The following is a 243793-nucleotide window of genomic DNA, read 5'->3' as shown; positions in this document are numbered from 1 at the left end:
GGTATATGCTTCTCATGGTATGTCACTGGAGCAAAAGAAACCAAAGCAAATTGCACAAGCACATACATGTCCTGTCCATTCTCATTCTGTGAGCCGAGGCAAGCCACATGGTCCAACCTAATGTCAATGGCATAGGGCAGCATGCTTCACCCGTGGTGACAGGGGAAGGGGGGACAATATTAACCTCTCACTCAGGCTTAACTCAGGAATCTGGGGTCACAACCCACATGTGGCATCACCTCCATGAGTGCACAGGTGAATGGGATGGGCCACAGAGTTGGGCTGACTGGGACCAGCGTCCTGGCTCCAACCCTACCTGGCTGCTGCTTAGCCTTTCTGGGCCTCACTTTTCTCATCTGTAATATGGACTGTTACAAAGTAGAAATGGGGTAATACTTGGCACAAGGCCAGCACGCAAGATGTCTTCCATACACAGTAGCGGAGATTAGTAGTTATCACCTAGCTGTTCTCAGCTGGGGGCCATAACACCCTCCTTGGAGCCTTGTGGAAATGGTTGTGGGGTGTTTTGGGTTGGGGGTGAGGGCCAAGGATGCTTAACATCCTGCACTTTGCGAGACCACTTGCACACAAAGAACTGTCCCATTCAGATGCCACCTGCCCTCATCAAGACACTTGAACACCATCTAAGCCAGGCACTTCCTGTTACAGATGAAGAGGCAGGGACTGGAGAGGTGTAGCTGGGAGCATATCTGCAGCAGCTCTGAGCTCCCCAGCCCTCCCCAAGAGGCTCCTTTTGGGTTATCCCCTTGGGTCTGACATGAATTCAGGGAGTCTGCTGCAGCTGGGCTGTTGACTCATTCATAGGTGATTTTAGCCTTCGATCTCAGAGCACACAGAGCCTCTCTCCTGCCTGGCGTCAGGAGGGAGGCAAGGATGTCAGCATTAACAAGGACGCATCGACCAAGCAGCCAGGGCTGGGATGACAGCTTGCCCCTCCGTCAGTCTTGGACACTCGCTGAGACCCAGCTGCATCTGAGCGGCCCTCCTGAGAGGGGCTTTAAACGCTTCACGAGTCTGACAAATCAATAAGAACAGCACATCAGCAGTGGTCATTCAGAGCAAAGAAAATAGCAAAACCTCACATGCCTTTGCAGAGGAGACGCCTGCTGTTCACCAGCAATCACAGCTCCCCGTGACATGGCACCACAAGCACCAGGGACAGAGCAGCACGCAGGTGACATTCTTGCAGAGCCTGCAGTGAGTCAGGAGGTGGCCTTAGACAAACCCACCTGAGGGGCCGTCTACAAAATACCCTGCTCGTGCTCTCCAAAAATGTCAATGTCTCTCCTGAAGGACAAAGACAGACCAAGGAGTGTTCCAGATCACAGCGGGCTAAAGACAGCACATGATCCTGGATCTGAGGAGAAAATGCACGGTAAAGGATATTGTCAGATCAATCAGAGAAATTTGAATATGGACTGTACATCAGCTAACACCATTGTATCAATTGTATACTTCCTGATTTTGATCACAGCACTGTGGTTTCATAGGAGAATGTCTTTGTTCTTTGGAGATTTAGGGGCAAAGAGTCTGAAACTTACCCTCAAATAGTTCATTAAAAAAAAAAAATCACTGTATAGAAACTGATAAAGCAAAGGCCAGAAAATGCTGAAAACAAATCTAGGTGACGCATATAGGATGTTTAATGTATAATTCTTGCAATTTTTTGTTGGGTTGGAAAATTTTCAAGGTAAAAACATTTTTCCCCCCTGAGATGGAGTCTTGCTCTGTGCCCCAAGCTGGAGGGTGGTAGTGTGATCTCAGCTCACTGCAACCTCTGCCTCCCGGGTTCAAGCAATTCTCCTGCCTCAGCATCCCAAGTAGCTGGGATTACAGGCACCCACTACCATACCTGGCTAATTTTTGTATTTTTATTTTTTTAATTTTATTTATTTATTTATTTATTTATTTATTTATTTATTATTGTTGAGACAAAGTCTCACTCTGTTGCCAAGCTGGAGTGCCATGGCAGGATCTCAGTTCACTGCAACCTCCAACTCCCTGGTTCAAGCGATTCTCCTGCTTCAGCCTCCCGAGTAGCTGGGATTACAGGCATGTACCACCACGCCCAGCTAATTTTTGTATTTTTAGTAGAGCCGGGGTTTCACTGTGTTGGCCAGGATGGTGTCAATCTCTTGACCTCATGATCCGCCTGCCTTGGCCTCCCAAAGTGCTGGGATTACAGGCGTGAGCCACCATGCCCAGCCCTAATTTTTATATTTTTAGTACAGACAGGGTTTCACCATGTTGGCCAGGCTGGTCTCAAACTCCTGACCTCAGGTGATCCACCCGCCTCAGCCTCCCAAAGTGTTGGGATTACAGGCGTGAGCCACGGTGCGCGGCAAGGTAAAAACTTTTAAGTATCGCTTAAACATTACAACAGTCCAATTCATTTAAATTAATAAATTCAAGAGACTGCAAAGACTAAGATCCATGGGTGTTTTTGTTTTGTTTTGTTTGTTTGTTTGTTTTTTGAGATGGAGTCTCGCTCTGTCGCCCAGGCAGGAGTGCAGTGGCGTGATCTCAGCTCACTGCAAGCTCTGCCTCCTGGGTTCACACCATTCTCCTGCCTCAGCCTCCCAAGTAGCTGGGACTACATGCGCCTGCCATCACACCCGGCTAAGTTTTTGTATTTTTTAGTAGAGACGGGGTTTCACTGTGTTAGCCAGGATGGTCTCGATCTTCTGACCTCGTGATCCGCATGCCTGGGCCTCCTAGAGTGCTGGGATTACACGCGTGAGCCACCGAGCCCGGCCCTTAAGATCCATGGGTGTTTTTGAAAAAAAGGCACAAAGAGAAGTTGTGTTGGTAAGTAGTGCAAATAAAACACTATTCTAATTTAAATGAAAAGCACATGCGAAAACGTCACTAATGATGTGGGAAAGAGGCAAATAACATTTTTCAACTAATTTTTCAACTATGAAGTAACATAAACATTTTTGGACTAATACTCTGTGCTGGTGAGTATGCAGGGAAATGGGAACTGTACTATTCTGCAGGCACTGAGCTTTAGAAAGCAGCTTGGCTGTGTCTTCTGTGCTTCCAGGGTCAACCCTGAGGGATTAATCCTAAACAAGACTTCAACGTTAAGCAGATCCATGTGCCACTGGAGGGAAAGAGTTTTTGGTGAGGCCCTACCCCATCCTTAGCTCTAATCAGGGCTGCCTTCAAGTCTTTTTTTTTTTTTGAGACGGAGTTTCACTGTTGTTGCCCAGGCTGGAGTGCAATGGCGCGATCTCTGCTCACTGCAACCTCTGCCTCCTGGGTTGTAGCAATTCTCCTGCCTCAGCCTCCCAGGCGTGCGCCATCACGCCTGGCTAATTTTGTATTTTTAGTAGAGACAGGGTTTCTCTATGTTGGTTAGGCTGGTCTCGAACTCCCGACTTCAGTGATCTGCCCGCCTTGGCCTCTCAAAGTGCTGGGATGACAGGCGTGAGCCACTGCACCCGGCCTCAGGTCTTTTTTGTTGTTTTGTTTTGTTTTTTGAGATGGAGTCTCACTCTGTCACCCAGCCTGGAGTGCAGTGGTATGATCTCGGCTGACTGCAACCTCCGCCTCCCGGGTTCAAGTGATTCTCCTGCCTTAGTCTCTCGAGTAGCTGGTGGGGGCCACCACACTGGGCTAATTTTTGTATTTTTAGTTGAGCTGGGGTTTCACCATGTTGGCCATGTTGGTCTTGAACTCTGGACCTCAGGTGATCCGCCCGCCTGGGCCTCCCAAAGTGCTGGGATTACAGGCGTGAGCCACCGCGCCCGGCCTATGCTCTTAAACATAGTGGGATTAAACTGGAAAACAAGATGATAACTTAAAAAAAAAATCTTCCAATATTTGCAAACTAGACAATACTTTTTCTTTTTTTTTGAGACAGGGTGTCTGTCGCCCAGGCTGGGGTGCAGTGGCACAATCATGGATCACCGCAGCCTCGACCTCCTGAGTTCAATTGATCCTCCCACCTCAGCCTCCCAAGTAGCTGGGACTACAGGCACTTGCCACAACGCCTGGCTAAATTTTTTTGTATTTTTTGTGGAGATGGAGTTTTACCATGTTGTCCAGGCTGGTCTTGAACTGCTGGACTCAAGCAATCCATACTCCTCAGCCTCCCACAGTGTTGGGATTATAAGTGTGAGCCACCACGACGGGCCAGACAATACATTTTTTTCAACCCCAGAAACAAGGTCCAGCCTGGGTCAGGTGTCATCCATGGACCAGCAATGGGGGCCAGGGCTTAGGGTGCTATCACTGGCTCAGGGTGGGTCAGGTGACCAACTCTACTCAAGCAACAGTGGCCAGGGGAGGGGCAGGTGACCAGACTGTATGAGAAGATAGCATTTCCCATTTAATCTCACAGATAGAGGGCTGGGGTCAGGAGGAGGCATGAAGCATTGAGTGCCAACTTAGTGCTACTCGGACAGACAGAGTGCTGTGCGAATAAACAATAACAAGCAGTCCCTGCCGTGGCGGCTCAGAAGCGGCTAGGGCATAAGCAGGCCATTACCACAGAGTGGAAAACTGCTCCGCAGGGGTGTGCACAGGAAGAGGGGAAAGAGCAGCATTCAAGACTTGAAGGCAGGCCGGGCGTGGTGGCTCATGCCCGTAATCCCTGCACTTTGGGAAGCTGAGGTTGGCCGATCACCTGAGGTCAGAAGATTGAGACCAACATGGCCAACATGGTGAAACCCCAGCTCACCTAAAAATACAAAAATTAGCCCGGTGTGGTGGCCCCCACCAGCTACTCGAGAGACTCTACTAAAAATACAAAATTAGCCAGGCGTGGTGGCACATGCCTGTAGTCCCAGCTACTCCGGAGGCTGAGGCAGGAGAATGGCTTGAACCCAGGAGGCGGAGGTTGCTGTGAGCCAAGAATGCACTCCAGCCTGGGCAAAAAGAGTGAAACTCCATCTCAAAAAAAAAAGAGCATAAATTATGATTTCAATCATTTGAAATCTGTTGAGATTGGCTTTATGCCCCAGCATAGGGTCTGTTTTGGCCAATGTTCAGTGTGAACTGGGGAAGAAGGTACATTCTACAGTTGCTAGGAGGAGAGTTCTATGAATGCCAATCATGTTCAAATCTATAGTCTTACCGATTTTTTTCTGCCTTTTCTCTCAATTACCAAGGTAAATATTTTAAACTCCACAAGATTATTTTATTTTTACAAGCACCTAATACTTATCTAGATTTACCTCCACATATGTGTCTTTTTCATTCCTTCCTGTGTTCCCAGGCTTCCAACTGGGATCATTTTCCTGCTGCCTGCAGAACCCGCCCATGGTATTTCTTTTCAGGTTGGGCCTGCTGGTGATCAATTCTCTCAGCCTTTGTTTGTCTGAAAATAGCTTTACTTTGCCTCTGCTTTTTTTTTTTTTTTGAGACAGAGTCTTGCTCTGCTACCCAGGCTGTAGTGTAGTGGCACGATCTCGGCCTACTGCAATCTCTGTCTCCTGGGTTCAAGTGATTCTCCTGCCTCAGCCTCCCAAGTAGCTGGGATTACAGGCATGCACCATCATATCCCACCAATTTTTGTATTTTTAGTAGAGATGGGGTTTCTCCATGTTGGCCAGGCTAGTCTCGAACTCCTGACCTCAGGTGATCCGCCCGCCTCAGCCTCCCAAAGTGCTACGATTACAGGCATAAGCCACTGTGCCCAGCCTTTTTGCCTCCTTTTTTTTTTTTTTTTTTTTGAGGCGGAGTCTTGATCTGTCACCAGGCTGGAGTGCAGTGGCGCAATCTCAGCTGCAACTTCTGCCTCCCAGGCTCAAGCGATTCTCCTGCCTCAGCCTCCCAAGTAGCTGGGACTACAGGTGCGTGCCACCACACCCAGCTAATTTTTTTGTATTTTTAGTAGAGATGGGTTTCATCATGTTGGCCAGGATGGTCTCGATCTCCTGACCTCGTGATTCACCCACCTCAGCCTCCCAAAGTGCTGGGATTACAGGCGAGCCACTGCGCCCGGCCACCTTCATTTTTGAAGGATATTTTCATGGGACTTAAATTCAATTCTGACCTCCTTCATTCAGCAAATATTCACCCAGTGCCATCTGGGTGCCAGGTGTGTACTGGCTGCTGGCAGGGGATGTGGAGGTGGGCAGGGCAGATGATGAGGGGACCATTCTTGATCTCCAAGAAGAGAAGGGAAGAGTGTGCCTGGCAGAGTGAACAGGAGGTGCAAAGGCCCTGTGGCTGGAAGTAACCTCAAAGAGGCCAGTGTGGCTGGAGTACAGACGGCAAGAAGGGCTGGGAAGGTGGATTGGGCCCGGACCATCCAGGACCTCAGGGCCATTGTAAGGAAGAATGTTTTGCCTTCATCAGACCACAGGTTTCAACTCTGACACTCAGCTGTGTGACTGTGGGCCAGTACCTTCCACATGAGTCAATTACCTCATCTGGAAAGTCAGAATAACATTCCCTACCTCACAGGGCTCTTGTGAGGCTTAAAGAAAATGTGTTCTTCAAGTGCTGAGCTCAGGGCCTGCAGCCAGCAAGAGCTCAGACAGATTAGCTATTGTTTCCATGGTTAGGTTTTTTTTTGTTTGTTTGTTTGTTTTGTTTTGTTTTGTTTTCCGAGACAGGGTCTCACTCTGCTGCCCAGGCTGGAATGTAGTGAGCCATCATGGCTCACTGCTGCCTCAACTTCCCGGGCTCAAGTGATTCTCCCACCTCAGCCTCTTGAGTAGCTGGGACTACAGGTGCACGCCACCATGCCTGGCTAATTTTTTTTTTTTTTCGTAGAGACAGGACTTCACCATGTTTCCCAGGCTGGTCTTGAACTACTGAGCTCAAGCAATCTACCCATCTTGGCCTCCCAAAATGTTGGGATTATAGGCGTGAGCCACCACACCCAGCCAGGAACTTTAATCTTTTTTTTTTTGAGACAGAGTTTCGCTTTTATTGCTCAGGCTGGAGTGCAATGGCATGGTCTCAGCTCACTGCAACCTTGGCCTCCCAGGTTCAAGTGATTCTCCCACCTCAGCCTCCCTTAGTAGCTGGGATTACAGGTGCCCCCCATCAAATCTGGCTAATTTTGTATTTTTAGTAGAGACGGAGTTTCACCATGTTGGCCAGGCTGGTCTCAAACTCCTGACCTTAGGTGATCCACCCGTCTTGGCCTCCCAAAGTGTTGGGATTACAGGCGTGAGCCACCACAACCGGCCGAACTTCAATCTTAATAGGTGGGTTGGGTCTCTTATTTAGGTAACAGACTTGGTCACCCTCCCCATTCCACAGACACGGTCACTGAGGCCCAGAAAAGTGGCTTTCCCAAGATCACCCAACTCAGAGTGGCAGAGCTACAGTATTCATTCACTCATTGTATATTCAATGCCTGCTTTGTGCCAGAGCTAGGTGCCCAGGACAGGGCTGTGTACAAACAGATAGAAATCCCTGCCCTCAGGACTGGGCATGGTGGCTCATGCCTGTAATCCCAGCACTTTGGGAGGCCAAGGCGGGCGGATCACCTGAGGTCAGGAGTTCGAGACCAGCCTGGCCAACATGGCAAAACCTCATCTCTACTAAAAGTACAAAAAAATTAGCAGGGCATGGTGGTGTGTACCTGTAATCCCAGCTACTTGGGAGGCTGAGGCAGGAGAATCACTTGAACCCGGGGTTGAGGGGAGGTTGCAGTGAGCTGAGATCATGCCACTGCACTCCAGCCTGGGTGACAGAGTGAGATTCCATCTCAAAAAAAAGACATCCCTGCCCTTAGCCGGGCATGGTGGCATGCACTTGTAGTCTCAGCTATTCCGGAGACTGAGTCAGGAGGATCGCTTGGGCCCAGGATTTTAAACCCAGGGGTCTCTTAAAAAAAAAAAAAAGCCAGGGGTGGTGGCTCATGCCTGTAATCCCAGCACTTTGGGAAGCTGAGGCAGGTGGATCACCTGAGGTCAGGAGTTCGAGACCAGCCTGGCCAATATAGTGAAACCCTGTCTCTACTAAAAAATAGAAAAATTAGCTGGGTGTGGTGGTGCGCACCTGTAGTCCCAGCTACTCCAGAGGCTGAGGCAGGACAATTGCTGGAACCCGGGAGGCAGAGGTTGCAGTGAGCCGAGATCACGTCACTGCACTCTAGCCTGGGCGACAGAGCAAGACTCCGTCTCAAAAAACAAACAAACAAAAAATCTCTGCCCTGGTGAAGTTCCCCTTATAGGGGATAGGGGATGGACAGGGAATGACACTATACAAAATAAATAGGTGCACTAAATACATTTGTTAAATGATATGGCCAATGGAGAGAAATAAAGTTGGGAGAGGCCCATGGCGAGCGTGGGGAAGTCAGCATGTTCAACAGGGTGGAAAGGTGGAACTTGAGCAGAACCCAGAGGAGGTGAGGAGGGTACTGGGAGGAAATGTGGGGAAGAGCAACCCAGGCGGAGGACATAGCACATGAAAATGCCCTGTGGTGGGTGTATACCTGGGGTGTTTAGGACCTCTGGAGGCCAGCAGGAAGGCAGGGGTTTGTGCTCTGTGGACACTGTGGACACTGAGGGGCAGTGAGGCCCTGCCAGCACCAACATCCTTGCTGGTGTTTCCCAGGCTGGCCTAGGCTGTGGACAACTGGGTTCAGGTAACTTCACTCCCGTGCCCTCTTCCCAGCAAGTAGTAGGTCCTTGGGGAAGGGGTTTCTTCCAAAGCTCAGGGCAGATGGGAGTGGGGAGGGAACTCGTGATCAGGGCACACATCTCCAGATGACCTCTCCCCTGCCCCAGTTCCCACCCTGGCTACCCTCTTGTTCCTGGAGCCACTAGGGGTAGAATGAGGGCAATGAGGCCTGAGTCTATGAAGTAGGTGCTGGGCATTGCGACCACAGCCCCTCACCACCTTCCTGGTTTTAAAGCACTCCCAGTGACGATATGGTTTCTTATAACCTGCAGTACCTGCTGTCTGGGGAGCAGCTCTGGCCACCCATCCTGGCCCCTGCCCACCCATCTCCTCCCAGGAACTCTGGCAGGTCCCTGAGCTGTCAGCCAGCTCTCCTGGCCCCCAGTGGTGTCCTAAATCCCAGCAGCATGTCCATGAGTGTGACCTTAACCACCAGATCTCAATTATATAGAAAGGAGAGAAACATTTTTTTCTTTCTTTTTTTTGGAGACAGGGTCTCACTCTCGTCACTTAGGCTGGAGTACAGTGGCACAATCACAGCTCCCTGAAGTCTCTCTCTCCTGGGCTCAAGTGATCCTGCCGCCTTAGTTTCCCGAGTAGCTGGGAGTACAGGCACGTGCACCACACCCAGCTAATTTTTTTTGGTATTTTTTTTTTTGTAGAGACGGGGTTTTGCCATGTTGCCCAGGCTTGTCTCGAATTCCTGGGCTCAAGCCATCTGCCTGCCTTGGCCTCCCAGAGTGCTGAGATTACAGGCATGAACCACTGCGCCTGGCCTGGACATTTTCTTAGAACCCACTGTATGCCAGGCACTTTTGTACGAGTTATTACCTCTAATCCTCACAACAGCCTCACTCAAGAGATATTATACTCAAGAGATATTCTATGATATAAATATTATTATGTTTTATGAACAGAAAATAGATTCAGAGTAGGGAAAGGTTTAGGTTTTACCCAAAGGCACCCAATAAACACGTTAATTTTAGCACTAAAACCCCATTTTAATGATTGCTGGGAGTTTCTGCAGCCTGATTCAGAATTCAGGAGCCAGGGAGGTGGGGTTAGAGAAAAGAGAGGCCATCAGGAGGTTTGCCCTGGGAGCTGTTCCATGATAAATGGTTTCCTATATCTGAAGAGCTCAATCAAGGGGCAAAGAGAGATAACCCTGAAGGTAGAAAGGAACTTTTGTTTGTTAAAGCTTCAGGAAGGGTGACTTTGGGTTACTGGGTATCATGACTTTGGGTTAATGGACCCCTGTCCATCAGTGGAGTGGGCGACCTCAAGAGGTGGGGAACCTCTCATCACTGGGGGCACATAAGCAGAACCAACTTTTCCATTTGCCCAAGATGCCACAGAAGGAATGTTTCAGTGAGGGAGGTTGGCCTGGATAATTTCTCTACAAGCTCTCAGACTTGGGAACTTTTGAAAGGCTCAGGCAAGTACTTGTGCCCCAAAGTATCTTTGGCAGGGTTTTTTTTTTTTTTAGATGGAATCTCACTCTGTCGCCCAGGCTGGAGTGCAGTGGTGCAATCTCAGCTCACTGCAACCTCCACCTCCCAGGTTCAAGTGATTCTCCTGCCTCAGCCTCCTTAGTAGCTAGGATCACAGGTGTGCACCACCATGCCTGGCTAATTTTTGTATTTTTAGTAGAGACGGGGTTTCACCATGCTGGCCAGGCTGGTCTCGAACTCCTGACCTCGTGATCTGCCCACCTTGGCCTCCCAAAGTGCTGGGATTCCAGGCGTGAGCCACCATGCCCAGCCTGGCCCAGGCTGGAGTGCAGTGGCGCGATCTCGGCTCACTGCAGCCTCCACCTCCTGGGTTCAAGCAATTCTCCTGACTCAGCCTCCTGAGTAGCTGGGATTACAAGTGCGCACCACCATGCCTGGCTAATTTTTGTATTTTTAGTGGAGATGGGGTTTCACTGTGTTGGTCAGGCTGGTCTTGAACTCCTGACCTCATGATCCGCCTGCCTCAGCCTCCCAAAGTGCTGGGATTCCAGGTGTGAGCCAGGCAGGAGGTTTTTATCTGACTTGTTTCAAGCTGCAAGTCTGTCTCCTGGGTGGGGTGTTTGCTTTTCACAGAGGAAGGGTGGCCCAGGTTGGGTAGGCTGGAGTAGAGGATCTGACTGCATCAGTTCTGGTGTGACCTCTTACGGTTGCCTTACTTTGATCTCAGATAAAGCAAACGCACAAAAATTTGTTTTCTGGGCTTAACAAAACAGGAGTGACCAGTTAGGTCAGAAGACTGGAACATCAGTGAAATGGATGTGTGGTAGGCGGAGGGGAAAGACTTGCTAGAAGCCCTCCCGCTGTGGGGGGCTCCTTCAGAAATGGCTCTGCCTCTAGCAGCTCTGCCTGGACACTGAGCAGGGAAAGGGTCCCGACACTCATTAGTAACAGTGGTAAGTCGGAGAACCAGCCCTGAGCCTGTGTCCCCAGCCCTGCCGGGGGCCAATGCCTACTGAGCACTTCCCACAGGCCAGTTCCTGGGTGATGAGTTTTACCAACATGTATTTCCCTTTTACTTTTGAGGAAAATGAAGGTGGGCTCAGTCACAGAGCTAGTGCATGCTCCAAAGCCAGTGTCTTTCCTGTCTCCTCGGTTGGCCTGCCCCATCCTAGCGATGTTGTGAAGATTGGGACTACCTCTAAAGCAGCACACAGTGGCTGTTCAATAAATGCTCAATACTGGTAGGTGCTGTGGGCCAAGGTGGAGAGAAACGGGCCATCTGGAGCAGGAAGCAGCTGACTGCAGAAGTCCTGTCTGGGCCCCCAGCAGTCTGGGTGACTGAGCAAATCTTGGAACCTCTCAGTCTATTTCCCCATATTACATAACACCCGGCTACAAAAGGGTTTTTTTCTTTTTTGAGAGGGAGTCTTGCTCTGTCGCCCAGGCTGGCATGAAATGGCACCATCTTCGCTCACTGCAACCTCCATCTCCTGGGTTCAAGCGATTCTCCTGCCTCAGTCTCCTGAGTAGCTGGGATTACAGGTGCGCGCACCACACCCGGCTATTTTTTGTATTTTTAATAGAGACGGGGTTTCACCGTGTTAGTCACGCTGGTCTCGAACTGCCAACCTCTGGTGATCCGCCCACCTCGGCCTCCCAAAGTGCTGGGATTACAGGCATGAGCCACCACACCCGGCCTACAAAAGGGGTTCTTTTGGGACCCGATCGTCTAAACTCTTCTCCATTTGACCCCCTCCATCACTACTCCACAGCTCACCGGTCTCTTCTCTGTTCCTTAGGTGCCCGTCCTGTCTCCAGGCCTTTGTACATACCATTCGTCTTGCCTTGTTTGCCCTGCCCTCACACTTGGCACGTCTGGCACCTCCCCTGCACATTCTAAGACAGCATCCTTCCGTACCATTTGACCCACCCCGTTTTTTCCACCACAGTACTCATCCATATTATAACCCTTTATTCACATTTTGTCTTTTATCTCAGTCAGGAGGAAGCGAGGGCGGGGGACTCTGTGTTGTTCCCTACCGTACCCTCAGCGCACAGACTGGTTCAGAAAATACTCGAGAGTGAATGAGAGAATGAATGAAGGAAAAAATGAGCGGAGGAGGGGTCTTTGGCCGAGCTAAAGAGCCTGGGCGCCGCGGGGGCGGGAAGCTCTAGGCAGTGCTCGTCGCGCACCGCCCCCAGAGTAAAGCGAATTTCAGAAGAGGGCGTGGGGCCCTGGGCGTGTGTGACCCGGGCCAAGTCCAAGTCCGCAGGAGGCTGCGCGGGAAGCTGCTTATAGCTACGACCCGCGGCCCCCGGCCTCTAGCCCCACCGCCGCCAGGCAAGGGCAGGGACGCCAGGTCAGTTTCAGGCTCGGGTGCGGCAGCCGGCGACCAAAGGCACTGGGCGGGAGGCCGGATCCAAGGGGATACTGCCACGTAGCTGCAGCGGAACCGGCAGGCTCTGCCGCGAAACACACTGGGACTTGTAGTTCTCGGCTCCTCTAGACGCTGTCGCGAGCCCCCAGATAAAGAGGCGCTTCGCGGTGACGGGGAACTACATTTCCCAGAAGGCCGGACTATGTTGGGGGTCACCGGGAAAGCGCCCCGACTGGCGGCACTTACCCGGCGCTATAGGTCCGGTTCCGGGGGCGCGTGGCTGCAGCGGGGCCCGCGTGGTCCCTCCTGAGGCGGCCCCCGGATGAAGAGATCTGGGAACCCGGGAGCCGAGGCAACGAACAGCTCGGTGGCAGGGCCTGACTGCTGCGGAGGCCTCGGCAATATTGATTTTAGACAGGTACTGACCGCACCGGACCGCCGCGGAAACTGGGAGAGGGATCTGCAAGGCCCGAGGGGCGTGAAGGCTTGCGGCGCCTCAAACGCTGCGGGGCGGGGCCGCCAGTTCCCAGGCAATGGGGGCGTGGCGTGGCGTGGCGGGGGTGGGGGAGCCGCGTGCGGGAGCGCCGGCTGGTGTCTGTGTGTGTGTGTGCGCGCGCGTGTAAACCTCAGATTGCGTGTGTCAGAGACGGGGGCGTTCCTGAGCTCGTCTGATTGTGTGCCTGTGTGTGGCCCTGAGATTGTGTGAGTCTCAGAGGTTGTGCGTGTTAGTCTTTGGGATTGTGTCTCACTGAAATTATGTGATGCTCTGAGAGTGTGCCGGAGAGTGAGTGTGAGTGTGTATGACCGAGGCTGTGTGTGACTGAGCGTGGGCGAGGGTGAAGGAGGCCGATTATATGTTTGGGAGTGTGTTGTGTGGCCCCTGCTCCCGTCCATCCCCCAGGGTCAGGAGGCCAGCTTTTGCCCAGAGGCAGGAGAGTGGTGGGGACCCTGCCTGTCTCCCAGCCGGCCCTGAGCAGGCTGCAGACCACCACCCAGCCGTTTCGGGGCCATAATGGGTGCGTCCGGCCCCAGAAGCTGGGGGCCTGGCTTGCTTGCTGAGGCTGCCCTCTGCAGAGTCCTAGGCCAGAGAGTGCCTGTCCTGGCATCTCCCCAGGCTCCCAATTCCAATGGATTCCAATTTCCAACCTCTCTTGCATTCTCCCTTCTATCAAAGCTTCCTCTTAGATGCTCCATTTACCTTTTTCATCACCCACTCTTCATGAAGCCTGTAAGGCACATCTCTGCCCCAAACAGCTTCTAATCCAGTTCCTTCGCCCCCTTCATTCCTTACTCACATGTGCATTTATTCACTCACTGATCCAGCCAGTATTGATTCAGGGCCGGCTGAGGGCCTCGTGTCACTCAGAAGTTTAAGGGCACTTCTGTCACTGAGCTTTCATTCTAGGGAGGGAGATTGTAGGCCTGGAAAGCCAGAGAGTTCTCTGAAGGAGCTAACACCAGTTAGTGTTTTGAAGAGTAGCTGATGGGAAGGTGGGATTGAAATCCCAAGAGAGCCTGTTGCCCTATCTGCGAGGAAGGGACCTGGGATCTGAGAGCCGAAAGGTCAGTCAGTGGGGCAAGATTCCCCAGGGGAGGGAGGCAGTTTCGAAGCTCTCCAGGAGGCACAGGAGGAGATGGGCCGCTGGCCCTGAGGGAGCGCAGGACCGTTGGCCAGATGGGTGCTCAGCAGAGGACAGGAAGAAGACTATTACTTTAGTAAACTGTTCATTGAATTACAACATGAAGTCAGATGAGTGATGGGCCCTACCCCTACAGCTCCTGCATTTTCACCAGGTGAACCTGTATCTGTTAATCCTCAGATCAAGATGGGGGGTCATGATCACCTCCAGGGGCTGCCCTCAGAAGCCACCGTGTAGAAGGGTGGGTGGGGGAGCCGTGTAGAAGGGGGGGCAGAATGCAAGGGGGCAGTGTCCCTTTGCAGACCCAGCTAGGGGCCTGCCCCAGGGCCTGCCAGTGGGCAGGGGAGACTAACTGGGTGTGTGAGGGGTGGGTTTCTCTGCTCTTTCTCCTTTCTCCCCAGGGCTGTGCAGCTGGAGAGAGCTGGGGCTGGGGTTCGGGTCAGGGTGACCCTCGTTGACTAACATTCTGCTTTTCTTCTGCTGTCCTTGTTGGTGCAGTTAAGCTTCCTGTTGCCAAGGGATTTTTCTTAAAGAAAGAAAGAAAGAAACATACAACATACAACATTACATATTTGCTTATGTGGTAGCTCTACTCCCTCCTCAATCAAAATCTCCGGTTTTAAAATATGTCAGTCCCTGGCCTGGGAGAGTTGCAAGGTTTTTGTTCACCCCATGGGCGTCTGAGCTGCAGGATCTCCGGTGCTAGCCCTGTGCTGCTGTGCTGTCCAGTAGAAACATCGTGTGCCACATGCATAATTTAAACCTTTCTAGTAGCCATGTTAAATTAGTGAGAAGAAATGGAAAATAGCAAAGAAATAGAAAAATAATTTTGACAATATATTTTATTGTTATCAAAATATATATCAGACATATTTTGTCCTGTGGCATTCCAAGCTTGTGGCACTGCCTGTGACCAGTGGCTGCCATGTCATACCAAACAGTGCTGCTCTGGGTACCATGCCCTCCACCAGCTCTTTTCTGGGCCTGCTTCAGCAGGTACAGAATCTTGCTTTTGTTTAAAAAAAAAAAAAAAAAAAAAATCAGCTGTTGGGGCTGGGCACGGTGGCTCACGCCTGTAATCCCAGCACTTTGGGAGGCCAAAGCGGGTGGATCACCTGAGGTCGGGAGTTTGAGACCAGCCTGACCAACATGGAGAAATCCCGTCTCTACTAAAAATACAAAAAGTTAGCCAGGCGTGGCGGCACATGCCTGTAATCCCAGCTACTCGGGAGGCTGAGGCAGGAGAATCACTTGAACCCGGTAGGTGGAGGTTGCAGTGAGCCGATATCACGCCATTGCACTCCAGCCTGGGCTAGAAGAGCGAAACTCTGTCTCAAAACAAAAACAAACAACCCAAAAAGTCAGCCGTTGGGCTGAGGAGTTAGGGTGAGGAGTGTGCCCACTGCAGCCTCATTGACTGAGGCCCTTTTGCTCCTCGTTGCCCTCCCTGTCAGGATTCTGGAGCCTTGCTCCTCAGCTGGGCAGCTGCCTGAAGGCAGTGGGGTGGCAGATGGATGAGAGCAGGGTCTGCATCTTGCTGTCCACAGGCAGGGGCACCTCCAGGGTTCAGAAGATGACTCCAGCAGGGCCTAGGGGTGCGGGCACCCAGGCTGGCAGAGCACACTGAGGTCCTCAGAGCAAGGGCACATGCCCAGGTCTCAGGTCCCTTTTCCATAGCGAATCACCTGCTCACCAGAGCGGGTGAGTGATGATGTCTCCAGCTTGGTGTTGGTGTCAAGAAGAATGGGGACAGTGAGGGGGTTATGGTGAAGACCAGAATGAGATGAGGGGTGTAGAGAAGCTTTATGAAGTGTCAAGTGCAGCCCACCTGAGGGTGGTCTTCAAGAAGGCAAAGCCCTTGTATTCAGAAGGCTGAGAGACCTGGGGCAGGGGACACAGGTCCCTGTGTGTAATATGGGCACCCGAGTAAGACCCTGGAGGCAAAGCTCCGATGGCCGATGCGGGGTATCTTGACTGCCTTTCAGGGAAAAATGTTTGCCTTTATCCAAAATCGTTTCCAAAAATCTTTTGATTGTATTACTTTAGTTGAAATAAACATTAGGCCGTTATATTAGATGAGTTACTCTGTGGTGTTTTCAAGGCCATACATTTTGTCTTCAGTAATTTTGGCATCAGCCAAGACAGAGCAGGGTTGAGGCTTTCCGTGGCTGCTCATCAAAACAATGACAGAAACTCTTGGAGCTTGTTTCCCCTGCCTCTGTTGAGATGACACTGTTTTTCCTCATTAAGCTGTAAATATGAATTACATTGATGTTTTGAATGTTGAACTAGCTCTGGATTCCTGGGGTGATCTCTGGCTGGTCCTAACATATTATCCTTTGTATATATTGCTGGATTTGATTTGCTCTAATTTTGGGGGGGATCTTCTTTCTTTATCTGGTTTCATTTGATTTAATTAATTTATTTATTTTAAGACAGAGTCTCACTCTGTCGCTCAGGCATGTACTCAGGAATGCAGTGCCGTGATATCAGCTCATTGCAACCTCCGCCTCCCGAGTTCAAGCAATTCCCCCACCTCAGCCTCCCGAGTAGCTGGGATTACAGGTGCACCTACCACCACACCCAGTTTTTGTTTTGTTTTGTTTTGTTTTTTGTATTTTTAGTAGCGACAGGGTTGTTGGCCAGGCTGGTCTCAAACTCCTGACCTTAAGTGATCCACCCACCTTGGCCTCCCAAAATGCTGGGATTACAGGCGGTGAGCCACTGCACCCATCCTGGTTTTAGTGTTAGGGTAATACAGTGAGTTGGGAAGTATTGCCTCCCTCTTCCATATTCTGGAAGAGATTGTGTGGAATTGGAATTATTTTTTCCGTAAATGTTAGGCAGAATTCATCCAGGAAACCATCTGGGCTCAAGGCTTTCTTTTTTTAGGTTTTTAAGCCATAAATTCAAATCCTTTAAAATATAAAGGATTATTTCTTGAATGAATTTTGACAGTTGTGTCTTGCAAGGATCGGTTCATTTCATCTAAGTTACTTAATTTGTATTATTCATAGTATTCCCTTATTATTACTTTAATGTTTGTGAGGTCAGTAGAGAAGTCCTCCCTTTTATTTCTGATATTGATATTTTGTGTCTTTTCTCTTTTTTTCTTGGTCAGGCTGGCTGGAGGTTTCTCAATTTTATTGGGAAAATAAATTTTCCCCAAAGAACCAGCTTTGGGTGTAATTTTTTTTTCTCTATTGTTTTCCTGTTTTCAATTCGATTGATTTTTGCTTATCTTTAATTTTTTGTCCTGCCTCCTTTGGGTTTAACTCATTCCTCTTTCTCTAATTTCTTTCTTTCTTTTTTTGAGACGGAGTCTTTCTCTGTTGCCCAGGCTGGAATGCAGTGGTGCAATCTCGGCTCACTGCAACCTCCGTCTCCCGGGTTCAAGCAATTCTCCTGCCTCAGCCTCCCAAGTAGCTAGGATTACAGGCGCCCTCCACCACGCCTGGTTAATTTTTTGTATATTTAGTAGAGATGGGGTTTCACCATGTTGGCTGGGCTGGTCTTGAACTCCTGACCTCAAGTAATCTGCCTGCTTCAGCCTCCCAAAGTACTGGGATTATAGGCATGAGCCACTGCGCCCAGCCACTCTTTCTCTAATTTCTTAAGGGCAAAGCTTATATTCCTGACCTGGGACTTTTCTTCCTTACTAATAGAAGCCCTGCCTTAGCCGCATCCCACAGGGTGTCATGTGTTCTATTCTCATTTTCATTCAGTTCAAAATGTTTCTAGATTTCCCAAGACTTTGGCCCTCGCGTGCATTCTTTCCACGATCGCTTTCTGTGACTGATTTCGAGTTTAATTCTGTGGTGGTTTGGAAGCATACTGTGTATGCTTTCTATTCGTTTAAATTTAAGGTTTGTTTGGTGGCCCCAAGTGTGATCTGTTTTGGTGACACCAAAGAGACTGCAGGCTGTTCCCAAGGCTGCCGTGTGCTGTGGTCAGGTCCAGCCACTGGATGGCGCTGCTCAAGTCAGCTGCGTCCTCCCGATTTTCCACCTGCGTTTTTCCTTCTTTCTTTCTCTTTCTCTCTCTCTTTCTTTGTTTCTTTGTTTCTTTCTTTCTTTTTCTTTCTTTCTCATTAGAATTTTTTTAATGGGTCTCAAAAATCTGTGACAATTTTTTTTTTTTTTTTTTTTTTTTTTTTTGAGACGGAGTCTCGCTCTGTCGTCCAGGCTGAAGTGCAGTGGCGCCATCTCGGGTCACTGCAAGCTCCACCTCCCGGGTTCACGCCATTCTCCTGCTTCAGCCTCCCGAGTAGCTGGGACTACAGGCGCCTGCCACCACGCCCAGCTAATTTTTTAAATTTTTTAGTAGAGACGGGGTTTCACCGTGTTAGCCAGGATGATCTCGATCTCCTGACTTCGTGATACGCCCGCCTCAGCCTCTCAGAGTGCTGGGATTACAGGCATGACCCACCGCACCCGGCCCGATAAATTTTTGGTCAAGTTGTTTCCATTCAAAAGTACTGATTTTAAAAACTAATAACTTAAAACTGCCACAGGCAAAAAAGAAAACCAAAGTGGTCCACAAAACATTTTCCTTTCTTTCTAAAGGTTTTACGATGCATTGTTATCATTAACCAGTCTTTTACTACTAAATTTAAATGGTCAATTGAAACAAACAGTTCTGAGACGTTCTTCACCACTGATTAAGAGCGGGGTGGCAGGTATTAGGGATAATATTCATTTAGCCTTCTGAGCTTTCTGGGCAGACTTGGTGACCTTGCCAGCTCCAGCAGCCTTCTTGTCCACTGCTTTGATTCTCTCAGTCACTGAGAGGACCATGGAGGGCCCTAACAAGAACTGTGGATTTGTCTTTTCCACCCTTTAGTTCTGTCAGCTTTTGCTTCATACCTCACCTCACTTCTTTTTGTTGTTGTTTGTTTTTGAGGTGGATTCTCGCTCTGTCGCCCAGGCTGGAGTGCAGTGGCATGACCTCAGCTCACTGCAACCTCCGCCTCCAGGTTCATGTGATTCTCCTGCCTCAGCCTCCAGAGTAGCTGGGATTACAGGCGCCTGCCACCACGCCCGGCTAATTTTTGTATGTTTAGTGGAGACGGGGTTTCACCATATCGGCTAGGCTAGTCTTGAACTCCTGACCTCAGGTGATCCACCTGTCTTGGCCTACCAAAGTGCTGGGATTACAGGCGTGAGCCACCGCGCCTGGCCACTCACCTCAGTTCTTAATCTGAAGAGTGGGCATGCCTCGCAGGGTTGTCACCAGGACTCGACACAGTTGTCACAGCCAGCGTCTGTCTAGCCATGCCCCCCGCCAGGCACTGCGCTGAGTGCTTTCCTTGCACTTTCTCATTTAATCCTCCTGGCGTCCCATGGCACCTCTACCATTCCCACCTCACAGGCTAGGAAGCGGTGCTCAGCGAGGGGAGATGGCTGCCCGCCGTGGCACGGGCGTCCTTGTCTCATCAGCACTCTGTTCTGCCTCCTGCAAGTCCCTTGCCAGAGCTTGGCAGCTGGTTCACTTCCGAGTGAAGGTTGGCTGGCTTATTGTTACTATTGTCTTCAAAATACAATGTGTATTTACACAGAGACACAGTAGCACCTAGCGGGTTCTGTCCTGGGCCCTGGAAGGTAAAGGTAAAGAAAAGGAAGATGGCTGGGCTTGGTGGCTCACACTTGTAGTTTCAGTACTTTGGGAGGAGGCCGAGGTGGGAGAATCACTTGAGCCCAGGAGTTCCAGACCAAACTGGGCAATGTGGTGAGACTCCATGTCTACAAAATAAAAAAAAATTAGCCAGGTTTGGGCCGGGTGCGGTGGCTCACGCCTGTAATCCCTCGGCACTTTGGGAGGCCGAGGCAGGCGGATCATGAGGTCAGGAGATCAAGACCATCCTGGCTAACACGGTGAAACCCTGTCTCTACTAAAAATACAAAAAAATAGCTGGGCATGGTGGCGGGCGCCTGTAGTCCCAGCTACTTAGGAGGCTGAGGCAGGAGAATGTCATGAACCCGGGAGGTGGAGCTTGCAGTGAGCAGAGATCGCGCCACTGTACTCCAGCCTGGGTGATAGAGTGAGACTCCATCTCAAAAAAAAAAAGGAAAGAAAAAAGAAAATGGGGTGAAGCTCACAACCAGCAGAGGAGTGAGAAGAGGCAGCCCAGTGTGGAGGCGAGCAGGGCCTTGAGAAGCACGGTCTTACCCGTGGGCCCCACACCCACCCCTGCTGGAGCACGTGAGCTGTCAGTGCCTTTTGAGTTTGGTGCAGGTCACACTTGTTAATTGAAGAATGAATGACATTTCACCCTCCTGAAAGGAGTTATGGATCTAGGGAACTGGAGCAGCTGCTGGCCATTTCGTTTTACTGTGGGATCTAGAGACCACAGACGCATTGTGACATTCTAACTTCCACCCCTCCTGCCATGAGATGGTTTTTGCTGCCCAGGGCTTGCCTGACCTCAGATTCCAGCATCGGGGTCTTCCCAGGAGGGTCCCTCCAGAGAGTGAATGGTGAGAGAGGGACCTGTATTAGTTGACATTAAGCAGACAGAGTAGAGGGGCCGCCAGCCTCGGCCCTGAGTGGGCCCTGTACTTTTACATCTGGTCTCGCTTCTGTGCAGAAGGTAACCTCAGGTGGCCTGTCTCATCACCCCCATTCCACTCAAGGGAAACCTGGGCTTAGATTGGTCATGGGAGGCTTGCCATGGTCCCTCACGGTGGGTGGTGAAGCTCCCAGCTCAGACAGTGGCTGCCAAAGGCCAGAGTCCTCTGAGCCAGGTGGCCTCTTATGTGGAAAAACAGGGTTAGGGGGCTGGCTTAATATGAAATGGCTTCTCCTCTTCTACCAGAGAATAAACTTTTTAAAAAATATTTTTATTTTATTTTATTTTTTGAGATGAAGTTTCACTCTTGTTGCCCAGGCTGGAGTGCAGTGGCGTGATCTCGGCTCACTGCAATCTCCGCTTCCTGGGTTGAAGTGATTCTCCTGCTTCAGCCTCTCCAGTAGCTGGGATTACAGGTGCCTGCCACCACGTCCGGCTATTTTTGTATTTTTAGTAGAGACGGAGTGTCACCATGTTGTCCAGGCTGGTCTCGAACTCCTGACCATCAGGTGATCTGCCTGCTTTGGCCTCCCAAAATGCTGGGATTACAGGCGTGAGCCACTGGGCACGGCCAGAGAATAAACTTCTTCTTTTTTTTTTTTTTTTGAGATGGAGTCTCACTCTGTCATCCAGGCTGGAGTGCAGTGGCATGATCTCGGCTCACTGCAACCTCTGCCTCCCAGGTTCAAGTGATTCTTCTGCCTCAGCCTCCCCAGTAGCTGGGACTACAGTCGTGCACCACCATGCCCAGCTAATTTTTGTATTTTTAGTAGAAACGGGGTTTCACCATATTGGCCAGGCTGGTCTCTGACTCCTGGCCTTGTGATCCGCCTGCCTAGGCCTCCCAAAGTGCTGGGATTACGGGGGTGAGCCATCGCGCCTGGCCCAGAGAATAAACTTAGAGGAAAAAGACTCTGGCACACTCATCCTTATGTCTTTGTGCCAGGCACAGGGCTCTAACCCAAAGTTGCCCTAAATAAACGTTACCCGAGTCAGCTTATGGTGCCAGGGCATGAGGGCAGCTCTGGGGGCAGTGGGGGCTGCAGCGCTGCAGGCAGATTCTGCAGGGGTGATGGATCCCAGGAGGACCCTGTCCCCTCTCCAGCAGCCCCCACCCATTCCCCTGCCCTTTGTTGTGTGTGGTGTGTGGCCTGGAATCGATGTGACTTTGCCTGTCCAGGCCTGCTGTTTGTCCATGTGTCACAATGTGACATGTTGACCCGCTGCAGATCATTCCCTGACCACAGAGCGCTGCTCCCGAGAACCCTGCACCCCTCAATGGAGTAAATTACCATAAAGCCTCTTCCTTACCCATGCTTTGGGGTGTTAACAGCTGAGGCTATTCGTCGGTGACCTGTGGGACTCGAGCTATTCCTGCAGCTCAGCAGACTTCCTGGCCGTGGTGGGTAGCTCCTTTCCTTTAGTCAGATTCCAAGGCCTCTGCAACCTGGAGCCTTGGAGGGGGGGTTCCATTAGAATTACTGGGTAGCAGAAAGCCAGGACCTCTGCTGTATGAAGGAGGTTGGGGCTGGGAGTGGATGGGAGACCGCCCTTTGGTCACCGGTGTGAAGGGGAGGCCATCAAGGGAGACTCTGACACCCGGAGGCAGAGCCTGGATGTGGGACCCAGGACTCTCCTACTCTGCTCACGTCTGACCTGGATTTTTGGTTCTTTTTTGCCAATCCGGTTTCAGGAGGGAGGTCCACCCTCCTGAGGGGGGTTTTGGAAATGACAGCTATCAGAAAGGGACTATCATGTCTCTGAGTGGGGATCGGGGAGCTGGGAGGGGCTTCCCTCTGCTGCCTAGAATTCCACTCTGAACCATTAGTCATTCTTTCCAGCGAAGCAGGTGCTTCTCCGGGCAACGTAAATCCTCCTCAAGGTGACTGAAGTGACCGGATGGACACCACCACCCTCCTGAGACAGGCTGACCTGAGGCCACTGGGACCTGGGCACAGGAGGGAGAGGGGGGAGGGGGTGGATACGTTCCAGCTTTGACCAGTTCAGCCCTAATTGGGAGACTCAGGTGGATGTCAGCTGCTGCTGGGTTCCCCCAGTTTTAGTTGCTTAATCTTTCAGTGCCTCAGTTTCCGTCCTTCATCTTGGCTCCCACAGAAGGTGAAAAAAGCATATTTCTTGCTCACTTTCCCAGTTTCCTTGGGTTTCAAGACCCACAAGCACTCACTTTTATCCTTGTCCCATTTTTATGGGGCTTTCTGTCTGGTAGGGCTGGCCTTGCTGAGGCTGGCTCTGCTTCTCACTGCCTGGGGTCTGGAGGCTTTGCTGTTTTATCTGCAAAGTAGGCTAACAACAAGGCTTTACTTTTAGGGTGGTTGAGAGTATGGCCAGAGATAGGTCTGCGCTCACTGACAGGTCCTGTGTTTTCTTAGACCCCCTAGAGTGAGGGCCTTCTTAGTGGAGCTCAGCTAAGGTGACTAACATTGAGTTGAATTCCTTATGAGAGGCAGCATTTCCCCCAGGGCCCAGTGGGGAAGTAGTAGAGAGATCATTTACACTCAGGAAGATGCACCTCTCTTAGCTGTAGAGTTGAAGAGGCGCCAGTGATATGGGAAGTGTTTTTCCTGGCCCTGGAAAATGCCCTCTGTCCCTTCCTGGCCCCAGGCTCAGTGTCCCTAGGCCTTTCCTGCTTTCCCCTTTCCCCTAGCTGAGCGGGGCTCTGCTCTGTGACTCACACTCTGCCCTTTCTCCTCTTTGGCTTGGCTAACAGCATGCTGGTCCATAGGTAAGGGTCCATGGGGAGGGCTCTGGGGGAAGTCCAAAGGCAGGAGGCCACTGAGGTCCTTTGCTGTGCCCTGGGGAGCAACCGGCAAAGCCAGGGTTGGAGGAGGGAGTGGATTAGGTGGTTGTGTAAGAGGCGGAATAACAGATGGGCCACGGGAGGATTGGTAATGGGAATGAGCCAAGGGAGGGGTAGGGTGAGGCCAGGTTTTGGCTGGGGGCTGAATGAGGAATGGGGAGTGGGAGGGATGGGTGAAAACCGGCCGCTGGCCCGCTCATAGGGTCTGCTGTGCACCTGCAGGGAGATAACTCACTCTTGGTGCACTTCGTAAGCGCCAGGCATGACCAAAGCCACGACTCTTCCCTGAGCCAGCTTTCCACCCTCCCCCCACCAGGCTGTCAAGGGACAGGGCCTTGGAATTGGATGCGTGTTTTTTGTTTTTGTTTTTTTTTGAGACGGAGTCTTGTTCTGTCACCCAGGCTGGAGTGCAGTGAGACAATCTTGGCTCACTGCAACCTCCGCCTCCCAGGTTCAAGCCATTCTTCTGCCTCAGCCTCCCGAGTAGCTGGGCCTATAGGCGTGTGCCACCATGCCTGGCTAATTTTTGTATTTTTAGTGGAGATGGGGTTTCACCATGTTGGCCAGGCTGGTCTCAAACTCCTGACCCTGTGATCTGCCTGCCTAGCCTCCCAAAGTGCTGGGATTATAGGCCACCATGCCTAGACTGGAGGTGCTTTATAGATGTTATCATCAAGCTGAAGATAAGGCCAGGCCTCAGGTTAAGCCCCAGGTTCTAGAAGCTTTGGGGCTGCATCACAGGCCTTCCCTCCCCTCCCTTCCCCTCCCTTCAGGGCAGGACAGCCTGCTCTGAGCCTGGCCCAGTTGTCCTTCGTGAGCGGACAGTGCCTGCTCTGGGGAGTGTGGGCCTAGGCTCACAGCCCCAGGCATTGGGAGGCACCTGCTGGAGCGCCAGGCCTTGTTGGCTGCAGGCTCTGGGCAGGCACTGCGCAGTTCCCAGAGGCTGTGGCCGCAGCTAGGCAAGTGGTGCTTCCCTGGGTTCCTTCTTCCCGCCATTTGCGGAGTGGCTTTTCTTAGTCATTTGTTTACTGATGCCCACACCTGCTGCCGTGGCCACTCTTTCACTCAGCTGTTCTGTCTACAGATTCCAGTAGCAGTGCACCTTTGGTCCTATGTCAGCTCATTCATCCCTCAGGAGGGGCCTGCATTGGAGCATTTTGTTTGTTTGTTTGTTTCGAGATGAAGTGTTGCTCTGTCACCCAGTGGAGTGCAGTGGCACATGTTGGCTCACTGCAACTCCCACCTCCTGGGTTCAAGTGATTCTCCTGCCTCAGCCTCCTGAGTAGCTGGGATTATAGGCATGCACCACCACGCCCAGCTAATTTTTGTGTTTTTCGTAGAGACGGGGTTTCACTATGTCGGCCAGGCTGGTCTCAAACTCCTGACCTCTGGTGATCCGCCCACCTCGGCCTCCCAAAGTGCTGGGATTATAGGCATGAGCCACCACCCCGGCCTAGAGCATTTAACATCTGCTTAGCTCTGCCCTTGGCCCTGTAGTGAGATGATTGTTTGCACCTCAGGGATGCAGGCTGATCAGGTGGGGAGGCCACACGTGGGAAGGATGGCAGGCCATAGCAGAAGATGGCTTTATACTGATAGACGTCTGAGGGACATCCCATGGTCACACCCTGCAAGTGGCCTGGTAGCAGGCAGAGTTATGTCAAGAGACTGTCGTTTGGGGAAGCAAGGATTGGAGTGGAGGCTGCGCTTGCCCCCCAGGGCTGGCTGACCCTGGGCAGAAGCACCATCTCCTCCCCACCGCTTCCCCAAAATGTGGGCGATCAAAGCGCTCTTTGAAGGAATTTACTGTATTTCCAAATGCAGTAGAACAAAACACACCATTATGGGAAAGATCACAGCTCTGATGGACTTTACACTTATTTTTTTATTTTTTGTTTTTAATTTTTTAAAAAAATTTTTATTATTATACTTTAAGTTCTGGGGTACATGTGCAGAACGTGGAGGTTTGTTACATAGGTATACATTTGCCATGGTGGTTTGCTGCACCCATCAACCCATCATCTACCTTAGGTATTCCTCCTAATGCTATCCTTCCCCTAGCCCCCCGCCCCCTGACAGGCCTCGGTGTGATGTTCCCCTCCTTGTGTCCAAAAATGTGGAATGCTTCATGAATTTGTGTGTGTCACCCTTGTGCAGGGGCCACACTAATCTTCTCTGTATTGTTCCAATTTTAGTATATGTGCTGCCGAAGCGAGCACAACTTTACACTTATTTTATAATTTAGTATTTTTAAAAAATTTTGAGTTGCATGTGGAGAGACACCATAATATTTTTCAGTGCATTTTAGAAAGTTTTTTATTTTAATTTATTTTTAAATTAATTAATTGTTTATTTTTTGAGACAGGGTTGCCCAGGCTGGAGTGCAAGTGGCACGATCACAGCTCACTGCAGCCTCGAACACCTGGGCTGAAGCGATCCTCTTGCCTTGGCCTCCCAAGTAACTGGAACTACGCCCAGCTAGTTTTTACATTTTTGTAGAGACAGGGTCTCACTATGTTGCCTAGACTGGTCTCAAACTCCTGGCCTCAAGTGATTCTCCCACCTTGGCCTCCCAAAGTGAGCCCAGGAGTTCAAGGTTGCAGTGAGCTATGAACGCGCCACTGCATTCCAGCCTGGGTGGCAGAGGGAGACTCTATCTCAAAAAAAAAAAAAAAAAAGTAAAATCTGAATATTTGATACTATATTTTATGTTGTTTTCTAGAAATTTCTGTCTAGGTGCTGAATCATGCAGCCTGCTCTTCTACTCAGCCGTGTGTTTCAGAACGTTTCACAGTGCTGTGTGTAGACCTAGTGCTTTTTTTTTTTTTTTTTTTGAGACGGAGTCTCGCTCTGTTGCCCAGGCTGGAGTGCAGTGGCGCGATCTCTGCTCACTGCAAGCTCCGCCTCCCGGGTTCATGCCATTCTCCTGCCTCAGTCTCCTGAGTAGCTGGGACTACAGGCGCCCGCCACCACGCCCGGCTAATTTTTTGTATTTTTAGTAGAGATGGGGTTTCACCGTGTTAGCCAGGATGGTCTTGATCTCCTGACCTCGTGATCCGCCCGCCTCGGCCTCCCAAAGTGCTGGGATTACAGGCATGAGCCACCGCGCCCGGCCGACCTAGTGCTTTTAACTGCTGTAGTTTAGCTGCTGTAGGAATGGGCCATGGGTTTTTTGGGTTTTTTTCTTCATTTCTTTGGTTGCTGGACACCTAAGTTGTTTGTCATTGTTCCTGACGTTTTCATGCAAGATGATGGCGGGGCGGGGGCAGTGTCCACGTGCCCCCCGTATGCGGGTGGCATGGCCGGGATGTGGGCACACACTTTTTCAGTTTACCCCGCCCCATTCACACCCTCGCATGCACTCAAGATTGTCCCCTGTGGAGTGTGGGCGAGGAGAGGCACACCACTATTGTTTTAATTTGCTTTTACCTGATTCCTGGTAGGTTGAGCATCTCTTCACATTTATCTCAGCTGCTTGGGTTTCCTCTGGGGCCTCTGAGAACCCTCATCCAGGAGGGTCTCGGTCACACCAGGGTTGGTGTCACCTCCCTTCAGGGTGCCAGGCACCCCTCTTCAGAGGTGCTGATTTCCTCATCTGGCATCCAGGCGCATTTCTGCGGCCGCCCTCCCAGGACGTGACACAGCTCATTAGGTTTCAGCTTTTTATCTTCCCTTTTATGAGACTACACTGTAGTAACCTTTGCCAGACTTGGATGTTCCCAGGCCTCCCAGCGTGTTCCCAGACGGTAACTTTTTCTCTGACTCCTGGGGGCTCACAGGCCCTGCTGTGTCTGGGTGGTGCTGATGCTATCTGTCCCTGCAGGCAGACTTCTGCGTTATGACCCGGCTGCTGGGCTACGTGGACCCCCTGGATCCCAGCTTTGTGGCTGCCGTCATCACCATCACCTTCAATCCGCTGTACTGGAATGTGGTAAGTGATGTGCCTGACACTGTCCAGATGGGAGTATCCCACTGCTCGGTGAGCCCCACATGCAGGGGATCGCGGTGGTTGCTGCTGGCTGGCCAGACAGACAGACAGCTCTGCTCTTCCCTCCCATGTCTGTCGCTGGCTGGTGTGGAGTACTAGGCGCTTCCTGCCGTCTTGCCTTGGGGATCCAGCAGCCATTGGGCTGCCCAGGCTGGCGTCAGGATGGTCCAGGACTGTAGGGGTGGCCCTCCTACCCTCACAAGAACCTGCAGGAGAACGCTGCCCCATGGTGGGGCTGCCATTGGTCACATGTGCCTGGCAATCTGGTGGCCTTCCCATGCATGAAGTGGGTTGCCCAGGAAGTAGGGGCTCTCTTCCCTCTCTGCCATGTCACACAGTAAAGCCACTTGCTTGTGAATCTCCCACCCCTCGTGTGTTCCACAAACATGGTTATTTTTCCCACATGAGGCTTCCTGCAAAACGGCCTGCGCATTCCGGACCTAGGCGAGCTGGGTGGCAGGAGCAAGCCGGCATGAGTTGAAAGGAAGCCACCAGCGTGGCACCAGCTCGTGATGGGTGCCAGGGGATGTTTGGGTGCCCGGGCACCAGCACCGAGGGGTGGGTGGACTGCGTGGGAAGTGGGCTCTGGGCCCTTTGAGGAAAGTGTGGGAGGGGAGGGCCGTCGGTTCCTTCTTCAGCCTTTCTGAGATGCCCCCCACACCTCCCAGACTGTGGGGTGAAGCTCTTGGGGTTCCTGGCCCGCTCTCCCAAGGCTGTCTCTGGGGGGTGCTTCTGGGCTGCTTCCCGGGGATCCTGCTGGGGGAGTGGGTGGTCCTGGGGCTCAGTGGGGGTTGGGCTTGCTGATGCAGAGCCCTGAGCGTCCTGTGATCACCCCCGAGGCTAATCTGCAGAGTAAGGCCAAGATCAGCGTCAGCAGCACATTGTTCCAGACAGTTTTCATTTAAGGTGAACCCTTGATCCCAGGGCAGAACAGGACATGTTTTTCATTTAGTTTATGACTTGAGATTTTTCTCCATCTGGTGAGAGAAGTGGGTGGGGGCCAGCCTGCTCATGTCAAAGACAGTGCATTCCAAAGAATGCCCTGTTCCTGCTGTCCTGAACATGCTGGACACACTCCGAGGATGGATGCTCTGGCGGCCCACAAGGGAGGGGCTTCGAGGGGAGGTCCAGAGGTGGGAGTGAGACTGGCGAGCTTGGTGTAGCTAAACACAGGCCTCCCGGACACCCCTTTCTCCTGAGAAGCCTTGGCTGGGCTGGGGAGCACCTGTACTCTCAGCCACACCATCCCCAGCTGGCCCCAACCTCCTGACATGGGCCCCTGGAGCCAGGGCTGCGGCCACAGTGCCTGGCCATCCTGGCGTTTCCTCCCACTGCCTGGCCTGCATGCTTCCCCTCTCCTTTCACCTTTGCACACACCCAGCATGCCAGAGATATGAGGTGGTGAAGGGTGAGGAGGGTGTTTGGAGGCTGAAAAATGGTCCTGCAAAGACGTCCACATCCTGTGAAGGTCTCTTATATGGCACACACACAAGGGTCTTTGCAGACGTGATGAAGTCAAGGAGCTTGAGCTGGGGAGATGGCCCTGAGTTACCCAGGTGGGCCCTAAGTGCCATTGTGTGTGTCCTTTTAACAATGGAGTGGCACAGGGACATTGAAACACAGGAGTGTCTCTTGTCACCATGGAGGCAGAGGCTGGAGTGACCAAGCCACTAGCCAAGGAAGGCCAGGCCCACCAGAAGCTGGAAGAAGCAAAAAATGGAGTCTCCCCCAGAGCCTCTGGTGGAAGCACAGCCCAGTCGGCACCTTGATTTTGGCCCAGTGGTAACTGATTGGGGATTGCTGTTGTTTTCAGCCCCTAAGTTGGTGGTCATTTGTTACAGCAGCCACAGGAAGTGAGGCCAGGGTATTTAAAAAGCCAAAGACCCCTGCTGGAAGACGTTGTGGGCCTAACCCTTGGAGTGTTGGGTGTGCCACACTCTTTGCTGTCCACAGTCCTTCTCTGAGGGAGATGCTGGGCTCTTACAGCTGGAGGAGGTCCCTGCCCTCTGGCTTCCTGCATGCCTGACGTAGACCAGCAGTCATTGAGGTACATATGGGTCTCCCAGCACTGGGAGCTTGGCTGGCTGAATGCATAGCAGGTCCTGAGGACGCTTTTATTTATGCACAAGCCCCCTCAGGTCACTTCCCACTAGCCTAGCCAACAGTGTGTTTTTAAAGTGCAGTTCATTGTGAAGGTTCTCAGTGGCTCGCGAATGGCAGAGTGGTTAAGATGCAGTAAGATTTGGCTGGGCGCAGTGGCCCACGCCTGTAATCCCAGCACTTTGGGAGGCTGAGGTGGGTGGATCACCTGAGGTCAGGAGTTCGAGACCAGCCTGGCCAACATAGTGAAACCTCATCTCTACTAAAAATACAAAAATTTAGCCGGATGTGGTGGTGTACGCCTGTAGTCCCAGCTACTCGGGAGGCTGGGGCAGGAGAATCTCTTGAACCCAGGAGGCGGAGGTTGCAGTGAGCCGAGATGGCACCACTGTACTCCAGCCTGGGTTACAGAGTGAGACTCTGTCTTAAAAAAAAAAAAAAAAAAAAAAAAAAAAAAAGATGCAGTAAGATTTGGAAGACAGTATGTGTCTGTGTGTTTGGCATACGGTTTTTTTTTTTTTTTTTTTTGGTCATAAGCTTTTGATTAGTCTCATTTTGAGAAAGTTTTTCACTGGAACAGTTTGTGGTCATTAGTGGCAGAGGGAGCGAGCTCTTCAAAGTGGTTTCAAAAGGAGAAAAGTTAAGAAACATGTTGCAGTTCTGTGGGCTGCTGCCGGGGAGAGTATCCGGACGACATCTGGAGTGGGATGACGAGGCCCAGCTCTGTGATGCCAGAAGCCCAGTGGGTGGATCAGTTGAGCCAAGGAGTTGGAGACCATCCTGGGGAACATGGCAAAACCCTGCCACTACAAAAAATACAAAAATTAGCCGTGTGTGGTGGTGTGCACCTGTAGTCCCAGCTACTGGGTTGGCTGAGGTAGGAGAATCACTTGAACCCGGGAGGTCGAGGCTGCAGTGAGCTGTGATCACACTACTGCACTCCAGCCTGGGCGACAGAGCAAGACCCTGTCTTAAAAAACAAAAACAAAGACAGGCCAACAGGCCACAACCAGGGAAGCACTTAAATAACTTAATAGTTATCAATGCAGTTGTCCCTGGGTATCCATAAGGGATTGGTTCCAGTTCCCCGTGGATACCAAAATCGGCAGATGCTCAGGTCCCTGATGGGAAACAATGTTGTATTCGAGTATAATGTATGCCTACCCTCCCATATACTTCACATCATCTCTAGATTACTTATCATACCCAAGACAGTGTACATGCTGGGTAGTTACACTGTATTATTTTTTGTGTTATTACTTTTTGTTTTTATTTTTTTCCTGAATTTTTCTTTTCTTTTTTTTTTTTTTTTTTTGAGACAGCATCTCACTCTGTTGCCCAGGCTGGAGTGCAGTGGCGTGATCTTGGCTTACTGCAACCTCTGCCTCTCAGGTTCAAGCGATTCCCCTGCCTCAGCCTCCCAAGTAGCTGGGGATTACGGGGGCCTGCCACCAAGCCCAGCTAATTTTTTTGTAGTTTTAGTAGAGATGGGGTTTCACCATCTTGGCCAGGCCTTGTGATCCACCTGACTCGGCCTCCCAAAGTGCTGGGATTATAGGCGTGAGCCACCGCGCCAGGCCTTTTTTTTCTTTTTGAGACAGAGTCTTGCTCTGTTGCCCAGGCTGGAGTGCAGTGGCACGATCTCGGCTCACTGCAACCTCCACCTCCCAGGTTCAAGTGGTTCTCCTGCCTCAGCCTCCTGAGTAGCTGGGATTACAGGCATGCACCACTGTGCCTGACTAATTTTTGTATTTTTAGTAGAGACAGGGTTTCACCATGTTGGCAGGGCTGGTCTCGAACTCCTGACCTCAGGTGATCTGTCCGCGTTGGCCTCCCAAAGTGCTGGGATTACAGGCATGAGCCACTGCACCTGGCTCTTGAATATTTATATCTGCAGTTGCTGCGGAGGGCTGGCTGGTGGTGGCGGGACTCATGCTCAGGTGTTGTGCCCAGTGCATGTCATGCAGTATTTCAATGAATCTTCACAGCAAATGCTGTTAATATCCCCTTTGGAGACTGAAGCTTGAAGAGGTTCATTCATACATTCTTCAAATGTTTATTGAGCATCTACTGTGTGCTGGGCACCATCCCGGCCCCTGGCCCTCACGCAGCAGCTTCAGTGGTGAATGAATGTATAGCACTGCCGGTGACACAGCAGGCAAGGGGAGGGACAGACGGGGGTGGTGGTCAGGGAAGGCCTCTCTGATGGGTGTCCTTTCACCAGAAACCTGATTCTCATGCAGGAGGGCCCTCAGGTGTCTGAGGAAGAGCATTCTGTCAGGAAAACACAAGTGCAAAAGTCCTGGGGCACTCTGAGTGTCCTCGGAGGTTTTAAGGGACAGCTGCTGCTGGAGCCAGGCAGAGGGAGAATGGAGGAGCAGGACGGAGAGGTGGCTGGGGACGGTGGTGCAGGCCTTGCGGGCCATGGGGAGAGACATTCCATGGACTCTGAGCTGGGAGCCATTGCAGAGGTGGCATGATCTGAGTCAGTTTCAAGGTCACTGCACCAAGGACAGAGGAGAAGAGGCAAAGGTGGAGCTGAGAGGCCAGCAGGCCCCAGATGGCAGCTTGACCACAGTGGGACTGGCGGAGGTGGGAGCAGTGACCAGGGAGAGCTGAGAGAGGCGGCTTGGCCAGCCCATGGTTGGGCCTGAGTGACCTGTGGGAGGCAAGGCCGTTGGCTGCCCTGGGGCAACCGTGGGAGGAGAGGCTTGTGGAGGAAGAGCTCGGTTTTGCCTGTGTCAGACACGGATGTCCTTGGGCTCCAGACAGTGTGAGAAGGCCAGGCATGGTGGCTCATGCCTGTAATCCCAAGCACTTTGGGAGGCCAAGGCAGGCGGATCGCTTGAGCCCAGGAGTTCGAAACCAGCCCGGGCAACGTGGTGAAATGTCATCTCTGTAAAAATGCAAAATTTAGCCAGGTGTGGTGGTGAGCACCGGCTACTGGGAAGGCTGAGGTGGGTGGGTCACTTGAGCTCTGGGGGTCAAGGCTGCCATGAGTTGTGCTCAAGCCACTGAACTCCAGTTTGGGTGGCAGAGTGAGACCCTGTATCAGAAAAAAAAAAAAAAAGAAACCCCAAAACAAAACAGACTGTGTGTGAGTCTGGACTCCTGGGGAACTGGGGGCACTGGAGAGGGGCATTGGCCCCAGGCCCACTGTGTGCCTTTCTGGGCTGTGGCTCTAGGGAGTGTTTTCCCAGCATTGGGCTGGGGTGCTGCCCGCTTCTGCTCATCAGCACCCACTCCGTCCCTTCCCTCTTCCCTCCGAGGCTTCCTAGGTGAGCCACCTGCTCCCACCCCTCCCTCCACCTGGCCAGCTGGCATCTCCTCCACTCTGTTGGAACATTTCTTCCCAAGGCCTCCTCCTGCTCTTCCTTGTTCAGACCATGGGAGGCTTTCCCGGCCTTCTCTTTCTGGGTCTTTGGGGGAGTTCACACTGCGGACCCTCACTCTTCCTGGAGACCGGCCTTCCTGTGCGCCACGATGCTTTTCTGGCTCTCTTCCTGCTCTTCTTGTGAATTCTGCTTCCTCCACCTGATGTTCATTTGCTCAGCGAATAGTCACCGAAAACCTGCCATGCACCAGGCACTGTGTGTGTCCTCAGAGAGTGAATGACCTCTGTCCTTCCAGAGCACAGATATGTTTGTAATGAACACTGTGATAAGGGCTCAGGAAACAAAGATCTTGGTGTCACAGAGGGACTGACAGGCTTTTCCCTCTGTCATCTGAGTCTCAGTCTGTGGCCTGGACTCCTCAGGGCTTCAGGACCTTGGGTCCAGGCACTGTGGCCCTACGTGGGAGTCTCCAGTCTCCAAAGGGAGCCCCTGCCAAGACCTCCCCAATGTTCTGTTCTTTCCCTATCGCTCCAGATGCCAGGGCAGTGGTCCAAGGACCAGCATGGACTCCCTCTTCTCACCTGCCCCCGGATCTGTACCCTCGCGGACTCCACCTGGCTTCATGCCATCACCCCCGCCAGATCACCAGCAGCAGCTGCTTGCAGCCAGTCTCCCCACTGCTCCTCTCTAGCCACTCTTGAGGGCCATGCTCAGAGGTCCCCAGGTCTTCCAGGAAGTGGAACTTTTCCCCTGTCCCGGGAGGCCCTTCTGGCAGGCGTCCTCCCACCTGTATCCTCAGTCATCCCAGGTCTTGGGCCTTCCTGGGTGATCTGGCTTCTCTTGTGCAAGGCTGCCCACAGACCTTTGTTACCGTAGCTTGGAGTGGTCCTTGTCAGGTGTCCCCTCCCTCATGCCTCCCCACCCTGCCCTCTCTGACTCAGGGTTGCTGACTTTTGGGGCCATCCCTGGCACTACAGGTGTCCAGCAATGTCCCCGGCCTCTGCCCACTAGATGTCAGTAGTACCCCAAGCCCAGGCCATCTGAGTGGTTTCCAGACATTGCCTGATGTCCCTTGAGGGGCATGGCTGCCTGGGCGTTCTGAGTACCTACCCCTCAGCACAGCCTGCCATACCTGCTGTCACTGTTTGTCTCTCACTGTCCTCTTAGTCAGAGCATCCCAGGAGCATCCTAAGAGAGTTGAAGCGGAGCCTGCTCTGCTTCTGTGTCCCCAATCCTGGCATGTGCAGTGCTCCGGGTGGCAGCTGCTGCCTGACCTTCTGTGTCAAGGAGGGTAGGGCACCTGTTGTAGCTCAGTGCCTGTGCCCAGCACCATGCCTGGCAGAAATGGATGTCCAGGCAGTGTTTATTGGCTTTGTAAGTGTGGATTGCCCATTGACTGGTTTTCTGCAGTGGCACCTGGTGGACAAGGTGAGGCTCCATTGTGCCAGGTTCTATGCACACCCCGACTTTGTGAAATAAAGCACTGCATGGAGGTAAAGAGCAGCAGTCATTTGTAGCAGGCTCAGCAATTCCTGGCATCGTAGTGAAGATAAGATAGGCAGCCTGTGCCACTCCAGCTCCCGGAGCCCCCCTGCTTGCCCTGCCCTGCCATGCCCTGTGTTGTCCCGAGGGAGCCAGCACGGGAGGCACAGCAGCTGCCTTGAGCAGTTATTTACAAGAGCAAAGTGTGCACATGCTTTGGTATTTTAACTTTATTGAAGACCAGTTGCATGTAACCAACATCAAAGCTGCTGGAGACATAGCAAGTTGGAACCCTACTTCCAACCTAGAAGGATTTCTAGGCAGAGTTGCCTGTGTCTGACTTCCCTTCCTCACTGGGACCCTGTAAACCTGAAGGGGAGCTGTAAGGAATCCTGCCAAGACGGCAGATGCACACGGGGTCACGCCGGTTTCCTCCAGCCTTGGGAGGGTGCTTCCTGGTGCCTTTGTTTGTCCCCTTCCAAGCCCTGCGTGGCCACCCTGCTTTCTGCTCTCCCTGGGTGCCTGGCTCTCATGTGCAGGTCTTTGCTTGGGGACACCCAAGTCCATCCTCAAGGTCAGTGTGCAGCTCCTCCCCTCTGAGGCCCCTCTCTCCCACGGTGCACCCTGCCCAAGACCTCTCGCTCCATTGGGCCGGGGGCGGCTCCTGCACATGTGCTCCAGGGAGGAAAGGCATTTGACAGGTCAGCTGCAGACAGGCGTTCTGACACTCACTGTCAACCAGACCAAAGCCCCAGCCCTTGGCCCTGCAGAGGATACCTATAGAGGGCAGCAGGCCTTATGTCTGTATCAGGACGCTGACCTGTCCCTCTGGCCGGGGCCTTTCCTGCTTTTAGCCTGAGAGTCTCTTTCCCTGGAACCCAAGTCAGTCCTGGGCAGAACAGGACAGTTGGCCACTGTAGTCTGGAGAGTTGTTTGGGAAGAGGCAGCTTTTCCTTTCTGGGAGGTGAGAGTCCACTTGCTGCGCTGGGCCGCTGGCTGGGCCTGGGGTTTCCTGGGCCTGGATGTTTGACCTGCTGGCTGGTACTGGCAGCAGCTGCACCCCAGGGTGGCCAGACGGTAGGTGGCGCTGTGGGCAAGGTGAGGTGTGCTTCTCCTGGCTCCTGGGAGGAGGAAGAGGAGGAGGAGGAGAAGGAAGAAAAGGTGTGGGTGCTCCTGCCTCACCTCAGTCACCTCCTCACCTGCAGCTCCCTCACCTGCCTACCACCCTTAGTGTGAGTTTGCTGCTGCTGCTGCCTCAGTTTCCATTTTCAGATCCCCAGCCAGCGGTCTATGGCTCGTTTCTGAGTGCCCCAAGGGATCCCTCCAGGTGCCGGAAAAGCCGACCTTGTAGGTGCTATGGGATCAGCCCAGGCCCTGTACCCTTGTCATTCACATCCCCTTCCTGGGCATCGGTTTTTCCATTTGTAAAGTGAGGACGCTCAGCTGAGGCCCCATGTAGCTCTGAAATGCTGCAATCCCTGCGCTTTACCAAGTCCTGGCTCTGGGGCAGCTCTGTGCCGGGACGGGACCCTGCCCTCCTGGGCTGGCACTGGATTAACAAGGTCAGATTGGACATTAGATGTTACATAGAAAAATCAGCATTTGGTTAATAAGAAAGCTCACAACTTATTAACCAAGGAGTTACGGAGAGAGCATAACCAGGTAATGCGTGGGGAGACAGGGTCGTGGGGGCTGGAGGAGGTGATGGTGGGCCATAGGCAGGGCAGCACTTGGCCCACGTGGGCTTTTTGGAGGAGTCATAGGGGAAGGGTGGGCAGGAGTTGAGGCCAAGGAAAGGGATATGAGTGTAGACAGAAGGTGGACTACAGGTGGGCCTGGGGCTTGTGAGGGAGGACCCCAAGTGCATACCTGCAATCTGGACTGTCTGCTCAAGGATGGTGGCATGTGTGTGTGTGTGTATGTGTGTGAGTGTGTGCATGTGTGTGAGTGTGTGTGTGTCAGAAGTTAGGATGGGGGCATGAGCCAAACTGTCTGAGACCCTTGCTTCCATCTGGCTCAGAAATCTGGCTCCCAGGGCATGGCCGCATATCCAATGGGCTCCAAGCCAGTGTTTCTGGACCAGAAAGCGTCGTCCTCTGCCAGGGCCTCTTGCACTTGCGGGAAAGCTGAGCTGAGCTGGGCTTACTGGCGGAGCCTGTGGCACAAGAAGGGTTTTTCTTTGAGCAGAGCCAGCTGGCTCATCAGGCCTGACTGAGACCTTGGCTCTAGGAGCACAGGGCTCTTGTCTCTTCAGACCAGTGTCACCTAAGATACTGTGGCCCTCCTAGCTCTCCCCCGCTCCTGTCTGGGCTGTGCTCACAGCTGGACTCCTGCAGAACGAATGGCAGGTCTAGCTTCAGCTCCATGGCTGGGGACAGTCAGTGCCTTGTCCCCAGTGCCCACGCTCACTCCCCTGGCCCCTTGATGTTGGGTCTCAAGTGCAAGCCATTCCACGGCACATGAGTGTGGGATCTTTCAGAGCCAGGCAGTGGACGTGGGCTTTTAGCTGGCAACAGCCCTGCTGCCCCTGGGGCACTGCCTGCCTCTGAATGGCAGCTGAGCTGGGCAGCAGCATTGCTCTGTGTGCTGCTGGCACTGGCCTGGTGGGGAGCCTCTGCTATCAGGCTAGGGCTAACTTTAGAATTGTGGTGCCCGAGCAACGTGGTGACAAAGTGTACAACAAGGTGTCTCGAACTGGGTCAGCTCACAGCCTGTGCCAGGATGGCTGGGAGTGACATGGACAGGAACAAAAGGGAGGGGAGAGGGAGCGCACTCCCACCTGAAGCCTGGCAGGCAGGATCCCCACTGAGCCGATCTCTTCCGCTGAGCCGGCCCATCCCTCCCTGTAGGTTCCTCATACTCCAGAGATGGCTGGGTGGGACCCAAGCGTGTCTTCCCTGGATGATTTATTTTTGGTTCTGGCATTTACAGCATGATGAAGGCTATTGGACACCGCTAGCGTGAGCAGAATCACCCTAACCAAAAGGCAGCGTGCGGCCCTGGGCAGTAGGGTTTGGTGTAGACATCTCTCGGGATCCCTCCCACACTGAGGAGACGAGGCAGGGGACCCAGGCTGCCTTAGTTACTTTCCCTTTTCTTAGGCATTCCCAGTAGGTTGGGCCTCCTACTTCCACCTTTCTGTGGACCCGGCCGGTGGCCTTCAGGCTAAGCATGGCTGGTGAGGTTCGTTCGCGACCTGCCCCCTGCGCCCAGTTGGGTGCATCTCCTGAAACTTATCTCCCAGAGCTTGGGCCACCTGAGCCACCACTGTTCTGCAGACGCGTTCTTCTCCGTACTTCAGTGCCTTTGCACTTTCTGCTTCCTCCCCCTCGCCAGCTTTCCCGCCTTCACCTGGCTGCCTTGGCTCTTCCAGCCTGGCTTCCCTGAGCCCTGGCTCTGTGCAGACATGGCTGGGCCCTCCTCCCTGTGCCTTCCTGAACCCTGCGGCAGTGCTGAGCCCTAGCGCCGGGAACTGAGGTTGAAAGTGTGTGTTTTGCCTCCTGCCTAGACTGAGAGCTCTTGGAAACTAGGGGTGGGGTCTGAGGCACCTGTGGATGTCCCGGGCCTGGCCTGGTGCTATGAGGCATGGATGGTGAAGGGTGCCCTCTTTCCTGGAGGAGGAACCCTGAGGCGTCCCCAGGAAGCCATGCAACCAGGCACACTCACCCCCAACTCTACTGGGATCATGCACAACCCGCTTGGCTGTTCCCCACTTTCTCATGCCTTCTTTCTCTCCCTGTAAAACTCCCTGCCAGGCCCCAGGCCTGCACTGTCAGGAACTGAGATGCAGCCCAGCGGGGCCGTGTTATTTGCTTTACCCCATTCCTGGGTCTTCTTTGGAGGCTAAATGAAATTCCATGGACAATTTCCAAGGCATGAGTTTTTGTGTCATTTCACTGCTAACCTACTTGGTGACCCAAAACAAAACCCTTCCCTTGAGTCTGGAGGAGCAGCCTCTGCCCCACTTTGCTCAGAGGTGCAACAAGGCCTTCAGGAGGGAATGGGTGTAAAAGGGTTTGGGCTCCAAGGAGAAGCAGCTGCGGGAGCTGCCTGGCTGCTCCATCTCCAGAAGAGCTCTTGCATGAGTGGAAACACCCAGGCCTGCCTCTTTCAGCCACCGCTCCCAGCTTTAGGCCAAGCACTTTCACTTAGCCCCAGAAAACTCTTGCCCAGAAAATTCTCATGGCCTCTAGGGATACATCTTGGAGAGTACTTCTGTAGCTGGCGGCCCCTTTCTCTCCAGAAGTGCAGAGTCAGCCTGGGAGGGACAGCTTGAGACTCAGGAGCTGATGGATGTGCTCATTTGTGGCCAATGCCACAGGGCCACACAGTGGCAGCTGGTGTTGGGCTCTCCAGTGTCACGGATGCTGCTGCCAGGGTTCATCAGTTGCCCTAGAGGCAGCCCTGTTCCTGCCACCTGTCCTGACTCCCCGCCCTCCCCATTCCCTGCCAGGCGTGGCACAGTGAGACTTAGGTGGGCTCAGATAGGAGACGGTAAGTGCTAGGCTGCCCACTGGGCCTCCCGGTTCAGAAGATGCTGGGCTGAGAACACTGAGCTTCTGTTCCAGGGGAGTTTCCCTTGTTTGTGTTACTGCTGGACCTTGAGATGATTCCATCATTTTATTCAAAAAAGGGGACACTGGCCTGATGCAGAGGTGTGGTCTCTCTCCTGCAGGTGTTGGTGGCTGGTGAGCCTGGGCTGGCTGTGGGGACCCTTCGCTTACAGGCAAGGTGTGCTCTGGGCAGTGGGCAGAGATCTCAAGAGAAGCTGAAATGGGGGCAGAGCAGCCTGACTCAAAGGTCCTGGGGGAAGGGGGATGGAGAATCTGGTTGCCTGATGGGAAGTAGCCAATTTGGAGGGTCCTGAGGATGGACGCAGAGGGTGGGAGGTGGAGCCTGCAAAGATTCCCCAGCCACAGTTTTCAAAACCAGCTGTTGTCTCGCAAGGCACTGGCAGGCAGGCGCAGGGCTCTGCAGGTGTGCAAGAGGTTCCAGGCAGCCGCTGGGCTTACCCTCCTGGGAAGACATTTGTCCCACCATCCCATGCTGAAAATGACCCAAGGCAGGGACCCCACCCTGTGTGTGCAGTGCAGGGGTGTGTGTGCCTGGAGGCCTTTCTCCCAAGGCCCTCCCTGGCCAGGGCACCCCTACCAGGCTGAGTCCCACCTGTCCAGCTGACGTCACAGCCTCTTGCTTGAATTGGCATGGGCAGTGGGTGTGAGCCCCTCTGGTGAGGACAGCGTTGGCAGCTGCTAGGCACTGTCCCCCTTGGGCAGCTGTGGGAGCAGAGGGAAGAGAGACTGGGGGTACCCGCCTTCCCAGATGGAGCGGGCTGCTCATGGGACTTAGCTGGAGTTTCCAAGAAGACTGAGGTTTGGGGGTTGCTGTGAGCTGGCCGGATGTTGCTGAAGTGCCTCTGCCCTCTCTGGCCTCTGTGCCCTTGTCATGTGTAATTCTGTTCTGCACCGCCCTGCTGTGTAAACTTGGCAAGTTCTGGTCCCCTCTCCTGCTTGTAGTTTCCTGGGCTAAAATCAAAGGAGGTAAATTATCTCCCAAGGTCCTTTCCATTTCTGGATCCTCTGTTAATCCAAGGGAGATGGGGAAGAGGGCTTGGAAACAGCTGGATTCAGGGATGAAGATTCCACTGGGGGCAGAGGGGAGGCAGCATAAACCCCCCACCCAAGCCCCATACTCCATCTCCATTCCTCACTCCCTGCCAGGAGTAGAATGTGGGCAGGTAAGAGTCCCGGAGGGGTAAGAGCCATTGGTGGGAAGCAACTGTGGGACCAGTGCCGCCACCACTGCCCAAGGACCTGGTGTTCGATGCCGCATCCTCCCGGTGGCATCTGTGGCTCTTCTCCTTCCCCCTGACCCACCCATGCCTCCGCCCTGGGGCTGGTGGGATTGCTCTCAAAACCACCTTAGCCAAGAGGGCTCCTTCCCGAGACTCAGGAGGAAGAACATAGGGGACAGCCAGGCCTAAAGGGGCTGGGCAGGGGCTCTAGAGAATTAAAGCTGCCGAGGCCACAGCCCCGCCCTGTGAGGGCCTCACAAGCCCTGTGCAGGCCGAGTGCTAGAGACTCCCCTCTTCCAGGAGCCAGTGCCTTACTGGGGAGGCGGGCAGACTGTGCCCCACTCCTGGGTGAGGTGGGTGGGGCTGTGCTGGAGCTGGCTGCCCTAGTGGCCTCAGACCTGGCCATGTGTGTTCTTAGAAAGGCGTTTGGTCTTTCCTCTAAGATGAGCATAGCGTCCCTTCCTCAGGGTTGGCTGAGGAGCTTGGTGTGGGCAGCCGGGCTCCAGGCACACAGCGGCCCCAGTACACCTGTCGCTTTGCCTGCCACCCCCTTACGGTAGCAGCATGGTTGTAATAAAGCAATAAAGCCAGCGTGGATGGGCAATGTTGCTATTGCTATTAATGATCTTTGCTCATGAAATTTTTAGTCGCCTTTCTGGCCTTCCTCTATCTCAGGCCAAAACTGCCCCTTCTTCCTAAGGGGCACCCTGTGCTTCTTGCTGCAGAATCCTGGGGCTTCCCCCTTCGCATTTCCGTGGAACTGAGAGATGGCACCTCCCTGCGAGGTGGGGCTGAGAGGAGGCCCCTGCGGATGCGGTTATTGGAAGGGCTGAGGGGTCAGAGGCCAGGTTTGGCCCCACCAACGGCTGGCACCAATAACAACACCCATGTAGACCAGGTGTCTGCCCAGAAACCCCATGTACCTGAGGTCAGGAAGCCTCCCTGGGAGGTAGAGGTGCTGTTAAGGAGCAGCTGGTGGGAACCCCCAACGTGCTTCTCTCCGAGGGCTTCAGGGGCTCTTAGTCTGCCGGCTCCTCAGGCTGGGGCCTCCTGCACCCCTAGCGCCCACCCTCCCACTCTCCCCTGCTGCTGAGACAGATCTTGGAGCCTCGGCCAGGCTGTCCTAGTCACAAGGTAAGTGTCCAAGGCAGGCGTCAGAGTCACCAGCAGCCACTTGAGGCCTCCTTCCCGTTGAATTGAGAGGCATGGAAAAGGGAGCGTCTGTGAGGAAAGGATGGCTGCATGCAGGTTCCTTGTCAGGTGGGTGGGGACGTGGGACAGGCCTGACATCAGAGAAGCCACATGGGGCAGGGGGATGGGGAAACGGCCTCCTCTGGGCAGGGGTCTGGTGGGACCTGGGGGCATTTCTCTCTCTTTTTTTTTCTTGAGACAGACTCTTGCTCTGTCACCCAGGCTGGAGTGCAGTGGTGCGATCTCCACTCACTGCAAGCTCTGCCTCCCAGGTTCAAGAAATTCTCCCACCTCAGCCTCCCAAGTAGCTGGGACTACAGGTGTGTGCCACCATGCCCGACTAATTTTTGCAGTTTTACTAGAGACAAGGTTTCACCATGTTGGCCAGGCTGGTCTCAAACTCCTGACCTCAAGTGATCTGCCTGTCTCAGCCTCCCAAAGTGCTGGGATTACAGGTGAGCCACGGTGCCCGGCCAGGGGCAATTGTCTGCTCGAAGGCACATGTTCCCCAACAGCCTTTGAGCGTGGGATCAAGGGATTGCAGCTGTCTTGAGGGGCGGGACAGCCCGTGGCGAGGGACAGTGCCCTCCCCATCAGGAGCTCAGTGCTAACCGTGCCTCCACTGTGACTGTCACGGTGATCAGCCTCATAGTCATCATCAACACTCCTGCCACTGTCGTGGCTGCCGCTGCAGTGAGCTCAGTGCCTGAGACACAACACATGGATCCAGCGGATCCGATCTGCCTTAAGGGGCAGCACTGGTGTTACAGAAGCAGCAGCTGAAGGCCCGAGAAGTCACTTGACTTGTCAGGGCCTCGGCCGTGTGTGCAGAGCTGGTCCCGCCCTGTGCTTCATGCCCCCTATGCCTCTTACTGCCTGGTACATGGATGCATCATGGCAGGAAAGTGGAAAAACAGCCCCGAGCTGCAGCACGGCCAACTCCAATGGGCCAGAACGCCGGCCTCGCTGGCAGGAAGAGGCCCTCCAAGCACCTCTCGTGGATCCGGCCCAGATCCGGTCCTGAGGCCCCTCCCGCCGGAGCCTGGGGTGCCCTCACATGCCCTGCACCAACTTCGCAACAGCCCAGCTTCCCGGCTGCTGTGTGCCCTGCCTGTGTCAATATTATGACTGGACTTCCTGTGGGTCAGGCCGCACTTGGGGCGTCCACGTGAGGTAGCCACGTGGAAGTGGTACCCCCATGTCCTTGAGCCCACTGGAGTCTGTCCCCCTTGCCATCCTCAGGAGCCCGGTGCGTTTGTGCCCCCCTCCTCTCTCTGGGCCTCTCAGCACACAGGTCTGTCCTGCCTTTGATAGCAAGACAGACCTGGGCAAGGTTCCTGGCTTCTCCAAGCCTTGGTATTCTCATCTGTGACCCAGGCACAGCTGCCTGGCTGACTGTTGCAAGGGCTGGGATGGTGCCTGGAGTGGGTGGTGCCTGGAGCCAGCTCAGCGTCAGTGACCCTCGTCTGTTCCCTCTTCCCACCTCCAGCCTTACCGTCCGCTTCCCCCTCGGGCAGCCACCCCAGGGCATCTGTTGTGGAACTGCTCTGTGGGTTTTGTCCTTGATACCTTTCCAGGCTTCTTCAGGTTGGGCTCAGGCAGGGACTCAGGGGGACTTAGCTTCCAGCTTGCAGCCTCACCTCTTGGGTTCCGGCTGTGGCTGGCCATTCACTGTGCTAAGCTTCGTGCCTTGGCGTTCTTAACTGTGAAAGAGGGTTACCTGTAGGTTCCACCTCCTGGGTCGTGTGAGGATGTGACACACTCCGTGTGCAGCACAGGGAGCCAGGCAGAGTTGAAGCCTGATAAATGTGAGCTGGGAGTGGCTGTTGTCCTCTGGGCCCTGCCCCACGGTGCCCAGTAAATGTTTGATGACTGTGGTGTGTGTGGGTCCTGCCCATCATGTGAGACTCCCTGGAACCTGAGGCAAATAGGATTTGAGTGTGGGGTCTGGAGGAAGGGAGGAGAGAGGGGAGAGGAAGGCGCGGCCGGGGTCCTTGCTATCTTCAGTCACACTGCACACATTGCTGACTCCTAGACGTGTGTCAGGCCAGGCCCAGGGTTCAGGGATCCCAGGGCCCAGGGGATGGTTGGTTAAAGGCAGTCTTGGGAGCGGGAAGGACAAGCAGAAGCTCAGGCAGTGTGTAGGTGAGGGTGGGGTGAGGTGGAGGTAGGGAGGAGTGTCGAGGGGAGGCTGGACACCCTGCACCTGTGGCTAGGGCAGCAGGGAGCCTGTGTAGACATGCAGCTGGTGTGGACGGGAAGGGTGGCTTGGTTGGGACCTGTCACCCGGTCACCATGCTGCTCCTTGGCTAGGCAGGGCTATTCCTCAAGGGCCAGTTTGGTTAAAAGGTGATCATGTCTGCACAGATGTGGCTCCAAATTCCACCATCCCCAGGGGCCCGCGCCCCCATTCCCAGGTCTCTAACCCCTCCCCGGGGCCGGTGTGGTGAAGACAGCACAGTTTCTGGGCCCCAGGCAGCCCCTGTTGCTCCTTAGCTATGTGGCTTTGGATAGGTTACCTGCCTACCCTGTACCTCTGTCTCCTTTTCAGATAACCTCTGCCACAGCCTCTGCTGTGGCATTTGGTGATGAAATGAGACCATGTGTGCCAAGAGCTGGTCCAAGACCTGGCCCCGGCTGGCAAGTGGCGAGGATGGGGTGGCCCCTTGGTGTCTGCTCCTGCCTCCCAGGCAGGCAGCTCGGCCTGGCCCAGGGCACATTTCTCCTGCACCCAGGCACGTTCTTGCCTCTGGTGTCCCCGAGGCTGGGGCCTAGAGCCTTTCCGTCATACTTGGCACACTGGAGGCCTCCCTGTCTGCCTTCACCCGATGCCTGCCTTGACCATGTGATGGTCAAGGAGTGCACAGTGTACAGCACATGGGGTGCTGTGCAAAGGACATGCCCCAGCCAGGTCACCGGGGATCTTTCTGGCCAGGTCAGGCCGTGGCTTCGCTGTGACTGTCTTGGAGACTGGGTCTTGGCGGGCCTGGTGGAGGCCTTAGGTGGGGTAGAGTAGCCGGTAGGCCTCAGAGGCTTTGTCCACCTCTGACTTCCCAGCACTCAGGTGGGGCCCACTCAGGCCAGGAAGAGCACCGGGCCACTCGCAGCTGTGCAGCGGGGCTCCAGCCCCAGTCACACCACTGATTGGCCTGGGGTGGCTGTTTCACTGCTCTGAACCATAGGTTCCCCACTCAGAAACTGGGAGGGGGTGGGGCTGCACGGTGGGCCTTTTCTGCCCCCACACTTCTGTTGCCATCCTGTTCTCGGGCTCCCCTCTGTGCCTAGGGTTTCCTGGGAATCCTGGCCCAGACTCACTGATAACCACAAATGCCCACCCAATCCAGAGGCCACAATTCCTCCACCCCTACTTGGACGTCCCTTACCAGCCAGAACTGGCCTTCATCTGGCCCCACCAGCCTTTGGCACCTCTGAGGACTCACAGGCCCGTTTCAGGGAGCTCAGTGCTGGACTGCCTCTGACCCCTGTCCCTCTCCACAGGTGCCCAGGCTCTGGCTGGCCCCCTTCACAGCGGGTTCCCTTCCCCGACAGGCCTCTGAGGGGCAGGCACCTGCTTTAAACAGGCTGCCTGGCTTCCAGTCCTGTTCTGCCTGCCTCAAGCAGGTCAGTTAGCCTCTGTGAGCCTCAGTTTCCTCTTCTGTGAAATGGGTACAGTGGTGTTGATCTCATTGGCAAGGCTTGCATGGGAAGTCCTAACGTAGTGTTCCTTCAGACCCCACTGCCTCCAGCCCTCCCCAGGGTCCCCTTTTCTGAAGTCCTATGTCTTGGAGCCAGGCATGGAGAAGGGGCTGGGACCAGCCTCGCCGGCACACTTGCTAGCTGTGCAGCCCCGGCGGGTCATACCTGGCCTCTGGGACTCAGTTTCCTTGTCTGTAAAAATGGGGAGCGTAAGAAGCTGCGACGGGGTGAAGTGAGCAGAGACGAGGTCTGATTTGGATTTTGTGAAGGTTTCTGCAACCACGGCAGGGATGCAGAGAGAACAGGGTTGGGATGGGATGCATTTTGGAAATGGTGAAGGACTTGCTGATGGAAACCTTTCCAATCAGACTTGCTAAGAATTCTTTTGTGCTTCTCTTAGGACCCTGGTTGGGTGGGCTGACCTTGGAGTGGTGCTTCCTGCTAGGTGGTGGGGGCAGGCTCTGGGAGGGGTGGTGGCTGGAAGGGGCCTTGTTATAGTGTACATGGAGCACCTGAGGCCTAGGAGGGCTCAGAAATCACTACAAACCCATTGCCAAGCCAGGCTCCGGTCCACTCTGCTGCCCTTTCTTTTTGTTTTTTTTTTTTTCCTGAGACTGGTTCTCACTCTGCCTGGGCAGGAGTGCAGTAGCGCCATCTCTGCTCACTGCAACCTCTGCCTCCTGGGCTCAGGCGATCCTCCCATCTCAGCCCGAGTAGCTGGGAATACAGCCACACGTCACCATGCCTGGCTAATTTTTTTTGTTTTTTGTTTTTTTTTTGAGATAGAGTTTCACTCTTGTTGCCCAGGTTGGAGTACAATGGCACGATCTCAGCTCACTGCAACCCCTGCCTCCCAGGTTCAAGCAATTCTCCTGCCTCAGCCTCCCGAGTAGCTGGGATTACAGGCATGTGCCACCACACCCAGCTAATTTTTTGTATTTGTAGTAGAGACAGTGTTTCACCATGTTGGCCAGGCTGGTTTCGAACTCTTGACCTCAGGTGATCCACCTGCCTCAGCATCCCAAAGCCCTGGGATTGCAGGCATGAGCCACCACGCCCAGCCCTAATTTTTTAATTTGTGTGTGTGTGTGTGTGTTTGTATGTGTGTGGAGATGGGAGTCTCGCCATGTTGCCCAGGCTGGTCTCAAACTCCTGGGCTCCAGCGATTCTGCCGCCTCACCCTCCCAAAGTGCTGGGACTGTAAGCATGCGCTCCTGTGCCCGGCCTCCACTGCCCTTTCTTTCCGTGCCTCCAGCTGGCTCCTCTGACTGTCCTGCAGCAGGAAGCTACTGCAGGTGCCAAGCTGTTGGGGTTCTGGTGTTTAGCCCAGCCAGCCAAGCATGGTTCTGTCCCTAGCTAGTCCCTGGCCCTCCCTGGCCATTCGCTTAGAGATGCCATTTCCTCCTAGTAAACCCTGGGGAGGGTGAGGCCGGCTTGAAGCTCAGCTTGGCAGCCATGGGCTCCAGGAGCCAGTATTTTCCCTCGGGAACACCTGACAGTCCCGGACGCCTGGCTCTACATGGAACTGGGAGAGTGGCCTGTCATTGTCACCAGCCCCTGCAATGTCCCCCTCTACTCCTTGGTGCTGGCTTGGGCCCACCCCATTTCAGTCCTGCTGAGCTTTGCCTTGGTTCTTTATTCATTCAGCAAACATCTCCTGGGCATTTGCCCCAACGGAAAGTACTGTTCTGGGCGCTGTGGGCTTTTGGCCATGAGCAGGAAGTTGACTCCGGAGGCTGCAGGGACCTGCTTAGGCATCCTCATTACCGCCTGGGTCCCAGACCGAGCCAGGAGCCTCTGAGGCAGCAGGGGCTTCTCAACCACACACCTGGCTCTCCTCCTCCAAGACTTTCTGTGTGCACCAGCATCTTCCATTTTGTGTTTCCTGTCTGTTTACCATGTGTAATTTTGTCAGCATGTCACGTCCCTTTCATAATGAAGCAAGGGACAAAGAAACAAGGGCCAGTGGAGCCCAGTACAGGGTGGCCAGAGGTGTCGGCTCTATGTAGGTCTGCTGCTCTGGTGTGTCCCTGCGTGAGGGTCAGGCTGGGGAGGTGGCGGCAAGAATCAGCCAGGCAGGAAAGACTAACAGGCTGCCCAGAGGCCGGGAGCCGGTGCATGGGTGGTAGTGGTTGGGGGCATTGCTGAGTGCAGAGGCTCCGGGGGAAAAGTCAGGGGTTAAGGGATGCCAGGCAGGCATCTGACCTGGGACTGAATCCTCTGGCAGGAACCTAGAAGCAGCTCAGCAAGGTGAGGGAGATTTGAGGCATCAGAGGCAAATTATGTCCTCTTAGAGCCCCTGCGGATCTGCCAAGACTGAGGGCTTCTCTGTCTGTTTTCTGCATCCTGTGCTTGGCTGAAGATGAGAACCTTGCTTTCCCACTGAGAGGCAGTGGGCCGCAGCACTGCGGGAGCCACGGCATCTGCAGACGCATTTGATTTCCCCATAAATAGCAAAGCTCCCACTCCAAGGATCTTCCAGCAGACAAAGGGCATTTTAACCTTCCTCTCAGTCCCAGTTGCTTGGAATGGCTCATGTGGCCTCTCTGAAGGAGGGAGGAGGCTTCAGACAGCCCCATGTGTGTTCAGAGGCAACAGAAATTTGCAGGAAGGGCCAGGTGCAGCGGCTCACACCTGTAATCCCAGCACTTTGGGAGGCTGAGGCAGGTGGATCATCTGAGGTCAGGAGTTTGAGACCAGCCTGGCCAACATGGTGAAACCCCCTCTCTACTAAAAATACAAAAAACAGCCGGGTGTGGTGGCACGTGCCTGTAATCCCAGCTACTCGGGAGGCTGAGGCAGGGGAACTGCTTGAACCCAGGAAGCGGGAGTTGCAGTGAGCCAAGATCATCCCATTGCATTCTGGCTTGGGCGACAGAGCGAGACTCTGTCTAAAAAAAAAGTGAGAGAGAGAGAGCAGGAAGGAAGGCTGTCATGCAGAAGGCTCCGGCCTTGGCTGAGCATGCAGTTTGCTGGGTACCTGGGCCAGGCCCTTCTCTCTTGGGCAATGAGACTCCCAATGACGGCTGCCTCGCAGGGCTGCTCTGAGAGTCAGAAGACCTGTTCCTGAGTTTTAGGGATGCTCAGTTGAGCAGGACCTGGCCCTGTTCTCTGGAGCTCATGGTCTGGGGGACACCCCCTCACCTGCCTCTGGACTCTCTGGCGTCCATCCAGCCGCTTCAGTGCGACGTGTGACTGCTGCGTGTGCCCTTCCCCAGGAGTGGCTGTGTTCTGCTCATCATGGGGGCCTGGTGCCCAGCACAGTGCGCAGCACTTTAAGGCCTCAGAGCATGTTTCCTTAAAGCCACATCATCTGTGAAAGGAGCGGAGCATTCAAGCCTGCTGGCTCTTCCCAGGCAGAGGGAGACCTGGAGGAGAAGCCCAGGGACCCATGCATCCCCCTCCTTCTATGGGAGCCACTCTGCCTGCCCCACCCAGATGCCATATTCAGAGGATGGGAGGCAGAAAAACACAGGTGGCTTCCACCCCAGAGGGCGAGCATTTGCTTCTGTGTGATCGGAGGGCAGCACACGGGCTGGCTGGGCCCTGGGATCATCGTGACAGGCTTGGTCTGTCCTTGGCCATCTGGGTGGATGGGCCGTGGTCAGAGCCGATGTGACCAAATTGGCTTTCAGGGGAGCCCAGGCCACCTTCTGAGTGGAACCCAAGCACCAGCATAGGTCCTGGAGGGGCCAAAGGAAAGGGGAGGTTCAGACTCACTCAGGTGTGAATGCTGCCCCTGCCCAGGCAGGGACATGGCACCCCCACCCTCTTCTGTGATGCAGGCCTAGAGGTGGCAGTTCTGGAAAGTTCCTCCTCACCTTGCAGGGGAAACTGTTGAGGTGGAGGGCACTTGTCCAGGGCAGCACACTGTGACAGGTGGGAGCCGAGGCTCGGGAGGTGGGCCGGGCTGAGCCGTGACAGGTGCTGGTGAGCATCTCCTCCGCTTCCCCGTGCTCTGGCTGTAGCAGAAAGTGTCCCACTGCTGTCTCCAGGCAGCTCTGGCTCTTCCCTAATTCGGCCCCATCCCTCCGTGTTGCCCTTCTTCTTGGGGGTGGGTACAGTGCTCTGCAGAGCTCCACGGCTTCCCAGCTGGGTGACATGGACAAGCCACGTCCTCACTCTGGGCTCCAGTTTCCTCCTCTGTTAAATGGGCATAGTGGGAGTACCTGCTTGTAGGATCATCGTGAGAATCCAGTGAGTTGGTCCCTGTGCAGGGTTTAGAGCTGTGCCCATTAGTGCTCATGCATGTGTGTGTGGTCACTCTGGTGCCCATCCGCATCCCCAGTGGAGGCCGTGCATGGCCTTGAATGAGTAGCTATGTGCTCCCTTTCACTTCTGTGCTGTGGGACCTTTAAAAAAATCTGCTGGCCGGGCGCGATGGCTCGTGCCTGTAATCCCAGCACTTTGGGAGGCCGAGGTGGGTGGATCACCTGAAGTCAGGAGTTTGAGATCAGCCTGACCAACATGGTGAAACCCTGTCTCTACTAAAAATACAAAAACTAGCCAGGAGTGGTGGCGGGCACCTGTAATCCCAGCTACTCAGGAGGCTGAGGCAGGAGAACTGCTTGAAGCCGGGAGGCAGAGGTTATAGTGAGCCAAGATCCTGTCACTACACTCCAGCCTGGGAGACAGAGCGAGACACTCTGTCTCAAAAAATTAAAAATAAAAATAATAAAAATTTTAAAAATCTGCTGAATTCACCTTGGCCGTCACTGATGAAACCTTGCAGGGAAGCGGCTCCGTTGGCTCAGCCTGTGCTGCTCGCAGCTCACGTTTGCTGGCTTAAAAGCAGCCAGAGCAGGGAGGCAAGCTACCCACGCTGTTGGCCGCGCACTCTGCCTTCCGAACACGTTCCTGTACTGCTTGCCCTGCACGGAGGGCCACATTCATGCCTTTGGGGCCACGACAGCTCTCTCTAGAGTAGGACATGGGAGGGGGGCTGTGAACATCTGGGGCAGCATCTTCTCTTCATGGATTGTCAGGAACTGCACCCTTGTTTACCGAGGGACAGAGGCCAGCCTCCCACTGCCTTGTGGCTGAGGGGAGGGGGCGGGTCTCTAACGCTGTCTTCTTTGTACTGAAAACCAAACACCTTCTCTGCACAAGGTATGTCTGTGAGAGAAACAGACAAGAGGACAGAACGGAGCAGGTGCTGAAAGGGTTGCTGTTGGCTGCAGGATCCTGGCTACCAGGCCCCGAGCCTGGCCTCTGCTGGCCTTCGTAGTCAGCCAGTTCCTGCTCACGGGCCAGGTCTCAGGTCCAGTGCCTCCTCCCGCAGAAGCCTCCAGACCCTCCTGCCCAGAGGAGCCCCCACCCCACCCCTGGCTGGGTGTACTCTGGGTGGGAGGGCTGTGACTGCCGGGCAGCGGGGAGGGAGGGTGAGTGGTTCCCCCAAGTGCGGCTCCTCTCCTGTCATGGCAGGGACATGGCAGCTTTCAGGACAGGCAGAGGACATAGTAGGGAACTGAGGAGAGTTGTCCAGAGAAGTTTCTAGATTTGGCTCAGCTTTCCACGTAGGGTACAGAGCTGTAAGGGACCGTCTGGCCACATCTGACTGCCAAGTGCTGCCGGGGAGAACCTGCTGAAGGTGCTGGACTTGGCTCTCCTGCGAGGAGGCCACGCGTGGGAGCTGAACTGAGCAGGGGGTGCTGGGTCAGGTTAGTGCTGGCCATTGGGTGGACACGGGCCCATCGTGGGCTTGGGAGCCACTGTGGGCTTAAAAAGTGCAGAGTTGGGGGGATCCAGAGTGAGGGGCTGGAGCACAATTTCATGTGAGGGGTCATTCTGGGACAGTGGCACCACAAGCAGACCCGGGTGGCCGCTGGTAAGGGCCTGTGTGTGTGGTAGCCTATGCTCTTTCCATCTCTTGTCGGCTTCTCACAGCCTCCACAGAAGACAGGGATAGTTACAGGGAGGACGCGGAAAGTCCGAAGTGTGCAGGCGCCCTGCATCCCCGCAGCCAAGTTCTGGGCGGACACTGCCCTGAGCCAGGACAGTGATGTGGGACGCCTTCCCCACCCAGCTGCCAGATCACCCCTCCTGGAGGGTGGGGTGGGGCCCTGACACTTTGTTCTTTGTCCCTGCCCCAAACTTTGGGGCCTGGATAGAGGAAGGCAGTGACATTAACTTCTTCCTGGCCATGGATACAGGTCCCTGAGGACACCGTGTGTGGGGACAGCAAAGCCTTCCTAATCCCCCAGCCGGCCAGGCACCTTCACACCTAAATGGAAACCTGCATGCTGGTTTCCATGAAGAAAAGGTTGCGATTGGGGTTTCTGGGAGGCCAGTGAGGGGTTGGGACTCTACAGAGGAGAGTGGACCCACGGGGCGCTGGGCCGCCCTCCAGCCAAGGCTCCTGGCCTGGGGGAAAGGGGGCAAGGGATGAGGGATGCAGGGAGCAGTGTGTTCAGAAAAGGTTGTTCCCTGAGCACAGATTTGACACCTCTTCACTGTCAGCGCTGAGACACGCCCCTGCCCTGGGGAGCTCAGAAAGTCAGGTGCGGGATCCAGTGGCCTAATTTTAGATTTTGGGTCTCCACGTCAAAACGACAGCAGAGTGATTAAAAAAGAAAACGACAGCATGGCCTTGCCCCCTTGTTAATTATGGATCAAGCACATTTCCATGAGAGGGGCATCTCCACGCAGGGCCACCGTGGCTGCATTTCTGCAGCCTGCAGGTCTCCGTGGCACCCACACCCCCCAACCGGGAATGGGGGTGGACTCCCCACCGCCCTGATAGGGCTTGGGTGCGCCGCGGGTGAGGAGCAGCGTCTCACCCACAGAGGTGTCTCCTCACGGGGATCAGCACAGGGTCAGGGATGGGAGGGATGGTGGTGGCCGTTTCAGGCAAGGCCCTTATTAGACATGAGAATCCCAAATGGCAGATGAAATACCCATTTACCCAGGACCCTCGGGAGGAACCCATTTTGCATCAGAGAATTCTCCAGTATTCAGTGAAACTTTTTTTTTTTTTGAGTCAGAGTCTCCCTCTGTCGCCCAGGCTGGAGTGCAGTGGTGAGATCTCGGCTCACTGCCACCTCCGCCTCCTGGGTTCAAGCGATTCTCCTGCCTCAGCCTCCCTAGTAGCTGGGATTACAGGTATGCTCTACCATGCCCGGCTAATTTTTGTATTTTTTGTAGAGACAACCTCCACCTCCCAGGTTCAAGTGATTCTCCTGCCTCAGCCTACCAAGTAGCTGGGATTACAGGCACGCACCACCGTGCCTGACTAATTTTTGTATTTTTAGTAGAGACGGGGTTTCGCCATGTTGGCCAGGCTGGTCTCGAACCCTTGACCTAGGTGATCTGCCCGCCTCGGCCTCCCAAAGTGCTAGGATTACAGGCATGAGCCACTGCGCCCAGCCTTCAGTGGAACTTTAAATGCCTGAAGTTTTTTTGTATCGTCTTTTTAAAAAATTAACCGTCCATCTCAGTCTCAGGTAGGTTCCCTGCCCTCCTCCATCCAACCGTGTCATGGTGACGAGGGGTCGCTGGCCAGCAGCTCACCAGAGCTGGGACACACAGCCCTCATGCCCTGCGCTGGTGGCCGAGGGTGCTACACTTTTTCAGGACTCTCCTTGTTCAGTGTTTCTGGCCCCTCCTTCCAGTGTCACATTGCTGCTCATGGTGCCTGGTGCCTGTCCCGTGCCCCTCCTGTTTTGCTGCTGCTTATCTGCTGTTTGGGGCGCCCTGTGACAGGCCAGTTGGAATCCTACATAGAGTGAAAGCATCTCAGCCCCAGACAGGCCCGACCACTCCCACGCCAGCTTGTCTTCTCATCGGGGCCTGGGCTGGGCTGCTGTGGAGGCCTGCAAGCCCGCGCCAGCTTCTCCACCCTGCTGGGCCTCAGAGGCGCCTGTCAGCTCCAGTTCACCACCGTGTGTGGCCCTCTGCCCCTTGCCTCTGGGACAGGTTTAGTCTGCAGTTATTATGTTCAAAATTTTAAAATTTTAAGCAGTTAACACTGATGCGTGATGAAAATTCCAACAGCACAAAAAGGCAGATAGTGACAATGTGCCCCTTGAATCCCTTTCCCCTGAACCCCTTTCCGGTGTCTTGGGTCCCTTTCTGAGATGTTCTCTGCAGCCTTCTGCATGGCGTTCAACATCATTTCCTTCATCAACAGTCGAGGATTACGGTCCCATAATAACAACAGTAATTAACGTTTATTAGCATTTCCCAGGTGCTGACCTTTGCACCCGTTCTCCCACTGATGGTCATTTGGTTTATTTCCAACTTTTCCTACTATGCACAGTGCTAAATTAAACCACCTGATACCACCAATCTGCACACGTGGGCAGGTACATGCAAGATCTGCAGCAGGGTCTGGAATAACGACCTTTAGTTACAACGTTGATGATAAAAAGTTGATTCCCTTCTGCGGCCACTGTCTGCATGGAGTTTGTGTGCTCTCACGACTCCGTGGGCTTTCTCTGTACTCTGCTTTCTTTCACATCTCCAAGATGTGCACATTCAGTGAACTGGACATCTAAGTGGTCCCAGTCTGACCAGGTGTGGGTGCGAGTGTGTCCTGTGATGGAACGGCGTCCTGTCCAGGCTTTGTGCCGTGGGAGAGGCTCTAGCCACCTGCGACCTTGAACTAGAATAAGCGGGCTGGAAAATGAATGAATACAAGTAATTGTCAACTAAAAACTGTTGAAGTCTACAACAATCACACAAATGCACGACAATAAATGATGGGATCTGAATGCAGCCTGAGCCCGACACTTCTGTTCTTGTTTGGTTTTGAACTGTGTGGTGGTAGGAGGTGCTGTGGCGTACCCTCGATAGCTGCGGGGAGTGGGGGGAAGGGGGGTCCTGAAGCAGACCGTTCAGGTGTGGCCTGTGCACACACCCCTTGACCCCCAAGTGCCACAGGGGACACCAAATTCCGTCCCAGCTGTGCATCTGCAAAGCTCAAATGGACTCTTGTTTCAAATTCGACCTGATCAGTGGCACAAAAAAGCTGTGAAGATTGTCCCCAGAGAAACCGAGCGGCAGCAGGCCCTGGAACAGGCAGAGATTGTGCTGTTCTGTCCTGTCCCTCCCTTTGGGTGACAGAGAACCACGAACGTCCGTGTCCTCAGAGGGTCACGGGACACGTTCCAGAGGGGGGTGGTGGGGAGCACAGTGAGCACAGAACATGGTATTTTCAATCCAGGCTGTACCGGCGAGGAGAGAGAGTCCCTGTGCCCAGCCCTGCTGATCCCCCCCGCTATCAGGGAGGAACTGTTTTCAGGGACAGTCTCACCACCCTGTGAAGAAGGATCCATTTCCGTCAGCACCCTGCCTTTCATGCTCCTCCCTGCTGTTGAGCAGCGTGTGCTCCCTCCCTGTGCCCACGCTGCTCATCCCCTGTTGGCATGGCCTCTGGAAGCTGCGGACTTGCAGGGACTGAGTGTGTGTGCAGGTACAGAGTGGCCCAGACGAGGACGTGCCTCCCGTCTGCTGGGCTGAAAAGCTGTGGCAGCCCCAGACCCGCCTGAAAAGCACTGCTTTTGCCCAAGAGGATGGACAGATTGTCACAGCTATGGTTATCATAAGTGGCCTGTGGCTTTGTGAGGTATTAGCCTCAGGGAGCTGAGTGGAGACACACAGGCCTGCCCTGTGCTGTTTTTGCAACTTTCCTGAAAATCTAAAAGTGTTCTAAAATAAAAGGTAAAAAATGCCACAGTTGGCTGGGCACAGTGGCCCATGCCTGTAATCCCAGCATTTTGTGAGGCTGAGTGAGGCAGGTGGATTGCTTGGGCGCAGGAGTTTGGAAGCAGCCTGGGCAACATAGCAAGACCCCATCTCTACAAAAAAATATAAAAGTCACACCTGTGATCCCAGCACTTTGGGAGGCTGAGGCGGGTGGATCACGAGGTCAGGAGTTTGAGACCAGTCTGGCCAATATGGTGAAACCCCATCTCTACTAAAAATACAAAAATTAGCCAGGTGTGGTGGCATGTGCCTGTAGTCCCAGCTACTCAGGAGGCTGAGGCAGAAGAATCACTTGAACCCGGGAGGCGGAGGTTGCAGTGAGCCAAGATTGTGCCACTGCACTCCAGCCTGGGCGACAGAGTGAGACTCCGTCTCAAAAATAAATAAATAAATAAATAAAAATTTTGTTAAAAAGGGCATGGTGGCACATGCCTGTAGTCCCAGCTATTTGGGAGTCTGAGGTGGGAGGATCATCTGAGCCCAGGGAGGTCAAGGCTGCAGTGAGCTGTGATTGTGCCGCTGTACTCCAATCTGGGTGACCTTGTCTCAAAAAAAAAAAAAAAATTCCATGGCTGCTTGTCATTGCAGAGGGTTGGTCTCACAGCCTGGTCAGGGTCCTGCTGAGGAGATGTGGCCTGGTCACTGTGCCTTCTGGACACACACCACATAGTGTGGACACTTGCCACCCTCCACACACTGCCCAGACAGGCTCTACCTCCTGTCCTTCAAGACCTGTACTTGGCCAGGCGCGGCGGCTCACGCCTGTAATCCCAGCACTTTGGGAGGCTGAGGCGGGCGGATCACCTGAGGTCAGGAGTTCAAGACCAGCCTCAACATGGAGAAACCCCATCTCTACTAAAAATACAAAATTAGCCAGGCGTGGTGGTGCATGCCTGTAATCCCAGCTACTCGGGAGGCTGAGGCAGGAGAATTGCTTGAACCTGGGAGGCAGAGGTTGCGGTGAGCTGAGATCGCGCCATTGCACTCCAGCCTGGGCAACAAGAGCGAAACTGCGTCTCAAAAAAAAAAAAAAAAAAAGACCTGTGCTCACCGTGAAGCCGTCACAGACTCTGGTATGAATTTAGCCACAGACTTGATGTTCTGACGCTTCGAGGAGCTTCTGGGTCCCTCAAGGGCCCAGGTGACATGATCTCCAGTGCAGCCTAGAGCTTTGGAATCCCTCTTCCTCCCCCAGACCCCTGGTCTCCAGAAGACCCCTAGGAGCCCAGGGACCATTCTAGAATGGCATGTTGTATACACGCTGTCCCTCCCCACTGGATGGTCAGCCCTCAGGGGCAGCATGGCTTGGCCCAGCCTACCCAGCCCAGGGCATTCAAGCTTTGGCCTCACCTAGAGCCAGGCTGGACGCCTGCAGGGCTGTGTGCAGCTTGGCCAGCTTTGGAGCTCCCATCTGTGGACTGCCGCCATGACAATAGCTACCTCAAAGTGTTCTTGAGGACCAAAGGAAGTCATTCCTTCCCCTCGAGGGAGACTGGAACCTAATGGGTATCCCGGGAGGCCGGGGGGAGGTTCGGATAGAACATCCCGCTGCTGTGCGTGCAGCAGAGTGGCTGCCGTCAGATTTATTTGGGGTGGCCTGCACACTGGCTCTGATTTGATGACGTTCTCTGTGTTTTCCAATTTTCTTCTTGCTCTTTAGCTCCTTCCTTCTGGCTTCTCCATCTTCACATTTCCCACAGAATTCAGTTGTGATTTAGATTTTCCATGCCCCTCACTAGCGTGTTCTGGCTCCTGTCATGCAGACACCTTACACTTAAATACCAAGTCCGAGATAAACCTGCTTTCAGTTCACGGGCACTTGGAGGTCCTGGGAGTTCTGTGCTTGAGCATGAGGAAGGAGATGCACAGGGTAGGGCCCTGTGGCTGTGCCCCAGACAGGAGGAGGAGGACGAGGAGGACGAGGAGGATGAGGAGGAGGAGGAGGAGGAGGAAGAGGAGGGAGGCTTTCCAGACACACAGGCAGGGCTGGGGGAGCCATGCAGGAGATAAGCCAGGCTGAACTTGGAACTTTTGCACACAATGCTTCTCTGCCTGGAAAGCCCTTCTTTCTGTGTTCTGTGTGGTGTCTGCTTTTCATCCTGCACGCCACAGTGTGAAGGTCACCTCCCTGACTGCCCTCGCTCCAGGTTATTCTTTCTCCCAGCACCCTGTTCTTTGGCGAGCGCATCTCTGGCATCATCACACAGAGTCCATGCGGCACAGACAGGAGGCCCCCTTGGGCAGAGGCCCTGAACGCCTCACCTGCTTGCCCTAGTGCCCCAGGGCCTGGCACTTGGCAGCCCTCCATAGCTACCTGAAGAACAGATCTGTGTGTGGAGAGGGGTCGGGAGCTCTGCACTTTGGGAGGACTATGGCTGGCATTTGCTTGCAGTTGGGGCTGGTTTGCAAATATTTCTCTCTGCCTCAGCAGGTGAGAAATAGCACCTCGGAGCTCCTTGCGTGTTCAATTATTTCCAATTGAATTAATTATCCTGCAGTAACAGCGGAGCTGCTAATAGGGAACATTGGGTGCCCCCCAGGAGGAGCATGTGGCTCGAGAGCACGCCTGGAGCTGGAGACCAGTGGGCAGCCCAGCTCTTCGGGGGCGCAGGCCCCCTGGAGCTCTTCTGCAGTTGGGCAGCTTCATCCTGCAGTCACGAGTGCATGCAGAGGTCCAGCCACGGCCACCTCTTTCTTTTCTGTCCTTTAAATGGAGAGGGTCAGCACGTAGCAAATGAACCAACTTTGCTTTGACTGCAGCTGTGAAGATAATGAGGCAGCCTTGGTTGTCATCTAAACTCAGCAATGGTCGAGAGCTAATTGGGATGTCCTGGCCTGCTTCCAAATTGCAAGCCCTGTTGGGCTACTAATGCCCCACCTTGTCCCAGCCTCTCTTTGGCCATAGGCTAGGCCAGCCCCAGGGTGGACAGGGAGGCTCCCCAGGGTCGGACGAAGGCAGGCGCCTGTGAGCAGAGGCCTGGGGGCTGGATGGGTGGCAGGTGGCCAGGCCACTCTTCCTAGCCCAGCTGATGCCATCCCGTTATCTTGTAATTTTCTTCCCGGGGCCTTATCAGCCTTATTAGCAAATGTCAGAAACAATGAGAGTCACTTAAACCTGATCATGCCCACTGCACCCCCCACCAGCATGGCACCAGTTTGAACCAAGCCTGCTTCTGAAAATGTGGTGGAGAAAGCCCTGCTGCTCCTGGGAGGGGCTCAGGCCATTTGATTCTGCCTGGTGGGTTCAGGGCTGCCTGGCTAGCCACCAAGACACGGGAGAGCAAAGCCCAGCCAAACCCAGGGGCAGTGGTGTCCAGCAGGCATCGGGACACGCCGTGGCCCACACATGCCCTTCTCCACAGGTGCCATCATCTCCTTTCTTCTCCCGTTAGTGATGGCTTCATTGGCCTCAGGTGACACCGCCTTCTAGCCCAGGCCACTGGATCCAGCCAGAGCGTCTGTGCATAGCCCCAGGGAGGTGTGGGGAGGCTCAGCCCCACCTGGCAAGTTTATAGGCTGCTTGAGGACATAAGATGGGTACAGAAGAGGCATCAGGGCTCAGCAGATGCTGTGCTGGGAGTGAGCCCAGGCAAGGTGGCCCAGGGACAGAAGATGGAAGGAGGTCAGTCGTGGCCTCCTTCCAGAAGGAAAGAGATTTTAGCAGGAAGAAACAGGCAAGGAAAGGAATTGGTTTTTCAGGCAGAGGGGTACTTTTTTAAATTGACAAATTTTAAGCATACAGAAAAGTAGAGAGGACGAACCTCCAAACATCAGCACTTAGATTCCAGTACATCCTGCCTTGGTAGCTGACATCACGAACACCGTGACCTGTCCCTCTGCACTCCATCATAGCATCTCTAAAATGGAGGACATTTCCTACCTCAGCACAACTTCATTATCGCAAAAGAGAACATTTTGAGCAAAAGTTTGGAAGCAGGCAAAAGTAGGGTTTGTTCTGGAATGGAATGAATGAATGAGTCATGGGCTGGACCCGGCCCCGCAGAAAGAGCAGAGGAGGCCGTCTCTGGTGTAAGAGTTGAAGCCAAGACTCAGCATGCAGGACAAGGAGCCCAGCCTGGTGGCATGGGCTGTGGCTTCTCCAGTGGGCCCATGGGAATGGCCCTGGGGCTGGGACTTGTGGGGACAGCGGCCACAAGAGGAGGATCTTCAGCATGGCCTGACAGCACCTGTAATGTAGGCAGGCAATGGGCTCCTCCAGGTGGCAGGAACAGTGTGAGGAGCATGGAACGTGCTGGAGACCACGGGGCATGTGCCCTCCGGGCGCACCCTGGACAGACCTGGGTGAGAGGTGGGCTGGGACGCCAGGACGGTGAGGGGCTTCAAGGTGTGTTTGTCCTTTGTCCTTATACAGGTGACCTGCATGGGCGGGTGAGGTCCATCAGAATGCTCTAGAACAGGACAACTGAGGTCCCGGCTGCCCCGCTCAACACGCCATGATTCCTAGACTGCCCTGAGAGATCAGGTTTTAAATAGGGTGTGGCCCGGCAAGGACCCTGAGGGATGTGAGGCCAGACAGCTCCTTGGTGGCTGCCTGCACGGGAAGCTGAGTGGCCCTTTGGAACAGGAAGTGCCTTGTCCAAGTTAACCCGGGCCCGGGCCCACCTTGGACTCCCTCTGGAGAGAACGGCTGGCCTGTTCGCCTCCTTTCTCCTTCCTTCCAAAATAACATGTCCAGGTCCCTTGGTAAGAATGCTGCAGCTGGGGTCAGTCTCCAAACTGGAGTTTGGTGGCTAAAATGCCTGCCTTTCTGCCCCCAATTTCACACATGGATGATGGTCCTGGTTCAGCAGGGAAGATTCTCTTGGACCCGTGTCTGCTGGTTGGGAAGTGGAGAAAGCCGCCCTGTTCTGCCTCCATTTTGAAATGTCTTTTCTGTTCGGAGGACTAAAGGAAGCCAGAGCTGGTTCAGATGTTCATGAGCACCTGTGCCAGCCCCTGCCCGTCACACTTGAGGACACCAAGGCTGTGGTCTGTGCAGTGAATCGGGGCAGTGGGGGGACTTCATGGTTAGAAACACAAGCTGGAGGCCGGATGCCGTGGCTCACGCCTGTAATCCCTGCACTTTGGGATGCCTGAGGTCAGGAGTTCAAGACCAGCCTGGCCAACATGGTGAATCCCTGTCTCTACTACAAATACGAAAATTAGCTGGGCGTGGTGGTGGGCACCTGTAATCCCAGCTACTTGGGAGGCTGAGGCAGGAGAATCGCTTGAACCCGGGAGGTGGAGGTTACAGTGAGCCGAGATCACACCATTGCACTCCAGCCTGGGCGACAAGAGCAAAACTCCGTCTAAAAAAAAAAAAAGAAAAGAAAAAGAAACACAAGCGGGGCTTCCTGCTTCCCAGCTGTGTGGCTTTGGGCCAGTTACTCACTGTCTGGGTGCCTCCATGTTCTTGTTTCCTTATATAAAATAAAGTTCTTTCCTCATGGATTGTCAGGAGGATTCTGTAATAATCCACAGGACGTGTTCTGCATGCACTAGGTGCTCAACTTTCCTGACCCCCGTCCAGTGCCCGCCTCACCGACCACGTCTGCCCTCTAAGCTGCCAGTCCTGTAGGAGGCATTAAGATGTCTAGCAAGGCTGTGTTCTCAGATGCCTCGAAATGGGACCTCAGCCTTGGAGTTCTCTCCTCCCACATGGAGGCAAGTCACTGACAGTCATCTAGCAAATTGTGTGCATGGTCAAGCTCAGAGGTTCTATTTTGGGTCAAAAAAGGCATGAGCTGGCTGGGCGCCGTGGCTCACGCCCGTAATCCCAACACTTTGGGAGGCTGAGGCAAGCAGGTCACCTGAGGTCAGCAGTTCAAGACCAGCCTGGCCAACATGGTGAAACCCTGTCCCTGCTGAAAATACAAAAATTAGCTGGATGTGGTGGTGCATGCCTATAATCCCAGCTATTCAGGAGGCTGAGGCAGGAGAATCACTTGAACCTGGGAGGCGAAGTTTGCAGTGAGCCGAGATCGTGCCCCTGCCTTCCACGTGGGGTAACAAGAGCAAAACTCCATCTTAAAAAAAAAAAAAGCACAAGCTGGATTTTGCCCTTTGTCGTGAGAGCATTTCATGCCTTCATGAAAGTCACTGCAGCTGTGCTTCAGGCAGAGGGCCCGGGATCCAGGTGGCGTGTGCTGCCTTCCGTGGCTCCTTCAAAGGGCAGCCACCTTCCCAGTGCCGCAGGAGCTCCTGGTCTGGGGCCACATGCTTGGAAGGGCCACTGAATGTGATGAAGGGCTGGGTCCTGGTACTGAGCCTGTTGAGACTTCTGCAGGATTCACTGCCGTATGCCTGAGGAAGGCGGACGAGGGAAAGGACAGTGTGGAGTGCTCAGCAGAGTCCCCATGGTCGCACTTGGGAAGAACGCCCTGGCAGTGGACGGTCAGTGGTCACATGCACATGCGAGGCCCTCAGGACTCTGTAGGACACGACGTGGCTTCTCCACAGTCCTGGGGATTGGAAGCAGATGCAGAATGTGGCCGAGTGGCCCGGGCCAGGGCCTGAGAGTCTGCATTCTGACGTGCTTCCCCGGTGGTGCCTGGTCTGGGAACCACACTGGGTTTAAGTAACTGATTTAAGTAACTGATGCGAGGAGGCCATGCTCTGGGGGAAGGCAGCTGGAGAGGAGAAGAATGATGTCCCCATGCCCCTTCCAGCCTCAGAGTCCTCTAGACCCGGCAGTGTGCAGGAACGGCAGCTTCACTGCCCATCCCCTGGGGTACTCCCTGCAGCCTTGGGCCCTGCTCCTGCAACAGTGGCCGAACGGTGCAAAGGAGGGGGCGGCCCAGTCCCTGCAGGCTGCCCTCAGCCTGGGTTTGCTCATCTGTGAGATGGGATCACATGTATAATCCTGGCTACTTCACAGAGCCCAGGCGAGGATCTCATGGACTTGTGCATGTGGAAAAGCCCTGAAACTGAAAGATTCTAGAAACACCAGGATTGTGGTCACTGTCATTACTGGAGGGCATAACCCATTCCACTGTTTTTCCTCCATGAAAGACAATCCCACCAAAACACGAAGGCCCTGCCCTCAATCTGTTTGTGTCCTTGGCATGGTTCAGCCTGCTCTCCCCATGGCCTGAGAGGAAAGCGTTAGCCAGGAGGGTAGTTGGAGGTGGCGGGAGGTAATCCCGGGAGCCCGTGGTGAGCGTGAGCTGAGGGCATGGAGAAGGCTCATCTGGGGTGACCTGAGCAAGCACCCTCTATCCCAAGCCAGTCCCCAGAGGCCACGTAGGCCCCTGTTTCTGGATTAACTGAGCGGGAGCTCAATCAGGCAAACCAGGTTGCTTGGCACGGTGTTTGCCTTAAAGAAGAACAAGGTGGGCCAGGCGTAGTGGCTCACGCCTGTAATCCCAGCTCTTTGGGAGGCTGAGGCGGGTAGATCACCTGAGGTCAGGAGTTTGAGACCAGCCTGGCCAACATGGTGAAATCCCGTCTCTACTAAAAATACAAAAATTAGCTGGGTGTGGTGGTGAGCACCTGTAATCCCAGCTACTTGGGAGGCTGAGGCAGGAGAATTGCTTGAACCCAGTAGGTGGAGGTTGCAGTGAGCAGAGATCATGCTGCTGCACTCCAGCCTGAGCAACAGAGCAAGACTGCATCTCAAAAAAAGAAAAAGAAAAAAGAGGAAGGTGGGCTGTGCCCTTCTGGCTCAGGCACTGATATTCAGGGGCCAGCGCCAGGCAGATGAGCCCTGGGTGTTGGGCTCACATGGCTGTGGCCTGTCATTTTAGCCTTGGGGCCAGGGGTAGCAGCTGTTTCTCTCTAGGCAAGGGGCTCATGAGGAAACGTTTCTGCCTTGGCAGCCCAGGCCACAGCTGTGCTGGCTGCAGACGCCCTGGGCGGGCCCCAGTCGCTGAGGAGCCTTCTTGGGCAGGTTGCTTCATCTCTGAAGCTCAGAATCCTTTCCTGGAGCACAGATATCAAAATATTTATCCCCAGAAGCCTCAACAAACCTGTGCTCACCGCTGCTTTAGGCCCTGCAGCAGTCCCAGGTCTGGGCAGATGTTTCAAGTTCAGTGTGTGGGCTCTGGCTCGCTGGAGCTGGGCCCAGGGAACTGGCGCCTTGGGATGAGGCCCGCCATGTCCGAGCCTGCCCACGCCCCGCTGCTGCTGCAGCCGGTGGTCTTGGGGCTGCCTGCCAGCCTTCTCTCCGGGGAGCTAAGTGGGGACAGGTGCTGCGGGCCACGGTCCACGATGCTCCCTGCTTCCTGTTTGGTGGTCAGCCTGGGTTTTAGGAATGTGTAGAGCTGGAGGAGCTGAAAGAGCTGGGGCTCGGGATCAGGTGGTTCAGCTGACTCGGGAAACTTTGAGGCGCCACCGCACCTGTCCATGCGTGAGGGAGACATCTTCCTTGCAGGGCTCTGGGAGGATGGGGTGCTTCTGTAATGCCCAGTCTTGGGCCTGGCGCCTACCTCATACGGGTGCTCTATGTAGCAGCAGGCGGAGCACAATTCTGCTAACGTCAGCAACAATCCTGTCGGTTGAAATAAACATGCAGATGCATCTGTGACCCCAGAATCCCAGTGGTGTCTCTGTCCCCGTCTCGGCCGAGCACTCAGCGGCCAGGGTGCCTGGACTCAGCACGGGGCTGGCACTGAAACTGGCAGTCACTGCTGTCAGTGCCCACAGAAAGTGAGACGAGAATAGACAAATACCAGGCAGTGGAGACACTCCCTGCCCACTGCAGATTTATAATCAGCGAACATTTATTGAGTACCTGTTGTATGCCTTGAGGTACTCACAGGGGAGCACTCGGGAGCCCATTCACTCGCCAGTGATGAGTGGGCACTGTGCCAGGTGCTGTCCAAGGTGGGGGAGCGAGGGGGTCACTGCAGGAGAGGGTGAGAAGGAGGCTGCATGCTGCACGACCCTCTGAACCCTGAGCCTGCCTGGAGAAGTGGGCTGTGCTGCGGGGACCCTGTTGGAGAGGGGCAGCATGGGGAGGGGCGGAGCCTGCCTGGGGCCTCTCATCCTGCAGCTGCCTGGATGTTGGGCTCCTTCTGATAGTGTCCTCAAGTAGATGCGGGCTCTGGGGGTCTGGCTGGTGGAGGCCAGCTGGTGCTCCTGACTCACTGGCTCCTCTCCTTGCACAGTGGCTGCTGCCACCTGCCTAGGGAGTCTTCCTGGGGCTCAGTTCCCCTGACTCCCTGGGACATAATGCCAGAACTCATGCTGGCTGGCCACCCTCCCTCATGTGTGCTGTGCTCAGCCTGAAGTTGGTGCTTTCACCTGTGTGCTCTGGGCAAAGCAGGCGCAGAGGAGGCACTGGGATAGAGCGCAGAGTCCACCTGGGACAGCCCCCTCCTCATCCCAGCCATTGCTCCATGTTGGGGGTCTTATGTCGGGGGAGGGAGGGTTGGAGCTGGGATTGGAAGGCCCCTCTGAGGCTCTTCTTCCTTCCTCCATGAGCCCTCCAGGCCCCACCCTCCATCCTGCGCCCCTGCCCCATCCCCACCCATGGCCAGGGCTGGCTGCTGCCCATTTTGGCCCCTTCCCTTGGGGCGTTGCTTCCAGGTTTAACTCAGATTCTGTCTTTTCCAGAAGGTGTCTCTGTCCTTCCATGCCCCCAGCCTTTGTTCCTTGTCCTCCCTTGTCCCTGCACTCCTGAGGTGGGCCCTCCTGCTCCCGAGCCTCCTGCCTGGAGGCTGTGAGCTCCCTGCCACCTGCGTGGTCAGTCTTTCCTGCACCAGCCTCCCAGGACCCCTCCCGCCCACGCTCCTGAGAGATTCAGGCGCCAGTGCATGGGTGGGGCACAGGGGCTGCGGCAGACAGAGGGTGGTGATACAGGGGTGGAGTCCCACAGGCCGGATGCCTTGACACTTCTCAGCTGCAGGGCTGTGCCCGGGGCTCTGTGCCCCTGAATGAGGGCAATGGTTCCCCTGCACAGTGACCTTGTGAGCTGATTCAGGCCCCATGATCGTGATTAGCTGACAGCACATTGGCCCTCAGAGAAATGAAAATACACAGTTACACAGTAGCAAAATCCCACGAGCAGTCCCTCAGCTGGGGCAGGGACACACGGACTGTGGCACGTCCACACCAAAGAATCCTGCGTAGCCACAAAAAGGAACAAGCTGGGGATACATGTGACACCCTGGGCGCGTCGCAGAGGCATCATACCAAGTGCAGGATGCCACAGCCTGCGCGATTCCATTTCTGTGACACTTGAGGAGGGAAACGGGATGGAACACAGGACAGGAGTGTCTGGGGTGGGACAGGGAAGGGCCCAGCTCTGGGTTGGAGCCTGGAGCTGGCTGGAAGTGCTGTGTCCTGATGTGGTGGTGGTATGCATTTGTCAAAACTCATAGACCTGGTTGGGGCACAGTGGCTTACAGCTGTAACCCCAGCATTTTGGGAGGCCAAGGCAGGAGGATTGCTTAAGACCAACAGTTGGAGACCAGCCTGGGCAACATAGCGAGACCCCATCTTTACTAAAATCAAACAACAACAATAAAACTCATAGACCTGTGCATTAAAAAGGGTACATTTTACTTTATGTGTTACCTTCATAAATCTGACCTAAAAATGATTTTTAAAGTCCCCCCTTCTAAAATATACTAATCTTTAAGAAACAAAAACAAAACAAAAAGCTGGCTGACAGTGGGTGCTACTACTAGCACGTGGGCGTTGATGATGGTGATAATGTCTCTCTCCCATAAAAGGCCAGCTTGGAAACCTGAGCCCCAGCTGCTTATCGGCCTGTGTAGCCAGACAACCATTCTGCCACTCGCCAAATATTTTCAAATTTCCTTTCCGAGGCAGGCTGAAGTCCAGGTAAATATTGACCCAAGAAGGCGGATCACGCTTTGTGCTATATTTGGTTAATAGTTGGAGTCACTCCTAAGCTACTTTTTCAGTTGCTTTGTACAGGTGGGTTTGTTTTATGTAAAAAGAAAAGACACTTTAAAAAGCTGCGCATAAATCAGACATCATAAATGCAGTAGAAAGCCTCCCTATTTAAATGACTCAGCGAATCTTCTGATGAAACAACTGCCTCTTCCCCTTTAATGTATTTATTAATTTTTTTTTTCTTTTTTTGGAGACAGAGTCTTGTTCTGCCACCCAGGCTGGAATGCAATGGTGTAATCCAAGCTCACTGCAGCCTCAAATTCCTGGGCTCAAGTGATCCTCCTGCCTCAGCCTCTCAAGTAGCTGGGACTACAGGCATGTGCCACCATGCCCAGAGAATTTTTCAATTGTTTGTAGAGATAGGGTCTCAATTTGTTGCCCAGCCTGAGGCAAATTTTTAAATATATATTTTATTTAAGTGAGAGCTGTGACAGCAATGACACAATACTGCCTCTGTCCTGGCCTGGGGCTCTCTTTGCTGCTGGTGGCCATCGTCTTTGGAGAAGCCGCTCAGCGTGTATTGATGGAGTGACCTCCCTGCCTCCCTGTCCAGTTGGGCTCAGGTACCCAGCTCTTTAGCACCCTCCCTCTACCATCGTGGGGCCTGCAGGTCACTGAGGGCTGGGAGGGCTGGGACCCAGGCCCCTGACTGGCCCCCTGTTGCAGCGTTGGAGAGACCACCTCAGACAGCAAGGACGGGCGTGCCATGGGTCCCGGCAGCAGCTGTCCCTTCCTGAGGAGGGTGTTTGCCAGCTGACCACTCCCTGGTGATTTCTGCCCTGATCTTCCCTGGAGGTGGCAGGTTGGACGTGAGGATGAGGTCCCACCCAAGTCACAACTGTGTGACTGTCTTCCAAGTCAACAAACATTCTCCGAGCCTCCTGGAAGGCTGAGTGGCGGGAAGGAAAGACACCTGCCTTCTACGCCATGCTGGGCCCTGCAGCAGGCACTGTCCATGTCTCAAATCTCCCTCCCCGGGAAATCCAGGCACAGGTCATACTGCTGGAAGGCTTGTCTGTCTCTCCCAGTCTCAGGGCCAGAGCTTCCAGGAGCAAAGAGTGGTCCGGGCCTTTCCTTCTCTTTCTCCCACTGTATCTTATCTCTCCTCCTGCTTTCTCCCAGAAGACAAGTATCAGGGATGGAAGAGGTGGCCACGTGCAGAGCATGACTAATCGGCAGCTGAGTGGCACACACACAGGGGATCTCGCCTGAGGCCTGGGCCAGCATGGGGAAGGCCCCTGCAGGCTGCTGGGCACGGGGATGGCTCAGGGTCCTGGGCTGGGCTGGGCTAGGCTTGGGGGAGCCCGGTGTGTTGGGCTGGAGCTGGCCTCTGCTGTCGCTGGACCACAGTCACCCATGGAGGGCAGGGGTTGGGGACCTGCAGGGACAGCATCTGCCCTCTGGCCGGTGGGGGGTTCTTAGTAGCAGGGCAAGGGGAAGGCAAAGGGGGCCAGGCCCAGGAGCAGGTGGGGCCTCCTCACAGGAGCGGGGCAGGATTCGAGGAGCTCTGGGCTCCCACCTCCGAGCTGGACTCTGAGCATGCTGGCTCCCTCCTTCTTTCCAGGGCAGCAGCAGCCCCACATTCAGGACAGAGCCATCTGTGTAAGCAGGGCTCAGAGACCCTCAGACAGACAGGGAAAAGGAGCAAAATGTATTGTCATCGTCCAGCCTGAAATCTCCACTGGGACCCGTCAGTGGAGCCCGTAGCAGACACCCTGTCCCTCCCGTGCCCCCCAGCCTGTAAGGGCAGCTGAGGCCGTCTTACCTGCTGAGGGAGACCCCGCACTCCCTGACTTCCTGGGCTGGGTGCTGGCACTGGTGAAGGGTTTCGGGCTGTGAGCCTCTTGCCTTCCACTCAGACTGGGCCAGACCCGACAGCACCATGAACCAGAGCCGCCCTGAGTAGGGGCTGACACTGCCAGGCCAGCCTCGTCCTGCTCCCGGCCATACCAGGTCCCACGGGGCCAATGGACCATTTCAGTGGATGCAGGGAGCACGGAGCATGAGTCACACCTGGTGGGCGGGCAGGTGTAGCAGGCCCTCATGAGAGGAACACCATTGACTTTCCCACTGGATGAGGAAGGGACAGCTCTGTACCATTTCCCTCTGCTCAAACCCACAGGAGCCAGCCAGGGCATGGACACTCCCATGAGGTCACCTTTGCTGGTCTGTTCCTTGCGGGGCTGCTGAGTTCTTGATAGAGGTAACAAGCGACCGTGGGGCTCCCGTGTGCAGGAGGAAGGTTGGGGACTGCCTGGTTGTGCTTCGGACCTGGAGGCAGACAGAGGAGGCCTTTGAACTTGGCCTGAGCTTATTGGGTGAAGCCAAGGACAGAGGCTGGGGTCTGAGTGAGGGGAGATGGTCCCGTGAAGTCAGATTGGCACAGATTCCCCCATCAGAGTTGGGAGGCCCCAGAATGTTCAGGAACAGCATGTGGCAGGGGTCATAACTGAAGCCAGACCTGAGTTACAATCCATTTACTCACTGTGTGTCCTTGGCAAGTCCTGCAAGGGAGGCACACTATCGGACGTTCCCCGTGGGGCTGGCATGCAGATTGAATAGGATACATGGCTGCGCTCACCCCAGTGCCTGGCGTGCAGCAAGCCCTGTGCCAGTGTCGGCTGATGTCACTGTGCTGTGGGTGTCATCAGAGCCTGCATGCCACAGTCAGTGCAGTGGCACAGGGCCTGCATGCCACAGTTAAGGAGATTGTAGGCCCTTGGGGAGACAGTGGCAGAATAAGGGAGTCGTTGCCAGACACTGGACCAAGGCCCTCACAGAACCCAAGGGAGGGCAGGGGCATCCCCTGCTCACCGATGGGGACTCTCACCCTCAGGGAAGTTGGGGACCTGCCTGAGCTCACACAGCTGGGAAACAGTGAAGCCTGGATTTGCCTTCTAACTTTTTATTTTCAAAAATATGCAACATACACTAAACTAGAACCGTTTAATGACCCCTGCACCACCATACCCAATGCCCAGCTTCAAGAATTCTCTCACAATATGTCATTCTTGTTCCATCTGTCTTCTGCCCCCTCTCTGCCTCTTCCCCTTCACTCCTGTCTGCTTCCTTTCACTAGAGTGTTTTAAAGCAAATCCAGACATCAAATTTCATCAGTAAATATCTCACATACATATGAAATGCAGAATGTATCTCTAACAAGTAAGGACTTTTTTTTTTTTTTTCTTGAGACGGAGTCTCAGTCTGTCGCCCAGGCTGGAGTGCAGTGGCGCGATCTCAGCTCACTGTAACCTCGTCTCCTGGGTTCAAGCCATTCTCCTGCCTCAGCCTCCTGAGTAGCTAGGATTACAGGCACATGCCACCATGCTTGGCCAATTTTTGTATTTTTAGTAGAGACGGGGTTTCGCCACGTTGGCCAGGATGGTCTTGATCTCCCAACCTCGTGATCCACCCGCCTTGGCCTCCCAAAGTGCTGGAATTACAGATGTGAGCCACTATGCCTGGCCATAAGTAAGGACTTTTAATAATATAATACATTAAACATTCAGCAAAATTAATAATTTCATTTTAAAATAGCCTTACAGGCCAGACGTGGTGGTTCAGCCTGTAATCCCAGCACTTTGAGAAGCCAAGGCTAGTGAATCACCTGAGGTCAGAAGTTTGAGACCAGCCTGGCCAACACGGTGAAACCCCTCTCTACTAAAAATACAAAAATTAGCCAGGCGTAGTGGCACACACCTGTAATCGCAGCTACTCTGGAGGCTGAGGCAGGAGAATTGCTTGAATCCGGGAGGCAGAGGTTGTAGTGAGCTGAGACTGTGCCATACACTCCAGCCTGGGTGACAGAGCGAGACTCCATCTCAAAAAATAAAATAAGATAAAATAAAATAGCCTTATAGAGGAATAACCAACTTACAACAAAGTGCACCTATATGAAGCATACAATTTGAGTTGCCTTTTTTAGAGGTGGGGTCTTGCTCTGTCACCCAGGCTGGAGTGCATTCGTGCTGCAGCGTTGAATTCCTGGGCTCAAGTGATCTTCCCACCTCAGCTTCCAGAGTAGCTGGGACTACAGGCATGTGCCACTGCACTGGCTAATGTTTTTATTTTGGTAGAGATGGGGGTCTCACCATCTGGTCCAATCTTGTCTCAAACTCCTGGGTTCAAGCAATCCTCCTGCCTTGGCCTCCCAAAGTCCCAGAGTGTTGGGATTACAGGCAAGAGCCGCTGTGCCCCGCCTACAATTTGAGTTTTGATGTGTTTCTACAGCCAGGAGGCATGTACTCAGGTAAGACTGTGAACACATCCATTCCCACCTTTGAGATCCCCCCAGCCCCGCTTGCCCTTTCTAACCCAGGCTGCTGCTGATCTGCTTTCTGTCACTGGACATTAGTTTGCATTTTCAGGAATTTTATGAAAATGGAATCATACAGTATACCCTATGTTTGTCTGGCTTCTTTCACTCAGCATAGTTATTTTGTGGGTGATGGATGCTCTTGCATGGACTGGTAGTTCCTTTTTAGTGCTGAGTAGTATTCCATTGTATCCATTCACCGTAGTTTGTTTACTTATTCACTGGTTGATGGACATTTGGATTGTCTCCAGGTTTTGACTATTACAAGTAAAGCTACTGTAAACATCCATGTTCAAGTCTGCCTGGATAGCTGCTTTCATCTTTCTTAAGTAAATACTAGGAGTGGAATGGCTGGGTCATGTGGTGGTAGGTGTGTGCATAACACTTCAAGAGACTGCCAAACTGGGCCGGATGCAGTGGCTCATGTCTGTAATCCCTTGCGAGGCTGAGGTGAGTGGATCACCTGAGGTCAGGAGTTCAAGACCAGCCTAGCCAACATGTTGAAACCCCTATCTCTGCTAAAAATACAAAAATTAGCCGGGTGTCATGGCATGCACCTGTAATCCCAGCTACTTGGGAGGCTGAGGCAGGAGAATTGCTAGAACCTGGGAGACGGAGGTTGCAGTGAGCCCCGAGATCGCACCACTGCACTCCAGCCTGGGCAACAGAGCAAGACTCTGTCTCAAAAAAAAAAAAAAGAGAGACACTGCCGAACTGCCTTCAGAAGTGATTGTGCCATTCTGCATTCTAGCAAGGAGTGAGCATTCTAATTGCTCTGCTTCTCTCCAGCCCTCTTTACTTTTAGCCATTTTGTAAGAATTCTTTATGTATTCTAGATACAATCCTTTATCAGATAAATAATTTACAAATATGTTCACCCATTCTGTGGGTTGTCTTTGTATTTTCATGATAGAATCATTTGAAGTATAAAAGTCTAAATATTTGATAAAGCCAGTTTATTTTTCTTTCATTGCTTGTGCTTTTGGTGTTGCATCTGAGAAACCATTGCTAAATCCAGGGTCATGAAGATTTATACCTATGTTTTCTTCTAAGAGTTTTATAGTTTTAGCTCTTACATTTAGGTCTTTGATCCATTTTGAGTTAGTTTTTGTATATGATGTGAGGCTGAGAGTCCACCTTCATTCTTTTGCATGTGAATATCCTGTTGTCCTTGTGCTATTTGTTGAAAAGGCTATTCTTTCCACATTCATTTGTTTTGGCAGCCTTGTTGGAAATCACTTGCCATGTATGTGGAAGTTTATTTCTGGGCTCTGTATGCTATTCCATTGGTCTATGTCTATCTCTATGTCAGTGCCACACTGTCTTGATTACTGTTGCATTGTGGTAAGTTTGAAATCAGGAAGTGAGTCCTCCAACTTTGGTTTTTTGTTTTTTTGTGTGTTTTTTTGAGACGGAGCCTCACTCTGTCACCCAGGCTAGAGTGCGATAGCACGATCTCGGCTCACTGCAACCTCTGCCTCCCGAGTTCAAGCGATTCTCCTGCCTCAGCCTTACGAGTAGCTGGGATTACGTATGCCCACCACCACTCCCAGCTAATTTTTGTATTTTCAGTAGAGACAGGTTTCGCCATGTTGGCCAGGCTGGTCTTGAACTCCTGATCTCAGGTGATATGCCCGCCTTGGCCTCCCAAAGTGCTGGGATTATAGGCATGAGCCACTGAGCCTGGACTTTTTGTTTTTTGTCTTTTTTTTAAAAAAGAGTGTTTTGGATATTTTGTGACCCTTAACTATCCATATGGATGTTAGAATCAGCTTGTCAGTTTTACAAAGAAGCCAGCTGAGATTCTGATTGTGACTGCATTGAATCTCTAGATCAGTTTGGAGAGTATTGCCATCTTATCCAGTCTGTAATCCATGAACATGGGATGTCTGTCCATTTATTTAGATCTTTTGTTTCTTTGAACAATGTTTCATTTTCAGAGAGTAAGTTTTGTACTTTTGTTATATTTATTCTTAAGTATTTTACTCCCTTAATTGCTATAGTAAATGGAATTGTTTTCTTGATTCCTGCTTTCAGACTTTTTATTGCAAATGTGTAGAAATACAATCGTATCTTGTGGCCTTGCTAAACTCATTTATTAGCTTGAATTTTTTTTAGTGGATTCCTTAGGATTTTTAATGTATGAGATTATGTCATCTGTGGATAGAGTTAGTTTTACATATTTCTTTTCAATCTGAATGCCTTTATTTCATTTTCTTGTCCAATTGCCCTGGCTAAAACCTCTAGTACAAAGTTGAATTGCAGTGGTAAGAGTGAATGTCCTTTCATTGTCTTCTTGCTGAGTTTAGGGGGAAGGCATCCAGTCTTTCACCATTAAGTATGATGTTAGCTTTGGGTTTTTCTGCCCATTGAAAAAAATTGAGTTTTTTGTTTTCTTATTATCAAGTTCTAAGAGTTCTGTATATATTTTTGATATAAGTCCCTCAAGAAGTATGTGCTTTGCCGATATTTTCTGCCAGTCTATGGCTGATCCTTTCATTCTATCAAGAATGTCTTTTGAAGAGAAGAAGCTTTAAAAGTTTGGTGAATTTCAAGTTATCACGTTTTCTTTTATGAATCATGCTTTTCATATTGTGCCTAAGAAATCATCATATAATCCAAGATCATAAAGATTCTCTCTAGTCTATTTTCTTCTAAAAGTTTTAGAAGGCTTTATATATTTAGATTGATATATATAGATTTAGGTTTATATTTCTATTTATAGTCCATCTTGAATTCATTTTTATATTTTTTCTGAGTTATGAAGTTCATTTTTTTTTTTTTTTGCATATGATAGCCAATTGTTCCAGTGGCATCTGTGGAAAGGCTGTCCTTTCTCCACTGAATTGCCTTAGCACTTTGTCAGACATCTCAAAATCTGGTTGTGTTAGTTCCACTTTGTCCTTTTATTTCAGAGTTGTCTTGAGTATTCTAAGTTTTCTGTATTTTCATATCCATCTATTTGTGGTTTCCATCTGATTTTTGACATAGATGATTATTGTTGTCTGTGAATAAAGACAAATCCTACTGAGACAGACTGAAACCATGTATCATAAAAAAGAGAAAAAAACCATTTCAGAATAATGCGTTAGTGTCCTAGCAACCTCAGCATGTCCGCCTTTAGCCAGCTGGGGACCCTTCAAGTGATTGTTAGTGTTCTTCTGGCATTTCCGCCTTGTCTTTCATAGCTTTCAGTCTCAGGTTCAACATCTTCTGTTCCCAGAGTAGACTGGAATCGGCCTTTTAACCAAGGAGCTCTGGTTATTTTTAGTGGAAAATGATATTTGGAGACCACAGTTTGAATGCTAGGGTGCTCACTGTTCCAGGCCTCTCTAGAAAAAATGATTTTTTTTTTTTTTTGAGACGGAGTCTCACTCTGTTGCCCAGGCTGGAATGCAGTGGCACCATCTTGGCTCACTGCAACCTCCGCCTCCTGCGTTCAAGCAATTCTCCTGCCTCAGCCTCCCGAGTAGCTGGGATTGCAGGCACCTGCTGTTACGCCCGGCCAATTTTTTGTAATGGAAAAATGAATTTTTTAGAAATAGAAATAAATCATGAATTCATACCAATATTTCTACTTCAAAAGTTTTTGTTCAACCTTTCAATTTCATTTTTGTACCACTTTTCTCTTATAGGAAGCTTGGATCCTAAATACAGTAACATAATTAATGTGTATATAGTCAAAATAATAATAATATCTGTATTATTAAATATTTTATCATTAACAATAGATTTACTCGATGCAGTCTAGAATCTTTCTGGTTCTTTTGTCCTCATGCTGTGCGGCAGGAGGGAGGATTAGTCAAAATACTGTATTTCAAAATCACTTGAAACTTCTTATCTGTGTTTTTACCAGGTTTATTGATTGAGTTTTTGGATTTCTAGTAGTTCCTTTGTTCTCTCTTTTTTTTTTTTTTTGGAGACAGAGTCTCTCTGTCACCCAGGCTGGAGTGCAATGGTGCCATCTTAGCTCACTGCAACCTCCGCCTCCGGGGTTCAAGGGATTCTCCCACCTCAGTTTCCCAAGTAGCTGGGATTAAAGGCACCCGCCATCATGCCCGGCTAATTTTTGTATTTTCGTAGAGACGGGGTTTCACCATGTTGGTCAAGCTGGTCTTGAACTCCTGACCTCAGGTGATCCGCCGGCCTCGGCCTCCCAAAGTGCTGGGATTACAGGTGTGAGCTACTGTGCCTGCCCTGTTCTTACTCTTAATTATGCAAAACATTTACATGGTTCCATAGTCAACAAAGGACATTTGTAAATGTCTGGCATGTCTCCTCCCTCACCTGTAGGTAATAATTTTGATCAGTTTTGGGTTTGTCCTTCCCCTGTTTCTTTTTGAAAATGTAAGCAAGTCTGTGTGTGTATCTTCCCCCAGCCCCTCTTCATTTCCTTATACAACAGGATGGGTGCACCTTCCGCACTTGCTTTTTTACTTAATGAATATATCCTGGAGCTTACACCATAGCAATAGATAGAAATCTTCCTCCTTTCTACAAGGAGCCCTTCTCCAGGGTGGGGCTGTAGTGCAGTTCATTCAGCCCCTCCCCCTGCCAGTGGACACTGGGGTGGGTTCCATCTTTATACGATGCTATAGGTAGTGCTGGAGCTAGAATTTGAACTCAGAGCCCATGTTCCTATTGCTCTTTCTCCTGTGCTCTGCGGGCCGTCATAATGGAGGAGCCGGGGAGCAAAGCGGAGTGAAGAGGTTGAGCATGAGCACTGAGGCTGGGGGAGGCGAGTGTCCCCTGCTGTGCCATGGCCCCTCGGGTGTGAAGCTGGGTCACGTTGCTTTGCTGGGGCCTTGGGTGCAGGTTGTCTGGAAGTGGGCAGCTGGTGCTGGGACCTGCTCTCTGGCACTAGTGTGCTCACTGCAGGGCGAGAGCTTGGGTGTACCTTGGACAGGGATTGATTCACTGGACGAGCTGGTGGAGTGGGCAGGTCTGTTGATCTGTTGGAGACAATGACTGTTGGAGCCCTCGAGCAGGCTGTGTCACGTGGAAGGGCAGTTGAGCCATGTGCTGTGGGACGCTTTGGATGCTGCCCTGAGCTGCCACTGGTCCTATGTCCTGGAGAGGCCCTGGCCCAGGTTCAGCAGCACTGGCCAGATTGGGGCAGATCTGAAAGGAGCCAGGGCTGTGCACACCTGGCAGGACAGGTGGAACTGGGTGTTGGGAAGGGCAGGTGTGATCCAGGTTACTGGGCCGGCTGGGCCTAGCGTGTGCAGAGCAGAGGGGGCTGACGCGGTGCGACCTCGGAGAGCCGCCTGTTCATATATGCACTTGCTTGCTGGCCCAGGGCCTGCCTAGCTGGCAGTGACTGGGTCCTGTGCTGGGCTCTGCTGAGCTCCCACAAACACACCCCATCCACTATGAGCCCTGGTGAGAAGGGAGAGGGGTCCAGGCCCCGCTGGGATGTGCGGTGTGGACAGCACTTGGCGTGCACATGAGGCTTATGTGACGGTATCACAGTGACCTTGATCTGGGGCTGGGGAGGAAACGCCTCGATGGGCTGTCCTCATGCTGCTGGGCCTGGGCCATCGGGGCCGGCCTAGGGGATGCCCAGTAGCCTTGGCAGCCTCAGCCATCCTTGTCAACTCCAGTGGGACTGGGGGATCCTGAATCCCGCCTCCCGATGCCAGTGGAGCCCTGAGTTTCTGTTCAGAAGGCCAATGGAGGGCTGGGCTCCGCCGCCTCTGAGGTCCCTGACCTCTCATAGGAGCCTGTGGTTCTAGGGGGCCAGGGTGGGATGAGGGAGAGACAGGAGTCATGGGCAGACTCCCTGCTGCCCCGGGGGCATCTCACTCAGACATTTATATGTCACCTACAGGTACCCTGGGGGCCTTAGGGCCCCTCCTCTCTTCATGGAGCCCAGCTAGTGGCCCCCTCCCTTCCTGGCTCCCTGCAAGGCGAGGGAAAGAGGAGAGGAGAGAAGGCCTCGGAGCACTGATGTATCCATCATTCCACACAGACCCGTGCTTGTTGAGTGCCTCCTCGGGTGGTAGCCCCACATGGGATTCAGCATAGTGCAGGCAGAGGCGGACGCAGTGTGAACTGTTAAGCCACAGCCACATCTTGCCGGAGCCGCAAGGCAGGAGTTCAGGAGTGAGAAGGCACTGGCTGCGGCTCCTGGGGCTGGAAAGGGGGCCAGTCAGGCAGGCAGAGGGGTGGGTCCAGCTGTAGAAGTGAGGTGGGGGCAGTTCGGGAGGCAAAAGCAGGAAGGCAGAAGGAAGCTTGGAGCTCATGAGCCCCTCTGTGCTGGCGCACGGCCCGCGTCCTCTAAACAAAAGGGATGGGCTCCTTCAGTGGTTCCGTGGGCCCTTGGCAAAGCTCATGGAAACACCAGCTCCTCCCCAGCATTCATTACCAATGCGAAGCACTAGCCCTTTGCTTGGGGCATTCTAGACCCCCAGGTGCCCAGGCTGGGAGCCCTGGGCCAGGTGGTGGGGGCGTCCTGGCTGTGGAATCCAGATGGGACCTACCGCTGCAGCTGGGTATTAGGCAGATTTAGCCAGGGAAGGACAAGGTGAGAGAGGAGGAGCTTCTGAGAGTCCATCAAGGGCTGGCCGCAGAGGGGAGAGGCCTGGCAGCCGGCGATCCCAGTGTGGCACAGGTCTGTCTGCCTGTCCTCTCCCTGGGGACACTGCTTCACAACAGACTTTCTTCATCAGCTTTGCCGGGGCCTGTCAGGCCAATAGCTTGGACTTAGCCTCTTGACTCTCACCCTTTTGCCCATTCCAAAACAAAACAAACAGCAGCACCGCCATGCGCCCATGCGCCTGGTGTAGACATCGCTCCAGGCATTTCATGGGCAGGAATTTGCTTAATCCGCACAGCAGCTCTGTGACGCAGTCGAGAGTATTATTAGCTCCATTTTACAGATCAGGAAACAGGCAGAGAGAAAGGAAATAACCTGCCCAAGCTCCAAGCTGCAAGTAGAGGAGCCAGTGTTTGAGCCCAGAACCTGGCGCTGGGAGCCACGAGCTGCCCTGATGGGCTCTGGGGTGGACACTTGCCCATCAGTCCTTCAATGAGTGCGAAGGAGCCGTGTCTCACTTCAAAGAGGGATTTAAAAACTCTACCCTCGCCGGGCACAGTGGCTCACTCCTGTAATCCCAGCACTTTGAGAGGCCGAGGCGGGCGGATCACCTGAGGTCGGGAGTTTGAGACCAGCCTAACCAACATGGAGAAATCCCGTCTCTACTAAAAATACAAAATTAGCCGGGCATGGTGGCGCATGCGTGTAATCCCAGCTACTCGGGAGGCTGAGGCAGGAGAATCGCCTGAACCCGGGAGGCGGAGGTTGTGGTGAGCCGAGATTGTGCCATTGCACTCCAGGCTGGGCAACAAGAGCGAAACTCCGTCTAAAAACAAAAACAAAAATAAAAAACTCGACTTTCTGCGGCCTCACTTCAAGGACGCGTAGAAAATTTGAGAGACCAGTAGGAAGTCTCTAGGAAAGGGTCTTGTTCCCAGAAGGGGGTCGTGCTTCTTGGGCCCTTACTGCATAGCTGGGCTGGTGTAGGCCTTGTGGGGTGGGAGGCTGTGTTCATTGCCAAGATTTGAGAAGCCTTGGCTTTTATGTGAAAAACGCTGAGTGTTTAATTGTTGATCCAAATATTTTAAACATGCTATGAGTTTGACCAGAACACATCTTGGGCTGCCAGTTACAACCTCTGAGTCCAAGGACACCAAGAATAGCACCCTGGAAAGGGCAGGGAAGAAGCATGGGTCCTGGCGTGGAGACAGAGGCTGGAGCTGCCACCTCAGGCCAGACGGGCACCACGGGCATGTGCATGGGCAGAGGCTGTTCCCATCTGAGTGGGACCCAGAAGGAAATCAGACACAGTCCCTGCTCTGAGCCACGGATAGGGGGAGAGACGGGCGCTCTCACATGTCCAGGGCCGCATGCCAGGGCTGGGAGCCTTTCATCCCTCACCTGCTCTACCCCTCCTACCACGCTGGCTCGGGGATCGGGGTGGGGGGTACTGTCCGTCCTGTTTTTCGTACTTTGCAGCTGACTCAGTTTAGGTAGCGGGCAGCTGAGTGATTTGCCTATGAAGTGCTGTCGGCTTTTGGCGAACGTCAAGGCCAGGATGGTGTCCCTGGGTCTCGACCCCATTCCTGTTTTCCTCCCACTCCACTTGCCTTGGGCCTGTCTCTTCTGCCCTAGGGTAGAGGCTGTGGGTGAGATTTGCAAAAAAAGAAAAGGAGCCGGCATTTGGGGAGGAGACCTGTGTGTTCCAGAGCTCAGCTGGGGACTCCTTGCCAGGGTGTGGGAGAGGCTGGGCTACTGAATGGAGCAAACACACACCCAGGGCCCAGTTGCATTAGGGTTCCAGGTCAACAGCACAGACTGTTTTAGGATTAAAAGCAGTCCCATGGGACAGCTTGCACCAAAACATTGTTTGTTTGTTTGTTGTTTGATACAGAGTTTCGCTCTGTCACCCAGGCTGGAGTGCAGTGGCACGATCTCAGCTCACTGCAACCTCTGCCTCCCGGGTTCAAGCGGTTCCCCTGCCTCAGCCTCCTGAGTAGCTGGGACTACAGGTGCACACCACTGTGCCCAGCTAAATTTTTGTATTTTTAATAGAGATGAGGTTTCACCATGTTGGCCTTGCTGGTCTCGAACTCCTGACCTCATGATCCTCCCACCTCGGCCTCCCAAAGGGCTGGGATTACAGACGTGAGCCACTGTGCCTGGCCAGTTTGTTGTTTATCTGAAGCTTACATTTACCTGGAGGGTCCTGGCAGTGCCGGGGAGAGGAAATTTGAGCCAGGGTCACGGAGTATTGGGCAAATGAATCCCCACTCTAGGATTCTGGAAATCTAGAAGACAGGCAAAAACCAGGAGCAGTGAGAGCAGAGTGCTGGGCCACGCCGCTGCCCACTAAGGGCTCACATGCATGGCCCTGGGAGGTGACTGCGTCCGGCACCCGCTCATTGTTGGATGAAACGAGCAGCTGGGCTCCCAGTGAGGACACGGTGGTGCTGCCAGGCAGGGAAGGAAGTTCTGGGAGTCCTGCTGGCTGCTGGTTTATCGATTGCCTCGGAATAACAGCCCCATCGAATACCAGTTTGCTGGGAGGCAAGGCGTGGTTTCCTCTTTTTCTTTCCCACATGGGTTAGTCTTGCTTGATGCTTTTCTGTTGTCGTTAGATTGTTCTGAAAGCTCATTTAGCATCAGCCCTTTCCGAGGCTAAGGGACAGGTGTGGCCTGGGTCTGTTGGGGGAGGGGGGCTGTATGGGAGGCTGAGGATGGCAGAGAGAACCCTTGAAGGAAAGGTTTTTGTTGTTTTTGTTTTTGTTTTTGTTTTTTGAGATGGAGTCTTGCTCTGTTGCCAGGCTGGAGTGCAGTGGTGCGATCTCGGCTCACTGCAACCTCCGCCTCCTAGGTTCAAGCAATTCTTCTGCCTCAGCCTCCCAAGTAGCTGAACTACAGATGCACACCACCACTTCTGGCTAATTTTTGTATTTTTAATAGAGACAGGGTTTCACCGTGTTAGCCAGGATGGTCTGGATCTCTTGACCTCATGATCCACCTGCCTCGGCCTCCCAAAGTGCTGGGATTACAGGCGTGAGCCACCACGCCCAGCTGGAAAGATATTTCTTTATCATTAGGGAAATGCAGACCAAAGCCACCTGACACCCACTAGGATGGCTACAGAATTTTTTTTCTTTTCTTTTCTTTGTTTTTGAGACAGGGTCTTGCTCTGTCTTCAGGCTGGGGTACAGTGGTGTGCCATCTTGGCTCACTGCATCCTCAACCTTCTAGGCTCAGGCAATCTTCTGGCTAATTTAATTTTTTTTTTTTTTTTTTTTTTTTTGGAGAGACAGGGTCTCACTATGTCTCCCAGGCTGGTCTTGAGCTCCTGAGCTCAAGCAATTCTCCCACCTCAGCCTCCTGAAGTGCTGGGATTAGAGGTGTAAGCCACCACGCCCAGTGTCCCCCACCCCTGAAGGCTATAATTTTTGAAAAGGGAAAATAACTGGTGTTGGGGAGGATGTGGAGAAACTAGAATCTTCATGCATTGCTGGTGGGGCTGGAAAATGGGGCAGCCACTGTGGCAAACAGTTTCACAGCTCTTCAATAAATAGATTTACCATGTGACCCAGCAATTCCACTCCTAGGTGTATACCTGAGAGCACTGAAAACACACATCCACAAAACACTTGGGCACGATTGTTCCTAGCAAGCGCCCGAATGTTGCTTGGCTTTGGCCTTGCTCACCGTGGACAGTGCTGCTAATGCAACCGAAGTGTCCATCAGCTGCTGAACCGGTGGACAAAATCTTTATATACTGGAGTCGTATTCAGCCATAAGAGGGAATGAAGTGCATTTACGCACTGTGGCACAGACGAACCTTGAGAACGTTACATAGAGTCAAAGCAGCCAGACACAAAAGACCATGTAGTGTGTGATTCAGTTTATATGAAACGTCCAGAATAGGTGAATCCATAGCAACAGAAAGCGATGAGTGGTTGCCAGGGGCCGGCAGATGGGGGATGGGGAGGACGGGGTTTCTACTTGGGGTGATGAAATGTTCTGGACTTAGACCGTGGTGATGGTTGCATAGCTAAAAACTACTTTGAATTTTATCTCAGAATTGGAACAAAACAAAACAAAGCAGGCTGTGGTCCTGGGCCCCTGCGGTGCTCTCTGCAGGCTGCTTCTCTTCTGCCCCCACCCCACCCCACACATTCCCAGCAAGGTCACCGCAGCCCCCTCCTCACCCCTGCAGCGCTTATTCCTTCCGCCTTTTGAGCTTCCCACAGAGTCAGCAGCGGCCACCTGCTGAGACCTGGACTAGGGCCTGCTTACCTTCTGGGAGAATTGGCTGCAGTGCCAACAGCTGGTTGAGGGGAAGGCCCGGGAGCTACCTCCTTCACCTCTCCTTCCTGTAAACTTTGGCGTGCCCCGCCCCCCCCCCCCCCCCCCATCTGCTGCCCCCTAGCCTGCCACTGCCAAGGAGCTCTGAGGACAGGGGCCAGAGGACTCACTAGGGAGCCACCTTCTGGGAGTCAGTGGCCTTGAGGAAATCATCGCTAATCACTCTCCTGCCGCAGCTGCTGGGAAAGGCAGGTCCACTTGGGAAGTGGAGCAGGCAGCAGTCATCGCTGGGGCTGGGGTGGAGGTAGGTGGCTGGGAGCAGGCCTCTGAGGCTCTTCCTGTGCACTCACAGGTGCCTACTCTGGGCCCACAGGCAACTTGCTCACGTACCTAGAGCCCAGCCCCTGACCCCAGGCTGCATGCTTGTCTTTTTGCATCCTCCTTGCCCCCTCCCCTCCTCTCCATTCCTTCCTCAGTGTGCTGGGCCAGGCCCGGGCGATAACCAGCTCAGGACTGTGGAAACAGCAGACAGGCAGGAAGAGCTCCCTTCTCTCCACCGTTGGTGGCCAGATGTTGAGATTCCAGATGTGATTAGTTTGAAAAAGAAACAAAGTAAAAGGATTCTGAGGCTAAAAGTCACTGTTTGAAAGTCTATGCCTTGAGAAGAGCACTTGGGCAGAGGGAGGAGGGTGAGGGGTTTTCTTTGCTTTGCTTTGCGCCTGTGATGGACACTTTGTGAGGCCCCCAGCGGAAATTTGGGCCTGTGCTCTGAAGGCCGCGTGCTCCTGCAGCCATGGGCTCCTCTGGCAGTTCTGCTGGGGCCCTTTTAGAGTCTGTGGGATGCACTCAGCAGCTCCCAGGTAGGGCCTGAGGTCAGACCCCATGTGTCTCCCTAGGGACAGATCTTCTCCGCCAGATGTCTCTTTCTGCCTCTTGGTGGGTTCATGGCTGTGTCTGGTTGAAGAGTTGTTTCCAGAAGGACCTTGTTGTCCGTCCAGATGAACTGAGCAAGTGTGAAAATCCCTGTGGAACTTGCTCTAGGGCAGATAATGTGCAGCTGGGGTGCATGTGGTTGTTGCTTCCGTGTAATTCTTCTTCTTTGGAAATGGGGGCTTTGGAGCCTGGGAAGCAGAGAGAGGCATGCGCTCCCCACCCCCACCCTGGAGTCTCCCCAGGAAACATCTCGTTCTTGTTCTCTGCCCATGATTTAGGTTGCACGATGGGAACACAAGACCCGCAAGCTGAGCAGGGCCTTCGGATCCCCCTACCTGGCCTGCTACTCCCTAAGCGTCACCATCCTGCTCCTGAACTTCCTGCGCTCGCACTGGTAAGCACAGCTCTCTCACTGGGGAGCCACAACCCCTGGGCTAGCGGGAGGGCCGCTGCTGGTGGTACCTCATCCCTCACCACGCGGGAGCCTTGTGTCTGAGCACTCAGGGCTTAGCTCTCAGAGCCACCTGCCACAGCAAGCCACCCTACCCCTCCCAGCCGTTTAGACTCTGGCCAGCAGAGGAGCCCCAGTGACCTCAGGAATGGGGGTATGTGAATGGGGGACAAGGGACAATGCCTGGGTGGTCCCAAGGTCACATCCCAGCCTCTGCCACGTAGCCAAGGCTGTTTTAGGAGTCTTCTCCAGGAAGCGTCCAGTCAGAAGGTGGATGCTGGCTCGGGAGCCCTCAGGGGTCAGGCCTGACCATCTCTCCAGGTTAGGTTTGAATCAGCGTCAGAAAGCTTCTTTGAGGCCGGGCGTGGTGGCTCACACCTGTAATCCTAGCACTTTGGGAGGCCGAGGCGGGTGGATCACCTGAGGTTAGGAGTTCGAGACCACCCTGGCCAACATGATGAAACTCCGTCTCTACTAAAAATACAAAAATTAGCCGGGCATGGTGGTGCGTGCGCCTGTAATCCCAGCTACTCGGGAGGCTGAGGCAGGAGAATTGCTTGAACCCAGGAGGCGGAGGTTGCAGTGAGCCGAGATTGCACCAGTGCACTCCAGCCTGGGGCAACAGAGCGAGACTCCGTCTCACATTTTTTTTTTTTTTAAAAGAAAGCTTCTTTGCCCATCTCTGGACTTGGGACAGGCACCTTCCTGCTGTCAAATGAAAAGGTCAGAGAAGAAGAACTGGAACTAGATGATGAGGCACAGCCTCATCCCAAGGCATCCCAAGGCACTGCACTTGGGAGCGAATTTCTCTGCCCAGACACCAGGCTAGACAAGGCCCACCTGCGTGGAATGTGATGGCTGCAGGCGACCTGGGGATGCAGGCTGTGCAGGGCAGCTGCCCCATCTCTGGGCCCTGGTCTCACGTCCCACAGTACCCTGAGAATCACTGCGCACGGCAGCTCGTGGACTAAACATGGACCACATGGTTCTCCAAAAAATGAGAAACTAGCTGCACCAGAGAATCCCCATTTTTGACTTGTCAAGACAGACCAGAAGCTCTGTGTGTGCCTGGCCACACCCCACGTGGAGTGCTCACTGGGGCCGAGGCACAGCTGCCCCTTTGGATGGGGTGCGTGTAGCCTGGCTCTCCCCATTGCCTGTGGCCCCATCTCCGTCGGACCAGCCTGGCCTGCAGGCACTGGGTGCACACAGGAAGGGGCCTGTGAATGCTCCATGCCAGCACGTGCGGAGCAGGGGCAGGCCTTGCTGGTGGTCAGGCCCCTCACACACTCACCGAGGGTGGCCTAGGCCTTCCCCCTCCGTGGCCAGGCACCCTTGCTGCCTTCCCATCATTGTCATGGCCTTGGCCACAGGAATGTGGGTGAGCAGCGTGGTCAGGGTCCTACTGAGGTCAGCCTTCCAGGGTGGACTGGAAGGGGTCCAGCACTGGACCCCTGGCTCCTGGCCTTTGCTTCTTGGCCCTTTGGGCCAGGGCTGCCTGCTTTCTCTAGGCCTGGGTGGCTATCCCACGGTCTTGGTCCTCAGAGGGGTGGGTCCCCTGGCACCTGCCCTTGGTTGAATGATGTGAAGAGGCTTCCCCAGAGAGGGCTTTTCACCCCTCGGAGGGCAAGAGGTTTGGCCCATGGCACCGCCTCGGGGCCTGTGCGTCTGCACAGCCTGCATGCTCACAATCTTCTAGGCTCTCCGGCCCCAGGGAGCATTTTCACATTTATAGTCTCTGGGTAGAGAAGAGTCTGACTGTGCAGATGGAGGAAGTGAGGCTTGGAAAGAAGCAATGGTTGCCCGAGGTTTTACAGCTCATGAAGCGCTGACCAGCATTGGAGAACAGGCAGCTTCCAGCTCAGCAGTGGCTTAGGGAGAAAAGATTCCATCCATTTAGGCCAGAGGAACCTGGCAGGCACCGGCACCACCCCGGCTGGGTTATGGGAGATGGGCCTCTTTCCTACCCATGCTGCCTCTTGGGCCACCGGCAGAGTGTCCCTCCTTACCCAGGATAGGGCCCTGGCTGCATTGGCAGGACAGTTAGGGGTCTGTGCCCTCCAGCCCCCAGGCATCCACACTCCCCAGCGGCCAGGAGGGAGGGGGGCTGGTGCTGGCCGACTGAACGCTCGGAGCTTGGAGTCCCCCCACAGGAACAGCGAGGCTGAAGACAGGTGGAGGGCTGCAGAGGGTTGAGACTCAGCCCAGGGCTGGCACGCTGAGCTGTTCCACCACTCCTGCTCCCTAGAGCATGCTGGGACCACCATCAGGGCCGGCACAAAGCAGGAGAAGTGGGCTGCAGCCCACAGCGCACACAGATCCAGGGGCAGCTAGACCAGGCCAGGTAACTGCCCGGAAACACTGGCCAGCGCCACAAGGCAGCTGCCTTGATGGAGCCCCTCCTGCCAGCCCTGCCCCGGGAGCTGCTCTGAGTCTCTGCTGAGTTCTGATTTCCTGCACAATCTCATCTTGCACTAGAAACCCCGGAGGCTTCCTTGAGTCCTCCCCATCACCTCCCTGCTGGTCCAGCAGCACAGCCTGTGATCTGCCTGACCCTGGAGGTCCGCCCCCGTCATCCACCCCTTTTCAAGGCAGAGAGTAGAGGGCCCTGGAAGGGGTCATCCTTCCTCCTCCAGGCCCCAGCCTAGTGCTGTGTGTATCTAGGAGACCAGGGGGACAGGCCCACCCACAGCCCAGCTCCAGCCGTAGACAGCAGCAAAGCACTGTCTGGTTTGTTCTTGGATCCCGGGGCCTGGGAGTCCTCCTGGGGTAGCTGGAGGAAGTCAGCTTCTTACAGATGGTGGCTCCCAGCTTTCCCTCCTCTCATATCAGCGTTGGCCTCACCTGGCATCTGCCCAGCCAGGAGGGCCATGACTTTTGGTTGGACTGGCCACCCCTGGATTTTGGGGAGGAGAGAAAGGATGTCCTGGGCTGCTTTTCTCCTCTCACCTTTTGTGTTCAAAGGCAGAGGTGTGCTCTGGTCCTCACTCTCTCCCCCACTGTTCTTCCCCTCCAGGCCCCTGCCTGCACCCTGTCCTGCCATGTCCCTGGTGACCCGTCCTTCCCGCCCACACCTGCCAGTGTGAGGCACACAGGTGGCAGGTGCTGGAGCTGGACCGGGCTCTTGGGCCAGGCTCTGACAGGACCCTCAGGACCAGCTCCTGCACCCCCCACACCCCCACACCCTTTCCCATGCATGCATCGCTTCAATGGCTGTCTAGAGGTGGGTATTCTTTTTTGTGCAGTAAAATAGACATAACATAAAATGTTATGAACCATTTTAAGCTTTACAATTCAGTGACATTTAGCAGCTTCCCGATGTTGTGCAGCCCTTCCTCCTGACTAGTTTCGGAGCTTTTTCCTCACCCTATACGCCTGGAGCAGTCATCTCCCGCCCTCCAGTCCCTGGCAGCACTCGTGTGCTTTCTGTCCCCATGAGTGTGCCTGTTCTGGACCTTTGGGGTGTGGCATCGTTCTCCATGGGAGATGGCAAGCTTTGTGGGGTCCAGGCTGTGCTCAAAAGCCTCTGCGCCCAGCAGGAGTCGGTTGGTGGGCAGAGAACACAGGCACGTGCTTGAGCCAAGCCTGGGTCATGGATGGGATGTCCGAGAGGCCACCAGCAGCTGACCTGCCAGCGGGTCCCAGGGGAGAGTAGGTCACTGTGTTAGCAGGTCTGCACCAGCAGTGCATCCAGAGGTGGTCAGAGGAGGCCCGGGGCAGGATGAGCCACTGTTATCTGGAAGCAGATGTGCTCCATCCAGTCCCGAAGGGGCCATTAGCACAGACCTGTTTGCTCTGGCTGTGGAGTGTGAATGGGGAGGAAGGCTGAGGGGCTCCGGGGCACTTGTTGAAGTCCCTTGCCTGAGCTGCCCCCTGCACAGCTGAACTTGGCCAGCTTTGGCTGGACCGCTACCCTCTGATGAGCCACAAGGCTGGTCTCGAGAAAGCCCATGGGGGTGGGCGAGGCGTGGATGGCCAGGCAGGGCTCGAATGGGCTTCACAGGACTGGGCTGCAGCCCTTCCTCCCTCCTGGCTGTGGGAGGAGACAGCCGAGCTTGTTAGGGCATCAGCGGGCTCCTGGTGTCGTTCACCAGTCACGGGATGGAACTGTGTTCCAGCGCACATCGGAATTGCCTGGAGTCTCCCAGGGCTCCCTCTGGGTCTTCTGAGGGGAGAGGCTCCTGTGTGCTCTGGTGTGACGGGCACAGCCAGGCTGAGAAGCTGCATCCTGGCCTTGGAGTGTGGCTGTCGATCAGGAATCTTCCTCGACCTGGAGGTGCTCCCAGGCTGGGCTAGGAGGCACCTGGAGGGGCAGGGTGGTCTCTGGAAGGTGGTCTGGGTGGGTGGGGTGCAGGCGGAGCCCTGGCTGAAGAAGCGTTATTACCAAGGCCTGGAGGAGGAGCCGGCTCTTCAGATGGCTGGGCAGGGCCCATGAGTCCCAGGAGAGGGCGGCCCCCACTCACAGGCTGGGCAGCAGGGGCAGGGCAGGTGGGGACGCACCTCAGCGCTCTGTATACTAGAGGCCATGGGGCAGGTGCAACCCTGTGGGACACCAGACTCACCCCAGAGCCCCTCTCCCTTAGGGAAGTCTGTTTTCAAAAACTCCCTGATGATTCTGAGGCCAGGCCTTTGGGGACTGTGGCCCTGGAGGAGGCTGGCACAGGTGGCCCTCTGTCCTGGTGACTACATGTCCTGGTCACTGCTGCATCCCACCCAGTGCCTGGCTGGACCTGCTCCAGGATGTGGTCAGGACAGGCCGGGGGTTGAGCGGCTGCATGAAGGAGGGAGGGCATGGAGCCGATGGGACAGTTTGCTTCCGATGGAGCAATGGAGGGCTGGGCGTGTGCAGCGTTCCATGGCAGAAAAAAGCGACTCCTGCTGTCTTGGCAGAACAGGCCAGAATTTTTAAAGAGTCTGTGGACTGGGAAGCCAAGTGTATTAGTTTCCTTCTGCTGTGTAACAAATTCCCACACACTTAGGGCTTAAACCACACAAACTTACTATGTGACAGTTTCTGTGTCCAGGAGGCTGGATGCGGGGCGGGGTCTTTGCTCAGGGACTCCCCAGGCTGGAATCAAGGTGCCTGCTGGGTGTGAGCTCACCCGAGGCGTGGTTCTCCACTCTTTCGGGTTGCTGGCAGGACGCGGGTCCTTGAGGCCCAGCTCCTGGTGGCCTCCCCGCAGCACAGCAGGCAGCTCTGTGGCTTTGGCTTTTGGTCTCTCTGGCTTCTAGACCCTTTTGGAAAGGCCTACCCGGGGTCACCTCTCTTTTGATTAACTCAAGGCGAGCTGATTAGGACCTGAATTCTATTTGTGAAATCCCTTCACCAGAGTGATTCCCTCGCGGCAGGTGCCTGGGGTAGCCATTGGGTAGGGTCCATGAGGGCAGCTGGAGAGTAAGGGGTGGGGGGGCACTTAGGACAGGGAACCTGGCATAGGCTTTCCTGGGCACAAGGGCCCCCAGGTGCTGGGAAGGAAGGAGGGAGAGGGGCTGCAGTTCAGCAAGAGTGGGTCCAGGCCCTGGTAGACCAGGCTGGTCTGGCACCTGAGGGTCTGTGGCTGGGAAGGAGGGAAGAGGCACCCTCCCCATCCCCAAAGCACACACCGCCAGGAAGTCTGGATGGAGAGTGGGTGTCAGCCTGGGATTCCCAGGTGCTAGGGGTGCTGGGATACTGCTGCCTGTTGTCCTTGGCCTGCCCGTGAGGCTTGAGCCTATCCCACTGTTTACAGGTCGTGAGAAGGCAGGAGAGCCATCCTGCCCCTCCTGCTTTCTACCATCTGCTTCCCTGTTTGTAAAACAAGACAGACTCTCTCTCAGCTATTGATGGGTTTTAGAAACACTTTGGAAAGGTGACGTGTTATTCAAATGCTCAGAATTAGTGCAGCGTCAAAGCCCGAAATTCAAGCCCTTTGATGGTTTCGGGGGTTGCATAGATGAACATTTTTTGTTTTAGTAGTTACATGCTTATTTTAATATGTCTTGGAAAAGAAATGAGCCCATCAGACGACTCATTTCATGGCTAGCGTCGTGTAGCTGAGATGGAGTGGAAAGAGCGAGTCACTCCAAGCCTGGGGTGAAGGATGTGGAGTACATGGCACTCAGGCCACACATGGATGTGGACGACGTTGCGGAGACACCCCAGGATGATCAAAGTCAGGGAAGTGTTTCTGGTCGGCTGCAGATAGAAACGGGACAGGCCTGTCCCAGGTGGGGCCGTGTGCCTGTGGCCTGTTGTGTGGCCCAGGACTTTTGGCTGGGGACAGGGCGGGGACACTGAGGGCAGTGATGCCCCCTCCCCACCTCCACCCCAGGGTTTCCGGGATTTTATGGGAGCAGAGTGCAGACAGCCTCAAATCACATTAATGACTGAAGGTTCAATCCAGGTCTTAAAAATAGAACCCAAGGCAAATGAATGAGTCTCCGTTCCCCACCCCTAGTGCGGAATACTTCCAAGGGAAATTGCGTCCTATATTACCTCATTCTGTTAGGGAGCTTGTGGTCACAGAGCTACTCATCCATCCACTAATTTTCCCTGTGGAATGGACGGACTGTGCTTTCCTGGCTTAATGGAGGAGCTAGAACACTGTCGATTGCCTAATTCGGGCCATGAGATTCCAGTAAACCTGGAATCTAGAATCAGAGTGTATTTGACTGGGTAAGAGGCCACTTGGTGAGAACGCCAGGGAGGAGCTCAGCCCAGTTCCTCTGCCGACTCTGAGCAAATGACCCACAGAGCATTGTGCCAGGAGCCAGCCCAGGCTGTCATCTCAGAGAAAGGAAAGGAAAGGCCCCAGGACTGGGGCCGTAGGCGGAGGAGCAGCTGGGGGACTGAGGGTCAGGTCTGGGGCAAATCTGGGGCCTCTCCCACCCGCTCCCTGGCTCCGGATCTGCCCTTCCTCAGGAATCTGCTTCCAAGCAGATCTGATTTGCCTACTGAGCCATGCCCCCAGGGAAGCTGGGCCCTGAACGAGCTGGGCTTTTGGGCCACACCAGAGGGAGGAAGTTCCCTTTCATCTGCTGCCTGCTTGTGTGATGCAGATGAATTCTGGCAGAGGAACCCGGAGCATGGGGTATGGACCCAGGCCCTGGCTCGGGTCTCCGCAGGAGGGGGTAAGAACGACAGAGTCTCCCTCCAGAGTGACCCTCCAGCGTCCTCGGGCCTGGCCTCTGCGCCCACCCCCTATTGCAGCACCTGGATGGGTCTCCCTGGTTCTGCATTTTCCACAGCAGGCAGAGTGCATTCCAAACCCTGCCGGGCCGAGGCCTGCACCTTCCCTGCTCCACGCCCTGCCCCAGACTCTAAGGCACACCTCCCTGCTATTTCCTCTTTCTGTAATGCTCTCCCCTGTTCACCCCTCCCAACCCCTGTCTGTTTTCTGGTCCCCACTGCAGTGGCAGCCAAGGAGCCAGATGCTTGCAGGGGAGCCATGCTCCTGAGCTGGGCCGGCACCCTTCCTTTCCCTCCCACTCCACCATCTGCAGGCAGGAGAGTGGAGGGTGCCAGGCAGGGGAGAAGGTGTGCCTGGATCGTGGCACCACACTGGGTGTGCATGTGGCCACCTGATTCCATGGCAGCCCGTGACCCTGAGCCAATCCCAGAGGCTCGGCCTGGAGCTGCGGGGTGACCCTGAGCCCGGGCAGCAGCAGGATCAGGGCAGGGCACTGGTGGGTGGAGACCTGGGGGTATGGGCAGCATGACCGGCAGTGGGTTTGCCCTGACACCCGAATGCCGCTGTTTAACAGGTCGGTGTGCCCGCCTCTGCCACCGGGTCCTGGTGGCTTTGTCCACAGGCCCTTCTCCCTTTCTCCCTGGCTCCTTCTCTGCTCTTGGGGATGGGAGGAGAAGGAAGGAGCGGCTACTGCTTCTCTCCAGTCGACGAATATGCACTAAACATCCGTTCTGTGGCCTGGGCCAAGTGCTGGGGGGATACGCAGGGAAGGAGGAGCAACTTCTGTTCCCCAAGAGCTCCCAGTCAAGCTGGAGGAAGGAGTTCCAGGGAGGCATAAAGACATGTCTGTATGTCCTTAGCTCAGCATAAGGAGTTTCACAACAATCTGAATTCACCAATGAATGGAACGAGTGGATGAAGATGGGGGCTTCAATCTGCTTGAAACAGCCTAGCAAACAAAGATACTTCATGGTGGATGGATGGATGGTTGTGTGGGCAGATAGAGGATACATTGATGGATGGAAGGATGGATAGCTGGACAGATGGATGGATGTGTGGGTGCATAGAGGATAGATGGATGGAGGAAGGATGGGTGGTGGGGTGGATGGTAAGCTGGCCCTGCTGGGAGATGCCGTCTACAGACTGGGTGTGAAAGGCGCTGCCCTGCGTGAGGCAGCAGATCTCCATGTCTCTTCTGTGTTGTGATTATTGTGAGCATGGGAAGTGCACATTTGGTCACACATGTCCGTGCTCCCACACACAGCCTTTCCTGTGAGTGTGCCTCTCATCTAGCACCCAGGGCCACCTTCCCACCAGCGCCCGCTCCCCTGTGATGAGGCCTGGGTACATCAGCGCATGCCTAGCCCCTGTGCCCTCCCTGCACCAGCCCCTCAGTTCTCCGGAGCCAACTGGAGAACCTGAGCCTCTAGACCCACTGCTATCATAGTCACCCCCTTTTGGTCACGCCACTGCCTTTTTTTTTTTTTCTTTTTTCTTTTGATACTAAGTCTCGCTCTATTGCCCAGGCTGGAGTGCAGTGGTGTGCAAACTCCGCCTCCTGGGTTCAAGCGATTCTTGTGCCCCAGCCTCTCAAGTAGCTGGGATTCCAGGTGCCCACCACCACACCCAGCTAATTTTTGTATTTTGGGTAGAGACAGGGTTTCACCTTGTTGGCCAGGCTGGTCTTGAACTCCTGACCTCAGGTGACCCGCCCACCTCGGCCTCCCAAAGTGCTGGGATTACAGGCGTGAGCCAGCACGCCTGGACCCCACTACCTTTTTACAAGGCCTTCAGTGGTTTGGCCCCAAAGGGAGCCTAGTGGGGGAATTCAGGTGTGGAGGAGGACATTGAGGGCCCCCAAAGTGCCTTTAAATGCAAGTCAAGCCACCCAGGATGTGGCCAGACCCACAGGGGCTGTGGAAGCGCAATCCCTAGCACAGAGCACGCCCCAGGCCTCGGGGCACTGAGTCTGTTGGGGAATGGGACACCTGGGCCTGCCCTGCAACCTGGCACCTGCGTCTTTCCTGAGCCTCACTTTCCTCCATAGTATGAGTTGCTCATTGGACAGGATGAGAGTTTGCAAGCTGGTGGCCTTCGGGCTGAATCCAGCCTGCTCACATGCAGGGTCTAAAGTGGTTTTCATGAATTGTCTATTTCTAAAAATTAGGATATTTCACATACGAGTCAGGATTTCTGGCTTCTCTTGAAAAAATTTAAAAATCTGACATGCCTGGGCCCCTCCCTGTTACTGTCACCCACCTCCCAGGTGGACCGGACCCCACCTGCTGCCTGCCTGGCCTGGCAGCCCTGGGCTGGCTACTCTCTAAGGGTCCCTGGGGAGAGGGCGAGAAGATGAGGTCGGCCTCCTCCCGGGCTATGACATCCTCCCTGGCCATGATGTCCTCCCTCTCCATCCCCTGCCCACAGCTTCACGCAGGCCATGCTGAGCCAGCCCAGGATGGAGAGCCTGGACACCCCCGCGGCCTACAGCCTGGGCGTCGCGCTCCTGGGACTGGGCGTCGTGCTCGTGCTCTCCAGCTTCTTTGCACTGGGGTTCACTGGAACTTTCCTAGGTAAGACCCTGAGGGCTGGGGTGACCCTGAGCAGGCCCGCTGGAGCCCCAGGGAGGTGCAGGGCCAGGTGGCTGCTGCCCTGCTATCCGTGACATCGGTGGGAGTGCTAGGGGCCCCCTCCATCGGGGCGTCTTCGCTCCTCCAGGCCTGGCTTGTCTGTGGTTAGAACAGGAGGCTGGGCTCCAACAGCTCCTCTTACCCCAGCGTGCTGAGCGGCTGCCTCCTGGGGAGTGAAGACAGCTCCTGCTGCTTCTCTCCAGCTAATGAAGATGCACTCGATGCCCGTTCTGCGGCCCGGGCTGGGTGCAGGACTCCTTGAGTCCAGCTCCAGCACCAGCTCCCCCTTGCAGAAGACTCTCAGGCCTTGTTGCACAGAAGCCTGAGGTGGTGGTGAGTCAGCCACCTCTCTGGCAGCTCCCGGCACGCGTGGCTCCCAGGCCAGGCAGGATTGTGGTTTGTACCGTGTTTGGCTGCAGGCAGGGCTGGTGTAGGTCTGGGGAGGGGTGAGGGGTGAGGGGTGGAGGCACCTTATCCCTTCTCCATTTCCCTCTGCCTGTGGCTGAGGTGCTTTCAGGCTGTGAGCCCAGTGCTGGCCTGGCTAGATGCCCACCAATGACCCTGATGATGGCAGCAACTTCCAGCTCCTTGGAATCTGGGAAAGAAAAGCAGCCATGGGAAAGGCAGTAGGGGTCGGGGTGGGAGGGGAGATGGGGGCAGGGGTGGGGGACAAGAGGGGGCCTTCGGAACCTGGAAGGAGAGAAGGAGGCAGTCCCTGTCCAAGGGGAGCCCCTCCCAGTGAGCAGGGAGTTGGTCCAGCTGGCCGCATTGCCCGCTCTCCGTCATGGGTGGGAAGGCCCACGTCTTCCTCCCTATCAGCCCTGGCCAGTGCAGGAGCTTGGAAGTCACTCGGCTTCAGTGGCCTCAGTAGCCTCCTGGGACCAATGGTGTCGTGAGGAGCTCCCGGGCCTGCCTGCCATCCCCATCCTCAGATGCCGGCTACAGCTCCTTGGGCCCAGCCCCCAGGGCACCGTGGGCTGTCACAGGGCACTCCAAGTTCTCAAGGAGCTTGTGCCTGCCACTAGGGGTCCCCCCGAGGGAGGAAGTGGCATCTGTGGGTGCAGCATTCTGGATCGCCCATGGCCAGGCCTCTCTGGGACTGTGGGGGGCACCCACAGGCAGTTCAGTGCTTCCTGCTCAGGCAGACGCTGTAGGGAGTTTGGTCCAGGAAGGGGGGCGGCAGCCAGGAGCGTCTGGATCTGCCAGGTGGGGGCAGGTGCGGGCAGGTAGGAAAGAGAAAAAAGCCTTGGTGCAAGGAGAGGGAGGTTGAGGGCAGAGTAGCGGGCAGCTGGAGGTGGGGGGCAGCTGGACTGGCCACACAGGTGCTGTCGGTTGGGACAGGGCAGGAGGATGAGCCGAGGCCTTGAAGGCCATCCAAGGGGCTGAGGCTCCATCCCCAGAGAGGTGGGAGCCATAGAGGGGGTCCCAGCAAGGAAGAGGTTGGACCGATGGAGCCAGGATCAGAGGTGGGGCTCAGGAGGAGCTGTGGAGGGGCCCTTCCAGGATGTGAGGGCGGTGAGGGCCACATGGGAAGGGGGACTCCGGGTTGTGCAATCAGGTCCTCTGGGAGACCAGCGGTGGGGGCCCTCCAGTGGCCAGTGCTCGGGTGGATCTGGACAGGGAGGGCTGCAGGCAGCGTAAGGAGAGCCAGGATGGTGGGTGGAGCCCCTCAGCAGTGGAAGAACAAGCTGGGGGTCCTGGACAGTCAGAGGGAGGGAAGGAGCCTGCAAATACCAGTGGCCACAGCCTCCTGGCGGCCCTGCCAGCAGACATGGCCTAGAAACACTGAGGACCAGCAGCGCGGTATGTAGGCAAAGGTGGTCACTTCCTGCTGTGACTCAGCTCGAATTGGGTTTCTGTGCCATCTATGCACACCCCGCTGCCCCACTTCCTGCTTCCTGGGAAGAAAGAACTTTCTAGTGGTCCTGGGCCCTGCCCCGTGTCCCCAGATGGTGATGAAGCTCCCGGACCCCTCCTGCCCATGCTGCCCATTGTCGGGCAGCTGCCCTACTTTCCGCCTTGGATGAAGCTCCATTGTCCTCTGGGAGGAGAGACAAATGAGGGGTTTCTGGGGACAGAAGGCTGGGAGGAACGAAGCCACACCCTTTATGGAGCGGTTACTCTGTGTCCAGTGGGACCGTCCTCTGTGGGCCTGGGACAGACACTGTGACTGTGACCCCGGCCACTCCCTTATGGCTCAGAGCAGCTCTGCCGGGGGACGCCTTGTGGCTGTGCGGCTGACGGGTGCATGGCTGGCCTGTCTGGAACAGGCTGTTCAATAGTCACCCTCTCTCCACTGGGTCTACCTCCTCTGGGTAGCTGAGTGAGAAAACAATACCAGGGCTGACCTCCCAGAGCAACGGGAGGCGTGCTGTGGCCAGGCCCTGGTGCCAGAGCCACACAGCCTGGGGTGTGGAGCAGAGCAGCCCTTAGCAACCAGCTGAGGCCCCTAGAGGGAGAGGAACTCACCAGAGCGAGGAAGAGTGGGAGGTAGGACAGGAAGAGGAAGTGTCTGCATAAAGAGGCGCCATGAGCAGAGGGCGAAGGGCCTGAGGAGGAAAGGCGCTCTGTACAGAGAGCAGGGAAAGGCATCGCAGGGGAGGGAACAGCGTGTGCAGAGCCAGGAAGAAGAGGAAGGCCAGCGTGGCTGGGTCAGAGTGCTCGAGAAGAGGAGCAGTGAGGCAGGGGCGGTGCTCAGCACCTCAGTCCTTAGGCCCCATGCCCTCTGCTGTCTGCGTGCCTGTTGGGTCCCTCTGACTCTGCCCATTGTAGAACTCTCTGAAGTCTCCCGGAGGGCAGGGCCCTGTCTCACCTGCAGGTCTCGCCACAGCCCGCTCTGGGGCCTCCCTCAGTGATGGTGTGGCCAGGGCTGATGAATAGCCGAGGGACCCTGCCTTGCCTCATCCACAGGTGATTACTTCGGGATCCTCAAGGAGGCGAGAGTGACCGTGTTCCCCTTCAACATCCTGGACAACCCCATGTACTGGGGAAGCACAGCCAACTACCTGGGCTGGGCCATCATGTGAGTACCAGGCTTGCCACCCCTCTGTCCTGCTGGCCACCTCCCGGAGAGGAGCTGGTGCAGCTCAGGACGCGGGGGCCAGGGCCCCTGGAGAGAGAGAAAGGAAGAATGTGTCATTTGTGGGGGCCTAGGTGCCCTGGTTCTCCCTTTCTCAGAAGCGTCTTATCTATGGTAACAGAAACAACATCCCAGAACAGGGTGGTCAGCTTCTCCAAGAGTGCTGGAGTGTGGAGGCTCAAAGGCTGCAGGCAGGTCACAGCTGCTCAGCCCTGGTCCTGCCACACAAAACAGCTGCAGACGCAGGAAAACGGATGCGCGTGTTTGGCGCCAGCACAGCTCCACTTACAGACACTGAAGCCTAAATTTCAGATCCTTTTCACGTGTCATGAAACATTCTTTTGATCCTTTTGCTTTTAACTGTTTAAAAATGTAACAGGCGTTCTTGGCCCATAGGCCGTAGTTTGCGGACCCTTTTGTGGGGACATCAGGGCTGGGACCACCCGAGCCATCTTCCCCGCAGGAGGGGTTGGCCAGAGCCTCCAGGGCCCAGCTCACCCGCAGCTGACAGAACTCCCTGTGCTCCAATAGCCTCTGCCCATGTGGCAGATACCCCTTCCCACAGAGGGGGCCCCGTGCCATAAGGGAAGCCTAGAACTGCTGTCAGCCTCAGCCAGGTACGGGTACTGACAAGGTATGGAGATGTGCTCCCCCGGGGGGTCAGAGGACCTGCGGTCAAGGATGGCACAGCGGGAGCTGCCCTCGGCTTCATACCCAGCCCCCACCCCAGCAGTTCTAGTTTAGCCATTTTCTTCCATAGAAGGTTTTTTGGCAGACAGTGTTCCACTGCTTTTGTTTAACACTTGAAAACCACTGGCCTAGAATTTACAGGTTCTCCACAAGACCTGAGGATCCCAAAGGAGTGAATCGTAAACAGTGAATGTCAAGCGCAAGATGTTGCCTCCTGGCTCCCACTTTCAGCAGCTGGGACCGTAGCAGCTGGGGTTGGAGACAGCAGAAGCTAGAAGGGGGGCTGTGGGTCTGGCTGGGACCCACCCTACCCCCACCCCACGTCCAGGCCAGGCAGTCCCCAGGGACACGTCCTACCTGCCTTCTAGCCTGGTCCCTCTGCCTGCTAAGGCCCAGACTATGTGCCCCCAGGCTCACCGGCCATGGAGCACCCCCACTGGGGCCACAGGATGAGCCCAAACTCAAAACAGTCCCCCCCACCCAGGTCGTCCCTGCAGGCTTAGGGTTCCCAACACACCTGGCCTCCTCTCTCCTCTGTGTGCACAAACACATGCATGTATACACTCACACACTGTTCCCTCGCCTAGAACCCTCCCACTTATGCCCCTTGTCAGTCCTTCCAAACCCAACGTGAGGTGTTCCCTCCTGCAGGAATCCCTCCCTAACCCCCCAACCTTCGGTGCCTCCCCAGTGGCTTAGTGTCCCCAGCAGTGTCTTGTGCCCTGGAGTAAGAGTCACCCTTGGGCTCGAGGCAGCCAGGCCAGGGCTCTGGGGGACGCATAAGCCGCCTCCAGAGGACATCAGCCATGCAGTGTGCTGAGAGATGGCATCAATGGTCCAGGAGCTCATTAGAGATGAGCCATTACCTGGCCAGACGCTGACGCAGCGGGGACCCCCACAGGCCTCCCACGGCCCATCTGTCTCTCACCTGCCAGGGCCCCGGAGATGGGCCTTCCAGGTGTCTGAGCTCCCCAGCATGTAGGACCCCAGCAGACCGTGTGGCAGTGAGCCCGATGCCAGGGGACAGATGGCAGAGGTGGTGGCCTGGCTGTGAGGGACAGGTGGGCCTCCTGCTTCGTGTTGTGCAATCAGGGGCTCCTGTCCCCCTCGGCGCCCACAGTGGGGTCGCTGCTGGTTGCCAGGCCTGGGGTTGGAGCCTGGGCTTGGATCTTTGCTGTCCTTACGTCTGCCCTGCCTCCTGCAGCTCCCAGACAGGCAGACCAGTGTGAGGTCCAGGGGTGGAAGGCAGTGGGCAGGGCAGAGGGTCCCCACAGGGGCCACAGGTGTCCTCCAGCCCTCACCTTGATCCAGCCCTGCCTGGGGTTCTTGTGATGGTTTGGCTGGGGAGGGGGCAGCTTGGCACAGGGGCAGCCAGGGAGGGCACAGCCCCTGGCCCAGGCCTGCCCATGCGCCCTCTGTGCCTGCCAGGCAGCTCCTTTCCTCCCTCTCCTTCCTCTCTTCCTCCCTCCCTCCCTCCTCCCCAGCAGCAGCCCAGCGCCTGCGGGAGCTGTGGGATCAGAGGTAACTATAGAAATAGATTGGGGGACAGCTTGACGGCAGCTATTTCTGGAAACCCAAAGCAGCTGCGCCCGGGCTCCTTGGTGCCGTCACTGACGAGCTGCCGCTGCTTACTGGTGTGGCGGGGTCAGGAGCTGGTCACCAGCAGAGAGCCCCTGGCGATGCTCCATCCAGCCTTGGGCCTGCTGCATGCTCTGCCTGGGGCCTCCCGTCCTCTGGGTTGGGGTGACCAGGGGGCTCCTGGGTGTGGGGCCGCTGTCCCACCACCTGGGAGAGCCCAAGCTGGGCTAGGTGTTGAGGGCTGGGCGGGGTGGCAGCTCCTAAGCCCCCTTCCCCACAGCCAGATCCTCCCAGGGCATGGCCATGGGGCTGCACCTGTGGCCGGGGGCTGGGGACTCAGGGTGGACCAAACTGGCTTTGGGGGACCCTGGACCCATTTCTAGAAAACAGCCTGTGTTCCTCAGAGCATGGTTTCTGGGAGACAGGGGAGCACTTTGCCCCAGAATCTCCTCCTGTGCGGGAATGAACAGCCCTAGCCACTGGGACTCTTCTGCCTGGGGCTGCGTTCCCAGCTCTGGGCTGGCGGCTGGAGACCCGGAAAGAGTGAGCAGGCCCCACCCTGAGGGAACCCAGCCAGGCCGGACAGGCAGACAATGATGATAAATGGATCAGGATCGAGAACATGGGGACCCTGGTCCTGGCACAAAAGCCAGACTCAGGAAGGGGCAGTGCTGCCTGGGCTTGGTGGGCCCAAGTGGCCCAGCGTCGGCCGGAGGGCCTGGGTCACGGCAGGAAGGGCCAGCCTGGGCAGGTGGGCCGTGGCCCTGAGAGACCCTGGCTCCAGCCAGGCCTGACCTGCCTCTGTCCTTTCAGGCACGCCAGCCCCACGGGCCTGCTCCTGACGGTGCTGGTGGCCCTCACCTACATAGCGGCCCTCCTATACGAAGAGTGAGTAGGGGCTGCGGCGGGTGGGGGCATGGCTGCCCAACTGGCCCTGTCTCTCCCTCTAGAACCTTTCCTTGTGGCCAGGGCAGGCTCAGGACAGGCTGCCGTCAGCCAGGCCCACTCCAGGGCTCCCAGGTCAGAGCGGCCATGGTAGCTTACAGTGTGGCCTGCAGGACCCAGCGGGCAGCCGGCACCTCTCCCCTCCCCTCTCCCGCCTGCGCTCTGAAGGCTCCAAGTCAGTGTTGCCCCAGCGGCTCTGGGGGATGAAGGGGATCCCGGTCCCATCTGGACACCCTCAAGCTGATGGACGCAGAGCTCTGGTGCGGGCAGTGGGTCACCCTCAGGACGGGCTGACCAAAGCCTCTCCCCGCTGCCTGGCAGGCCCTTCACCGCTGAGATCTACCGGCAGAAAGCCTCCGGGTCCCACAAGAGGAGCTGATTGAGCTGCAACAGCTTTGCTGAAGGCCTGGCCAGCCTCCTGGCCTGCCCCAAGTGGCAGGCCCTGCGCAGGGCAAGAATGGTGCCTGCTGCTCAGGGCTCGCCCCCGGCGTGGGCTGCTCTAGTGCCTTGGAACCTGCTGCCTTGGGGACCCTGGACGTGCCGACATATGGCCATTGAGCTCCAACCCACACATTCCCATTCACCAATAAAGGCACCCTGACCCCAACATCTGCTCCAGCCTCTGTCTGTCTGTGTGGGGAAGGCGCAGGCCTGGGGCACGAATATCAGGTCCAATAGCTCCCGGGCAAGGCTGGCTCCAGCCTTTCTGTCTTGAAATCTCAGAGCTGAGGGGTGGGCACCTCTCTCCAGGCCTCCCAATAAGGTACTTAGGAGGCGTCAGGGGCTCACCTGGCCATGGCCGTGGTTTCATCTCCAGGAGACTTGGTGTCTTGTGTCACCTGCTCCCACCTCTGCCCCAGCACACCCAAGACAGCCCCTCTGCTGCCTCTTCCCTTGGAGGATCCAGCCCCGTGTCTGTCAGCATGAGGGTGGAGAGGTGTGGGCATGTTGTCCTTGGCCACCCCAGTCTAGCTGGGCAGATGACACTGTCATTCCTAAATGAATGGCCTTGTGCTGACCAGCAGCTGGACACACGCTGGGCACCCCATGTGTCTGTATGGGGGTGAGGGGTGGGCCCTGCAAGGGTAAGCCTCATCTGGGGGAGGCAGGGCACAGTGACCAGGAGTGTAGGTTCAGCCATTGCCACTGGGACTCCCGAGGTGGACAGAGGGGACACCCTCCCCCTCTCCTCCTGGCATCCATGCCGCCACTTCCTGTTTTCATCCCAGTTCTGCTGCTGGTGGCAGGGTCACCCCTCAGCCCCCAGGACTCCAGGCCCCCTGACTGGGGCAGGTTGAGGACTTCTATGCTTGGTGGGCTTTGGGGTGATTCTCCCGGGGGTGCTAGAGGCCCTCAGCCCTTCAGCTTTGGTCAACATTTTCCCTCAGGGTCTCTCTGTGAGCCCCGAAGGCCAGTCAGGGGCTCCCGGAGGCCGTGTGGGGATCAGGGTTCTGCGGGGAGAGGCCTCCACCTGTTCCAGCCCCTCTCCTCTTCCACCTGTGACCTCAGGCAGATCACCGCCCTCCTCCAGCTCCAGGGGTCCTCAGTCAAGCTCAGAAACAGTGGCCGAGGGCTGGCTTTCCCTTGACCTCCCGTTACTTTCGCTCAGGGCTGCAAAGCCACGGCCTGAATGGACATTCACAAAGCGCCCTCAATCCAGGATCTTCGTGCTCACACCGCCAAGATGGGCTCCCGGGCCGCATTCCTGAGCCTTCCAGGCTCTCCTTGGAGGGCTGGAGGCGGGTGCAAGGAGACTCACCCCCCAGCACAGGAGTCCCCAGGCCAGAGCTGTCAGAAGCCACAGGGCTTCCGAGGAGTGAACCTGACCCTTTCATCACACGGCCTCTTGTGCCACTTCCTTGGCCCCCAGGGCACACGGTGGAGGCAGGGCTGCCAGCCCTGAACTCCTCTTGCCCCAGCCCCAGCCCCCTCGCCCGTGGCCCTGGGCAGGTTCCCCAACTTCCCACTCTGCATATGGAGGTAGAGTGGATGATGGTGCCAGGGCTGCTGGGCAAGGCTGACCCTCACCTGTGTCTTCACTATCCCAGGTGCCCAGTTGACTGGGCCCCACAGCCCAGGCAGGTGGCCTTCAGGGTCTGGGCCACAGAGCCCCTCCATCCCTCAGCTGTGCTGGCTCCTTCTCTCTCTGGGCCTCCTTCCCTGTCTCCCCAGCCAGGATGCTCGGCCTGGGATCCGGGTCATGGGTGGGAGGTGCCAGAAAGTCTCAGCCTGAGCACTGCTCATGTTCCTGGGCAGTTCCCTGCTCCCCACCTCCACTCCCCATCAGTCCCAGCCCCCACTGGGGGGCTTTATTTTTAGGTACCACTTACTCAGCACCCAGCTGTGTGTGCAGCCGGAGGAAGCCTGGTTCCCTGGCAACCGGCCTGGCTCAGCCCAGTGGGCCCCTCCCCTCAGGGCTCCCACCTCCTGCCCACTCCCCACTCACCCCTGCGCTTCACCCTCGCACCACCACCCCCCTGCCAAATGCAAATGGGGTCAGGACACCCCCTCAACCCCCTGTTGTCCTCAGAAGGAAGTCTTGGCCCATTAACCCTGGGGCCCAGGACTTATTCTCTCCCCAGAGCCTGTCCCACCGCGGCCTCCTTCCCTCCATCTGGGCTCCTGCGATGTCTTCAGGTCTCAGATCACCTCTGCTTATTCCTGCGTCTACTCTCACCATTCCCTCCACCTGGACACCCCATCCATCTATCCGTCCATCCATCTATCCGTCCATCCGTCCATCCATCCATCCAACAATATTGAGTTAGTCCTTCTATGACATGGGCAGGGGACTCACTCAGCTATGAGCATGGTTTTCATGCCCTGCCCTCAGGGGCACGCCACCCCTTGGGACAAGCCACTGCAGGATGGGGACAGGGCGGGATGTTTTCATCTCATCGCTGCCATGATCGATCTGCATCCTCAGGCTCTGCGGAATCATTCTCGCTGGTGAGGTGAGTTTTGAAGTCAGATCTGGGTGTGAGCAGGTGTCAGGAGGTGAGGCAGTGGGGTGGGTGAGGAGCCTTCCCGCCCAAGGGAACAGCATGTGCCACGGCTGTGGTGGGCCGACCCAGGAGAGGGTCCAGGGCTCCCGAGTGTCCCTTGCAACAGGCAGGCCTGGTGAGGGACTCAGGTTCCAAGAAATAAATGAAGTATGGGAGGAAAGTGACAGGTTCCCCCTGGCTGCAGGGTGGAAACAGGGTCTCCTACTGTGAGGAGGCCCCCAGGGTGGGGAGGCCCCTATAGAGTTGTTCTGGGCAGTGGTGATGGTGCTAGGCCCTGGACAGAGGCGTGAGGTGGGAAGAGGGAACATGAGAGATGTCTAAGGGGAAGAATGTCCAGGATTTGGGGATGAATGGGGAACAAAAGGGTAGCCCCCATGGTGGGCGGGTCCAGGGGAGCTGGAGAGATCCTGAGTCCCTCTGCAACAGGCAGGTGGCTGCCGGGTGCCGTGAGAGGGCTGCGCTGGAACCAGTACCTGTTCATCAGGGGGCGAGATCCACGCTTCTCAACCTGGAGCACACAGTCCTGCCACCTGGCCAATTTTATGGTTTCATTTCTATTATAATTTTAACATCTTTACTGAGATATAATTCACAAGCCATACATACAATTCACCCATACATACAATTCACAAGCCATACACACAATTCTGTGAGTTTTTGTTTATCCACAGAGTTGTGCAAGCATCACCACAATCATTAAAACATTTTCGTCACTCCCCAGAGAGACCCCTGTACCCCTGAGCTGTCATCCCCGACTCCTCTCCAGCATTAATCGCCACCAAGCCGCTCTCTGTCTCTATGGATTTGCCTCTCCCGGACACTTCCTATAAATGGAATCACGGTATTTGTCCATTGGTGTCCGGCTTCTCTCACTCGGCACTGTGTTTTTGAGGTTCAGCTGCGTAGTGCCGTGCCTCAGCACTCTTCATTTTTACTGCTGAACAGTGTTCCACTGTGTGGATGGAGACGCTGTGTTTATCCATCAGGCAAGGGACACTTGGGTTGCTCTCACCTTCGGGCTGTTGTGAAGAATGCTGCTGTAAACACTTGTGGACAGTTTTTGTGTAGACACGTTTTCATTGCTTTTGGGCAAATACCTAGGTGTGGAATTGTTAGGTCATATGGTAACTCACACGTTGGACCCACTGAGGAACTTCTAGCCTGTTTTTCACAGCACGTGCATCTTCTTACATGCCCACCTTGATGATAATTTTTTATTTTTATTTTTATTTACTTATATTTGAGACGGAGTTTGGCTCTTGTTGCCCAGGCTGGAGTGCAGTGGCGCAATCTCAGCTCACTGCAACCTCCACCTCCCAGCTTCAAGTGATTCTCTTGCCTCAGGCTCCTGAGTAGCTGGGATTACAGGTGTCTGCCACCACGCCCGGCTAATATTTTGTATTTTTAATAGAGATGGGATTTCACCATGTTGGCCAGGCTGCTCTCAAACTCCTGACCTCAGGTGATCTGACTGCCTCGGCCTCCCAAAGTGCTGGGATTATAGGCGTGAGCCACCGCGCCCAGCCCCAATCATTTTTTTTTTAATTGTCAGTGTACTCTGGACCCCCTGGATGGCCACCTTTCATGCAGTCCTGCCATTTGGGATTGGCTGGACTGTTTCCTTGGGGAGAAATGGTGCATTTCCATAGGTGGGGGGCCACTTATGACGCAGCAGTTCCACCCTGGGTCTCCCCACAGACACAAGTGCCTGGGAGCACCAACTAACACCCATCCCCACTGCATCCTGTCTCCTGAAACCCCCAGCATTCGCCAGCGGGACAGTGGACACACATGTCGTGGCTTAGTCACGCAATGGTCTCCCCTGCAGCAAGGAAAGGAATGAGTGGCCGGTACCTGTGGAAGGATGTCATGGACCTACGATGCATTGAAACCAGACACAAAAGGCAAAACGGATCTGCGGTGGTAGAAGCCAGTGTAGTAGGCAGGGGCTTAGCCAGGTGAGGGCGCGAGGGAGCTTTTCAGAACTGGAGGTGTCCTGTGCTTGGATGTGGTGCTGCCACAGGTGTGCACAGAGGGGAAGCTTCAAGCTGTAAACTTTCCATCTGTGCACCCTACTATAGCCAAGTCATATAAAGTTGGACCATATAAAGTTGCCAATACTGCATGTGACCATTTCTAACTTAGAAAAGCAGTATTATTCAGCCGGGCATGGTGGTTCATGCCTGTAATCCCAGCACTTTGGGAGGCCGAGGCGGGCGGACCACGAGGTCAAGAGATCGAGACCATCCTGGTCAACACGTGAAACCCCATCTCTACCAAAAATACAAAAAACTAGCCGGGCGCGGTGGCAGGCGCCTGTAGTCCCAGCTACTCAGGAGGCTGAGGCAGGAGAATCACTTGAACCCGGGAGGCAGAGGTTGCAGTGAGCCGAGGTCATGCCACTGCACTCCAGCCTGGCGACAGAGCGAGACTCCATCTCAACAACAACAACAAAAAAAAAAGCAAAAAAAAAAAAAAGCAGTATTGTTCTGTGATTCAAACTAGTATCCTAAAAACTTAAGAGAAAATGGAGCAGTGTGAATAGTATGAACCAGAAAATGATCAGTGACAACCATCACACAGGAAATTTTGAAAGGGACACATGGCAGTGTGACCTGTTTTCGCTATGGTGGTCAAGTGGGCCTCTCTGAAGAGGTGGCATTTGAGCCAAGACCCAACTTCAAGAAGAAGCAGGAGGGAGGAAGAGCCTCCGGGCATCGGGAGTGGCAATGCAAAGGTCCTGAGGTAAAATACAAAATACTAAAAATACAAAAATTAGCCAGGCATGGTGGCATGCACCAGCACTCCCGGCTACTCTGGAGGCTGAGGCAGGAGAATCGCTTGAACCCAGGAGGTGGAGGTTGCTTGAACCCAGGAGGCGGAGGTTGTAGTGAGCCAAGATCACACCACTGCACTCCAGCCTGGGTGACAGAGCGAGACTCCATCTCAAAAAATAAATTTAAAAAAAATCTTAAAAATAAGGCGGAACGTCAGGCACATGGCCAGGTGGCAGGGAGGCATGTCCACGCTTTCTGACAACCCTCGGATCACCCCACAAGAGTGACTCTGCCTTCAAAGTCTCAGTGCCCTCAAAGCAGTAGCTCTGAAGGACTGAGCTACCGAGGGTGTCAACCCTGGGCACCTGGCCCCTCGAGGGGCAGGCCAAGGGGTTGGGCCTCTGGGCTCCAGTGTGTTCGCAGGAAGCTGGGTCTGGATTATCACGTTGTTCCAAACCGCAGGCCACCAGGGCCAGCGGGGTCAGCCACCCCTGGAGGCAGAGTCACTTTTGTGGGGTGATCCGAGGGTTGTCAGAAAGCGTGGACATGCCTCCCTGCCACCTGGCCATGTGCCTGACGTTCCGCCTTATTTTTAAAATTTTTTTTAAATTTATTTTTTGAGATGGAGTCTCGCTCTGTCACCCAGGCTGGAGTGCAGTGGTGTGATCTTGGCTCACTACAACCTCCGCCTCCTGGGTTCAAGCAACCTCCGCCTCCTGGGTTCAAGCGATTCTCCTGCCTCAGCCTCCAGAGTAGCCGGGAGTGCTGGTGCATGCCACCATGCCTGGCTAATTTTTGTATTTTTAGTAGAGACAGGGTTTGATCAGGTTGGCCAGGCTGGTCTCGAACTCCTGACCTCATGTGATCTGCCCGCCTTAGCCTCCCAAAGTGCTGGGATTTCAGGCGTGAGCCACCATGCCCGGCCTGATGTTCCACCTTCTTTCGGCCTCTGAGGGGCCCCTGAAGGCTGGCAAGGGCCAGGCTGTGGGAACATGCTGTGCCGGGGTTGAGGGGCAGAGAGAGGGGTTCACTTCTTCAAATTCCACTCGCAATACTTGAGCCCACGGCCGGGGAGGAAAGGCATGGCGTGGGGCTGGGCCAGATGGACACTGCACACACTGACCCTGCAGCCCCTCATGTGTAAAATGGCCATCATAGTCATGACTGCCTTGTGGATAAAGCAGGTGCTCAGGCAGCGCCTCCCTCATCACCCATGGAGCTCCTCAAGGTTTTCTCTTTGCTTTCTAGAATCCAGAATCTGTCTCAGGGCTTGAGGGGCATGAGAGGCGTCCGGTCTGACCATATCCAGTGCCTCCGTCCTGCTCCTGCTTGCACAGGTGCTCACTCCCTCCGCCAGCACCTCTGCACACACGGCCTTTGAGGACGCACTGCTGACGGATGGGCTGAGCCGGGCAGCAAAGCTCCGTGCATCCTGACCCTTGGTTCCTGGGGCAGAGCCGGGAGCCTTGGGCTGAACTGGCTTCTGCTGGAAGGGTCTGCTCTGTCGGGTACAGAGCTCATCACTGATGAGGAATCTACCAGAGTTAAAATCTCAGCTTGATGAGGGGAGCCTGTCAGAGGGAACGCAAAGCCAGCTCTATTTGCCCCTTTCCTCCTCTTCAGGAGGTGGCGTACCAGGGCCACACAGGATAGAAGCGTGCCTCAGGGCCTCCTCTGCGCAAGGCGCTGGTAGAGATGGGCTCTGGCCGCACGGGCCAGCACGGCAATGCCCAGGCCCGAGGGTGCTCTGGGTTCCTGTCACCTGAAGTGGCCACTTCTGGCCTTTGTGTGGACTCTGCCTCAGGACACCACAACAGGCAAAGCTCTGATGGGGTGCCCAGCATTCTCCTCCGGCCCAGCTCTCAAGAACCTTCTAATTGCTCTTTGCCCTCAGATGAGGCTGTGTGGCTGGCATTTCCTGCCTGGGTCTGGTGGGGGGGTGGGTGGGTCCACCTGCCCACCCCCAGATCACCCCGACATTGTCAAATATTTTAAACAGTTCCCCTCCCCTCTAAGCAGGAAAATTGCTGCACTGCAGGTAAATACTATTTACAGACAGGCTCATAGCCTCATATATGCTGTTTGTTGTCTCATGCCCCAAACACACAGAAAACAGAATTATTTATTGCATACAGCATGGGACTGTGATCAACCTGGACATCAAATGCCGCGATGGCTGACAGGGCCCAGGCGGCGGGAGTGCTGGGAAGCCCAGTGCACATGCTCCCTCTCTGAGGGACTCCGGGATCCACGGGGCGGATGGTTCTGTGAGTTGCGAGTTGTTCCTGCTTGTCTTCCAGCCCCCAGTCCTCCCCGGCCACTCTGATTAGCCAGCCTAGGGTAGGGCCTGGTATAAAGTCACACAGGCAAACCCCAGAAGAAGGAAAAAGGGCACCTGCATGAACAAAGAGCTGGGTGGCAGAGGCTGCACCGGGGTAAGACTTCCTTCATGCAGTTGGGAGTCCGGCCATGTGGGGACATCAGGAGCTGCCACCCCACAGAATTGGTGGCTAGGCTGTCCTGGGTGTGGCCGAGAGAGGCCCTGATCCCAGTGCTTCTTTCATTCTGGTCCCTTCTGAAATGGTTTGGATTTTTAAAAAACCATGAGCATTTATTACTTTTGTAATAAAAGGAAAGAGATGCCCTTTTAAAAGAAAAGACGAGGGTGGAAACAAGGAAGTTGGCTTGCTGCTTGAGGAGTAAAGTCCCAGAGGCCACCTCCTTGACAGGAGGCGCTCTGGGGCATTCAGAATGGGAATGGCAGGTGGGCCTGGGTCTTCACAACCCAGCATCCGTAGGGCAGACGGCCATGCACAGATGGTACCAGGAATCACTGTGGCTGAGGACACTGGCTCGATCAGTGCCTGCCAGTGTCATGTTCCTGATTTAAGGGGCCAGCCTGGACACTGACCAGGGGAGAGCTGGGCTGTGATCCTTGACCCTCGGGCCCTCCACTCATATCAAATGGACCCTCTTGGGACTAGAGCCCCAGGAGGCAATGGCTGTGTGGGGTCCACCTTCACTATAGCCCTGGCCATCAGTCATCCCAAGTTAAAGCCCGGCTGCCCATGCAGTGCCACTGTGGGAGGCACAGGAAGGCGGTGCTCAGTCTGAAGGTGGTTCAGGTCTGTACCTTAACTGAGCCCCCCCATGTACCCTCAACTGGCTCCTTTATGCAGTGAACACCCTGCACCACTGCAGCCCTATATCCAGGGCTGGGGCTCAGTTCCTTCTCCTCTTCTCCCAGACTCTGGCAGACATACCTCAGATGGGGGCAGGAACCAAGAATGGCGGGGCTCCAGCCCCAGCTAGCCTGTCGGATAACTGCTGCATAAGTGACACCAGGAATCAGAGCCAGGCCAGGGCCACTGATGAGCCCTCAGATGCTCACTGTGTGATGCGTGCATTTGAAATGTCTGACAGTAAGAGTGAGGCCTGGGAGAGATGCAGGGATTCTGAGGATGGGGGCCAAGCTGGGCTGAGAAACAAGTTAGTGGTGTCCTGCAGCAGCCCCTACAGCAAGTGCCAGCGTGGGAGGGAGGTGGGTAGGCATGGGGTGGGTGGTATGGCACCCACAGCACTGCCTGCAGACCACCACCACCTGACAGCTGGGCCGGTGGTGCCAGCTAATGGCTCCCTAGTTTTCTCGTAAGTCAGACGTGGCCAAAGCAAAACACTGAGCACACAGGTTGCCTTGAGGAGCAGTGACTGCCTCAAGAGCTCAGGGCTGAGGAGCTGGCTCCAGATAGCCTGTTGCCAATGTTCAGCAACATCACCCCACTCCTGGTTACTGATCGACCTGGTGTGCTCTTGAGAGTACCCCCACCAGGCCCCATGGGTCAATACTACTGTTATTGTTGCTATTGTTATTACCAGGCCCCGCCCTCCTAAAGTATTTGCATATTTTCATCCTTAATCACAGAACCGGAATCAGTATCTTCCAGAAGAGAAAACTGAGGCCCAGGAGAAAGCAAGAGGCTGTGCTGTGCTCCCAGGGCCTTTCTGGGCTCGCTGTGGCTTTGAGCTCCAGGTCTCTCAGCTAGACAATGAGAACGTCGGCCCACGCGCGGCACAGTAAAAGCCCAAAATGCTATGATGGACGGCGTGGGCCGCTGGCTGCAGAGCCCTCCATGCCACAGAGCATCTCTGGCTGGGAGAAAGGAGCAGGCTGAGGCCTGCAGCAGAGCGCGGGGTTGGGGACCGCTCCTGTTGGGCCCCAGCCCGGCGCCCTGAGGCCCCTGCTCCATCCCTGCCGCTCCCCACCCGCCTGCTCCTAGCCTCTGTTCCAGCTCTGCCCGCGGTGGCCACAGCCTGCCCAAGCCTCCGGCCGGGCCCTCTGCTGCCCTCTGGCGGCCCGAGCGCGCGGTGCCGAGCTCCGCGCCTGAGGCCCTGAAACCCCGCGTCCGCCCGGCGGTCGCCTCCCGGGAACAAGAGCCCGGCTGCGGACCGGAGCGGAAGGGGGCTGGGGCTGGGGCTGTGCTCTGAGGACTGCAATATACGGTCCGCGCAAGCACCCAGCAAACGCTGCTGCGCTTACTGGGTTACTTACTAGATTCCTATTCTCTGGGGAAACTGAGAACCAAAGAAAATAAGCGTACGCGCGCGGGAGGTGCAAGAATGGGGGTCCTTGCCCGAAGTCGCAGAGGGACAGGGGCACCGCCGGGACCAGAACCCCGACGCCCCTGCGGCCGCCGAGCCCGCGGCAGTGGAAAAGCGGAGTCCGAGCGCCTCCAGCCTCAGCCCGACCCTGGACTGCTCCCCCCAGCCCCCGCGCCCAGAGAGCGGGAGCCCGGCAGCGGGTGACGAGGTCGCCGGGACTGGGAGCCGGTGCGGGGGAGGCGGGCCCCGCGGGGCGTGACGCACCGAGCTGGGAGGGCCCGGGCGGGGCAGCCGAGCAGGCTGCATATAAGGGCGGCGGCCGGGCGCCAAAGCCAGAGCAAGCCGCCTGTGCCCAGATCGTGGGAAAACCCCAGCCGAGCCCAGCCTAGCCCGAGCCCAGCCCGAGCGAAGCCGGAGCCCCAAGCCCGAGCCGCGCCCAGCCCGAGCAGAGCCCTCCAGCCGCTCACCCCGCGTGCCACCCCAGCGCCCCTCAGCCGCTCTCTGCCCTTCTCTCGGCCCCGCGCCCGCCCTCGCGGCCCCTCTGCCCAATGAAACTGGCCGCGATGATCAAGAAGATGTGCCCGACCGACTCGGAGCTGAGTATCCCGGCCAAGAACTGCTATCGCATGGTCATCCTCGGCTCGTCCAAGGTGGGCAAGACGGCCATCGTGTCGCGCTTCCTCACCGGCCGCTTCGAGGACGCCTACACGCCTACCATCGAGGACTTCCACCGCAAGTTCTACTCCATCCGCGGCGAGGTCTACCAGCTCGACATCCTCGACACGTCCGGCAACCACCCGTTCCCCGCCATGCGGCGCCTCTCCATCCTCACAGGTGAGCCGGGGGCCGGGCAGGTGCGGGAGGGAAGGGCGGGGAACCCTCGGCCAGGGCGCCCCGCGAGCGCCGGTCCGGCTGCCGCGCGCCGAGTAGTGCGCTTCGCGCTTAGAGAGGCTAGCGCGCCCCGCGCGGCCTCAAAGTCAGCCTGACTTGTCCCCTGGGCGGCCACCCTCACCTTCTCCTTTTCTGCTCTCTGTGCCCCCTCTAGGAGACGTTTTCATCCTGGTGTTCAGTCTGGACAACCGCGACTCCTTCGAGGAGGTGCAGCGGCTCAGGCAGCAGATCCTCGACACCAAGTCTTGCCTCAAGAACAAAACCAAGGAGAACGTGGACGTGCCCCTGGTCATCTGCGGCAACAAGGGTGACCGGGACTTCTACCGCGAGGTGGACCAGCGCGAGATCGAGCAGCTGGTGGGCGACGACCCCCAGCGCTGCGCCTACTTCGAGATCTCGGCCAAGAAGAACAGCAGCCTGGACCAGATGTTCCGCGCGCTCTTCGCCATGGCCAAGCTGCCCAGCGAGATGAGCCCAGACCTGCACCGCAAGGTCTCGGTGCAGTACTGCGACGTGCTGCACAAGAAGGCGCTGCGGAACAAGAAGCTGCTGCGGGCCGGCAGCGGCGGCGGCGGCGGCGGCGACCCGGGCGACGCCTTTGGCATCGTGGCACCCTTCGCGCGCCGGCCCAGCGTACACAGCGACCTCATGTACATCCGCGAGAAGGCCAGCGCCGGCAGCCAGGCCAAGGACAAGGAGCGCTGCGTCATCAGCTAGGAGCCCCGCCGCGCTGGCGACACAACCTAAGGAGGACCTTTTTGTTTAAAAGTCAAATCCAACGGCCCGGTGCGCCCCGGGCCGCGAGCGCGCGGACTGGCGTCTCCCCTCCCGGCGATCCGCCCCCAGCACTGGGGAGGCGCCACTGAACCGAGAAGGGACGGTCATCTGCTCTGGAAGGAAAGAGAACGGGCCAAGACTGGGACTATTCCCCACCCCCGGTCCCCCATTGAGGCCCGCCACCCCCATAACTTTGGGAGCGAGGGCCCAGCCGAGGGTGGATTTATCTTCTCAAAGACCCAAGAGTGAGCGCGGGGTGGGGGAGGGATGTGAAGTTATCCAGCCTCTGCTAGGCTTCAAGAAACCGTCCTGCCCGCTTGAGGGTCAGGACCCACGGGGCATTATCTTGTCTGTGATTCCCGGTTGCCGTGACGGCCGGTAGAGCCTCTGCCCTCCCGAAACTAAGCGGGGGGGCGTGGGTCAAATCATAGCCAAGTGACTTGTTTACATGTGAGTGAAACTGCACAAAGGAACACAAAACAAAACTTGCACTTTAACGGTAGTTCCGGTGTCAACATGGACACGAACAAAACCTTACCCAGGTGTTTATACTGTGTGTGTGTGAGGTCTTTAAAGTTATTGCTTTATTTGGTTTTTTAATATACAATAAAATAATTTAAAATGGAAAACCGGTTTTTCGGGGTTTTTTTGTTTGTTTGTTTTTGCTTTTAGAGATGGCTGGAGTGGAGAAGGGTGGGGAGAAGGAAAGGGCTGGGCTTTGACTTAGGTGGAACTAGAACTTACCTTCCCCAGAACTGGAAAATAACCCTAGCCTTCTGAAAGCAGCTTCAGCTGCCAGAAAAGCCCCAGATGCCTGGGGCATCTATGCAGGGGATGGTTCCCTAGAAAACCGGGAAGAATATAAAGGATTTCAGGGTCCCCCCCCCGGAGATGAACTCTTTCTAGCCATCCACCCGCTTAATTTTCTTTGGGTTCGATGACAAAAGGCCTCATTTTCTGAGAGAATGTTCTGAATTCTTCAGCGTAAAAGCCACTGGAACTGTGCCTAGCCATTTTGTCACCAGACTCAGTGTGGGCCCAGGCAAACTTTCGGACTGTTGGAGGCATCAGTCAGGCCCTGGGGAAAGAGCCTGAGACCCCATCTGGAAACAGGACCATCCTGGCGCCCCCCCCCCCCACCCCCTCACTCCAGGGTGCCACCCTGTCTGGAAACAGCTAACTCCTCAGCCTCTGCTCCCCTCTAGCTCCAGGAAGTGCTCCTGGCCAGGTGTAGAGCCCCATCCCCCCTCAGCCTTGCTGTCTCGTCTCATGGCTAAGGCACCCCGGAACACCAATCTCTCTGCCACTAGTACTGCAAACCTGTTGGTGGGTGACACCTGCCAAGCCTCTAATTCTTCACCCCAGGAAGAGAGAACACCCTCGGCATGGGCTCGCTGTGGGGATTAAGTGTGATGTTTGAAAAGTACTTAGCATAAATGCCGGCCACCCAGTAATCCAAGTAATTGGTGGCTTTGAGAGGACGCTCAGCCCTGTGAGAGACACTCAAAATTGTCCTAGAAGGATTTCAACCCGGCTCCGGTGAGGGCGGCTCCCCACAGGACTGAACCTCCTCGAGTCACCAAAAGGCACCCCCCACCTCCCCACTCCAAAAATAAAAGGCAACTAAGGACAGCCCAAGGACAGCCCAGGGGCCCGTGACAGGCAGGGGCAGGGATGACCCGCCAGGCAAACTGCCCTCGAGGCCAGCCGGGAGAGGAGTTCCTGTTCCACACTGGTTCAGCGGGTGTGTGTGCTGGGGCGGAGGGAGGTGAGGAGCAGAGGTGTGGTTGTGTCTGAAGAGAGTGAGAGAAACATTTTCCTCTCAACTATCTGAGAGCCATCCCACTATGAATTTCTCAGTACAAAAAGCATGATGTCCTGAGACAGCAGAGCATAAGTCCTTTTAATTATGTGTTTGAAAAATGTCACAAGTCAAAAAAGGAACACAAGGCAGGCTCCGGCTCCCTCCACGCCCGTGAGGAGCCCTCGTCCATTCCAGCCTTGCACTCAGAAAGACCCCGGGGGTCTTGTAGTTCCACGTGCTTCATGTTTCGTGGTATCTGTCAGAGACTTAAAACAGGCCCACCCACTACTGTGAAATTTCAAGGAAATAACTGATTCAGTTAAATAACAGTCCCAAGGTAGACCTGGTCTCACAGGTGACCACCCGCTTAAATCCAGAGCCTTCTTTTCTGTCCAAAGCCACTGAAATTTGATCTCCTCCTTCACACATTCCCAGGTCCCCAATATGCCACCCACCTTCTGACAGGTGGCTACAGGTCTACACTAATGGAAGCTCTGCTAAAAACATCTCCACCCAACCCTCCTGCCAACGAGGTCAACTGGCAGGCATCTGCTAAGCCCCTAAACTGGTCAGTGCAGGTTATGCGCCCATTCTGAGACCCAAACAATACTCCAGGACTTCGCACCTCCTCTTCGAGAGGCAACGGAGAGAACTGCTCTTACTTCAATCTGACAGTCAAGGGAGAGCACACAAATAAAACGTCCCACCTGGAAGAAATCAGGGAAGCTGGGGAAATGAGGGCTGTTCATCAACTTTTAAGAGCTCAAACTTGGCTGTGTAACTTTCAGACCTAGCTCATGGTTGGGGACCACCTGAACTGGCCCCCAGGGTTGCCTCTCTCTCAACACAAGGTGCATACTGAACCCTTCTGCAGTGTAGTACACGTAACCCTTCTGCAGTGTAGTACACGTTGCTGCCGCAAGTACGAAGGCCACGAGGGAAAGACCTTTTAACCAGAGCAATGGGAATCTGAAATGCCAGAAGGGGGAAGGTCGGTTCGCCTGAAGACCTCTTCTAGCCTGCGTGGAAAGGACGGCCCCTTGTCAACCCTGGGGAAGCACTGCAGATGTGAAGCGGTTTGGCCACTCTTGGGCACTGACTGAGGGTGACGAACGAGGAAGGGAGCAAGAGCTGAAGGCGAGGAGAGCGCTAGGAGGCAGGGAACCTGGAGCCAGGGGCTGCCTGGCAGGGCTCTAGGCTGACACCCCCACAGCGTAGTTCCCTTCACTGGCTCAAACATAAAAGGAACCAAACTGTTTGGGGAAAAAGGCCACCCTCTGGCCTTTCAAAACATTCTCTCACAATCTATGCCATATGAGTGCAGGCTTAATTCGTCCAGTGAATTCTATGCAAATGTTTCAAGAAGCTGCTGTTAACAGGAACAATGTGTACCTGGTACACACTGATCCTATGGGGGTGGGAGGAGAGAGAGGGAAGGAAGCAAAGAGGAGCCGCCTCCCTTCCTACTGTGCTCTTCAGATCTGTCAGTGGGGCCGGGCGCAGCAGATGGCCCCCTCCCCAGAGGCAGGGGAGAGTCCTCCACCCCCTCTGCAGCCTCCAGGAGCATTCTGACTTCCACCAGCAGGCACTCCAGTTATTATGCATCTAGACATATGGATCTACACGAGGAAGCCCTAGCGCAGCCAAGCTCTGCGCTGGCTCCCGCACAGGCGACGCGCGCGCAGCAGCACAGGAGCCCCGCCCCTGCAGCTTGACGTGCTGAGCTGGGGTCCACAGGAACCACGCCCCAAGGGGTGTTTGGGGATGGTAGTGGGGAGACAGGCCATTGGCTTCCCCCTCTTTCTAAGGAAGTCAGCCTCACTCTACTCCTTGGGGATTTCGAACATGCAGAGGCTCTTGTACTTTTGCAGAAGCTCATTCTTGGTCCTGACTTGCTCCCGGAGGCTCTGCAGCTGCTGCTGCTGCTGTTCGGGGCTCAGGTGGATGCCGGGCATGGTGCTGACGAGCTTGCGCATCTCCTGGAACTTGCTTTTGAGGGCGTTCAGGTCCTGGTGGACCTCCGGGCTGTCCTTGTCCATGCTGTGGGGGAAGAACAGCTGTTAGCATTCACAGCTTGATACACGTCTTGGCGTTCCTGCCCTGCACCCCCTAGAGCTGGCTGTCATTCCTGCCATAGCTTTTAGAACACTTCGTTTTATGTGTCTATCCCCTGACTAGGCTGTCCACCCCCAGAGGGCAGGGACGGGTTCTTTTTTAGGCAGCTGGCACAGAGCTCCCAGGCCTAGCACACTTGCAGATCACACACAGACACTCTTGATCTTCTGTCAAGTCAACTGTCACTGTGAGGTCAAGGACCATGTCTGCCTGGTCACAGGTGTCTCCCTACCCCCGGCCCAGTGTGTAGGTCACTACAGGCACTCAAGAAATGTCCGTGGAAAGAATGAATGCTTGGCAAATAAGCTCATGAACATGTTGGTTCAATGAACAAACCAATACCGATATCAGGTGACAAATGCCAAACAAAACTTGCTGAAATACGACATTTTGTCTAACTGGAGCCATTTCTAGGCCAATCAGGAGGTTTTATCAGTTAGCAAGAGCTAATTTTAGCTGAGGTTTTGATGCTGGCTTGAACCTGTTAACATAAAGACTAATTTCCACAGAGCTGTTCATAAATGTTAGATTAGTTAAAATGGAACTGATTTAAATGTCTCAGCAGACACAGGCTCTCTTCTACCATGGTCATGGACAGTCCTTGTCTTTGAGTCAAGTTCACTTTCAAGGCGGACCGTTCGCTCCATCTCACAGCTATTAGCTGCACAGAGGTCCTACTCAATGAAAAACGAGGCAAGAACAATCTCACTTAAGATCAAAACACAGCCTGGCAGTTGCTCCTGTACATTTTTTGTTTCTTTGAGACAGGGTCTCACTCTGTCGCCCAGACTGGAGGGCAGTGGTGCGATCTCGGCTCACTGCAACCTCCACCTCCCGGGTCCCGGGTCAAGCAATTCTCCTGCCTCAGCCTCCTGAGTAGCTGGGATTACAGGCGCATGCCAACACGCCCAGATAATTTTTGTATTTTTAGTAGAGACAGGGTTTCACCATGTTGGCCAGGCTGGTCTTGAACTCCTGACCTCAGGTGATCCACCTGCCTCGGCCTCCCAAAGTGCTGGGATTACAGGCATGAGCCACCACACCCAGCTTCCTATACATTTTTTAAAAGTTAGTAAGTGGATGAGCTTTTGAAAACAAGTGGTTGAGACCAAAACTAAAAGGCAATTCAGTAAGCTGTTCTGAAAGTAAGCCATTGAGGCATAAGAGGGAAAAACTGTCAATGATCATTAGTTTTTTCAAATAAATGTTCATCCGTAGTGGGAAATTTCAACCCAGATGGTGCTAATTCATGTTTACTATTCATCATTTCTCTGCTTACGCAGGCAGAATATCCATCTTTCCTGGCGATCCATCAGTTACGTCTCACACCTTGCAAATCAGATGGCCACCATGGCCAGCTCAGTATTTACCAACAGCTCTAAACTCAGAGAGAGGGTGTGGAGAATCAATCACTTCTTCCAGGAAATGAGAGGCCAGGAAATGATGCCCTCAACTGAGAGACACCATTAACAGTATACCTTATCGCAGATCCTAGAGAGGATGAACTGGTATTCATGAGAACTAAAAATCCTTTGGAAGGAAGCAAATAGGGAACGTCTTTTATTTTAATTCTTTGAAGTCTCAGCTCTGATCCACAAATGTGGACAGAAACCATCTGCACTTCTGAAATCCTTGTACTCGGATGGCATGCGTGTTAACATACTGTTATGAATTTAAGTCCCAAGGAAGTTTTAAAATTAAAATATAGTTTTTAAAAAAACCGACTCACATCACATGAGTCTCAAAGGACATGGTAAAACAAACAAAAAAGTACTTAAAATAGAAATTTGGATGACAGATAATCCCATTCTTGAAGCAAACATAACCTGGCCCAAAAGAAAATTTAGTTCTGAAAGTTGAAAGTGGGTCATGTTTAAGATGCTCATCTCTGAAAACCCCCAAATAGCAAGGGTTGCCTGTTCTTTGGTGAACTTTCAGGAAAGGAGACAGTCTTCAGATAATAAAAAAGGAGCTGTAAGACAAGCCGCCTGGAGGGCAGCTGAGCCAAAAGGGACCATGCAGCCCACAGGGAGGCCCCTCTGCAAGCCCAACTGCCCTAGTTGGTGGAGGTAAATAGCACAGAACTCCTGGAGTGAAGAGAACATGCTATTCAGAAGTGGGCACCTGCTAAGCCAGGATGACTGTGAAATATTCAAGCCAAAAGAAAAGGGACAGGCCCAAATACCGAGCGAATAAAAGCGGAAAGCTCTAAGTGGGCCTGCCTTTGTGTTCAAGGTTAGTCATCGGCCAACTATAGAAGGAATGAAAAAAGCCACTAGGACTAGGTCAAGGAGGATGAACATCGTACAAACAAGGCAAGGTCAGAGCACTTTGGTCCCAACTACTGTGGTACTGTGGTTTCTTTTTTTCTTTCTTTTTTTTTTTTTGAGACAGAGTTTTACTCTTGTTGCCCAGGCTGGAGTGCAATGGTGCGATCTTGGCTCACTGCAACCTCCGCCTCCCGGGTTCAAGTGATTCTCCTGCCTCGGCCTCCTGAGTAGCTGGGATTACAGGCATGCGCTACCACGCCCGGCTAATTTTGTATTTTTAGTAGAGATGGTGTCTCTCCATGTTGGCCAGGCTGGTCTCGAACTCCCAACCTCAGGTGATCCGCCCACCTCAACCTCCCAAAGTGCTGGGATTACAGGCGTAAGCCACCGCGACCAGCCCCCTACTATGGTTTTTTTAAAGAGTCGACAAAAATACTACCACCAGGGGTGATCCTCTGAGCATCCTTCCCACGTCTGACAGACAGTTGTATCCGTGTCACCAGACTCAAAGGCAAACATCACAGGGTTTTAGGCAGGTGTCTGAGAATCATGCCCTGATTTTCTTTGTTCTTCTTTTTAGCATGGATGCTTTAGTACAGATGCAAACTGGCCAATAACTGTGCTAGAACCACTGACACAGACTTCCTCCCAAATCTGAGAGTCATTTCTTTTGACCTTTTGGTGGCATCTGACTGAGTTTCCCATTTCTTCTTCCTCACAACTTCCATGCACACTCCACTCTGTCCCAGCTGCCTTGCCCTCAGACCAGCCCTTACCAGTCCACTCCTCTGCCCACAGGCTCTCCTCGCACCGTACTAACTCCAGTGGCTTTCATTTTTCTAAGATCACTTTTTAAAAAAATGACAGTAATAGGTACTTGAGGGAAAAAATTCAAAAATGAGACAACCGAGGCTTAGAAAAGGGAAATCTCATTAACCCCTTGTTCCAGAGATAACCTCTGCTAACATGTGGTGTCCACTGTTTCAGCTGGCTTTGAAATGTACAACAGCATACAAAACACACAAACTTTTCATATTTGTTCTGACAGAAATGTGACCATCCATAGTTCTCATTCTTGCTTTTTCTACTTAACAAGGCACCTCAGATGTCCTTCCATGTTAACACATATACAATTACACAGCGAAATTACCCTGGCTATTCATGGGTGGTTGTACTATACTAGAATGACAGTGAACATCTTGTACTTATACCCTTATGTACTTGTGTGTCCGGAATTGGTGGGTTCTTGGTCTCACTGACTTCAAGAATGAGGCCACGGACCCTCGCAGTGAGTGTTACAGCTCTTAAGGTGGCGCGTCTGAAGTCTGTCCCTTCTGATGTTCAGATGTGTTCGGAGTTTCTTCCTTCTGGTGGGTTCGTGGTCTCGCTGGCTCAGGAGGGAAGCTGCAGTGTGCGTTACAGCTCTTAAGGCAGCGTGTCTGGAGTTGTTCGTTCCTCCCGGTGGGCTCGTGGTCTCGCTGGGCTCAGGAGTGAAGCTGCAGATCTTCGCGGTGAGTGTTACAGCTCATAAAAGCAGTGTGGACCCAAAGAGTGGGCAGTAGCAAGATTTACTGCAAAGAGTGAAAGAACAAAGCTTCCACAGTGTGGAAGGGGACCCAAGCGGGTTGCCACTGCTGGCTCCGGCAGCCTACTTTTATTGTCTTATCTGGCCCCACCCACATCCTGCTGATTGGTAGAGCCGAGTGGCCTGTTTTGTCAGGGCGCTGATTGGTGCATTTACAATCCCTGAGCTAGATACAAAGGTTCTCCACGTCCCCATCAGATTAGTTAGATACAGAGTTTCGACACACAGGTTCTCCAAGGCCCCACCAGCGTGGCTAGATACAGAGTGTCGATTGGTGCATTCACAAACCTTGAGCTAAACACAGGGTGCTGATTGGTGTGTTTACAAACCTTGAGCTAGATACAGAGTGCCGATTGGTGTATTTACAATCCCTGAGCTAGACATAAAGGTTCTCCACGTCCCCACCAGAGCAGCTAGATACAGAGTGTAGATTGGTGCACTCACAAACCTTGAGCTAAACACAGGGTGCTGACTGGTGTATTTACAATCCCTGAGCTAGACATAAAGACTCTCCACGTCCCCACCAGATTCAGGAGCCCCGCTGGCTTCACCTAGTGGATCCCGCACCGGGGCTGCAGGTGGAGCTGCCTGCCAGTCCTGCGCGTGCGCTTGCTTTCCTCAGCCCTTGGGTGGTCGATGGGACTGGGCGCCCTGGAGCAGGGGGTGGTGCTCGTCAGGGAGGCTGGGGCCGCACAGGAGCCCATGGAGTGGGTGGGAGGCTCAGGCATGGCGGGCTGCAGGTCCCCAGCCCTGCCGCCTGGGAAGGCAGCTAAGGCCCGGCGAGAAATCGAGCATAGCGCCGGTGGGCTGGCACTGCTGGGGGACCCAGTACACCCTCCGCAGCTGCTGGCCCGGGTGCTAAGTCCCTCACTGCCCGGGGCCAGCAGAGCTGGCCGGCTGCTCCGAGTGCGGGGCTCGCCAAGCCCACGCCCAGCCGCAACTCCAGCTGGCCTGCAAGCCCCGCATACAGCCCTGGTTCCCGCTCGCACCTCTCCCTCCACACCTCCCTGCAAGCTGAGGGAGCGGGCTCCAGCCTTGGCCAGCCCAGAAAGGGGCTCCCACAATGCAGTGGTGGGCTGAAGGGCTCCTCAAGTGCTGCCAAAGTGGGAGCCCAGGCAGAGGAGGTGCCGAGAGCAAGTGAGGGCTCTGAGGACTGCCAGCACGCTGTCACCTCTCACTTGTGCAAGTATTTTGGTAAGATCATTTTCTAAAAGTAGGGATTCTGGGTCAAAGGTTATATATATTTAAATTTTTGACAGATATTACCAAAATGCCCTCCAAAAAAAAACTGTACTGATGTAGATTATCTGTAGCCACGGAGGACACACTTCTCCCTCCCGCCCTGGATGATACTGGCTACTACTTACCTATCAACTGTGTTTCTCTGCTCCAGTTCTGCCAAGACCTATGAGGCCTTCCGGAGAGGGAGGCCTTGAACTCACACCCTTGCTTTCATCTGCTAACAGCATTACATGTAAAAAATATTCTTTTTAGCAAAGAGTGACAAAAGGTGCTGCTGCTAAACGGAGTATGAAAATCACTGCACTACAAAATGCCCAGAACGTGTTCATCCACTCCCGAACCCTTGACACGGGGACCACCTCCCCAGTCAGCCTTCCTTCCTGTACCTGAGTTTCCTCCCTCCACAGTTACCAAGTCGTTCCTGCCTGGAGTCTGGCAGATGGCAAATATCCAGCATAGACTTGCTGTCAGCAGGGGACGGGGGGAGGGTGCAGTCCCACCTACACACTCTACTGGCCGCGCTAGGACCCCCAGGCTTGCACCTGTGTGCCCCCTTCTCCCAGCCACCATCCTGCCAGCTCCATCTCCTCTAGACCAGCCACCTCCCATTGCCACTGCCTTCCTGTGGACCCAGGTCCTCCCCTCTTCTGAAACACTTCTGCCCCACCTACCTTTAGAAACCCAAGTCTGAGCAGGTCACTATGCTGCTTAAAAATCCCAGATGGCGGCCGGGTGCGGTGGCTCACGCCTGTAATCCCAGCACTTTGGGAGGCTGAAGTGAGCAGATCACTTGAGGCCAGCCCCGTCTCTACTAAAAATACAAAAAAAATTTTTTTTTGTATTTTTACAAAGGCGTGGTGGCGTGTGCCTGTAGACAGAGACGAAACCCTGTCTCTACTAAAAATACAATTTTTTTTTTTTTTTTTTTTTTTTTTTACAAAGGCATGGTGGGGTGTGCCTGTAGTCCCAGCTACCTGGGGGGCTGAGGCACGGAAATCAAGTGATTCAAGTGAACCTGGGAGCCAGAGGTTGCAGTGAGCCAAGACACGCCACTGTACTCCAGCCTGGGCGACAGAGTGAGACTCCATTTCAAAAATAAAAAATAAAATAAAATAATTCCAGATGGCCTCCTACCCACAGACAACACCTTTCAGGCAAATTCAAACTGTGAAGGAGACCCCCCCAGTGCCACCACAAGTGCTTCCAGCCTTCCTAGGCAAAGCTTCCCACCCTTCCCAGGACCCATGTAAATGCTTGCCTGGCATTTCTCACGCCCACTAAGGAAGTGCTGACTCACAAAGGCCTGCCTTCGTGGGGCTTGCCTTCTGCTGGGGCCCACCTTCTGGTTATAAGTCATACTGAGTGGATGGAAGTGACATGGCAGAGGAGTGAAGAGGCTTTTAGGCAGACTGGAAACACCTCATCCGAGCAGTCTATGAACACCCCCTATCTGTGGCTGCTCATCCTGCTCCCTGGGGTGTGGCTGAGGGAGAAGAAAGTGAACGGCAGAGGCCTGCAGTAACTGCGTGCGGACTATCCCCGGGAAGCCAGTATGGGAACTTAGCGGGGGCCGCTTCCTGCACAACCCGGGAACGGGTCTCAGCTGGCATGGAAGGCCAGGGCAGATTAAAATAGATACTTGAGTGGGAAGAAGACAGTCAATAACACCCTGTTCCCACAAAAGAGGTCTGGCTGGGGCTCTGAGGTCTTGCTGACCTGCTGAAGCGGCCAGGCCAAGCTGGAGGGGCCAGACAGCATGCTCATCACTTGAGCCCCATCTGTGGTGGCAAGGACGGCTCCCCTCTACCTACCTAGCAGCCTTAGACCTTGTAAAGAATTAAAACATTGAATTTAAAAAATGTTTTTAAAGTACCCAACGTCGACAGATTACTCTTACAAAGTGAGCCAAAACCATCACGCAAGGCAGCAACAACTGTAATTCAGAAGGCCTAGGCTGAGCTACTTCATTCCAAACTCAGATTCAATTTGTTAAGTTTGAAGGAAAAAATAATAATTTTCCCCAATCTAACAGACCCCATTTCATTACTCCTTTATGATGCATTTTTAAAATGTAGCATCTATATATATCAAGAAAGTCTCAAAGTTGGGATTTATAGTATTTCCTATAGGCATGAAAATGGGATTTCTTTTCCCTTTCCTCATTCTTTTTTTTTTTTTTTTGAGATGGAGTCTCGCTCTGTCACCAGGCTGGAGTGCAATGGTGTGATCATGGCTCACTGCAACCTCCGCCTCCTGGGTTCAAGCAATTCTCCTGCCTCAGCCTCCGTAGTAGCTGGGATTACAGGTGTGCACCACCACATCCAGCTAATTTTTGTATTTTTAGTAGAGACGGGGTTTCACCATGTTGGCCAGGATGGTCTCGATCTCCTGACCTTGTGATCCGCCCGCCTCGGCCTCCCAAAGTGCTGGGATTACAGGTGTGAGCCACTGTGCCCAGCCTTCCTTTCCTCATTCTTTAAAAATAACATAAATGTGTAGTTTAATTTTTCATTCAACTGCGGGAAAGACACTAGAAGAGATGAAAGTGCTATGGGTTCCAACTCCAAGCAGGGCTGTCCCAGCCAGAGCACTCCCAGAACCAGGTGGGTCCCTGGGGGTACAGGAGAGGCTCTGGTTCACAGGGCTCTGTGCAGCATTTCTGTGGGCACTTCTAGTGGAGGGGCTGGAGGGTCTGCCAGCCTGGAGGACTCCCAACAGCACCTGCAGCAAGAGGACCCTCTGTGGGCTTTGTGTTGGGTTATTCAGGCAGACAATCTGAAAATGGTCTGCAGAGATCCCTGAGTAAAGGCCTAAGTTTGGGCTCAATTTGAGAAGAACGGAAAACAAAGAAAAATTAGCCAAATAACATTCACAAGATAAAATAAGCATAAAGGCAAAGAGACTAATTAAATGCTCATTATAATACTCAAAAGCGAGGCTCAACGACCTGGCCAATGAGTAGTATCAACAGGCTTGGAAGTAAAGAAGCAGATTAAAGACGAAATGTTCCACTAACCAAAAGCATCATGATCTAGCATCAGGCAGGCTGCTAGAAAACTCCACGGGAAAGGAAGGGCCAGGGAAATACTGACAAGAAAGAGGAAGGGTGAAAAATTAACCTTAAAAGATAATTAAATGTACCATGAAGATTTAAGAACTAAAATAGTTTGGTGCTGGAGAAGGAGAGAGTGTCCATAAATAGATCAGAAAACATGTGGGAATTCAGTGCATGGTAAAGGTGGCACTGCAAGCAGGGAAAATAACAAATATTCAAAAACAGCAGTGGGAAGATGTGGCTAACCGGGGCCCCCTTATTCTTCCCACCAAAATAAATTCCAGGAGCCTCAAAGAATTACAAGTAAAAAATGGAACCATGAAAGTTCTAGAAAAAAGAGATCAATACCTATAATTTTAGAGTGGGAAGGCCTTTCTAAGTAGGACCAAAACTCAGAAGCCATAAGGGAAAGGCTTAACAAATCTGACTACATGAAATTACATGCATCTGAATGAAAAACAAATAGAAAAACCATGACTATGAACAAAGTCAAAAGAAAAGCAACAACCTGGGGGAAGTATTTACAGTACATTTGACACACATTATTTCCTTTCTGTACATAAAAAAATCTAACAGAGAAATGGGCAGTTTATAGGGAAAAATAAAAGTGACATATAAAATCGCCTATGAAGGGATGCTTTACCTAACTTAATGAAAGATCAATATATCATTTCTGACCTATGAGATTTGCCAAAGTTAAAAGTTTAATGGTGATGGCAGGTGATGGGGAAAGACACAAAAACTGTTGGTGGAAGCATAGATCAGGGCATTCTTTCTGAATTTGCTCATAGTGACCCAAACAGTAGATTCACATATCCCATTGCTAGAAATTTACCCCCACAGAGACTACCAAGAGTTCACCAAGATAGCATGGGCAAAGATGCTTGCTGCAGTGCTGATTCCAACAGCAAAATGCAGAAACAATGACGGTGTCCTTAAGCAAGAAACTGTTTACATAAACGACAGCATGTTCATAAAGTGGAATATTACACAGCTTTGCAAGGGAGCTGGGAGGAGTGAAGGGAGAGGCCCTGTTTCCATTTCATATCCATGGGTACTTGTAGAATCCGTCTACAACTTTAATTTTTGTTTAATGCTTTCTGGGTGGCAGATTTATAGGCCATTTTAGGTTAACTGAAGCAGTCTAGTCTACAAGGACTGAATTTTGGAAAAGAGTTAGCTAAAAAGACATAGTGCTCTAAATTTAGCATAACTATCACTATAAAAAATGTTTGTACCCTATGCTCCAGCAATTCTACTGCTGGGATTTATCTGATCATAAACTTACTCCTACACAAAGATGCTAACCCCAGCACTGTGCTGGTAATAGCAAGAATAAGAAAAACACCTAGAAGACCATCAACAGAAAACCAGTTCCATCAGTTATGCTGCATCCACAAGATGCAACTTTCTGCAGCTGCCTTAATGAGGTAGATCTTTATGTGCAGTATGGAAAGGTGGCCAAAAGAGACTAATCAGTGAAAAAAGTCAAGTACGATGTGATCTCAATTTGTATAAATTTTTGAAATGACATTCATATGTAATTCCCAGAAGGAACTTAGGAAAGTATTAACAGCAGTTACTACAGGTGAGGGGACTTGGGGGAAGGAACACATTTTCCATTTTACGTTTCTCTGTACTTCTAAACTTGCAGTTGTTACTTTTATTAAATAATTTTTCAAAAACTCTGAATTCTTTATGAGAACAAGAAAGGCTAAATTCACTACTTCAGGTTTTACCTCCTTACTCACCCCTGTGCAAGAAGTAAACAAAGAATAAAAGGATCATTGGGGAAAATATAGGAAAGGAAGGGACCCAGGGCCAGAGAGCACCACCTGGGTGAACCGGACATGGTCCCAGCCCTCATCTCCACCCGCCAGCACTGTGTCTTGACTGGCTTCCAGCCTGACAGTTTCACTAGCTCTCCATCCCTCAGAAGACACCTGCACTCTGTTTCCTGGCTCTTCCCTCCTCCCCAGCCACCTCTTCCTGCCTTGGATGTATGCTCAACACCACCAAGCTAGAAGCTGACTCCCATGAGTAGATGCTATTTCTTGGCTTCGTGTCCTTACATGTTTTTCCTACACCAACATTCCTCCTGCCTCCCTTTCCTAATTGAAGACTCATTGTTGGCATCACTCTTACCAAGCCTTCTGACTCCCCCAGGCTTCACGAGGTCTCCTCTCCCTTCCTCCTCTGCCCTTATTCCTCCCTCATTTGCCTATAAACTCAAAGACATGCCTATACTGAAGGTTTGCAGGTTGGATCCTAGCCTCTTCTCATGTTTACAGCTGCAGAACCACTCCATTCCTTTGTGGCTACTGTTTCCTCCAAGTGCCTTTTTCTGCTCTTCTGTCTTGTCTTTCTCTTTTTTCCTCTCTCTCTGTCTCTTCTCTTTCTCTCTTTCTTTCTTCTTTGAGACAGAGTCTATGTCACCCAGGCTGAAGTGTAGCAGTGCGATCATGGCTCACCATAGCCTCAGCTCCCTGGGTTCAAGCTATCCTCCCATCTCAGCCTGCCCAAGTGCTGGGCTTGCAGACAGACATGAGGCACCACGCCTGACCCGTGTCTTTCTTACCAGGGGGCTTCTTCCTATGCTTAGTGACCTTGGCCATCCACTCATATATTTAAGAATAAAACACTAAAAGGCTTAGTGGAAGCTCTGCAAATGAGTGATGCTTGTTCATTTTCTCAGAATTAATTGACTAGGCTTTTTTTTTTTTTTTCAATGTCTTTTCTCTTAATTGGTCACGCACCATAGAGAGGGCACTTCCACTCTCTTTGGCTGCCAATCTAGAAGCCAGGTGGGGGAAGGCTCGGGTGGTGTCTCTCTTCAGACTGTGAACTTTCTCTTAATCCCTCTTTTCAGTATGGCTTCCCCTACCTACCCCTGCAGGGTGCCTGGTGTCCCACAGTCAAGGTACTCTCTGGCTTATTCCTTCCTAAGAATAAATCTCGGGAGAGTAACCTTTTAACCATCTGCCAAGTTGGAAGAAGGGTAGTCACCCGGCCGCTTGGAGGGGATGGGAGGTGGGACAGGACTGTGGGGACCTGCTTCTTAAACAGACTTCCAAGTAATCTTCCTGTTCTTAGACCCACCTTCACCCCTATTTCCAGGGGGTCCTTGCACTAGAGTTCCTGAGATCTGGGGATAGGCCATGGTTAACAAACCAGGTGCTTAGGAGTTGGTAGATGAATTAGCCCTGGTCATCCACTTTGTGGCAGTCATCTCCTGTCCTATTCTTTTTGGTTTTATGCTTTTTATTTTTGACACAGGGTCTCATTTTGTCACCCATGCTAGAATGCAGTGGCATGATCTGGGTTCAAGTGATCCTCCCACTTCAGCCTCCCAAGTAGCCAGGACTGCAGGCACACACCACCATGCCTGGCTAATTTTTTTTGTATTTTTTTGTAGGGACGGGGTTTGCCATGTTGCCCAGGCTGGTGTTGAACTCCCAGGCTCAAGCGACCGGCTCGCCTCAGCCTCCTAAAGTGTTGGGATTACAGGCATGAACCACCGTGTCTGAAGGTTTTATGCTTTTTTTTTTTTTTTAAACTCCCTTCTCTGTCCTTTTAGACGGAACAGAGACAAGCACATGTGATCAACCCACTATGTTTCACAGGTACACTCCTGAGTACATCTCCCAACAATCCTATGACATAAGCATTCCCATTTCACAAGAGAAAAACAGGCTCAGAGAAGCTAAGCTACTTGCCAAGGTCACCCAGTCAGCACATTATAGAGCTATTACATAATCTGAACCTCTCTTTTGAGGTCCACTATGGACATATTAGAGATAAGATTATGGCCTAGAAAGGTTAGGCATTTATATCAAGATTAGAAGGCAAGAAAATGTCAGTACACAGATTTGAACACAGGGCTGTCTAACTTCAAAGCCTGTTCTCTCTAGTATAACTTACTACTACATCTTTTAAGGCCAACCCAACCCAGCTGCTCTACCAGGGCTCAAGAATATACTCTTGGGGAGTTCAAGAGCTGTCCTTGTGAATGTGTACATTTTGTGTTTTCATTTTTCCACATTTTTCTTAAAACCAGTAAACTAGGGTTAATCAGAATAAACCCTTTATGATCCAGCACTGCCCTAGGATTACAGGGGCTCCATATGTATTTCTGTCTGTGATCATTATCACAGGCTCACGAAAACGGAATAGGCTGCCTTATCCTATAAGCATTACTTTTTTATTTTTATTTTTTGAGGCAGAGTCTTGCTCTTGTTGCCCAGGCTGGAGTGCAATGGCATGATCTCGGCTCACTGCAACCTCCACCTCCCGGGTTCAAGTGATTCTCCTGCCTCAGACTCCTGAGTAGCTGGGATTACGGGCACCCGCCATCACACTCGGCTAATTTTTGTGTTTTTAGTAGAGATGGGGTTTTGCCATGTCGACGAGGCTGGTCTCAAACTCTGACCTCGTGATCCGCCCGCCTTGGCCTCCCAAAGTGCTGGGATTACAGGCATGAGACACCACGCCTGGCCCCTATAAACAGTATTTAAACACCAAGTGAAGCCAAATGAAGCCAGGGTCTAATGTGAGAACAAAGCCTTTGTAGTTATTTGAAAAGTGGCAGAAGAGCATCAGGTCATCCCACAGCAAGTGAATCTAGTTTGCTTAAACTCAAAAGTGCGTGGGCCACTAACAGTCAAGACCTTCACGTTGTAACAATTCCATTTCAGTAAAACAGTGAAGAGCACATTCATGTTCACCTGAATGTTACTGGAATCGTAATTTTCTTTTAATTTACTTTGTTTTGGTCTTTAATGGTTGAGTAAGAGTTACAAGCCTAGGGATTTACACCTAGTATCACGTGGATATACAGTGAAGTAACATAATGAAAATAATTTACAGCCTGGGCAACATGGTGAAACTCCATCTCTACAAAAAATAGAAAAATTCGCTGGGTGCCGTGGCTCATGCCTGTGGTTCCGGTTACTTGGGAGGATGAGGTGGGAGGATGGCTTGAGGCCAGGAGGTTGAGGCTGCAGTGAGCCGAGATCACGCCACTGTACTCCAGTCTGGGTGACAGAGCGAGACCCTCTCTCAAAAAAAATAATAATTTAGGCAAACATAAGGATCAGTGAGACTTTCGTGTTTTTGTTTTTGGTTTTTCCTCTACAGAGTCACTTTGAAAACTCAGGCTACCCTGAAGGCTGGCCAAAAGGATGACAACAATTATTTCCTTTGGTACTGTTAGAACAAAGTCAGTACAAGTGGGTCTAATCATCTGAGGCAACTTCTGTGTTTCTGCTTAGTCTAATGTTTCCCATCGCCACCGCTCCCGTCTCAATCTTTTTGAATTGTGGGTTATTCCCAATCATGTCTTTTTTTCCTTCTATCTGGTGAAACCTTTGGGGGTGAAAAGTTGGCCCCTTTTACTGCGTCCATCCCGTAGCACTTGGCACAGGGAAGATGATGCTTATCTGTTGAGTCTGCTGAACTAAAGTGAGTATTACCAACATTAAAGGTGAGAAAACTGAGGCTTAAAGAGATTTAATTTGCTCAAGATCGCTGGGATGAACATTTGAGCCGCTGGACAAGAGTCTGCATTTAGTCTCTAAGCTGGCTTCATTCTTAAGGATATCGCACCTCTCGAGGCTCAAATCGTTTGCTTAACTCATGGAATGTCTCTGTGGTCTTGGGAAAGGCCTCTTCCCGCTCTGGGTCTGAGCTTCCCCATCTGTGAAACGGGGGCGTGCCCCAGAGCGCCAAAGCCTCTTGCAGCTCTGAAACGGCTGAGAGGAGAAGCTGGAGGGAGTATGGGGCCTGGTCCTCTCCTAGGTTCTTACCATTTGATGATGTTGTGAACCAAAGGTAAAAAGGAGTAGTTCTCTTCCTCCCTCGCGCGGGCAGGTGACTGAGGCCGTGGCGCCGGCGACTGCTGCGGTTGAGGCGCAGGGACCGGCGGCGGCTGAGGAGGCGGCAGCGGCTTGGTGTCAGGCAGCGGCTGGTCGGACGTTGGCGGCAATACATCCTCCGCCTGTCGCCCGGCTGCCACCCCAGCAGAGGCCATGGCTCCGGGGGTAGGTTAGCCAGAGGTCGGGTCGCCAAAAGCGTCGCGCACTCTACACGTCACCATCGCGCGCCCTGCAGGGGCGGGGTATGGAGGAAGACTCTGAGCGTGCGCACTGGGCAGTCGGCGGGAAAAGGCGCGGAGGCGGGGGTGGGGAGGCTGTTGCTAGGCAACGGGCCGTGGGTGGGTCTGGGGTGCCTGGATTTGGATTGTGAGTCAAGATTGCTAAATTATTAAATAGTGAGAAATAGGGGTTTATTTCAGAAATAACAATTTTTTTTTTGAGACAGAATTTCGCTCTTGTTGCCCAGGCTGGAGTGCAGTGGCGCGATCTCGGCTCACCGCAACCTCCGCCTCCCGGGTTCAAGCGATTCTCCTGCCTCAGCCTCCCTAGTAGCTGGGATTACAGGTATGCACCACCACGCCCGGCTAATTTTGTATTTTTAGTAGAGACGGGGTTTCTCCATGTTGATCAGGCTGGTCTCGAACTCCCCACCTCAGGTGATCCGCCCGTCTCGGCCTCCCAAAGTGCTGGGATTACAGGCGTGAGCCACTGCACCCGGCCAGAAATAACAATCTTCTTATTCCTATTCACACAATGAAGAGGGCCCCAAAGCCACAAACACAGGAAGCCTTGAGATTAGCAAGGCACAGCCTGGCCCAGTGCACCCAAGTCTGGAGAGGAGCCACTGGACCTGTGGGAGGCGTAGACAGCACTTACCTGCTGGGTGAGGCACCAAACCCGGCCCAGCCCACAGTGCAAGACATCGAGACCTCGAGCTTAGCCCTAAGGACGCAGAGGCAAAGGGATTGCGGTCCCTTCAATGCTGCATGGTTGCTTAGAGAGAGTCTAATAATTCAACTCAACACACATTTAGTATGCACCTGCTGGATGGCCACCTGTATGAGTGGTTGCACGCAGGCTGTCCTTGCTTTCAATACAAGGTAGAGGGGATTGGTGCCAGGAATAAATATCATATCCTGGAAGAACGACAAGGTCAGGTACTCTCCATACCTTCGGGCCAGTTCCCCAAGCCCCTAGGTCCCAGTTTCCTCACCCCTAAAATCATATTTAGTTCAGAGTCATGGCACAGCCTAAACTGCATTCTAACTTCACATGCGTGGCTGACCCCTAAAGGTCTTGTTGGCATGAGGACTCCCTAGGATCATAGGCCAAAGATGGGTTTATGGTTATGCTTCTCAAAACAAGTTTGATATGAGGGCTGTGTAGTAATTTTCCGGGCAATGGGGACACCCACCCCAAGCTTAGCTAGTGAGTAGAAGACATGAGTGGGGAAAGCTGTCAACTGGTGAGCCCATTCTGCTGTAATCCACCATCATGGGCAGTACAGAGAGGTGAGGAGGTCCACATCCACATAGCATGATGAACAGGAGCCTTAAGAGCAAGGTGGCCAGGGAAAGGATCAATGCTGATATTTTCAGGCACATTGGGAGGGCTGTGCCGAGGCAGATCCTTGGGGAGTAGGACCATAGACGGAAGTGCTGTTGGAGGGTGCGCTGTACAGGTTCTGTAGTAAAGGGCCTCAGCACAGCTCTCTGCAGCAAGAGCTGCCCACAGTGCCCCAGAGAGAGAGCAAAGGGAGGGAGTGGGTTGCAGAGTTTTCTTCCTTCTAACCGTTGACCTCTCCAACTAAGGGAAAGTTCAAGAGTTCTGGTTGAGCATGGAGGAGAAAAAGGCCAGATGTGCTTGAAGAGACTGTATACCCTTGGAGTCATCTGGGGAAAGATGATATAGTAATAGTAATAATAATAGTAATTACCACAACTACCATGGAATAAAAGTAGATACAGGGAACAGAGTTACAGTCACTGTCTCAATCCACAAACAGAGGTCTAGAAGATGGATGTCAGGATCCCCATTTTCTAGATGAGAAAACCAAGACTTACAATGGTTAAGATCCCAGCCTAAGGGTCAACGCAGTTGCTGATGCCAAGTCTATGATCTTAACCAACACTAAAGAGACTTCGGATCCCTACCAGTTCTGTAAATTTATGATTCAAAATGTTAAAGTGGGTTTGAATTCAGAATTCAAAAACCAATCCAATATTCATCAATAATATCCCCATGGCAATCACACGTCATCTTTGCCCTCCCAGCGTGTTTTATAACTTAATTATGAGCCACAACTATATCATTGTCAGAAAAATGAGGACGCCTCTTAAAAGAAAAAACACTTGAGGTATAAATAGATATGGCTAAAGAAAACAGGTTGAAAACCTAGGAAGCATGAACCAGTATGGTGCATTGACAGTTTGCCCTAAAAATAGTTAATATAATTAGGGGCAAAGAGTAAAGCTGACTTCACAATGTTGCAAGCGGATGTCAGAAAAATACTGCCTGTGCTGGTTTCATTAAAGCTGAAATTGCCACAACAAATGTGTGTCTGTTTATAACCTGCTGTGTTAAAAGTCAGGAAAGACAGATGCTCCATTGATATGTAAGGACAATGTATTGTGGTGAAGGAAACTTCACCCCACCACAAGGGAAGCTCTAAGGTCATTGCTTTCTTAGGTGGATTTATGCCGTTTCTCACGGGGCCTTGTCCAGTTAGTGGTTACAAGGTCAGGCTTTGGAGCCAGCAGCCTGACTTCAGCCTCAACTCAGCCTCCTTGGAGCTTCGTGACTGGGCAATTGCTTAATCTCACTTCGTGCAGCCATGCCACCTCGCAAGACTGAATGGGCCATTACTTGTAAAGCACTTAGAGTAAGTATCTGTGCGCAGTAAATAGTAATTCTTCTTGCTATTCAGATTTAGGACTTCTTACTTCACCAATTAACAAAACCCAGACAGACAGCAGCCAAGAGGAATGATCCACATCACTGCCCTTTGATAAAAATGTAAGCCAAACATGCAAGCCGCAGAGGCGGTGTTCAGTTTTCTAGCAGCCATATTAAAAAATAAGAAAACAGGTCGGGTGTCATGGCTTATGTCTGTAATCTCAGCACTTTGGGATGCCAAGGCGGGTGGATCACTTGAGGTTAGCCTAGCCAACATAGTGAAACCCCGTCTCTACTAAAAATACAAAAATTAGTTGGGCATGGTGGCACACACCTGTAGTCCCAGCTACTTGGGAGGCTGAGGCAGGAGAATTGCTTGAAGCTGGGAAGCAGAGGTTGCAGTGAGCCAAGATCACACCACTGCACTCCAGCCTGAGTGATACAGCGAGACTCTGTCTCAAAAAAAAAAAAAAAAAAAAAAGAAAACATAGGTGAAGCTAATTTTAATGATACATTTTATTTAACCCAATACATCCAAAATATTATAATTTCAACAAGTAATCAATATTAAAATTATTAATAGGATATTTTACTGTTTTTCCTACTGTCTTTGAAACCGGGTGTTTTACACTCACCGTACATCTCAATTCCAGCAGTCACATATCACTGCTCAGCATCCAAATGTGGCCAGCAACTACAGAACTGGATGGTGCAGAGAAATGGATTCATATCAACATAGACAACACCCACATCATAATGGTGGAAATGGAGGAAAAAGCGAGTTCTACAATGGATATAGAGTACATTACCACTTATGCAAATGTTGAAGCATGAAAAATAACATTCTCTATTGTCCATAAATATGACATCTATGTAAATGTATTTGGAAAAGGAACTGGGGGGTACACCTCACATGGATGGGACAGGGGACGAAGCAAGGACTGGGAATATAACAGGCACAGCAACTTTCTACGTGGTGTTTTATCTCTTGTATATGAGATAACTTGAAGCAAATAGGATAAATATGAACAACGGCCAAATAGAGGGGTGGGTGCAAGGGGGTTTGGCACATAGAATCCGTGTTCTGCTCCTCTCTGGCTCTATGACGTTGGGCAAGTTATTTAACCTCCCTGAGCCTGGGTCTCCTCATCTGCAAAATGGAATCATACAGTACCTACCTAATGGGGCTGCTGAAACAGTTACAAGAGGGAATGCATGTCAAGAGCTTCAAACAGTGCCTGGCACATAGTAAGCATCTATGTGTTAGCTACTACTGCTACTTAATTTTTTTTTTTCAAAAACCCCAGAGTAATTTTTCCTTATGCAATAAACTGCTACTACAAGAACACATACAAAAACCAGACTGCACCCAGAACTGAACTTTCAGATGCTCAAAGTGGACCTGTATCGCACATATCTATGAATATTCTTGTGATACAAGAATTCTGCTACGTAAAGTCCAAAAATAGTCATGTCTCCGTCAGACAAACACCATGGGTCTTGTTAAACTGATCATGTCATCATATGATAGAGGGCTTTTTCATCAAAGCTATATTCTTACTTATGATTCATCCTTTTCTTTTCATAACCTGGAGCCTCAGGCAGGTGGAAAAAGCTACACAATACTTTGATTTTTGTGAGTTAAAAAAACAAAAGGCAGCAATCATTGTTCTGGCCAAATGTAGTGCAATGTATACCAGGAATCAGCTCACTGAAGCCACGATTCATTGCATAAACCTCAGACAAAAGCCCTTTGCTTGGGTCCACCCTGCGGATTGTCTTTCTTCTCTCTCTGAGCTCCACTTGAATCTCCTTTTTTATTCTTTTCAGCCGTCCTCTCCTTACTCTGAGATACTCCATTACGTTCATTTTCTCAACTCATTTCTGTTAGTGGTTTCATTTCTCAGAATCATTTGTTTTGGGGGCATTTCAGCATACAAATCCAACTGTATTTTTTTCAGACTGAGAGAATGTTCTCCTTGAGTCCTTTCTTTTAGTCCTTCTGTTTGTAATCTTTCACCAGATCTTCACCAGCTGCCCTTAAATTACCAAACAGCTTTTGATATAATACAAATGAGAGGCAATCCATTCCAGGAACTAGCTTTTATCAAAAATGGTTCATTATTGTTCTGACGCCATATTTTTTCCAATCTCTTTACTAAGTAATTTTCATCCAAATTATTTGTTAGCCAATTTCTTTTTCTGTTTACCAGCTGCTCCCCAAAAGCCTCAATCTTAACCCTTTCTGTTAATCCTTTTTTTAAAAAAATACCCTTCTTCTCATGGTCATCTTTTTGTTTTTGTCACTTTTCCCCCCAGCTTTTTTTTTTTTTTGAGACAGTTTCACTCTTGTTGCCCACGCTAGAGTGCAATGGCACAGTCTCGGCTCACTGCAACCTCCACCTCCTGAGTTCAAGCGATTCTCCTACCTCAGCCTCCCGAATAGTTGGGATTACAAGCACCCGACACAATGCCCAGCTAATTTTTTTGTATTTTTAGTAGAGATGGGGTTTCGCCATGTTGGCCAGGCTGGTCTCAAACTCCTGACCTCAGGTGATCCACCCACCTCGGCCTCCCAAAGTGCTGGGATTACAGGCATGAGCCACTGCACCTGGCCCGACTCTTCCCCTTTTCTAGAAGTTGTTTTGGGTTTCACTTTACTAGATTTATTGTACATCTTTTGACTCTTAACTGCAGTTTCAAAATTGTAAATAAAAAATTAGCCAGGCAGGAGAGTCGCTTGAATGCAGGTAGCAGAGGCTGCAATGAGCTGAGATTGTGCCACTGCACTCCACCCTGGGTGACAGAGTGGGATTCCATCTCTGGTTAAAAAAATTAGCCAGGCATGGTGTTGTTTGTAGTCCCCAGCTATTTGAGGGACCAAGGCAGGAGGATTGCTTGAGCCCAGGAGTTGGAGGCTGCAGTGAGCTATGATGGCACCACTTCATTCCAGCCTGGGCAACAGAGCGAGACCCTGACTCAAACAACAACAACAACAACAAAAAGATTATGCAACTGGAATGCCAAAGAGGCTGGGATCTTTGCTGCCTTAAAGTGTGGTGTGGCTTGCAAGGTCCCAGCCTGATAGTCACAGGGAGCACAGAGAGTATTACGGTTGTTTATTGACCAACCTTGTGCTGGGCATTTTGCGTAGATTTGCCTCCTTCTTATGAAACTCTGAAATATCCATTACCCTACCTGCCAGAGGGGGAAACTGACTCACGTTGAGCCTGTCTCTTGAAGGCTCACACCTCGGCTCTTTCTGAACCCTGAGCCGCCGAGTTCTTAGATACAGCTCACTCATCTTGTCACCTACAGGGACCTGACTGCCCTCCTTCCTGCTGGCTCTCTCTGTGTGGGACGGAGCACGCCAGGGGCTGGAGGGCTGAAGGAAGACTGCAGCCAGCCAGGAGGGTTGGATGGCAGCTCTGCTACCTCCCAGTAGTGTTGGCTAATGCAGGTGCTAGCCTGGAAGGGTGAGCCGTGGCATCAGTGTGCGGGCGATGCAGAGTGAACCCTCCCCGATCCCTCCTCCTTTCCCTTCTTTAAGTGGGTCAGGTGGAGGACGCAGCGGTTGTAATCTATGACACTGCTGTCCTCAGTCACTTCTCCCTCCCACCCAACCATCTCCCTCATTTGCAGATCAGGAATCCTCACACTGGGGATTTTGCTGCTTTCATGGGGAGGCTGCAAGTGAGATGATGTAGACAAAGGGCTCTGTAAATAAACCAGTTAGAATTTGGGGACCTGGTATGGGAAGCCCTGTGGCCACCTAATACCTGGTAGAATGAGTCTAGGGGTCACATACTCACTTCTGGCTCCAACAAACGGTGTGGTCCCTCACCTAAGAGCTGCGAGGAAATACCCCTGGCCGTCCACACGCCAGGTGTGGGCACCGGCTTCATGCCCAGGTCTTGCAGGATCTGATAGACAGAGGGGAGGAAGGGGTGCTCCAGGCCAGCCCACACTAGAACAAACTGAGCTTCAGAATGAAGGGGACCCTGGTGATGGTTTCATTTAATTTTCAGGTGAGGATGCAGAGGCCCAGGGAGGCCAAATGACTCACTCACGGTCATGCAGCTGGTGGTGGGAGAAGGGAGATATCATTTGCATATTTTCCCCCTCCAACTCTCATGATGAAATGTGACCCCTAGTGTTGAAGATGGGGCCTGGTGGGAAGTGTTTGAGTCATGGGGTGGATCCCTCATGAGTGGCTTGGTGCCCTCCTCACAGCAATGAGTGAGTTCTTGCTCAATTACTTCACATGGGAGCTGGCCGTTAGAATCGGAGAACTCTCTCATGTGGTGCACCCACTCTCCCTTCACCATCTGCCACAAGCAGAAGCTTCTTTTTTTTTGAGAGAGAGTCTCTCCCTGTTGCCCAGGCTGAAATACAATGGCACAATCTCGGCTCACTGCAAACTCCGCCTCCTGGGTTCAAATAATTCTTGTGCCTCAGCCTCCCGAGTAGTTGGGGCTATAGGTGTGTGCCACCATGCTCGGCTAATTTTTGTATTTTTAGTAGAGGCGGGATTTCACTATGTTGGCCAGGCTGGTCTTGGACCCCTGACCTCAAGTGATCCGCCTGCTTCGTCCTCCCAAAGTGCTGGGATTACAGGCGTGAACCACCATGCCTGGCCAGAGTGGAAGTTTCTTGAGGCCTCACCAGAAGCAGATGCTGATGCCATACTTCCTGTACAGCCTGCAGAACCATAAGCCAAATAAAACTCTTTTCCTATAAATTACCCAGCCTCAGGTGTTCCTTTATAGCAACACACAATGGACTCATACAAGGTGGGATGTGGAAATAGGAACAAGTACATGACCTTGACCTCAGGAAGAAATCAGGAACCAAAAGGGACAGATGGCTTTCAGGGTAATGTTTCTAGCCTGTGTTCTACCTCCCCAGTGTCTCAATTGGTTTTAAATCTGTAGTTGGCCGGGCACAATGGCTCACGCCTGTAATCCCAGCACTTTGGGAGGCTGAGGCGGGTGGATCACTTGGGGTCAGGAGTTCAAGACCAGCCTGGCCAACATGGTGAAACCCCATCTTTAATAAAAATACAAAAATTAGCTGGGTGTGGGGCCGTGTGCCTGTAATCCCAGCTACTCGGGAGGCTGAGATAGGAGAATTGCTTGAACCCAGGAGGCAGAGTTTGCAGTGAGTCGAGAATGCGCCACTTCACTCCAGACTGGGAGACAGAGCGAGACTCCATCTCAAAAAAAAAAAAAAAGAAAGAAAGAAAAGAAAAAAATCTGCAGCAAATGCCTATCATTGTGGTTTTTCATGTTTTGGAAAAATCCAGGGCTGGCAGTCATGAGAGGGCTCAAACCCAGCTCCAAGCAGGGGGTAATGAGCATGCGGGGCTGTCCAGCCTCTGGTGAGCCATTGCTGGCTTACATATGTCTTGATTTTTCCGGTGGCCTTGGTGACAGCTGGCAAGGGACACTGCTTATGTAATGGCCTTGCCAGAGATTGCTTTAACTGCAGGGAGAGAAAAAGTGTGGGAAGAGCAATCCCCAAGCTAGGAAACAGAGGAGCTTCCTGCAAGGAAAGTTCAGGGGCATCTATTAAAAACTTCTTGGCAGACAAGCTTATGACCCTATAGTGACCACCAAGCCTCTAACTAGATGTTACCCTAGAAGCCAGGTGAGAGAAAAGCCAGCTGTGGGGCAAGTGCTCCAAGTTGGCCCCAGGTCTGCATGTTAGAGTCAAGCTAGTTGCTATGGTTTGAAAGTTTGGGTCCCCCAAAAGTTCATATGTTGAAATCCTAATCCCCAATGTGATGGTATTAGGAGGTGAGGCCTTTAGGAGGTGATTAGGTCACAAGGGTGGCACCCTCATGAATGGGGTTAGTGCCCTTATCAAAGAGGCCCAAGGGAGCTCGTTGCCCCTTCTGCCATGTGAGAACAGAGTGAGGAGACATCACATGTGAATCGGGAGGCAGGCCCCCACCAGACACCACAAAATGTGTTGGCACCTTGAGCTTGGACTTCCCAGCATCTAGAACTGTGAGCAATAAATTTCTGCTATTTATAAGCCACCCAGTTTATGGTATTTTGTTATAGCAGCCAGAATGGACTAAGACACTAGTTTCCTAGGTGGAAGTTGGCTTTTCTTGTAGTGTGAATCAGTGGAGATGGACTAAATATGCAGAGTTACACTGGGCAACAATGAGAAGAGGCCACAAGCCAGGCATGATAATCAGCCACAGGGCAGCTTCTCATTGTTCCATCTTGGGCTGCAGAGAGCACTGGCCTGAATTGTGTCCCCTAAGGGACAGATCAGAGAACAGGCTCACATCTGCCAACAGCCAGCTCCGTGACCTTGGGTGAGTAATTCAACCACCTCGTACTTGAGTATCTCAGCAATAAAACGGGAGTTATGCCCCTCCCATCTCAGTGCTGTCCGGGGGATGGGAGGGTGTATATGTGCAGTATCAGGCCAGGTCTGGTGCTCCTGAGACACCCAGGAAACAGAGTTAAGGGAGCAATTCCCGCTCACTTCCTCAGGCTGCTTTCTGTTCTTTCTTCTTATGTTTGTTGTTCACACATCTTGAGAGTTGTTCATGTGCATGGTTCCCAATTAGCCAGCAGTGCAGAAAAGAAAATCAGAGATAAGTTAGGGTAAACAGAAGTCATGTTGTTGCATCTTTCTTTTTTTTTCTGCACTTTTTGCATTTCAGCTCTCATTTGGTGTCATATGCAACCTGACTCACAAGCTCATCATCGGTGTTAACACTACCTTAGTGGTGAAAGATTAGGATACTAATAAATATTTATGGAACCCCTGCTCCATGTGAGGCCATGTTATTAGGTGCTGTGAGGATACGAAAGGTATAAGAAATGGTGTTTGGCTCAGGAAGCTTTTTAATCTTGTGGGTAAAATGAAATGTTGCATGAGTGACAAGGCTCACTGGCGTTAGCCAAGGATTAATTTCCCAGCTGAGACACCTGTTCACCCTCCATCCATTCAGCCACAAGCAGATGCCACTGAGTCTGGTTTGAATGATGCGGGCCACGTCAAGGAACCCAGCCAGCTCAGCCTCCTGCAGAAGAGGCGTAAGAAAGAGCAAATGTGGAAGAAAAGCAGCTCTCAAAACAGCCTTAGTCGGGGGATCGGAAAGGAAACAATTGCAGGATTATTGTCTGAGGAAAACAGAGATCACACCAGATGGCAGGATGCAGGGGGAACAGATCCCAGGATTGGCACAGCTCAATTTAGGGAGCTAAAACCACACAGATGACAAAACAAAATCCTCCAAAAGCTCAAGTTTAGATCCAAATGGGTTCAACCCCCCATGACAAAACCTCTAAAAAGTTAATCAAATCCAGAGAGAATGCATATAAGTGAAGGAAATTATTTCATAAGGATAAATAAATCTATGAGAAGAACTAATAAAACTAGAGAGAGGGGTGCATCCTTCAAGGTCCTATTCCCTGCCTCCTGAACGTCTTTTCTGGAAACTCGGCTTACAAAGTCTCTCCCTTTCCAGAACCCTCCATGTGTTTGAAGCTGCATCTGGCCCTTTAGTCTGACAACAACGTGGCCATCCATCCTTCATCCTAATGGCCGGCATTCTGCCATTATTCCCAAAGAATCAGCCATACGTGGTGCTGATAACACCTAGCTGCTGCTGCTGGAGATCTTGTAGTGGGGAGGGGCAGCTGGAAGACAGGGATTTAAATGGTCTGTAGTGCCATGGGAAATTTCTGGCAAAAAAAACCCCAAAAACACTTTGTAGTCAAATATCATCCATTCCCTACTCATGCCCTACCCAGCTTCCATACCAGCCCTGGGAGATGAAACGTCACTGGGTGGAACTAGTCATGATCCTCACGTTCTCCTTGGCCAGTGACTGGTCTACAGGTGGCCATGGGACTCAATTTTGGCCATTAATATTCATTTATTTACTTCTAATTTTTTAATTTTAATTTTTTTTTTGAGACAGAGTCTCACTCCGTTGCCCAGGCTGGAGGACAGTGGCGCACTCTTAGCTCACTGCAACCTCTGCCTCCCAGGTTCAAGCAATTCTCCTGCTTCAGCCTCCCAAGTAGCTGGGATTACAGGCGTGCACCACCACACCTGGCTAATTTTTGTATTTTTAGTGGAGACTGGGTTTCACCATGTTGGCCAGGCTGATCTGGAACTCCTGGCCTCCAGCCATCCACCCACCTCAGCCTCCCAAAGTGCTGAGATTACAGGCGTGAGTCACTGCACCCAGCCTATCTTCTCCTACATTTTAAATGTATATGTGTGTTTTGAAGATAAACTTGAGTTCATTTTGCTTTGTAATCTGCTTTTTTTCTCTTAACAGTTTGCTGTGAATGGCTTCCCATGTAAGCTAATATTTATTTACAACATGATTATCAATAAAACAATGCATTAAAAACTAAGCCAAAGGAAAAAACCCAGCAAATTCCTGTAAAAGGGCAATAATAGGTTGGGATTTGGCAGAATTTCAAGAATCATAGAGATGGCAGGTAGCTTTTGGGGACCATTTTTATTGAAATGAAGCAATTTTTACTTCCTCTGGGATTCATATTTGTTGAGCTGTCCTGGAATCTCAAGACATCCCTGGAATTTTTTAAAGGGAGAATTATTTATTATTAATAAATAATTACTTCATTAATATTTATTATCCTATTGTTCCTTCCTGCCAAAGGAAATGGTATTAGATCTTAAAAGTTAAATGTACCTACGTATACGACCATGCATACAAACGTGCTCTCTATCAGCACTGTTGCTGGGTGAGAACACCAAGGGTGGCAAACCAAGGAGCAGGTTCCATGCTGCTGGTGGGTGGGGAAGGTGCCTGCATAGAAGGAAGGCACCAGCCCTTGACAATCTTGCCTTCTGGCCACCCAGTCTGATGACTGACATTTTGAATGAGTATTGAACAGGGAGGGGATATAGCCCTCCTGATTACATGTGTATAGCCCTCTCCTCATTACATGTGTGTTTACTTTCCTGGATGGGCACCATTATGAAGCCCCTGTTGGCAAGCAGCAAAACCCAAGTCACCCATCATAGGCTCAGCAGGTCCCTGAAGACTTGAGAAGGACCTTAATGGGTGTCTCGTCACACCCTCATCATCATATAAAACAGAAATGTAAGTACAGTTCCCACCAGATGAGTTTACAGTCCAAACACAGGACCACACATGAGAAAGGGAAGATTAGAAATTATACCCAAGGACAGAGTTGGGTTTTAGTTTCTGGAATTAAAAAGCAAGTCATCAGAATTCCCAAATCATTCTCCAAGAAGTTTGTTACCAGGGTTACCAGATAAAACTCTAAGTTTTGAAGTGTGAAAATCAGGTCTAGCTGGCAAACCAAGGGTGGGAGGAAGAGAGAGAGAGAGACAGAGAGACAGAGAGAGATTTATTATGGGCAAGGGAGAACTGGTTTCACGTTGTAGCCCTGACCACTAAGAAAGAAGCTTGGCAGGACGCTAACTTTTGGAGGCAACATCTATTCCCGTGCACTTGAGAATACCGTTCTAATTCATTTAGGGGTTAACTGAAAAACTACTAGTTTCAAGTGGAGCCCAGAGCAAGAACACAGCCTACAGTAAAACTAGACTGCGATGGAAGCAACTGTTACCACTCTGGTTATAGAACCCTGATCTGAGAGTTTTAGAGACAGCGTGGCAGACAAGGATGCTGTGTGGATATCTGGAAAGTGCAAATAGGAGAGTTGCGACAGAGCCCAAAGACAGGATGACCAGCATGTCTAGCAGATAACTACTTCTGATGTTTTACTGGACCCAGGTAGAGACTAAGCACCTGGCCATGGGGCATTAAGTGACTCTGTGGCCAAAGATGACCTTCATGAGCTGGGTATTAAGTTCAGGTGAGTGTAGAACAGTTAATTAAGTATTTGGGAAATGGTACATTTGGGTTTGGGACTGCCCCATGGTGGGCAGACAGACCAATCTCAAAGCAACTCAGAGAGCTTCAGTAAATTCATGAATAGGTGACCCAGAATCCGATGTCGTACAGCTCCGTTGCACCAATACCTCTCCCCTAACACACATCTATGGCCTCATGGTAGGGACGGGGAGCTCTTTATGACCAGCTGGGCTAGTTCACAGCTGTGCACTCCGTTGATGCTGGCTGAAAATGGGCTGCTGCTCACTACAGCCCCATTCAGCAGTGGCCTGGAAGGACAGTGGTCAAGGGAAGTCCTTCTGGCGGGTACAGTTGGGAGCACTAAGCCTGGCTATCATCTCACTGTGGAGGGCGTGTCCTGAGATGTGGATAGGCATGGATTCCGGAGCAGTGGCATCTGGCTTGCCTGGCTGATAGGGGCCTTGAGTGTAGGGGTCCCAGATTTAGCAAATAAAATTATAGGACACCCAGTTAAATTTTCCAATAAACAAATGATTTTTTAGTATAAATATGTCCCAAATAGTGTATGAGACACACTTATACTTAAAAAAAATTATTGCTTATCTGAAATTCAGATTTTACTAGTGTCCCAGGTTTTATCTGGCAAACCTACTTGAGGGAGCGACTGGCTGTCCAGTATTTTACCTGCCGAACTCCTTTATGAACCCACCTGAGGGAGTAACCCTGGAAGGCCGCAGACAAGGAACTCTGGGGAAGAGGCATGGAGCTGGATCTATGGAGTGGGTACACATGTGTGGATCTTCGTGTCTTACACAATGCCCCGCAGAATGTCCTCTGCAGGGAGGCATGGAGCAGCAAGCAGATAGGACGGCTTGTCCTGTGGATGCAGCCGGACTCTCACCTCCACCTCCTCAGAGATGACAGTGGCCCGTGATTAGAATGATCATCCTGATAAGTAGGGATGCTATGCTTGGGCTCAACAGTATGGGATCCATCTCACCCACGCCAGTTCAGCTGCAGCCACTGATGAATGCATATATGCCCAGTCTATGGCAATCTATGGAATAGGAGAAATTTATGCTATGTGGTGTTTGTTTGTTTGTTTGTTTGTTTTGAGATAGAGCCTCACTCTGTTGCCCAGGCTGGAGTGCAGTGGCTCAATCTGGGCTTACTGCAACCTCCGCCTCCCAGGTTCAAGCGATTCTCCTGCCTCAGCCTCCCCAGTAGCTGGGATTACAGGCACACACCACCACGCCCGGCTGATTTTTGCATTTTTAGTAGAGATGGGGCTTCCCCCTGTTGGCCAGGATGGTCTCAAACTCCTGACCTCAGGTGATCTGCCCCTCTCGGCCTCCCAAAGTGCTGGGATTACAAGCATGAGCCACCGCACCCAATCACTATGAGTTTTTTTAACCACAATAAATTTTTTTTAAAAAAGGTGATACAGCTTCTTCCACCAGGCTCTCTTGGAACCTGGTGAACACTCTCTCTTGGAGCCTGGCAGCCATGCTGTAAGGAGGCCCAGACTAACTTTCACAGGAAACCACGTGGAGAGGCCCCAGTTGTGGGTTCCAGCCAACCGCCCAGCTGAGGTCCCAGGCGCCACATGTGTGAGTCAAGGCCAGAGCAAGTCACCCCTGGCTGCCAAGGCTCCCCAGCTGGGCCCCAGCCTTGGTGGGGCTGACAGACCAATCCCTTGTGCCTGTCTCCCTGCCAGACCCACAGAGCCCAGGAGCATCATAAAAGGATCGTTTGACACAGCTCAGTTTTGTGGTGGTTTGTTGCCAGCAATAATGGCTGGAGCAGGTGTCTTAGAAATCATTCCTCCCCAAGATGGTTCTTCCCTAATTCTGTACAGGGTTTCCCGAAAGGGAATCTTAAGGGCAGCAGGAGCAGGTAATGGAAGACCCGCCTCATTCCCTCCTGTTCTTTACAGTCACACAGAGGTCGGCTTCTGAGTACAGGTCCTGGGGCACGTTCCTCTGTGTTGCTCCCCCACAGTGCAAGAGGCCATCTGGGGCTGAGGGTGTCCCTGGGGTGGTTACTGATAGCCTTGCACTTCCCTTTGACAACACGGACTTTGCCTTGGGGCATTTAGAGTTGCCTCGGTGGGAAGGACAGCGCCAGCACACCTCTGCGGTTATTGTGGTCCTGAGTGGGTCTAGCTGGTCTCAGCATTTCTTCACAGTCCACTTTCCAAGGGGGTGAGGAGGCTCTTGCAGCGTTCCTTATTTGGAGGGAGGTGGTGCAGGAGAAAGGGGGAGAGGCCTGGAAGCTGCTGAGGGACAACACAACAGACATCCAGATGCCAGAAAGCACAGGTGCCAAAGCCGGGTGTCACTCACTCACTCATTCTTCAGGGGATGCTTCCCATGCTCCTGCGGGCCCTGCCAGGCTGAGAAAGGCGAGCAGCTCAGCACTCAAGACAAACACATTAGAACCAGAGAGTGTCCAGGTGTCTATGAGGGACATTTCATCACTTTATCATTTTTTTCTGTACCGTTTTTTTATTTTAGGAGTTGGAGTCTCACTCTGTGGCCCAGGCTGGAGAGCAGTGGTGCAATCATATTTCATGGCAGCCTGGAACTCCTGAGCTCCAGTTATCGTCCCACCCTAGCCTCTCAAGTAGCTGGGATTACAGGCACGTGCCACCACACCTGGCTCTATGGCCTTTTAAAATTGGTTATTTTCAGTAAGTATTTCTTTCTTTTTTTTTTTTTTTTCCCGGAGTCTCACTCTGTTGCCCAGGCTGGACTGCAGTGGCGCGATCTCGGCTCACTGCAAGCTCTGCCTCCTGGGTTCATGCCATTCTCCTGCCTCAGCCTCCCGAGTAGCTGGGACTACAGGCGCCTGCCACCACACCTGGATAATTTTTTTGTATTTTTTAGTAGGAACGGGGTTTCACCGTGTTAGCTAGGATGGTCTCGATCTCCTGACTTCATGATCTGCCTGCCTTGGCCTCCCAAAGTGCTGGGATTACAGATGTGAGCCACCGCACCCAGCCTATTTTCAGTAAGTATTTCTAAAAATTTTTCTGAAGTCTGATTTTCTGATGCGTTTTTAATTGATTCTTTTGAATTTTCTAGATAAGTCAATCACATCACCAACAACTGATGGGCTTGTCTCTTGCTTTTTAATCTTAATAACACTGACTTCTTTTCTTTGTTCTGTTTGATTGGTAGGACTTACTGAATAAAAGTGAGTGATAGCTTCATAGCTCTTGTTTTGTTCTGGACTCAGTGGGAATGTGGTGAATGCTTTACTATTAAATTTTATATTTGCTATTGGTTTTTGATAAAAACTAGAGGTTAAGGAAATTTCCATCTATTTTTAGTGATTAACTTGTTCATGATTTTCCTAATGAACTTAATTCACTGATCAAAGTTTAATTTCTGTTCAATAGAACAGTCTTTAATAAATAACCAAAATTTCATCTGGATAAAGAATGGTTTGCCTATGAACAAAGTTCTCCATGAGATTGGACTGTGTCTGGTGAGTTTGAGGATCAGGGAGAGGCTCCTCGGGGAAACCCTGCGAGGGGCATCACCTCTGCTTGCTCCACGTAAAATCCTATCACATAACCCTTTGAATGTCAGTCTCTTCATTAGTCAAAGGAAGAAGCTGGGTTAGGTTTCTGGCTAAAAGACCCTATGGCTGTGTTTCTCCAAGGCTTTAAAAAGGACAGTAAATGAGAGGGTAATAAATGTTCAAATTCAAAAATAGTTATTCGGTGGTAGAATTATAAGTGCTGTTTATTTATTTATTTTTTTATTTTTAGGCATGTCGAGTGAAGCAGTGGAAGTGGAGAAGGAACAAAGAGATCTGTAACTGCTTGTGATCAATTAGTTGTAAATGCTACTGCGTTTAAAAATAAATAAATAAACAGCACTTATTGGAGATGTCTTCAATGGTGATGATGATCATGGCGATGATGGTGATGATGGTGATGGTGATGGTGATGGTGATGATGGTGATGGTGGTGATGTGGTGATGGTGATAATGATGGTGGTGATGGTGATGATGGTGATGGTGATGGTGATGGTGATAGTGATGATGGTGATGGTGATGGTGATGGTGATGATGGTGATGGTGATAGTGATGATGGTGATGGTGATGGTGATGTGATGGTGGTGATGGTGATGGTGGTGATGTGGCGATGGTGATAGTGATGATGGTGATGGTGGTGATGTGGTGATGGTGATAGTGATGATGGTGATGGTGGTGATGTGGTGATGGTGATGATGGTGATGACAGTGATGCTGGTGATGGTGATGATGGTGATGGTGGTGATGGTGATGATGATGATGGTGATGGTGGTGATGGTGATGGTGGTGATGGTGATGATGATGATGGTGATGGTGGTGATGGTGATGATGGTGATGGTGATGATGGTGATGGTGATGATGGTGATGATGGTGATGATGATGATGGTGATGGTGGTGATGGTGATGGTGGTGATGGTGGTGATGGTGGTGGTGGTGATGGTGGTGGTGGTGATGGTGGTGATGGTGGTGATGGTGATGGTGGTGATGGTGGTGGTGGTGATGGTGATGATGGTGATGGTGATGATGGTGATGATGGTGGTGGTGATGGTGGTTATGATGATGGCGATGGCAGTGATGGTGATGGTGGTGATGGTGATGATGGTGATGATGATGATGGTGATGGTGGTGATGGTGATGATGGTGATGGTCGTGATGGTGGTGATGGTGATGGTGGTGGTGGTGATGGTGGTGATGGTGATGGTGGTGGTGGTGATGGTGATGATGGTGATGGTGATGATGGTGATGATGGTGGTGGTGATGGTGGTTATGGTGATGATGGTGATGGTGGTGGTGATGATGGTGGTTATGGTGATGGCGATGGCAGTGATGGTGATGATGGTGATGGCAGTGACGGTGATGATAGTGATGGTGGTGATGGTGGTGATGGTGGTGGTGGTGATGGTGGTGATGGTGGTGATGGTGATGGTGATGGTGGTGGTGGTGATGGTGATGGTGGTGATGGTGGTGATGGTGGTGATGGTAATGGTGATGATTGTGATGGTGGTGATGGCGATGATGGTGGTGATGGCGATGATGGTGATGGTGATGATGGTGATGGTGATGATGGTGATGGCAGTGATGGTGATGGTGGTAATGGTGATGATGGTGATGGTGATGGTGATGGTGATGGTGGTGATGGTGGTGATGGTGATGGTGATGATGGTGATGATGGTGATGGTGGTGATGGTGATGATGGTGATGGTGATGGTGATGGTAGTGATGGTGATGGTGGTGATGGTGATGATGGTGATGGTGGTGATGGTGATGGTGGTGATGGTGGTGATGGTGATGGTGATGATGGTGATGATGGTGATGGTGATGATGGTGGTGATGGTAATGATCGTGATGGTGATGGTGGTAATGGTGATGATGGTGGTAGTGGAGATGGTGAGGGTCATGATGGTGATGGTGATGGTGATGATGGTGGTGATGGCGATGGTCATGATGGTGATGGTGGTGGCAGCAATGATGACAGTCACACAACATCCAACAATACTGAGTGATGCCTTCTGCCTGGCATATTCCCAAAGCCAGACATGAATTCACTGTTCAGTCCTCATTGCTCATTTCCAGCCTCATTGATAACTCCATAATTTATGGAAGAGGGAAGAGAGGCATAGCATGATTGGACCATGCACACAGCTATGTAAATGGTGGTACTGCCAGGGATAAAAGGCCACCAAAGCCGGGCTGTGACTCCTGACACCACCTCTCCTCCTACTGAGAGACAGCCTCATGGAGAGGGGATAGGTTCGGTTGCTGTAGCATCCCAGGCCTCCAGAGGGTGATGAAGGGGAGGGAAGAAAGTCTGGGCAAAATGGCAGGCCGGCAAAGCTCCCCTTCTTGGGGCAGAGTGCTCCCACACCTTAGACACCCTCACTTCATTCTTTTTTTAAATTTTAAAACATTTTTATTATAAAAATAATACAAATAAGAATAAACATTGAGAAAAGACAAAGTCATCCATTTACTGCCTCCCATCCCACTATAACCACAGTTAGTAATTTGATTTACTTTGTCATCTTGTTATCAAATGCTTGATGTGTTATTTCAGCCATGATTACACCCACTCATACACTTTTGCATCTTGCAAATTTTACTTAATGTAAAATTCTCATGTTTTTAATAATATTCATTATAAATTTTATTTTATTTTTTTTTCTGAGACCAAGTCTTGTTCTGTCCCCAGGCTGGAGTGCAGTGACGTGATCTCCGCTCACTGCAACCTCTGCCTCCAGGATTCAAGTGATTCTCCTGCCTCAGCCTCCCGAGTAGCTGGGACTACAGGCGTGCATCACCATGCCCAGCTAATTTTTGTGTTTTTAGTAGAGATGGGGTTTCATCATGTTAGCCAGATGGTCTCAATCTCTTGACCTCGTGGTCTGCTCGCCTGGGCCTCCCAAAATGCTGGGATTACAGGCATGAGCCACCGTGCTTGGCCCTAATTTTTAATAAGTACATTATGTATCGTTTGTATATACCTGTTTATCAACTATTTCCTAGACCCAGGGATGGCAAACTATGGCAACACATTAGTAAATAAAGTTTTACTGGAACAAAGCCATGCCCACGTTGTTTATGTATTGTGTCTGGCTGATTTTATGCTTCATACAGCAGTGTTGACAAGTTATGACAGAGACAGTAGGTTTCAAAACCTAAAATAGGGCTGGGCATGATGGCTCATGCCTGTAATCCCAGCACTTTGGGAGGCCAAGGCAGGCGGATCACAAGGTCAGGAGTTCGAGACCAGCCTGCCAATATGGTGAAACCTTGTTTCTACAAATACAAAAATTAGCCTCGCATGGTGGCAGGCGCCTGTAGTCCCAGCTACTCGGGAGGCTGAGGCAGGAGAATTGCTTGAACCCAGGAGGTGGAGTTTGCAGTGAGCCGAGATCATGCCACTGCATTCCAGCCTGGGCAACAGAGCGAGACTCTGTCTCCAAAAAGAAAAAAGAAAACACCTAAAATATTTACTTTCTGGCCCTTTATAGAAAAAGTTTGCCGATATTTACCCCAAACTTTTAAGTGGTTTATAATGTGGGCTACTAAAAGTAATGTCACTCGCAACATCTTTGTGCATATAATTTTTCATACCTTGTACAATTTGAGAGACATTAACAAAAGTGGAATAACTGGGTCTAATTAATGAAGACATTTAAAAACTGACACTGTCCCACACTATCTCTCTTGTAATATTCAAGCTATGATATAATAAGGATGGTGGTAATAAGAATGAAAAGGAAGGCCCAGAACTCTTGTGGGTAGCATGTCTCCTATCCCTGTTACTCAGGACATGTAAGTTTACACTCTGGATGAACATATTTTGAGTTTTGATTTAAAGTTAACCAAAAAAGAGAAATAACAGTCATTGCAACAGGAAGACCAATTGAAAGAAATCTTTTACCTTCTACTGGGTAGGAAAAAGCAGAAGTAGGTGACAAAGTATGTATAAAATGCCATTCCAAGGTAGCTTCAGTGGCCAAAAGGCACTGGGAGAGTTGAGTAAGAGAAAGAGATGGCAGTCTCAACAATGAGCTAGCAGTAGGAGCAATAAACAGAGGCAACTATGAGTGCTATAAGTGTGGGATGACAAAAGCAGCACACAGGTTCTACCCGTCTGAACACATCCTAGGTGTAAACCTGTATACAACTGTAATTAAACTGTCTCTAGATAAGAAAGTTTTAAAGAAACCACCCTATATTTTTTAAGAAAGAAAAAGTCTTCTACCTGGAGAGGTTTTTGTTTTGTTTTGTTTTGTTTTGTTTTGTTTTGTTTTGTTTTGTTTTTCTGGAGTCTCGCTCTGTCACCCACGCTGGAGTGCAGTGGCGTGATCTTGGCTCACTGCAACCTCCACCTCCCGGGTTCAAGCGATTCTTCTGCCTTAGCCTCCTGAGTAGCTGGGATTACAGGTGCGCGCCACCACACCCAGCTAATTTTTTGGTATTTTTAGTAGAGACGGGATTTCACCACATTGGTCAGGCTAGTCTCGAACTCCTGACCTCGTGATCCACCTGCCTCAGCCTCCCAAAGTGTTTGGATTACAGGCATGAGCCACTGCGCCCAGCCCCTGGGGAAGTTTTATTCTTCAGAATGAAAACCTTATGGAATAGGGAAGTCAACCCTCACTATCTAAGTCAACCCTGACTATCTCTGAGATAAAAGACAAAGCAGTCTGACGGGTCTCAAATCCAATCTTGTATGAATAAAACAAGCATCAGGAAACATAGATGTCATCTTCTAAGAGAAATATTCTGAGGGTCTGGCAGCATAAATCCATCAGTAAGTTTATAATAGACTATTGTAGAATCAGACTCCACTATGGCCAGAGTAAAAGACATCAGCAAATCTGGATCACCTGGCAATTTTCAAGAAGCCTTCAAGATCTCCCTTATCCTGTTATGGCTGAGGGAAGCAGTGATGGGGGTAGGCACCACAGTCTGTCACCCCTCCTCTTCTATCTCAGTACCAACAAGGCAGATGAGCTGGAGTTCTGGTAATCTGACACAGTTTAGTTCATGCCAGTTTTGCTTTCTATGAGGTCCAGATAAACCAAGAATGCTATATAAACATGGGTGGCATCTTCTGTATCTAGTTCCATCATTTCTTTTTTTTTGAGATGGAGTCTCACTCTGTCGCCCAGGCTGGAGTGCAGTGGCACGATCTCAGCTCACTGCAACCTCTGCCTCCTGGGTTCAAGCAATTCTCCTGCCTCAGCCTCCTGAGTAGCTGGGATTATAGGCATCCGCCACCACACCCGGCTAATTTTTGTATTTTTAGTAGAGACGAGGTTTCACCATGTTGTTCAGGCTGGTCTCAAACTCCTGACCTCGTGATCCACCCGCCTCAGCCTCCTGGGATTACAGGTGTGAGCCACCACACCCAGCCTAATTTCATCATTTCTAAATATTTAGGGTGGGTGCCCATCCAGGCGTCCTCGGGGGCCCACGAGGGAGCTCCACCGCAGTCGCCAAAGCCGCGAATGCCACACAGACCCAGGCCACTGCAGCCAGGGATCAGCTTGAAACTGCCGCGCTCCTCCATGCCGGCTGGTGTGGCGCTCCCGTGGTGCACACTTCATTGTAAGACTATTCTTGCTGGTGCTGTTTAAGAAGTCCTGTTCTCATCTCTGTTTCTCTCCACACTGTCTCTCCCACGTGAGCCTCAGGAATGGAGGTGCTGGCGAGGAAGGCCCGAGGTGATGACAGGAGGGAGAGAGTTGCTAGTGCTTCTGCAGCGGCCCCCCTGGGACATAAGAACAACTCTGCCCTGCTGGGGTGAGCGGCCTGTCTAAGCATCGAGATCATAGAACTAAGACAACGGACGTCCCTCTCTGTGCAAGAAGCCTTCCTCAGTATCTAAATCCAATTTTTTTTTCGGATAAAGTAAGCTTAAAAAAATAAGCCTCAACCTAAATACATTTTAATGAGCTACTCGGTGGACTTGGCTTGGCAGGGTTTTTACATTCGTTGTTCAAAGCTTTCTTTGAACACAACAGTCAAGGTACCTTGAAAATGGAATCCTCAGGGTTTTACTAGCCAGACTGACATCCTCAGAACTGGTTTCCTGGCTTCTCTCATAAGGGATATATGGGTGAGAATGAGATAGAGAACATTCTTTCAAAAAATGTCAAGAGTAGCTGGGCGCGGTGGCTCACGCCTGTAATCCCAGCACTTTGGGAGGCCGAGGTGGGCAGATCACCTGAGGTTGGGAGTTTGAGACCAGCCTGACCAACATGGAGAAACCCCATCTCTAGTAAAAATACAAAATTAGCTGGGCGTGGTGGCACATGCCTGTAATCCCAGCTACTTGGGAGGCTAAGGCAGGAGAATCGCTTGAACCCGGGAGGCTGAGGTTGTGGTGAGCTGAGATTGCGCCACTGCACTCCAGCCTGGGCAATAACAGCGAAACTCCATCTCAAAAAGAAAAAATGTCAAAGAGTATCCTAAACTAAAATGAAAGCACAGTACCAGTGCCACCTCTGCATGGCCTCCTCCTGCCCATTGACGGCTCTGGTCTTGCAGGACGGACCTCACAGAGCACTTGGTTGGTGCTGTGTCCAGCCTGGACCCTGGCCAGCTGTGGCCACACACAGTGTGTGACTGAGTGGAGGCAGCACCAGGGCCTCCACTGTGGAACAGCTGCTCAAAGGAAGGGCCCAGAGCCAACAGCGACAGGCAGCAGCCGTGGAAGGCCAGGTGCAAAATGCCAGAGGTGACAGAGGAGACTGCTGACTGAGGTGCAACTCCATGCCCTTCTCCAAGAAGAATAGCTCCAGTGTCCACAACTGTGTGTCCCCTGCAGCCCCTACTGTATTTATAACCATCTGCTCCTACCACGTGCCACCTCACACATTAGTGGCACTTATTTGAATACTGCAAATTACTATATTAATCTGTAAGCTTCTTGGGTATCAAAATCTCTCACATAACACCTGCTCCAGGTACTTAGGGATCCTGGGACTCCAGGTACCACTCTACACACCTGCTCCAGGTACTTAGAGATTCCAGGGACTCCAGGTACCATGCCACACACCTGCTCCAGGTACCACTCCACACACCTGCTCCAGGTACTTAGGGATTCCAGGGACTCCAGGTAACATGCCACACACCTGCTTCAGGTACTTAGAGATTCCAGGGAACTCCAGGTACCATGCCACACACCTGCTCCAGGTACTTAGGGATTCCAGGGACTCCAGGTACCATGCCACACACCTGCTCCAGATACCACTCCACACACCTGCTCCAGGTACTTAGGGATTCCAGGGACTCCAGGTACCATGCCACACACCTGCTCCAGATACCACTCCACACATCTGCTCCAGGTACTTAGGGATTCCAGGGACTCCAGGTACCATGCCACACACCTGCTCCAGATACCACTCCACACACCTGCTCCAGGTACTTAGGGATTCCAGGGACTCCAGGTACCATGCCACACACCTGCTCCAGATACCACTCCACACATCTGCTCCAGGTACTTAGGGATTCCAGGGAGTCTGGGTACTGCTCCACCCACCTACTCCAGGTACTTAGGGATTCTGGGACTCCAGGTACCTCTCCATGTACTTGCTCCAGGTACTTAGAGATTCCAGGGACTCTGGGTACCACTCCACACACTTGCTCCAGGTACTTAGGGGCCCTGGGGACTCCGGGTACCACACCACACACCTGTTCGAGGTACTCAGGGACCCCATGTACTGCTTCAGGTTCTTAGATAATGCTAAATGCCCTACTTTCTTAACAGTTCACTTTCTCCTTTCCTCCCCAAGCCAAACTCCCAATCAATATACATCCAACTCTACTAGGTGCAAGACACTGTTCGGGACACAGGAGATGCAGGTGTGAACAAGACAGACAAGGTCTCTGCCCTTATGGAGCTGGTGCTCCCATGGAGAAGAGAGATTAAAAACAAGCCAACCAATGCATCAGATTATCTCATGGGACTAAGAACTCGGAAAGACACAGGGCAGAGCACCACAGTAAGTACTGAGTGGACACCTTTTCCTCAACGAGGTGACATTTGAGTCATGGCCCAAATGTTGAGAAGCCACATTCAAGGAAAGAGGAAGATGGAGGTGAGGGACCCATGGAGAGTGGCCCGCGGAGTGAGGGGAGAGGCCCTGGAGCTCACAGCTCAGAGGTCATTGTTAATGGGACGCAGCTGCAAGGTGCAGGGCGTTGAACACACAATACTACTATAGCTGTTGGATTGCTTTGCTGTTCATTAGGGACCTCCACAAACATTACCTCATTTTCATTTTGCTCCTCACAACAGCCCTGGGAGTTTGAACAAATGAGATTCAGGAATTGACGCAGTCCACATTATCAATAAATAAAATGAACCCTCATAGCCCTCTCGATCTGTAGTTTTTAAATGAGGACACTTCTTTCAAAAGATTTGCTTCACTCTAAAAAATCCTATGAAATTAGTGTTTGTCTGTAATTAGGGCAGTTGCAACTGAACATCACAGCATCAGCTATTGTCTGTTTCCCAGCTCAACAATAGACTGTTCGGATTTGAATAAGGCCCACTTGCCTTGGTCCAAATGGCAAGATTTATGTTAAATTGAATTTTGGAGGCTGCATTCGTGTGTGACAGTCGACAGGGAAAAGCAGCCAACGCAAACAGCCCTCCCAGCTCCATCCAGCCTGACCCAGTTAGGCAACACAGGGGCGACCACAGACCTGAACACTGGCGACAAGGGGCAGGCACCCAATGGGCTGTAAGTAAGGGCACCAAGTCCCTGGAACCCAAGAAGGCTGCACCTACGAAGGAAAAGCTCAAATGACAAACGCCAGAATAGACACCCCATCATGGCAGCCTGAGCCCAGCTTTGTTCTCAAGGCCTACTTCCAGGCTTGTACAAGAAATGGCGAGATGAATTTTCTCTCCCAATCTAGTTGCTTACTTGGGCTGTGGCTTGCATTCTCCAGACCCAATCAAACAGCACTGATTTTTTTTTTTTTTTTTTTTTTTTTGGTGGAGATGGGGTTTCACCATGTTGCCCAGGCTGGTCTCAAACTCCTGACCTCAAGTGATCCGCCCACTTCAGCCTTCCAGAGTGCTGAGATTAAAGGAGTGAGCCACTGCACCTGACCAGCACTGATTATTCTTAAAGTCCAATGAAAGGGCCAAGATTTGTGTGCAAGTCTGTACATGCAGGCAGTGGGTGGTGGTGGGATTGAGAGTCTAAGAGGTAAACTTTGCCAGGGGCCAGCTGGGCTCTGCTGGGAAGCACTGCGTTGAATACATAGCAGCAACCACATTCTGAGGACCTTCCATGTGCCAGACCCTGAACAAGCTTCTCTCACATGAGGTATTTAATTTAATTTTTAAAGTAGTATATTCAATAGCGAGCAAAGATCACCACTACAAGCCAGGCATCGTTCTAGGCACTGGGGAGACAGCAGCAACGGAGAAGACTTCCAAGAAGGCTTGCTTTTGATGGGACTTCTAAAAGGGGAAGATAAAGACAACATTTAAACAAAAACGTAACTTCAGATGGTAAAATTAGAAGCCCTGGATTGATTCTCAGATACACTCTTGCGGCAGAGACTGCCTAGTTGTCCCCCATTATCGAGGCTCTTCTATAGCAGCAGAACCCCAAGTTTTACCTGCATGCATAGTCACTTAGGACCCAGACTTTATTCTCCCAGCCTCTCTTTCTGCTAGGTGAAGCAATTGACTAAATTGCAGCCAATGAGATGTAAGCTGAAGCCGTATATACAATTTTAGGAAGTGTCCCCTACAGGGACAGGGTGGGACCTTCCTCCCTTTACTTGTTTTGTTTGTTTGTTTTTGTTTTGAGACAAAGTGTCACTCTGTCACCCAGGCTGGAGCACAGTGGTATTTTTTTTTTTTTTGAGACGGAGTCTTGCTCTGTCACCCAGGCTGGAGTGCAGTGGCACGCTCTTGGCTCACTGCAACACTGCAACCTCCCATTCAAGCAATTCTCCTGCCTCAGCCTCCTGAGTAGCTGGGATTACAGGTGCACGCCATCATGCCTGGCTAATTTTGTATTTTTTGTGGAGATGGGGTTTCACCGTGTTGGCCAGGCTGGTCTCGAACTCCTGACCTCAAATGATCCACCTGCCTCGTCCTCCCAAAGTGTTGGGATTACAGGTGTGAGCTGCTGTGCCTGGCCCTTTCCCTCCTTTTTGCTGCCTAGAATATGAACACAATGGCTGGAGCTTCAGCAGCTATCTTGGACCACGAAGGAAAAATAAACAATTTTGTTTAGTTCATGGTGCTCTGGAGTTCGATTTTTGTTATTCACAGCTGCACCTAATTTTGTTGTCTTTCCTATTAATTGTGTAACTTGGGGTAAAACTGGCTCAGACCTTCTGTTTCCTCAGCTGTGAGATGGGATTGATGATAATGCCTACTTCATATTGCACTATGCTGGTGGCTTTCAAACTTCAGCATGCGTCAGAATCCCCTTGGCATGTTAAAACACAGAGTGCTGGGCCCCACCTGAAGAAATTCCGATTAAGTAGCAACCTGAAAACCAGTAAGTCTAACAAGTTCCTAGATGCTGTTGCAGCTGCTGCAGATCAGAGACTACACTGAGGCCTGCAGTCCCTGCAGGGAATGACCTAGGAAGGTCTAAATTGCCCATACAAAGCGAGCGTGTTTGGCTTCTCTCCCATTTAACAAGATTTATGCATCCTGTCAAATATGCTGCCAGTCACCTCTGGCCTCTTCTATGCCTGCTCCTTGGCTTCAGGGACCCTGATCCCCACTTTCTGGAGCAGTGAATCTGATGCAAATGCTGTTTACAGAGGGATCTGGCAGTGGCCTATCCCGAGGAGGGACTTCCATGTGACAAGCCCGGCCTCTGACCCACTCCTCCACTGCAAGGAAATGATCCCCACTCCAATGCGTCACAGAACAGCCCATCGCATGGGTCATTCCGCAGAAGAACTACCTTCTGGACCCTTCCTTCTGCCACCATATGCCATTCTGCTATTTGCAGAGGTGAGTGGGTAGGGACAGCTCTTCACCAGGGGCTGCCAGACAGTCAGTCAGAAGCATCATTTTCTTACTTAGGATTCCCGTGGGAGGCAGAGGGTGAATCTCAAGGCTGGGATCCCTGTCTCCACTGGCCGCTTCAGCAATGCCCAGACCACCGCTCTGCCCAGCGAAGGAGCCTGCCCTCTCCTCCGAAAGGAAGCTCCCCTGCCCTCAGGGAGGAGCCTCCCTCTGGAAGGGCTGATGCCAGGCGCAGTGGCAGCCCAGGAGGCTTCCCCCTCCCTCATATCCCTCTTGGAAGGGACTGATCCTCCTCTCAGGGCTCCTGCACACTGGCGACATCCCAAGCCCTGCCCAGGACAGCACCATCAGTGCAGCTCTCAGTCCCCCGCCCCAGCCATTTCCATCAAGGGGGTGGGTATTATCTGTTAAACCGCTGTGCGGCATCAGGCAGGTCTAAGGGATGGAGATGCACTTGTGTCCCTTAACTAGTGGTTAAGACGACAGCTCTGATCAAATCCCAGCTCTGCTACTCTTTAGTGACATGGCCTTGTAACTAAGGCCGCAGCTGTGCCTGGCCTGTGGCTGAACCTCTCTCTGAACCTCAGTTTCCTCCTCTGTAAAGTGGGGACAATAGTAGTGCTTATAAATGGCATCAACCAAGGTGCTTAGCTGTAAACAACATAGACCAACTCTGCTCACTTTAGCAGAAGCATTTCTTACGAGGGTATTGGGTACACACTGGTGCCAAAAGACAGGCATAAGAATAGAATATTCCTAGCAGCACCATTCAAACATCAAATGTCCATTCACAATAGAACAGGTAAGCCGGCTACGGCCCTTCACACCAGACAGCACGGAGGATGGAGAAACCTCAGCTACATACAGCAGCATGGATGACTCTCACCCATGCTAACTCAAAGAAGCCAGACACGAAAAGGGTGTGCACTATATCATGCTGTTTCTATAAAGCTCAAAAACAAGCAGAACCAATCTAGAAATCTGGTGGTTGTTATGTTTGGGAGGAGAGACCCTGGGAGGGTCTCTAAGGTGCTGGCCCTGTTCTATTTCTTGGTCTGGGTTCTGATTACATGAGTGTGTTTGCTTTGTCAAACTTCATTGAACTGCACACTTAGGATCTGTGATCTTTTCTGTATGTATCTGATACTTCAATAACAAAGTTAACTTTGAAAAAAAGCAGAAGGCATAAAGTCTGTTTTTAAGTGGTACTTAAGCAGTTAAAATATGACTCAGTTTGACTCCATTGAAACTGCTTTAAATAATTTCCAAACAAAGTGAAGTTAAGAGTAAATAAAATAGTCATGTTTGGGAGCATGAAGGAGCCGGCAGCTTTTGACGGTCTGGTGATCAGGCAGCCACGCAGGACCAGGTCTCGACTGTCCTTGGGCTTTGTGGAGCATTAAAAAGGAATAAGGAAATGGGGTGGAGGAGGTCAGCTAATTTTGGGAACAAAGCTAAGACTGCTGTGACTGGGGACTGGTGGGGTCATCAACTCTTTCTTGGGTAACTTTGACCATGCTTTTTTTTCCTCTGCAGAGTCTGAAAAGGCTACCTGCTTTAGTTTCCTGTGGTTGCTGTAATCATTACAACAACACAAATGTAATGTCTCACTGTTCTGGAAGCCAGAAGTCCAAAACCAAGGTTTCTGCAGGGGTGTGCGCTCTAAAAGCTTGACGGGAGGATCTTTCCTACCTCCTCCAGCTTCTGGTGGCTCCAGGTGTTTCTTGGCTTGTGGCCACATCACTCCAATCTCTGTCTCTGTCTTTGCGTGGCCTTCTTGCCTGTGTCTCTGTGTCTTCTCCTCTTCTCTTACAAGGACACTTGTCATTGGATTTAGGACCCTCTTGGATGATTCAGGGTGATTTCACCTCAAGATTTTTAATTGTATCTGCAAAGACTCTGTTTCCAAATAAGGTCACATTCTGCATTTCTGAGACATGGACATCTTTTGAGAGGGTCATAATTCAGCCCACTCCACCACCTTTGCTCAAAGGATGCTTCTGCATTTAACTTAGATTCAGCATCCTGATTCCACAAGTGTACTTTGGCCTAGCTCTGGATTTCAGATTTGGCAGGGCCGAGGTCCTTGAACCCCAGTGCCCGGGTCAGCAGAGATCATTTACCATGCAGATTCTGAGGGAGTAGGTCTGGGTAGAGCTCAAGGTTCTGCATTTCCAACAAGCTCCCAGGTGATGCCAACAAAGCTGCTGGCCAGGAACCTCCCTCTGAGCAACACGTCTGGTGACTATGGGAAATATCCAGGTCCCACCCTGGTGATCCTGATCCAGAGGCCCATTCTTTCCAGGCAGCTTTCAGATCCCATTCTGAACCCGGGCCAGCAGGCCCTGCCCTGTGCTCAGGAGCAAGGCCTGCAGGCCAGGAATGAGCCAAGCCAGCCTGAGCCCCAAGCCACCTCCTAAGAAGGGTGTTTCCCAATCCTGAAGTTTGGCTGGGAATTCCAATAGAATCCGTGACCTTTCAGGAAGCATCTACACTCTCCTAGCCCCCTCCCTCTTACATACCACCCCTCAGCCCTCTTTCTCTCTTGCCCTCTGATAAGTTCCCCCTTGGGTCCTCAGACAAGCCACAGGGCCCTGCCAGCTGCCTCCTGGCTGGATGCAACCCAACCTCACCGCATGGTGGGGATGGCCCAGGTGAGGGCACAGAAGGCCCACCTCCCTCTAGCCAGGCCCCACGTCAGCAGGGCTGCCAGCACAGGGACAGCGAGACCAGCTGGGGAACTGGTTATTTCAAGTGGCTCCCAACAAATCATGTCATTTCCTCAGCTGTGAAGACTGACAGCCCTCAGCACTGTGGCAAATGCAAGCCACTCTTTCCAATGATCAGTGTGAGAGGAAGAAAGGGAGACCCCGTGGGGGAGAGGAGGCCTCCCCTGCCGGCCTGCATGGGGCTGAGGAGTGGGGCAGGGACAGGGGTGATGCGACCACAGCTGAGTGACTCAGCCAGGGTCTGCTCTTTCACATATGGTGGCCAGGACCCAAGATCCCACCTGTGGCAGGTGTCCCTGAGGGCAGTTGACACCTCAAAATAAAACTTGAGATTGCTCATGCAACCGTGAAAAGGAAACAATTTATTACCATAAAAGAGCCATTTAATGTGAGACCCCAATAGCCTCTGGCTGTCTGTCATCCTGATCTGACGTGAAATGGATTTGATATTATCTGCAAACAACCACACATTCCTTCAGAAGAAAGTCACCTCCACAGAGGATACATGACTTGTTTGTTTGTGGTCGGCTATGGCTTTGACTTTCCCCGCCACGCTGTTTGCCTTGGTTAATGACCAGCCGGAAGTGCCCTGCCTCCTGTTTGGCTGATGAAAACGCTGACCTTTTCAGGAATGATTCCAAACCAGGCATCTGTGGATGACTTACCTCATCCCTTTCATTGCTCCCCACCACGCTGCATTCCCCAGAAAGGAAGTAGCTATTTTAGGCAAGGGAAAATGAGATGGTGAGACTTTCCCCAAAAGCAGGCTTGTGCCTGATGCAGGGTGGAGGAGCCCCATGCCCTGTGGAAGGACAAACACAGCGTCATCCACAGACATTGCCCATGGGTCCAGTCCATCCATCGGTGACTTATGGGCAAAAGGGAAGGAAGGAAAGGAAAGAAGATTGGTGAGCAGTGTTCTTTGCTATTAGGCAGAACTGGCCCAGTGGGTGGCAGTCACAGAAGGGGCGGAGACCAGCTCTGCAAAAAGAGTTACTTCTGCAAGTAGTGAGCGTCCTGTCACAGAGGTTATATGAGCAGGGGCAGGATGAGGAGACTGTTTTTATTTACACTCTGATAGGAGGAGTAGAAGTGGACCCTGACCTTGAGGAGCCTAAAATTTTTCTGCAGAGGCAGGCGGGACCTGATATGGCAAGTGAACATCAAGGCCTGCCTTGCCTCACAGGGCAGCTGGGGACCAACCCATACGAATCCAACATGCGGAGGAAGCCAGAGCCGGAGCAGGACGCAGAGACCTGAGGATGGGCTGGAGCCTGTGTGCGGGGCTTTCTGTCACTTGCAGAGTCCTGGCTGGTACACTGAGGAGCACTAGCTTGTATGGCATTCTTTCCATGATTGGAGTTCAACCATCGGAGACCAGGGAGATGGAGTAGTTTGAGCTCCTGGGGAATGATAACATGTGGATCCTGAGAGGGGAGGAAAAGCACACGCCAGCAATGACATAGGATCAGAAAGGTGCTCAGCATGGGGCTGGCTGTGGGAGGGGCCCAGGTGCTGGCACCTATGTGACTGAGGGCTTGTGGGAGGGGGAGGGAAACTGCTTTGCAACAGCAGGGAACCCAGGTGGGGTATGTGTGGGGTATGTCCCAGTCACCTCAGGGAAGGGGGGCATTGAAGGGTGTGCTCAGGATCCACCTCTTCCCCAAGTCCTCCCTTGATGCAAGCAGCCTAGGATCAGACTTCCTTGAATTCTAGCTCATCTCCCAGGGAGGCACTACTTCAGCCAGAAGACCGCCTGGAGGACTTCATGGGGCTTCAGAACCCAGGGCACTCCTGCCACATGTTATCAATGACTTTGCAATATTGTGATAGTGTGTGATACCACCTGTCATATGCAGTAACAAGGAGGGAGACTGACCGAACTTTGAAGGCATCCTTCCTGTTAGAATTTCAACTACCTCCATATCTAGTACAGGAGAGGGAAGTAAATGCAGTGGAAATCTGATTTTTTTTTTCACTCTGTTCCCCAGGCTGGAGGGCAGTGGCACAATCTCGGCTCACTGCAACCTCCGCCTCCCGGGTTCAAACGATTCCCCTGCCTCAGCCTCCCGGGTAGCTGGGATTACAGGCATGTGCCACCATGCCCGGCTAATTTTGTATTTTTAGTAGAGATGAGGTTTCTCCATGTTGGTCAGGCTGGTCTCGAACTCCTGACCTCAGGTGATCCATCCGCCTTGACCTCCCAAAGTGCTGGGATTACAGGCATGAGCCACCACACCTAGTCCCTGATTTTGTTTTATCGGCAAATTCACTGTTGAGGGTTGGAGCAGCCTGTGATATCCGTGTGAGTCCATTTGTGAAACTGAAACTTTGTAACAAGAACTGAGAGAGTTATTGAGAAGTGCTTTGAAAATGATCCAAGGAAGCTTTCCAAAGTGACTCTGTCCCTGGGAAGGGAGGAAGGGACCACAATATGCCTGTATCAGATTTCTACTGCCGTGTAACAAATGACCCCAAAACTTAGTGGCTTGAAACAACAATGAACATTTATTATTTCATAGTTTCTGTGGGTCAGGAATTCAGGAGTGGCTTAGCTGGGTGGTTCTGGCTCAGGGATTTCACGGGGTTGCAGTCAGGGTATCAGCTGGGGTTGTGTCATTGGAGGCTGAACTGGGGCTGGAGGATTTACCTCTGAGGTGGTGCACCCACATGCCTGGCAGGTTGGTGCTGGCTGTTGGTGGGAGGCCTCAGTTTCCCACCACATGGACTCCTCCACAGAGCTGCTTAAGTGTCCTTACAACATGGCAGTTGGCTGCTCCCGAGGAAGTGATTCAAGGAGAGCAAGGCAGGAACCATGTCTTTTATGGCCTAGCCTTGGACATCGTTTCTGCAGTCCTACTGGTTGCCAGATGGGTCCTTTTCAGTGAAGAGGGGACTCTCCAGGATGTGACTACTGGGGCTCACTGGGCAGCATCTCAGAGCTGCCACCATGCTGCTGCGTGGTTGGCCCATCTGGAACACTTAGTCTTCAGTCACTTGGTTTGATTCAAGAACAAAGAGTTAGAAACTCTTCACCTTTTGAATGCAAGGAAGCAGGCTGACCCCTCAAAGTGTGCCAGACAAGCCATTTTAAGCACAGTTGGGTGAGATGCAAAGAGGAAGCCTGCATATTCGCTGCTTACGTGGAATGTTTGGCGCCTACTCATGCTTTCTATCCACAGAGTCTCACTGATAGTTCGTCAGCCTTGCATCCCATCTGCCCCATGTGGGTCCTGTGGAGCTGCTGGTCAACCTATCCCCTGGCTTTGGGGGAATGCAACCCATGTCTGGCCAACTGTGGTGCCCCATTTCCTGGTCTAGAGTTGTTGGTCCAAGAGGAGGCTCTCTCTTACTCTGAAATCATGAGCTGAGGGTTTACTGTGTATGCCTGAAGCTATCAGACAATGAAGAAAGAAGAGAGAGAAAGAGAGAGATTTGAGCACCTGGGTCCAGCTATGACTGAAGCTAGCAAGACACCCATCTTTGTTCTCTGAAATTATGTAAGAAAGTAAACTCCCTTTTTGGAATTTTGCTTGTTTACTTTTGCTTAAGTTAACTTGAGCTGGAATTTCATCATCACAATTAAAAACATCCTAACAACTTATCCCTTGAAAATCATGTGCTTTGTAGCAGTAATAAACAAATGAAGAGCAGACTTTCACTTGATTAAAGCCTGACCAGACCAATGATCCATACCCTGCTGTCTGCGGCCTACAGAAACCGCCCTTCCTCCACCACCAAAGGAAAAAAGCTAACACAAATTAGAAGAAACAAACAGACCTAAAGCAAGCCACAGCTGTCTCCTGGTTGGTGCCAACGCGCCAGCATTGAGCTGGCCCTGCCCGGATGGTTTTCTTGTCACCCTGGTTGTCCTCAAGCTCTGTGAGCATAAAGACTGTGTTTTCTGTGTTTTCACAGCCAACTTCATATAGGAGTTCACAAGCAGATATTCAAAAGTGGCTTCTTAAATAGACTAAAACGCATAACGCTTGCTTTTAAACTAATAGCCAATGTTCAATGAGTCCTAACTATGTTCCAGGCCTGGGGCTGAGTGCTTTACCTGCGATGGCTCACTCAGTCACCATGACTGGAAGGTAGTTTCTATTATCCTCATTTTACAGATGAGAAGACTGAGGCCCCAGGAGTTGGTGATTTTCCTAACGTCACAGGCTGCTGGAGCTCATCTGAACGCTAACACCTTTTACTTGTTTATTTCACCCTGAAACATTGACATTGCTGACGTGCTATAGGACTTCAATTCCTTTATGATGGAGAAATGAAAATAGATATCACCCCACTACCATCACTAAACACACACACACACACACACACCCCTCTCTCACTGCCCTGGCCAAAGGCCTGAAACCAAAGCACGGTGTTCTCTCTGCATTATTAGCCATTACCACCCCTAAGGAGCCTAAGCAATGTTTTTCCGAGAAGGCCCAGGGTACAGGGGGTGCCATTCATGGAGAGCTCAAGTGCCCAGCCTGGCATTTCACAGGCCACTTGTGCATGTCTAATTGTCTTTTCTGTGTCAGGAGGGCGGGCTGTGTTTGTCAGAGGCTCATTAGGACCCTGGCCAAGGGGTTGTTTGTGATTTCAGGGCTGGGTGAGGAAAGTGCAGGGTGAGGGTTTCTGTTCCGAATGGACCTCCTGCCGAGCGCTGAGTCAAGGTTGCCAGCCAGCACCAGCCTCCCCTTCCCCCTTTTTTGGTTGGTTTCCCCCAAGCGTTTGTTTGTTTTGCTCCTGCAAACAAAAGTCAGAGAGAATATATGGCTCCCAGTGAGTGAAGGAAGCAGATTTTTCTGGTCCTTCCAAAAGCACAGCAAGCCCACCTAGTCCCTTTGTACAGGGGGATTGAGCTGAGTCAGAGCAAAGAATCCCTTCACCTCACATCACTGGGCCAGCGATGCCAGCCAACAAGCCGGGAGATCCTTGTGCATTCCTGTCACAGCTTACCACGAGGCCACCAGCATCCTACTTGGGTCTATGGGTGGTATTATGAGAAATCCTGGTGCTTTGCCTGCAATGAGGGCATCCAGCCAGCAGGTGGACTGTGGGCGGTTTGCACAAGACCAAAAGAGCAAGGCCCTTGAGCCATATCTTAAGCCCGAATAAATGTCAGCAAGATTGATCTTTTCCAGTCGCGTTTTGTACTATGTTGAACAATCTACATAGAGCAGCACCAAAACAAGGTGACACTGAGAGATTACCAGGCTAAAATTAATTAAAAATAACATATGCTTTCAATTGCAGTGAAAAATGTATAATACATTTACCATCTTAATCCCTTTTATGTGTACAGTTCAGTGCCATTAAGTGCATTAACACTGTTGTGGGACCATTACCACCATTCATCTCCAGAATGTTTTTCATCTTCCCAAACGGAAACTCTGTACCCGTTAAACAGTAACTCCCTATCCCGTCCTCCCCCAGCCCCTGACAGTTACTGTTTTACTCTCTGTCTCTATGAATCTGACTACTTTAGGTACCTCATATAAGTGGAATTACACATTTACTATTTGTTCTTTTGTGACTGGCTTATTTCACTTAGCACGAAGTCCTTAAGGTTCAGCCATGTTGTAGCATGTGTCAAAATTTTCTTCCTTTTTCTTTTTTCTTCCTTTAAAAATTTCTTCCTTTTTAAAGTTGAATGATATTCCATTGTATGTGTAAACCCAAAGTATCTGAGACAAGTCTCAATCAGTTTCAAAGTCCATTTTGCCAAGGTTAAGGACATGCCCGTGACACAGCCTCAGGAGGCTTCCAGGTCATAGGTGGATTCAAAGATTTTCCGATTGGCGGTTGGTTGAAAGAGTTTATCTAAAGACCTGTAATCAATAGAAGGGAGTGTATGGGTTAAAATTAGGGGTTGTGGAGACCAAGAATTTTATTATGCAGATGAGGTAGCAGGCTTCAGAAAGAATAAATTCTCTTAAGGTCTCTGTTTTAATGTTAATATTGGTCAGTTATGCCTGAATTTCAAAGTAGGGAGGGTATAAGGAGGCATGCCTGACCCCTTATTCCCATCATGGCTGGACCGCCAAACAAAAACTTTGTTTTCATTTTTGTTTTTTTTTGAGACAGAGTCTCTCTCTGTCACCCAGGCTGGAGTGCAGTGGCACGATCTCGGCTCGCTGCAACCTCTGCCTCCCAGGTTCAAGCGATTCTCCTGCCTCAGCCTCCCGAGTAGCTGGGATTACAGGTGCCTGCCACCACGCCCGGCTAATTTTTGTATTTTTAGTAGAGACGGGGTTTTATCATGTTGGCCAGGCTGGTCTGAAACTCCTGACCTCAGGTGATCCACCCGCCTTGGCCTCCCAAAGTGCTTGGATTACAGGCATGAGCCACCGTGCCTGGCCTCAGATTAACTTTGGGATGCCCTTGGCCAAGAGGAGGTCCATTCAGTTGGTTAGGGGGGCTTAGAATTTTATTCCTGGTTTCTGTATGGATATACTGCATCTTGTTTACATATTTATCTGTTAATGAACATTTGGCTTGTCCCATCTTTTTGCTATTTTGAATAATACAACTATAAACAAATGTCTGTTCAAGTCCCTGCTTTCAATTCTTTTGGGCATATACCCAGAAGTGGAATTGTGGGTCATGTTGTGATTCTATGTTTAATTTTTTTTTTTTTTTTTTTGAGATGGAGTTTTGCTCTTGTTGCCCAGGCTGGAGTGCAATTGCACAATCTTGGCTCACAGCAACCTCTGCCTCGTAGGTTCAAGCCATTCTCCTGCCTCAGCCTCTGGAGTAGCTGGGATTACAGGCATGCACCACCACGCCCGGCTAATTTTGTATTTTTATAGAGACGGGGTTTCTCCATGTTGGTCAGGCTGGTTTCGAACTCCGGGCCTCAGGTGATCCGCCCGCCTCGGCCTCCCAAAGTGCTGGGATTACAGGCGTGAGCCACCACGCCCAGCCTATGTTTAATTTTTTAAGGAACTGCCATACTATACCTGGCTAACAATTTTGATTGATACATAATCATATTATGGGGTCCACGTGATATTTTGATACATGTGTACAATGTGTAATGATCGTATCAGGGTAATTAGGATTTCCATCACCTCAAACACATATCATTCCTTTGTGTTGAGGACATTCCAAATCTTCTGTTCTAGGTATTGTGAAATATACAATGCATTATTGATAACTATAGTCACCTACTGTGCTGTCAAACACTAGAGCTTATTCCTATCTAACTGTATGCTTGTATCCATGAACCAACTCTCCATCCCCTCTCCCTCCTGCCCTTCCCAGCCTCTGGTAGCCGGCACTCCATTCACTTCCTCTGTGAGATCCACCTTCTGAGCCCCCACACAGGAGTGAGAACATGCAGTATTTGTCTTTCTGGGCATTATACCTGGCTGAATTTAATGTCAATTCAACACATATGTATTGCGCGTCGGCCATGTTGCCTGATGAGACCCGGAGCCCCCACGGAGTCCACAATATAGACAGACAAACCCTAGATGTGTGGGACTCTAAAGGCACGAGAAAGCTAGCCCTGCTGCCATCTGCAGCTGGAACAAAACAGCAGGGCCCTATGAGCCCTGGGCTTAGCTGGGAGTCTCCCACAAGGATGGAGCCCAGACATCAGAAGCAACTCAAAAAGGAGTTCTTGGCCGGGCGTGGTGGCTCATGCCTGTAATCCCAGCATTTTGGGAGGCCAAGGTGGGTGGATCACCTGAGGTCAGGAGTTCACGAGCAGCCTGATCTTCATGGTGAAACCCCATCTCTACTAAATAGAAAAAACTTAGCCAGACTGAGGCAGGAGAATCACTTAAACCTGGGAGACGGAGGCTGCAGTGAGCTGAGATTGCACCACTGCACTCCAGCCTAGGCAACAAAAGCGAAACTCCGTTTCCAAAAAAAAAAGGAGTTCCTTTCTTTCCCACTGGCCTGGGCTTCCTTCCCTCTGGGCCTCAACTTGATTGCCTCTTGGCCTTTTAGGGGGAGGAGAGGGTGATTCCTAAGTGAGACCACCCTCCCCAGACCACCTGACTATGCCAGCCGAGTGAGAGGGCAGAGAGAAGTGATGGGCGATAAAATTGGGGGCCTGAGAGAGACCCTTGAGGGAACTTATGCCAAGCCCCAAGAGGACACTGCTGCTTGCCTAATGGTACCAGAACTTTCTCCGTGGGCAGGGTCGCAGGCAGCCCTGAATGACCCTGGGCTACACTGCTCTATTGACAAGCCCCAGTCCTGTCAGGTCTATAGAAACCACTCTTAGCTTACCTGTGTGGCAGGCGGGTATCACTGGGCCACAGAGGGAAGGGTTGGCACTGAAGGAGAGTGGCTGAGCTGTCCTAAAGTGGGGTCCTCTACAGCCAGGTAAAGTGTTTTGCTGGAGTTAGCCAAGGGCAGAGGGTGAAATGGGCCCATACACAAAGCAGTTCGTAAAATGAGCCAGACAGAAACCAGCACTCCAGTGCTCACTGTTCTGGGACTCAAGTGAGACACAGTCACACCAGCTGTCCAGTGATGCTGAAGGAAAGAAGACCACTCCCCCTGCTCACTCCCACTCTCCCAGACTCCAGCCATCAAAACTCCAGTAACCGGGCCGGGCATGGTGGCTCAGGCCTGTAATCCCAGCACTTTGGGAGGCTGAGGCGGGTGGATCACCTGAAGTCAGGAGTTCGAGACCAGCCTGGGTAACCTGGTGAAACCCCCGTCTCTATTAAAAATACAAAAAACTTAACTGGGCATGGCGGCGGGTGCCTGTAATCCCAGCTACTTGTGATGCTGAGGCAGGAGAATCACTTGAACCCGGGAGGCAGAGGTTGCAGTGAGCCGGGATTGTGCCATTGCACTCCAGCTTGGGCGACGGAGGGAGACACTGTCTCAACAACAACAACAAAAAACTCCAGTAACCAGCACCCCACAAGCAGCCCTGGCTGCATCCCATTTCGTTTTAGTGTTTATTGTTTTTTGTTTTTGTTTCTGAGGCCGAGTCTCACTCTGTTGCCCAGGCTGGAGTGCAATGGCACGATCTCAGCTCACTGCAACCTCCACCCACTCCGGGTTCAAGTGATTCTCCTGCCTCAGCCTCCCGAGCAGCTGGGATTACAGGTGGCTGCTACCGTGCCCGGCTAATTTTTTTATTTTTAGTTGAGACATGGTTTCACCATGTTGGCCAGGCTGGTCTGGACCTCCTGACCAAGTGATCCACCCTCCTTGGCCTCCCAAAGTGCTGGGATTACAGGCATGAGCCACCGCACCGGCGTGTTTATTGTATTTTATTGTTTTAATATCCTGAATTTTAGCCAACTATAATGTGGCCACCAGCTGATACTCCACTCACCAAAATGAATCACCCACTGTTGCCCACTTCCTGATTCTTAAGAATGAAGGGGAGTGGGGGTAGGAGGGGCACCACAGCCAGATGGACCCCTTCATCCCTCCATCTGTATCTTCACCTCATTCATTGTCCCCTGGCCAGCGTCATTTGCAGCTGAACACAAATGCTGAGCCTGGCCGCCCCACCAGCCACCTCATTTACCACATTGAGGGGATGCAGCACTATTTGATGTGATAAAGGCTTCTTAAGCAGCTGGGACTTTGGAGGTCAAGGCAGTAACTTAACCGCCAGCTCACAGCCCAACAGCACTCTTGGGAGGTGAGGCAGGCTCAGCTCCTGCAGCCAGGGGGCTGCTCGTTGATCCAGCCTCTGAAAAGTGACTCACATGCCGATTGGACTCTGATGCCTCCCAAAAGCAATAAACAGCCTGGTCTCTCTCATCTGCAGACAGTGTGCTCATGATACAATCAGAGCTTTGCAGGCAAAATTTCCTTTTCTCCAAGTATTTCTGACAGGTGACTCATCCTCCATGATCCAGTTAACCTAAACACACACAAGCATGGAGATAAAATCCTAGGGTTCCCTAGGAGGGTATAGGAGATAAGTACAAGAAAGAGGAATGGGAGAGAGAGTGAGGGAGGGGTTTGGTTTTCACTGTCACAGCCACAAGAAGACACTCAAAGCCCCTGGGGGTGGGAGCATAAGGTGGGCATCTTAGGGCCGTGTCACTGGCACACACAAAACTCAGATTTCCCAGGCAGCTTCTTGAATCAGAATCCTTGTCTGCTAGAATCAGATGGTGTCTTTGAGATTGTCCATTCGTCCCTAGAGCCGCAAATGCTGGCTGAGCTCTTACTGTCTACAGATGCTGTGCTTGGCACTTGGGGGCATATGGATGTACTTGGAAATGGATCCAAGCCCACAGTTTAGTAAAGGAGATAAAACTACAATAAAAGGTAGAAAACTATCATTGTCAAAAGAGAGGTACAGGAGCCTGAGTTTGAGTGTCTGAATGTGGCAGACACCACAGTGACCTTCCCAGGCATTCTTCTCTTCCTATTGACAGAACTCAGAATCCTGATCCTGCTCAGGGAGGAAGTTGATATCTCCAGATTTCAGAGAAGGAAGTCCCAGTCTTGGGGTGGGCTTTAGATCCAGTTCTGGATGCTGGAAATGTCTGAGAGGGCTTTTGGGAAAGACATTACTGCAGCCATCCCTGCTTCCTGGCTTTGAAAGTTGCATAATAATGGCTGGAGGCGCAGCAGCCACATTGTAATTAAAAGGCAATACTCTTAAAGACCAATAAGCAACACTATGAGGACAATGGAGGAGAAGGAAGAAAAGATTTGCCTGGTCTTTAATGATTCCATGGGTAGTTGAATCAATGCCTGTAGCTGCCCATTTCCCAACTTCTTAATATATGAGGGAAATAACTCCAGATATTATGAAGCCACTGTTGGGCAGGTTTTCTGTCACTTGCAGCCAAAAAATTCCTGGCTGTTCCATTTGGATACTGCAGGGGTATGGAAAAAAGAGAAATTAATTTTCAGTTGAATGGATTAGGGAGAAATGGGTTGAGAAGCATGTAACTTAGGCCTTAACAATGACTTGTATTTTGAAGGCTGGAGAAGGCATTTTAAAGGAAAAGTTCATCAATACGATGATGATGATGATGATGATGATGATGATGATAGCATCATTTATTTGGCATCTACTATGGTCCCAGTGGTGTTCTAAGACTCTACACATATAGTATCTCATATAATCCTCAAAGCAACCCATCAGGAGAGATGTTATCATGTGCATTTTGCAGAGAGAAAATAGCTTCAGAAGAGTGAAGTAACTTTCCTCTTAAGTTGAAGAGGCAAGAGTCAAGCTCCACCCTGACTCTGCAGTCTTTATTTATTTATTTTGAGACAGAGTCTTGCTTGTCACCCAGCCTGGAGTGCAAGGGTGCAATCATGGCTCAGCCTGGATCTCCTGGGCTCAGGTGATCTTCCCACCTCAGCCTTCCGACTAGCTGGGACTACAGGCGTGTGCCACCATGCCCAGCTAATTTTTGTACCATGCTCTGCTAATTTTTGTATTTTTTGTAGAGACCAGGGTCTACTGTGTTGCCCAGGTTGGTCTCAAACTCCTGGGCTCAAGCAATCTGCCCGCGTGGCCTCCCAAAGTGCTGAAATTATAGGTGTGAGCCACTGCGCCCAGCCTAGAGCCTTTGTTCTTAACATCCACCTCTCTATCTCCAGTCTGAGAATGTGTCCCAGATAAAGTGATACCCAATTCAAGAGCTGAAGGGTAAACAGGAATTGGAGGGGCAAAAGCTGGTGGGGGAGGGGCAGCAGGTGGGGGAAGTTAAAGAGAAAGCACCAGAAACGATGTGAGCATGTGGTTGTTCCTTACAGCACTGTTGGAAAGAGGAAAGATTGGCCATGACCTAACTGCCCATCAACAGGAGAGGGGGTAAATGCAATGCAGTGCAGCCACACAACGGAATGTTGTGCAACTGCATAAGAGGTCTGTATCAGTCTGTTCTCACACTGCTCTGAAGAAATACCCGAGACTGGGTAATTTACAAAGAAAGGAGGTTTAATTGACTCACAGTTCCACATGGCTGGGGAGGCCTCAGGAAACTTACAATAATGGCAGAAGGCACCTCTTCACAGGGCAGTAGGTGAGAGAATGAGTGCCAGTAGGGGAAATGCCAGATGCTTATAAAAACCATCAGACCTTGTGAGACTCACTCACTGTCACAAGAACAGCATGGGGGAGACTGCACCCATGATCTGATTACCTCCACCTGGTCCCACCCTTGACATGTGGGGATTACAATTCAAGATGAGATTTTGGGTGGGGACACAGCCAAACCATATCAAGGTCTCACAGAGACCTCTCTTAGGAGATCTCTACATAAGAGGTTTCATCTCCTCTGCATAAGAAGATGCTCACAGTGGACAAATCCAGAAAGCTTTCCAGAATATAGTGAGAAAGTGAGGCGCAGAGTAGCGTGTCATCAGGCTACTTTTTGTGTAAAAAGGGAGGGGGAGACAGAGAATGAGGGTCTATTTCTGTTTGCCCGAATATGCACTAAATCTCTAGAAGGAGAAACAAGAAACTAAGACACTACGTGTTGGGGATGAGGAGGAAGGGAGAGTAGTTACTGTGCAGTGCTGCGTTCTGAACCATATGAATGCTTGCCTATTGGAAAGATAATAAATAAAGGTTAAAGGGAGAAAGCACAAGGCAGTGAAGGGAGCTGCCCAGAAGCTCTCATCAAACCTGGAGAGTAGGAAGCAGGGGTGCATGGAGGGAGCTGGCACAGCTGCAGGGAGAAAGTGGCGCACCCACATTACAAGCGTGGCCTTTATACAGAGAGTGCTGGGGAACCAGGATGCTCTTTTATTTATTTATTTGTTTTACTTCTTATTGAGGAAAATTGCAAACATGCACAGAAGTAAAAATAATACGATAATGAATCTCCACATGCCCATCATCGAACTTCAACAATTATCTGCAAATGGTCAATATTACTTCATTTATTCCACTTCCCCTCCCCCCACAAAAAACTGAAATTTTTTAAAGTAAATTCCAGACACCACATAATTTCATCTATAAATTTTTCTGCATGTACCTCTGAAAGAGCTCTTTTTCAGACATAAGCTCAAAACCATAACCACATCTGAAAAAATTCCAGTAATTTATTAATATTGTGAAGTATCTAGTCAGTATTTGCATTTCCACGATTGCCTCCTAAGTGAGTGTTTCTTGGTTGGTTTGTTCAGTTCAGGCCAGTTCAGGACCCAAACAGGCCCACGCCTTGGGGTTGGTGGACTTGGCCCTGAAGCCTCTTTGGGTCTGCAGTTTCCCCTCCCTCATTATCCTTTCATTCTTTCCTCCAGGAAGAAGCCAGGTAATTTGGTTTTGGTCCCCTGTGTTTTGTGTGTTCTTTTGTCCCACACGCTCTCCATAAACTGGGAGATCCAGAGGCATAGCCCCAGGTTCCCAGCTTTGTCTTCTTTTGCAAGGCAACTTCATGGACAGCGCTGAGCACCTGGCACCAGGCACCCTCTCCTGGTTCCACCCTGAGTGCATGATGTCTGGCACCTCTCTTTATGGTGCTGAGATCCATCTGTGGTTTCCCTCGTGGCTGGCCTCACGGTTTTGGCAAAAGAGTGTGAGCATATTTGGATTTGAGAAGGTCCCTTGTCGCTACCACGTGGAGAACTCAGATTCCACCTCATCCTCAGGACTCGGGGGCAGGGGCCACCCTTCCTGGCCTGAGGAAGTGGCTGCAGGGGCCACTTTTTTTCCTTGTTATTTTGTTTAATGACTACTTTTCTTTGTTCTTTTGAGATTTGACTCAAAACTGCCAATCATATCTATATGATGGAACTAAGCAGAGACCAAAGAAGGGAAACAACACAGTCCAGCAGCCTCATTTATATTTACCCTTTTTTTTTTATACTTTAAGTTCTAGGGTACATGTGCACAATGTGCAGGTTTGTTACATATGTATACATGTGCCATGTTGGTGTGCTGCACCCATTAACTTGTCATTTACATTAGGTATATCTCCTAATGCTATCCCTCCCCCCTCCCCCTACCCCACAACAGGCCATGATGTGTGATGTTCCCCTTCCTGTGTCCAAGTGTTCTCATTGTTCAATTCCCACCTATGAGTGGGAACATGCAGTGTTTGGTTTTTTTGTCCTTGCGGTAGTTTGCTGAGAATGATGGTTTCCAGCTTCATCCATGTCCCTACAAAGGACATGAACTCATCATTTTTTATGGCTGCATAGTATTCCATGGTGTATATGTGCCACATTTTCTTAATCCAGTCTATCATTGATGGACATTTGGGTTGGTTCCAAGTCTTTGCTATTGTGAATAGTGCCGCAATAAACATACAGGTACATGTGTCTTTATAGCAGCATGATTTATAATCCTTTGGGTATATACCTCGTAATGGGATGGCTGGGTCAAATAGTATTTCTAGTTCTAGATCCTTGAGGAATCGCCACACTGTCTTCCACAATGGTTGAACTAGTTTACAGTCCCACCAACAGTGTAAAAGTGTTCCTATTTCTCCACATCCTCTCCAGCACCTGTTTTTTCCTGACTTTTTAATGATCGCCATTCTAACTGGTGTGAGATGGTATCTCATTGTGGTTTGGAGGCATCACACTACCTGACTTCAAACTATACTACAAGGCTACAGTAACCAAAACAGCATGGTACTGGTACCAAAACAGAGATATAGACCAATGGAATAGAACAGAGCCCTCAGAAATAATACCACACATCTACAACCATCTGATCTTTGACAAACCTGACAAAAACAAGAAATGGGGAAAGGATTCCCTATTTAATAAATGGCACTGGGAAAACTGACTAGCCATATGCAGGAAGCTGAAACTGGATCCCTTCCTTATACCTTATATTTACCCATTTTTAAATAACAAAGGCTATCTCTTATAGCTGGAAGGAGGAGACCAGGAGCGTTGCACTGTGACTTCTTGCAGAGCAAGCATCTTGCTTTGTGTTCAGCCTGTAACTGGCTCTTTTCTTTCCAAAATCCACTACTGTTATGAGATACTTGGGATGTCACTTTTCTGGCCGGAAACATCTATGGCTGGTGCCATTTTTGCCCGAGTTTTGCTCAAACCCACTGGGCTCATTCTGCCCACTCTCTGCAGTCAGAAATCACTGGTTGTCCCCATAATTGTCAAAGGTGACAAATAACTCAAAAGAAAAGCTTCCTTGATTCTGAAAAACAAAACAAAGGATCAGCCATGTTCCAAGCAAAAAGTCAAAAAAGATTACTTCAGTCTTCCATAAGTTCAGTCCACCCAGTCAACTCTTGTTCACGATCTCCGAAGTTATCAGAAACCTGCACTCGAGGACTATAATCCATCTTTTGAAGAGGATTAAAACAAGACAGCAATTGCCTGTGAATATCAGTGTCCTAAGGTAGTCACAGTCAAAAACATGATTGGCAAAGAAATTTGATCACCTCTGTGGTCAACAATAACCTAACACAATAACCCTAATTATGATTGAAAACACATACTCAGACATCAGAATTTTAGAAATCCCATACATTTTGAAACACATATTAACATTATTCACTAAAATGTAACCTGAAGAAGATCAAACACCACTTTATTTTGACAATTCCATGTGACTAAACATGTCAGATAATCCTGTTTACCTCTGCTTTGTATGCTCCAGGGGTCAGAAAAGACAATTTTGAAGCTGAAATTTGATTTTGGGGAGCCTATCAAATGTGTTAAAGGTTTAAAACATTTGACATTATGAAATAGAATTCCAGGTTACCATAAGTCATTTATTTAGCCAAAATGATGACTCAAAAAAAGAAGGTAAAAACCTTTACACATTAAGAGAGAAGACTTAGCTTTCTAAACAATCTGTCTCTTGTTTTTCGCTTCTTCTTTCGGTAGTTTATTTGCAAGGCAAACAAAAACCTTTCATCATCCTTTAACGTTACCTGAAAATCTTAATCAGTTTGACCATGAGCTGAGATTCTCCTAATCCTTTTATAACCCTTTACAAATCTTCGTTAAAGAGGAGGTCAGTGCTCTGAGAAACTCTTGTGCTTTTATTCCAATGTTCAATTTACAGAAAAACCAAATAATGCCCTTGTGAATTTAGTCAATATGTTCACACGCAGCATTTCTTTTTCAAGATTAATCTTTAAAAACCTCCCATAACTTGTTTAAACCTTTAGCTTTATCTTATCTAATTTAAAACAATCCTTTAACCCTCTGAACTAGGCAAAAATTTACATTCCCGTGCCTTCTTATATTCTTTTACTAAAGACACATTTTACTTTCCTTACACATTTTACATGTAAATCTCCTTTTAAGTAGTCTCAAATTACATGTTATAATGGTAACTCTTGGCAATTTTTAATTTTGGTATAAAACCTGGTAAGTTATTTCAATTATGTGTTAGGTGCAGACAAGGTCTGACTCTTTCCAGCATGGATGTAGTTAACTCTCTGTGTTCCTAGGCCCTACAAAACTGTAAAGCAGGAAAGTTAAAGAATTTTCAAAAATGAAAAAAGCAGTTTATAACCTTTAAAGCATTTAGCAAACCTAATATCTGACCTGCATAATTTGGACCATATGTCTACATGTTGAAGATATTTTATTTTTCAAAGATGAAAGTCATGTGAACTAAAAGGCATTACAGCTTTATCTTTCTTTCAAAATATTTGACCTAGGCACTTATTTTTCTTTAAGCCAATCAATTAGAGCTTTTTTTTAATGTGTCACACCTGACACATATATAACTACACAAACAGACAGAAGAAGATCCAGTAGTTGTAAAATTTTTCACTTGCCAATCTCCTAATTGGATTGCCAATCTCCTAGTTGGATTACTGGCCTTGGGGTGGAGTCCTTCAAGAACCAGGGCTAGGAAAACGTGCAGTTTCTAAGCCCTAATAGGTAGGCCTAGCTGGAAGACAAAAACAAATTTTGAGAGGGATGCATCTGCTTCTAATCCCTGGAGTTCTGTGAGGAAAATAGGTTTTTCCCAAAACAGGGTCCGTGGCGCCTCCTCCATTTTCCCAAGGAGTCCCAGCCATCAGAAGTTCTCATGGGGCCTCTCATGTGTGCATTAAGAGTGGCAAGACAAAAATGAAGAAAAATAATTCAGTCGACTGAGAAAAAAAAACCTTTTTCCAGAAAAACAAGATCCATGAAGAGAAAAGACAACAAAAGCCTTTTAAATATACCTATAGCATGGACATCCATCTTTAATTAACCTGACCTATAGCTTGCAGCTTGGATACCCATCTTTTTTTTTTTTTTTTTTTTTGAGACAGAGTCTTGCTCTGTCATCCAGGCTGGAGTACAGTGGTGCGATCTCAGCTCACTGCAACCTCTGCCTCCTGGGTTCAAGCGATTCTCCTGCCTCAGCCTCCTGAGTAGCTGGGACTACAGGTGTGTGCCACCATCCCTGGCTAATTTTCGTACTTTTAGTAGAGACTGGGTTTCAGCATGTTGGCCAGGATGGTCTCAATCTCTTGACCTCATGATCCGCCCACCTTGGCCTCCCAAAAGTTGACTTTTAACCATAGGGCTCCTCTTTAAGAAGTCCTTTTAAATCTCTTATTACCTGACCTTAGCCACGCCAAATGGCCAATACTTCAATACTTCTAGCTTTTGAACTCATGGAGGGGCAGATAATACAGTGATTTTTACCATGACTCTTGACATGGTGGAGGAAAGACCTGAGACGCCCCTCACGGTCATGCATCTTGGGGACTCTGAGGTTTGTGAGCTTGCAAGGTGACTTTTAGAGGCTCTGCTTTTTTCTTCTATTTCCTTTCTCTTTTTTGGACTTCCTTCTGGTCGCTATTGTAAAAGACTGAGGTGGCCACTTTTAGGAGGTTCTCTAAAGTACTATCTCGTCCTATAGCCTGTTTCTGTAGCTTCTTCGTGATATCCGGAGGCCACCTTTGTGATAAACTTGTGCTTTAGGATTAGCTGTCCCTCGACTGAATCGGGAGCTAGAGAGGTGTGCTTTACCAAGGCCCCTCTTAGCCCTTCCGGAAGGCAGTGGGATTCTCATCTAATCCCTTATCTATCATGGCGATCTTGGAGGAATTGAGAGGCTTAGTCCTAGTTCTTCACAAGCCCTCCAGTATGCACACCTGAATGTGTTTCCCCCTCCATTCTCCCATTTCATCCTTAGGGTCCCATTTAGGGTCCTCCAGTGGTGCTGCTATTTTTCCAATGATATAAGTCTCATTCCCTTCCTTGGCCCTATATAAGATACAAAGCTCATCCCCCAAATTCTCTACTACTTGCAGGGTGGCCTGCTTTCCAGTGGTGGTCAGGGATTGATTCAAAAGTAACATGACATCCTTCCAGGAGAGCTCAAATATTTTGATTAAGTTCTGGAAAGCCTCTATATCCCTGTCAGGGCTGCCTGAAAACTTGCCAAGATCCGCCTTAATTTGCCTTAAGTCTAGTAGAGAAAAGGGGACCTGGACCTTAATGGGGCCATATTCACCAGGCATCTGTTGTAGGGGCAGTTGAGACTGGGACCTGCCTAAAACGAGGATTCCTAGGCTGGGGCAAGCTTGAGAGATAACCTGGATACGGAGGAGCAGAGGGGGTTGATTCTCCTGCTGGAGGTACTTCTGGGGTTTGCTTCCCTGGTATTGCCCCTTGCAGCCTCTGCTGAGATGGCCGGTAGGAGGGCTGAATCAATCCTACATCAGCAAAGGTCCAGGCTACCCTGCAAGGCAAAGAAGGCCTGCACATATGGGACCATGGACCATTTGCCCCCGCGTTTACAGAAAGGCTTCCTTCCTGAGGCCGTGCTTCTTTTCTGTGCCTCAAGGTGCTTGGCACTAAGTTATCACCCAAGGAAATGACAAGAACATTTTTGCCACAAATTTATGTACAGATACCAAGGCACACTTGGCTTCTGTGCTACTCTTAACCTTCCATTTTAGACTTTTGATGACTAAGCCAAATGCTCATTCAATCCAGTACTAGCTCTGGTTTGCAACAACATCCTTAACATTTTTTTTTTTTTTTTGAGACAGAGTCCTGCTCTGTCACCTGGGCTGGAGTGCAGTGCCACAGTCTCAGCTCACTGCAACCTTCGCCTCCCGGGTTCAAGCGATTCTCCTGCCTCAGCCTCCTGAGTAGCTGGGATTACAGGCACCACCACACTGGGCTAATTTTTTTGTATTTGTAGTAGACACAGGGTTTTGCCATGTTGGCCAGGCTGGTCTCGAACTCCTGACCTCAGGTGATCCACCCACCTCAGCCTCCCAAAGTGCTGGCACAGACGTAAGCCACTCTGCCTGGCAACATCCTTAACATTTAACATGGTACATGAAGAAGAAATAGGAACCTTGATATCCTGAAAGAAAGAAAGAATGTTAGGAAAGACTGGAGGTCCTAGTGCTGACACTGTAACAGGTGATCAGGGACTGGAGTTAGTCCACGGGCCTTTGAATTAGGCCAAAGGGTAGCCTTGGCCAGATACCCTCAGTTGCCTCAGGACCTCCTTCTGGTCCCACACAATGGCTAGACCTCTGTGAAAGAAAACTGGTTTGGAACAAAGCCAACATTCCCAACATCTGAGGGTAATGGAGGGTTGCCAGTGTCCTCCCCAGCAAGCCTGTCCTCCGTGTCCTAAGTCTGGCAGCCACACTAGTGGCTCTTAACTGGCTGATAGAGGCCTGGTATTTTTCTTTCATTTTGACTATTGTGGAGTTTAGAGACTTTGAAAAAAGTACAGAAAGAGTAGATCTGCGCACATGTACCCTAAAACTTAAAGTATAATAAAAATAAAATAAAATAAAATAAAAAGAGTAGATCTGCTTTTACTCACCCTTCTGCAGATCCTGGACAAGCCCTCCAAAATGTTATGGGATCCTTGAGGTGTTGCTTTTCTAGCCAGAAACCTCTGTGGTCAGTGGTACCTTTTGCCTGAGTTTTGCTTGGACCCTCTGGGCTCATTCTGCCCACTTGGCCTGGCAGGCTGTGCCGGCTCATGTTACTAGCCTGGATCCCATGCCTGGCAAGGGCAAGCCAGGCATGGGGCGGTGAGGGGTGTGTGAGTGAATGAGCATGGGGTCTGGTCACTGCACACAGGCATGCCGGCTGCTGCAGCAGGGCGGGCAACTCCAGGTGCCAGCATGGGTACAGGCTCTCTGTGAGGCTGCAGCTGGACCAGGTGCAATGCAAGTAGCTTCCGTGGCTGCCGCCAGGGGACACAGTGGTGCCTGGAAGCTTGGAGACTCCAGGAACTGCAGGGTCCCAAAGAGGGAGGCACAGCCCTGGCTCAGGGAGCTCCCAGGTCTGGGATCTCTGAAGGATTACAGCTCTTCTCTCCTGCTCCTCACCTGCAATGTCACAAACAAGGGGCATGTTTCAGCTCTGTTTGTGTTATAGACCTTTCAGACCTGCCATTCAACAGGTCCCAAGTTCTTGTCCCACATCCAGGAAGAATGAGGTATGTGGACAAGTGGAGAGTGAGCAAGGTGAAGAGGAGCTTTACTGAGTGATAGACTAGCTCAGAGGAGGCCCTGGAGTGGGTAGCTCCTTCTGCAGGCAGGTCATCCCATCGTTCTCTGAAGCTCTCAGCAGAGAGGAGACCCTGGAGTGGGTAGCTCCTCTCTGCAGCTGGTTTTCCCAACATCTGCTCAGCTCTGGCTGAGTCTGGGGGTTTTATGGGTCTCAGAGGGAGGAAGTGAGTGCCAATTGGTCCATGGGCAGCCATGGGGGGATCTGGAAAAAGCACCACAAGTTCCCACTTTGGTCCATGGAACTGGTAGCCTGGCCCCTAGCCTTCAGGCCCTCTCTGGCCTGAAGGTAGGGCCTCACCAGAGACCCACCCTCTTCCACCCAGGAACCTATTTGCCTCCTGCTGCCATTCATGGTGGCCAAGCTGTAGGTGCCAAGGGGCACCTGCAGGCCAGCACTGAGCTACCATCTGCACCCCATTGGCTTCTCTCTTATGCTTGCTGGTGTCCAAAGTTTGGAGACAGCTGAAGCAGCAGGGGACTGGCATGTCAGCATTGCACTGAGTGTGTGTATACCTGGCCAGGCCTTGACAGTGCCTGGGCTTGGCCCCAACTTTGCTCCAAGATCAAAGTGGGTGCCAACAGCAGGGGGAAGCCAGGTACTTCCAAGCCTGCTAGGGCAGGGGGAGCCTTCCTGGGCCCCTAAGAGTGCAGGGATGCCTGGGTCCACAGCAGTGGTTGGGGTGGACTGCAGCTGCACCTGGTGGGGTTGGGCCCCTGCCTGCTCCATGGCCCGGGAGGCCCAGGTCTGCAGCCACAGTTTGGGCAGTTGTGGCTGCACCCAGGGAACTCCTGCCCCACCAACTCAGAAGGGGCGGGGCTTCCACTTGTCCCAGGTTCCCACCAGCTCCATGGAGTGTGCAGTCCCAGCTGTGCTTCCCTGCTGTAGCCAGCGTGATGGCAGCAGCTACTCCAGACAGCCCGCCGCTGCCATTGTTATGGCTGATAAAAACTGCTGGTACCATCAGGATGCAACATAGGCCAGCAACTTCCAAGAACAGAGAGGTAGGAGTCAAACATGCCACCACACAAGGAGCATTTTTCAGAGCTGGACACTGGATCATAGTGCGGCTTTCTACCTTCTTGGCATTGCATAAGTCCATACAGTGGTGAAGAGGGTCAGCAATACCTGAATCAGATAAGCACCACTTTCTGGGCTGCCATATTGAAGGTCATGTCCATTGATGGCTAACACACAATCATTCTCCTCCAGCTGACCATGTCAATCAGCCACACTACCATCTAGCACGTTGAAGATAAACACCCCAGGGTCATCCACCTTGCACACCAATTTTATTCCAAGCTGTTCCTTGGGGCTACTTTTGTTGCAAATCACATGGCAGCTGTCATCCTGGGGTCTATAGGCATCCAGGGCCTGTCCACTGTTCCTGCTGCAGAACTTCTGGTTGTGCAGCATGGTCAGTCACAACACCTGGTAGGGCTGCCGCAGGAGATGCAGAGTGTAGTTGTGAGAGACTTTGCTAATGTCCATCCCATTGACGTTTAGGATGATGTCTCCTGGTAGTAGCTGGTCATCTCTGGCATTCACCCCATCATGATAAATGTGTTGGATGATACGGACCAGTGGGGTTTCACTGCCTCCCATCAGCATAATGGAGAGGCTTTCATTGGGATCCACTTGATTGATCTTGATGCTGGTAATTTCACCATCTGGGATCAGGTGGTACAACCTTGGAAAGACTTCAGGGGTGGTGATGTTTTCAGAATTTTCCTTGCCCTGGTTAGCTCGGTTGGCAACTACACTTCCACTCTTTATCCTTCGAAGAATACTCAAAGCTCGATTATTTTTGGAAAGATTTGCTTCTAATTGTTCTGTGACGACCGATGCTGCCGGACAGCTTTCCTATGTGGTTGTACCAGTTGCTGGATTGCTCAAAGGGCTGTGCCCTAGTTTGGTTGCTCTGGCCAGAGTTCCCTGGGCTGATTGCTGGCTGACTGTCCTCTGCCAGGCACACAGGCGAGGTTGTCTAGGCCAAGCTTGTCTGTCATTAAGGAGGTGGTGGCAGCTGCAGAAACCTCTGGGGAGGGTGCCATGGCTGTGAGGCTCACACAGCTGTCTGATCAGCCATCTTCTGAGCCCCTCTTCCTGTCTTTTTTCAGGCCATCGTGGGAGGTCCTTTTGTGATGAGTAGAAGTTCCTGACGATGTACGGCATTGAGGGGACACAGAGAGAGGAGTGATAATTTTCAACAGAGGAAGTCAGAGTGGCTGCAGGGGTAGAGAGAAGAGGAAATATTTGTGAGATTAGAGAGAAAGAATGGACATCATGTGGCCAGGGACTGGCTGAGCCACAGAGGGAGGACTGGCATGCCCAGCGAGGTGGCCCACCAGCCCCTCTGAGGTCACCAGGTGGGCACAGAGGAAGGCAAGGTTGAGAGGCAGATGGCAGGTCCTGTTCTGGATGCAGGGAGTCTGAAAGCCCAGGGTGTGGCCAGGAGGGACGTCTAGTGGAGGCTGGGTGGCGAGGGCTAACCCTCAGAAAAGAGGGTCCCATGACAGGGAGGCATTGACACAGCCATGACTGAAGCTCAGGGAGTGAGTAAGATCTCCCGTGGCTGTGGGAAGTAAGAAAGAGAGGGCCCAAATTGAGGAGCTCGCAATGGGTACAAGGCCTTGATGGGCCCTGGCAGAAATGCACCCAGGAGGGGGTGAGGCCCCAGGAGCAGAGAGGAGGGTCTCACTGCCCAGAGTGGCCAATGTCATATGCTGCCCATCGGTCAGGGAAGTGGCCAACCACATGTGTGTGGACCCACCCACCATGTGGTGGGCAGGGTCCTGGAGAGGCCCATGGCGATGGCAAAGAGCAGCACTGGGGTGCAGGGAACAGAGAATACGATGGCTGCTCATCAGTTAAAACACTTCCACGTGAACTGGTACGACCATGTAGGAAAACTGTCTGGCAATATCAGTCATCACAGAACAAACATCTACCCCAGGACCCAGGCGTTCCAGGGCAGGCAGACACCTGACAGATGTGCAAGAAGGGACAGGATGCAAGAAGGGCCAGAGCAGCTCCACTCATGAGAGCCCCATCCGGACAACAACCCAAATGAGTCACCCTATTCATCCCATCATGGAGGAACAAATAGAGGGCCTGTGATCCAGTGGACGGTGGCATACTGCTCAGTGACCCTCCATTGGGAGAATCCCAAAGAGAGACCCGAAGGGCACATGCCAAAACAGCCCACCTCAGGCAAAACCACCACATAGGAGCAGATCAGAGAGTGGTGACCTTGAGAAGAGGCTGAAGGAGCCCTGGGGGCCTAGCTGTGATGCTTCTTCACCCAGGTGCAGGAGGCACAGGTGTATCCAGTGTGAGGACATCCTGTGTTCCATGATCTCCAGGAGAAAAAAGAAATAAAAGATTTAAAAACAAAAAACCTTGAAAAAGGACTGTACTGTCCTCTGTATGCGTGTTTGACTTTAATAAAAACTTACTTTAAAAAATAGCCCACTTCTGGGGCCAAGTGCAGTGGTGCACACCTCTAATCCCAGCACTCTGGGAGGCTGAGGTGGGAGGATTGCTTGAGTCTGGGAGGTAGAGGCTGCAGTGAACCTTGATTGTGCCACCACACTTCAGCCTCGGCAATGGAGCGAGACCTTGTCTCTTAAAGAAAGAAAAGTCAACTTCACAGGCACCCAGTGGCCTCTAAGATAAGCTCCACATCCTGGGCAGCCCCTTCCTGCTCTGCCCCCACCTCCCATCCCAGCCCTCCTCTACACCTTCACTCCTTCTGCCTGGGACACCTCCCTCAGCCCAGGCTCTGTTGGCCTGACAGGCTCCTACACACCCCTCGGGGCCCTCCCAAGCCTAACTTGAGCAGAGGGAGGCCCAGGCCTCGGTGTCAGCTGACTCTAAGGAATCGTGGGGATGAAGATAGATTCCTCCTGCTTCTCTACACGCCTTGCCTCCTCTCCACCCTGGCCCCAAAAGGGGAGGCACCTGCGTTTGTGCTCACCCATGGAGGTTTGTCATGCTTTGGCCACACGTCAGGCTGAAAGATGTTGAAAGAGCAGGGGCCTGGGAGTTTCTGAAGACGGCGATCTCTAGGGAGCAGGGCTGCGGCTTGGCTCATGCCTCCAGGTCCTCCAAGTCTCAGCATCAATGTCACTTCCTCTGGGAGCCCCGATGGCCATCACCAAACCAGGCTGTTGACTCCACAAGAACCAACAGGGATCTGTAAACTGGGGTCAGGCCCTGCCCCTCCACTCTCTGCTCCCGTCAAGCCTCAGGAAGTTCTGTCATCTCTGAGCTGTTTTCGCATCCAATAAATGTGACTTCCTATAGGGTTGTTGTGGGAATTAAAGAAGTTCAATCATCAAAATCCCGTCTTCAACACAGATCCGGGATCTGAGCACCTCTGCCCTTCTCCTCTGATCCAAGCCACCTTCCCACTCTGTGGACCATTAGGGGTCTCCCTGCTTCCTCCTTGCACACTGCAGCTGGAGGGTCAGATCATGTCCCTCCTTGGCTCAGAGCCCACCAGCAACTTCCCGTGTCCTCTGGAGCAAAGCCCAGGTCCTCGCAGTCTCCCAAAGGCCCTACCCAGATGGTGTCCTGTTGCCTCTCATCTCCTCCCACTGTCCCTCTCTCCCTCCACAGTAGCCACACCCAGCCCCTTGCTATTCTTGGAATGTGCCTGGCACACCACTGCCTCAGGACCTTTGCACATGCTCATCCCTCTGCCTGGAACCCTGTTCCCCCAGATGTCTGGGTGGCTCCACTCTCTCCACATCTTTGCTCAAATGTCACCTTCATGAGCTTTTCCATGACCACCTACTCAAAGTGCAGCCACCATTGCCCAGCACTTGTGGTTCCCCTTACCCGGCTTTGATTTCCTCTATGACTCTTACTGCCATCTGCCGCCATGGATTTCATTTAATCAGTTGTTTATCATCTGCTCCTGTCCACTAGAACCACAGCTTCTCGTGGTGAGGATTTGGACTTTTTTCCACTGGCACATCCCCAGCACACAGAACAGCGCTTGGCATACAGTAGGCACTTGATGAGGGCCCTGGCTGGGTGTATTCCAATGGCTGATGGCCCGTGCCATACCAGTTACTAAGGATCTGAAAATCACTTCTAGTTGGGAACCTCTATTTGGACCCAGGCAGCCTTAGGTTTGCAGACCTGAGAGGAGTCAGTGCATTTGGGGATCAGAAGCAGAGAGGGGTCCCTCGCCTCTAAAACAGTGGTCCCTAATCTTTTTGGCACCAGAAACTGATTTCATGGAAGACAATTTTTCCACAGACTGGGGGTGGGAGGGGGATGGTTTTGGGATGAAACTCTCCCACCTCAGATCATCAAGCATTAGATTCTCATACAGAGTGTGCAACCCACAATAGGGTTCACGCTCCTGTGAGAATCTAGTGCCACTGCTGACCCAACAGGAGGCGGAGCTCAGGCAGAAATACTTGCCTGCCCACTGCTCACCTCCTGCTGTGCAGCCTGGTTCCCAACAGGCCATGGGGGTTGCCTGCCCTAAAATACCTTCTTATTTAGTTGCCACAAGGCTTCAAATCCCACTGTTCTCACTCTTTGGAGTTTAATTTGTTCCTAATGGTTCTCTTTTTTTTTTTTTTTTTTTGAGACTAAGTCTCACTCTGTTGCCCAGACTGGAGTACAGTGGCCCAATCTCGGCTCACTGCAACCTCTGCCTCCTGGGTTCAAGTGATTTTCCTGCCTCAGCTTCTCTAGTGGCTGGGATTACAGGCACTTGTCACCACACCCAGCTAATTTTTTTTTTTTTTATTTTCAGTAGAGGCAGGGTTTCACCATGTTTGTCAGGCTGGTCTCAAACTCCTGACCTCAGGTGATCCGCCCACCTCAACCTCCCAAAATGCTGGAGACATGAGCCACAACACCTGGCTGCTTCTCTTTTCAAATGAAAATGTTACAATGCCACTGGCATCTGGCAGCTTGACAGGGCGATTCTGCTGATCTGGCCTGGGCTTGGCTGGGCAGTTGTGGTCCAACAGGCTCACTCACATGTCTGCCATTGGCTGAGGTCAGCGGCCCCTGGCTCCTCTAGGAGCCTGGTCCTCCAGCAGGCTAACCTGGGCGTATATCCTTATGCCAATCACAGGGATCAGGGTATGGGAAGGTTGGGGAAAGGGAGAGAGGGAAGCTGAAGAGCCTCTTGAGGACTAGGCTTGGAATTAACACACCATCACTTCTGGTACTTTCTATGGGCCATAGATAAGGCCTGAGTCAGATGGTGGGGAAATAGACTGTACCTTTTGGTGGGAGGAATTGCAAAGTCACATTTACCATGAGTGGTTCAAGGCCAGAGATAAGCAAGTCTCCCACATGTTTGTTTGTATCTTTCCACAATGTCAGGCTTTTTTTTTTTTTTAATGCTACTTCGATCATAAAAGCCACCAGCTCTATGGAGTTCCCAAAGAGGAGGAGACAATTTTTAGGACTTGGCATTCACACAGGCTCAAGCACACGGGCTCAAGCCACTCCACAGATCAGTCAGTATTGCAAGCCATACATAACATACTTATCAATATATAAAATTATAGATTGAAAATTACGCATCAAACAAAGTAACATGGCATGAGAAAAGGGATAGGAAAAAGGGTTAATAAGCCAGTCCAGGGAAAGCGATGTGAACAAAAAGAATATTCTGGTCTGGCTTGGGCAGCTCAGCAGCATCACAGCTTTGCAAGGAAGAGTCTTTGATGTAGGCAGAGTCTTTAGAGGCAGATGCCAGGCGCTTATCAAGACAGCTGTTATGAGCGGTGGAAGTCCAGCTCTTTTTATGGCCACAGAGTCCTCTGGTGAGGACTGACAGTGGCAGGGTGTGTTTGGTTATGTCCTTATCTGGCCGGTTGCAGTCTTTATTGATCAGGCAAAACATCTGTTCCCTGTTGGCAAAGAGCCTTGCGAAATGTAAGATTCGGACTTCTTCTAAGATGGAATTACTTATGTCAAGGCTACTGTATATGACATTCAAAGGAAATGGATACAGGTTGGGGATGGAAAATTGGGGCTGTTTGGGGGTATGAATCTTTAACACTGCCTCCAGTGTTTCTTTAAATTGAGGATGAGTAAGACAGCAGTGGACTAAGAATCCATCTCTGGGTCCGTTTCCCATCTCTTGGAGCTTTGAGCTGCCATGTCAGAAGTCCAGCTACTGGGCTGAGAAGGCCATGTGGAGAGCCCCAGAGGAGCCCAGTCTTCCAGGCACCACCCAAGCCACCAGGTACCCTCTAGACCCACACCAGTGGCTAGGTAAGTACCCCTGAATGAGCCCCAACCACAGCCATGTGGAACCGAAAGATCTTCTGATGGAGGCCCACCTACCCAAATTCATATCTAATCAAATGGGGCTGTTTCAAGCCACTGCATTTTGGGATACAATAAATAATTGGAGCTGTATATTGAGCCAGGCTTGTCTAACTCCAAGATCTGCCACCATGAAAAGACTGACTCCTAGAAGATGAGAGACTTGGTTTGACAGCAAGGGAGATGCCCCAAAAAGAAGTTTCGCACAGCCTCATCTTTTGAAAATGAGAAATGAAGTCACTCTGCAAGCTCATGACAATGCTGGAACCTCTATGGCCTGTCTTGGGCTGGCCCAGCACTCCTCGACCCTCTGGGCTTGCACACCTGAGCCTTCCTGCACCTGGGGAGTAGGCATGATGCATCTGACAGCGCCATGCCACCCTACCCAAGGCCCGCTTCCTCTCCCCAAGAGGCCTTCTCAGCAACTTAGAGCAGCCTGCGGAACACATTGCAGTGAAGGTCCATGGGCTTCCTGCCTATCAAAAAATACAGCTTTCTGACCAAGGCTTATTATGCGATCTTCCCAGGAGACGTCATTAGTAGCGTGAATGGCTCTTGCCTTGCCGGAAGTGAAGGTGAGGCAGTGACAAGGTCATGTCCAGAGTGAGTAATTATTGACTTTTTGTCCTTGTTCCTTCATGTCCAAATTACATCTATAGTTTGTAATGCTTTTGGTTTATATTCAAAGAAAATGCAAACGCAGAACACAACAGGAAGGGTGCCATGACTCAGATTGCCGTGCCCCTTCCTGTCTGCTCAGCAGCCTGGATGCTGTGGAGCCTTTGTGCAGAGCCCAGAGCTTTTGTCTGAACCATGAGGTGGCAGAGCCACACTGTGACTTCGTGTGTTTGTGCTCCCTGTGTTTGCCAAGCACTTGTGTGTTCCCTCTCTCCACCACCTCACAGTGACTCAGCACTGTCCTTATTTTAACTATAGCTGCTTTCAAACCACTGACATCTGCAAAGCCATAGTGGACAAGGTTTCCCACTCCCATCTCCCCACAGAGCCACAGCCAATCCAGCAGGCCTACCTGCAGTGAGTCCAGACTACAGGTGTGTTCAGTTTGTTCTGCAAGGTATTTTTAAAAAGGGGGGGTCAAATTACCAACCAGAATTTCACCTAAAAGCAGTGGCAGATGCTGATGTTTACCAAGCTGATGTTTTCCCTGCTTCTTTAATTACAAATCCTGATTTTTAGACAGCGAGCAATGTGCCCACTAAAAGACTACATTTCCCAGCCTCCCTTGTGGCAAAGTGAGACCATGTGACTCAGTTTTGGCCAATGAGATGAAAGAAGAAGGTGGCGCAAGGGTTAGTGGGTGGCTTTCATTCTTTCCTCGTTTCTTCTTCCTGCTGCCTGGATAAAAACAAGTGGCCATTTTGAACTCTGAATTGGCCTTGACAGTGGAAGCCACTGGCTGAGAATGGCACAGGAGAGAGAGGAACCTAAGTCCCTGTAGACTCTAAGAAGCCACAAAACCAGCCCTGAACTACCTACCTCCTGACTTCTCCATAAGTAAAAATGCACTTCTTTCTTACTTAAGCCACTGTAATGGTGAAGTTACTGTTATAGGTAGCTAAGCTAATCCTGAAACACCGCTTCTCTTGAAAACTCAAAATATCTAGTGATCTGAGCATATGCTCTTTTCTTCTTTATAACAGCTTTATTGACATATAATTCACAGTCCATACAATTCACTGATTTAAAGTGTACCATTGGCCAGGTGCAGTGGCTCAAACCTGTAATCCCAGCACTTTGGGAGGCTGAGGCACAAGGAACACGTGAGTCCAGGAGTTCAAGACCAGCCTGTGCAACATAAGGAGACTCCATCGCTACAAATAACTTAAAAATTAGCTGAGTATAGTGGTGCATGCCCGTGATCCCAGCTGCTTGGGAGGCTGAAGTGGAAGGATCACCTGAGCTAAGAGTTTGAGGCTGCAGTGAGCCATGATCATGCTACTGCACTCCAGCCTGGGTGATAGAGGGGAGACCCTGTCTCAAAAAAATAATAATGATAAATGAAACAAAAATAAGGTGTACCATTCAATGGTTTCTAGTATATTCACTCCTATCCCCACTATATATAGCACCGCTGTCTACTTTCAGAATATTTTCATCAACTCCAGAAAGAAACACTATACCCATGAACTGTCACTCACCAATCCCCCCTAACCACACTCTCACCAGCCCCTGGCAAACACTAATCTACTTTCTGTCTCTATGAATTTGTTTTTTCTGGACATTTCATATAAATGGAATCATGCAACGTGTGGTCTTTTGTGCCTGGCTTCTTTCACTTAGCTTCATATTTTCAAGTTTCATCCATGTTGTGTCATGTTTCATGATCCAAGAAGTCTTAAGACTGCGAACAACCCCTGCCACAGAGTGCTTTAATGCTGTCTCATTTTGATCCACAGAAGAAAACAGCGAAATGGAGAAAGTAGGCACTGTCTTCTCTACTTTACAAAGGAGAAACAGGCTATGCTCAATCGAGTAATTTGCCTAAAGTATCCAGTGCACCCTCCATTCAACAGCCTCCCACCATTCTGCCTCTGAAATGTCTGCTGCACAAAATAATTGGAGATTCACATTTTGTCAAAATCCTCAAGGTCTAGAAAGTTCTAGATCAACAATAAAGTGGCAGATGAGGAGACTTAATCCTTTCCTATGGCCTGTCCCCTCCACAGTCTGCAGGACCTGGAGACAGAGGAGCGGAGGGAGAAGCAGAGCCCGACACACAGACCTCGTGGGGACGCCTGGGTTCTGGTTCACACTGGGCTGTTTGGGAGCTGAGCCAAAAATCCGAGCCAAAATCTCTGTTTTGTTTTGTAGTGCATGGGGGGGGAATGAAAATTTTGGTTCCATCTGAGGTTTGCAAATCAGCATGCATTGTTTTGGGGCATTCAGTTTCATTGAAACCTCGGGAACACAGCAGCTGCCAACCCCACAGCCCCAGGGAGAGCTGTGTCTCGAGGTGGAATCATCTTTTTTGGCAGAGGTGAAGCCTTCTCTGAGTTTTTATAATTTCTGGTTTTTCGCAGGCAGATAAACACCACACACTGAGTCAGAGCCAGGGAACGGTCGCCCGTTTCTAAGGCTGTGGGTGAGCTTGGGAGGGTGGAGATGAGCAGGGACGAAAAGCTGAGGCGCTCCCGCTACTGGGGTGTTCCCAGGACAAGCTGATGGATGAGCATGCTCATCCTTCTCTACGACAGGCACGGAAAATGTGAGCAGAGTGCCCACCAGCTTTCCTTTGGAGGTGGCAGGGGTGAAACGCCCTGCCCGGATTTCTCTGGCAAGTCACTGTGGGGATGAGGGTTGGGGCAATGTTTTGGGTTATTGGTTCACATTGACATTGTAATCCATAATTGTGCCCGTCCTGTTGTCACGAGCATGGGGTAAACCCAAAGTAGGAGGGAAGGAAACAGAAACCATTTTGAGCCTGTTCTTTGAGGAGTCAGCTGATCAGCCTGGCTGGGGTGGGAAGGAGAGAGAGGAAACACACTTAGGACTCGGTCCTCAGGGATCTCGCAGTGCTGGTCCTCGGGGACCATGAGGAGGAGTTGCCCCTTACAGGGGAATCAAAGGAGGCTTCCTGGAGGAGGTGCCATCAGGACCAGGTGTGGAAGCGTGGGCGGAAAGTTTCCTTGGGGCATTTCCAGACAGAAGGAAGAGCTTAAACAAAGAAGAGTGGCTGACTTCTATGTGAGAAAGGACAGTGGGAGAGGAATCGGGAAGAAATAACTTTGCAGGAAACCTGAGTGGTGAGTGGTGAATATACATATTAATCAGGAAAATGCAAATGAAGACCAGGGTGAGCTATCTTCTTACACCCAGTAAATTGGCAAAAGGTAAGAAATCTGACATTATCGTGGTTTGGCGAAAACTCCAAACAGCTCACCCACAGTTGGTGGATGTGTCAATTGTTATAAGCACTTCGGGGAACAATGGAGCATTGTCTTGCCAAGTTGAATGTTGCATTCAATTTGATTCCCAGGTGTACACATGCTTTGGGCAATGCATACGAGAATGTTCTTAGCAATTATCAGCAGCACTTTCCGTAGCTGGAAAGAACGGAAATCACCCAAATGTTTACCAGCAGGTGAGGGGGTACATAAAGCCAGACTTAGTCACACAGTGGAGTGCTATACAGCAGTGAAAAATGAACCAAGTACCGCTCTCCCCAGACAGTTGCTGGGTTGACTTCCACTGGCACAGATTGTGTTGTGGATACAACCCTAAATCAGTCATGGCCAGAGGGATAGAATGTTCTAACTGCTTGAGCCAGGCAGGGCTCTCTCTTGAGGCTCCACTGAAACCCAAAAGGCTGGGCTGGGGTAAGGGAGGAGTGGATCCCCAAAGAAAATGGGGGTACAGTAGAGGACAATGTTGGTGTCCTTCCCAGACTTCCTCACATCGCTTTTTAACATGTCCTTGTGCCCAGCTACTATGCACTTTAGTGCCTCACTCCTGAGCCCCTGGTCACCTCAGAGAAGACCCTCCCACAGAGCCTAGGTTCCTGTTCTGCACTCTCTGGGGCCACCTGTGCCAGCCTGAGCTGTGAGGACGCAGGACCGCTCTGCTTCCTTGCCTCCACGCAGGACAGGTGAGGTGGAATTCATACCTGAGAGCTGGCCCAGGTTCAGGCTTGAGCTAGGACTTTCCCTAAAATCTCATCCAGAGCTTCTTCCCCCTCCTGGTTCTGCTTCCTTCATTCTCTAACGAGATTTCTCCTCCAGGAGAATTTGAACCTTTGACTCGGTGTCTGTCTGTGGGGGAATCCAACCCCGGACAGGTACTATTTTATTAAAAGAGAAATGAATGGAGACTGAGCCACCAACACGACAGATGGCAAGAGGAACAGTGGGGAGAACTGGAGTTTACAAACTTGGATAAACCTCCACACCTCTCTGGACCTCAGCTTCCTCATTCAAAAACAAAAGATGTGATGAGGCAGTTCACAGAAGAGAAGACTATGAATGGCCAGGAAACACTGGGACACGCAGACAGCATCATGAATCATTGAAGGAAGGAATGTAAAACAGGCCAGGCATGGTGGCTTATGCCTGTAATCCCAGCAGTTTGAGAGGCTAAGGCAGGCAGATCGCTTAAGTCCAGGAGTTCGAGATCAGCCTAGGCAACATGGTAAAACCCTGTCTCTACAAAAAAAAATACAAAAATTAGCTAGGCAGAAGTTGTGTGCCTGTGGTCACAGCAACTGAGGAGGCTGAGGTGGGAGGATCACCTGAGCCCAGGAGGTTGAGGCTGCAGTGAGCCAAGCCATGGTTGAGCCACTGTACTCCAGCCTGGGTGACAGAGTGAAACCCTGTCTCAGGAAAAAAAAAAAAAAAGAAAGAAAGAAAAGAAAAAAAGCACAACATTTTTCATCTGTCACAGGGCAGGGAACAGAGAGAATGTCATCCCCAACATTGACTGGGTGTGGAGAGAGGCCCCTCTCCTCCTTTATGGATGGGAGTATAAATTGGTACAATCTATTTGGAGGGCAGTTTGCCAGTACCTATAAAAATGTTAAATGGGAAAACCTTTTGACTCAGCAATTCCACTTCTATGAATTTAACCTGCAGCAAACCTCAAGAATTCAAAGAAGTAGGTACAAATATGTTAATTACAGCACTGTTTGTGATAGCAACAACTTGGAAACAACCTAAATATGTTTCAGTTGGGGACTGGTTAAAAATGACAGAAGGTCCCTGGGATGGAATGCTATACAGCCATGAAGAGGAATGTGGTCAGGCTCTGGAACAGGTGAAGAAACTCGCCCATAATATATTACTAAGTGAAAAAAAGCAAATTACAAAGCAGAATGGAGAGTGAAATATCCTTTTGCAAGAAGTGTTTCTGAACATATATATTACAAATTTGCAAATGTCTAGAAGAACAATCTGGAAGAACATATACCAAACTGTTTTACCTGTAGTTACTCTTGGGAGTATGGCTGGAATTTTTTTTTCTTTTTTTTCTTTTTTTTTTTTTTTTTTTACTTGGAGATGGAGTCTCACTCTGTCACCCAGGCTGGAGTGCCGTGGCATGATCTTGGCTCACTGCAAGCTCTGCTTCCCAGGTTCAAGCGATTCTCCTGCCTCAGCCTCCCAAGTGCCTGAGACTAAAGGCATGTGCCACCACTCCTGGCTAATTTTTTTTTTTTTTGTATTTTTAGTAGACATGGGGTTTCACCATGTTGCCCAGGCTGGTCTCGAAATCCTGACCTCAAGGTGATCCACCCGCCTCAGCCTCCCAAAGTGTTGGGATTACAGGCATGAGCCACCATGCCCGGCTGAAATTTTCTAAAATGGTTTTTGGATTCTCTTGTGTTTGAGTGTTCTTAAGAACAGGTATCACTTCTTTCTCTTTTTTTATTTAAAATTTGTAAATAGGAGTGATTTAGTGCCTACTTATCAGGACTTGGTAAACATCTGCTACAGGTTATGCTATCCAGCCCTCACCAAAGCCCTGTTGAAGCAGTCATTGCTACGAACCCGTTTTACAAATAAGGAAGCTGAGATCTGGAGAGCTAAATAAGTTGGAAGTTGCAGAGCCAAGATCCAGCCCAGGCAGCCTGATGCCAGGTCTGGACTCTTACCCGGATGCCACCTTACCTCACAAGAGTAAAATGAGGGGTTACCCAACTTTGTTTTTTAGCACCAGAATCCGTTTCTCCAAATAAAATCCCGAACAGAAGCCCCGTTTGTGAAAAGGAGTTTCTCTGGTAGAAGGGAAGCTGAGGAGTGGTTACTCTCCCTTCACAGTGCTCTCCCTCCGCCCACCCAAGGACCCAGGGGGTTCCTAGGGCCCTGGTTTGAGAACCTCTCAGCTGGATGTCCTTGAAGGCCCCTCCTGTATTTCTGACATGCCAGGTTTCTAAGCACTTCCATTCAAAGGGGCTGAAAGGGGAGAAAATGAAAATGTGTCACGGGGCTGCTCAGAAACAAGTGAAGAATCGTCATGCTGAATAAAGCCGTGTTAAGTTGCTGCTGACTTAACCTCAGCAAGCAGCTGGATCCATTGCCCCTGAGAGAAAGCTGTGAATGCTCTTTTGACCAAAAATGTAGACCCTCAACATCACAAGCCTGGAATAGCTCTCACTGCATGCACGTGCATGTACACGCACACACACACACACACGCACACTTTGTTTTGTTTGTCTCTCCCTATTAGAACTGGCAGCAATTTCTGCCTGTTTTGTTCATGGCTGTGCCTCCAACTAGAATAGCTGTGACACATAGTAGACGCTTCAGTACCTGTCGAATGACTGAATGGTGAATGAATGAGTGAACAAACTAAAACAAGTTTGACTAATGTCCTTCAGGCACAAGAAATGGTCCTTAGCCACACTGGCATGGAGACCAGAGAGGAAGGGAGGAGTGAAGAGAGCTCTGAAGTCGTTTCAATCTCCATGTGGCCGGGAGCTCCTGCCAGCAGGCTCACCTCTAAGCCGACACCACCACTATCTGGCAACCTCCATCCATGAGCTGCAGCCTCGGCCACCTCTCAGTTCCTGCCTACCACAGTGGTGTGCACCTATGAGTGATGTTGCTACATGGTTTTCAGCCATGCTTTCCCGGAGGTGACATCTCAGGCTAGGAGGGCAGCAGCCTGTCCCCAAGGTTTGAGGGGAAGCCCAGCGGTCAGCTCAGGGGCCTCAGAAGCAGCCCTTGGAGATAGCCACAGACCCATGAGGTGGGTGACAGGTGCCGTTGAACTGGGACCAGCCAGGCAAGCAGCCGGAGCCATGATAGGTCAGGAGGAAGAGCAGGCATGACCAGGGCTGGCGGGAGGGGAGGAGGCTGCATGGAGGAGGTAGGTCTACACATTGGAGGAGGAAGCAAAGAGGAAGTGGCCACCGGGAGGGAGGAAGAGTACCCTGGAGGAAGAAGGAGGAGTTGGCCGGCCTGTAATCCCAGCACTTTGGGAGGCCAAGGCAGGTGGATCACGAGATCAAGAGATCGAGACCATCCTGGCCAACATGGTGAAACCCCGTCTCTACTAAAAAATACAAAAAATTAGCTGGGGTGGTGGCGCACACCTGTGGTCCCTGCTACTCAGGAGGCTGAAGCAGGAGAATCACTTGAATCTGGGAGGTGGAGGTTGCAGTGAGCCAAGATCATGCCACTGCACTCCAGCCTGGCAACAGAGCAAGACTCCATCTCAAAAAAAAAAAGAAGGAGTCAGGGCAAGAGTGCCTGCACCTTCCTGAGAAGCATCGGAGCCCAGGGCTGGGGCAGGGAAGGTACCAGATGTGGCTGGAGCATCAAGTAGGGCCAGAAAGTCAGGACGTGCTCAAAAAAGAGGGGACTGTGGAGAAGATGTGGGAGCCAGCTGGAAGTAACTCCCAGGAGTCAAAACTGGAACAGTCGAGCAACACATCCAGGTACATTATACTATTGGGTTTTATCTCATCAAATAAAATAAATATCCATTAATCCATACTGATATAAATAACTGATTGCATAAGTAAACGGGGAAGAAGGGACCATTTTTCCTTCGAGAGGAGTTCCCTCTAATGAAAGTGGAAGGAACCAGGGAAACAGCAAATCACCATCTGAACAGCACAGGAACAACTGCTGCAGGCAAGACCCACCGATGGATGCTCGGACTCGTAGGAGAAAGTTTAAGGAGAAACAAGAGTTGCACAGATGCAAAGCATTTCCCCCAATACCTATCAATTACAAAGGGGAAAATAATAACTTTATAATGGAGAAAGCTGGCAAACACCACTGTAACCAATAGGTCAAGGTCAGTGTTACCAGGAATAAGCCACACTGACATCATGTACTTCCTGATATGATGCACTGAGAATGACACATCATCACTCCTGGGGTAGTTTTTCCAATAATGCATAACCTCAATCTAATTATGAGAAAATATCAGACCCAAATTGAGCAACATATTGCACAATACCTGACCAGGACTGTTCACAGATATCAAGGTCATGAAAGACAAAGAAAGGCCGAGGAACTGACGACTAAAGGCAATGTGAGACCTGGAAATGAGAAAGAACATTGATCAGGGATCAGCAAACTACAGTCTATGGGCCAACTCTGGCCCTCTGCCAGCTCTTGTAAATAAAGTTTTATTGGAATTCAGCCATGCTCATTTGTCTTTCTTTCTTTCTCTTTCTTTCTTTTTCTTTCTTTCTTTCTTTCTTTCTTTCTCTTTCTTTCTTTCTCTTTCTTTCTTTCATCTTTCTCTTTTTTTCTCTTTCCTTTCTTCCTTTTTTCTTTCCTTTCCTTTCTTTCTTTCTTTCTGACAGAGCCTCACTCTGTCACCTAGGCTGGAGTGCACTGGTGCAATCACAGCTCACTGTAGCCTTGACCTCCCTGGCTCAAGTGATCCTCCTGCCTCAGCGTCACAAGTAACCAGGACCACAGGTGCACGCCACCATACCCGGCTGATTTTTTAAAATTTTATTTTTGGTAGAGACAAGGTCTCACTATGTTATCCAGGCTGGTATTTACGTATTTTCAGTGGTTGCTTTTGTGTAGCCATATGGCTTGCAAAGCTGAAACTATGTACTATCTGGTCCTTTACAGAAAGAGTTTTCTGACTCTTGTATTAGTGAAAAACTGGTGGCAACCTAATAAAGTCTATAGTTTATTGAATAGTATTTTAACAATGTTAACTTATTAGTTTTGAGGATAGTACCATGGTTCTGTAAGATGTAAACACTAAGTAAAGTGAGTGAAAGGTACATGGAAACTCTCTGTACTATCTTTGCAACTCCTTGGTAAATCCGAAATTATTTCAAAACAAAAATCTTTCTTCAATGAAACAAAAAAATGCCCAGGATGTTTGGGCAGGAGGGATGTGTGAGCACAAGAGGCCAGGCTCAAAGTGGGCCAAGGTAGTCTGCTGGGTGCTGGAAGAGGGGGTCATCTGACTCCGGATGCTTGGATTATAAGAAACAGAAATCCACTCCAGACAACTCAGGGGCACAAGGGGAAGTTCTTGGAAGCTGAGGGTACAGGCGTAGTCGTACTTCACTGGAGCCTGGACCCACAAACCTGAAACCAGGACAACAGTTGCTTTGTGTATATGCGTGTTTCTCCCGGTGTATCTCTTTGCGTTTCTTTGTATCTCCCTCTGTGTCTCCCTGTTTCTCTGTGTGTCTCTTTCCCCTCTCTCCTGCCTCTTCTGGTCTTTGTGTCTGTCCCTGTCTTTGTGTCTCCCTGGTCTCTCCTCGTCTCTCTCTGTAACTGCCATTTCTCTGGTCTCTTTCTATCTCTGTGTCTCTCTCTAATCTCTGGTGGGCCCCTGTCTCTCTCCTTGTCTTTCCCAGTCTGTCTTCCACCATATTTCACTGTGTGTCTGTCTCTCCCTGGCCCTCTCTATTCCTTTCCCTATCTCCCCATGTCTTACATCTCTTCTCCTCCCTGTTTAGTCCCTCCCAGTCTGTTTCTTCCTGTGCACACAGTGGCCCACAGCACCCAGGGTGACACTGGGGTCATATTAGCTGTTGGAGGCCTTGGTCATGAAGCACACACCCCCATTTACAGATGCAGAAACTGAGGCTCACTTAGCCCCTTGCTTGTGATGCAACCTACGGGAGGAGGAAAGGAAATGTTCTGATTCCTCCATGAGCCAGACGCAGTGGTTGGAGCCTAATAGATATTTGCAGGACCCCATGGACCGGATCACACAGGTCAAGTCTCAGTGGCTAAAGTGACATCGCCCAAAATCATGCAAGAAGAAAGGGGTGGAGCTGATTCCCCATGTCCTTCATGATTTTTTCGACAATATGTCCAGATGACTTAATTTTCTTGCACTTTCTTCTATACACAAGACCCTCCCAATTGCTAGAAAAATAGAACTACTTCTAAACAGGTTATTTCCCCAAGTGCCCAGAGATCTGGGGGGATGGAAGATGGGGGGGCACTCTACTCTCTACAGGAGACAGGAGGGTGCATCCCTCTCTCAACTTTGGGATTTTCCACAAGGATCTGTGGCCAAGCTATTTCAGGAAAGGCTTTCTTCATCGGGCACCAGGGAGGTGAACATGGCTCTGTTTATTTTGCTCTTTCTCTCTTCTTCTCCAAGATGTGTTTGGCAACAGCGTAAGAGCCGTGTAATCCTCCCTCCAGCCCAGCCTCAGCACAGCGTGTCCCTGCGGATGCCAAAGGTCACCAGACGCATGCAGGATGGGTTGAGCTCTGAGCCAGGGCTGGACACAAAACCTCTGGTGACAGCACTGGGGTGACATCACCAGGACAGGTAGGTACCCATCAGACAGCACCAGGCCCAGAAGGGGCCCAGGAAATCCACCTCTGCTGGGGCTCAGCTGCACTCTGTGGGGTCCCAGTTGGCCTGTGAAGGAGGCCAGGGCCCCACACACCCCATCTGTGCTCCCACTTTCTCTTTATGCTGAGATTCCATGGGAGATTGTTTGAAGAGACAGCTCTGGGGGGAAAGGATGCAAGCAACTCAGTTTCCATCCAAGCACTTCACTCAATGAGGAAGCAGCCCAGGGAGGGGATGGCTTGCCCAGAAGATGGGCCTGGAGGTGGGGTGCGTGGGTTGTACATGCTCTCCCACCTGTACGTGTGGACACACATGGGGAAGGCCCTCCATGTGCATCTCATTCCCATTTGACTTGGCCCAGCTGAAGTTGGTTCAGAGCAATTTGCACTCTGCAGAGTGTCTCTCATAGAGACACCAAACTAGGTCAGGGGGCGGGTTAAATGGAACTGGCTCTGTCTGAGGGAGCCCAACAGTGCCTCTTGGGGCCACTCTGAAGTAGACTGGCACCTCCTCCAGCGCCTTGTCTTATCTTTCCAGAATCCAGATCTCCTGGGTCCTGATTTGTTTCCCCACATGCACATACGGGATAAAACAGTGCCCTATTGGGGCTTAATTTTCCACCACCTCTGACTCAGTGACTTGGACAGAATCCCTACAATGCTTCCCATTCCCTGGATGCTGCTAACTGAGTCCCAAAGCCGTTTTGTGTCCAGAGTCTCATGGATCCTGAAAAAAAGGAGGCGGCGGAAGCAAGAGGTTGATCCTCTATGGAACCCTTCCCTACATTCCAGGCACTCACCCTGTACCCATTGTCTCCATGTTATCCTTGCAACAGCCCCATGAGGGGCTCTGTCTGGCCCATCTTCTAGCTGGGAAACTGAGGCTTGAAAAGCCTAGGCTGCTTGTGGATGCTCATGACAGAGTCCTGTGATGCCAACAGCATCTCACTGCTGGGCTTAGTCCATTTTCTGTTGCTTGCAACAGAATACCTGAAACTGGGTAATTTACACAAAATGAAATTTACTTCTTATAACTCTGGAGACTGAGACATCCCAAGTCAGGGGGCACATCTGGTGAGGGCCTTCTTGCTGGTGGGGACTCTGTGGAGTCCCAAGGCTGCACAGGGCATCACACGGCGAGGGGGCTGAGCGTGCCCACCCGCCAGCTCAGGTCTCTCTTCCTCTCCTTATAAAGCTCCCAGCTCTCCTCCTGTGATAACCCATTAATCCATTAATTGTTGAACTGGATTGATGATGAATTGATGAATGGATTAATACATTCAAGAGGGCAATCACCTCTTAAAGACTCCACCTTTCAGTATTGCTGCTCTGGGGATGGCGCATGAACTCTGGGGGATGTATTCAAACTATGGCACTGCCCAGGTCCCTGGACGCATGGTCCATGACTCTACCTTCACTGCGTTTAACTCTGGACTTCCCCAAGGGCAGCTTGGGCAACAACCAGAAGGTGCTGGGATTAGGAGATTGAGATGCAGGTCCCGGCCTGGCTTTGAAGTTTCTTATCTTCCAGACCCTGGACAAGTTCTGCAGCCTCTCAGACCTTCAGTTTCTTCATCTAGAAAATGGGATGACAGTGCCCACTTCTCAGGTTGTTGGGAAAATAAGCCCACATACATAAGGTACCAGACACAGACATCAGCCCTGGCCCCAGTGTCATTGTCGAGGTTAGTCATTGGTCACTGTCCTCAAAGACTGTGCCTGATGAGAGGCAGGCCCAGCGCCACCCAGCTGAACCTGGCAGTAGGGCCGGAGGTAGCCGCTCTCCTTACGCAGTCACCCACCCAGGCACTATCTGCGGTAGCAGCCAGTGTTGCAGCAGGAAAAAGCCTGCCTGCCACGGTAACTGCAGGGAGTTCAGTGAAGGATGCCTTGGTGTGCACCATTAAGGGAAACCAGCAAGACTCAGCCTGGCAGAGAGAGGGCTGGAGAAACACTCCCACCTCGGTGCATCCTGCCTTCCCTCCTCCCATCAGAGGGCTGAGGGGTCTGTTCAAGCCAGTCCTGGCGCAGGGACTGGGACAGAGCCTGCATCTGGGGGTGCAACCGGTGTGGGGGGCACGGAGGCCCAGTGTGTGCGACAGCCTTCCCTCACCCCCTCCTGGCTCTGCGGTCCTCAACTTCCCTGCCACGCTGGAGCAGGTGGTGTGCCCAGCTGTCAACACAGTGGGCTTGTTTTTCTCCGCTGCCGCCCACCTCCTTCCCCCAGGCCCCCACTTCCAGTCTGCAATGTTAATTGAAGGCAGCAGATGCCAAATTGCCCTCGGAGCAGAGCGCAGAGGGAGAGGAGGAAGTGTGTCTGGGCCCCACGGCGGGCAGATCGGGCGCACAGGCAGAGCGGTGGTGGGGAGAGCTTCCTGCCCACCACCACCCACAGCAGCTGCAAACATCCTCCAGACCTCTCGCCGTTTCCCCATGAATACACCTGAGGTCGAGTGTGAACATAAGGAAGTTGATTTTTCCCGGTTATATTTTTTAAACCTATGTTTGGACGGCCTGGCTTTCTATTCTGGGCACTTGAGCCTTATTTTCCAGCTGCTTCTGAAAAGTAATCAAAGGACGGCCACCAGACCAGCCAGGCACCTGCCCTCCACACCTGCCTGCAGACCCAGGCTCCTCCGTGCATTTTCTCCCTCACCCTCCTGCTGGGTGGGAATTACTGGCTCCATTTCACTGGTGAGGAGTCGGAGGTTTGGGAAACTGCAGGATCTGTCCATGCAGATGGCAGACGGAAAATCTGGCATTTCATCCTGGACCTGGCCGGACCCAAGTGCTTGCTATTTGACCCTCAAAACCCACCAACCCTTGGCCCTCCTCCCCTCTGTCCAGACCTCCTTCGGGAGCCTGCGGCAGAGGGGGAGGGGGCGTCTGCAGATATGTTCATACTTAGGGATTCACAGCCCAAGCCCCTAACCTGAGCCACACGGCCTTCTTCCAGGACCCCAGGCCTCCCCACAACCCATCAGGGAGAGGTGGGCTCAGACTGTTCTCTATGAGGCCAGCTGGTGACTATTCTAAACACCAGCCTTGTGTTCCCTAGTCTGCAAGAAGCTCTGCAAATTTTTGTGGCCGTTGGTCATCTGCTTTCTTGATCTTTTCTTTTCTTTTTTTAAGAGAGGCAAGTCTTTCTCTGTTACCCAGGCTAGAGTGCAGTGGCACAGTCACAGCCCACTGCAGCTTCAGCCTCCCAGGCTCAAGTGATCCTTTTGTCTCAGCCTCAGCCTCCCAGTAGCTGGGACTACAGGTGCATGACAGCGCACCCAGCTAATTTTTCAAATTTTTTTTGGAGATGGAATATTGCTGTGTTACCTAGGCTCGTCTTGAACCCCTGGGATCAAGTGATTCTCCCGCCTCGGCCTCCCAAAGTGTCAGGATTTCAGGCATGAGATTTCTTTAAATTGAAGTAAAATCCACACAATATAAAATTAACAGTTTTAGAGTGAACAATTTCACGGCATTTAGTACATTCACAGTGCTGTGCAGTCATCACCTCTATCTAGCTCCCGGGCACTTTCATCCCCCGACAGGAACTCCATTCCCATGAGCTGTCACTCCCCACTCCTCCCTTCCTCTGGCCCCTGGCACCCAGCAGTCTGCTTCCTGTCTCTGTTGGTTTACCTATTCTGGATATTTCATATAAGTGGAATTGTATGTGATTTCTTGTGACTGCCATCCTCCCTCTGCATAGTGTTTTCAAGGTCCACTTGTCTTGTACCTTTTTGTGGCTGAATAATATCCCATCGTACAGGTATATCGTACATCCGTGAGGACCTACAGGGCATCTGACACCTTATGTATGTAGGCTTAGTTTTCCCAACCACCCAAGAACTGGGCACTGTCGTCTGCATTTTTTAGATGAAGAGACTGAGGGTCCGAGAGGCTGCAGAACTTGTCCAGGGTCTGGAAGGTAAGAAGTGTCCAAGCTTGGATCCACATCTGCAGTTGTTACCACTAATCTGTGGATGCACGACTGGGCTGCTTTCACCTTTTGGCTGTTATGAATACTGCTGCTGTAAACACTTATGTATAAGTTTTTGTTCAAATACATGTTTTCTTTTTTTTTTTTTTTTTTTGAGACGGAGTCTTTCTCTGTTGCCCAGGCTGGAGTGCAGTGGCACGATCTCGGCTCACTGCAAGCTCCACCTCCTGGGTTCACACCATTCTCCTGCCTCAGCCTCCTGAGTAGCTGGGACTACAGGCACCCGCCACCACGCCCGGCTAATTTTTTGTATTTTTAGTAGAGACGGGGTTTCACCGTGTTAGCCAGGATTGTCTCGATCTCCTGACCTCGTGATCTGCCCGCCTCGGCCTCCCAAAGTGCTGGGATTACAGGCGTGAGCCACCACGCCCGGCCACCTGTTTTCAATTCTTCTGTGTAGACACCTCGGAGTGGAATTGCTGGGCCATATGGTGACTCTAGGTTTAACTTGTGAAGAACATTTTTAAACATGTTCCGTGTGGGTGCATATTTTCTCTTTAACTAGAGAGCAGGGCTCTCTTGTTCTTTGGCCCCCTCCATCGTGGCCAGTCCTGGCTCAGCGTGCAGACAAGAGGCCCCCTGAGCTGTGGTGGCACCAGAGAAGTGAGTATGTGGACCCCACTCCACCCCAAGTGCTGGGATGTTGACTCATGGTCTTGCCAGGCACTCACGTGACTGATGGTGGGGACGCAGCCTACCTATCCTCTGGGCCTTTCTTGGATGCCTCTCCACCTCTTGCTGCCCTCGGGTTCCCTCAATTCCCCCATTCACACTGGAGCTGACCTTGGTCTGATGTGTCTCCACAAGTCCCGCCTCCCCCACGGATGCCCTGTACAGCGGTACAGGCTGTGCACTGCCCAAGGGCATCCTGCCAAAGGCACAGTGCTCATTGACATTCAGTCCATGCTCCGCTAGCCAAGCCCTGCAACCCTTGGGACTGCAGCCACCCTTAGAGGGCACTTTCTTCCTTCACACAACGCACCACGTGGGCTAATGGCAGCCCCCAAGCCCTCGCTGGACCCAGCACTGACGGGATGTGCCCCTTGCTCACTCCCCTGGAAGGGGCAACTCTGCCCACTCTACATTCACTGATGACCTTCCTTCTCCCTGGGGACGTTCATACCCTCGACCTAGGCTCCAGATATTTTCCATGCCCCCTGAGGAGATGGGTCCATGCCGCCAGTGGGGGTGCCCTGGTGGCCCACTGTAAAGGACTCTCTGCCCCTTACCCCATTCTCACTCCTGAGAGTTCCAGCCCCAGATGCCCAGGACGTGCATGTGTGCCCGCTCACTGGACAGAGGTTCCTGTGTAAACACTGCCATCGGGACCCCAGACACACGCTCCATGTGCACAGACATGCGCTCACGTGGGTGTGTGGGTTAGACATGACACACAGGGATCTGGCCTTCCCTTGCATTGAAACCTAGTTGGCGGGTTGGGAGGGTATGTGGTTAAATCCGAGCAAGAGACACAGACCCCATGAGTGTAATCACATGCCTAAACCAGGCCAGGAGACTCGGGCACACGATGTGGGTTTGTCTGCCCTGTGGGCACTGGACTCTGGGAAGCCTGAGCCCCTTGGAGCCCCCGCTGGTGGGACAGGCTGGAGCTAGGAGCTTAGCAACTCGGGTTCCTGGAAGGTAGAGAAACATAAGGGCAAATCAGGAGACAAGAGGAGGCAAGGAAAGCTGGAGGGCAAAGAGGCCCCTGGAAGCCCCTCTAAGCCCGATTTCCCAGTGTTGACAACGAAAACAAAATCAAGCTTTCGAAGAACTAAAGTTCATTTCATTCAGGAGTCTGAGGACTCCAGACCACATCTACTGCCTCGGGGCAGTTCTGTTGAAGCCCACGGCTTACATACAGGTGGTGGAGGTTCAGCAAGTGCAAAATCATATCGGACTTGCTCAGAAGTTACGTTGAAGCAGCAGCCCATCAAGGTGTGGGTGTAAGAGCACCTCTGGTTATAGATGGCAGAGGCATCGTCATTAAGCCTGTCAGAAAGGCAAGGACTAGAGCTCTTCTCTTTTAAGGAATCAAGTGACTCAGGCAAGAGACGTGCGGGGCCGTGCGCTTCATCCTGCTTTGTCTTCAAAGCATCTTTCCAGAGAGCTGCACGTTGTCACAGAGTCAGGGGTTCAAGCAGAAATGAGCCAACGTGGCTTCTTACGCATGCTACTTCGTCTTACAGTGGGAAGAATAAAAATGCTTCATCCTCATCCCCGGGTGCTACAGCCTTTGCAGCCTCCTTGTCGGAGTGGGAATGGTCGTCAGCGGCAGGCACATCTGAGAGCAGGGCACACCCTGAGACAGGGCAGGATCGGAGCAGCATAAGGGCACATCTTGAGGTCCTGACTGGGGCCCCAGGCTGGCTGCTTTTCTTCCCACCCTAGAGGGTATTTCTGTACCTCTCCACCACAAGGCGCTTGAGGAAGGCTTACTGAGAAGGCTGCAGTGGAACAAAGTCTGAAGGAGGTGAGGGAGCAAGTTCTGTCTGTGTAGTGTGGAAAAGCATTGCAGGAGAGGGTACAGCCAATGCGAAGGCCCTGAGGCAGTACCGTGAGTGGCCAGAATGAAATGAGCAGGCAGCAAGGGGAGCAGGCATGCCACCAGGCCAGAGCACTCACGGGGGCTAGTGGGAGGACTCTGGCCTCATCCTGAGGGAGATGGGAGCCCTGGAGGGTTTGTGAGGAGGAAGGAGGATGACTTTCAACAGCATCCCTCTGACTGCTAGAAGGAAAACTAGCAGTGTGTGGGTGGGGGCAGGGGTGGGAGCGGGAGACCAGTGAGCCACCATTCAACTCCATGATCCACGCACAGCTGGGCTGGGCCGGAGCCCACAGGCTTAGGACCCAGCATCAGGCGGGGTAGTGGGCAGCCTGGAAGGGCTGAGAGTAGTGGGCAGGCTGGAAGGGGTGAGTCAGGGCCGCAGCAGGGAGTAGCAGTGAGGGACGTGGGCTCCAGCATTGGGCTTCAAGTCCCACAGAGTCCCAGCCAGCCTTGGGACCTGTGGGCAAGTTTGTGCATCTTCCTGGGTCTCCATTTTCCTATCTAAAAAAAAAAATAAATAAAAGAATGGCAGATAAAATATGGTGTCAGCCCCTAGGATCGGGTGGGTGGCTGTGTGCAGGTCTGCTTCTAATTTAAGGCAAATGTGTAACAGTGAGGGAAGCGAGGGCCAGACCTGGGTGGGGCCTGGCAGGGCCCAGGGCACAGCCTTTAAGGGTGGGCCTAAGAGTGAGGCTGTGCTTTTCTCTGCTCCAGGTTGCAAGGCTTTGGTCTCTTGAACCTTTCCTCCAGGTCCTCACCTCAAGTGGTCAAGGCATTTTTGTTGTCCTCCTCTCTGGAAACTGTGGGATGTACAAGAAGAAGAGCTTTGCTTATCCCCACACATTCTGTTCCTAATTTGAGCCCTGCCTGCTTGTTTTTCTTAAATAACACTTAGCGAAACCTTCCTTTTTATCTTGCCAACTTGAATTTATCTTGTGGTCCACTGAGACACTCAGATTTGGGGGGTTTGTTTTTCTGCTTCTGATTGCACCACTGGATTTCTAACTTCCTGTGTGCTTTGTGGCTCATGATCCCATTTGGACCGGCTGCTCCCCACTGCAGGGAGGGTGGCGGTGAGCTGGCCTGGCAGCCTCCCCAGGACCACATGGAGGGACAGAGGAGACGTTCTCTGAAGGAAGGGGGTGGTCAGTGGTGCCAACACCAGATCCTGGGCACAGAGGACACCATCCTTTCACAGTGTCTGAGGGGGACTCATCCCCTCCCCAAAGCCCACTTGACACTCTTCTTGGCAGGGCAGGGGGTTCATTTACCCTCTCTCAACCTCTGTTCCTTCTGGAAAAAGGAAAGAGCAGATTGCTGTCCCTGGCCTCTCTGAAGGGCTTTGTGCTGATGGGGCCTGTCAAGTGTCCAAGTAGTTCGTGGAACAGCAGGACACTAAACACCAACCTGTGGCCTCACAATGATGATGATGATTGCCCCTAAAAGGGGGATAATCGCTGTGACCTACTTAGGGCACAGTTGTCACTAATGGCCTTGGAGAGCTGTGAAAATAGCAAGTGCCAAGGGGGAAGCCGAGGTGAATCTGGGCAGAGTGGTTGCTGCATATCTGTGTTTGCATCTCTGCTCCCTTTTTCCTGTGTCTTGGTCAAAGGCCTGAGCAGCATTTCTCAGGAGGAATGACCCAAAGGCCCCAGGCCCATCCTTGCAAAGACCACTGCTCCGTGCCTGGTCAGGGGGTTAGCAGCAGAAACCCATTCACTCAGGCATAAGCAAACGGGACATTTTTACAATATACAGTGTTTTGTGGTTCTGAACACAAGGGCAAGAATGAGGTCAGGCATCTCGCTGGTGGAAAAGTATCACTGGGGATGGAACAGCCAATGCAAAGTCATTGAGGCAGGACCATGAGTGGTACCTTTTGGGAAGTGCTCTGGAAGGCCATGGAACCAGCGGCTGAAATGGAATCAGACCTCCAAGTTCCCTTTGTATGTTTCATCCCTCATTTTAAAAAATATTAAATGTGGTCAGGCGTGGTGGCTCACGCCTGTAATCCCAGCACTTTGGGAGGTCGAGGCAGGCAGATCATGAGGTCAAGAGATCAAGACCATCTTGGTCAACACGGTGAAACCCCGTCTCTACTAAAAATACAAAAATTAGCTGGGTGTGGTGGCACATGCCTGTAATCCCAACTATTTGGGTGGCTGAGGCAGGAGAATTTCTTGAACCCGGGAGGCAGAGATTGCAGTGAGCCAAGATTGCACCACTGCACTCCAGCCTGGTGACAGAGCAAGAATCCATCTAAAAAAAAAAAATTAAATGCAACAATGAATATGCAACCAGGCATAGAAAATTATATAACACATAGCTTTGCACTCACCAACAAGCTTCATCTTCAGATCTGCTTCAATTCTCCACCAAGGATTCCAATACATGGTGCTCCTGGGTCCCTTTCCCAGCCAGTCTCTCCTCTCTTTGCATCCCCGGAAGTGGCCATTACTCTGATTCTGGCGTTTGCTCATCTCACAAACACTTTTGTGCTTTTACCACTACATACATATGTGCCCATAAGCATTAGTGCAAATAATGGAACTATGTGTTTGGAAACTTTTTATTGAGAGTTTCACTGTGGGTATTCTTTTTTCTTGCTTCTTGATTTTTTTTCATTTCACATTAGGTGCTAGGGAGCTCCCCTAGCTGATTGAGGTAGTTCTTGGTCACTCATGTTCACTGCTGTTTGGGGTCAGTGGAATAACAATACCACAGTTTATCAAGTGTCTTGTGGATAGCATTATCTTGACCCTAAGTTTTCACTGTGACTGTGTTGGTTTGAATTCCCCTGAAAGCAGAGCTGAGACAAAGGCTTGGGTGCAGGCAGTTGGTCTGGGAGGTGCTCTCAGGAAGCAAGACGGAGGAAGTAGGAGAATAAAAGTCTCACTATTATCTACTACCATGCACCAAATTACCCCACGAGCAGATGGCTTAAAGCAACAGTTATCTTTTATTTATCCCTTGTAGCTTCTGTGGGTCTTGGCTGGGTGGTTCCAGCTCAGCTTTCTTTGTGAGTTTGCTGTCAGTCATTGTCCAGGGCTGCCATAATCTGAAGGTTCGCCTGGGGCTGGAAGGTCTGTCTCCAAGCTCATCTGCATGGCTGTTAGTTGGAGGTTCAGTTCCTCTCAACAGGGTGCTTGAATGTCCTCACAACACGTCGGCTGGCATTCTCCAGGGTGAGAATCCAAAAGATGCAGGAGGGCACTGCAATGCCTTCAGTGACCCGGCCTTGGGAGTCACACACCATCACCTCCACCTTACTCCACTAGGTAAACAGACCACAGACGTCACAGGGCATGAAGACTGGAGGTGAGGCTCATCAGAGGTCATCTCAGAAGCTGGCCACAACAGGGGAAGAGTCCAGAAACAACGCAGGGTGCCCAGCAAAGGTGTTCACTGCTGTTGGCACTGGCAGCTTGACCCCACCAAGGATTGTATGAAGCACTACGTAGAATGCATAGGATGGAGGTCAGAGACTCATCTACAGACTCACATTCCCATCGGTTCAAGATTGCCCCTAAGAACATCAGCTCCCTCACAAACCCAGCCTGTACCTGCAGGGGCTGAGCAAGCCCAGAGGCAGAAGAGCAGAGGACAGCACAGGCAGGGTGGAGGCAGTGCCGCAGCACAGCACTGCTGGGCCAGGAGGGCTGGGGGGATGCGCCGTGGTGCACAAAGCCTCTGCCTTGTGGCAATGCTGTGGTGAGCGTTCGCGCACAGGGCCCTGCGTCCAGGAGCCCACATTTCTCTAGGAGGCATGGGCTAGGGCCCCTCCTGGCATTCACACCCTTGTGCAATCTCTCACCTTGTGTGTAGGCCAAACCTAGGGACTTGATTCAAATGAACTGAATACCACAAAAGCCATGGGATGTCTTCTCTTTTTTTTTTTCATTTTTCTTTTTTTTTTTGAGACGGTCTCACTCTGTTGCTTAGGCCGGGTGTGCAGTGTGCAATCTCAGCTCACTGCAGCCTCAACCTCCCAGGATCAAGTGATCCTCTTGCCTTAACCTTCTGAGTAGCTGGGACTATAGGCGTGTGCACCCACACCCCCCTAATTTTTTTCATTTTTTTTTTGGTAGAGATGGGGTCTGGCTAAGTTGCCCAGGCTGATCTCAAACTCTTGGCCTTAAGAATCTTCTGGCCTCAGCTTCCAAATGGGTTGGAATTATAGGCTTGAGCCACTGCCCTGGGCTGGGATGTCATTTCTGAGGTTAGTTCACAAATGATTGTGACTCCCCTCTCAATTGGACTCCCCCCACCCAGCACTGCCTTACTTACTCTGGCAAAGCCACTGCCGTGTTGTAAGCTGCCCTCTGGAGAGACCCACTTGGCAAAGGACTGAGGGAGGCCTCTGGCCCCCTGCCTGGGAGGAGCTGAGTCCTACTGACAACCGCCTGAATGAGCTCAGGAGCAGCTCTGCCCTCAGCTGAGCCATCAGATGAGACGGGCCCAGATTCTTGATCCACAGGAACTGTTATTTTGCTAAACTACTAAGATGCTAAAAGTTGGGGTACTTTTTAAACTAAATAACACAGGAAGGGTGGAAGTGGGAGAAGGTGCACATGACGCAAGATTGCCCGTGGGTTGACAATTGTTGCAACTGGGTGACATGTTATACTATTCTTGCTACTTTGTGTTTATTCAAAATTTCCATGATAAAAAGTAAAAATAAATTTTTTAAATACTGAAGTCTGATTTACAATTCAGTGAAGTTTGGTTTCTGTCAGGGTACATTTTAGTTAGTTCACTTTAGTTCAAACTACCCGGGTGCAGGTCCCAACTCATTCATCCATTAAACACATATTGGGCACCTACTATGTGCCAGGTGATGTTCTGGCCACCGGGGAAATGACAGTGAACAAACCATGCAAAAGTCTCTGCCCTTTCAGAGCCAATGTTTTGCTGGAAAGAGGCAGATATCCAATACATAAACATGTAAGATATATGGAGAATACGTCAGGGAGTCCTGGCCGCAGGAGGTCAGTGGGTGGGAGGGCTGCGATCTCCAACAGAAAGGCCAGGGAAGGCCGAAAGGAAAAGCTGCCTGTGGGGAGAGACCTGGTGACTGCAGGGAGGTGGCTGCGGGTCACCTACTTCCATGGGAAGCCAGCTCCAGTCAGATACAGGGATGGCGGCCCCAACGCGGGAGGATCCAGGGCTATCTGAAGAACAAGAAGAGGCAGTGTGGTGGGGGGTAGGCTTAGGGGGAACCGGGTGAGGGTGGGGGACTGATTAAGCAGAGCCATGTGAGCCATGGAAAGGATTTCAGCTTCTACCTGGAGTGATGTGGGAGCCACAGGCAGAGTTTGAGCAAAGAAGGGGCTCTGGCCAGCATTCCTACTGGTAAGTGCTCCACCCCCGAAGCCCTGTGAAACTTAGGCAGGTGACTTTGCCTTCTGAGCCTCAGTTTCCTTGTCTGAAAGTGGGAATCGCTTCCTCAAAGCATTGTTATGGAGGTTTGCTAAATGAAACAAAGTTTTGTCCAAAGGTTCAGCGCACCCAGCAACAGGCCTTACTTGGTGTGAGCTGTGATTTTTCTCTTTCCGTCACGCCTACTGCCTGCCCATGGGAGCTCCCGGGCTGCTCCCAAACTTCCCTCGGGAGCTGGGGAGCCTTTTCTGTGGGGGGCTGAGGCCCATCCCTGTGGCCCTTCCCCAGCGGGCACAAGGAGCTCATTTCTGTGTTATTAGCTGTGAAAAGGAGGATACCCCCTACCAAGTGTGGCCCTCTCACGCCAGAAAGAGGGAGGAAAGACAGGTCAGGGTTCTTTCCCCGACGTCAGGTTGAGGGCTTAAAAGACAAGATCTGGGGGCTTCGTTTTCCCTTTGTGGAGGCTGGCGGGGAGGGAGAGTTGGAAGGAGACATGAACTCAGAGAAGAGGAAAATCAGAAAAGTAAGACATTGAACTTCCGCTCCATGAGCTTCAGGTAAGCCCTGCTTACCTACCTCCCTATCACCTGCCTATCCAATCATCCACCTGTCTGAGGACCAGTGATGTTATTCTGTTGGCTTGTCTTTTGTGTGTTTTGTTGTCACTGTTGTTTTCGTTTGTTTTTTGTTTTGAGACGGAGTCTCACTTTATCGCTAGGCGGGAGTCCAGTGGCATGATCTCGGCTCACTGCAACCTCCACCTCCTGGGTTCAAGCAATTCTCCTGCCTCAGCCTCCTGAGTAGGTGGGACTACAGGCGCGCGTCACCACACCCAGCTAATTTTTGTATTTTTAGCAGAGACACGGTTTCACCCTGTTGGCTGGGCTGGTCTCGATCTCTTGATCTGCCTGCCTCAGCCTCCCAAAGTGCTGGATTACAGGCATGAGCCACTGCGCCCGGCCTGTTGTGTGTTTTTTGAATTTTTTTTATTTTTTATTTTTTTGAATGAGCTACTGTCCTGACTGGGATTCTCCCAAAAACTGATCTTGAGACAGGATGTAAGTGCAAGCACTTGATTCATAAGGTGGTCCAGGAAACACTGGTATGGGAGGAAGGGAGATGGGAGGAGCAACCAAGGAGGGGCAAGTTACTGACATAGACACCTCTGGGGCAGCTGGAGCTCCATCTGCCCAGGAAAGCCAGGGCTCAGATCAGTCCCTCTGTGCTGGAGCGAGGGAGCTGGGACACTTACACCAACTCACGTCAAAGAATAGCTGGCCCCAGACAGACGATGCCAAAGGCAGGGCCCTGCCTACTCAGGCCATGAAGGGACAAGTTGTCTGTAGATAATTGTTTCATTCTTTTAAAAAATTTTATTTATGCCAGGCTCACACCTGTAATCCCAGCACTTTGGGAGGCCGAGGTGGGTGAATCACCTGAGGTCAGGAGTTCAAGACCAGCCTGGTCAACATGGTGAAAACTTCTCTACTAAAAATACAAAAATTAGCCAGGCGCCTGTAACCCCAGCTACTCAGGAAGCTGGGGCAGGAGAATTGCTTGAACCTGATGGAAGAGGTTGCAGTGAGCCAAGATCATGCCACTGCACTCCAGCCTGGGGGACAGTGTGAAACTCTGCCTCAACAATATATATTTTAAAAGTTGGGGGTTGTCACTCTTGCCTAGCATGGAGTGCAATGACATGATCACAGCTCTTCATAGCTTTTAACTCCTGGTCTCAAGCCATTTTCCCACCTCAGCCTCCAAAAAAGCTGGGACACAGGCACACATTACCATATCTGGATTTTTTAATTTTTTGCAGAGACGGGGTCTCACTATGTTGCCCAGACTGGACTCAAACTCCTGGCCTTAAGCAATCCTTCCAACTTGACTTCCCAAAGTGCTCTGAGATTACAGGCCTGAGCCACCACACCCACAGTCTTGAGAGAATTCTACAATAATATTGGGTCTGGAATTGGCTCCTTCCAGTGGGTTCTTGGTCTCGCTACCTTCCAGAATGAAGCCACGGACCCTCGCGGTGAGTGTTACGGTTCCTAAAGATGGCGTGTCCGGAATTTGTTCCTTCAGATGTTCAGATGTGCTCGGAGTTTCTTCCTTGTGGTGGGTTCGTGGTCTCGCTGACTTCAGGGGTGAAGCCACAAACCTTCGCAGTCAGTGTTCCGGCTCTTAAAGGTAGCGCAACCAAAGTTGCTCATTCCTCCTGGTGGGTTCGTGGTCTCGCTGGTTTCAGAAGTGAAGCTGCAGACCTTCACAGTGAGCGTTATAGCTCTTAAAAATGGCACGTCCAGACCTGTTCGTTCCTCCTGGTGGGTTCGTGGTTTCGTTGGCTTCAGGAGTGAAGCTGCAGAGCTCCCCTATGAGTGTTACAGCTCTATAAAGGTGGCGGGTCCGGAGTTGTTCGCTCCTCCTGGTGGACTCATGGTCTCGCTGACTTCATCCAGGTGTGAAGCTGCAGACCTTTGCCATGGGTGTCTTACAATCAGGGCAGACCCAAACAGCCAACAGCAACAAGATTGCAAAGAGCACAAAAAAAAAAAAAAAAAAAAAACAAGCATCACACAGAAGCATACTAAACAGGTTGCCACTGGTGGCACATGGTGGCCAGCTTTTATTCCCTTATTTGGCCCCGCCCACATCCTGCTGATTGGTCCATTTTACAGGGCGCTGATTGGTCCATTTTACACAGTGCTGATTGGTCCATTTTACACAGTGCTAATCGGTGTGTTTACAAACCTTTAGCTAGACACAGAGCGCAGATTGGTGCATTTACAATCCTTTAGCTAGACAGAAAAGTTCTCCAAGTCCCCACTCCACCCAGAAGCCCAACCGGCTTTGCCTCTCAATATGACCAACTATAAATCAGTGTTTTTATTATTACCATGCACAGACAATTCTAAACATCATCAGAGATGTTTTCCAGGTTCCTAGATCTTTTGTTCATTCAAGTTCCAGAATATTTCCAGAGTTAACTGTTGAGTTTTAATGATATATGTGAAGCTCCAAGTTCACACTTTTTATTATTCATTCTTTAATAAACTTTATATTGTACATGTAGAAGTTAGTTCTGCAAACTCCCACCCGGTTCAGCCCTGACATGCATATTTAGCTACAAGCGTCTGTTTCGAGAATGAATTCCTAATGCTCCAGGACCTCTCCAGCTCATTCAGGTGCAGTTTCCGTCTCTAAACCTCTGGGTCTCATGTTCTTAGGTCCCAGCAGGATACTCAGAATAAGCAGCTACAGCCCAGAGGCTGTGAGGGCGAAAAGACAGAGCTTGAGTTACTTTCATCAGCACTTAGAGTTTTCGTTTTCACTTGGAGTTTCCATTTTCACTCAATATTTCTCTACTGTGAAGGCAATCAAAAACTGCTAGAACTGATCCCAGAGAAACAAAGACCTCCACAATGTTGCCCATTCTGGAATGTACTGTGAAATGGGATTTTTAAAAATCTCTGCGAGGCCGGGTGCAGTGGCTCATGCCTGTAATCCCAGCACTTTGGGAGGCGGAGGCTGGCTGATCATGAGGTCAAGAGTTCGAGACCAGCCTGAGCAACATGGAGAAACCTAGTCTCTACTAAAAATACAAAATTAGCCAGGCGTGGTGGCACATGCCTGTAATCCCAGCTACTCGGGAGGCTGAGGCAGGAGAATCGCTTGAACCCGGGAGGCAGAGGTTGCGGTGAGCCAAGATCGCGCCACTGTACCCCAGCCTGGGCAACAAGAGTGAAACTCCGTCTCAGAAAAAGAAAGAACTCTACCAAAGTTATACTTACGTTGAAGACTTTTTCTAACATTTTGTACCCATTGCTTCATCAAAAAGAAACTTTACAAAATTGAAGTTAAGAAACGTGCTCATCCATTCCCTAGGAGAGAATATGAGCTGACTGTTCAGCCCACTGTGTTGAAGCCTGGCTATTCAACACAAGTCCATGAGGAAGACCAATGTTGACAAAATCACTTGACACAACTGCAGAAAAGAAAGCTGAAAATAGAAACCATAATGTCATTATCCATTATCGTGACTGATCAACATGAAGGAAAGTTTTTATCACTTTTCTGATGCCATTTTTCCTCATCATGATTTCATACAGAAAGGTTATTGCAAGCAAATAGCAAATTCTCATCTGCATTTCCTTTTTTTTTTTTGAGACACAGTTTTGCTCTTGTTGCCCAGGCTGCAATGCAGTGGCACGCTCTCAGCCTACTGCAACCTCTGCCTCCTGTGTTCAAGCAATTCTCCTGCCTCAGCCTCCCAAGTAGCTGGGATTACAGGCACCCGCCACCACACTCGGCTAATTTTTGTAATTTTAGTAGACACGGGGTTTCACCATGTTGTCCAGGCTGGTCTCGAACTCCTCACCTCAAGTGATCCACCTGCCTTGGCCTCCCAAAGTGCTTGGATTACAGGCGTGAGCCACTGCACCTGGTCTTGCATTCCTTTTTTAGCTATTAATATTATTCCTTTTGTTTCATGATTAGCATTGAATGTAATTTTGTCATGTAGAGAAGGGAAGTGTTAAAAAATGATCTGTCCCTGTGTGGAATACACCAGGCATGTCACTGTTTCAAGAGCGTATTCCCCAGCCCTTCCTGGCTGTGGGTGCCAGTGGTCAGAGCAGGTCTGTGGGCCAAAAAGTGCAGATATGGTTGGAGCTGAGCTTGCATGCTCAGAAATGGGAAGAGTCACAGGTAGGGTTGCCAGAGATAAAGACAGAAAATAAACACACACACACACACACACGCACAGGCACACAGGGCCTTCATAAATTAATAATTTATTAATTTTATTATTAAATTTCAATATTGAATAAACAATAAATAAAATTTTCAGATAAACGTGTCCCATGCAATATTTAGTATGTATTTATACTAAAAAAAATCCAAATTTAGGCTGGGTGCCATGGCTCACACCTGTAATCCCAGTGCTTTGGGAGATCAGTGCAAGAGGATCTCATGAGCCCAAGAGCACGAGGTTACAGTGACCTATGAAAGTAAATTAATAAATATCCCTAATCAGAGTTCACTGGCAACCTGTACAATCTGTATTTTTTAGCTGGGGTCTTGCTGTGTTGCCCAGGCTGGAGTGCAGTGGTGGGATCATGGCTCACTTGATCTGCATTTCATCTGGCAATCCTCGTGGTGGGGACATGGGCAGGGCAGTGACTGCCAACGCTGCACTACCTCCACTTAACATTCAGGAGTTTTCACAGGAGAAGTCCGAATCCCCATGGTCACCCGAGAGAGCAGTTTGTGGTATGGCAAGCCACATTCCTGCAGCACTTGGCTGGAGCTGAGACAAGCCTGCGGCCATCAGGAGGGCCTGAGCCTCTGCAGCCCCCAGCTGCTTCCCCAGCGCCTGCCGTTAGGGGAGGACAGGGTGACCACAGCAACGTCAGGAGGAGTGGAACTCACCTGACCACTTACCACGTGCCAGGCACCACGGGACATGCCTGACACGGGAAGGCATCCTTAACCACTCACATCTCTGTGGTTCAAATGTGCTATTCTCCTACCCATTCTACAGATGAGGAAACTGAGGTTCTGAGAGGTTAAGTGACTTCCCTTAGAGCACACAGTGAGTGGTGGGGCTGGGAGTCAAGCCCACAGCTGTCAGACCCTGGAGCGAGGCCAGAGGAGGAAGGAGAGGGATGGGAGAGACCGGGCAGGGGGTGGGCTGCAAGGCTCCAGGACCCCCGTTAGAATCCAGGAAGCACAGGAAGCCATTGTCTCCCCTAAGGCTGTGATTTCTTCCAGCCCTTCCATACCCCTGTGGGTCTCATGGCCCCCACTCCGTTGGCCATCTCCCCTAAATCCCCGAGGCCTTAGGGTCTTGATGTCGGTTCCAAGGGGCTGGTGTGAAAGGCCTTGAGGTACAGCCAGGTCTCAGAGGATTCCAGAAGCCCCCAAACCTTCCAGTCCAAAGGAGGTGCTTTGAAAGCGCAGGGGGGCAGCCAGGGCCAAGAGTGTGCATGTCCCGAGGCCACACACACTGCTGGGCTCCCCTGACAGCCTCTGCCCAGCCAGTCTGAGGTGTGGAGGATGTCTGGATAAGGCACCAAGGCCATCGGGCGGAAGTCACCATGCCAATCCCCGCAGACGTCAGCCAGCCACTAGGGGCTCACCCTTCAGGTGAACACCTGCGGGTGCCAGGCCTGTGCGCAGCCAGGAGGGAGCCCACAGGTGGGAAGAAGCAGTGCAGGCTCCTAGCAAGACAGGAAAGCTGCGGAGTCTGAATGACAGCTGCGAAGGAGGCCGAGAGCCAGAGGCCTCAAGCCTGCTCCTGGAGCTGCTCTCTGCTCACACACAGCAGCTAAGGCCAAGCAGGAGCTCAAGGGGCCTGGTCCCTCTCCCACCAGAATCCCCCAGAGAGCAGGGCAGTCTGGTTTTCCAGTGGGGCTTGGGCAACATCTTCCTCCCAGGGAACTCACATTCTCACACGGCAGTCCCTTCTGGAGCCCAGAGCCAGCCAGTCCAAGCATGCACAGTCCAGCTCTCCCTCAGCTGGCCCTTTGACCTTGAGACCCATGAACTCTGTTTGCCCTGCTGCACTGCCTTCCAGAGGTAGAATTCTTGGATTCCAGCTTAACCACACACTGTCCAACCCAGCCCCTGATGTCACAGACGAAGAACTGGAAACTCAGAGAGGTTAGGGGGTTTCCCAAACCCACACAGTGGACCAGGGTCCAGACTGGGCTTCCCGCCAACCAAGGACCATTTGGTTTGTAGCAAAATGCTAGTGACACGTAAGTCCTGGATGGAATTCTGACTCCCTGACAGGGGGCTTCCTAGCAGTGCCACTCTCCTCTCCTCTCCATCTTGCCACCCGACCAGTCACGCTGAGCTCAGGACTTGGGGATGACTCATACCCACTGTCTTGCAACACCTTTACCTGAAACATCCCCACTCCCACCTTGCCTTAGCTCCAGCCCAGCCATAAAACACAAGAGGCCCCTTTCATGAGAGGGTCACCTGCCTACTGTCCCTTGCAGACCGGGGAGCTCCCTGATCAGTGTTTGCTGTATCCCCAGTGGTATCCTCTCATTCAGTATGCAGTAGGAGCATAATAGCATTGAGTGAATGAATGAAATAGGATCTAAAGTCACTTTTGGTGGGAGTGGTCAGAGAAGGCGCTGGGGAGGGTGTGGCCTTGGAGCCAGGTGTGAATCATAGGTAGGATTTTAATAGCCGAGAGCAGAGAGGAGGGCATGTCAGGTGACGCACAGGTGAGCAAAGCCCCAGCGCGGGAGAGCACAGGTGTTGCCAGGGAAATGGCACCCAGGGGAGGGCTTACTCGATTAGATGATGTCTATCAGGCTTCTCCAGTGCAAAGGTACTATTTTCCACTTTGTCATGAATAAGTATTTTTGAGATTATGCCATTATTCCATTGCTCACCACATGTTCAATTGATTCATTCATTTGCTTATATCTGCAAGGACTTATGCTTTCCTATTCCTTCTTTGGGTTACAGTCTGTTATTACGATTGTTTATGTTGATGCTCACAGCATCCCAATTTTGCCAATTCAGGGTGGCTTCTGGATATCTGTGACACGTCCCAACCCTTCTTTGAGGCCACCTGATTTCATGGTGCAACACAGGATTCCAGACGCTTCCTCCAAGGAGCCTGGTGGAGGACAGCATGAGAGGCCAAGATCTGGGCGGGCACTGTGCTCATGGCTGCTGGGGGGACGCTGCTTGTGGCCCTCTCAGTGAGCAGAGCCACCTACCCACACATGTGTTTTTGTATCCACCTATGTGTGTGAGTTCAACCCAGGCCTCCCACGCCAAGTGAGCACCTGAGAATTCATCTGGTTTATCCTTTTCTGACTTTGCGACGCCACCCACAATGAGTGCTCTCATTCCTGGCACCCTCACTAATAATACTTTACCTGTTATTGGGCCCTGAATGGCACCATCTTGGGCTCAGCTGCTGCCCCTCCCTGCACAGACCCCCAGGCCTGGCTGTCCTGCTGCATCCCTGGGCCTGTCCACCCAAGGCACTTGGCCGGGTCCCTGGAGGAGCAAGCTGTGTTCCGTTTCTGCAGCTGCCATGGAATGCTGGGAACAAAAAGTCCCCAGGGGAGTTCCGCTTTGGGTGGTGAGTTTGGTCTTCCAGGCAGATCAACAGAGGACGGCGATGCTCCCATCCTGTGACCAAACAAGGGTATTAATTGCGGAGAAGACTCTCTTATTAACTCCTGCCATCCATGGGGTACGCAAGCTGTGCAGATGAATCTCTCTTTTCTCTTCTCTCTCTCTCTCTCTCTCTCTCTCTCAAAAAGCAAACACCCCTCAGGGGTGGTAATTCTTTAAATGAGGAGAGGAAATGAAGGAGGTGCCAGGCTCCTCCCTTGGCTGCGGGTGGAGAGTCAGCTCTACCCTGGGCCTTCCCCAGGGGGTGCTGAGATAGAGACTGGGGGCTGACTGCTGGAGGGGGGCTGGAGCCCCCCAGACTCTTCACCTACTTGCCCAGCTCTGCTACTGCCTCCCGGCAAGGCCTCAGGCATTGCCACCATTTGGCCTCTCTGCATCTGAACATGAGGGTGTTGAGCCCCTCAGAGCTCCCCTGTGACTGCTCATATTATTTTGGACACAAAGATGAGTCCGGCTCTTTCCCTGACATGGCCGGCTCGACTCTGCCACGCCAGAGTCTTTGAGGTCCTTGAGGTCAGAGGGCTTGGGGACTGCCAGCTGCTGTGTGAATGGCTTCTCTGAGAGCAGTTGTCCCCTCTGTGAGACGTTCCAGCTGTTAGGCTGTTGTGCGGATGAGCTGAGATAATGCGGATAGAAGCGCCCAGCATATGCTGACACAGGGATTATCAGCGTTCAACAAATGGAAGCCATGATCATTTGAAACCCAGCCAGATGCTATAGGAGTCCATTTGGATGCAATGTCCAGAAAAGACAAATCCGTGGGGACAAAAAGCAGATTGACGGTTGCCAGGGGCTGCAGAGGGGGGATGGTTAAAACGATACATTTCATGTGGCGTGTATTTTACCTCAATTCAAAAAAGAAAAATCCAGCCAGAGACAGAACGGCATGGTCCCCAGGAATCAATCTTTGTGGACTGAGAGGATGCTGAGGTCAGAGTGTCAATTCTCTAAATGGTTTTCAGCCATGTGTGAGGCTGTCAGGGGCTCCTCCCGGCCCAGGGTGGGGACACACATCATCCTCTCTTCCTTACCTTGCTGGCAGGGCCAGGCCTTGCAGTGTCTTCCCAACACACGTCCACACCTGAGTTCATCCAGACCTCCACTCCTGCACAGCCTGCACCCTCTCCAAAGCAGGGAGGGTGAGGAGGGGGTGCAGTGCAACGCTCAGGCTCCGATGCAGGTTGCGGGTGCTGGTCACTGGTCGCCTGAGCCCTGAGCAGGCTGAGAGCCCCTCTCTCGGCACTGGTGTTTCCAGTGCTAAAGTGGGAAATGGACGGATGTTTTCCAAAGTCACTTCTTGCGCCTGAGTTCACCCAGGGCCCATGGGTGGCTCAGGCCTAATGACCCACTCCCCATGTACAGGGCATTAGTGCTGTTCTAGAATGTGCCCACACACAGCTTCGTGGGCTGGGACCTGTGCAGGTAGAAGGGCCCCTGCTATCCCTACCTTCAAAATCTTTTACATTTTTGAACAAGGGGCCCTACAGTGTCATTCTGCACCAGGCCCTGGAAATTATGTAGCTGGGCCTTGGGGACCTTCTCAATGAGGACAAGTACTGTGTCCCCAGCCTGTGAACAGTACCTTGCCCACAGCAAAGGTTGTGTGTGTGTGGACTGGATAATAAACTTTCAGGTTCACTGCGAAGGGTGCCTCCCCACTGGTGCTCCCAGGCCTGGCCTTCCTGGTGACCCCATGGACCATGGGAGGGAGGTGAGGTGGGGTATGGATGCTGCCCGAGCTCCTGATGCCCTTAGCATGGGAGGTAAGGCAGGGTCCCGAGAACTGGGCATCGAGGTGTTCCCCTGCCACTTGCAAAGCCCTCTAGCCTGGCTGCATGTGGGATTCAGCCAGGAGGAGTGCTGGAACCCGGTCCCCAGAAGGGACCGTGCAGGGTCAACCTCAGAGGACTGCCCTGCTGGAGGAAGGTGCCCCAGGAGGTCAGGGATGAAGGAGAAGGAAGCTCAGTAAAGAGCCCAGGTAGCCCCAAGAAGATGACCAGGTGTGGGAGGGAGGCTTGGCTTGGCAAGGGAGCGACTGTGAAAGTTTAGTGACGCTGGTTTTATCTTGTTCTAGTTTCTCTAAGACACCCACGGGCGTTGCAAAACCATCTTCCACTCAATCATCCATGTCTTCAGCTACAACCCCAAGAGTGCTCGAAAACAACCCACAGTGTGGCAGTTCCTCAAGAGGTTACAGGCCTTTCCGCTCGGCTGTTTTCCTGCGCAGGAGCCGCAGGGCCGTAGGCAGCCATGGCGCCCAGCCGGAATGGCATGGTCTTGAAGCCCCACTTCCACAAGGACTGGCAGCGGCGCGTGGCCACGTGGTTCAACCAGCCGGCCCGGAAGATCCGCAGACTTAAGGCCCGGCAAGCCAAGGCGCGCCGCATCGCCCCGCGCCCCGCGTCGGGGCCCATCCGGCCCATCGTGCGCTGCCCCACGGTTCGGTACCACACGAAGGTGCGCGCCGGCCGCGGCTTCAGCCTGGAGGAGCTCAGGGTGGCCGGCATTCTCAAGAAGGTGGCCCGGACCATCGGCATTTCTATGGATCCGAGGAGGCGGAACAAGTCCACGGAGTCCCTGCAGGCCAACGTGTAGCGGCTGAAGGAGTACCGCTCCAAACTCATCCTCTTCCCCAGGAAGCCCTCGGCCCCCAAGAAGGGAGACAGTTCTGCTGAAGAAATGATACTGGCCACCCAGCTGACCGGACCGGTCATGCCCATCCGGAATGTCTATAAGAAGGAGAAAGCTCGAGTGATCACTGAGGAAGAGAAGAATTTCAAAGCCTTCGCTAGTCTCCGTATGGCCCGTGCCAACGCCCGGCTCTTCGGCATACGGGCAAAAAGAGCCAAGGAAGCCGCAGAACAGGATGTTGAAAAGAAAAAATAAAGCCCTCCTGGGGACTTGGAATCAAAAAAAAAAAAAAAAAAAGAGGTTACACACAGCTTTCCATCTGGCCCAACAACCCTACTTCTGGGTACATGCCCAGAAGAATTAAAGACAGGTATTCAAACCAAAACTTGCACACAGATGTCCATAGCAGCATTAACCACATTCACTAAAAGGTGGAAATAACCCAATGTCCATCAAAAGACGAAGGGATAAACACAATGGTGTGTATCTAGGCAACGGAACATTAATTAATCAAAAAAAGGAAGTTCTGGTACATGCTACAACATGGGCACCATATGGATGGATCTGGGAAACTCAATGCATGGTGAAAAAAGTTGGTAGATTCCATTGATATAAAATGTCCAGGAAAAGGGGCTGGGCACGGTGGCTCACACGTGTAATCCCAGCACTTTGGGAGGCTGAGGCGGGTGGATCACTTGAGGTCAGGAGTTTGAGACCAGCCTGGCCTGTAACATGGTGAAACCCTGTCTCTACTAAAAATATAAAAATTAGCCAGGCATGATGGTGTGTGCCTGTAATCCCAGCTACTTGGGAGGCTGAGGCACGAGAATTGCTTGAACCTTGGAGGCAGATGCTGCAGTGAGCCAAGATCAAGCTGCTGCACTCCAGCCTGGGCAACAGAGCAAGACTCTGTCTCAAAAAAAGAAAGAAAAAAAAAAAAGTCCAGGAAAGGCAAATCCACAGAGATCAGCCATACCAAGCTTCATCACTTAACTTGCTGTGTGACTTTAGGCAAATCATTGAATCTCTCTGTGCCTACAAAATAGATATGATGATAATAAAGCTATTTTGGGGGCTTGTTGCAAGAATTAAATGAGCTAATACTTGCAGAGTACTCAGAGACATGCCAGTTCATGGAAAGTCTCCTGTGAGTGTTGGCACTTTTCATTTTTAACTAGATTTTCAGGAAAAGCTTCACTGAGACGACATCAGACCTTGGACCTTGCAAGACAAATAGGTAGGGAGAGGGGCTCATGTTAGCCATGATCCACTGCAGACCAAGTTCTGGCCAGGGCTTCTACAGCCTTCCTCTTGGGGAATTCCCCCTAACAACTGTAAACTGGCTGATCTCCTTGTTCTCAGTTTACAGAGGAAGAACTAAAGCTCAGAGAGGTTAAGAAACTTCCCTAGGGTCACACAGTTTACAAGTGGCAAAGCAAGATTTGCACTAAGTCTGTCTCAATGCCAAGCCTTCCTCCATAGCCTGTCAAGAACTCTGGGGTGGCGGTTTCTTTGGAGCGATGATGGTTATTGTTCAAAGTTTCTGCAATCTGGTTACCTATGCTTTTTGCTTTTCCTTTACTTTCTTCTTCTCTCTTTTCTTTCCGTCTCTGTGTCTCTCTTTCATTCTTTCTTTTTCTTTTTTAATCCCATAAAAGGAGGAAGACCAGTAATTCTACTTCTAGGCATTTATGCAAGAGAAATGCAAACATGTCCACACAAAGATTCACACACAAATGTTCACAACAGTTTTATGCATAACAGCCTCGAACTGGAAACAACTCAAAGGGTCAACAGATCCACGGGTAAATGAGCAGGCTCTATTCATGCAGTGGCTTACTACTTTGCAATAAAAAGGAATGGACTACCAATACACAAGAAAACATGGATGAATCTCAAAATAAACATGCTTAGCAAAAGAAACCACGCCCCCCTCCCCCACCAAAAACAAAAACAAAAAAACATACTGTATGGCTCTATTTACATGAATGTCTAGAACAGGCAAAGCCAAGCGATGTTGGGAAAAAAAAAGACAGCAGCTGTTTCTAGGGACTGGAAGGAGCAAGGGTGAACTTTCCAGGCAACGGTGATACCCTCTGTCTCGAAGAGCTTGAGCCTCACATGTGTGTGCATTTGTCAAGATGCATTGATTGCTACCCTTAAAATTTGTCCATTTCATTATGTATAAATTTCACCCTAAAAAAAACAGTTAACAAATACTGAACTCCAGTGAGTGATGTGCATGCTAGCCTGTCTCGGGGTGCGGTGTCCATCTGCAACTTATTTTGCAATACATCAAAAATTTGATGGACAGATGAAGGGGCAGAGGGGCAGGGGGCAGACTGTACAGTTGTAGGTGGTGGCTGCAAAGGTGTTCTCTGTATTATCCTTTCAGCTTTTCTCATGTTTGCAAATGTTCATGATATAGCGCTGGGAATAGGGAAGGGAGGGGAAGAAAGGTGGGAAGGACAGGTTGTCCCATGCCTGGTCTCCTCCCTAGGGACCCAAAGCCTTTTCTCACACGCATAGGGGACCCCTGCATGTGCTCTAGAGACTCAGACCCTTAGAGCTCCCCAAGAGACTAATGGCACCTCCTTTGGGCTTGGCAAAGGCCCTGAGGAAGGGACCCCACAGGCTTTCCCCACAGGAGAAAAACACTCCTGGCAGCCTCAGGAGGCCGGTGGAGGCAGAGCAGCCCACTGTGGGGAAGCCTTCTTTCAACCTCTCTCCCCACTGCCTCCCCCTGTCCTGCCTGACGCCCGGGGTTTCTGCCACACAACCCTCAGGACAGAGGCAGAGACCGTGAAGTCTGGAAGTGCACTCAGGGGTCTCCTCTTCTTACCCAACCTCCACATTTTGCAGATGGGGAAATGGAGGCGCAGGCTGGGGCCTCATCTCTCTTCACCTCCTGACGAATGGGGTCCCAGATCATCTCCCTCAGTATTGCTGGGAGGATGACCAGGGCCCACAGTGCCAAGGGCGGCTGATGGAGCACGTGCTGTTGTTGCTGCCCATTTTGCAGTTGAGGCTCAGAGCCTTGCCCGAGGGTGCACACCAGGCAGCAGAAGCAGGGTCTGAACACTGAGCAGAGGTGAACAGGAGGGGGCTGATGGTGGAGGGTGAGCTGTGGGGAGTGCAGTACCCTACACTCAGGTTCTAGCCCAGAGGAGGGGGAAGGGCTGGGCCTGAGGACAGTGGGGAGCTTGTGCCCCCATCCTGGGGCTCTTGACGAGCCGTCAGCGCTGACATTTATAACTGTGCCTAATGTGCCGGCTGAACCCGAGGGAGCCTTTCCCTCTCTAATCTGCTGGCATTACCCAGCCTTGAAATGATAGCAATTACCCCCAGAGCTGGGTAAACGGTTGTGGGAGGAGGGGAAAGCTTCAGCCCTCTACTCACGGAGGTCGGGAGTCGGGTGGGGCAGGCACTCAGGTTCGCTCTCCCTCCCTCTCTCTTTCTCTCCCCGCCTTCCTCCTCCTGATCACCTCTCTCAGGCCCCTCTGGCTTTCTTCATTCTCATTCTGTCCTCAGTACACAGCCCTTAATAGACTCATCATTTGTCTACTGGAGAAACTGAGGCTGAGGCTTACGTGTGCTGCCCAAGGTCCCCCAGGAAGGAATGGAGCCAAGATGCACATCCAGGAGCCCTGACTGTAAGTCCCAGAAAGAACCCCATGGAAACAAGTGCAGCCCCCTCCACCTCACCTGCTGCGGCCCTGGGCCTCTGAGATGGGCGGTGGGAGGCAGAGGCACATGGGACTGTGAGGCAGACAGCCGGCTGCAGCGTGCCCTGGTTAGGGACCTAGCCCAGGTGGCTGCCTCCGCCTCCACGTCCTCATGTGTAAACAAATGTTCATAGCAGCACTGTTCTCAATATCCAAAAAATGGAAACAACCCAAGTAGCCATCAACAGATGAATGAATAAACAAAGCGTGGTCTCTCCAGACAATGGACTATTATTCAGCCATCAAAAGGAATGCGGTTCTGACAGGTGCCACAAGGGCAGACCTTGAGAACATGTTGCTGAGTGAAAGAAGCCAGACACAAAAGCCCACATGGTGTGCGATTCCATTTGTATGAAATGTCCAGAACAAGCAAATACAGAAACAGAAAGCGGATGGTGGTTTCCTGGAGCTGGGGGGATGGGGAGTGGAGAGAGGGCTGGCTGAGGGGAGAGGTTTCTGTTTGGGATGATGAAAATGCTAAAATGGGTCATGGCAATGGTTGCACAAGTCTGTGGATATACCAGAACCCATGGAATTGTATGCTTTATTTATTTATTTATTTATTTATTTACTTTTTTTTTTTTTTTTTCGAGACGGAGTCTCTCTCTGTCACCCAGGCTGGAGTGCAGTGGTATGATCTCGGCTCACTGCAACCTCCGCCTTCCAGGTTCAAGCAATTCTCCAGCCTCAGCGTCCTGAATAGCTGGGATAATAGGTGTCCGCCACCATGCTGAGCTAATTTTTGTATTTTTCGTAGAGACGGGGTTTTGCCATGTTGGCCAGGCTGGTTTCAAACTCCTGACCTCTCACCTAAGGGTGATCCCCCCACCTTGGTCTCCCAAAGTGCTGGGATCACAGGCATGAGCCACTGCGAAGCTGAAGCGAGATGAAGTCAGATGATTTAGGGAAGATGAAAGGAGAGGGCCCAAGCTTGGGCTTAGTCCGGTGTCCGGCCTGCAGAAGGCACTCGATGACTCCACCTACGACCTCGCTGCTCGGAGTGTGGGCCTGGGACCTGCAGCAGCACCTGGGACCTTGTTAGAAATGCAGAACTGTGGCCCCAGCTCAGACTGCAGCCGAATCTACTTTTTTTTTTTTTTTTTTTTTTTTGAGATGGAGTCTTGCTCTGTTGCCCAGGCTGGAGTGCAGTGGCACGATCTCGGCTCATTACAACTTCCGCCTCCCAGGTTTAAGCGATGCTCCTGCCTCAGCCTCCCGGGTAGCTGGGACTACAGGCACACACCAGCATGCCCAGCTTTTTGTATTTTTAGTAGAGACAGGGTTTCACCGTGTTAGCCAGGATGGTCTCGATCTCCTGACCTCGTTCGCCCGCCTTGGCCTCCCAAAGTGCTGGGATTATAGGCATGAGCCACCGCGCCCAGCCCCAGAATCTACATTTTAATACAATGCCCAGATGAGTTCTGTCCGAGTTAAAGTTTCAAAAGCACTGAACTGCGGTGATAATTCTATCACTATTCTAGCACAGTGATTCTCAAATTTGAGGGCTTGTTAAAACTTAGATGGCTGGACCCCACCTGCGGGATTCTAGTTCATAGGTCTGGGGCTGAGCCCGAGACTCTGCATTTCACCAATGCTGCCAGTCTGGGAACCCGCTTCAGGGCTCCTGCTCGAGGGTCTAAGAGGCTACCCAGGCGTCTCATTCAAGCATGGGGTCTAATAAGGTGCACCTGCCTAATTCCCTGCGGGGCCTGGCTAACCAGCAGAGAGGGCATGAACAGGACAGGCCTTGGGGACCAGTGGGGCTCAGCCCTGGGTGCACATGAGCCAGTGGGTGAGCTTTTACGGTCCCCATGCTGGGACCCCACTCCAGACCAACCGACTGGAATCTCAGGATCTTGCCCGGGCATCAGCATTTGGAAAGCTCACCTAGTGGCTCCCGCAGGCAGCCAGGGGTGAGACCCTAAGGTGCTGCCCAGAGGGTAGGTGATGTCAGCCATACTCTCGCCTCACCAGGGAGGGAGAGACTAAAGGGAAGGGAACTCAAGGCACAGGGCCAAGGCCAGTGTCACAGACACATGCAGGCCTGGAGCCTGAACACCTGCTTCCAGTCCCCAGAACATACCAGATCTGACCACCCTGGGCGGAGGTGGAGACGCAGGTTATACCACAGCGGTGGTGCCCTTCTGGGCTCCAAATATGGAAAAGATTTGGGGGTAGGCGGAAGCCCTGGAACAGAGCTAACCAGAACAGGTTGGACTGAAACGCAACCACCTCTGCCTCCACCTGCCCCTGCAGAGCACCTCAATAGTGCTCGGCTGCCTCCAGCCCACTTATAAGCTCCCACTAAGAACCGCTCTCTTCACCTGCGTCACCAGGCTGTTTTTCCCCATTAAGGCCCTACTTACATTATGGAGACTCTCAACAGAGCTCTTTAAGACAGGATTTGGTTAAAGCCGTCCTGCGTCTAATGGGCTCCGGGCTGGGTAGGGGCACTCTGGTGCTAATTGCCTATTAGTCCATTTTGAGTCCACTTTGCAGCCAGGGACATTATTTTTGCGGCCGGACACAACTGGTTTCTCTGGAGCTCACTGCTCACTCGCCTTTGTCTGCCCCTATTATTTATCTGGAAGATCAGTGGCTCCGATGTTCAGGCTGCTGGGGAACTTCTCAGAGATCCTGTCCCTGCTGGTTTCTGCAGGCCTCTCTCAAGCCAAGGCACTTCCGTGGAAAGCTGCTGGCTTACTGGAAGGCAGAGAGCAACTCATAAAAAAGAGGTGCCCAGCGCCCCGGGCGGTAGAGCACAGGCAGGAGGACAGAGTCTCCTGTATAAATGAATAGAAACTGGGTTTAGGCATCACAAACTTTCTGTCGGGGAGTGGAGACCCAAGGAACCACTAGTTCATGCAGCCCCTTTGAACAAATTAGGAGACTCCTCTTTCTTGGGAGCACAGCTTGGTGGGAAGAACCCAGGCTAATCTCAGCTACCCTTGCTCCTCAAGGCAGGCAACTTTTGCAGTGCACAACCTAGACAACTGCACAGGGGGTGTTGTGGCCATTCCTGCCTCTTGTACTCCTGACACCACAATGGCACTGCAAACAGGCAGGTGGGACCACTAACATTGCTTGTCGACCAAGCATGCTCTTGTCGACCAAGCACTCCTCAATAAGTACTAATAATATAGGAGAGAAAGGTCTCTGCATTGCGGATCTGGTCTGTTGGCAGAAACAGATGAGAAAATTATCAGTTGTGAAGCAGACTGATGGGTGCAGTGCTTCAGGAAAAGCACTAACAGCTAAAACGTGCTGCACCAGGCTCTGTGCTAGGGCGCCAGCAAAAGTGCTCTTACTGAATCCTCTTGACAGCCCTGGAATGTAACACAGAACTTCCCCAGATGGCTCAGAGAAGACATATTTACAGAGTGACTACAGTCACACTTCAGAGATATTGCAAGTTTGGTTCTAGACTGACGCAATAAAGCAAATACACAATAAAGCAAGTCACACCAATTGTTGGTTTCCCAGTGCATAAAAGTTATATTTACACTATACTGTAGTCTACTAAGTGTGCAATAGCATTGTGTCTAAAAAACATAGTACATACCTTAATTTAAAAATACTTACTGCTAAAAATGCTAGTGATCATCTGGGCCTTCAGCGAGTCATCGTCTTTTTGCTGGTGGAGGGTCTTGCCTTGATGTTGAAGGCTGCCAACCGATCAGGGTGGTGATTGCTGAAGGTCGGGGTGGCTGTGGCGACTTCTTACAATAAGACAACAATGAGCTTTGCTACATAGATCCACTCTGCCTTTCACAAAAGATTTCTCTGTAGCATGTGATGCTGTTTTACAGCATTTGACCCAAAGAACTTCTTTCACAATTGGAGTCAATCCTCTCAAATCCTGCTGCTGCTAATGTTATGTAATATTCTAAATCCCTTGTTTTCACTTCAACAATGCTCATAGCATCTTTACAAGGAGTAGATTCCATCTCAAGGAATCACTTTCTTGACTCACCCATAAGAAGCAACTCGGCTGGGTGCAGTAGCGAGCACCTGTAATCCCAGCACTTTGGGAGGCCAGAGCAGGCGGATTGCTTGAGCTCAGGAGTTCAAGACCAGCCTGGGCAATGGGCAAAGCCCTGTCTCTACAAAAAAACACAAAAATTAGCCAGGCATGGTGGCAAGCGCCTGTAGTCCCAGCTACTCGGGAGGCTGAGGTGGGAGGATTGCTTGAGCCTGGGAGGCAAAGATTGTAGTGAGCCAAGATCGCACCACGGCATGCCAGCCTGTGCAGAGAGAGACCCTGTTTCAAAAAAAAGGAAGCAACTCTTCAGCTGTCCAAGTTGAACAGGTGAAGCAACTGATCATGAGATTGCAGCAATGCAGTCACATCTTCGGGCTCCACTTCTAATTCTCTTGCAATTTCCACGACATCTACAGTGACTTTCTTCACTGAAATTTTGAGCCCCTCAGTCATCCATGAGAGTCGAAATCAGCTTCTTCCAAACTCCTGTTAATGTTGATATTTTTTACCTCCTCCCATGAATTACAAATGTGCTTAATGGCATCTAGAACGGCAAATCCTTTCCAAAGGTTTTCAGTTTACTTTGCCCAGACCAACCAAAAGAATTGCTGTATATGGCAGCTATACCTGTTATGAAATATATGTGTTATGTAATAAGACTTGGAAGTCAAAATTACTCCTTGATCCATGGGCTGCAGAATGGATGTCGTGTTAGCAGGCATGAAAACAACATTCATCTCTTTATACGTCTCCATCAGTGCATTGTCAATGAGCAGGAATCTTTTCTTTCTGAGCAGGAGGTCTCAACAGTAGACTTATAATAGTCAGCAAGCCACACTGGAAACAGATGCGCCGTCATCCAGCCTTTGGTTTTCCACTTCTAGAGCACAGGCAGAGTAGATCTAACATCATTCTTAAGGGCCCTAGGATTTGGGGATGGTAAATGACAGTTGTGTTAGCCCCTAACAAGAGTTATACTATCCTTTTGAAGCTTTGAAGCCAGGCATTGACTTTCTGTACTCTAGCTATGAAAGTCCTAGATGGCACCTTCTTCCAATAGAGGGCTCTTTCATCCTCACTGAGAATCTGCTGTTTAGTGCAGCCACCTTCATCGGTGATCTCAGCTAGATCTTCTGGAGAACTTGCTGTAGTTTTCTCTATCAGCACTTGCTGCTTCACCTTGCACTTTTATGTTATGGAGTGGGTTTCATTCCTTAATATGGAGTGGTTTCATTCCTCATGAACCAACCCGTGCTAGCTTCCAACTTTTCTTCTGCAGCTTCCTCACCTCTCTCAGCCTTTATAGAATTAAAGAGAGTTAGGGCCTTGCGTTGGATTAGGCTTTGGCTTAAGAGATATTGTGGCTGGTTTGATCTCTCCAGACCGCTCAAACTTTCTCCATACCAGGAATAAGAGTGTTTCACTTTCTTATCATTTGTGTGTTCACTGGAGTAGCATTTTAATTTCCTTCAAGAACTTTTCCTTCGCCTTCACAACTTGGCTAAGTGTTTGGCACAAGAGGCCTAGCTTTCAGCCTATCTTGGCTTTCAACAGGCCTTCCTCACTAAGCTTAATCATTTCTAGCTTTTGATTTAAAGTGACAGACATCAGGTATGGTGGCTCATGCCTGTAATCCCCACACTTTGGGAGGGTGAGGCAGGAGAATTGCTTGAGCCCAGGAGTTCGAGGCTGCAGTGAGCTATGATCGCACCACTGCACTCCAGTCTGGGCAACAGACCGAGACCCTGTCTCAAAAATAAATACATAAAGTGAGAGACCCAAGACTATTCCTTTCACTTGAACACTTAGAGACCATTGTAGACTTATTAGTTGGCCTAATTTCGATATTGTTGTGTCTCAGATAATAGGGAGGCCTGAGGAGAAAAAGACAGAGAACAGCCAGTTGGTGGACTAGTTGGAACATATGCAACACGTTAGTTCACTTTCTTATTGGTTTATGGTGCCCCCAAACAATTACAATAGTAAGAGCCAAGAGGACTGGCCACAGATCACCATAACAGACGCAATAATAATGACAAAGTTTGAAATATTGTGAGAATTACCAAAATGTGACACAGAGACACAAAGTGAGCCCACGCTGCTGGAAAAAATGGCACCGATAGACTTGCTGGATGCTGGGCCACCGCCAACCTCCAATCTGTTCTTGTTTTTTGTTTTTTTTTTTGTTTTTGGGACGGAGTCTCACTCTGTCACCCATGCTAGAGTGCAGTGGCACGATCTCAGCACTGTGCAATCTCTGCCTCCCGGGTTCAAGCGATTCTCCTGCCTCAGCCTCCCAAGTAGCTGGGATTACAGGTGCCTGCCACCACGCCCGGCTAATTTTTGTATTTTTAGTAGAGATGGGTTTTCATCATGTTGGCTAGGCTGGTCTCAAACTCCTGGCCTCAGGTGATCCACCTGCCTCAGCCTCCCAAAGTGGTGGGATTACAGGCCTGAGCCACCATGCCCAGCCAAACCTCCAATCTTGTAAAAACAATGCAGTATCTGCAAACAGCAATGAAGCGAAGTGTAATAAGCAGGCCTGCCTGCATTTGCACTGCCCTAGGCAGAGGTAAGGGAACAGCCAAGAGGTGTGGAGGCCCCCAAAGGGCAGCAGCAGTGGGCAGCTACTACCCCCAGGGGTGCCCCTTTGTGACCCTGTGAGAGGCCGGTCCCAAGCAGATACATCCCCCTCCCTCCCATCCCCAGTCTGTGCTGGGAAGCCAGAGACAGGGAAATGCAGGCTGAAGGGGCAGCATCCAGAACAGCCTGGAGAAGGGTGGAGGCTGCACATGTGGTGAACCTGTGAACCAAAAACTATCTGAGACAGGTCTCAGTCGATTTGGGAAGTTTATTTTGCTAAGGTTAAGGAGCTATGATGGTGCTATGATCACGCATCCATGACACAGCCTCAGGAGGTTCTGACAACAAGGTGGTCGGGGCACTCTTGGTTTCATACATTTCAGGGAGAGAGAAGACGTCAGTCAGTATGCGTAACATGTACATTGGTTCGGTCCTGAAAGCAGGGACAACTCAAGGCCGGGGAGGGACTTCCAGATCATAGGTAGATAAGAGACAAACAGTTGCATTCTTTGGGGTCTCTGATTAGCCTTTCACTGAATACACAATTTACCTGTGAGAGGAGGGTAGAGGAATAGTCACTGATACCTTAGTCTGGCTCAGTGAAACAACAGGGCAAAGGAGGCGATCAGAGGTGCATTTGTCTCCAGTGGGCAGAAGGATGGCTTTGAGCTCTGTCTGTCCCTCATCCAAGGAATTTCCTTGTGGGCAAGTTGTGAGGGAGGTATGTAGCTTTTTTTCTTCAACTTTTATTTTAAGTTCTGGGGTACATGTGCAGGATGTGCAGGTTTGTTACATAGGTAAACGTGTGCCATGGTGGTTTGCTGCAGAGATCAACCCATCACTCAGGTATTAAGACCAGCATCTATTAGCTATTCATTAGGATAAAGAAAGTGGGCTGGGCCCAGTGGCTCCTGCCTGTAATCCCAGCACTTTGGGAGGCCAAGGTGGGCAGATCACAAGGTCAGGAGATTGAGACCATCCTGGCCAACATGGTGAAACCCTGTCTCTACTAAAAATACAAAAATTAGCTGGGTGTGGTGGTGGGCGCCTGTAGTCCCAGCTACTCGGGAGGCTGAGGCAGGAGAATCACTTGAACTGGAGGTGGAGGTTGCAGTGAGCCGAGATCGCGCCTCTACACTCCAGCCTGGGCGACAGAGCAGGACTCCGTCTCAAAAAAAAGACAGAAAGAAAACGTGGCATGTAGGCTTTTTTTTTTTTTCAATCTTTGTAGCCATCTTATTTAGGAATAGAATGGAGGCAGGTTTGCCTGACACAGTTCCCAGCTTGACTTTTCCCTTTGGCTTAGTGATTTGGGGATCCTGAGATTTATTCTCCTTTCACAAACCTTATTTTATAAATGAAGACACAAAGATGGTCCAGAGAGATTCAGTAACTTGCCCAGGGCTGCAGAGCTCCTAAGTGTTAAAGAAAGTGTCAAAGGCTGAGCAGGCAGCCACCATGCCGAACAGCCCCCAGAAACACAGAGGGCTGTGGAGAGATGACTACTCTGAGGGGAGGGTTGGAAATGACTTTTCCCAGAAGCTGAGAGCCAAGGCCAAGTAGGGGCGGAAGGAGGGAGAGAGTGGAGTAAAACTCCAGGTAGAAGCATCAGCTTGTGCAGGAGCCTGAAGGCAGACAGAATGATTGCCACGTGGGGAGCCAGGCGAGTGTGCAAGGCTCCCAAACATTGAACGACCAGAGGTCACTCTTGTAGCCATTTTGGTTTTGGTGGGTTTTGGCCGGCTCCTTTACTGCAACCTGTTTTATCAGCAAGGTATTTATGACCTATATTTCATGCTGACCTCCTATCTTCTCCTGTGATGATAAGCTGGTGACTGTCCTCCCCACCAGCTCCCGTGTGCACATCTAGATGCAAGGGGCCCTGGGAAGTACGTTTCTGGCCCAGTATGAGGGAGATTCCCCAGACACACAAAGGGTGACTTAGAATGCCTGAACTGTCTGGGAATGCAGCATGGTAGGTTTCAGCCTCATTTTACCCAGCTCCTATTCAAGATGGAGTTGCTTTGGTTCAAACGTCTCTGACACTTCCAGAGCTGTAGAGGTAGGAAGCAGAGCTGTCAGTAAGACTGGGGGAATGGAACTGGGGAGGGAGACAGGAGACAGGGTGACTGTTGGGCTTCACACTTGGGCAAGGGGAGGGATGTTTCCGATGGAAACAGAGGAGGAGTAAGCTTGGGGAGGAGGCAGGTATCAGTCAAGATTCCTCCTTGCAACCCATGCCAGGCAGTTTAGGCATGTGAAGGATTAATGAAGGATAGAGTCAGCTCACAGGGTCTTCAAATGGCCCGGAGGGCAGGCCTGCAGCCAGAGGTCCATGCAAATCCCAGCCCAGAAGAGCATACCACCAGCACTGGGGCCAGATGCTGTGGTTGCCACCGGACCCTTGGCGTCTCAGCAGCCACCTGGCCAGGGCGGCTCACATGGTGTCTACAGATCCTCATGCAGGGCCAGTGACCGTCCTGCCTACCAGCTCCCGTGTGCACGTCTAGGTGCAAGGGGCCCTGGGAAGCACATTTCTGGCCCAGCATGAGGGAGATTCCCCAGACATACAAAGGGGTTCAAAAATGCCAGCCAGCCAAAAATCATGACTGGTGTTGACCAGACAAAAGAAGAGGCAAGTTCCACGTTGGCCCCATAGCGATGGAGGGGCCTGCAAGACCTCCAGGTGGAGCGATTCAGTATTTCTAGGTGCCTATACAGGAGAAGTCTGAGCCATGCCATCTAAGCCATTTTTCCTGGGAGATTTTAAGCAAAGCTTAAAATTACATGATGTTCTAACCCTCACTCAGGCCCTGGTTAAAAAGTATTGTGAGGCTCGGGTTTTGTGGATTTAGGAAATTGTGTATTCAGTTGTGGTCTGATCGATCTATTTTCTTTACTTTAAAAAAAAAAAAAAGTGGCCAGGCACGGTGGCTCATGCCTGTAATCCCAGCACTTTGGGAGGCCGAGGTGGGTGGATCACTTGAGGTCAGGTATTCAAGACCAGCCTGGCCAACATGGTGAAACCCCATCTCTACTAAAAATACAAAAATTAGCTGGGTGTGGTGGCACACACACCTGTCATCCCAGCTACTTGGGTGGCTGAGGCACGAAAATTGCTTGAACCCGGGAGGTGGAGGTTGCAGTGAGCCAGCCACTGCACTCCAGCCTGGGCGACAGAGTGACATTCTGTCTCAAAAAAAAAAAGTTAGTCATGATTCACTGGCGTTTGGGTTTCAGTTGAGCTTGAGAAATTCAAATATTGATTCTTGGAGTCACAGAATTTCTCATGTGGGAAGAATCTTAGAGGGCCCCATTCATAACACAGAATCCACCACACCAAGGCCAGGGACCAGGGTGGAAGGGGGCTGGCACGGCGTGGCCCTCAGAGAGCCTGGACATGCAGACTTGGCTCTGCCTCTGAGTTTGTCTCCTTGTGTGTAAAATGTGGGTGAGAGTCCTCCCTCTGTGAGCTGGTCAGGATCTAATAAAACAATTAAAAGAGAGAGAGAGAGAGAGAGAGAGAGAGAGAGAGAGAGAGAGGGTATTGCTCTGTTGTCCAGGCTGGAATGCAGTGGCACAATCATAGCTCACTGCAGCCTCTAACCCCTGGGCTCAGGCAATCCTCCCACCTCAAGATCCCAAAAAGCTGGGACTACAGGCACTCACCACCATACCCAGATATTTTTTTCCTAAACTTTTTGTAGAGATGAAGTCTCACTATATTGACAAGGCTGGTCTCAAATTCCTGGGCTCAAGCAATCCTCCTGCCTCAGCCTCCCAAAGTGCTAGGATTACAGGTGTGAGTAGCTCTTTAAATCTCTGGCAGAATTCATCAGTGAAACCATCAATCCAGGACTTCTCTTTGTTGGGAGGTTTCTGATTACTGAGCCAATTTCCTTCCTAGTGAGGGGTCTATTTGGAGTTTCTATTTCTTTGTGATTTAGTTTTGATAGTTTGTGTATTTCTAAGAATTTCTCCATTTCATCTAGGTTATCCAATTTGTTGGCGTACAAGTGTTCATAGCGTTTTCTTATAATCCTTTTTATTCCTGTAAAATCAGTAGTAATGTCCCTACTTTCATTTCTGATTTTGATAATTTAAGTTTTTCTCTTTTTTTTCTTAGTCATTCTAGTTAGTTTTGTCAATTTTTGTTGGTCTTTTAAAAGAATCAACTTTTGTTTCATTGATTTTCTCTATTGTTTTTCTATTCTCTATATTATTTATCTCTGCTCTAATCTTAATTATTTCCTCTCTTCTGCTATTTGGGCTTATTCTGTTTTGTTTTTGTTTTTGTTTTCTAGTTCCTTAAGTTGTAAAGTTAGGTTGTTGATTTGAGATCTTTCTTGTTTTTCACCATAAGCATTTTTTTTTTTCAGACGGAGTCCCGCTCTGTCGCCCAGGCTGGAGTGCAGTGGCGTGATCTCGGCTCACTGCAAGCTCCACCTCCGGGTTCACGCCATTCTCCTGCCTCAGCCTCCGGAGTAGCTGGGACTACAGGCACCCGCCACCATGCCCAGCTAATTTTTTTGTATTTTTTTAGTAGAGACAGGGTTTCACCATGTTAGCCAGGATGGTCTCTATCTCCTGACCTCGTGATCCACCCACCTCGGCCTCCCAAAGTGCTGGGATTACAGGCTTGAGCCACCGCGCCCGCCCTTTCCATAAGCATTTAACAGGTCGAAAATTCCCTTTTAGCACAGCTTTTGCTGCATTCCCCAAGCTTCAGTGTGTTGTTTTTGTTTTTATTCATACCTCTTTATTTTTTAAAAGTCATTTTATTTTATTTTATTTTATTTTCAGATGGGGTCTCACTCTGTCGCCCAGGCTGGAGTACAATGGCGCAATCTCAGCTCACTACAGCCTCCACCTCCCGGGTTCAAGCAATTCTCCCACCTCAGCCTCCCAAGTAGCTGGGATTACAGGGGCACACCACCATGCCCGGCTAATTTTTAGTAGAGACAGAGTTTCATCATGTTGACCAAGCTGGTCTTGAACTCCTGACCTCAGGTGATCCACCAACCTCAGCCTCCCAGAGTGCTGGGATGACAGGCGTGAGCTACAGTGCCCGGCCTGAAGTTATTTTAAATCCCATTTGAGCAGTCACTCACCCAGTCAGTGGTGTGGGATCTCCTGCCCTCTCAGACCCACAGCATGAACGAGAGCTTGGCCGTCCAGCACCACGTGGGTGAGTCCTGTCCCTCCAGAGAGGAAGCCCAGCTGACATCACCCCGATCAGCACCCTAGTGTCTCTTGGCATTCAGCAGCATCAATCCCACAGTCTCCAAGGCCCCCAGAGCCCTGCCTGGCTCAGTCTTGGAGACACCAGAGCCCCATTCCTGCCTTCACCATCATCTTGGTCAGTGGCCTCTCTGGGATGTCTCCAAGTACCTTTTCTTTTCCATCCCTAAAATCCAAAAACCTGATCGGGAGGGTGTAGATTCTCATCCCAGGGCAGGCAAAGTCCCTCCCTTGGGGGCTTCAAGCATAGGAGCAACTCCTCGGCAAGACTCTGTGCTCCGTCAATCAAAACGCATTTCTGAGCCCTGAGTTATGTGTTTCTATGCTTTTCATCCTAATTCAATTATACGTCTCTTTGAAGCCTCACTTGACTCCTCCTCCTGCAGGGCCTTAGAAGGTACTAAATAAATGTGTCCAAATGGCGGGTGATTAATGCATGGATGCCAGGGGTCAATAGCAAACAGGGACTGGGGAGAGGAAACACCTCCAGGGACGGAGGACAGACGAGAGTGTGCCCCAGACCCCGGCCCCTCCGGCCTCCCTTCCCTCGCTGAGCCTTGGCAGCTTTGCCTGTCAGCCGTGCCGACTGCCCTACAGATTAGAACACTGCGCTGATCCCGGCTCTGTGCTCAGTGGCTCCAGTACCTCGCATTCTACCCAGCATGTCATCTGCTCTGTGCACAAATTCTGGGCAAAGCAGGGTCACATATTACAACCAGAGCCCAGAGAGGTCCCAGACTCACACAGCAAGGAAGAGAGCCCCACATCAAACCCTTGGGCTGCTGTCCAGCTGGCAGCCCACGAGGGTCCCTGAGAGCCCGCCTGGGTCTTGGGTTGCTCCCCTGCGGGACATTTCCACAGATGCAGAGCTGCTGGTCACAGCAAAAGAGACGCAGTCCCTTCCCACCGGGAGCTGAGACTCAGGACAGGAGGTCCCGTCCTGGTGTTCTATGCTTTTCCCACCAAGAGCCTCAGCGATCCAAAACGTAAGCCCGGAAGTCGGAAGGGCCAGGGGTCATGCTAAGGCTGTGGCACAGATGACTCCCAAGAGCTCTCTTCCTCATCTGTAAAGTAGGATGCCTCCCCCGCACTCCCAGAGCAGGCAAAGTCTGTTCTCACCAACAGCTCCTCCCTGCAAAGCCAGGGCCTCTGCCCGAAGACTTCCCCTGGCCAAAGAACATGCTGCTGTGTGCCCAGTGCAAGCCCGAGGGCCTGCCTGGCAGCTGACACCCCAGGAACAGCCCTCAACTAACAATTGATGGAAGCAGATGGGTAAATCCCCAGCTCCCGTACCTCTGGGCTGGGATCACCTGAAGCATGCTGTGCACAGTCTCCCAGAGATCCCCAGAAGGACCAAACCCCAGTTACCCACAGCAGTAAGCTTCTCATCCCTGCACCCAGTAATCAAATTCCTTCTCCTTCACCATCTCACTTCTCCACCACACCATCAGTGCTTCTAGGAATCAGCTTCCAAACAAACTTCTTGCATTCAACTCCACATCTCAGGGTCTCCATTTAGACACATGAATTGGAATTATAATAAGAGCTAATGCTTAACTGAATGTTCTCGATATCCCAGTCTCTCAACAATAAAATTGGAAACATTTCACTCTTATTATTTGTTTGTATCATGTATCAGTCAGGAGAGGTCACTTTAAGCTACAGTAACAAACAACCCCCAAATCTCAAGGGCTTAATACCACTAAGGTTTGGCTTGATGGGAGTGGTTTCTCTCTTTGCAGATCTTCAGGGACCCACTCAAACTAACATGTTTCACCATCTTAAGACACCCCCATCTCAAAGGGAGGCTTCAAAGTTTGCCAAAGCAGGCAAGAGAGTAGCACACAGGCTTTTCCACCAGGAGTAGCATCGGTCACTTCTGTGCTCATTTCATTGGCCAAGCTACTCCACTCCAAAATCTCAACCCCAACTCTGGACCACAGCCAAGACTTCTGAGAGAAGACCCATCCTTGGGTCTGCACCAACCATCTCTGAGTCAGTTACTACTTCTGTGTAACAAAGCATGCAAAACTTAGCAGCAGAGACAACACTATTGTTTCTCATAATTTTTGTGCCTAAGGAATTCCAGGAGGGCTCAGCCAAACAGTCTGTCGTGCGTTTGCGGTTCTGAGCCCCTGGCGAGGCGTCTCTTCCTCCTGATGTTTATCTGTGTGGGCTTGTTGGACTTCCTCACAGCATGGCAGCTCAAGCAGCTGGCCTGCTTACGTGGCATTTCAGCAAACCAAGCAGAAGCTGCATTGTTTCTCACATTCTATTGCTCCTCAGCAAGTTACACATCCTCCCAGAATCAAGGGGAGAGACAGAGCCATGTGCAGAGGACGTATAGGCTAGACAGATTACTGCGGCCACCACACCCTGCCAAGGAGGAACCCTGTGGGGGTGAACCCTGTGCCACATCCTCGAGGTGCCCCCTCTGCCCCGTGATGGAGAACTGAGAGGCACCAGCGGCCTGCATGACAAACTGCTGTCCCTTGCTGGGACTAGCTCAGAAGTCATGTCGCCTAGGTAGTTGGCCCCACCCTACATGTCAATAATGGGTTTTTTTTGGTACTGGTACGTGTTCAGTTAGTATCTGGATTAGAGTACTTGAAAATTGGTGGCACTGAAGGAACTCCAAGTATCATCAACCACATACATTTACCATGACATTAGATTCCTGCTACAGCTGTGTGAGGTGAGCCAGGAGGGCACTGCCACTCCCCCTTTTAAAAGATGTTAAGGCCGGGCGCGGTGGCTCACGCCTGTAATCCCAGCACTTTGGGAGGCCAAGGCAGGCAGATCACCTGAGGTCAGGAGTTCGAGACCAGCCTCAACATGGAGAAACCCCGTCTCTACTAAAAATACAAAATTAGCCAGGCGTGGTGGTGCATGACTGTAATCCTAGCTACTCAGGAGGCTGAGGCAGGAGAATTGCTTGAACCTGGGACGTGGAGGTCGCAGTGAGCCAAGATCGCACCATTGCACTCCAGCCTGGGCAACAAGAGCGAAACCCCATCTCAAAAAACAATAAATAAAATAAAATAAAATATGTTAAAACTGATGCCTGGCACAGGTGACCCTGAATGTGAGCTGCAGATTAAAGACGAGGGCTGCCAACTTCTGTTCCCAAGACCTCCCCAACCCCTTGCGAAGGGCTTGCAGGAGACCCTTCCTCCTAGTTAGAAAGTGGAGCTTTCCAGGGGAATTAGCCAGATGAAATGAGAAGGAGCAGGTGGGGAACAGAGGAGGGAGCCTGCCCCCACCACACCCATTCCCTGCAGAAAAATGGCTCTTGAATCACCCAAAGTCTAATGAGGGGAATCCAACTCATCCCAACTTCTCTTTTCACATAGTGGAAACGGAGGCACAGAAGCAGAAGGAGGCTGGCAAAGTTCACACAGAGGTAAGTGGCAAAGCTGGGGCCTGACTTGGGTTTCCTGGGACCCTGGCCTTGCTGCAAAACGCGGCACCCTCCCGGGGATGGGGGCAAAACACATGTCATCCTGCTTTCCGAACAGAACAGTGGCACCAGGCTTTTACATGTTAAACATTTGGTTTCTTTTTAAACGTTTTCGTCAGCTGTCCTCTGGGCTTTAAAAATAGAGCCAGTCAGACGCAGGCAGGAGCTAAGTCAGGGAGCCAGCCTGAATATTCAGCTCCAGGGTACAAGAGCACCACGAAAGGGCAAAGCCTGATTAATTAACCCATGTCCCCAAGCAGACACAGAGCCGGCGCCTCGTTCCACTTCCTGTGGCTTCCTCCAGGCCTGGGAATCTGGGGAAGGGAGGCCCTGCCCGAAGAGAAGCAGGGTACAGTGTCCAGGCCCAGCAGGACCTAGGCCGAGTCTCTGGGATCTGGAAGAAATGGGTCAGAATTTCCCCAGTGAGGTGAGATGGGCCAGCTACCTTGGGTTTGCCTCTTCCAGGAAGCCCTCCAAGTTTTCAAAGTGCTTCACTTCCCAGGAGAGCCATAGAGAACTACTTTCTCTTTCTTCCTGCTTGGCTCCTTCAAATACACCCTTTGCCCCACCCAAGCGGCTGCCCTACCCCTCCCTGGAGTTCAAGGCTACAAAAGGGCTACAGGGTCCTTGACCTTGCCTAACCCTGGGTTTCCCCTCGCTGTGAGATTGGCTGGTTGGTTCTCACAGCTGTTTATTTACCCATCCTGCAGGTGCTCACTCTGTAGGGTGCAGACGAGGCTGAGAAGGGCGGGCTGTCACCTTGAGGGTGTTTATAATCACCCAGGAACAGGGGAACAGGGTGTGTGCATCACTGTGGCAGGAGGCTGATGACCCAAGATGCCATAACAAGATGAAGCCACAGGGGAGGGCCAGGAGGAGACAGGCAAGGCCAACAGAGCCCCTGCCACCTTGCCTGCTCTCTCACCTGCCCCGCCCCTGGCTGCTTGCACAGCCTCATGGACCTGCTCACTCCCTCCAAGGCCACCTCCCTCCTGCCCTGGGTTGTCACGCCCAACCCCCCTCTTCCCCATCACCACCACCTCCCCAGGCTAGCTGATTCCTACTGCTCCTTCATGTCCCGTTTAAATCTTCCTCCCTTCCTTAGGAGGTGGCAACGAGTGAGTCAACAAGGAAGGGCTCAGGAGAGGACAGTCCAAGTTTAAGCAGAAGAGGCTCTTTGAGAGACCTGAGACTTAGAGATGCCATGAGAGGGCTGAGCTTGCACACAGGGTCGGGAGGAAGAGTGTCTGGGAGAGGAAAGAACAGGCACAGGAGCTTGGAGGAGAGCACGGAGGCCCAAGAGGCGGTGCCAATGGACAAACGATGAGGACCACGGTGAGGACTTGGGCTTCTGCCCTAGTAAAGTGTGAGCCATGAGAGGGTTTTGAGCAGAGGAGGGAGGACAGTTGCCTTAGGCTGGAGGAGAACAGGCCCTAGGGGGCAAGGGTGGGAGCAGGAGCCAGCTAGGAGCTGACCCAGGGCCACAGTGATGGCGGGTAGATCACTTGAGGTCAGGCATTCAAGCCCAGCCTGGCCGGTGAAACCCCGTCTCTACTAAAAATACAAAAAATTAGCTGGGCGTGGTGGCAGGTACCTATAATCCCACCTACTTGGGAGGCTGAGGCAGAAGAATTGCTTGAACCCGGTAGGCGGAGGTTGCAGTGAGCCGAGATCGCACCACTGCACTCCAGCCTGGGTGACAGAGTGAGACTCCGTGTCAAAAAAGAAAAAAAGAAAAGAAAAGAAATCTTATTCAGCCACTAAAAGGAAAGGCCAGGCACATACTACCAGGTGAATGAACCTCGACTCCATGATCCTAAGTGGCAGAAGCCAGCCGCGCAAGCCCACAGAGCACCTGATTCCATTTATACGCAATGTCCAGAATAGGTAAACCTATGAATTAAGCAGGGTGGCACAGGGCCTGGGGGAGGGGACAGGGAGTGAGTGCTGGTGGGTCTGAGTGGTGAAGTTCTGGAACAAGACAGTGGTGCTGCTCACACCACATTATGAATGACCACAATGCTACTGAATTGCACATTTTAAAATGGTTCAAATAGTAAATATGTATTTTGCCACAATTAAAAAAAAAATCAGCCCAAGGCACACTACCTGGCCATAGGCTGCATGAAGCCGTCCGGCCATGCTGGTGCTTTGCAGGCTTCTAGGTGGAAGGGTGCTGGCTCTTCCTTCCTGGGAGTCACGCTGTGGGGAGGAGAAAGGGGGTTTTCTCAGCCATGAGGGGCTGGGGGAGGGCCAGCTGGGCTGCCACAGCCAGGCAGCATGGGGTAGGACCATGGCAGGGGTGTCCGGCCTCTCCCTGGCCCAGCCCCTCAGCCACCCCCAGCTGCAGGACCCTGGGTGAGTGGCCCCCTCTCTGGGCTCCAGATGCCTGTCTCAAAAACAGTGTGGGGCCAGAGAGGGCAGCTCCAGGGGTCTCTCTCTTCTTGTCCGAGAGCCTGGAACCAGATGTCCTCTGCTGACTCATGGGAATGTTGGAACTGCCAGCACAGGCTATCCCAGGACCGTCCCCCGGGCCACAGCAGCCAGCGTCCTCCCCACGCCAGGCCCTCAGACCCCATGTTCCCAATGCTGGGATATATCCCAATGTGTGAGGCAGTGCTTCTTAATATTTCCTGGATCACATGCTTCTTTGAGAATTAGAAAAACCAACCACACTCTTCCCAGAAGAGCGCCCTGAGCAGAGTGAAGCGCCCGTTTATGACGTGGAGATTAAGAGCAGCTGTGCAGCGTCAGAGGTCCCAAAGCCCAAATCCCGGCTGTGCTGGGACTCACCATGCCTGCGCATCTCAGGTTCTTCCATCTGTGAAGTGGGTGTGTTAATAGCAGCCACCTCAGGGATTAGATGAGATCATTCACGCACATCACTTAGGAGATGCTTGGCACTCAATGAATGTTGGCAAGCCCACACTCTGCAATCTTCCCAAAGAATGCCCCCTCCCAGCCTTCACCTCCCTCTCCCTGCCTCTCTTCTCCCCCTCCCTGCCTCTGTCCTCCCCCTCCCTGCCTCTGTCCTCCCCTCCCTGCCTGTCCTTCCTTTCCCTGCCTCTGTCCTCCCCCTCCCTACCTCTGTCCTCCCCCTCCCTGCCTCTGTCCTCCCCTCCCTGCCTGTCCTCCCCCTCCCTGCCTGTCCTCCCCCTCCCTGCCTGTCCTTCCTTTCCCTGCCTCTGTCCTCCCTCTCCCTGCCCTGTTGCCCTGCCTTCCAAATGCCATCTCTCATATCCATCCTCATCCCCATTTCCACTGCCAGGGAAGCAATGGTGTTTGCACCTTGTTCTTCTAATCCAACAAGCTTGCCAAGCTTGCCAAACTCTTCATTTGTCCTTTTTTTTTCTTTTCTAATGAGATAATCATACTGTCTACAAAACAACTAACATTATCTCCTCTTTTTCAATATTTCAATATTGTAACCAGTCCATGTATATCTGAAAATAACTCTTTTTTGAACTGTTCAAGTCTATCTATCTATCTATCTATCTATCTATCTATCTATCTATCTATCTATCTATCTTGTTAGAGGGTGGATATAGATTCTGATTAATTCTTGATGTTGGTAGAATAAGGTTAAATCGGTGTGTGAAAATATTGAGGGAGGCCAGGCACGTTGGCTCACGCCTGTAATCCCAGTACTTTGGGAGGCTGAGGCGGGCAAATCACTTGAGGTCAGGAGTTCAAGACCAGCCTGGCCAACATGGTGAAACCCCATCTCTACTAAAAATACAAAAAATTAGCTAGGCATTGTGGTGCGTGCCTGTAGTTCCAGCTACTCGGGAGGCTGAGGCAGGAGAATCACTTGAACCCGGGAGGCAGAGGTTGCAGTGAGCCAAGACTGCGCCACTGTACCCCAGCCTGGGAGACAAGAGCAAAACTCCGTCTCAAAAAAAAAAAAAAGAAAAAAAGAAAAGAAAAGAATAGAAAGAAAGAAAGAAAGAAAGAAATGTTAAGGGAAATCTCCAGAAAAATGAAAATAGAATGTATAAGTTGTAAACTATTAGAGGGAAAACTGAAATGGGAAAAATGAAATCAACCCAACAAATATCAGGAAAGGGAAGAAAAACAAAACATGGGAAGTAGAAAACAAAAACTTATATAAAAGGAATAAGTTCAAACATTTCAATAATCACATGTAATAAATGTGAATGGGTTAAATTCACCTATTCAGGAGTCTCCCTAGACAAAAAACCTATAGGACCTATATAGATTTGAACAGTTTGAAAAAGAAATTGTATTACATCTGTCAATTTCTGAGAAAAATATATTAAGATCTCTCGCTCTACTTGTAAAATTGTCCATTTCTCTTTATAGTTCTATCAGTTTTTGTGTTAAATACTTTGAAACTATGTTAAGAGCATAAGATTTCATCATTTTTATTTTGCTGGTAGATTGTCTCTTAGCAACATGAATTCAGATTTCCTTTTTTAATCAAGTTTTTGCCTTGAGCTCTGTTTTGTCTGATACTGATGTATGCTTACCAACAGCTTTTTGTTAGGATTTTATAAATTATATCTTTTTCTACTCTCCTACTTAGAACCTTCCTGGGTCATTAGGATTTATATGTGTTTTTTGAAGGCAGGATTTCTTTTCTTTTTTTTTTTTTTTTTTTTTTTTTTTTTTTTTTTTGTCTAGGGAGACTCCTGAATAGGTGAATTTAACCCGTTCACATTTATTGCATGTGATTATTGAAATGTTTGAACTTATTCCTTTTATATAAGTTTTTATTTTCTATCTCCCATGGTTTGTTTTTCATCTCTTTCCTGATATTTGTTGGATTGACTTCATTTTTCCCATTTCAGTTTTTCCCTCTAATATTTTATAAGTTATACATACTACTTCTATTTTTCTGGAGATT

The 243793-nt window shown here is 51.6% G+C and overlaps 3 protein-coding genes, 1 non-coding gene and 3 pseudogenes across 9 annotated transcripts; 3 read left to right on the top strand and 4 right to left on the bottom strand.

The window, feature by feature from the left end:
* Positions 1–5702: 5702 nt before the first annotated feature.
* Positions 5703–98853, top strand: PEMT (phosphatidylethanolamine N-methyltransferase). Of its 5 annotated transcripts, none has more exons than XM_055386034.2 (8): positions 5703–5826; positions 10358–12863; positions 27295–27402; positions 81983–82098; positions 91752–91897; positions 94865–94976; positions 98115–98189; positions 98568–98853. In XM_055386034.2, the coding sequence occupies exons 2-8, from the start codon at positions 12768–12770 to the stop codon at positions 98623–98625; spliced, it is 711 nt and encodes a 236-aa protein (XP_055242009.1). In that variant the 5' UTR covers positions 5703–5826; positions 10358–12767; the 3' UTR covers positions 98626–98853. The 5 variants fall into 5 exon arrangements, with proteins under 5 accessions (XP_055242009.1, XP_055242014.1, XP_055242011.1 ...); XM_055386039.2 differs by lacking the exons at positions 5703–5826; positions 10358–12863 and adding exons at positions 21940–22055; positions 96625–96784; XM_055386037.1 differs by lacking the exons at positions 5703–5826; positions 10358–12863 and adding exons at positions 27167–27217; positions 97211–97244.
* On the bottom strand, positions 25582–25690 carry LOC115934724 (U6 spliceosomal RNA). Its single transcript, XR_004070488.1, has one exon. It is a non-coding gene; the product is annotated as a U6 spliceosomal RNA (small nuclear RNA).
* Positions 98854–108678: 9825 nt separating the features above from the next.
* On the top strand, positions 108679–110924 carry RASD1 (ras related dexamethasone induced 1). 2 transcript variants are annotated; one of them, XM_055386028.2, is made up of 2 exons: positions 108679–109461; positions 109747–109829. In XM_055386028.2, the coding sequence occupies exons 1-2, from the start codon at positions 109176–109178 to the stop codon at positions 109827–109829; spliced, it is 369 nt and encodes a 122-aa protein (XP_055242003.1). In that variant the 5' UTR covers positions 108679–109175. The 2 variants fall into 2 exon arrangements, with proteins under 2 accessions (XP_055242003.1, XP_055242002.1); XM_055386027.2 differs by having other exon boundaries at positions 108693–109461; positions 109673–110924.
* A 1247-nt stretch (positions 110925–112171) lies between these two features.
* Positions 112172–128532, bottom strand: MED9 (mediator complex subunit 9). Its single transcript, XM_004042182.4, has 2 exons — positions 128171–128532; positions 112172–114139 (listed from the first exon to the last, which is right to left on the bottom strand). The coding sequence occupies exons 1-2, from the start codon at positions 128392–128394 to the stop codon at positions 113923–113925; spliced, it is 441 nt and encodes a 146-aa protein (XP_004042230.1). The 5' UTR covers positions 128395–128532; the 3' UTR covers positions 112172–113922.
* Positions 128533–149169: 20637 nt separating this feature from the next.
* Positions 149170–150074, bottom strand: LOC101127971 (tRNA-splicing endonuclease subunit Sen15-like; annotated as a pseudogene).
* A 28718-nt stretch (positions 150075–178792) lies between these two features.
* LOC134758474 (uncharacterized) lies at positions 178793–211345 on the bottom strand (annotated as a pseudogene).
* Positions 211346–219504: 8159 nt separating this feature from the next.
* Positions 219505–220204, top strand: LOC101127239 (large ribosomal subunit protein eL13-like; annotated as a pseudogene).
* The last annotated feature ends 23589 nt before the right edge of the window (positions 220205–243793 follow it).

Source organism: Gorilla gorilla, chromosome 4 (assembly GCF_029281585.2).
Source record: "Gorilla gorilla gorilla isolate KB3781 chromosome 4, NHGRI_mGorGor1-v2.1_pri, whole genome shotgun sequence".
Lineage (NCBI taxonomy): Eukaryota > Metazoa > Chordata > Mammalia > Primates > Hominidae > Gorilla > Gorilla gorilla.
The sequence above is the reverse complement of the archived record's forward strand: the minus strand, read 5'-3'. Positions and strand labels throughout refer to the sequence as shown.

Bases quoted from the DNA above. Each gene is read 5' to 3' on its own strand.
- RASD1 (XM_055386027.2), top strand. From the start codon at position 109,176: ATGAAACTGGCCGCGATGATCAAGAAGATGTGCCCGACCGACTCGGAG. The intron at 109,462-109,672 runs GTGAGCCGGGGG...TGCCCCCTCTAG, and splicing joins GCGCCTCTCCATCCTCACAG to GAGACGTTTTCATCCTGGTG.
- MED9 (XM_004042182.4), bottom strand. From the start codon at position 128,394: ATGGCCTCTGCTGGGGTGGCAGCCGGGCGACAGGCGGAGGATGTATTG. The intron at 114,140-128,170 runs GTAAGAACCTAG...CTTCCCCCACAG, and splicing joins GTTCACAACATCATCAAATG to CATGGACAAGGACAGCCCGG.
- PEMT (XM_055386032.2), top strand. From the start codon at position 27,185: ATGTTCCCAGGCCTCCCAGCGTGTTCCCAGACG. The intron at 27,218-27,294 runs GTAACTTTTTCT...CTGTCCCTGCAG, and splicing joins TCCCAGCGTGTTCCCAGACG to GCAGACTTCTGCGTTATGAC. The intron at 27,403-81,982 runs GTAAGTGATGTG...CCCATGATTTAG, and splicing joins ATCCGCTGTACTGGAATGTG to GTTGCACGATGGGAACACAA.